Source organism: Corella eumyota, chromosome 7 (genome assembly GCF_963082875.1).
Source record: "Corella eumyota chromosome 7, kaCorEumy4.1, whole genome shotgun sequence".
Taxonomy (NCBI): domain Eukaryota; kingdom Metazoa; phylum Chordata; class Ascidiacea; order Phlebobranchia; family Corellidae; genus Corella; species Corella eumyota.
In genome coordinates, this window is record NC_137496.1 from 6520434 (window position 1) to 6804023 (window position 283590).

Consider the following 283590-nt stretch of genomic DNA (forward strand, 5'->3'; position numbering starts at 1 on the left):
ATTTGCATAATTAAGTCTGTGTGGTGTATATTGGTAATTTCTTCTAATAAAACAAGAGCAAATTGTTTTTATGGCAATATAAGTAAATTTACACACAACATCGTCTAACATTTTTAAACTTAATCAAGAATTAACACATATTTTAAAAACAACAACGCCCGATAAGGGATTTGAACCCTTGACCGTTGGATTAAAAGTCCAACGCTCTACCGACTGAGCTAACCGGGCACGTTTTCTATTACTGTGTGTTTTGCAACTTGGATTATAGTTACTGATTGTAAACGTTTTTTTGGCAACAATTAAATATAAATGCACTTCATATTTTATTTCTATTTTAATTATTTAAAAATAATTAAACACAAACATTTGTTATATTTTTGTTATTGTTTTAAGTAACCCTCTCGCTTATATTTACAAACTGTTAAATCGACAGACTTCGGTTTGTAAATGAGATAGTTACTTTTATGAGGCAATTACGCAAAGATAATTTGTAATTAGAATTACTATAATAATTACTACATCAACAATACGCTGAAGTAAGTGACGATGGTACTTTGTCCGATTAATTGTATTACTTCATAAATTTAAAAGGCGTAAGTTAACGTTTAAACAATTAGTTATAATCAAAAACAGAATATTAATCAAATTACTTTGTTTATTCATGTTGAATAATTCGAATTCCAATGCATAAATTAATTTGGGAATTATTCGGTTGTTATGTGTTTGGTTAGTAATTAAAAAATATTATGAGTAGCGAGTTTCAAAGGATTTTTTAAACTACCATACTTAAAAATTTTATCTAAACTTTAAATTAGTTAACATATTTGATACTTTTCAATTTAGTTAATTTTTATAATTTGATTACCCACGTATCAGTTAGTTTGTGTATTTATGTTTGTAGCGTGAACATTGGCAACTTTCACATTACAAACTAACTTGGACAAATTTTATGACAACATAGATTGATGAAAATTACTGTTAAAATTTTAAATCTTGTTTAAAAGTTTGCACTTATTTGTGTAGGAACAACAACGCTTAATAATAGATTTGAATTATTAGCTTTTAAATTAAAACTCCAACATTCTACCGACTAAGTCACCTAACAACGCTTTTTATTTTGATGTGCCAAGTTTCTTGTTTAAAATTACTTTGCGAGTTTCTGGTGCAAATAAAACATAATTTTATCTTGTATTTTATTTGCATTTTAAAAAATTAAAAAAAAATAAACATAAAAGTTTGTTAAAGTTTTTTGTAGATTTTCAAGTATTTTTAAATTTTGCTAACTGAATGGATTATTTTGATTTCCGTATAATTTTTTTAATAAAAATTGAAACAGCAAGTAACAAAGTTTATAGCTGATTAGATTATAATAAAATTTAGTTTAAGAATTAAACGAAATAAAACATTAATATTTCGACGTAAGAAAAACTAGTTTTAGTTTTGTAAATATCCTTGATAATCGTAATGTCCATAACGTAATGTTTGCAAGGTATTGTACGGAAAACAAAATAAATAATTAGTAAAGCACATAATTATAGTTATTTTTCATAATTATAGTTATCATTAAATAGGTATAAATGAAAATATTTAATGTTTTCTGGATTCGAATTAAATATTTAGACATAATTGTATTAAATTTTTAATTTGGGTAATTTCATAGCGTTTGTAACGAGTAATGAGATGTCTCCTACATGGTCTAGGGGTTAGGATTTCTGGCTTTCACCCAGGCGGCCCGGGTTCGATTCCCGGTGTAGGAATTTTTATTCAATTTTGATAACACAAATATTATTATGTTAAAATCACAGCTACTTTAAATCTGTTAGTAAGAATGAATTATAATTAATTTTTTGGCGTTTATTCTTGTCAGCCAAGTATAATTACTGGGGTCGGAACTTTAATAAACATTGGTGGTTTAGTTGTAGAATCCACGCCTGTCACGCTCGGGTTCGATTTTCAGCCAATGCAGTTTTTAATTAGTTCATGAGATCAAATTGTCAATTGATTTTATGATGCGACCGCTGAGATGTTGGCTATATTATTAATTTTCATAATACATAGTTAAGAAAATTGAAAGAAACGATTATCCATTATATAATAAAAAAAATTAAAGCTTAATTTAAAAAAAAACAAGACTGGAGCTTTGCGATTTTAAACTGTATTCTGAATTAAACACTTTTTTATTAGGCAAAGACACAGAAAACATCTTAGTATTGATCACTTAAACAATATGTTAAATTACAATACAATTGTCCCTTTGCTGCATATTGTTTTACGATTTTCTATATATATATTTATAAAAATTTATCTGATTAATAAGAGAAAGAGTGTAAATATTAATAATTTATTCAATTTGGATAATTTAAATACTATTGTATGTGGTAAATTAATAATTTTATATGTTGTGTGTGTTTTATCCAATTAGTTAGTCTTTTATCGCTTCGAAGCGAAAAAAAGTTGGATCCATTAACTGCATTCAAGCGGGTGGGAAAATGCGCCACTATCTACTGGGGTATTGGATTAACGTTTAAAGCGGTTAATAGAGCAACTTAATAGTCGCTTTAGGTCTTAAATGGTTGTTTTTAATACGGCAGCGAGGTGTAGTGGCCAAAACACTTGCTTATACTAAGGTCTCGGTTTCGAACCCTGTAACAGCACTTAATCAGCAGCTCGATCATCGGGCAATTAGAACCAATAATACTTAACCTGCAAGAAACAGTTGTTTCTATATGTTTAGCTCGTGCAGTTGACCTTTCCAGATCCAACATAAACTTATCGAAGAAAAACTTACATACAAAAAAAATGTATCAAATTTAAAAAAAAGTATAATTGACTAAATAAAGATTTGGTTTGGAATATTTAAAATTTAAATATTTTACATTTTATTTTTTAAAGCTTTAAGCGTTAATGCAATACCCCAGCAGACAGAGCCAATTTTCCACCCGCTTCAAAGCAGTTATTGGTGCCCCTTTTTTTCGCTTCGACGCGATTAACGGCCAACTAATGGCCTGTGTGATTGGTACAGCATAATATTTACTGGGATGACAAATTTGCATTGAAATTAAAAATAATTTTACCTAAAATTTCTTTTAAATTACGTAATACAAAAAATGTTCCACAATTTATCTAATTTTGGTAATTTAAATAATCATATGTAAAAAAATTTGCATAATTAAGTCTGTGTGGTGTATATTGGTAATTTCTTCTAATAAAACAAGAGCAAATTGTTTTTATGGCAATATAAGTAAATTTACACACAACATCGTCTAACATTTTTAAACTTAATCAAGAATTAACACATATTTTAAAAACAACAACGCCCGATAAGGGATTTGAACCCTTGACCTTTGGATTAAAAGCCCAACGCTCTACCGACTGAGCTAACCGGGCACGTTTTCTATTACTGTGTGTTTTGCAACTTGGATTATAGTTACTGATTGTAAACGTTTTTTTGGCAACAATTAAATATAAATGCACTTCATATTTTATTTCTATTTTAATTATTTAAAAATAATTAAACACAAACATTTGTTATATTTTTGTTATTGTTTTAAGTAACCCTCTCGCTTATATTTACAAACTGTTAAATCGACAGACTTCGGTTTGTAAATGAGATAGTTACTTTTATGAGGCAATTACGCAAAGATAATTTGTAATTAGAATTACTATAATAATTACTACATCAACAATACGCTGAAGTAAGTGACGATGGTACTTTGTCCGATTAATTGTATTACTTCATAAATTTAAAAGGCGTAAGTTAACGTTTAAACAATTAGTTATAATCAAAAACAGAATATTAATCAAATTACTTTGTTTATTCATGTTGAATAATTCGAATTCCAATGCATAAATTAATTTGGGAATTATTCGGTTGTTATGTGTTTGGTTAGTAATTAAAAAATATTATGAGTAGCGAGTTTCAAAGGATTTTTTAAACTACCATACTTAAAAATTTTATCTAAACTTTAAATTAGTTAACATATTTGATACTTTTCAATTTAGTTAATTTTTATAATTTGATTACCCACGTATCAGTTAGTTTGTGTATTTATGTTTGTAGCGTGAACATTGGCAACTTTCACATTACAAACTAACTTGGACAAATTTTATGACAACATAGATTGATGAAAATTACTGTTAAAATTTTAAATCTTGTTTAAAAGTTTGCACTTATTTGTGTAGGAACAACAACGCTTAATAATAGATTTGAATTATTAGCTTTTAAATTAAAACTCCAACATTCTACCGACTAAGTCACCTAACAACGCTTTTTATTTTGATGTGCCAAGTTTCTTGTTTAAAATTACTTTGCGAGTTTCTGGTGCAAATAAAACATAATTTTATCTTGTATTTTATTTGCATTTTAAAAAATTAAAAAAAAATAAACATAAAAGTTTGTTAAAGTTTTTTGTAGATTTTCAAGTATTTTTAAATTTTGCTAACTGAATGGATTATTTTGATTTCCGTATAATTTTTTTAATAAAAATTGAAACAGCAAGTAACAAAGTTTATAGCTGATTAGATTATAATAAAATTTAGTTTAAGAATTAAACGAAATAAAACATTAATATTTCGACGTAAGAAAAACTAGTTTTAGTTTTGTAAATATCCTTGATAATCGTAATGTCCATAACGTAATGTTTGCAAGGTATTGTACGGAAAACAAAATAAATAATTAGTAAAGCACATAATTATAGTTATTTTTCATAATTATAGTTATCATTAAATAGGTATAAATGAAAATATTTAATGTTTTCTGGATTCGAATTAAATATTTAGACATAATTGTATTAAATTTTTAATTTGGGTAATTTCATAGCGTTTGTAACGAGTAATGAGATGTCTCCTACATGGTCTAGGGGTTAGGATTTCTGGCTTTCACCCAGGCGGCCCGGGTTCGATTCCCGGTGTAGGAATTTTTATTCAATTTTGATAACACAAATATTATTATGTTAAAATCACAGCTACTTTAAATCTGTTAGTAAGAATGAATTATAATTAATTTTTTGGCGTTTATTCTTGTCAGCCAAGTATAATTACTGGGGTCGGAACTTTAATAAACATTGGTGGTTTAGTTGTAGAATCCACGCCTGTCACGCTCGGGTTCGATTTTCAGCCAATGCAGTTTTTAATTAGTTCATGAGATCAAATTGTCAATTGATTTTATGATGCGACCGCTGAGATGTTGGCTATATTATTAATTTTCATAATACATAGTTAAGAAAATTGAAAGAAACGATTATCCATTATATAATAAAAAAAATTAAAGCTTAATTTAAAAAAAAACAAGACTGGAGCTTTGCGATTTTAAACTGTATTCTGAATTAAACACTTTTTTATTAGGCAAAGACACAGAAAACATCTTAGTATTGATCACTTAAACAATATGTTAAATTACAATACAATTGTCCCTTTGCTGCATATTGTTTTACGATTTTCTATATATATATTTATAAAAATTTATCTGATTAATAAGAGAAAGAGTGTAAATATTAATAATTTATTCAATTTGGATAATTTAAATACTATTGTATGTGGTAAATTAATAATTTTATATGTTGTGTGTGTTTTATCCAATTAGTTAGTCTTTTATCGCTTCGAAGCGAAAAAAAGTTGGATCCATTAACTGCATTCAAGCGGGTGGGAAAATGCGCCACTATCTACTGGGGTATTGGATTAACGTTTAAAGCGGTTAATAGAGCAACTTAATAGTCGCTTTAGGTCTTAAATGGTTGTTTTTAATACGGCAGCGAGGTGTAGTGGCCAAAACACTTGCTTATACTAAGGTCTCGGTTTCGAACCCTGTAACAGCACTTAATCAGCAGCTCGATCATCGGGCAATTAGAACCAATAATACTTAACCTGCAAGAAACAGTTGTTTCTATATGTTTAGCTCGTGCAGTTGACCTTTCCAGATCCAACATAAACTTATCGAAGAAAAACTTACATACAAAAAAAATGTATCAAATTTAAAAAAAAGTATAATTGACTAAATAAAGATTTGGTTTGGAATATTTAAAATTTAAATATTTTACATTTTATTTTTTAAAGCTTTAAGCGTTAATGCAATACCCCAGCAGACAGAGCCAATTTTCCACCCGCTTCAAAGCAGTTATTGGTGCCCCTTTTTTTCGCTTCGACGCGATTAACGGCCAACTAATGGCCTGTGTGATTGGTACAGCATAATATTTACTGGGATGACAAATTTGCATTGAAATTAAAAATAATTTTACCTAAAATTTCTTTTAAATTACGTAATACAAAAAATGTTCCACAATTTATCTAATTTTGGTAATTTAAATAATCATATGTAAAAAAATTTGCATAATTAAGTCTGTGTGGTGTATATTGGTAATTTCTTCTAATAAAACAAGAGCAAATTGTTTTTATGGCAATATAAGTAAATTTACACACAACATCGTCTAACATTTTTAAACTTAATCAAGAATTAACACATATTTTAAAAACAACAACGCCCGATAAGGGATTTGAACCCTTGACCTTTGGATTAAAAGTCCAACGCTCTACCGACTGAGCTAACCGGGCACGTTTTCTATTACTGTGTGTTTTGCAACTTGGATTATAGTTACTGATTGTAAACGTTTTTTTGGCAACAATTAAATATAAATGCACTTCATATTTTATTTCTATTTTAATTATTTAAAAATAATTAAACACAAACATTTGTTATATTTTTGTTATTGTTTTAAGTAACCCTCTCGCTTATATTTACAAACTGTTAAATCGACAGACTTCGGTTTGTAAATGAGATAGTTACTTTTATGAGGCAATTACGCAAAGATAATTTGTAATTAGAATTACTATAATAATTACTACATCAACAATACGCTGAAGTAAGTGACGATGGTACTTTGTCCGATTAATTGTATTACTTCATAAATTTAAAAGGCGTAAGTTAACGTTTAAACAATTAGTTATAATCAAAAACAGAATATTAATCAAATTACTTTGTTTATTCATGTTGAATAATTCGAATTCCAATGCATAAATTAATTTGGGAATTATTCGGTTGTTATGTGTTTGGTTAGTGATTAAAAAATATTATGAGTAGCGAGTTTCTAAGGATTTTTTAAACTACCATACTTAAAAATTTTATCTAAACTTTAAATTAGTTAACATATTTGATACTTTTCAATTTAGTTAATTTTTATAATTTGATTACCCACGTATCAGTTAGTTTGTGTATTTATGTTTGTAGCGTGAACATTGGCAACTTTCACATTACAAACTAACTTGGACAAATTTTATGACAACATAGATTGATGAAAATTACTGTTAAAATTTTAAATCTTGTTTAAAAGTTTGCACTTATTTGTGTAGGAACAACAACGCTTAATAATAGATTTGAATTATTAGCTTTTAAATTAAAACTCCAACATTCTACCGACTAAGTCACCTAACAACGCTTTTTATTTTGATGTGCCAAGTTTCTTGTTTAAAATTACTTTGTGAGTTTCTGGTGCAAATAAAACATAATTTTATCTTGTATTTTATTTGCATTTTAAAAAATTAAAAAAAAATAAACATAAAAGTTTGTTAAAGTTTTTTGTAGATTTTCAAGTATTTTTAAATTTTGCTAACTGAATGGATTATTTTGATTTCCGTATAATTTTTTTAATAAAAATTGAAACAGCAAGTAACAAAGTTTATAGCTGATTAGATTATAATAAAATTTAGTTTAAGAATTAAACGAAATAAAACATTAATATTTCGACGTAAGAAAAACTAGTTTTAGTTTTGTAAATATCCTTGATAATCGTAATGTCCATAACGTAATGTTTGCAAGGTATTGTACGGAAAACAAAATAAATAATTAGTAAAGCACATAATTATAGTTATTTTTCATAATTATAGTTATCATTAAATAGGTATAAATGAAAATATTTAATGTTTTCTGGATTCGAATTAAATATTTAGACATAATTGTATTAAATTTTTAATTTGGGTAATTTCATAGCGTTTGTAACGAGTAATGAGATGTCTCCTACATGGTCTAGGGGTTAGGATTTCTGGCTTTCACCCAGGCGGCCCGGGTTCGATTCCCGGTGTAGGAATTTTTATTCAATTTTGATAACACAAATATTATTATGTTAAAATCACAGCTACTTTAAATCTGTTAGTAAGAATGAATTATAATTAATTTTTTGGCGTTTATTCTTGTCAGCCAAGTATAATTACTGGGGTCGGAACTTTAATAAACATTGGTGGTTTAGTTGTAGAATCCACGCCTGTCACGCTCGGGTTCGATTTTCAGCCAATGCAGTTTTTAATTAGTTCATGAGATCAAATTGTCAATTGATTTTATGATGCGACCGCTGAGATGTTGGCTATATTATTAATTTTCATAATACATAGTTAAGAAAATTGAAAGAAACGATTATCCATTATATAATAAAAAAAATTAAAGCTTAATTTAAAAAAAAACAAGACTGGAGCTTTGCGATTTTAAACTGTATTCTGAATTAAACACTTTTTTATTAGGCAAAGACACAGAAAACATCTTAGTATTGATCACTTAAACAATATGTTAAATTACAATACAATTGTCCCTTTGCTGCATATTGTTTTACGATTTTCTATATATATATTTATAAAAATTTATCTGATTAATAAGAGAAAGAGTGTAAATATTAATAATTTATTCAATTTGGATAATTTAAATACTATTGTATGTGGTAAATTAATAATTTTATATGTTGTGTGTGTTTTATCCAATTAGTTAGTCTTTTATCGCTTCGAAGCGAAAAAAAGTTGGATCCATTAACTGCATTCAAGCGGGTGGGAAAATGCGCCACTATCTACTGGGGTATTGGATTAACGTTTAAAGCGGTTAATAGAGCAACTTAATAGTCGCTTTAGGTCTTAAATGGTTGTTTTTAATACGGCAGCGAGGTGTAGTGGCCAAAACACTTGCTTATACTAAGGTCTCGGTTTCGAACCCTGTAACAGCACTTAATCAGCAGCTCGATCATCGGGCAATTAGAACCAATAATACTTAACCTGCAAGAAACAGTTGTTTCTATATGTTTAGCTCGTGCAGTTGACCTTTCCAGATCCAACATAAACTTATCGAAGAAAAACTTACATACAAAAAAAATGTATCAAATTTAAAAAAAAGTATAATTGACTAAATAAAGATTTGGTTTGGAATATTTAAAATTTAAATATTTTACATTTTATTTTTTAAAGCTTTAAGCGTTAATGCAATACCCCAGCAGACAGAGCCAATTTTCCACCCGCTTCAAAGCAGTTATTGGTGCCCCTTTTTTTCGCTTCGACGCGATTAACGGCCAACTAATGGCCTGTGTGATTGGTACAGCATAATATTTACTGGGATGACAAATTTGCATTGAAATTAAAAATAATTTTACCTAAAATTTCTTTTAAATTACGTAATACAAAAAATGTTCCACAATTTATCTAATTTTGGTAATTTAAATAATCATATGTAAAAAAATTTGCATAATTAAGTCTGTGTGGTGTATATTGGTAATTTCTTCTAATAAAACAAGAGCAAATTGTTTTTATGGCAATATAAGTAAATTTACACACAACATCGTCTAACATTTTTAAACTTAATCAAGAATTAACACATATTTTAAAAACAACAACGCCCGATAAGGGATTTGAACCCTTGACCTTTGGATTAAAAGTCCAACGCTCTACCGACTGAGCTAACCGGGCACGTTTTCTATTACTGTGTGTTTTGCAACTTGGATTATAGTTACTGATTGTAAACGTTTTTTTGGCAACAATTAAATATAAATGCACTTCATATTTTATTTCTATTTTAATTATTTAAAAATAATTAAACACAAACATTTGTTATATTTTTGTTATTGTTTTAAGTAACCCTCTCGCTTATATTTACAAACTGTTAAATCGACAGACTTCGGTTTGTAAATGAGATAGTTACTTTTATGAGGCAATTACGCAAAGATAATTTGTAATTAGAATTACTATAATAATTACTACATCAACAATACGCTGAAGTAAGTGACGATGGTACTTTGTCCGATTAATTGTATTACTTCATAAATTTAAAAGGCGTAAGTTAACGTTTAAACAATTAGTTATAATCAAAAACAGAATATTAATCAAATTACTTTGTTTATTCATGTTGAATAATTCGAATTCCAATGCATAAATTAATTTGGGAATTATTCGGTTGTTATGTGTTTGGTTAGTGATTAAAAAATATTATGAGTAGCGAGTTTCTAAGGATTTTTTAAACTACCATACTTAAAAATTTTATCTAAACTTTAAATTAGTTAACATATTTGATACTTTTCAATTTAGTTAATTTTTATAATTTGATTACCCACGTATCAGTTAGTTTGTGTATTTATGTTTGTAGCGTGAACATTGGCAACTTTCACATTACAAACTAACTTGGACAAATTTTATGACAACATAGATTGATGAAAATTACTGTTAAAATTTTAAATCTTGTTTAAAAGTTTGCACTTATTTGTGTAGGAACAACAACGCTTAATAATAGATTTGAATTATTAGCTTTTAAATTAAAACTCCAACATTCTACCGACTAAGTCACCTAACAACGCTTTTTATTTTGATGTGCCAAGTTTCTTGTTTAAAATTACTTTGTGAGTTTCTGGTGCAAATAAAACATAATTTTATCTTGTATTTTATTTGCATTTTAAAAAATTAAAAAAAAATAAACATAAAAGTTTGTTAAAGTTTTTTGTAGATTTTCAAGTATTTTTAAATTTTGCTAACTGAATGGATTATTTTGATTTCCGTATAATTTTTTTAATAAAAATTGAAACAGCAAGTAACAAAGTTTATAGCTGATTAGATTATAATAAAATTTAGTTTAAGAATTAAACGAAATAAAACATTAATATTTCGACGTAAGAAAAACTAGTTTTAGTTTTGTAAATATCCTTGATAATCGTAATGTCCATAACGTAATGTTTGCAAGGTATTGTACGGAAAACAAAATAAATAATTAGTAAAGCACATAATTATAGTTATTTTTCATAATTATAGTTATCATTAAATAGGTATAAATGAAAATATTTAATGTTTTCTGGATTCGAATTAAATATTTAGACATAATTGTATTAAATTTTTAATTTGGGTAATTTCATAGCGTTTGTAACGAGTAATGAGATGTCTCCTACATGGTCTAGGGGTTAGGATTTCTGGCTTTCACCCAGGCGGCCCGGGTTCGATTCCCGGTGTAGGAATTTTTATTCAATTTTGATAACACAAATATTATTATGTTAAAATCACAGCTACTTTAAATCTGTTAGTAAGAATGAATTATAATTAATTTTTTGGCGTTTATTCTTGTCAGCCAAGTATAATTACTGGGGTCGGAACTTTAATAAACATTGGTGGTTTAGTTGTAGAATCCACGCCTGTCACGCTCGGGTTCGATTTTCAGCCAATGCAGTTTTTAATTAGTTCATGAGATCAAATTGTCAATTGATTTTATGATGCGACCGCTGAGATGTTGGCTATATTATTAATTTTCATAATACATAGTTAAGAAAATTGAAAGAAACGATTATCCATTATATAATAAAAAAAATTAAAGCTTAATTTAAAAAAAAACAAGACTGGAGCTTTGCGATTTTAAACTGTATTCTGAATTAAACACTTTTTTATTAGGCAAAGACACAGAAAACATCTTAGTATTGATCACTTAAACAATATGTTAAATTACAATACAATTGTCCCTTTGCTGCATATTGTTTTACGATTTTCTATATATATATTTATAAAAATTTATCTGATTAATAAGAGAAAGAGTGTAAATATTAATAATTTATTCAATTTGGATAATTTAAATACTATTGTATGTGGTAAATTAATAATTTTATATGTTGTGTGTGTTTTATCCAATTAGTTAGTCTTTTATCGCTTCGAAGCGAAAAAAAGTTGGATCCATTAACTGCATTCAAGCGGGTGGGAAAATGCGCCACTATCTACTGGGGTATTGGATTAACGTTTAAAGCGGTTAATAGAGCAACTTAATAGTCGCTTTAGGTCTTAAATGGTTGTTTTTAATACGGCAGCGAGGTGTAGTGGCCAAAACACTTGCTTATACTAAGGTCTCGGTTTCGAACCCTGTAACAGCACTTAATCAGCAGCTCGATCATCGGGCAATTAGAACCAATAATACTTAACCTGCAAGAAACAGTTGTTTCTATATGTTTAGCTCGTGCAGTTGACCTTTCCAGATCCAACATAAACTTATCGAAGAAAAACTTACATACAAAAAAAATGTATCAAATTTAAAAAAAAGTATAATTGACTAAATAAAGATTTGGTTTGGAATATTTAAAATTTAAATATTTTACATTTTATTTTTTAAAGCTTTAAGCGTTAATGCAATACCCCAGCAGACAGAGCCAATTTTCCACCCGCTTCAAAGCAGTTATTGGTGCCCCTTTTTTTCGCTTCGACGCGATTAACGGCCAACTAATGGCCTGTGTGATTGGTACAGCATAATATTTACTGGGATGACAAATTTGCATTGAAATTAAAAATAATTTTACCTAAAATTTCTTTTAAATTACGTAATACAAAAAATGTTCCACAATTTATCTAATTTTGGTAATTTAAATAATCATATGTAAAAAAATTTGCATAATTAAGTCTGTGTGGTGTATATTGGTAATTTCTTCTAATAAAACAAGAGCAAATTGTTTTTATGGCAATATAAGTAAATTTACACACAACATCGTCTAACATTTTTAAACTTAATCAAGAATTAACACATATTTTAAAAACAACAACGCCCGATAAGGGATTTGAACCCTTGACCTTTGGATTAAAAGTCCAACGCTCTACCGACTGAGCTAACCGGGCACGTTTTCTATTACTGTGTGTTTTGCAACTTGGATTATAGTTACTGATTGTAAACGTTTTTTTGGCAACAATTAAATATAAATGCACTTCATATTTTATTTCTATTTTAATTATTTAAAAATAATTAAACACAAACATTTGTTATATTTTTGTTATTGTTTTAAGTAACCCTCTCGCTTATATTTACAAACTGTTAAATCGACAGACTTCGGTTTGTAAATGAGATAGTTACTTTTATGAGGCAATTACGCAAAGATAATTTGTAATTAGAATTACTATAATAATTACTACATCAACAATACGCTGAAGTAAGTGACGATGGTACTTTGTCCGATTAATTGTATTACTTCATAAATTTAAAAGGCGTAAGTTAACGTTTAAACAATTAGTTATAATCAAAAACAGAATATTAATCAAATTACTTTGTTTATTCATGTTGAATAATTCGAATTCCAATGCATAAATTAATTTGGGAATTATTCGGTTGTTATGTGTTTGGTTAGTAATTAAAAAATATTATGAGTAGCGAGTTTCAAAGGATTTTTTAAACTACCATACTTAAAAATTTTATCTAAACTTTAAATTAGTTAACATATTTGATACTTTTCAATTTAGTTAATTTTTATAATTTGATTACCCACGTATCAGTTAGTTTGTGTATTTATGTTTGTAGCGTGAACATTGGCAACTTTCACATTACAAACTAACTTGGACAAATTTTATGACAACATAGATTGATGAAAATTACTGTTAAAATTTTAAATCTTGTTTAAAAGTTTGCACTTATTTGTGTAGGAACAACAACGCTTAATAATAGATTTGAATTATTAGCTTTTAAATTAAAACTCCAACATTCTACCGACTAAGTCACCTAACAACGCTTTTTATTTTGATGTGCCAAGTTTCTTGTTTAAAATTACTTTGCGAGTTTCTGGTGCAAATAAAACATAATTTTATCTTGTATTTTATTTGCATTTTAAAAAATTAAAAAAAAATAAACATAAAAGTTTGTTAAAGTTTTTTGTAGATTTTCAAGTATTTTTAAATTTTGCTAACTGAATGGATTATTTTGATTTCCGTATAATTTTTTTAATAAAAATTGAAACAGCAAGTAACAAAGTTTATAGCTGATTAGATTATAATAAAATTTAGTTTAAGAATTAAACGAAATAAAACATTAATATTTCGACGTAAGAAAAACTAGTTTTAGTTTTGTAAATATCCTTGATAATCGTAATGTCCATAACGTAATGTTTGCAAGGTATTGTACGGAAAACAAAATAAATAATTAGTAAAGCACATAATTATAGTTATTTTTCATAATTATAGTTATCATTAAATAGGTATAAATGAAAATATTTAATGTTTTCTGGATTCGAATTAAATATTTAGACATAATTGTATTAAATTTTTAATTTGGGTAATTTCATAGCGTTTGTAACGAGTAATGAGATGTCTCCTACATGGTCTAGGGGTTAGGATTTCTGGCTTTCACCCAGGCGGCCCGGGTTCGATTCCCGGTGTAGGAATTTTTATTCAATTTTGATAACACAAATATTATTATGTTAAAATCACAGCTACTTTAAATCTGTTAGTAAGAATGAATTATAATTAATTTTTTGGCGTTTATTCTTGTCAGCCAAGTATAATTACTGGGGTCGGAACTTTAATAAACATTGGTGGTTTAGTTGTAGAATCCACGCCTGTCACGCTCGGGTTCGATTTTCAGCCAATGCAGTTTTTAATTAGTTCATGAGATCAAATTGTCAATTGATTTTATGATGCGACCGCTGAGATGTTGGCTATATTATTAATTTTCATAATACATAGTTAAGAAAATTGAAAGAAACGATTATCCATTATATAATAAAAAAAATTAAAGCTTAATTTAAAAAAAAACAAGACTGGAGCTTTGCGATTTTAAACTGTATTCTGAATTAAACACTTTTTTATTAGGCAAAGACACAGAAAACATCTTAGTATTGATCACTTAAACAATATGTTAAATTACAATACAATTGTCCCTTTGCTGCATATTGTTTTACGATTTTCTATATATATATTTATAAAAATTTATCTGATTAATAAGAGAAAGAGTGTAAATATTAATAATTTATTCAATTTGGATAATTTAAATACTATTGTATGTGGTAAATTAATAATTTTATATGTTGTGTGTGTTTTATCCAATTAGTTAGTCTTTTATCGCTTCGAAGCGAAAAAAAGTTGGATCCATTAACTGCATTCAAGCGGGTGGGAAAATGCGCCACTATCTACTGGGGTATTGGATTAACGTTTAAAGCGGTTAATAGAGCAACTTAATAGTCGCTTTAGGTCTTAAATGGTTGTTTTTAATACGGCAGCGAGGTGTAGTGGCCAAAACACTTGCTTATACTAAGGTCTCGGTTTCGAACCCTGTAACAGCACTTAATCAGCAGCTCGATCATCGGGCAATTAGAACCAATAATACTTAACCTGCAAGAAACAGTTGTTTCTATATGTTTAGCTCGTGCAGTTGACCTTTCCAGATCCAACATAAACTTATCGAAGAAAAACTTACATACAAAAAAAATGTATCAAATTTAAAAAAAAGTATAATTGACTAAATAAAGATTTGGTTTGGAATATTTAAAATTTAAATATTTTACATTTTATTTTTTAAAGCTTTAAGCGTTAATGCAATACCCCAGCAGACAGAGCCAATTTTCCACCCGCTTCAAAGCAGTTATTGGTGCCCCTTTTTTTCGCTTCGACGCGATTAACGGCCAACTAATGGCCTGTGTGATTGGTACAGCATAATATTTACTGGGATGACAAATTTGCATTGAAATTAAAAATAATTTTACCTAAAATTTCTTTTAAATTACGTAATACAAAAAATGTTCCACAATTTATCTAATTTTGGTAATTTAAATAATCATATGTAAAAAAATTTGCATAATTAAGTCTGTGTGGTGTATATTGGTAATTTCTTCTAATAAAACAAGAGCAAATTGTTTTTATGGCAATATAAGTAAATTTACACACAACATCGTCTAACATTTTTAAACTTAATCAAGAATTAACACATATTTTAAAAACAACAACGCCCGATAAGGGATTTGAACCCTTGACCTTTGGATTAAAAGTCCAACGCTCTACCGACTGAGCTAACCGGGCACGTTTTCTATTACTGTGTGTTTTGCAACTTGGATTATAGTTACTGATTGTAAACGTTTTTTTGGCAACAATTAAATATAAATGCACTTCATATTTTATTTCTATTTTAATTATTTAAAAATAATTAAACACAAACATTTGTTATATTTTTGTTATTGTTTTAAGTAACCCTCTCGCTTATATTTACAAACTGTTAAATCGACAGACTTCGGTTTGTAAATGAGATAGTTACTTTTATGAGGCAATTACGCAAAGATAATTTGTAATTAGAATTACTATAATAATTACTACATCAACAATACGCTGAAGTAAGTGACGATGGTAATTTGTCCGATTAATTGTATTACTTCATAAATTTAAAAGGCGTAAGTTAACGTTTAAACAATTAGTTATAATCAAAAACAGAATATTAATCAAATTACTTTGTTTATTCATGTTGAATAATTCGAATTCCAATGCATAAATTAATTTGGGAATTATTCGGTTGTTATGTGTTTGGTTAGTGATTAAAAAATATTATGAGTAGCGAGTTTCTAAGGATTTTTTAAACTACCATACTTAAAAATTTTATCTAAACTTTAAATTAGTTAACATATTTGATACTTTTCAATTTAGTTAATTTTTATAATTTGATTACCCACGTATCAGTTAGTTTGTGTATTTATGTTTGTAGCGTGAACATTGGCAACTTTCACATTACAAACTAACTTGGACAAATTTTATGACAACATAGATTGATGAAAATTACTGTTAAAATTTTAAATCTTGTTTAAAAGTTTGCACTTATTTGTGTAGGAACAACAACGCTTAATAATAGATTTGAATTATTAGCTTTTAAATTAAAACTCCAACATTCTACCGACTAAGTCACCTAACAACGCTTTTTATTTTGATGTGCCAAGTTTCTTGTTTAAAATTACTTTGCAAGTTTCTGGTGCAAATAAAACATAATTTTATCTTGTATTTTATTTGCATTTTAAAAAATTAAAAAAAAATAAACATAAAAGTTTGTTAAAGTTTTTTGTAGATTTTCAAGTATTTTTAAATTTTGCTAACTGAATGGGTTATTTTGATTTCCGTATAATTTTTTTAATAAAAATTGAAACAGCAAGTAACAAAGTTTATAGCTGATTAGATTATACTAAAATTTAGTTTAAGAATTAAACGAAATAAAACATTAATATTTCGACGTAAGAAAAACTAGTTTTAGTTTTGTAAATATCCTTGATAATCGTAATGTCCATAACGTAATGTTTGCACGGTATTGCACGGAAAACAAAATAAATAATTAGTAAAGCACATAATTATAGTTATTTTTCATAATTATAGTTATCATTAAATAGGTATAAATGAAAATATTTAATGTTTTCTGGATTCGAATTAAATATTTAGACATAATTGTATTAAATTTTTAATTTGGGTAATTTCATAGCGTTTGTAACGAGTAATAAGATGTCTCCTACATGGTCTAGGGGTTAGGATTCCTGGCTTTCACCCAGGCGGCCCGGGTTCGATTCCCGGTGTAGGAATTTTTATTCAATTTTGATAACACAAATATTATTATGTTAAAATCACAGCTACTTTAAATCTGTTAGTAAGAATGAATTATAATTAATTTTTTGGCGTTTATTCTTGTTAGCCAAGTATAATTACTGGGGTCGGAACTTTAATAAACATAGGTGGTTTAGTTGTAGAATCCACGCCTGTCACGCTCGGGTTCGATTTTCAGCCAATGCAGTTTTTAATTAGTTCATGAGATCAAATTGTCAATTGATTTTGTGATGCGACTGCTGAGATGTTGGCTATATTATTAATTTTCATAATACATAGTTAAGAAAATTGAAAGAAACGATTATCCATTATATAATAAAAAAAATTAAAACTTAATTTAAAAAAAAACAAGACTGGAGCTTTGCGATTTTAAACTGTATTCTGAATTAAACACTTTTTTATTAGGCAAAGACACAGAAAACATCTTAGTATTGATCACTTAAACAATATGTTAAATTACAATACAATTGTCCCTTTGCTGCATATTGTTTTACGATTTTCTATATATATATTTATAAAAATTTATCTGATTAATAAGAGAAAGAGTGTAAATATTAATAATTTATTCAATTTGGATAATTTAAATACTATTGTATTTGGTAAATTAATAATTTTATATGTTGTGTGTGTTTTATCCAATTAGTTAGTCTTTTATCGCTTCGAAGCGAAAAAAAGTTGGATCCATTAACTGCATTCAAGCGGGTGGGAAATGCGCCACTATCTGCTGGGGTATTGGATTAACGCTTAAAGCGGTTAATAGAGCAACTTAATAGTCGCTTTAGGTCTTAAAGGGGTGTTTAAATGGTTGTTTTTAATACGGCAGCGAGGTGTAGTGGCCAAAACACTTGCTTACACTACTAAGGTCTCGGTTTCGAACCCTGTAACAGCACTTAATCAGCAGCTCGATCATCGGGCAATTAGAACCAATAATACTTAACCTGCAAGAAACAGTTGTTTCTATATGTTTAGCTCGTGCAGTTGACTTTTCCAGATCCAACATAAACTTATCGAAGAAAAACTTATATACAAAAAAAATGTATCAAATTAAAAAAAAAGTATAATTGACTAAATAAAGATTTGGTTTGGAATATTTAAAATTTAAATATTTTACATTTTATTTTTTAAAGCTTTAAGCGTTAATGCAATACCCCAGCAGACAGAGCCAATTTTCCACCCGCTTCAAAGCAGTTATTGGTGCCCCTTTTTTTCGCTTCGACGCGATTAACGGCCAACTAATGGCCTGTGTGATTGGTACAGCATAATATTTACTGGGATGACAAATTTGCATTGAAATTAAAAATAATTTTACCTAAAATTTCTTTTAAATTACGTAATACAAAAAATGTTACACAATTTATCTAATTTTGGTAATTTAAATAATCATATGTAAAAAAATTTGCATAATTAAGTCTGTGTGGTGTATATTGGTAATTTCTTCTAATAAAACAAGCGCAAATTGTTTTTATGGCAATATAAGTAAAATTACACACAACATCGTCTAACATTTTTAAACTTAATCTAGAATTAACACATATTTTAAAAACAACAACGCCCGATAAGGGATTTGAACCCTTTACCGTTGGATTAAAAGTCCAACGCTCTACCGACTGAGCTAACCGGGGACGTTTTCTATTACTGTGTGTTTTGCAACTTGGATTATAGTTACTGATTGTAAACGTTTTTTTGGCAACAATTAAATATAAATGCACTTCATATTTTATTTCTATTTTAATTATTTAAAAATAATTAAACACAAACATTTGTTATATTTTTGTTATTGTTTTAAGTAACCCTCTCGCTTATATTTACAAACTGTTAAATCGACAGACTTCGGTTTGTAAATGAGATAGTTACTTTTATGAGGCAATTACGCAAAGATAATTTGTAATTAGAATTACTATAATAATTACTACATCAACAATACGCTGAAGTAAGTGACGATGGTACTTTGTCCGATTAATTGTTTTACTTCATAAATTTAAAAGGCGTAAGTTAACGTTTAAACAATTAGTTATAATCAAAAACAGAATGTTAATCAAATTACTTTGTTTATTCATGTTGAATAATTCGAATTCCAATGCATAAATTAATTTGGAAATTATTCGGTTGTTATGTGTTTGGTTAGTGATTAAAAAATATTATGAGTAGCGAGTTTAAAAGGATTTTTTAAACTACCATACTTAAAAATTTTATCTAAACTTTAAATTAGTTAACATATTTGATACTTTTCAATTTAGTTAATTTTTATAATTTGATTACCCACGTATCAGTTAGTTTGTATATTTATGTTTGTAGCGTGAACATTGGCAACTTTCACATTACAAACTAACTTGGACAAATTTTATGACAACATAGATTGATGAAAATTACTGTTAAAATTTTAAATCTTGTTTAAAAGTTTGCACTTATTTGTGTAGGAACAACAACGCTTAATAATAGATTTGAATTATTAGCTTTTAAATTAAAACTCCAACATTCTACCGACTAAGTCACCTAACAACGCTTTTTATTTTGATGTGCCAAGTTTCTTGTTTAAAATTACTTTGCGAGTTTCTGGTGCAAATAAAACATAATTTTATCTTGTATTTTATTTGCATTTTAAAAAATTAAAAAAAAATAAACATAAAAGTTTGTTAAAGTTTTTTGTAGATTTTCAAGTATTTTTAAATTTTGCTAACTGAATGGGTTATTTTAATTTCCGTATAATTTTTTTAATAAAAATTGAAACAGCAAGTAACAAAGTTTATAGCTGATTAGTTTATAATAAAATTTAGTTTAAGAATTAAACGAAATAAAACATTAATATTTCGACGTAAGAAAAACTAGTTTTAGTTTTGTAAATATCCTTGATAATCGTAATGTCCATAACGTAATGTTTGCAAGGTATTGTACGGAAAACAAAATAAATAATTAGTAAAGCACATAATTATAGTTATTTTTCATAATTATAGTTATCATTAAATAGGTATAAATGAAAATATTTAATGTTTTCTGGATTCGAATTAAATATTTAGACATAATTGTATTAAATTTTTAATTTGGGTAATTTCATAGCGTTTGTAACGAGTAATGAGATGTCTCCTACATGGTCTAGGGGTTAGGATTTCTGGCTTTCACCCAGGCGGCCCGGGTTCGATTCCCGGTGTAGGAATTTTTATTCAGTTTTGATAACACAAATATTATTATGTTAAAATCACAGCTACTTTAAATCTGTTAGTAAGAATGAATTATAATTAATTTTTTGGCGTTTATTCTTGTCAGCCAAGTATAATTACTGGGGTCGGAACTTTAATAAACATTGGTGGTTTAGTTGTAGAATCCACGCCTGTCACGCTCGGGTTCGATTTTCAGCCAATGCAGTTTTTAATTAGTTCATGAGATCAAATTGTCAATTGATTTTATGATGCGACCGCTGAGATGTTGGCTATATTATTAATTTTCATAATACATAGTTAAGAAAATTGAAAGAAACGATTATCCATTATATAATAAAAAAAATTAAAGCTTAATTTTAAAAAAAAACAAGACTGGAGCTTTGCGATTTTAAACTGTATTCTGAATTAAACACTTTTTTATTAGGCAAAGACACAGAAAACATCTTAGTATTGATCACTTAAACAATATGTTAAATTACAATACAATTGTCCCTTTGCTGCATATTGTTTTACGATTTTCTATATATATATTTATAGAAATTTATCTGATTAATAAGAGAAAGAGTGTAAATATTAATAATTTATTCAATTTGGATAATTTAAATACTTTTGTATGTGGTAAATTAATAATTTTATATGTTGTGTGTGTTTTATCCAATTAGTTAGTCTTTTATCGCTTCGAAGCGAAAAAAAGTTGGATCCATTAACTGCATTCAAGCGGGTGGGAAAATGCGCCACTATCTACTGGGGTATTGGATTAACGTTTAAAGCGGTTAATAGAGCAACTTAATAGTCGCTTTAGGTCTTAAATGGTTGTTTTTAATACGGCAGCGAGGTGTAGTGGCCAAAACACTTGCTTATACTAAGGTCTCGGTTTCGAACCCTGTAACAGCACTTAATCAGCAGCTCGATCATCGGGCAATTAGAACCAATAATACTTAACCTGCAAGAAACAGTTGTTTCTATATGTTTAGCTCGTGCAGTTGACCTTTCCAGATCCAACATAAACTTATCGAAGAAAAACTTATATACAAAAAAAATGTATCAAATTTAAAAAAAAGTATAATTGACTAAATAAAGATTTGGTTTGGAATATTTAAAATTTAAATATTTTACATTTTATTTTTTAAAGCTTTAAGCGTTAATGCAATACCCCAGCAGACAGAGCCAATTTTCCACCCGCTTCAAAGCAGTTATTGGTGCCCCTTTTTTTCGCTTCGACGCGATTAACGGCCAACTAATGGCCTGTGTGATTGGTACAGCATAATATTTACTGGGATGACAAATTTGCATTGAAATTAAAAATAATTTTACCTAAAATTTCTTTTAAATTACGTAATACAAAAAATGTTACACAATTTATCTAATTTTGGTAATTTAAATAATCATATGTAAAAAAATTTGCATAATTAAGTCTGTGTGGTGTATATTGGTAATTTCTTCTAATAAAACAAGCGCAAATTGTTTTTATGGCAATATAAGTAAAATTACACACAACATCGTCTAACATTTTTAAACTTAATCTAGAATTAACACATATTTTAAAAACAACAACGCCCGATAAGGGATTTGAACCCTTGACCGTTGGATTAAAATTCCAACGCTCTACCGACTGAGCTAACCGGGCACGTTTTCTATTACTGTGTGTTTTGCAACTTGGATTATAGTTACTGATTGTAAATGTTTTTTTGGCAACAATTAAATATAAATGCACTTCATATTTTATTTCTATTTTAATTATTTAAAAATAATTAAACACAAACATTTGTTATATTTTTGTTATTGTTTTAAGTAACCCTCTCGCTTATATTTACAAACTGTTAAATCGACAGACTTCGGTTTGTAAATGAGATAGTTACTTTTATGAGGCAATTACGCAAAGATAATTTGTAATTAGAATTACTATAATAATTACTACATCAACAATACGCTGAAGTAAGTGACGATGGTACTTTGTCCGATTAATTGTTTTACTTCATAAATTTAAAAGGCGTAAGTTAACGTTTAAACAATTAGTTATAATCAAAAACAGAATATTAATCAAATTACTTTGTTTATTCATGTTGAATAATTCGAATTCCAATGCATAAATTAATTTGGAAATTATTCGGTTGTTATGTGTTTGGTTAGTGATTAAAAAATATTATGAGTAGCGAGTTTAAAAGGATTTTTTAAACTACCATACTTAAAAATTTTATCTAAACTTTAAATTAGTTAACATATTTGATACTTTTCAATTTAGTTAATTTTTATAATTTGATTACCCACGTATCAGTTAGTTTGTATATTTATGTTTGTAGCGTGAACATTGGCAACTTTCACATTACAAACTAACTTGGACAAATTTTATGACAACATAGATTGATGAAAATTACTGTTAAAATTTTAAATCTTGTTTAAAAGTTTGCACTTATTTATGTAGGAACAACAACGCTTAATAATAGATTTGAATTATTAGCTTTTAAATTAAAACTCCAACATTCTACCGACTAAGTCACCTAACAACGCTTTTTATTTTGATGTGCCAAGTTTCTTGTTTAAAATTACTTTGCGAGTTTCTGGTGCAAATAAAACATAATTTTATCTTGTATTTTATTTGCATTTTAAAAAATTAAAAAAAAATAAACATAAAAGTTTGTTAAAGTTTTTTGTAGATTTTCAAGTATTTTTAAATTTTGCTAACTGAATGGGTTATTTTAATTTCCGTATAATTTTTTTAATAAAAATTGAAACAGCAAGTAACAAAGTTTATAGCTGATTAGTTTATAATAAAATTTAGTTTAAGAATTAAACGAAATAAAACATTAATATTTCGACGTAAGAAAAACTAGTTTTAGTTTTGTAAATATCCTTGATAATCGTAATGTCCATAACGTAATGTTTGCAAGGTATTGTACGGAAAACAAAATAAATAATTAGTAAAGCACATAATTATAGTTATTTTTCATAATTATAGTTATCATTAAATAGGTATAAATGAAAATATTTAATGTTTTCTGGATTTGAATTAAATATTTAGACATAATTGTATTAAATTTTTAATTTGGGTAATTTCATAGCGTTTGTAACGAGTAATGAGATGTCTCCTACATGGTCTAGGGGTTAGGATTTCTGGCTTTCACCCAGGCGGCCCGGGTTCGATTCCCGGTGTAGGAATTTTTATTCAGTTTTGATAACACAAATATTATTATGTTAAAATCACAGCTACTTTAAATCTGTTAGTAAGAATGAATTATAATTAATTTTTTGGCGTTTATTCTTGTCAGCCAAGTATAATTACTGGGGTCGGAACTTTAATAAACATTGGTGGTTTAGTTGTAGAATCCACGCCTGTCACGCTCGGGTTCGATTTTCAGCCAATGCAGTTTTTAATTAGTTCATGAGATCAAATTGTCAATTGATTTTATGATGCGACCGCTGAGATGTTGGCTATATTATTAATTTTCATAATACATAGTTAAGAAAATTGAAAGAAACGATTATCCATTATATAATAAAAAAAATTAAAGCTTAATTTTAAAAAAAAACAAGACTGGAGCTTTGCGATTTTAAACTGTATTCTGAATTAAACACTTTTTTATTAGGCAAAGACACAGAAAACATCTTAGTATTGAACACTTAAACAATATGTTAAATTACAATACAATTGTCCCTTTGCTGCATATTGTTTTACGATTTTCTATATATATATTTATAGAAATTTATCTGATTAATAAGAGAAAGAGTGTAAATATTAATAATTTATTCAATTTGGATAATTTAAATACTTTTGTATGTGGTAAATTAATAATTTTATATGTTGTGTGTGTTTTATCCAATTAGTTAGTCTTTTATCGCTTCGAAGCGAAAAAAAGTTGGATCCATTAACTGCATTCAAGCGGGTGGGAAAATGCGCCACTATCTACTGGGGTATTGGATTAACGTTTAAAGCGGTTAATAGAGCAACTTAATAGTCGCTTTAGGTCTTAAATGGTTGTTTTTAATACGGCAGCGAGGTGTAGTGGCCAAAACACTTGCTTATACTAAGGTCTCGGTTTCGAACCCTGTAACAGCACTTAATCAGCAGCTCGATCATCGGGCAATTAGAACCAATAATACTTAACCTGCAAGAAACAGTTGTTTCTATATGTTTAGCTCGTGCAGTTGACCTTTCCAGATCCAACATAAACTTATCGAAGAAAAACTTATATACAAAAAAAATGTATCAAATTTAAAAAAAAGTATAATTGACTAAATAAAGATTTGGTTTGGAATATTTAAAATTTAAATATTTTACATTTTATTTTTTAAAGCTTTAAGCGTTAATGCAATACCCCAGCAGACAGAGCCAATTTTCCACCCGCTTCAAAGCAGTTATTGGTGCCCCTTTTTTTCGCTTCGACGCGATTAACGGCCAACTAATGGCCTGTGTGATTGGTACAGCATAATATTTACTGGGATGACAAATTTGCATTGAAATTAAAAATAATTTTACCTAAAATTTCTTTTAAATTACGTAATACAAAAAATGTTACACAATTTATCTAATTTTGGTAATTTAAATAATCATATGTAAAAAAATTTGCATAATTAAGTCTGTGTGGTGTATATTGGTAATTTCTTCTAATAAAACAAGCGCAAATTGTTTTTATGGCAATATAAGTAAAATTACACACAACATCGTCTAACATTTTTAAACTTAATCTAGAATTAACACATATTTTAAAAACAACAACGCCCGATAAGGGATTTGAACCCTTGACCGTTGGATTAAAAGTCCAACGCTCTACCGACTGAGCTAACTGGGCAGGTTTTCTATTACTGTGTGTTTTGCAACTTGGATTATAGTTACTGATTGTAAATGTTTTTTTGGCAACAATTAAATATAAATGCACTTCATATTTTATTTCTATTTTAATTATTTAAAAATAATTAAACACAAACATTTGTTATATTTTTGTTATTGTTTTAAGTAACCCTCTCGCTTATATTTACAAACTGTTAAATCGACAGACTTCGGTTTGTAAATGAGATAGTTACTTTTATGAGGCAATTACGCAAAGATAATTTGTAATTAGAATTACTATAATAATTACTACATCAACAATACGCTGAAGTAAGTGACGATGGTACTTTGTCCGATTAATTGTTTTACTTCATAAATTTAAAAGGCGTAAGTTAACGTTTAAACAATTAGTTATAATCAAAAACAGAATATTAATCAAATTACTTTGTTTATTCATGTTGAATAATTCGAATTCCAATGCATAAATTAATTTGGAAATTATTCGGTTGTTATGTGTTTGGTTAGTGATTAAAAAATATTATGAGTAGCGAGTTTCAAAGGATTTTTTAAACTACCATACTTAAAAATTTTATCTAAACTTTAAATTAGTTAACATATTTGATACTTTTCAATTTAGTTAATTTTTAAAATTTGATTACCCACGTATCAGTTAGTTTGTGTATTTATGTTTGTAGCGTGAACATTGGCAACTTTCACATTACAAACTAACTTGGACAAATTTTATGACAACATAGATTGATGAAAATTACTGTTAAAATTTTAAATCTTGTTTAAAAGTTTGCACTTATTTGTGTAGGAACAACAACGCTTAATAATAGATTTGAATTATTAGCTTTTAAATTAAAACTCCAACATTCTACCGACTAAGTCACCTAACAACGCTTTTTATTTTTATGTGCCAAGTTTCTTGTTTAAAATTACTTTGCGAGTTTCTGGTGCAAATAAAACATAATTTTATCTTGTATTTTATTTGCATTTTAAAAAATTTAAAAAAAATAAACATAAAAGTTTGTTAAAGTTTTTTGTAGATTTTCAAGTATTTTTAAATTTTGCTAACTGAATGGGTTATTTTAATTTCCGTATAATTTTTTTAATAAAAATTGAAACAGCAAGTAACAAAGTTTATAGCTGATTAGTTTATAATAAAATTTAGTTTAAGAATTAAACGAAATAAAACATTAATATTTCGACGTAAGAAAAACTAGTTTTAGTTTTGTAAATATCCTTGATAATCGTAATGTCCATAACGTAATGTTTGCAAGGTATTGTACGGAAAACAAAATAAATAATTAGTAAAGCACATAATTATAGTTATTTTTCATAATTATAGTTATCATTAGATAGGTATAAATGAAAATATTTAATGTTTTCTGGATTCGAATTAAATATTTAGACATAATTGTATTAAATTTTTAATTTGGGTAATTTCATAGCGTTTGTAACGAGTAATGAGATGTCTCCTACATGGTCTAGGGGTTAGGATTCCTGGCTTTCACCCAGGCGGCCCGGGTTCGATTCCCGGTGTAGGAATTTTTATTCAATTTTGATAACACAAATATTATTATGTTAAAATCACAGCTACTTTAAATCTGTTAGTAAGAATGAATTATAATTAATTTTTTGGCGTTTATTCTTGTCAGCCAAGTATAATTACTGGGGTCGGAACTTTAATAAACATTGGTGGTTTAGTTGTAGAATCCACGCCTGTCACGCTCGGGTTCGATTTTCAGCCAATGCAGTTTTTAATTAGTTCATGAGATCAAATTGTCAATTGATTTTATGATGCGACCGCTGAGATGTTGGCTATATTATTAATTTTCGTAATACATAGTTAATAAAATTGAAAGAAACGATTATCCATTATATAATAAAAAAAATTAAAGCTTAATTTTAAAAAAAACAAGACTGGAGCTTTGCGATTTTAAACTGTATTCTGAATTAAACACTTTTTTATTAGGCAAAGACACAAAAAACATCTTAGTATTGATCACTTAAACAATATGTTAAATTACAATACAATTGTTCCTTTTCTGCATATTGTTTTAAGATTTTCTATATATATATTTATAAAAATTTATCTGATTAATAAGAGAAAGAATGTAAATATTTATAATTTAATCAATTTGGATAATTTAAATTCTATTGTATGTGGTAATTTAATAATTTTATATGTTGTGTGTGTTCTATCCAATTAGTTAGTCTTTTATCGCTTCGAAGCGAAAAAAAGTTGGATCCATTAACTGCATTCAAGCGGGTGAGAAAATGCGCCACTATCTGCTGGGGTATTGGATTAACGCTTAAAGCGGTTAATAGAGCAACTTAATAGTCGCTTTAGGTCTTAAAGGGGTGTTTAAGTGGTTGTTTTTAAACGGGCAGCGTGGTGTAGTGGCCAAAACACTTGCTTACACTACTAAGGTCTCGGTTTCGAACCCTGTAACAGCACTTAATCAGCAGCTCAATCATCGGGCAATTAGAACCAATAATACTTAACCTGCAAGAAACAATTGTTTCTATATGTTTAGCTCGTGCAGTTGACCTTTCCAGATCCAACATAAACTTATCGAAGAAAAACTTATATACAAAAAAAAAGGTATCAAATTTAAAAAAAAGTATATTTGACTAAATAAAGATTTGGTTTGGAATATTTAAAATTTAAATATTTTACATTTTATTTTGTAAAGCTTTAAGCGTTAATGCAATACCCCAGCAGACAGAGCCAATTTTCCACCCGCTTTAAAGCAGTTGTTGGTGCCCCTTTTTTTCGCTTCGACGCGATTAACGGCCAACTAATGGCCTGTGTGATTGGTACAGCATAATATTTACTGGGATGACGATTTTGCAATAAAATTTAAAATAATTTTACCTAAAATTTATTTTAAATTACGTAATACAAAAAATGTTACACAATTTATCTAATTTTGGTAATTTAAATAATTATATGTAAAAAAATTTGCATAATTAAGTCTACGTGGTGTATATTGGTAATTTCTTCTAATAAAACAAGAGCAAATTGTTTTTATGGCAATATAAGTAAAATTACACACAACATCGTCTAACATTTTTAAACTTAATCTAGAATTAACACATATTTTAAAAACAACAACGCCCGATAAGGGATTTGAACCCTTGACCGTTGGATTAAAAGTCCAACGCTCTACCAACTGCGCTAACCGGGCACGTTTTCTATTACTGTGTGTTTTGCAACTTGGATTATAGTTACTGATTGTAAACGTTTTTTTGGCAACAATTAAATATAAATGCACTTCATATTTTATTTCTATTTTAATTATTTAAAAATAATTAAACACAAACATTTGTTATATTTTTGTTATTGTTTTAAGTAACCCTCTCGCTTATATTTACAAACTGTTAAATCGACAGACTTCGGTTTGTAAATGAGATAGTTACTTTTATGAGGCAATTACGCAAAGATAATTTGTAATTAGAATTACTATAATAATTACTACATCAACAATACGCTGAAGTAAGTGACGATGGTACTTTGTCCGATTAATTGTTTTACTTCATAAATTTAAAAGGCGTAAGTTAACGTTTAAACAATTAGTTATAATCAAAAACAGAATATTAATCAAATTACTTTGTTTATTCATGTTGAATAATTCGAATTCCAATGCATAAATTAATTTGGAAATTATTCGGTTGTTATGTGTTTGGTTAGTGATTAAAAAATATTATGAGTAGCGAGTTTAAAAGGATTTTTTAAACTACCATACTTAAAAATTTTATCTAAACTTTAAATTAGTTAACATATTTGATACTTTTCAATTTAGTTAATTTTTATAATTTGATTACCCACGTATCAGTTAGTTTGTGTATTTATGTTTGTAGCGTGAACATTGGCAACTTTCACATTACAAACTAACTTGGACAAATTTTATGACAACATAGATTGATGAAAATTACTGTTAAAATTTTAAATCTTGTTTAAAAGTTTGCACTTATTTGTGTAGGAACAACAACGCTTAATAATAGATTTGAATTATTAGCTTTTAAATTAAAACTCCAACATTCTACCGACTAAGTCACCTAACAACGCTTTTTATTTTTATGTGCCAAGTTTCTTGTTTAAAATTACTTTGCGAGTTTCTGGTGCAAATAAAACATAATTTTATCTTGTATTTTATTTGCATTTTAAAAAATTAAAAAAAAATAAACATAAAAGTTTGTTAAAGTTTTTTGTAGATTTTCAAGTATTTTTAAATTTTGCTAACTGAATGGGTTATTTTAATTTCCGTATAATTTTTTTAATAAAAATTGAAACAGCAAGTAACAAAGTTTATAGCTGATTAGTTTATAATAAAATTTAGTTTAAGAATTAAACGAAATAAAACATTAATATTTCGACGTAAGAAAAACTAGTTTTAGTTTTGTAAATATCCTTGATAATCGTAATGTCCATAACGTAATGTTTGCAAGGTATTGTACGGAAAACAAAATAAATAATTAGTAAAGCACATAATTATAGTTATTTTTCATAATTATAGTTATCATTAAATAGGTATAAATGAAAATATTTAATGTTTTCTGGATTCGAATTAAATATTTAGACATAATTGTATTAAATTTTTAATTTGGGTAATTTCATAGCGTTTGTAACGAGTAATGAGATGTCTCCTACATGGTCTAGGGGTTAGGATTTCTGGCTTTCACCCAGGCGGCCCGGGTTCGATTTCCGGTGTAGGAATTTTTATTCAATTTTGATAACACAAATATTATTATGTTAAAATCACAGCTACTTTAAATCTGTTAGTAAGAATGAATTATAATTAATTTTTTGGCGTTTATTCTTGTCAGCCAAGTATAATTACTGGGGTCGGAACTTTAATAAACATTGGTGGTTTAGTTGTAGAATCCACGCCTGTCACGCTCGGGTTCGATTTTCAGCCAATGCAGTTTTTAATTAGTTCATGAGATCAAATTGTCAATTGATTTTATGATGCGACCGCTGAGATGTTGGCTATATTATTAATTTTCATAATACATAGTTAAGAAAATTGAAAGAAACGATTATCCATTATATAATAAAAAAAATTAAAGCTTAATTTTAAAAAAAAACAAGACTGGAGTTTTGCGATTTTAAACTGTATTCTGAATTAAACACTTTTTTATTAGGCAAAGACACAGAAAACATCTTAGTATTGATCACTTAAACAATATGTTAAATTACAATACAATTGTCTCTTTGCTGCATATTGTTTTACGATTTTCTATATATATATTTATAAAAATTTATCTGATTAATAAGAGAAAGAGTGTAAATATTAATAATTTATTCAATTTGGATAATTTAAATACTATTGTATGTGGTAAATTAATAATTTTATATGTTGTGTGTGTTTTATCCAATTAGTTAGTCTTTTATCGCTTCGAAGCGAAAAAAAGTTGGTTCCATTAACTGCATTCAAGCGGGTGGGAAAATGCGCCACTATCTGCTGGGGTATTGGATTAACGCTTAAAGCGGTTAATAGAGCAACTTAATAGTCGCTTTAGGTCTAAAAGGGGTGTTTAAGTGGTTGTTTTTAATACGGCAGCGAGGTGTAGTGGCCAAAACACTTGCTTATACTAAGGTCTCGGTTTCGAACCCTGTAACAGCACTTAATCAGCAGCTCGATCATCGGGCAATTAGAACCAATAATACTTAACCTGCAAGAAACAGTTGTTTCTATATGTTTAGCTCGTGCAGTTGACCTTTCCAGATCCAACATAAACTTATCGAAGAAAAACTTATATACAAAAAAAATGTATCAAATTTAAAAAAAAGTATAATTGACTAAATAAAGATTTGGTTTGGAATATTTAAAATTTAAATATTTTACATTTTATTTTTTAAAGCTTTAAGCGTTAATGCAATACCCCAGCAGACAGAGCCAATTTTCCACCCGCTTCAAAGCAGTTATTGGTGCCCCTTTTTTTCGCTTCGACGCGATTAACGGCCAACTAATAGCCTGTGTGATTGGTACAGCATAATATTTACTGGGATGACAAATTTGCATTGAAATTAAAAATAATTTTACCTAAAATTTCTTTTAAATTACGTAATACAAAAAATGTTACACAATTTATCTAATTTTGGTAATTTAAATAATCATATGTAAAAAAATTTGCATAATTAAGTCTGTGTGGTGTATATTGGTAATTTCTTCTAATAAAACAAGAGCAAATTGTTTTTATGGCAATATAAGTAAATTTACACACAACATCGTCTAACATTTTTAAACTTAATCAAGAATTAACACATATTTTAAAAACAACAACGCCCGATAAGGGATTTGAACCCTTGACCGTTGGATTAAAAGTCCAACGCTCTACCGACTGAGCTAACCGGGCACGTTTTCTATTACTGTGTGTTTTGCAACTTGAATTATAGTTACTGATTGTAAACGTTTTTTTGGCAACAATTAAATATAAATGCACTTCATATTTTATTTCTATTTTAATTATTTAAAAATAATTAAACACAAACATTTGTTATATTTTTGTTATTGTTTTAAGTAACCCTCTCGCTTATATTTACAAACTGTTAAATCGACAGACTTCGGTTTGTAAATGAGATAGTTACTTTTATGAGGCAATTACGCAAAGATAATTTGTAATTAGAATTACTATAATAATTACTACATCAACAATACGCTGAAGTAAGTGACGATGGTACTTTGTCCGATTAATTGTTTTACTTCATAAATTTAAAAGGCGTAAGTTAACGTTTAAACAATTAGTTATAATCAAAAACAGAATATTAATCAAATTACTTTGTTTATTCATGTTGAATAATTGGAATTCCAATGCATAAATTAATTTGGGAATTATTCGGTTGTTATGTGTTTGGTTAGTGATTAAAAAATATTATGAGTAGCGAGTTTCAAAGGATTTTTTAAACTACCATACTTAAAAATTTTATCTAAACTTTAAATTAGTTAACATATTTGATACTTTTCAATTTAGTTAATTTTTATAATTTGATTACCCACGTATCAGTTAGTTTGTGTATTTATGTTTGTAGCGTGAACATTGGCAACTTTCACATTACAAACTAACTTGGACAAATTTTATGACAACATAGATTGATGAAAATTACTGTTAAAATTTTAAATCTTGTTTAAAAGTTTGCACTTATTTGTGTAGGAACAACAACGCTTAATAATAGATTTTAATTATTAGCTTTTAAATTAAAACTCCAACATTCTACCGACTAAGTCACCTAACAACGCTTTTTATTTTGATGTGCCAAGTTTCTTGTTTAAAATTACTTTGCGAGTTTCTGGTGCAAATAAAACATAATTTTATCTTGTATTTTATTTGCATTTTAAAAAATTTAAAAAAAATAAACATAAAAGTTTGTTAAAGTTTTTTGTAGATTTTCAAGTATTTTTAAATTTTGCTAACTGAATGGGTTATTTTGATTTCCGTATAATTTTTTTAAGAAAAATTGAAACAGCAAGTAACAAAGTTTATAGCTGATTAGATTATAATAAAATTTAGTTTAAGAATTAAACGAAATAAAACATTAATATTTCGACGTAAGAAAAACTAGTTTTAGTTTTGTAAATATCCTTGATAATCGTAATGTCCATAACGTAATGTTTGCAAGGTATTGTACGGAAAACAAAATAAATAATTAGTAAAGCACATAATTATAGTTATTTTTCATAATTATAGTTATCATTAAATAGGTATAAATGAAAATATTTAATGTTTTCTGGATTCGAATTAAATATTTAGACATAATTGTATTAAATTTTTAATTTGGGTAATTTCATAGCGTTTGTAACGAGTAATGAGATGTCTCCTACATGTTCTAGGGGTTAGGATTCCTGGCTTTCACCCAGGCGGCCCGGGTTCGATTCCCGGTGTAGGAATTTTTATTCAATTTTGATAACACAAATATTATTATGTTAAAATCACAGCTACTTTAAATCTGTTAGTAAGAATGAATTATAATTAATTTTTTGGCGTTTATTCTTGTCAGCCAAGTATAATTACTGGGGTCGGAACTTTAATAAACATTGGTGGTTTAGTTGTAGAATCCACGCCTGTCACGCTCGGGTTCGATTTTCAGCCAATGCAGTTTTTAATTAGTTCATGAGATCAAATTGTCAATTGATTTTATGATGCGACCGCTGAGATGTTGGCTATATTATTAATTTTCGTAATACATAGTTAATAAAATTGAAAGAAACGATTATCCATTATATAATAAAAAAAATTAAAGCTTAATTTTAAAAAAAACAAGACTGGAGCTTTGTGATTTTAAACTGTATTCTGAATTAAACACTTTTTTATTAGGCAAAGACACAGAAAACATCTTAGTATTGATCACTTAAACAATATGTTAAATTACAATACAATTGTTCCTTTTCTGCATATTGTTTTAAGATTTTCTATATATATATTTATAAAAATTTATCTGATTAATAAGAGAAAGAATGTAAATATTTATAATTTATTCAATTTGGATAATTTAAATACTATTGTATGTGGTAATTTAATAATTTTATATGTTGTGTGTGTTCTATCCAATTAATTAGTCTTTTATCGCTTCGAAGCGAAAAAAAGTTGGATCCATTAACTGCATTCAAGCGGGTGAGAAAATGCGCTACTATCTGCTGGGGTATTGGATTAACGCTTAAAGCGGTTAATAGAGCAACTTAATAGTCGCTTTAGGTCTTAAAGGGGTGTTTAAGTGGTTGTTTTTAAACCGGCAGCGTGGTGTAGTGGCCAAAATACTTGCTTACACTACTAAGGTCTCGGTTTCGAACCTTGTAACAGCACTTAATCAGCAGCTCGATCATCGGGCAATTAGAAACAATAATACTTAACCTGCAAGAAACAGTTGTTTCTATATGTTTAGCTCGTGCAGTTGACCTTTCCAGATCCAACATAAACTTATCGAAGAAAAACTTATATACAAAAAAAAGGTATCAAATTTAAAAAAAAGTATATTTGACTAAATAAAGATTTGGTTTGGAATATTTAAAATGTAAATATTTTACATTTTATTTTGTAAAGCTTTAAGCGTTAATGCAATACCCCAGCAGACAGAGCCCATTTTCCACCCGCTTTAAAGCAGTTATTGGTGCCCCTTTTTTTCGCTTCGACGCGATTAACGGCCAACTAATGGCCTGTGTGATTGGTACAGCATAATATTTACTGGGATGACGATTTTGCAATAAAATTTAAAATAATTTTACCTAAAAGTTATTTTAAATTACGTAATACAAAAAATGTTACACAATTTATCTAATTTTGGTAATTTAAATAATTATATGTAAAAAAATTTGCATAATTAAGTCTACGTGGTGTATATTGGTAATTTCTTCTAATAAAACAAGAGCAAATTGTTTTTATGGCAATATAAGTAAAATTACACACAACATCGTCTAACATTTTTAAACTTAATCTAGAATTAACACATATTTTAAAAACAACAACGCCCGATAAGGGATTTGAACCCTTGACCGTTGGATTAAAAGTCCAACGCTCTACCGACTGAGCTAATCGGGCACGTTTTCTATTACTGTGTGTTTTGCAACTTGGATTATAGTTACTGATTGTAAACGTTTTTTTGGCAACAATTAAATATAAATGCACTTCATATTTTATTTCTATTTTAATTACTTAAAAATAATTAAACACAAACATTTGTTATATTTTTGTTATTGTTTTAAGTAACCCTCTCGCTTATATTTACAAACTGTTAAATCGACAGACTTCGGTTTGTAAATGAGATAGTTACTTTTATGAGGCAATTACGCAAAGATAATTTGTAATTAGAATTACTGTAATAATTACTACATCAACAATACGCTGAAGTAAGTGACGATGGTACTTTGTCCGATTAATTGTTTTACTTCATAAATTTAAAAGGCGTAAGTTAACGTTTAAACAATTAGTTATAATCAAAAACAGAATATTAATCAAATTACTTTGTTTATTCATGTTGAATAATTCGAATTCCAATGCATAAATTAATTTGGGAATTATTCGGTTGTTATGTGTTTGGTTAGTGATTAAAAAATATTATGAGTAGCGAGTTTCAAAGGATTTTTTAAACTACCATACTTAAAAATTTTATCTAAACTTCAAATTAGTTAACATATTTGATACTTTTCAATTTAGTTAATTTTTATAATTTGATTACCCATGTATCAGTTAGTTTGTGTATTTATGTTTGTAGCGTGAACATTGGCAACTTTCACATTACAAACTAACTTGGACAAATTTTATGACAACATAGATTAATGAAAATTACTGTTAAAATTTTAAATCTTGTTTAAAAGTTTGCACTTATTTGTGTAGGAACAACAACGCTTAATAATAGATTTGAATTATTAGCTTTTAAATTAAAACTCCAACATTCTACCGACTAAGTCACCTAACAACGCTTTTTATTTTTATGTGCCAAGTTTCTTGTTTAAAATTACTTTGCGAGTTTCCGGTGCAAATAAAACATAATTTTATCTTGTATTTTATTTGCATTTTAAAAAATTAAAAAAAAATAAACATAAAAGTTTGTTAAAGTTTTTTGTAGATTTTCAAGTATTTTTAAATTTTGCTAACTGAATGGGTTATTTTGATTTCCGTATAATTTTTTTAAGAAAAATTGAAACAGCAAGTAACAAAGTTTATAGCTGATTAGATTATAATAAAATTTAGTTTAAGAATTAAACGAAATAAAACATTAATATTTCGACGTAAGAAAAACTAGTTTTAGTTTTGTAAATATCCTTGATAATCGTAATGTCCATAACGTAATGTTTGCAAGGTATTGTACGGAAAACAAAATAAATAATTAGTAAAGCACATAATTATAGTTATTTTTTATAATTATAGTTATCATTAAATAGGTATAAATGAAAATATTTAATGTTTTCTGGATTCGAATTAAATATTTAGACATAATTGTATTAAATTTTTAATTTGGGTAATTTCATAGCGTTTGTAACGAGTAATGAGATGTCTCCTACATGGTCTAGGGGTTAGGATTTCTGGCTTTCACCCAGGCGGCCCGGGTTCGATTCCCGGTGTAGGAATTTTTATTCAATTTTGATAACACAAATATTATTATGTTAAAATCACAGCTACTTTATATCTGTTAGTAAGAATGAATTATAATTAATTTTTTGGCGTTTATTCTTGTCAGCCAAGTATAATTACTGGGGTCGGAACTTTAATAAACATTGGTGGTTTAGTTGTAGAATCCACGCCTGTCACGCTCGGGTTCGATTTTCAGCCAATGCAGTTTTTAATTAGTTCATGAGATCAAATTGTCAATTGATTTTATGATGCGACCGCTGAGATGTTGGCTATATTATTAATTTTCATAATACATAGTTAAGAAAATTGAAAGAAACGATTATCCATTATATAATAAAAAAAATTAAAGCTTAATTTAAAAAAAAACAAGACTGGAGCTTTGCGATTTTAAACTGTATTCTGAATTAAACACTTTTTTATTAGGCAAAGACACAGAAAACATCTTAGTATTGATCACTTAAACAATATGTTAAATTACAATACAATTGTCCCTTTGCTGCATATTGTTTTACGATTTTCTATATATATATTTATAAAAATTTATCTGATTAATAAGAGAAAGAGTGTAAATATTAATAATTTATTCAATTTGGATAATTTAAATACTATTGTATGTGGTAAATTAATAATTTTATATGTTGTGTGTGTTTTATCCAATTAGTTAGTCTTTTATCGCTTCGAAGCGAAAAAAAGTTGGATCCATTAACTGCATTCAAGCGGGTGGGAAAATGCGCCACTATCTACTGGGGTATTGGATTAACGTTTAAAGCGGTTAATAGAGCAACTTAATAGTCGCTTTAGGTCTTAAATGGTTGTTTTTAATACGGCAGCGAGGTGTAGTGGCCAAAACACTTGCTTATACTAAGGTCTCGGTTTCGAACCCTGTAACAGCACTTAATCAGCAGCTCGATCATCGGGCAATTAGAACCAATAATACTTAACCTGCAAGAAACAGTTGTTTCTATATGTTTAGCTCGTGCAGTTGACCTTTCCAGATCCAACATAAACTTATCGAAGAAAAACTTATATACAAAAAAAATGTATCAAATTTAAAAAAAAGTATAATTGACTAAATAAAGATTTGGTTTGGAATATTTAAAATTTAAATATTTTACATTTTATTTTTTAAAGCTTTAAGCGTTAATGCAATACCCCAGCAGACAGAGCCAATTTTCCACCCGCTTCAAAGCAGTTATTGGTGCCCCTTTTTTTCGCTTCGACGCGATTAACGGCCAACTAATGGCCTGTGTAATTGGTACAGCATAATATTTACTGGGATGACAAATTTGCATTGAAATTAAAAATAATTTTACCTAAAATTTCTTTTAAATTACGTAATACAAAAAATGTTACACAATTTATCTAATTTTGGTAATTTAAATAATCATATGTAAAAAAATTTGCATAATTAAGTCTGTGTGGTGTATATTGGTAATTTCTTCTAATAAAACAAGAGCAAATTGTTTTTATGGCAATATAAGTAAATTTACACACAACATCGTCTAACATTTTTAAACTTAATCAAGAATTAACACATATTTTAAAAACAACAACGCCCGATAAGGGATTTGAACCCTTGACCGTTGGATTAAAAGTCCAACGCTCTACCGACTGAGCTAACCGGGCACGTTTTCTATTACTGTGTGTTTTGCAACTTGGATTATAGTTACTGATTGTAAACGTTTTTTTGGCAACAATTAAATATAAATGCACTTCATATTTTATTTCTATTTTAATTATTTAAAAATAATTAAACACAAACATTTGTTATATTTTTGTTATTGTTTTAAGTAACCCTCTCGCTTATATTTACAAACTGTTAAATCGACAGACTTCGGTTTGTAAATGAGATAGTTACTTTTATGAGGCAATTACGCAAAGATAATTTGTAATTAGAATTACTATAATAATTACTACATCAACAATACGCTGAAGTAAGTGACGATGGTACTTTGTCCGATTAATTGTATTACTTCATAAATTTAAAAGGCGTAAGTTAACGTTTAAACAATTAGTTATAATCAAAAACAGAATATTAATCAAATTACTTTGTTTATTCATGTTGAATAATTCGAATTCCAATGCATAAATTAATTTGGGAATTATTCGGTTGTTATGTGTTTGGTTAGTAATTAAAAAATATTATGAGTAGCGAGTTTCAAAGGATTTTTTAAACTACCATACTTAAAAATTTTATCTAAACTTTAAATTAGTTAACATATTTGATACTTTTCAATTTAGTTAATTTTTATAATTTGATTACCCACGTATCAGTTAGTTTGTGTATTTATGTTTGTAGCGTGAACATTGGCAACTTTCACATTACAAACTAACTTGGACAAATTTTATGACAACATAGATTGATGAAAATTACTGTTAAAATTTTAAATCTTGTTTAAAAGTTTGCACTTATTTGTGTAGGAACAACAACGCTTAATAATAGATTTGAATTATTAGCTTTTAAATTAAAACTCCAACATTCTACCGACTAAGTCACCTAACAACGCTTTTTATTTTGATGTGCCAAGTTTCTTGTTTAAAATTACTTTGCGAGTTTCTGGTGCAAATAAAACATAATTTTATCTTGTATTTTATTTGCATTTTAAAAAATTAAAAAAAAATAAACATAAAAGTTTGTTAAAGTTTTTTGTAGATTTTCAAGTATTTTTAAATTTTGCTAACTGAATGGATTATTTTGATTTCCGTATAATTTTTTAATAAAAATTGAAACAGCAAGTAACAAAGTTTATAGCTGATTAGATTATAATAAAATTTAGTTTAAGAATTAAACGAAATAAAACATTAATATTTCGACGTAAGAAAAACTAGTTTTAGTTTTGTAAATATCCTTGATAATCGTAATGTCCATAACGTAATGTTTGCAAGGTATTGTACGGAAAACGAAATAAATAATTAGTAAAGCACATAATTATAGTTATTTTTCATAATTATAGTTATCATTAAATAGGTATAAATGAAAATATTTAATGTTTTCTGGATTCGAATTAAATATTTAGACATAATTGTATTAAATTTTTAATTTGGGTAATTTCATAGCGTTTGTAACGAGTAATGAGATGTCTCCTACATGGTCTAGGGGTTAGGATTTCTGGCTTTCACCCAGGCGGCCCGGGTTCGATTCCCGGTGTAGGAATTTTTATTCAATTTTGATAACACAAATATTATTATGTTAAAATCACAGCTACTTTAAATCTGTTAGTAAGAATGAATTATAATTAATTTTTTGGCGTTTATTCTTGTCAGCCAAGTATAATTACTGGGGTCGGAACTTTAATAAACATTGGTGGTTTAGTTGTAGAATCCACGCCTGTCACGCTCGGGTTCGATTTTCAGCCAATGCAGTTTTTAATTAGTTCATGAGATCAAATTGTCAATTGATTTTATGATGCGACCGCTGAGATGTTGGCTATATTATTAATTTTCATAATACATAGTTAAGAAAATTGAAAGAAACGATTATCCATTATATAATAAAAAAAATTAAAGCTTAATTTAAAAAAAAACAAGACTGGAGCTTTGCGATTTTAAACTGTATTCTGAATTAAACACTTTTTTATTAGGCAAAGACACAGAAAACATCTTAGTATTGATCACTTAAACAATATGTTAAATTACAATACAATTGTCCCTTTGCTGCATATTGTTTTACGATTTTCTATATATATATTTATAAAAATTTATCTGATTAATAAGAGAAAGAGTGTAAATATTAATAATTTATTCAATTTGGATAATTTAAATACTATTGTATGTGGTAAATTAATAATTTTATATGTTGTGTGTGTTTTATCCAATTAGTTAGTCTTTTATCGCTTCGAAGCGAAAAAAAGTTGGATCCATTAACTGCATTCAAGCGGGTGGGAAAATGCGCCACTATCTACTGGGGTATTGGATTAACGTTTAAAGCGGTTAATAGAGCAACTTAATAGTCGCTTTAGGTCTTAAATGGTTGTTTTTAATACGGCAGCGAGGTGTAGTGGCCAAAACACTTGCTTATACTAAGGTCTCGGTTTCGAACCCTGTAACAGCACTTAATCAGCAGCTCGATCATCGGGCAATTAGAACCAATAATACTTAACCTGCAAGAAACAGTTGTTTCTATATGTTTAGCTCGTGCAGTTGACCTTTCCAGATCCAACATAAACTTATCGAAGAAAAACTTACATACAAAAAAAATGTATCAAATTTAAAAAAAAGTATAATTGACTAAATAAAGATTTGGTTTGGAATATTTAAAATTTAAATATTTTACATTTTATTTTTTAAAGCTTTAAGCGTTAATGCAATACCCCAGCAGACAGAGCCAATTTTCCACCCGCTTCAAAGCAGTTATTGGTGCCCCTTTTTTTCGCTTCGACGCGATTAACGGCCAACTAATGGCCTGTGTGATTGGTACAGCATAATATTTACTGGGATGACAAATTTGCATTGAAATTAAAAATAATTTTACCTAAAATTTCTTTTAAATTACGTAATACAAAAAATGTTCCACAATTTATCTAATTTTGGTAATTTAAATAATCATATGTAAAAAAATTTGCATAATTAAGTCTGTGTGGTGTATATTGGTAATTTCTTCTAATAAAACAAGAGCAAATTGTTTTTATGGCAATATAAGTAAATTTACACACAACATCGTCTAACATTTTTAAACTTAATCAAGAATTAACACATATTTTAAAAACAACAACGCCCGATAAGGGATTTGAACCCTTGACCGTTGGATTAAAAGTCCAACGCTCTACCGACTGAGCTAACCGGGCACGTTTTCTATTACTGTGTGTTTTGCAACTTGGATTATAGTTACTGATTGTAAACGTTTTTTTGGCAACAATTAAATATAAATGCACTTCATATTTTATTTCTATTTTAATTATTTAAAAATAATTAAACACAAACATTTGTTATATTTTTGTTATTGTTTTAAGTAACCCTCTCGCTTATATTTACAAACTGTTAAATCGACAGACTTCGGTTTGTAAATGAGATAGTTACTTTTATGAGGCAATTACGCAAAGATAATTTGTAATTAGAATTACTATAATAATTACTACATCAACAATACGCTGAAGTAAGTGACGATGGTACTTTGTCCGATTAATTGTTTTACTTCATAAATTTAAAAGGCGTAAGTTAACGTTTAAACAATTAGTTATAATCAAAAACAGAATATTAATCAAATTACTTTGTTTATTCATGTTGAATAATTCGAATTCCAATGCATAAATTAATTTGGAAATTATTCGGTTGTTATGTGTTTGGTTAGTGATTAAAAAATATTATGAGTAGCGAGTTTAAAAGGATTTTTTAAACTACCATACTTAAAAATTTTATCTAAACTTTAAATTAGTTAACATATTTGATACTTTTCAATTTAGTTAATTTTTATAATTTGATTACCCACGTATCAGTTAGTTTGTGTATTTATGTTTGTAGCGTGAACATTGGCAACTTTCACATTACAAACTAACTTGGACAAATTTTATGACAACATAGATTGATGAAAATTACTGTTAAAATTTTAAATCTTGTTTAAAAGTTTGCACTTATTTGTGTAGGAACAACAACGCTTAATAATAGATTTGAATTATTAGCTTTTAAATTAAAACTCCAACATTCTACCGACTAAGTCACCTAACAACGCTTTTTATTTTGATGTGCCAAGTTTCTTGTTTAAAATTACTTTGCGAGTTTCTGGTGCAAATAAAACATAATTTTATCTTGTATTTTATTTGCATTTTAAAAAATTAAAAAAAAATAAACATAAAAGTTTGTTAAAGTTTTTTGTAGATTTTCAAGTATTTTTAAATTTTGCTAACTGAATGGATTATTTTGATTTCCGTATAATTTTTTTAATAAAAATTGAAACAGCAAGTAACAAAGTTTATAGCTGATTAGATTATAATAAAATTTAGTTTAAGAATTAAACGAAATAAAACATTAATATTTCGACGTAAGAAAAACTAGTTTTAGTTTTGTAAATATCCTTGATAATCGTAATGTCCATAACGTAATGTTTGCAAGGTATTGTACGGAAAACGAAATAAATAATTAGTAAAGCACATAATTATAGTTATTTTTCATAATTATAGTTATCATTAAATAGGTATAAATGAAAATATTTAATGTTTTCTGGATTCGAATTAAATATTTAGACATAATTGTATTAAATTTTTAATTTGGGTAATTTCATAGCGTTTGTAACGAGTAATGAGATGTCTCCTACATGGTCTAGGGGTTAGGATTTCTGGCTTTCACCCAGGCGGCCCGGGTTCGATTCCCGGTGTAGGAATTTTTATTCAATTTTGATAACACAAATATTATTATGTTAAAATCACAGCTACTTTAAATCTGTTAGTAAGAATGAATTATAATTAATTTTTTGGCGTTTATTCTTGTCAGCCAAGTATAATTACTGGGGTCGGAACTTTAATAAACATTGGTGGTTTAGTTGTAGAATCCACGCCTGTCACGCTCGGGTTCGATTTTCAGCCAATGCAGTTTTTAATTAGTTCATGAGATCAAATTGTCAATTGATTTTATGATGCGACCGCTGAGATGTTGGCTATATTATTAATTTTCATAATACATAGTTAAGAAAATTGAAAGAAACGATTATCCATTATATAATAAAAAAAATTAAAGCTTAATTTAAAAAAAAACAAGACTGGAGCTTTGCGATTTTAAACTGTATTCTGAATTAAACACTTTTTTATTAGGCAAAGACACAGAAAACATCTTAGTATTGATCACTTAAACAATATGTTAAATTACAATACAATTGTCCCTTTGCTGCATATTGTTTTACGATTTTCTATATATATATTTATAAAAATTTATCTGATTAATAAGAGAAAGAGTGTAAATATTAATAATTTATTCAATTTGGATAATTTAAATACTATTGTATGTGGTAAATTAATAATTTTATATGTTGTGTGTGTTTTATCCAATTAGTTAGTCTTTTATCGCTTCGAAGCGAAAAAAAGTTGGATCCATTAACTGCATTCAAGCGGGTGGGAAAATGCGCCACTATCTACTGGGGTATTGGATTAACGTTTAAAGCGGTTAATAGAGCAACTTAATAGTCGCTTTAGGTCTTAAATGGTTGTTTTTAATACGGCAGCGAGGTGTAGTGGCCAAAACACTTGCTTATACTAAGGTCTCGGTTTCGAACCCTGTAACAGCACTTAATCAGCAGCTCGATCATCGGGCAATTAGAACCAATAATACTTAACCTGCAAGAAACAGTTGTTTCTATATGTTTAGCTCGTGCAGTTGACCTTTCCAGATCCAACATAAACTTATCGAAGAAAAACTTACATACAAAAAAAATGTATCAAATTTAAAAAAAAGTATAATTGACTAAATAAAGATTTGGTTTGGAATATTTAAAATTTAAATATTTTACATTTTATTTTTTAAAGCTTTAAGCGTTAATGCAATACCCCAGCAGACAGAGCCAATTTTCCACCCGCTTCAAAGCAGTTATTGGTGCCCCTTTTTTTCGCTTCGACGCGATTAACGGCCAACTAATGGCCTGTGTGATTGGTACAGCATAATATTTACTGGGATGACAAATTTGCATTGAAATTAAAAATAATTTTACCTAAAATTTCTTTTAAATTACGTAATACAAAAAATGTTCCACAATTTATCTAATTTTGGTAATTTAAATAATCATATGTAAAAAAATTTGCATAATTAAGTCTGTGTGGTGTATATTGGTAATTTCTTCTAATAAAACAAGAGCAAATTGTTTTTATGGCAATATAAGTAAATTTACACACAACATCGTCTAACATTTTTAAACTTAATCAAGAATTAACACATATTTTAAAAACAACAACGCCCGATAAGGGATTTGAACCCTTGACCGTTGGATTAAAAGTCCAACGCTCTACCGACTGAGCTAACCGGGCACGTTTTCTATTACTGTGTGTTTTGCAACTTGGATTATAGTTACTGATTGTAAACGTTTTTTTGGCAACAATTAAATATAAATGCACTTCATATTTTATTTCTATTTTAATTATTTAAAAATAATTAAACACAAACATTTGTTATATTTTTGTTATTGTTTTAAGTAACCCTCTCGCTTATATTTACAAACTGTTAAATCGACAGACTTCGGTTTGTAAATGAGATAGTTACTTTTATGAGGCAATTACGCAAAGATAATTTGTAATTAGAATTACTATAATAATTACTACATCAACAATACGCTGAAGTAAGTGACGATGGTACTTTGTCCGATTAATTGTTTTACTTCATAAATTTAAAAGGCGTAAGTTAACGTTTAAACAATTAGTTATAATCAAAAACAGAATATTAATCAAATTACTTTGTTTATTCATGTTGAATAATTCGAATTCCAATGCATAAATTAATTTGGAAATTATTCGGTTGTTATGTGTTTGGTTAGTGATTAAAAAATATTATGAGTAGCGAGTTTAAAAGGATTTTTTAAACTACCATACTTAAAAATTTTATCTAAACTTTAAATTAGTTAACATATTTGATACTTTTCAATTTAGTTAATTTTTATAATTTGATTACCCACGTATCAGTTAGTTTGTGTATTTATGTTTGTAGCGTGAACATTGGCAACTTTCACATTACAAACTAACTTGGACAAATTTTATGACAACATAGATTGATGAAAATTACTGTTAAAATTTTAAATCTTGTTTAAAAGTTTGCACTTATTTGTGTAGGAACAACAACGCTTAATAATAGATTTGAATTATTAGCTTTTAAATTAAAACTCCAACATTCTACCGACTAAGTCACCTAACAACGCTTTTTATTTTGATGTGCCAAGTTTCTTGTTTAAAATTACTTTGCGAGTTTCTGGTGCAAATAAAACATAATTTTATCTTGTATTTTATTTGCATTTTAAAAAATTAAAAAAAAATAAACATAAAAGTTTGTTAAAGTTTTTTGTAGATTTTCAAGTATTTTTAAATTTTGCTAACTGAATGGATTATTTTGATTTCCGTATAATTTTTTTAATAAAAATTGAAACAGCAAGTAACAAAGTTTATAGCTGATTAGATTATAATAAAATTTAGTTTAAGAATTAAACGAAATAAAACATTAATATTTCGACGTAAGAAAAACTAGTTTTAGTTTTGTAAATATCCTTGATAATCGTAATGTCCATAACGTAATGTTTGCAAGGTATTGTACGGAAAACGAAATAAATAATTAGTAAAGCACATAATTATAGTTATTTTTCATAATTATAGTTATCATTAAATAGGTATAAATGAAAATATTTAATGTTTTCTGGATTCGAATTAAATATTTAGACATAATTGTATTAAATTTTTAATTTGGGTAATTTCATAGCGTTTGTAACGAGTAATGAGATGTCTCCTACATGGTCTAGGGGTTAGGATTTCTGGCTTTCACCCAGGCGGCCCGGGTTCGATTCCCGGTGTAGGAATTTTTATTCAATTTTGATAACACAAATATTATTATGTTAAAATCACAGCTACTTTAAATCTGTTAGTAAGAATGAATTATAATTAATTTTTTGGCGTTTATTCTTGTCAGCCAAGTATAATTACTGGGGTCGGAACTTTAATAAACATTGGTGGTTTAGTTGTAGAATCCACGCCTGTCACGCTCGGGTTCGATTTTCAGCCAATGCAGTTTTTAATTAGTTCATGAGATCAAATTGTCAATTGATTTTATGATGCGACCGCTGAGATGTTGGCTATATTATTAATTTTCATAATACATAGTTAAGAAAATTGAAAGAAACGATTATCCATTATATAATAAAAAAAATTAAAGCTTAATTTAAAAAAAAACAAGACTGGAGCTTTGCGATTTTAAACTGTATTCTGAATTAAACACTTTTTTATTAGGCAAAGACACAGAAAACATCTTAGTATTGATCACTTAAACAATATGTTAAATTACAATACAATTGTCCCTTTGCTGCATATTGTTTTACGATTTTCTATATATATATTTATAAAAATTTATCTGATTAATAAGAGAAAGAGTGTAAATATTAATAATTTATTCAATTTGGATAATTTAAATACTATTGTATGTGGTAAATTAATAATTTTATATGTTGTGTGTGTTTTATCCAATTAGTTAGTCTTTTATCGCTTCGAAGCGAAAAAAAGTTGGATCCATTAACTGCATTCAAGCGGGTGGGAAAATGCGCCACTATCTACTGGGGTATTGGATTAACGTTTAAAGCGGTTAATAGAGCAACTTAATAGTCGCTTTAGGTCTTAAATGGTTGTTTTTAATACGGCAGCGAGGTGTAGTGGCCAAAACACTTGCTTATACTAAGGTCTCGGTTTCGAACCCTGTAACAGCACTTAATCAGCAGCTCGATCATCGGGCAATTAGAACCAATAATACTTAACCTGCAAGAAACAGTTGTTTCTATATGTTTAGCTCGTGCAGTTGACCTTTCCAGATCCAACATAAACTTATCGAAGAAAAACTTACATACAAAAAAAATGTATCAAATTTAAAAAAAAGTATAATTGACTAAATAAAGATTTGGTTTGGAATATTTAAAATTTAAATATTTTACATTTTATTTTTTAAAGCTTTAAGCGTTAATGCAATACCCCAGCAGACAGAGCCAATTTTCCACCCGCTTCAAAGCAGTTATTGGTGCCCCTTTTTTTCGCTTCGACGCGATTAACGGCCAACTAATGGCCTGTGTGATTGGTACAGCATAATATTTACTGGGATGACAAATTTGCATTGAAATTAAAAATAATTTTACCTAAAATTTCTTTTAAATTACGTAATACAAAAAATGTTACACAATTTATCTAATTTTGGTAATTTAAATAATCATATGTAAAAAAATTTGCATAATTAAGTCTGTGTGGTGTATATTGGTAATTTCTTCTAATAAAACAAGCGCAAATTGTTTTTATGGCAATATAAGTAAAATTACACACAACATCGTCTAACATTTTTAAACTTAATCTAGAATTAACACATATTTTAAAAACAACAACGCCCGATAAGGGATTTGAACCCTTGACCGTTGGATTAAAAGTCCAACGCTCTACCGACTGAGCTAACCGGGCACGTTTTCTATTACTGTGTGTTTTGCAACTTGGATTATAGTTACTGATTGTAAATGTTTTTTTGGCAACAATTAAATATAAATGCACTTCATATTTTATTTCTATTTTAATTATTTAAATATAATTAAACACAAACATTTGTTATATTTTTGTTATTGTTTTAAGTAACCCTCTCGCTTATATTTACAAACTGTTAAATCGACAGACTTCGGTTTGTAAATGAGATAGTTACTTTTATGAGGCAATTACGCAAAGATAATTTGTAATTAGAATTACTATAATAATTACTACATCAACAATACGCTGAAGTAAGTGACGATGGTACTTTGTCCGATTAATTGTTTTACTTCATAAATTTAAAAGGCGTAAGTTAACGTTTAAACAATTAGTTATAATCAAAAACAGAATATTAATCAAATTACTTTGTTTATTCATGTTGAATAATTCGAATTCCAATGCATAAATTAATTTGGAAATTATTCGGTTGTTATGTGTTTGGTTAGTGATTAAAAAATATTATGAGTAGCGAGTTTAAAAGGATTTTTTAAACTACCATACTTAAAAATTTTATCTAAACTTTAAATTAGTTAACATATTTGATACTTTTCAATTTAGTTAATTTTTATAATTTGATTACCCACGTATCAGTTAGTTTGTATATTTATGTTTGTAGCGTGAACATTGGCAACTTTCACATTACAAACTAACTTGGACAAATTTTATGACAACATAGATTGATGAAAATTACTGTTAAAATTTTAAATCTTGTTTAAAAGTTTGCACTTATTTATGTAGGAACAACAACGCTTAATAATAGATTTGAATTATTAGCTTTTAAATTAAAACTCCAACATTCTACCGACTAAGTCACCTAACAACGCTTTTTATTTTGATGTGCCAAGTTTCTTGTTTAAAATTACTTTGCGAGTTTCTGGTGCAAATAAAACATAATTTTATCTTGTATTTTATTTGCATTTTAAAAAATTAAAAAAAAATAAACATAAAAGTTTGTTAAAGTTTTTTGTAGATTTTCAAGTATTTTTAAATTTTGCTAACTGAATGGGTTATTTTAATTTCCGTATAATTTTTTTAATAAAAATTGAAACAGCAAGTAACAAAGTTTATAGCTGATTAGTTTATAATAAAATTTAGTTTAAGAATTAAACGAAATAAAACATTAATATTTCGACGTAAGAAAAACTAGTTTTAGTTTTGTAAATATCCTTGATAATCGTAATGTCCATAACGTAATGTTTGCAAGGTATTGTACGGAAAACAAAATAAATAATTAGTAAAGCACATAATTATAGTTATTTTTCATAATTATAGTTATCATTAAATAGGTATAAATGAAAATATTTAATGTTTTCTGGATTTGAATTAAATATTTAGACATAATTGTATTAAATTTTTAATTTGGGTAATTTCATAGCGTTTGTAACGAGTAATGAGATGTCTCCTACATGGTCTAGGGGTTAGGATTTCTGGCTTTCACCCAGGCGGCCCGGGTTCGATTCCCGGTGTAGGAATTTTTATTCAGTTTTGATAACACAAATATTATTATGTTAAAATCACAGCTACTTTAAATCTGTTAGTAAGAATGAATTATAATTAATTTTTTGGCGTTTATTCTTGTCAGCCAAGTATAATTACTGGGGTCGGAACTTTAATAAACATTGGTGGTTTAGTTGTAGAATCCACGCCTGTCACGCTCGGGTTCGATTTTCAGCCAATGCAGTTTTTAATTAGTTCATGAGATCAAATTGTCAATTGATTTTATGATGCGACCGCTGAGATGTTGGCTATATTATTAATTTTCATAATACATAGTTAAGAAAATTGAAAGAAACGATTATCCATTATATAATAAAAAAAATTAAAGCTTAATTTTAAAAAAAAACAAGACTGGAGCTTTGCGAATTTAAACTGTATTCTGAATTAAACACTTTTTTATTAGGCAAAGACACAGAAAACATCTTAGTATTGAACACTTAAACAATATGTTAAATTACAATACAATTGTCCCTTTGCTGCATATTGTTTTACGATTTTCTATATATATATTTATAGAAATTTATCTGATTAATAAGAGAAAGAGTGTAAATATTAATAATTTATTCAATTTGGATAATTTAAATACTTTTGTATGTGGTAAATTAATAATTTTATATGTTGTGTGTGTTTTATCCAATTAGTTAGTCTTTTATCGCTTCGAAGCGAAAAAAAGTTGGATCCATTAACTGCATTCAAGCGGGTGGGAAAATGCGCCACTATCTACTGGGGTATTGGATTAACGTTTAAAGCGGTTAATAGAGCAACTTAATAGTCGCTTTAGGTCTTAAATGGTTGTTTTTAATACGGCAGCGAGGTGTAGTGGCCAAAACACTTGCTTATACTAAGGTCTCGGTTTCGAACCCTGTAACAGCACTTAATCAGCAGCTCGATCATCGGGCAATTAGAACCAATAATACTTAACCTGCAAGAAACAGTTGTTTCTATATGTTTAGCTCGTGCAGTTGACCTTTCCAGATCCAACATAAACTTATCGAAGAAAAACTTATATACAAAAAAAATGTATCAAATTTAAAAAAAAGTATAATTGACTAAATAAAGATTTGGTTTGGAATATTTAAAATTTAAATATTTTACATTTTATTTTTTAAAGCTTTAAGCGTTAATGCAATACCCCAGCAGACAGAGCCAATTTTCCACCCGCTTCAAAGCAGTTATTGGTGCCCCTTTTTTTCGCTTCGACGCGATTAACGGCCAACTAATGGCCTGTGTGATTGGTACAGCATAATATTTACTGGGATGACAAATTTGCATTGAAATTAAAAATAATTTTACCTAAAATTTCTTTTAAATTACGTAATACAAAAAATGTTACACAATTTATCTAATTTTGGTAATTTAAATAATCATATGTAAAAAAATTTGCATAATTAAGTCTGTGTGGTGTATATTGGTAATTTCTTCTAATAAAACAAGCGCAAATTGTTTTTATGGCAATATAAGTAAAATTACACACAACATCGTCTAACATTTTTAAACTTAATCTAGAATTAACACATATTTTAAAAACAACAACGCCCGATAAGGGATTTGAACCCTTGACCGTTGGATTAAAAGTCCAACGCTCTACCGACTGAGCTAACCGGGCACGTTTTCTATTACTGTGTGTTTTGCAACTTGGATTATAGTTACTGATTGTAAATGTTTTTTTGGCAACAATTAAATATAAATGCACTTCATATTTTATTTCTATTTTAATTATTTAAAAATAATTAAACACAAACATTTGTTATATTTTTGTTATTGTTTTAAGTAACCCTCTCGCTTATATTTACAAACTGTTAAATCGACAGACTTCGGTTTGTAAATGAGATAGTTACTTTTATGAGGCAATTACGCAAAGATAATTTGTAATTAGAATTACTATAATAATTACTACATCAACAATACGCTGAAGTAAGTGACGATGGTACTTTGTCCGATTAATTGTTTTACTTCATAAATTTAAAAGGCGTAAGTTAACGTTTAAACAATTAGTTATAATCAAAAACAGAATATTAATCAAATTACTTTGTTTATTCATGTTGAATAATTCGAATTCCAATGCATAAATTAATTTGGAAATTATTCGGTTGTTATGTGTTTGGTTAGTGATTAAAAAATATTATGAGTAGCGAGTTTCAAAGGATTTTTTAAACTACCATACTTAAAAATTTTATCTAAACTTTAAATTAGTTAACATATTTGATACTTTTCAATTTAGTTAATTTTTAAAATTTGATTACCCACGTATCAGTTAGTTTGTGTATTTATGTTTGTAGCGTGAACATTGGCAACTTTCACATTACAAACTAACTTGGACAAATTTTATGACAACATAGATTGATGAAAATTACTGTTAAAATTTTAAATCTTGTTTAAAAGTTTGCACTTATTTGTGTAGGAACAACAACGCTTAATAATAGATTTGAATTATTAGCTTTTAAATTAAAACTCCAACATTCTACCGACTAAGTCACCTAACAACGCTTTTTATTTTTATGTGCCAAGTTTCTTGTTTAAAATTACTTTGCGAGTTTCTGGTGCAAATAAAACATAATTTTATCTTGTATTTTATTTGCATTTTAAAAAATTTAAAAAAAATAAACATAAAAGTTTGTTAAAGTTTTTTGTAGATTTTCAAGTATTTTTAAATTTTGCTAACTGAATGGGTTATTTTAATTTCCGTATAATTTTTTTAATAAAAATTGAAACAGCAAGTAACAAAGTTTATAGCTGATTAGTTTATAATAAAATTTAGTTTAAGAATTAAACGAAATAAAACATTAATATTTCGACGTAAGAAAAACTAGTTTTAGTTTTGTAAATATCCTTGATAATCGTAATGTCCATAACGTAATGTTTGCAAGGTATTGTACGGAAAACAAAATAAATAATTAGTAAAGCACATAATTATAGTTATTTTTCATAATTATAGTTATCATTAAATAGGTATAAATGAAAATATTTAATGTTTTCTGGATTCGAATTAAATATTTAGACATAATTGTATTAAATTTTTAATTTGGGTAATTTCATAGCGTTTGTAACGAGTAATGAGATGTCTCCTACATGGTCTAGGGGTTAGGATTTCTGGCTTTCACCCAGGCGGCCCGGGTTCGATTCCCAGTGTAGGAATTTTTATTCAATTTTGATAACACAAATATTATTATGTTAAAATCACAGCTACTTTAAATCTGTTAGTAAGAATGAATTATAATTAATTTTTTGGCGTTTATTCTTGTCAGCCAAGTATAATTACTGGGGTCGGAACTTTAATAAACATTGGTGGTTTAGTTGTAGAATCCACGCCTGTCACGCTCGGGTTCGATTTTCAGCCAATGCAGTTTTTAATTAGTTCATGAGATCAAATTGTCAATTGATTTTATGATGCGACCGCTGAGATGTTGGCTATATTATTAATTTTCATAATACATAGTTAAGAAAATTGAAAGAAACGATTATCCATTATATAATAAAAAAAATTAAAGCTTATTTTTAAAAAAAACAAGACTGGAGCTTTGCGATTTTAAACTGTATTCTGAATTAAACACTTTTTTATTAGGCAAAGACACAGAAAACATCTTAGTATTGATCACTTAAACAATATGTTAAATTACAATACAATTGTCCCTTTGCTGCATATTGTTTTACGATTTTCTATATATATATTTATAAAAATTTATCTGATTAATAAGAGAAAGAGTGTAAATATTAATAATTTATTCAATTTGGATAATTTAAATACTATTGTATGTGGTAAATTAATAATTTTATATGTTGTGTGTGTTTTATCCAATTAGTTAGTCTTTTATCGCTTCGAAGCGAAAAAAAGTTGGATCCATTAACTGCATTCAAGCGGGTGGGAAAATGCGCCACTATCTACTGGGGTATTGGATTAACGTTTAAAGCGGTTAATAAAGCAACTTAATAGTCGCTTTAGGTCTTAAATGGTTGTTTTTAATACGGCAGCGAGGTGTAGTGGCCAAAACACTTGCTTATACTAAGGTCTCGGTTTCGAACCCTGTAACAGCACTTAATCAGCAGCTCGATCATCGGGCAATTAGAACCAATAATACTTAACCTGCAAGAAACAGTTGTTTCTATATGTTTAGCTCGTGCAGTTGACCTTTCCAGATCCAACATAAACTTATCGAAGAAAAACTTATATAGAAAAAAAATGTATCAAATTTAAAAAAAAGTATAATTGACTAAATAAAGATTTGGTTTGGAATATTTAAAATTTAAATATTTTACATTTTATTTTTTAAAGCTTTAAGCGTTAATGCAATACCCCAGCAGACAGAGCCAATTTTCCACCCGCTTCAAAGCAGTTATTGGTGCCCCTTTTTTTCGCTTCGACGCGATTAACGGCCAACTAATAGCCTGTGTGATTGGTACAGCATAATATTTACTGGGATGACAAATTTGCATTGAAATTAAAAATAATTTTACCTAAAATTTCTTTTAAATTACGTAATACAAAAAATGTTACACAATTTATCTAATTTTGGTAATTTAAATAATCATATGTAAAAAAATTTGCATAATTAAGTCTGTGTGGTGTATATTGGTAATTTCTTCTAATAAAACAAGAGCAAATTGTTTTTATGGCAATATAAGTAAATTTACACACAACATCGTCTAACATTTTTAAACTTAATCAAGATTTAACACATATTTTAAAAACAACAACGCCCGATAAGGGATTTGAACCCTTGACCGTTGGATTAAAAGTCCAACGCTCTACCGACTGAGCTAACCGGGCACGTTTTCTATTACTGTGTGTTTTGCAACTTGGATTATAGTTACTGATTGTAAACGTTTTTTTGGCAACAATTAAATATAAATGCACTTCATATTTTATTTCTATTTTAATTATTTAAAAATAATTAAACCCAAACATTTGTTATATTTTTGTTATTGTTTTAAGTAACCCTCTCGCTTATATTTACAAACTGTTAAATCGACAGACTTCGGTTTGTAAATGAGATAGTTACTTTTATGAGGCAATTACGCAAAGATAATTTGTAATTAAAATTACTATAATAATTACTACATCAACAATACGCTGAAGTAAGTGACGATGGTACTTTGTCCGATTAATTGTTTTACTTCATAAATTTAAAAGGCGTAAGTTAACGTTTAAACAATTAGTTATAATCAAAAACAGAATATTAATCAAATTACTTTGTTTATTCATGTTGAATAATTCGAATTCCAATGCATAAATTAATTTGGGAAATATTCGGTTGTTATGTGTTTGGTTAGTGATTAAAAAATATTATGAGTAGCGAGTTTCAAAGGATTTTTTAAACTACCATACTTAAAAATTTTATCTAAACTTCAAATTAGTTAACATATTTGATACTTTTCAATTTAGGTAATTTTTATAATTTGATTACCCATGTATTAGTTAGTTTGTGTATTTATGTTTGTAGCGTGTACATTGGCAACTTTCACATTACAAACTAACTTGGACAAATTTTATGACAACATAGATTGATGAAAATTACTGTTAAAATTTTAAATCTTGTTTAAAAGTTTGCACTTATTTGTGTAGGAACAACAACGCTTAATAATAGATTTGAATTATTAGCTTTTAAATTAAAACTCCAACATTCTACCGACTAAGTCACCTAACAACGCTTTTTATTTTTATGTGCCAAATTTCTTGTTTAAAATTACTTTGCGAGTTTCTGGTGCAAATAAAACATAATTTTATCTTGTATTTTATTTGCATTTTAAAAAATTAAAAAAAAATAAACATAAAAGTTTGTTAAAGTTTTTTGTAGATTTTCAAGTATTTTTAAATTTTGCTAACTGAATGGGTTATTTTGATTTCCGTATAATTTTTTTAATAAAAATTGAAACAGCAAGTAACAAAGTTTATAGCTGATTAGTTTATAATAAAATTTAGTTTAAGAATTAAACGAAATAAAACATTAATATTTCGACGTAAGAAAAACTAGTTTTAGTTTTGTAAATATCCTTGATAATCGTAATGTCCATAACGTAATGTTTGCAAGGTATTGTATTGTACGGAAAACAAAATAAATAATTAGTAAAGCACATAATTATAGTTATTTTTCATAATTATAGTTATCATTAAATAGGTATAAATGAAAATATTTAATGTTTTCTGGATTCGAATTAAATATTTAGACATAATTGTATTAAATTTTTAATTTGGGTAATTTCATAGCGTTTGTAACGAGTAATGAGATGTCTCCTACATGGTCTAGGGGTTAGGATTCCTGGCTTTCACCCAGGCGGCCCGGGTTCGATTCCCGGTGTAGGAATTTTTATTCAATTTTGATAACACAAATATTATTATGTTAAAATCACAGCTACTTTAAATCTGTTAGTAAGAATGAATTATAATTAATTTTTTGGCGTTTATTCTTGTCAGCCAAGTATAATTACTGGGGTCGGAACTTTAATAAACATTGGTGGTTTAGTTGTAGAATCCACGCCTGTCACGCTCGGGTTCGATTTTCAGCCAATGCAGTTTTTAATTAGTTCATGAGATCAAATTGTCAATTGATTTTATGATGCGACCGCTGAGATGTTGGCTATATTATTAATTTTCATAATACATAGTTAAGAAAATTGAAAGAAACGATTATCCATTATATAATAAAAAAAATTAAAGCTTAATTTTAAAAAAAAACAAGACTGGAGTTTTGCGATTTTAAACTGTATTCTGAATTAAACACTTTTTTATTAGGCAAAGACACAGAAAACATCTTAGTATTGATCACTTAAACAATATGTTAAATTACAATACAATTGTCCCTTTGCTGCATATTGTTTTACGATTTTCTATATATATATTTATAAAAATTTATCTGATTAATAAGAGAAAGAGTGTAAATATTAATAATTTATTCAATTTGGATAATTTAAATACTATTGTATGTGGTAAATTAATAATTTTATATGTTGTGTGTGTTTTATCCAATTAGTTAGTCTTTTATCGCTTCGAAGCGAAAAAAAGTTGGATCCATTAACTGCATTCAAGCGGGTGGGAAAATGCGCCACTATCTGCTGGGGTATTGGATTAACGCTTAAAGCGGTTAATAGAGCAACTTAATAGTCGCTTTAGGTCTTAAAGGGGTGTTTAAGTGGTTGTTTTTAATACGGCAGCGAGGTGTAGTGGCCAAAACACTTGCTTATACTAAGGTCTCGGTTTCGAACCCTGTAACAGCACTTAATCAGCAGCTCGATCATCGGGCAATTAGAACCAATAATACTTAACCTGCAAGAAACAGTTGTTTCTATATGTTTAGCTCGTGCAGTTGACCTTTCCAGATCCAACATAAACTTATCGAAGAAAAACTTATATACAAAAAAAAAGGTATCAAATTTAAAAAAAAGTATATTTGACTAAATAAAGATTTGGTTTGGAATATTTAAAATTTAAATATTTTACATTTTATTTTGTAAAGCTTTAAGCGTTAATGCAATACCCCAGCAGACAGAGCCAATTTTCCACCCGCTTTAAAGCAGTTGTTGGTGCCCCTTTTTTTCGCTTCGACGCGATTAACGGCCAACTAATGGCCTGTGTGATTGGTACAGCATAATATTTACTGGGATGACGATTTTGCAATAAAATTTAAAATAATTTTACCTAAAATTTATTTTAAATTACGTAATACAAAAAATGTTACACAATTTATCTAATTTTGGTAATTTAAATAATTATATGTAAAAAAATTTGCATAATTAAGTCTACGTGGTGTATATTGGTAATTTCTTTTAATAAAACAAGAGCAAATTGTTTTTATGGCAATATAAGTAAAATTACACACAACATCGTCTAACATTTTTAAACTTAATCTAGAATTAACGCATATTTTAAAAACAACAACGCCCGATAAGGGATTTGAACCCTTGACCGTTGGATTAAAAGTCCAACGCTCTACCGACTGAGCTAACCGGGCACGTTTTCTATTACTGTGTGTTTTGCAACTTGGATTATAGTTACTGATTGTAAATGTTTTTTTGGCAACAATTAAATATAAATGCACTTCATATTTTATTTCTATTTTAATTATTTAAATATAATTAAACACAAACATTTGTTATATTTTTGTTATTGTTTTAAGTAACCCTCTCGCTTATATTTACAAACTGTTAAATCGACAGACTTCGGTTTGTAAATGAGATAGTTACTTTTATGAGGCAATTACGCAAAGATAATTTGTAATTAGAATTACTATAATAATTACTACATCAACAATACGCTGAAGTAAGTGACGATGGTACTTTGTCCGATTAATTGTTTTACTTTATAAATTTAAAAGGCGTAAGTTAACGTTTAAACAATTAGTTATAATCAAAAACAGAATATTAATCAAATTACTTTGTTTATTCATGTTGAATAATTCGAATTCCAATGCATAAATTAATTTGGAAATTATTCGGTTGTTATGTGTTTGGTTAGTGATTAAAAAATATTATGAGTAGCGAGTTTAAAAGGATTTTTTAAACTACCATACTTAAAAATTTTATCTAAACTTTAAATTAGTTAACATATTTGATACTTTTCAATTTAGTTAATTTTTATAATTTGATTACCCACGTATCAGTTAGTTTGTGTATTTATGTTTGTAGCGTGAACATTGGCAACTTTCACATTACAAACTAACTTGGACAAATTTTATGACAACATAGATTGATGAAAATTACTGTTAAAATTTTAAATCTTGTTTAAAAGTTTGCACTTATTTGTGTAGGAACAACAACGCTTAATAATAGATTTGAATTATTAGCTTTTAAATTAAAACTCCAACATTCTACCGACTAAGTCACCTAACAACGCTTTTTATTTTTATGTGCCAAGTTTCTTGTTTAAAATTACTTTGCGAGTTTCTGGTGCAAATAAAACATAATTTTATCTTGTATTTTATTTGCATTTTAAAAAATTAAAAAAAAATAAACATAAAAGTTTGTTAAAGTTTTTTGTAGATTTTCAAGTATTTTTAAATTTTGCTAACTGAATGGGTTATTTTAATTTCCGTATAATTTTTTTAATAAAAATTGAAACAGCAAGTAACAAAGTTTATAGCTGATTAGTTTATAATAAAATTTAGTTTAAGAATTAAACGAAATAAAACATTAATATTTCGACGTAAGAAAAACTAGTTTTAGTTTTGTAAATATCCTTGATAATCGTAATGTCCATAACGTAATGTTTGCAAGGTATTGTACGGAAAACAAAATAAATAATTAGTAAAGCACATAATTATAGTTATTTTTCATAATTATAGTTATCATTAGATAGGTATAAATGAAAATATTTAATGTTTTCTGGATTCGAATTAAATATTTAGACATAATTGTATTAAATTTTTAATTTGGGTAATTTCATAGCGTTTGTAACGAGTAATGAGATGTCTCCTACATGGTCTAGGGGTTAGGATTCCTGGCTTTCACCCAGGCGGCCCGGGTTCGATTCCCGGTGTAGGAATTTTTATTCAATTTTGATAACACAAATATTATTATGTTAAAATCACAGCTACTTTAAATCTGTTAGTAAGAATGAATTATAATTAATTTTTTGGCGTTTATTCTTGTCAGCCAAGTATAATTACTGGGGTCGGAACTTTAATAAACATTGGTGGTTTAGTTGTAGAATCCACGCCTGTCACGCTCGGGTTCGATTTTCAGCCAATGCAGTTTTTAATTAGTTCATGAGATCAAATTGTCAATTGATTTTATGATGCGACCGCTGAGATGTTGACTATATTATTAATTTTCATAATACATAGTTAAGAAAATTGAAAGAAACGATTATCCATTATATAATAAAAAAAATTAAAGCTTAATTTTAAAAAAAACAAGACTGGAGCTTTGCGATTTTAAACTGTATTCTGAATTAAACACTTTTTTATTAGGCAAAGACACAAAAAACATCTTAGTATTGATCACTTAAACAATATGTTAAATTACAATACAATTGTTCCTTTTCTGCATATTGTTTTACGATTTTCTATATATATATTTATAAAAATTTATCTGATTAATAAGAGAAAGAGTGTAAATATTAATAATTTATTCAATTTGGATAATTTAAATACTATTGTATTTGGTAAATTAATAATTTTATATGTTGTGTGTGTTTTATCCAATTAGTTAGTCTTTTATCGCTTCGAAGCGAAAAAAAGTTGGATCCATTAACTGCATTCAAGCGGGTGGGAAAATGCGCCACTATCTGCTGGGGTATTGGATTAACGCTTAAAGCGGTTAATAGAGCAACTTAATAGTCGCTTTAGGTCTTAAAGGGGTGTTTAAATGGTTGTTTTTAATACGGCAGCGAGGTGTAGTGGCCAAAACACTTGCTTACACTACTAAGGTCTCGGTTTCGAACCCTGTAACAGCACTTAATCAGCAGCTCGATCATCGGGCAATTAGAACCAATAATACTTAACCTGCAAGAAACAGTTGTTTCTATATGTTTAGCTCGTGCAGTTGACTTTTCCAGATCCAACATAAACTTATCGAAGAAAAACTTATATACAAAAAAAATGTATCAAATTAAAAAAAAAGTATAATTGACTAAATAAAGATTTGGTTTGGAATATTTAAAATTTAAATATTTTACATTTTATTTTTTAAAGCTTTAAGCGTTAATGCAATACCCCAGCAGACAGAGCCAATTTTCCACCCGCTTTAAAGCAGTTGTTGGTGCCCCTTTTTTTCGCTTCGACGCGATTAACGGCCAACTAATGGCCTGTGTGATTGGTACAGCATAATATTTACTGGGATGACGATTTTGCAATAAAATTTAAAATAATTTTACCTAAAATTTATTTTAAATTACGTAATACAAAAAATGTTACACAATTTATCTAATTTTGGTAATTTAAATAATTATATGTAAAAAAATTTGCATAATTAAGTCTACGTGGTGTATATTGGTAATTTCTTCTAATAAAACAAGAGCAAATTGTTTTTATGGCAATATAAGTAAAATTACACACAACATCGTCTAACATTTTTAAACTTAATCTAGAATTAACACATATTTTAAAAACAACAACGCCCGATAAGGGATTTGAACCCTTGACCGTTGGATTAAAAGTCCAACGCTCTACCGACTGAGCTAACCGGGCACGTTTTCTATTACTGTGTGTTTTGCAACTTGGATTATAGTTACTGATTGTAAACGTTTTTTTGGCAACAATTAAATATAAATGCACTTCATATTTTATTTCTATTTTAATTATTTAAAAATAATTAAACACAAACATTTGTTATATTTTTGTTATTGTTTTAAGTAACCCTCTCGCTTATATTTACAAACTGTTAAATCGACAGACTTCGGTTTGTAAATGAGATAGTTACTTTTATGAGGCAATTACGCAAAGATAATTTGTAATTAGAATTACTATAATAATTACTACATCAACAATACGCTGAAGTTAGTGACGATGGTACTTTGTCCGATTAATTGTTTTACTTCATAAATTTAAAAGGCGTAAGTTAACGTTTAAACAATTAGTTATAATCAAAAACAGAATATTAATCAAATTACTTTGTTTATTCATGTTGAATAATTCGAATTCCAATGCATAAATTAATTTGGAAATTATTCGGTTGTTATGTGTTTGGTTAGTGATTAAAAAATATTATGAGTAGCGAGTTTAAAAGGATTTTTTAAACTACCATACTTAAAAATTTTATCTAAACTTTAAATTAGTTAACATATTTGATACTTTTCAATTTAGTTAATTTTTATAATTTGATTACCCACGTATCAGTTAGTTTGTGTATTTATGTTTGTAGCGTGAACATTGGCAACTTTCACATTACAAACTAACTTGGACAAATTTTATGACAACATAGATTGATGAAAATTACTGTTAAAATTTTAAATCTTGTTTAAAAGTTTGCACTTATTTGTGTAGGAACAACAACGCTTAATAATAGATTTGAATTATTAGCTTTTAAATTAAAACTCCAACATTCTACCGACTAAGTCACCTAACAACGCTTTTTATTTTGATGTGCCAAGTTTCTTGTTTAAAATTACTTTGCGAGTTTCTGGTGCAAATAAAACATAATTTTATCTTGTATTTTATTTGCATTTTAAAAAATTAAAAAAAAATAAACATAAAAGTTTGTTAAAGTTTTTTGTAGATTTTCAAGTATTTTTAAATTTTGCTAACTGAATGGGTTATTTTAATTTCCGTATAATTTTTTTAATAAAAATTGAAACAGCAAGTAACAAAGTTTATAGCTGATTAGTTTATAATAAAATTTAGTTTAAGAATTAAACGAAATAAAACATTAATATTTCGACGTAAGAAAAACTAGTTTTAGTTTTGTAAATATCCTTGATAATCGTAATGTCCATAACGTAATGTTTGCAAGGTATTGTACGGAAAACAAAATAAATAATTAGTAAAGCACATAATTATAGTTATTTTTCATAATTATAGTTATCATTAAATAGGTATAAATGAAAATATTTAATGTTTTCTGGATTCGAATTAAATATTTAGACATAATTGTATTAAATTTTTAATTTGGGTAATTTCATAGCGTTTGTAACGAGTAATGAGATGTCTCCTACATGGTCTAGGGGTTAGGATTCCTGGCTTTCACCCAGGCGGCCCGGGTTCGATTCCCGGTGTAGGAATTTTTATTCAATTTTGATAACACAAATATTATTATGTTAAAATCACAGCTACTTTAAATCTGTTAGTAAGAATGAATTATAATTAATTTTTTGGCGTTTATTCTTGTTAGCCAAGTATAATTACTGGGGTCGGAACTTTAATAAACATTGGTGGTTTAGTTGTAGAATCCACGCCTGTCACGCTCGGGTTCGATTTTCAGCCAATGCAGTTTTTAATTAGTTCATGAGATCAAATTGTCAATTGATTTTGTGATGCGACCGCTGAGATGTTGGCTATATTATTAATTTTCATAATACATAGTTAAGAAAATTGAAAGAAACGATTATCCATTATATAATAAAAAAAATTAAAACTTAATTTAAAAAAAAACAAGACTGGAGCTTTGCGATTTTAAACTGTATTCTGAATTAAACACTTTTTTATTAGGCAAAGACACAGAAAACATCTTAGTATTGATCACTTAAACAATATGTTAAATTACAATACAATTGTCCCTTTGCTGCATATTGTTTTACGATTTTCTATATATATATTTATAAAAATTTATCTGATTAATAAGAGAAAGAGTGTAAATATTAATAATTTATTCAATTTGGATAATTTAAATACTATTGTATTTGGTAAATTAATAATTTTATATGTTGTGTGTGTTTTATCCAATTAGTTAGTCTTTTATCGCTTCGAAGCGAAAAAAAGTTGGATCCATTAACTGCATTCAAGCGGGTGGGAAAATGCGCCACTATCTGCTGGGGTATTGGATTAACGCTTAAAGCGGTTAATAGAGCAACTTAATAGTCGCTTTAGGTCTTAAAGGGGTGTTTAAATGGTTGTTTTTAATACGGCAGCGAGGTGTAGTGGCCAAAACACTTGCTTACACTACTAAGGTCTCGGTTTCGAACCCTGTAACAGCACTTAATCAGCAGCTCGATCATCGGGCAATTAGAACCAATAATACTTAACCTGCAAGAAACAGTTGTTTCTATATGTTTAGCTCGTGCAGTTGACTTTTCCAGATCCAACATAAACTTATCGAAGAAAAACTTATATACAAAAAAAATGTATCAAATTAAAAAAAAAGTATAATTGACTAAATAAAGATTTGGTTTGGAATATTTAAAATTTAAATATTTTACATTTTATTTTTTAAAGCTTTAAGCGTTAATGCAATACCCCAGCAGACAGAGCCAATTTTCCACCCGCTTCAAAGCAGTTATTGGTGCCCCTTTTTTTCGCTTCGACGCGATTAACGGCCAACTAATGGCCTGTGTGATTGGTACAGCATAATATTTACTGGGATGACAAATTTGCATTGAAATTAAAAATAATTTTACCTAAAATTTCTTTTAAATTACGTAATACAAAAAATGTTACACAATTTATCTAATTTTGGTAATTTAAATAATCATATGTAAAAAAATTTGCATAATTAAGTCTGTGTGGTGTATATTGGTAATTTCTTCTAATAAAACAAGCGCAAATTGTTTTTATGGCAATATAAGTAAAATTACACACAACATCGTCTAACATTTTTAAACTTAATCTAGAATTAACACATATTTTAAAAACAACAACGCCCGATAAGGGATTTGAACCCTTGACCGTTGGATTAAAAGTCCAACGCTCTACCGACTGAGCTAACCGGGGACGTTTGCTATTACTGTGTGTTTTGCAACTTGGATTATAGTTACTGATTGTAAACGTTTTTTTGGCAACAATTAAATATAAATGCACTTCATATTTTATTTCTATTTTAATTATTTAAAAATAATTAAACCCAAACATTTGTTATATTTTTGTTATTGTTTTAAGTAACCCTCTCGCTTATATTTACAAACTGTTAAATCGACAGACTTCGGTTTGTAAATGAGATAGTTACTTTTATGAGGCAATTACGCAAAGATAATTTGTAATTAGTATTACTATAATAATTACTACATCAACAATACGCTGAAGTAAGTGACGATGGTACTTTGTCCGATTAATTGTTTTACTTCATAAATTTAAAAGGCGTAAGTTAACGTTTAAACAATTAGTTATAATCAAAAACAGAATATTAATCAAATTACTTTGTTTATTCATGTTGAATAATTCGAATTCCAATGCATAAATTAATTTGGAAATTATTCGGTTGTTATGTGTTTGGTTAGTGATTAAAAAATATTATGAGTAGCGAGTTTAAAAGGATTTTTTAAACTACCATACTTAAAAATTTTATCTAAACTTTAAATTAGTTAACATATTTGATACTTTTCAATTTAGTTAATTTTTATAATTTGATTACCCACGTATCAGTTAGTTTGTATATTTATGTTTGTAGCGTGAACATTGGCAACTTTCACATTACAAACTAACTTGGACAAATTTTATGACAACATAGATTGATGAAAATTACTGTTAAAATTTTAAATCTTGTTTAAAAGTTTGCACTTATTTGTGTAGGAACAACAACGCTTAATAATAGATTTGAATTATTAGCTTTTAAATTAAAACTCCAACATTCTACCGACTAAGTCACCTAACAACGCTTTTTATTTTGATGTGCCAAGTTTCTTGTTTAAAATTACTTTGCGAGTTTCTGGTGCAAATAAAACATAATTTTATCTTGTATTTTATTTGCATTTTAAAAAATTAAAAAAAAATAAACATAAAAGTTTGTTAAAGTTTTTTGTAGATTTTCAAGTATTTTTAAATTTTGCTAACTGAATGGGTTATTTTAATTTCCGTATAATTTTTTTAATAAAAATTGAAACAGCAAGTAACAAAGTTTATAGCTGATTAGTTTATAATAAAATTTAGTTTAAGAATTAAACGAAATAAAACATTAATATTTCGACGTAAGAAAAACTAGTTTTAGTTTTGTAAATATCCTTGATAATCGTAATGTCCATAACGTAATGTTTGCAAGGTATTGTACGGAAAACAAAATAAATAATTAGTAAAGCACATAATTATAGTTATTTTTCATAATTATAGTTATCATTAAATAGGTATAAATGAAAATATTTAATGTTTTCTGGATTCGAATTAAATATTTAGACATAATTGTATTAAATTTTTAATTTGGGTAATTTCATAGCGTTTGTAACGAGTAATGAGATGTCTCCTACATGGTCTAGGGGTTAGGATTTCTGGCTTTCACCCAGGCGGCCCGGGTTCGATTCCCGGTGTAGGAATTTTTATTCAGTTTTGATAACACAAATATTATTATGTTAAAATCACAGCTACTTTAAATCTGTTAGTAAGAATGAATTATAATTAATTTTTTGGCGTTTATTCTTGTCAGCCAAGTATAATTACTGGGGTCGGAACTTTAATAAACATTGGTGGTTTAGTTGTAGAATCCACGCCTGTCACGCTCGGGTTCGATTTTCAGCCAATGCAGTTTTTAATTAGTTCATGAGATCAAATTGTCAATTGATTTTATGATGCGACCGCTGAGATGTTGGCTATATTATTAATTTTCATAATACATAGTTAAGAAAATTGAAAGAAACGATTATCCATTATATAATAAAAAAAATTAAAGCTTAATTTTAAAAAAAAACAAGACTGGAGCTTTGCGATTTTAAACTGTATTCTGAATTAAACACTTTTTTATTAGGCAAAGACACAGAAAACATCTTAGTATTGATCACTTAAACAATATGTTAAATTACAATACAATTGTCCCTTTGCTGCATATTGTTTTACGATTTTCTATATATATATTTATAGAAATTTATCTGATTAATAAGAGAAAGAGTGTAAATATTAATAATTTATTCAATTTGGATAATTTAAATACTTTTGTATGTGGTAAATTAATAATTTTATATGTTGTGTGTGTTTTATCCAATTAGTTAGTCTTTTATCGCTTCGAAGCGAAAAAAAGTTGGATCCATTAACTGCATTCAAGCGGGTGGGAAAATGCGCCACTATCTACTGGGGTATTGGATTAACGTTTAAAGCGGTTAATAGAGCAACTTAATAGTCGCTTTAGGTCTTAAATGGTTGTTTTTAATACGGCAGCGAGGTGTAGTGGCCAAAACACTTGCTTATACTAAGGTCTCGGTTTCGAACCCTGTAACAGCACTTAATCAGCAGCTCGATCATCGGGCAATTAGAACCAATAATACTTAACCTGCAAGAAACAGTTGTTTCTATATGTTTAGCTCGTGCAGTTGACCTTTCCAGATCCAACATAAACTTATCGAAGAAAAACTTATATACAAAAAAAATGTATCAAATTTAAAAAAAAGTATAATTGACTAAATAAAGATTTGGTTTGGAATATTTAAAATTTAAATATTTTACATTTTATTTTTTAAAGCTTTAAGCGTTAATGCAATACCCCAGCAGACAGAGCCAATTTTCCACCCGCTTCAAAGCAGTTACTGGTGCCCCTTTTTTTCGCTTCGACGCGATTAACGGCCAACTAATGGCCTGTGTGATTGGTACAGCATAATATTTACTGGGATGACAAATTTGCATTGAAATTAAAAATAATTTTACCTAAAATTTCTTTTAAATTACGTAATACAAAAAATGTTACACAATTTATCTAATTTTGGTAATTTAAATAATCATATGTAAAAAAATTTGCATAATTAAGTCTGTGTGGTGTATATTGGTAATTTCTTCTAATAAAACAAGCGCAAATTGTTTTTATGGCAATATAAGTAAAATTACACACAACATCGTCTAACATTTTTAAACTTAATCTAGAATTAACACATATTTTAAAAACAACAACGCCCGATAAGGGATTTGAACCCTTGACCGTTGGATTAAAAGTCCAACGCTCTACCGACTGAGCTAACCGGGCACGTTTTCTATTACTGTGTGTTTTGCAACTTGGATTATAGTTACTGATTGTAAATGTTTTTTTGGCAACAATTAAATATAAATGCACTTCATATTTTATTTCTATTTTAATTATTTAAATATAATTAAACACAAACATTTGTTATATTTTTGTTATTGTTTTAAGTAACCCTCTCGCTTATATTTACAAACTGTTAAATCGACAGACTTCGGTTTGTAAATGAGATAGTTACTTTTATGAGGCAATTACGCAAAGATAATTTGTAATTAGAATTACTATAATAATTACTACATCAACAATACGCTGAAGTAAGTGACGATGGTACTTTGTCCGATTAATTGTTTTACTTTATAAATTTAAAAGGCTTAAGTTAACGTTTAAACAATTAGTTATAATCAAAAACAGAATATTAATCAAATTACTTTGTTTATTCATGTTGAATAATTCGAATTCCAATGCATAAATTAATTTGGAAATTATTCGGTTGTTATGTGTTTGGTTAGTGATTAAAAAATATTATGAGTAGCGAGTTTAAAAGGATTTTTTAAACTACCATACTTAAAAATTTTATCTAAACTTTAAATTAGTTAACATATTTGATACTTTTCAATTTAGTTAATTTTTATAATTTGATTACCCACGTATCAGTTAGTTTGTATATTTATGTTTGTAGCGTGAACATTGGCAACTTTCACATTACAAACTAACTTGGACAAATTTTATGACAACATAGATTGATGAAATTACTGTTAAAATTTTAAATCTTGTTTAAAAGTTTGCACTTATTTATGTAGGAACAACAACGCTTAATAATAGATTTGAATTATTAGCTTTTAAATTAAAACTCCAACATTCTACCGACTAAGTCACCTAACAACGCTTTTTATTTTGATGTGCCAAGTTTCTTGTTTAAAATTACTTTGCGAGTTTCTGGTGCAAATAAAACATAATTTTATCTTGTATTTTATTTGCATTTTAAAAAATTAAAAAAAAATAAACATAAAAGTTTGTTAAAGTTTTTTGTAGATTTTCAAGTATTTTTAAATTTTGCTAACTGAATGGGTTATTTTAATTTCCGTATAATTTTTTTAATAAAAATTGAAACAGCAAGTAACAAAGTTTATAGCTGATTAGTTTATAATAAAATTTAGTTTAAGAATTAAACGAAATAAAACATTAATATTTCGACGTAAGAAAAACTAGTTTTAGTTTTGTAAATATCCTTGATAATCGTAATGTCCATAACGTAATGTTTGCAAGGTATTGTACGGAAAACAAAATAAATAATTAGTAAAGCACATAATTATAGTTATTTTTCATAATTATAGTTATCATTAAATAGGTATAAATGAAAATATTTAATGTTTTCTGGATTTGAATTAAATATTTAGACATAATTGTATTAAATTTTTAATTTGGGTAATTTCATAGCGTTTGTAACGAGTAATGAGATGTCTCCTACATGGTCTAGGGGTTAGGATTTCTGGCTTTCACCCAGGCGGCCCGGGTTCGATTCCCGGTGTAGGAATTTTTATTCAGTTTTGATAACACAAATATTATTATGTTAAAATCACAGCTACTTTAAATCTGTTAGTAAGAATGAATTATAATTAATTTTTTGGCGTTTATTCTTGTCAGCCAAGTATAATTACTGGGGTCGGAACTTTAATAAACATTGGTGGTTTAGTTGTAGAATCCACGCCTGTCACGCTCGGGTTCGATTTTCAGCCAATGCAGTTTTTAATTAGTTCATGAGATCAAATTGTCAATTGATTTTATGATGCGACCGCTGAGATGTTGGCTATATTATTAATTTTCATAATACATAGTTAAGAAAATTGAAAGAAACGATTATCCATTATATAATAAAAAAAATTAAAGCTTAATTTTAAAAAAAAACAAGACTGGAGCTTTGCGATTTTAAACTGTATTCTGAATTAAACACTTTTTTATTAGGCAAAGACACAGAAAACATCTTAGTATTGAACACTTAAACAATATGTTAAATTACAATACAATTGTCCCTTTGCTGCATATTGTTTTACGATTTTCTATATATATATTTATAGAAATTTATCTGATTAATAAGAGAAAGAGTGTAAATATTAATAATTTATTCAATTTGGATAATTTAAATACTTTTGTATGTGGTAAATTAATAATTTTATATGTTGTGTGTGTTTTATCCAATTAGTTAGTCTTTTATCGCTTCGAAGCGAAAAAAAGTTGGATCCATTAACTGCATTCAAGCGGGTGGGAAAATGCGCCACTATCTACTGGGGTATTGGATTAACGTTTAAAGCGGTTAATAGAGCAACTTAATAGTCGCTTTAGGTCTTAAATGGTTGTTTTTAATACGGCAGCGAGGTGTAGTGGCCAAAACACTTGCTTATACTAAGGTCTCGGTTTCGAACCCTGTAACAGCACTTAATCAGCAGCTCGATCATCGGGCAATTAGAACCAATAATACTTAACCTGCAAGAAACAGTTGTTTCTATATGTTTAGCTCGTGCAGTTGACCTTTCCAGATCCAACATAAACTTATCGAAGAAAAACTTATATACAAAAAAAATGTATCAAATTTAAAAAAAAGTATAATTGACTAAATAAAGATTTGGTTTGGAATATTTAAAATTTAAATATTTTACATTTTATTTTTTAAAGCTTTAAGCGTTAATGCAATACCCCAGCAGACAGAGCCAATTTTCCACCCGCTTCAAAGCAGTTATTGGTGCCCCTTTTTTTCGCTTCGACGCGATTAACGGCCAACTAATGGCCTGTGTGATTGGTACAGCATAATATTTACTGGGATGACAAATTTGCATTGAAATTAAAAATAATTTTACCTAAAATTTCTTTTAAATTACGTAATACAAAAAATGTTACACAATTTATCTAATTTTGGTAATTTAAATAATCATATGTAAAAAAATTTGCATAATTAAGTCTGTGTGGTGTATATTGGTAATTTCTTCTAATAAAACAAGCGCAAATTGTTTTTATGGCAATATAAGTAAAATTACACACAACATCGTCTAACATTTTTAAACTTAATCTAGAATTAACACATATTTTAAAAACAACAACGCCCGATAAGGGATTTGAACCCTTGACCGTTGGATTAAAAGTCCAACGCTCTACCGACTGAGCTAACTGGGCACGTTTTCTATTACTGTGTGTTTTGCAACTTGGATTATAGTTACTGATTGTAAATGTTTTTTTGGCAACAATTAAATATAAATGCACTTCATATTTTATTTCTATTTTAATTATTTAAAAATAATTAAACACAAACATTTGTTATATTTTTGTTATTGTTTTAAGTAACCCTCTCGCTTATATTTACAAACTGTTAAATCGACAGACTTCGGTTTGTAAATGAGATAGTTACTTTTATGAGGCAATTACGCAAAGATAATTTGTAATTAGAATTACTATAATAATTACTACATCAACAATACGCTGAAGTAAGTGACGATGGTACTTTGTCCGATTAATTGTTTTACTTCATAAATTTAAAAGGCGTAAGTTAACGTTTAAACAATTAGTTATAATCAAAAACAGAATATTAATCAAATTACTTTGTTTATTCATGTTGAATAATTCGAATTCCAATGCATAAATTAATTTGGAAATTATTCGGTTGTTATGTGTTTGGTTAGTGATTAAAAAATATTATGAGTAGCGAGTTTCAAAGGATTTTTTAAACTACCATACTTAAAAATTTTATCTAAACTTTAAATTAGTTAACATATTTGATACTTTTCAATTTAGTTAATTTTTAAAATTTGATTACCCACGTATCAGTTAGTTTGTGTATTTATGTTTGTAGCGTGAACATTGGCAACTTTCACATTACAAACTAACTTGGACAAATTTTATGACAACATAGATTGATGAAAATTACTGTTAAAATTTTAAATCTTGTTTAAAAGTTTGCACTTATTTGTGTAGGAACAACAACGCTTAATAATAGATTTGAATTATTAGCTTTTAAATTAAAACTCCAACATTCTACCGACTAAGTCACCTAACAACGCTTTTTATTTTTATGTGCCAAGTTTCTTGTTTAAAATTACTTTGCGAGTTTCTGGTGCAAATAAAACATAATTTTATCTTGTATTTTATTTGCATTTTAAAAAATTTAAAAAAAATAAACATAAAAGTTTGTTAAAGTTTTTTGTAGATTTTCAAGTATTTTTAAATTTTGCTAACTGAATGGGTTATTTTAATTTCCGTATAATTTTTTTAATAAAAATTGAAACAGCAAGTAACAAAGTTTATAAATGATTAGTTTATAATAAAATTTAGTTTAAGAATTAAACGAAATAAAACATTAATATTTCGACGTAAGAAAAACTAGTTTTAGTTTTGTAAATATCCTTGATAATCGTAATGTCCATAACGTAATGTTTGCAAGGTATTGTACGGAAAACAAAATAAATAATTAGTAAAGCACATAATTATAGTTATTTTTCATAATTATAGTTATCATTAAATAGGTATAAATGAAAATATTTAATGTTTTCTGGATTCGAATTAAATATTTAGACATAATTGTATTAAATTTTTAATTTGGGTAATTTCATAGCGTTTGTAACGAGTAATGAGATGTCTCCTACATGGTCTAGGGGTTAGGATTTCTGGCTTTCACCCAGGCGGCCCGGGTTCGATTCCCAGTGTAGGAATTTTTATTCAATTTTGATAACACAAATATTATTATGTTAAAATCACAGCTACTTTAAATCTGTTAGTAAGAATGAATTATAATTAATTTTTTGGCGTTTATTCTTGTCAGCCAAGTATAATTACTGGGGTCGGAACTTTAATAAACATTGGTGGTTTAGTTGTAGAATCCACGCCTGTCACGCTCGGGTTCGATTTTCAGCCAATGCAGTTTTTAATTAGTTCATGAGATCAAATTGTCAATTGATTTTATGATGCGACCGCTGAGATGTTGGCTATATTATTAATTTTCATAATACATAGTTAAGAAAATTGAAAGAAACGATTATCCATTATATAATAAAAAAAATTAAAGCTTATTTTTAAAAAAAACAAGACTGGAGCTTTGCGATTTTAAACTGTATTCTGAATTAAACACTTTTTTATTAGGCAAAGACACAGAAAACATCTTAGTATTGATCACTTAAACAATATGTTAAATTACAATACAATTGTCCCTTTGCTGCATATTGTTTTACGATTTTCTATATATATATTTATAAAAATTTATCTGATTAATAAGAGAAAGAGTGTAAATATTAATAATTTATTCAATTTGGATAATTTAAATACTATTGTATGTGGTAAATTAATAATTTTATATGTTGTGTGTGTTTTATCCAATTAGTTAGTCTTTTATCGCTTCGAAGCGAAAAAAAGTTGGATCCATTAACTGCATTCAAGCGGGTGGGAAAATGCGCCACTATCTACTGGGGTATTGGATTAACGTTTAAAGCGGTTAATAAAGCAACTTAATAGTCGCTTTAGGTCTTAAATGGTTGTTTTTAATACGGCAGCGAGGTGTAGTGGCCAAAACACTTGCTTATACTAAGGTCTCGGTTTCGAACCCTGTAACAGCACTTAATCAGCAGCTCGATCATCGGGCAATTAGAACCAATAATACTTAACCTGCAAGAAACAGTTGTTTCTATATGTTTAGCTCGTGCAGTTGACCTTTCCAGATCCAACATAAACTTATCGAAGAAAAACTTATATACAAAAAAAAAGGTATCAAATTTAAAAAAAAGTATATTTGACTAAATAAAGATTTGGTTTGGAATATTTAAAATTTAAATATTTTACATTTTATTTTGTAAAGCTTTAAGCGTTAATGCAATACCCCAGCAGACAGAGCCCATTTTCCACCCGCTTTAAAGCAGTTGTTGGTGCCCCTTTTTTTCGCTTCGACGCGATTAACGGCCAACTAATGGCCTGTGTGATTGGTACAGCATAATATTTACTGGGATGACGATTTTGCAATAAAATTTAAAATAATTTTACCTAAAATTTATTTTAAATTACGTAATACAAAAAATGTTACACAATTTATCTAATTTTGGTAATTTAAATAATTATATGTAAAAAAATTTGCATAATTAAGTCTACGTGGTGTATATTGGTAATTTCTTTTAATAAAACAAGAGCAAATTGTTTTTATGGCAATATAAGTAAAATTACACACAACATCGTCTAACATTTTTAAACTTAATCTAGAATTAACGCATATTTTAAAAACAACAACGCCCGATAAGGGATTTGAACCCTTGACCGTTGGATTAAAAGTCCAACGCTCTACCGACTGAGCTAACCGGGCACGTTTTCTATTACTGTGTGTTTTGCAACTTGGATTATAGTTACTGATTGTAAACGTTTTTTTGGCAACAATTAAATATAAATGCACTTCATATTTTATTTCTATTTTAATTATTTAAAAATAATTAAACACAAACATTTGTTATATTTTTGTTATTGTTTTAAGTAACCCTCTCGCTTATATTTACAAACTGTTAAATCGACAGACTTCGGTTTGTAAATGAGATAGTTACTTTTATGAGGCAATTACGCAAAGATAATTTGTAATTAGAATTACTATAATAATTACTACATCAACAATACGCTGAAGTAAGTGACGATGGTACTTTGTCCGATTAATTGTTTTACTTCATAAATTTAAAAGGCGTAAGTTAACGTTTAAACAATTAGTTATAATCAAAAACAGAATATTAATCAAATTACTTTGTTTATTCATGTTGAATAATTTGAATTCCAATGCATAAATTAATTTGGAAATTATTCGGTTGTTATGTGTTTGGTTAGTGATTAAAAAATATTATGAGTAGCGAGTTTAAAAGGATTTTTTAAACTACCATACTTAAAAATTTTATCTAAACTTTAAATTAGTTAACATATTTGATACTTTTCAATTTAGTTAATTTTTATAATTTGATTACCCACGTATCAGTTAGTTTGTGTATTTATGTTTGTAGCGTGAACATTGGCAACTTTCACATTACAAACTAACTTGGACAAATTTTATGACAACATAGATTGATGAAAATTACTGTTAAAATTTTAAATCTTGTTTAAAAGTTTGCACTTATTTGTGTAGGAACAACAACGCTTAATAATAGATTTGAATTATTAGCTTTTAAATTAAAACTCCAACATTCTACCGACTAAGTCACCTAACAACGCTTTTTATTTTTATGTGCCAAGTTTCTTGTTTAAAATTACTTTGCGAGTTTCTGGTGCAAATAAAACATAATTTTATCTTGTATTTTATTTGCATTTTAAAAAATTAAAAAAAAATAAACATAAAAGTTTGTTAAAGTTTTTTGTAGATTTTCAAGTATTTTTAAATTTTGCTAACTGAATGGGTTATTTTAATTTCCGTATAATTTTTTTAATAAAAATTGAAACAGCAAGTAACAAAGTTTATAGCTGATTAGTTTATAATAAAATTTAGTTTAAGAATTAAACGAAATAAAACATTAATATTTCGACGTAAGAAAAACTAGTTTTAGTTTTGTAAATATCCTTGATAATCGTAATGTCCATAACGTAATGTTTGCAAGGTATTGTACGGAAAACAAAATAAATAATTAGTAAAGCACATAATTATAGTTATTTTTCATAATTATAGTTATCATTAGATAGGTATAAATGAAAATATTTAATGTTTTCTGGATTCGAATTAAATATTTAGACATAATTGTATTAAATTTTTAATTTGGGTAATTTCATAGCGTTTGTAACGAGTAATGAGATGTCTCCTACATGGTCTAGGGGTTAGGATTCCTGGCTTTCACCCAGGCGGCCCGGGTTCGATTCCCGGTGTAGGAATTTTTATTCAATTTTGATAACACAAATATTATTATGTTAAAATCACAGCTACTTTAAATCTGTTAGTAAGAATGAATTATAATTAATTTTTTGGCGTTTATTCTTGTCAGCCAAGTATAATTACTGGGGTCGGAACTTTAATAAACATTGGTGGTTTAGTTGTAGAATCCACGCCTGTCACGCTCGGGTTCGATTTTCAGCCAATGCAGTTTTTAATTAGTTCATGAGATCAAATTGTCAATTGATTTTATGATGCGACCGCTGAGATGTTGGCTATATTATTAATTTTCGTAATACATAGTTAATAAAATTGAAAGAAACGATTATCCATTATATAATAAAAAAAATTAAAGCTTAATTTTAAAAAAAACAAGACTGGAGCTTTGCGATTTTAAACTGTATTCTGAATTAAACACTTTTTTATTAGGCAAAGACACAAAAAACATCTTAGTATTGATCACTTAAACAATATGTTAAATTACAATACAATTGTTCCTTTTCTGCATATTGTTTTAAGATTTTCTATATATATATTTATAAAAATTTATCTGATTAATAAGAGAAAGAATGTAAATATTTATAATTTAATCAATTTGGATAATTTAAATACTATTGTATGTGGTAATTTAATAATTTTATATGTTGTGTGTGTTCTATCCAATTAGTTAGTCTTTTATCGCTTCGAAGCGAAAAAAAGTTGGATCCATTAACTGCATTCAAGCGGGTGAGAAAATGCGCCACTATCTGCTGGGGTATTGGATTAACGCTTAAAGCGGTTAATAGAGCAACTTAATAGTCGCTTTAGGTCTTAAAGGGGTGTTTAAGTGGTTGTTTTTAAACGGGCAGCGTGGTGTAGTGGCCAAAACACTTGCTTACACTACTAAGGTCTCGGTTTCGAACCCTGTAACAGCACTTAATCAGCAGCTCAATCATCGGGCAATTAGAACCAATAATACTTAACCTGCAAGAAACAATTGTTTCTATATGTTTAGCTCGTGCAGTTGACCTTTCCAGATCCAACATAAACTTATCGAAGAAAAACTTATATACAAAAAAAAAGGTATCAAATTTAAAAAAAAGTATATTTGACTAAATAAAGATTTGGTTTGGAATATTTAAAATTTAAATATTTTACATTTTATTTTGTAAAGCTTTAAGCGTTAATGCAATACCCCAGCAGACAGAGCCAATTTTCCACCCGCTTTAAAGCAGTTGTTGGTGCCCCTTTTTTTCGCTTCGACGCGATTAACGGCCAACTAATGGCCTGTGTGATTGGTACAGCATAATATTTACTGGGATGACGATTTTGCAATAAAATTTAAAATAATTTTACCTAAAATTTATTTTAAATTACGTAATACAAAAAATGTTACACAATTTATCTAATTTTGGTAATTTAAATAATTATATGTAAAAAAATTTGCATAATTAAGTCTACGTGGTGTATATTGGTAATTTCTTCTAATAAAACAAGAGCAAATTGTTTTTATGGCAATATAAGTAAAATTACACACAACATCGTCTAACATTTTTAAACTTAATCTAGAATTAACACATATTTTAAAAACAACAACGCCCGATAAGGGATTTGAACCCTTGACCGTTGGATTAAAAGTCCAACGCTCTACCAACTGAGCTAACCGGGCACGTTTTCTATTACTGTGTGTTTTGCAACTTGGATTATAGTTACTGATTGTAAACGTTTTTTTGGCAACAATTAAATATAAATGCACTTCATATTTTATTTCTATTTTAATTATTTAAAAATAATTAAACACAAACATTTGTTATATTTTTGTTATTGTTTTAAGTAACCCTCTCGCTTATATTTACAAACTGTTAAATCGACAGACTTCGGTTTGTAAATGAGATAGTTACTTTTATGAGGCAATTACGCAAAGATAATTTGTAATTAGAATTACTATAATAATTACTACATCAACAATACGCTGAAGTAAGTGACGATGGTACTTTGTCCGATTAATTGTTTTACTTCATAAATTTAAAAGGCGTAAGTTAACGTTTAAACAATTAGTTATAATCAAAAACAGAATATTAATCAAATTACTTTGTTTATTCATGTTGAATAATTCGAATTCCAATGCATAAATTAATTTGGAAATTATTCGGTTGTTATGTGTTTGGTTAGTGATTAAAAAATATTATGAGTAGCGAGTTTAAAAGGATTTTTTAAACTACCATACTTAAAAATTTTATCTAAACTTTAAATTAGTTAACATATTTGATACTTTTCAATTTAGTTAATTTTTATAATTTGATTACCCACGTATCAGTTAGTTTGTGTATTTATGTTTGTAGCGTGAACATTGGCAACTTTCACATTACAAACTAACTTGGACAAATTTTATGACAACATAGATTGATGAAAATTACTGTTAAAATTTTAAATCTTGTTTAAAAGTTTGCACTTATTTGTGTAGGAACAACAACGCTTAATAATAGATTTGAATTATTAGCTTTTAAATTAAAACTCCAACATTCTACCGACTAAGTCACCTAACAACGCTTTTTATTTTTATGTGCCAAGTTTCTTGTTTAAAATTACTTTGCGAGTTTCTGGTGCAAATAAAACATAATTTTATCTTGTATTTTATTTGCATTTTAAAAAATTAAAAAAAAATAAACATAAAAGTTTGTTAAAGTTTTTTGTAGATTTTCAAGTATTTTTAAATTTTGCTAACTGAATGGGTTATTTTAATTTCCGTATAATTTTTTTAATAAAAATTGAAACAGCAAGTAACAAAGTTTATAGCTGATTAGTTTATAATAAAATTTAGTTTAAGAATTAAACGAAATAAAACATTAATATTTCGACGTAAGAAAAACTAGTTTTAGTTTTGTAAATATCCTTGATAATCGTAATGTCCATAACGTAATGTTTGCAAGGTATTGTACGGAAAACAAAATAAATAATTAGTAAAGCACATAATTATAGTTATTTTTCATAATTATAGTTATCATTAAATAGGTATAAATGAAAATATTTAATGTTTTCTGGATTCGAATTAAATATTTAGACATAATTGTATTAAATTTTTAATTTGGGTAATTTCATAGCGTTTGTAACGAGTAATGAGATGTCTCCTACATGGTCTAGGGGTTAGGATTTCTGGCTTTCACCCAGGCGGCCCGGGTTCGATTTCCGGTGTAGGAATTTTTATTCAATTTTGATAACACAAATATTATTATGTTAAAATCACAGCTACTTTAAATCTGTTAGTAAGAATGAATTATAATTAATTTTTTGGCGTTTATTCTTGTCAGCCAAGTATAATTACTGGGGTCGGAACTTTAATAAACATTGGTGGTTTAGTTGTAGAATCCACGCCTGTCACGCTCGGGTTCGATTTTCAGCCAATGCAGTTTTTAATTAGTTCATGAGATCAAATTGTCAATTGATTTTATGATGCGACCGCTGAGATGTTGGCTATATTATTAATTTTCATAATACATAGTTAAGAAAATTGAAAGAAACGATTATCCATTATATAATAAAAAAAATTAAAGCTTAATTTTAAAAAAAAACAAGACTGGAGTTTTGCGATTTTAAACTGTATTCTGAATTAAACACTTTTTTATTAGGCAAAGACACAGAAAACATCTTAGTATTGATCACTTAAACAATATGTTAAATTACAATACAATTGTCTTTTTGCTGCATATTGTTTTACGATTTTCTATATATATATTTATAAAAATTTATCTGATTAATAAGAGAAAGAGTGTAAATATTAATAATTTATTCAATTTGGATAATTTAAATACTATTGTATGTGGCAAATTAATAATTTTATATGTTGTGTGTGTTTTATCCAATTAGTTAGTCTTTTATCGCTTCGAAGCGAAAAAAAGTTGGTTCCATTAACTGCATTCAAGCGGGTGGGAAAATGCGCCACTATCTGCTGGGGTATTGGATTAACGCTTAAAGCGGTTAATAGAGCAACTTAATAGTCGCTTTAGGTCTAAAAGGGGTGTTTAAGTGGTTGTTTTTAATACGGCAGCGAGGTGTAGTGGCCAAAACACTTGCTTATACTAAGGTCTCGGTTTCGAACCCTGTAACAGCACTTAATCAGCAGCTCGATCATCGGGCAATTAGAACCAATAATACTTAACCTGCAAGAAACAGTTGTTTCTATATGTTTAGCTCGTGCAGTTGACCTTTCCAGATCCAACATAAACTTATCGAAGAAAAACTTATATACAAAAAAAATGTATCAAATTTAAAAAAAAGTATAATTGACTAAATAAAGATTTGGTTTGGAATATTTAAAATTTAAATATTTTACATTTTATTTTTTAAAGCTTTAAGCGTTAATGCAATACCCCAGCAGACAGAGCCAATTTTCCACCCGCTTCAAAGCAGTTATTGGTGCCCCTTTTTTTCGCTTCGACGCGATTAACGGCCAACTAATAGCCTGTGTGATTGGTACAGCATAATATTTACTGGGATGACAAATTTGCATTGAAATTAAAAATAATTTTACCTAAAATTTCTTTTAAATTACGTAATACAAAAAATGTTACACAATTTATCTAATTTTGGTAATTTAAATAATCATATGTAAAAAAATTTGCATAATTAAGTCTGTGTGGTGTATATTGGTAATTTCTTCTAATAAAACAAGAGCAAATTGTTTTTATGGCAATATAAGTAAATTTACACACAACATCGTCTAACATTTTTAAACTTAATCAAGAATTAACACATATTTTAAAAACAACAACGCCCGATAAGGGATTTGAACCCTTGACCGTTGGATTAAAAGTCCAACGCTCTACCGACTGAGCTAACCGGGCACGTTTTCTATTACTGTGTGTTTTGCAACTTGAATTATAGTTACTGATTGTAAACGTTTTTTTGGCAACAATTAAATATAAATGCACTTCATATTTTATTTCTATTTTAATTATTTAAAAATAATTAAACACAAACATTTGTTATATTTTTGTTATTGTTTTAAGTAACCCTCTCGCTTATATTTACAAACTGTTAAATCGACAGACTTCGGTTTGTAAATGAGATAGTTACTTTTATGAGGCAATTACGCAAAGATAATTTGTAATTAGAATTACTATAATAATTACTACATCAACAATACGCTGAAGTAAGTGACGATGGTACTTTGTCCGATTAATTGTTTTACTTCATAAATTTAAAAGGCGTAAGTTAACGTTTAAACAATTAGTTATAATCAAAAACAGAATATTAATCAAATTACTTTGTTTATTCATGTTGAATAATTGGAATTCCAATGCATAAATTAATTTGGGAATTATTCGGTTGTTATGTGTTTGGTTAGTGATTAAAAAATATTATGAGTAGCGAGTTTCAAAGGATTTTTTAAACTACCATACTTAAAAATTTTATCTAAACTTTAAATTAGTTAACATATTTGATACTTTTCAATTTAGTTAATTTTTATAATTTGATTACCCACGTATCAGTTAGTTTGTGTATTTATGTTTGTAGCGTGAACATTGGCAACTTTCACATTACAAACTAACTTGGACAAATTTTATGACAACATAGATTGATGAAAATTACTGTTAAAATTTTAAATCTTGTTTAAAAGTTTGCACTTATTTGTGTAGGAACAACAACGCTTAATAATAGATTTTAATTATTAGCTTTTAAATTAAAACTCCAACATTCTACCGACTAAGTCACCTAACAACGCTTTTTATTTTGATGTGCCAAGTTTCTTGTTTAAAATTACTTTGCGAGTTTCTGGTGCAAATAAAACATAATTTTATCTTGTATTTTATTTGCATTTTAAAAAATTTAAAAAAAATAAACATAAAAGTTTGTTAAAGTTTTTTGTAGATTTTCAAGTATTTTTAAATTTTGCTAACTGAATGGGTTATTTTGATTTCCGTATAATTTTTTTAAGAAAAATTGAAACAGCAAGTAACAAAGTTTATAGCTGATTAGATTATAATAAAATTTAGTTTAAGAATTAAACGAAATAAAACATTAATATTTCGACGTAAGAAAAACTAGTTTTAGTTTTGTAAATATCCTTGATAATCGTAATGTCCATAACGTAATGTTTGCAAGGTATTGTACGGAAAACAAAATAAATAATTAGTAAAGCACATAATTATAGTTATTTTTCATAATTATAGTTATCATTAAATAGGTATAAATGAAAATATTTAATGTTTTCTGGATTCGAATTAAATATTTAGACATAATTGTATTAAATTTTTAATTTGGGTAATTTCATAGCGTTTGTAACGAGTAATGAGATGTCTCCTACATGTTCTAGGGGTTAGGATTCCTGGCTTTCACCCAGGCGGCCCGGGTTCGATTCCCGGTGTAGGAATTTTTATTCAATTTTGATAACACAAATATTATTATGTTAAAATCACAGCTACTTTAAATCTGTTAGTAAGAATGAATTATAATTAATTTTTTGGCGTTTATTCTTGTCAGCCAAGTATAATTACTGGGGTCGGAACTTTAATAAACATTGGTGGTTTAGTTGTAGAATCCACGCCTGTCACGCTCGGGTTCGATTTTCAGCCAATGCAGTTTTTAATTAGTTCATGAGATCAAATTGTCAATTGATTTTATGATGCGACCGCTGAGATGTTGGCTATATTATTAATTTTCGTAATACATAGTTAATAAAATTGAAAGAAACGATTATCCATTATATAATAAAAAAAATTAAAGCTTAATTTTAAAAAAAACAAGACTGGAGCTTTGCGATTTTAAACTGTATTCTGAATTAAACACTTTTTTATTAGGCAAAGACACAGAAAACATCTTAGTATTGATCACTTAAACAATATGTTAAATTACAATACAATTGTTCCTTTTCTGCATATTGTTTTAAGATTTTCTATATATATATTTATAAAAATTTATCTGATTAATAAGAGAAAGAATGTAAATATTTATAATTTATTCAATTTGGATAATTTAAATACTATTGTATGTGGTAATTTAATAATTTTATATGTTGTGTGTGTTCTATCCAATTAATTAGTCTTTTATCGCTTCGAAGCGAAAAAAAGTTGGATCCATTAACTGCATTCAAGCGGGTGAGAAAATGCGCTACTATCTGCTGGGGTATTGGATTAACGCTTAAAGCGGTTAATAGAGCAACTTAATAGTCGCTTTAGGTCTTAAAGGGGTGTTTAAGTGGTTGTTTTTAAACCGGCAGCGTGGTGTAGTGGCCAAAATACTTGCTTACACTACTAAGGTCTCGGTTTCGAACCCTGTAACAGCACTTAATCAGCAGCTCGATCATCGGGCAATTAGAAACAATAATACTTAACCTGCAAGAAACAGTTGTTTCTATATGTTTAGCTCGTGCAGTTGACCTTTCCAGATCCAACATAAACTTATCGAAGAAAAACTTATATACAAAAAAAAGGTATCAAATTTAAAAAAAAGTATATTTGACTAAATAAAGATTTGGTTTGGAATATTTAAAATGTAAATATTTTACATTTTATTTTGTAAAGCTTTAAGCGTTAATGCAATACCCCAGCAGACAGAGCCCATTTTCCACCCGCTTTAAAGCAGTTATTGGTGCCCCTTTTTTTCGCTTCGACGCGATTAACGGCCAACTAATGGCCTGTGTGATTGGTACAGCATAATATTTACTGGGATGACGATTTTGCAATAAAATTTAAAATAATTTTACCTAAAAGTTATTTTAAATTACGTAATACAAAAAATGTTACACAATTTATCTAATTTTGGTAATTTAAATAATTATATGTAAAAAAATTTGCATAATTAAGTCTACGTGGTGTATATTGGTAATTTCTTCTAATAAAACAAGAGCAAATTGTTTTTATGGCAATATAAGTAAAATTACACACAACATCGTCTAACATTTTTAAACTTAATCAAAAATTAACACATATTTTAAAAACAACAACGCCCGATAAGGGATTTGAACCCTTGACCGTTGGATTAAAAGTCCAACGCTCTACCGACTGAGCTAACCGGGCACGTTTTCTATTACTGTGTGTTTTGCAACTTGGATTATAGTTACTGATTGTAAACGTTTTTTTGGCAACAATTAAATATAAATGCACTTCATATTTTATTTCTATTTTAATTACTTAAAAATAATTAAACACAAACATTTGTTATATTTTTGTTATTGTTTTAAGTAACCCTCTCGCTTATATTTACAAACTGTTAAATCGACAGACTTCGGTTTGTAAATGAGATAGTTACTTTTATGAGGCAATTACGCAAAGATAATTTGTAATTAGAATTACTATAATAATTACTACATCAACAATACGCTGAAGTAAGTGACGATGGTACTTTGTCCGATTAATTGTTTTACTTCATAAATTTAAAAGGCGTAAGTTAACGTTTAAACAATTAGTTATAATCAAAAACAGAATATTAATCAAATTACTTTGTTTATTCATGTTGAATAATTCGAATTCCAATGCATAAATTAATTTGGAAATTATTCGGTTGTTATGTGTTTGGTTAGTGATTAAAAAATATTATGAGTAGCGAGTTTAAAAGGATTTTTTAAACTACCATACTTAAAAATTTTATCTAAACTTTAAATTAGTTAACATATTTGATACTTTTCAATTTAGTTAATTTTTATAATTTGATTACCCACGTATCAGTTAGTTTGTGTATTTATGTTTGTAGCGTGAACATTGGCAACTTTCACATTACAAACTAACTTGGACAAATTTTATGACAACATAGATTGATGAAAATTACTGTTAAAATTTTAAATCTTGTTTAAAAGTTTGCACTTATTTGTGTAGGAACAACAACGCTTAATAATAGATTTGAATTATTAGCTTTTAAATTAAAACTCCAACATTCTACCGACTAAGTCACCTAACAACGCTTTTTATTTTTATGTGCCAAGTTTCTTGTTTAAAATTACTTTGCGAGTTTCTGGTGCAAATAAAACATAATTTTATCTTGTATTTTATTTGCATTTTAAAAAATTAAAAAAAAATAAACATAAAAGTTTGTTAAAGTTTTTTGTAGATTTTCAAGTATTTTTAAATTTTGCTAACTGAATGGGTTATTTTAATTTCCGTATAATTTTTTTAATAAAAATTGAAACAGCAAGTAACAAAGTTTATAGCTGATTAGTTTATAATAAAATTTAGTTTAAGAATTAAACGAAATAAAACATTAATATTTCGACGTAAGAAAAACTAGTTTTAGTTTTGTAAATATCCTTGATAATCGTAATGTCCATAACGTAATGTTTGCAAGGTATTGTACGGAAAACAAAATAAATAATTAGTAAAGCACATAATTATAGTTATTTTTCATAATTATAGTTATCATTAAATAGGTATAAATGAAAATATTTAATGTTTTCTGGATTCGAATTAAATATTTAGACATAATTGTATTAAATTTTTAATTTGGGTAATTTCATAGCGTTTGTAACGAGTAATGAGATGTCTCCTACATGGTCTAGGGGTTAGGATTTCTGGCTTTCACCCAGGCGGCCCGGGTTCGATTTCCGGTGTAGGAATTTTTATTCAATTTTGATAACACAAATATTATTATGTTAAAATCACAGCTACTTTAAATCTGTTAGTAAGAATGAATTATAATTAATTTTTTGGCGTTTATTCTTGTCAGCCAAGTATAATTACTGGGGTCGGAACTTTAATAAACATTGGTGGTTTAGTTGTAGAATCCACGCCTGTCACGCTCGGGTTCGATTTTCAGCCAATGCAGTTTTTAATTAGTTCATGAGATCAAATTGTCAATTGATTTTATGATGCGACCGCTGAGATGTTGGCTATATTATTAATTTTCATAATACATAGTTAAGAAAATTGAAAGAAACGATTATCCATTATATAATAAAAAAAATTAAAGCTTAATTTTAAAAAAAAACAAGACTGGAGTTTTGCGATTTTAAACTGTATTCTGAATTAAACACTTTTTTATTAGGCAAAGACACAGAAAACATCTTAGTATTGATCACTTAAACAATATGTTAAATTACAATACAATTGTCTCTTTGCTGCATATTGTTTTACGATTTTCTATATATATATTTATAAAAATTTATCTGATTAATAAGAGAAAGAGTGTAAATATTAATAATTTATTCAATTTGGATAATTTAAATACTATTGTATGTGGTAAATTAATAATTTTATATGTTGTGTGTGTTTTATCCAATTAGTTAGTCTTTTATCGCTTCGAAGCGAAAAAAAGTTGGTTCCATTAACTGCATTCAAGCGGGTGGGAAAATGCGCCACTATCTGCTGGGGTATTGGATTAACGCTTAAAGCGGTTAATAGAGCAACTTAATAGTCGCTTTAGGTCTAAAAGGGGTGTTTAAGTGGTTGTTTTTAATACGGCAGCGAGGTGTAGTGGCCAAAACACTTGCTTATACTAAGGTCTCGGTTTCGAACCCTGTAACAGCACTTAATCAGCAGCTCGATCATCGGGCAATTAGAACCAATAATACTTAACCTGCAAGAAACAGTTGTTTCTATATGTTTAGCTCGTGCAGTTGACCTTTCCAGATCCAACATAAACTTATCGAAGAAAAACTTATATACAAAAAAAATGTATCAAATTTAAAAAAAAGTATAATTGACTAAATAAAGATTTGGTTTGGAATATTTAAAATTTAAATATTTTACATTTTATTTTTTAAAGCTTTAAGCGTTAATGCAATACCCCAGCAGACAGAGCCAATTTTCCACCCGCTTCAAAGCAGTTATTGGTGCCCCTTTTTTTCGCTTCGACGCGATTAACGGCCAACTAATAGCCTGTTTGATTGGTACAGCATAATATTTACTGGGATGACAAATTTGCATTGAAATTAAAAATAATTTTACCTAAAATTTCTTTTAAATTACGTAATACAAAAAATGTTACACAATTTATCTAATTTTGGTAATTTAAATAATCATATGTAAAAAAATTTGCATAATTAAGTCTGTGTGGTGTATATTGGTAATTTCTTCTAATAAAACAAGAGCAAATTGTTTTTATGGCAATATGAGTAAATTTACACACAACATCGTCTAACATTTTTAAACTTAATCAAGAATTAACACATATTTTAAAAACAACAACGCCCGATAAGGGATTTGAACCCTTGACCGTTGGATTAAAAGTCCAACGCTCTACCGACTGAGCTAACCGGGCACGTTTTCTATTACTGTGTGTTTTGCAACTTGAATTATAGTTACTGATTGTAAACGTTTTTTTGGCAACAATTAAATATAAATGCACTTCATATTTTATTTCTATTTTAATTATTTAAAAATAATTAAACACAAACATTTGTTATATTTTTGTTATTGTTTTAAGTAACCCTCTCGCTTATATTTACAAACTGTTAAATCGACAGACTTCGGTTTGTAAATGAGATAGTTACTTTTATGAGGCAATTACGCAAAGATAATTTGTAATTAGAATTACTATAATAATTACTACATCAACAATACGCTGAAGTAAGTGACGATGGTACTTTGTCCGATTAATTGTTTTACTTCATAAATTTAAAAGGCGTAAGTTAACGTTTAAACAATTAGTTATAATCAAAAACAGAATATTAATCAAATTACTTTGTTTATTCATGTTGAATAATTGGAATTCCAATGCATAAATTAATTTGGGAATTATTCGGTTGTTATGTGTTTGGTTAGTGATTAAAAAATATTATGAGTAGCGAGTTTCAAAGGATTTTTTAAACTACCATACTTAAAAATTTTATCTAAACTTTAAATTATTTAACATATTTGATACTTTTCAATTTAGTTAATTTTTATAATTTGATTACCCACGTATCAGTTAGTTTGTGTATTTATGTTTGTAGCGTGAACATTGGCAACTTTCACATTACAAACTAACTTGGACAAATTTTATGACAACATAGATTGATGAAAATTACTGTTAAAATTTTAAATCTTGTTTAAAAGTTTGCACTTATTTGTGTAGGAACAACAACGCTTAATAATAGATTTTAATTATTAGCTTTTAAATTAAAACTCCAACATTCTACCGACTAAGTCACCTAACAACGCTTTTTATTTTGATGTGCCAAGTTTCTTGTTTAAAATTACTTTGCGAGTTTCTGGTGCAAATAAAACATAATTTTATCTTGTATTTTATTTGCATTTTAAAAAATTTAAAAAAAATAAACATAAAAGTTTGTTAAAGTTTTTTGTAGATTTTCAAGTATTTTTAAATTTTGCTAACTGAATGGGTTATTTTGATTTCCGTATAATTTTTTTAAGAAAAATTGAAACAGCAAGTAACAAAGTTTATAGCTGATTAGATTATAATAAAATTTAGTTTAAGAATTAAACGAAATAAAACATTAATATTTCGACGTAAGAAAAACTAGTTTTAGTTTTGTAAATATCCTTGATAATCGTAATGTCCATAACGTAATGTTTGCAAGGTATTGTACGGAAAACAAAATAAATAATTAGTAAAGCACATAATTATAGTTATTTTTTATAATTATAGTTATCATTAAATAGGTATAAATGAAAATATTTAATGTTTTCTGGATTCGAATTAAATATTTAGACATAATTGTATTAAATTTTTAATTTGGGTAATTTCATAGCGTTTGTAACGAGTAATGAGATGTCTCCTACATGTTCTAGGGGTTAGGATTCCTGGCTTTCACCCAGGCGGCCCGGGTTCGATTCCCGGTGTAGGAATTTTTATTCAATTTTGATAACACAAATATTATTATGTTAAAATCACAGCTACTTTAAATCTGTTAGTAAGAATGAATTATAATTAATTTTTTGGCGTTTATTCTTGTCAGCCAAGTATAATTACTGGGGTCGGAACTTTAATAAACATTGGTGGTTTAGTTGTAGAATCCACGCCTGTCACGCTCGGGTTCGATTTTCAGCCAATGCAGTTTTTAATTAGTTCATGAGATCAAATTGTCAATTGATTTTATGATGCGACCGCTGAGATGTTGGCTATATTATTAATTTTCGTAATACATAGTTAATAAAATTGAAAGAAACGATTATCCATTATATAATAAAAAAAATTAAAGCTTAATTTTAAAAAAAACAAGACTGGAGCTTTGCGATTTTAAACTGTATTCTGAATTAAACACTTTTTTATTAGGCAAAGACACAGAAAACATCTTAGTATTGATCACTTAAACAATATGTTAAATTACAATACAATTGTTCCTTTTCTGCATATTGTTTTAAGATTTTCTATATATATATTTATAAAAATTTATCTGATTAATAAGAGAAAGAATGTAAATATTTATAATTTATTCAATTTGGATAATTTAAATACTATTGTATGTGGTAATTTAATAATTTTATATGTTGTGTGTGTTCTATCCAATTAATTAGTCTTTTATCGCTTCGAAGCGAAAAAAAGTTGGATCCATTAACTGCATTCAAGCGGGTGAGAAAATGCGCTACTATCTGCTGGGGTATTGGATTAACGCTTAAAGCGGTTAATAGAGCAACTTAATAGTCGCTTTAGGTCTTAAAGGGGTGTTTAAGTGGTTGTTTTTAAACCGGCAGCGTGGTGTAGTGGCCAAAATACTTGCTTACACTACTAAGGTCTCGGTTTCGAACCCTGTAACAGCACTTAATCAGCAGCTCGATCATCGGGCAATTAGAAACAATAATACTTAACCTGCAAGAAACAGTTGTTTCTATATGTTTAGCTCGTGCAGTTGACCTTTCCAGATCCAACATAAACTTATCGAAGAAAAACTTATATACAAAAAAAAGGTATCAAATTTAAAAAAAAGTATATTTGACTAAATAAAGATTTGGTTTGGAATATTTAAAATGTAAATATTTTACATTTTATTTTGTAAAGCTTTAAGCGTTAATGCAATACCCCAGCAGACAGAGCCCATTTTCCACCCGCTTTAAAGCAGTTATTGGTGCCCCTTTTTTTCGCTTCGACGCGATTAACGGCCAACTAATGGCCTGTGTGATTGGTACAGCATAATATTTACTGGGATGACGATTTTGCAATAAAATTTAAAATAATTTTACCTAAAAGTTATTTTAAATTACGTAATACAAAAAATGTTACACAATTTATCTAATTTTGGTAATTTAAATAATTATATGTAAAAAAATTTGCATAATTAAGTCTACGTGGTGTATATTGGTAATTTCTTCTAATAAAACAAGAGCAAATTGTTTTTATGGCAATATAAGTAAAATTACACACAACATCGTCTAACATTTTTAAACTTAATCAAAAATTAACACATATTTTAAAAACAACAACGCCCGATAAGGGATTTGAACCCTTGACCGTTGGATTAAAAGTCCAACGCTCTACCGACTGAGCTAACCGGGAACGTTTTCTATTACTGTGTGTTTTGCAACTTGGATTATAGTTACTGATTGTAAACGTTTTTTTGGCAACAATTAAATATAAATGCACTTCATATTTTATTTCTATTTTAATTATTTAAAAATAATTAAACACAAACATTTGTTATATTTTTGTTATTGTTTTAAGTAACCCTCTCGCTTATATTTACAAACTGTTAAATCGACAGACTTCGGTTTGTAAATGAGATAGTTACTTTTATGAGGCAATTACGCAAAGATAATTTGTAATTAGAATTACTATAATAATTACTACATCAACAATACGCTGAAGTAAGTGACGATGGTACTTTGTCCGATTAATTGTTTTACTTCATAAATTTAAAAGGCGTAAGTTAACGTTTAAACAATTAGTTATAATCAAAAACAGAATATTAATCAAATTACTTTGTTTATTCATGTTGAATAATTCGAATTCCAATGCATAAATTAATTTGGAAATTATTCGGTTGTTATGTGTTTGGTTAGTGATTAAAAAATATTATGAGTAGCGAGTTTAAAAGGATTTTTTAAACTACCATACTTAAAAATTTTATCTAAACTTTAAATTAGTTAACATATTTGATACTTTTCAATTTAGTTAATTTTTATAATTTGATTACCCACGTATCAGTTAGTTTGTGTATTTATGTTTGTAGCGTGAACATTGGCAACTTTCACATTACAAACTAACTTGGACAAATTTTATGACAACATAGATTGATGAAAATTACTGTTAAAATTTTAAATCTTGTTTAAAAGTTTGCACTTATTTGTGTAGGAACAACAACGCTTAATAATAGGTTTGAATTATTAGCTTTTAAATTAAAACTCCAACATTCTACCGACTAAGTCACCTAACAACGCTTTTTATTTTTATGTGCCAAGTTTCTTGTTTAAAATTACTTTGCGAGTTTCTGGTGCAAATAAAACATAATTTTATCTTGTATTTTATTTGCATTTTAAAAAATTAAAAAAAAATAAACATAAAAGTTTGTTAAAGTTTTTTGTAGATTTTCAAGTATTTTTAAATTTTGCTAACTGAATGGGTTATTTTAATTTCCGTATAATTTTTTTAATAAAAATTGAAACAGCAAGTAACAAAGTTTATAGCTGATTAGTTTATAATAAAATTTAGTTTAAGAATTAAACGAAATAAAACATTAATATTTCGACGTAAGAAAATCTAGTTTTAGTTTTGTAAATATCCTTGATAATCGTAATGTCCATAACGTAATGTTTGCAAGGTATTGTACGGAAAACAAAATAAATAATTAGTAAAGCACATAATTATAGTTATTTTTCATAATTATAGTTATCATTAAATAGGTATAAATGAAAATATTTAATGTTTTCTGGATTCGAATTAAATATTTAGACATAATTGTATTAAATTTTTAATTTGGGTAATTTCATAGCGTTTGTAACGAGTAATGAGATGTCTCCTACATGGTCTAGGGGTTAGGATTTCTGGCTTTCACCCAGGCGGCCCGGGTTCGATTCCCGGTGTAGGAATTTTTATTCAATTTTGATAACACAAATATTATTATGTTAAAATCACAGCTACTTTAAATCTGTTAGTAAGAATGAATTATAATTAATTTTTTGGCGTTTATTCTTGTCAGCCAAGTATAATTACTGGGGTCGGAACTTTAATAAACATTGGTGGTTTAGTTGTAGAATCCACGCCTGTCACGCTCGGGTTCGATTTTCAGCCAATGCAGTTTTTAATTAGTTCATGAGATCAAATTGTCAATTGATTTTATGATGCGACCGCTGAGATGTTGGCTATATTATTAATTTTCATAATACATAGTTAAGAAAATTGAAAGAAACGATTATCCATTATATAATAAAAAAAATTAAAGCTTAATTTAAAAAAAAACAAGACTGGAGCTTTGCGATTTTAAACTGTATTCTGAATTAAACACTTTTTTATTAGGCAAAGACACAGAAAACATCTTAGTATTGATCACTTAAACAATATGTTAAATTACAATACAATTGTCCCTTTGCTGCATATTGTTTTACGATTTTCTATATATATATTTATAAAAATTTATCTGATTAATAAGAGAAAGAGTGTAAATATTAATAATTTATTCAATTTGGATAATTTAAATACTATTGTATGTGGTAAATTAATAATTTTATATGTTGTGTGTGTTTTATCCAATTAGTTAGTCTTTTATCGCTTCGAAGCGAAAAAAAGTTGGATCCATTAACTGCATTCAAGCGGGTGGGAAAATGCGCCACTATCTACTGGGGTATTGGATTAACGTTTAATGCGGTTAATAGAGCAACTTAATAGTCGCTTTAGGTCTTAAAGGGGTGTTTAAGTGGTTGTTTTTAATACGGCAGCGAGGTGTAGTGGCCAAAACACTTGCTTATACTAAGGTCTCGGTTTCGAACCCTGTAACAGCACTTAATCAGCAGCTCGATCATCGGGCAATTAGAACCAATAATACTTAACCTGCAAGAAACAGTTGTTTCTATATGTTTAGCTCGTGCAGTTGACCTTTCCAGATCCAACATAAACTTATCGAAGAAAAACTTATATACAAAAAAAATGTATCAAATTTAAAAAAAAGTATAATTGACTAAATAAAGATTTGGTTTGGAATATTTAAAATTTAAATATTTTACATTTTATTTTTTAAAGCTTTAAGCGTTAATGCAATACCCCAGCAGACAGAGCCAATTTTCCACCCGCTTCAAAGCAGTTATTGGTGCCCCTTTTTTTCGCTTCGACGCGATTAACGGCCAACTAATGGCCTGTGTGATTGGTACAGCATAATATTTACTGGGATGACGATTTTGCAATAAAATTTAAAATAATTTTACCTAAAAGTTATTTTAAATTACGTAATACAAAAAATGTTACACAATTTATCTAATTTTGGTAATTTAAATAATTATATGTAAAAAAATTTGCATAATTAAGTCTACGTGGTGTATATTGGTAATTTCTTCTAATAAAACAAGAGCAAATTGTTTTTATGGCAATATAAGTAAAATTACACACAACATCGTCTAACATTTTTAAACTTAATCAAAAATTAACACATATTTTAAAAACAACAACGCCCGATAAGGGATTTGAACCCTTGACCGTTGGATTAAAAGTCCAACGCTCTACCGACTGAGCTAACCGGGAACGTTTTCTATTACTGTGTGTTTTGCAACTTGGATTATAGTTACTGATTGTAAACGTTTTTTTGGCAACAATTAAATATAAATGCACTTCATATTTTATTTCTATTTTAATTATTTAAAAATAATTAAACATAAACATTTGTTATATTTTTGTTATTGTTTTAAGTAACCCTCTCGCTTATATTTACAAACTGTTAAATCGACAGACTTCGGTTTGTAAATGAGATAGTTACTTTTATGAGGCAATTACGCAAAGATAATTTGTAATTAGAATTACTATAATAATTACTACATCAACAATACGCTGAAGTAAGTGACGATGGTACTTTGTCCGATTAATTGTTTTACTTCATAAATTTAAAAGGCGTAAGTTAACGTTTAAACAATTAGTTATAATCAAAAACAGAATATTAATCAAATTACTTTGTTTATTCATGTTGAATAATTCGAATTCCAATGCATAAATTAATTTGGAAATTATTCGGTTGTTATGTGTTTGGTTAGTGATTAAAAAATATTATGAGTAGCGAGTTTAAAAGGATTTTTTAAACTACCATACTTAAAAATTTTATCTAAACTTTAAATTAGTTAACATATTTGATACTTTTCAATTTAGTTAATTTTTATAATTTGATTACCCACGTATCAGTTAGTTTGTGTATTTATGTTTGTAGCGTGAACATTGGCAACTTTCACATTACAAACTAACTTGGACAAATTTTATGACAACATAGATTGATGAAAATTACTGTTAAAATTTTAAATCTTGTTTAAAAGTTTGCACTTATTTGTGTAGGAACAACAACGCTTAATAATAGGTTTGAATTATTAGCTTTTAAATTAAAACTCCAACATTCTACCGACTAAGTCACCTAACAACGCTTTTTATTTTTATGTGCCAAGTTTCTTGTTTAAAATTACTTTGCGAGTTTCTGGTGCAAATAAAACATAATTTTATCTTGTATTTTATTTGCATTTTAAAAAATTAAAAAAAAATAAACATAAAAGTTTGTTAAAGTTTTTTGTAGATTTTCAAGTATTTTTAAATTTTGCTAACTGAATGGGTTATTTTAATTTCCGTATAATTTTTTTAATAAAAATTGAAACAGCAAGTAACAAAGTTTATAGCTGATTAGTTTATAATAAAATTTAGTTTAAGAATTAAACGAAATAAAACATTAATATTTCGACGTAAGAAAATCTAGTTTTAGTTTTGTAAATATCCTTGATAATCGTAATGTCCATAACGTAATGTTTGCAAGGTATTGTACGGAAAACAAAATAAATAATTAGTAAAGCACATAATTATAGTTATTTTTCATAATTATAGTTATCATTAAATAGGTATAAATGAAAATATTTAATGTTTTCTGGATTCGAATTAAATATTTAGACATAATTGTATTAAATTTTTAATTTGGGTAATTTCATAGCGTTTGTAACGAGTAATGAGATGTCTCCTACATGGTCTAGGGGTTAGGATTTCTGGCTTTCACCCAGGCGGCCCGGGTTCGATTCCCGGTGTAGGAATTTTTATTCAATTTTGATAACACAAATATTATTATGTTAAAATCACAGCTACTTTAAATCTGTTAGTAAGAATGAATTATAATTAATTTTTTGGCGTTTATTCTTGTCAGCCAAGTATAATTACTGGGGTCGGAACTTTAATAAACATTGGTGGTTTAGTTGTAGAATCCACGCCTGTCACGCTCGGGTTCGATTTTCAGCCAATGCAGTTTTTAATTAGTTCATGAGATCAAATTGTCAATTGATTTTATGATGCGACCGCTGAGATGTTGGCTATATTATTAATTTTCATAATACATAGTTAAGAAAATTGAAAGAAACGATTATCCATTATATAATAAAAAAAATTAAAGCTTAATTTAAAAAAAAACAAGACTGGAGCTTTGCGATTTTAAACTGTATTCTGAATTAAACACTTTTTTATTAGGCAAAGACACAGAAAACATCTTAGTATTGATCACTTAAACAATATGTTAAATTACAATACAATTGTCCCTTTGCTGCATATTGTTTTACGATTTTCTATATATATATTTATAAAAATTTATCTGATTAATAAGAGAAAGAGTGTAAATATTAATAATTTATTCAATTTGGATAATTTAAATACTATTGTATGTGGTAAATTAATAATTTTATATGTTGTGTGTGTTTTATCCAATTAGTTAGTCTTTTATCGCTTCGAAGCGAAAAAAAGTTGGATCCATTAACTGCATTCAAGCGGGTGGGAAAATGCGCCACTATCTACTGGGGTATTGGATTAACGTTTAATGCGGTTAATAGAGCAACTTAATAGTCGCTTTAGGTCTTAAAGGGGTGTTTAAGTGGTTGTTTTTAATACGGCAGCGAGGTGTAGTGGCCAAAACACTTGCTTATACTAAGGTCTCGGTTTCGAACCCTGTAACAGCACTTAATCAGCAGCTCGATCATCGGGCAATTAGAACCAATAATACTTAACCTGCAAGAAACAGTTGTTTCTATATGTTTAGCTCGTGCAGTTGACCTTTCCAGATCCAACATAAACTTATCGAAGAAAAACTTATATACAAAAAAAATGTATCAAATTTAAAAAAAAGTATAATTGACTAAATAAAGATTTGGTTTGGAATATTTAAAATTTAAATATTTTACATTTTATTTTTTAAAGCTTTAAGCGTTAATGCAATACCCCAGCAGACAGAGCCAATTTTCCACCCGCTTCAAAGCAGTTATTGGTGCCCCTTTTTTTCGCTTCGACGCGATTAACGGCCAACTAATGGCCTGTGTGATTGGTACAGCATAATATTTACTGGGATGACAAATTTGCATTGAAATTAAAAATAATTTTACCTAAAATTTCTTTTAAATTACGTAATACAAAAAATGTTACACAATTTATCTAATTTTGGTAATTTAAATAATCATATGTAAAAAAATTTGCATAATTAAGTCTGTGTGGTGTATATTGGTAATTTCTTCTAATAAAACAAGCGCAAATTGTTTTTATGGCAATATAAGTAAAATTACACACAACATCGTCTAACATTTTTAAACTTAATCTAGAATTAACACATATTTTAAAAACAACAACGCCCGATAAGGGATTTGAACCCTTGACCGTTGGATTAAAAGTCCAACGCTCTACCGACTGAGCTAACCGGGCACGTTTTCTATTACTGTGTGTTTTGCAACTTGGATTATAGTTACTGATTGTAAATGTTTTTTTGGCAACAATTAAATATAAATGCACTTCATATTTTATTTCTATTTTAATTATTTAAAAATAATTAAACACAAACATTTGTTATATTTTTGTTATTGTTTTAAGTAACCCTCTCGCTTATATTTACAAACTGTTAAATCGACAGACTTCGGTTTGTAAATGAGATAGTTACTTTTATGAGGCAATTACAACTGTTTCTTGCAGGTTAAGTATTATTGGTTCTAATTGCCCGATGATCGAGCTGCTGATTAAGTGCTGTTACAGGGTTCGAAATCGAGACCTTAGTATAAGCAAGTGTTTTGGCCACTACACCTCGCTGCCGTATTAAAAACAACCACTTAAACACCCCTTTAAGTTTTCCGTATACACCACACAGACTTAATTATGCAAATTTTTTTACATATGATTATTTAAATTACCAAAATTAGATAAATTGTGTAACATTTTTTGTATTACGTAATTTAAAAGAAATTTTAGGTAAAATTATTTTTAATTTCAATGCAAATTTGTCATCCCAGTAAATATTATGCTGTACCAATCACACAGGCTATTAGTTGGCCGTTAATCGCGTCGAAGCGAAAAAAAGGGGCACCAATAACTGCTTTGAAGCGGGTGGAAAATTGGCTCTGTCTGCTGGGGTATTGCATTAACGCTTAAAGCTTTAAAAAATAAAATGTAAAATATTTAAATTTTAAATATTCCAAACCAAATCTTTATTTAGTCAATTATACTTTTTTTTAAATTTGATACATTTTTTTTGTATATAAGTTTTTCTTCGATAAGTTTATGTTGGATCTGGAAAGGTCAACTGCACGAGCTAAACATATAGAAACAACTGTTTCTTGCAGGTTAAGTATTATTGGTTAAAATTGCCCGATGATCGAGCTGCTGATTAAGTGCTGTTACAGGGTTCGAAAACGAGACCTTAGTATAAGCAAGTGTTTTGGCCACTACACCTCGCTGCCGTATTAAAAACAACCATTTAAGACCTAAATCGACTATTAAGTTGCTTTATTAACCGCTTTAAACGTTAATCCAATACCCCAGTAGATAGTGGCGCATTTTCCCACCCGCTTGAATGCAGTTAATGGATCCAACTTTTTTTCGCTTCGAAGCGATAAAAGACTAACTAATTGGATAAAACACACACAACATATAAAATTATTAATTTACCACATACAATAGTATTTAAATTATCCAAATTGAATAAATTATTAATATTTACACTCTTTCTCTTATTAATCAGATAAATTTTTATAAATATATATATAGAAAATCGTAAAACAATATGCAGCAATGGGACAATTGTATTGTAATTTAACATATTGTTTAAGTGTTCAATACTAAGATGTTTTCTGTGTCTTTGCCTAATAAAAAAGTGTTTAATTCAGAATACAGTTTAAAATCGCAAAGCTTCAATCTTGTTTTTTTTTAAATTAAGCTTTAATTTTTTTTATTATATAATGGATAATCGTTTCTTTCAATTTTCTTAACTATGTATTATGAAAATTAATAATATAGCCAACATCTCAGCGGTCGCATCATAAAATCAATTGACAATTTGATCTCATGAACTAATTAAAAACTGCATTGGCTGAAAATCGAACCCGAGCGTGACAGGCGTGGATTCTACAACTAAACCACCAATGTTTATTAAAGTTCCGACCCCAGTAATTATACTTGGCTGACAAGAATAAACGCCAAAAAATTAATTATAATTCATTCTTACTAACAGATTTAAAGTAGCTGTGATTTTAACATAATAATATTTGTGTTATCAAAATTGAATAAAAATTCCTACACCGGGAATCGAACCCGGGCCGCCTGGGTGAAAGCCAGAAATCCTAACCCCTAGACCATGTAGGAGACATCTCATTACTCGTTACAAACGCTATGAAATTACCCAAATTAAAAATTTAATACAATTATGTCTAAATATTTAATTCGAATCCAGAAAACATTAAATATTTTCATTTATACCTATTTAATGATAACTATAATTATGAAAAATAACTATAATTATGTGCTTTACTAATTATTTATTTTGTTTTCCGTACAATACCTTGCAAACATTACGTTATGGACATTACGATTATCAAGGATATTTACAAAACTAAAACTAGTTTTTCTTACGTCGAAATATTAATGTTTTATTTCGTTTAATTCTTAAACTAAATTTTATTATAAACTAATCAGCTATAAACTTTGTTACTTGCTGTTTCAATTTTTATTAAAAAAATTATACGGAAATTAAAATAACCCATTCAGTTAGCAAAATTTAAAAATACTTGAAAATCTACAAAAAACTTTAACAAACTTTTATGTTTATTTTTTTTAAATTTTTTAAAATGCAAATAAAATACAAGATAAAATTATGTTTTATTTGCACCAGAAACTCGCAAAGTAATTTTAAACAAGAAACTTGGCACATAAAAATAAAAAGCGTTGTTAGGTGACTTAGTCGGTAGAATGTTGGAGTTTTAATTTAAAAGCTAATAATTCAAATCTATTATTAAGCGTTGTTGTTCCTACACAAATAAGTGCAAACTTTTAAACAAGATTTAAAATTTTAACAGTAATTTTCATCAATCTATGTTGTCATAAAATTTGTCCAAGTTAGTTTGTAATGTGAAAGTTGCCAATGTTCACGCTACAAACATAAATACACAAACTAACTGATACGTGGGTAATCAAATTATAAAAATTAACTAAATTGAAAAGTATCAAATATGTTAACTAATTTAAAGTTTAGATAAAATTTTTAAGTATGGTAGTTTAAAAAATCCTTTGAAACTCGCTACTCATAATATTTTTTAATCACTAACCAAACACATAACAACCGAATAATTCCCAAATTAATTTATGCATTGGAATTCGAATTATTCAACATGAATAAACAAAGTAATTTGATTAATATTCTGTTTTTGATTATAACTAATTGTTTAAACGTTAACTTACGCCTTTTAAATTTATGAAGTAAAACAATTAATCGGACAAAGTACCATCGTCACTTACTTCAGCGTATTGTTGATGTAGTAATTATTATAGTAATTCTAATTACAAATTATCTTTGCGTAATTGCCTCATAAAAGTAACTATCTCATTTACAAACCGAAGTCTGTCGATTTAACAGTTTGTAAATATAAGCGAGAGGGTTACTTAAAACAATAACAAAAATATAACAAATGTTTGGGTTTAATTATTTTTAAATAATTAAAATAGAAATAAAATATGAAGTGCATTTATATTTAATTGTTGCCAAAAAAACGTTTACAATCAGTAACTATAATCCAAGTTGCAAAACACACAGTAATAGAAAACGTGCGCGGTTAGCTCAGTCGGTAGAGCGTTGGACTTTTAATCCAACGGTCAAGGGTTCAAATCCCTTATCGGGCGTTGTTGTTTTTAAAATATGTGTTAATTCTTGATTAAGTTTAAAAATGTTAGACGATGTTGTGTGTAAATTTACTTATATTGCCATAAAAACAATTTGCTCTTGTTTTATTAGAAGAAATTACCAATATACACCACACAGACTTAATTATGCAAATTTTTTTACATATGATTATTTAAATTACCAAAATTAGATAAATTGTGTAACATTTTTTGTATTACGTAATTTAAAAGAAATTTTAGGTAAAATTATTTTTAATTTCAATGCAAATTTGTCATCCCAGTAAATATTATGCTGTACCAATCTCACAGGCTATTAGTTGGCCGTTAATCGCGTCGAAGCGAAAAAAAGGGGCACCAATAACTGCTTTGAAGCGGGTGGAAAATTGGCTCTGTCTGCTGGGGTATTGCATTAACGCTTAAAGCTTTAAAAAATAAAATGTAAAATATTTAAATTTTAAATATTCCAAACCAAATCTTTATTTAGTCAATTATACTTTTTTTTAAATTTGATACATTTTTTTTGTATATAAGTTTTTCTTCGATAAGTTTATGTTGGATCTGGAAAGGTCAACTGCACGAGCTAAACATATAGAAACAACTGTTTCTTGCAGGTTAAGTATTATTGGTTAAAATTGCCCGATGATCGAGCTGCTGATTAAGTGCTGTTACAGGGTTCGAAAACGAGACCTTAGTATAAGCAAGTGTTTTGGCCACTACACCTCGCTGCCGTATTAAAAACAACCATTTAAGACCTAAATCGACTATTAAGTTGCTTTATTAACCGCTTTAAACGTTAATCCAATACCCCAGTAGATAGTGGCGCATTTTCCCACCCGCTTGAATGCAGTTAATGGATCCAACTTTTTTTCGCTTCGAAGCGATAAAAGACTAACTAATTGGATAAAACACACACAACATATAAAATTATTAATTTACCACATACAATAGTATTTAAATTATCCAAATTGAATAAATTATTAATATTTACACTCTTTCTCTTATTAATCAGATAAATTTTTATAAATATATATATAGAAAATCGTAAAACAATATGCAGCAATGGGACAATTGTATTGTAATTTAACATATTGTTTAAGTGTTCAATACTAAGATGTTTTCTGTGTCTTTGCCTAATAAAAAAGTGTTTAATTCAGAATACAGTTTAAAATCGCAAAGCTTCAATCTTGTTTTTTTTTAAATTAAGCTTTAATTTTTTTTATTATATAATGGATAATCGTTTCTTTCAATTTTCTTAACTATGTATTATGAAAATTAATAATATAGCCAACATCTCAGCGGTCGCATCATAAAATCAATTGACAATTTGATCTCATGAACTAATTAAAAACTGCATTGGCTGAAAATCGAACCCGAGCGTGACAGGCGTGGATTCTACAACTAAACCACCAATGTTTATTAAAGTTCCGACCCCAGTAATTATACTTGGCTGACAAGAATAAACGCCAAAAAATTAATTATAATTCATTCTTACTAACAGATTTAAAGTAGCTGTGATTTTAACATAATAATATTTGTGTTATCAAAATTGAATAAAAATTCCTACACCGGGAATCGAACCCGGGCCGCCTGGGTGAAAGCCAGAAATCCTAACCCCTAGACCATGTAGGAGACATCTCATTACTCGTTACAAACGCTATGAAATTACCCAAATTAAAAATTTAATACAATTATGTCTAAATATTTAATTCGAATCCAGAAAACATTAAATATTTTCATTTATACCTATTTAATGATAACTATAATTATGAAAAATAACTATAATTATGTGCTTTACTAATTATTTATTTTGTTTTCCGTACAATACCTTGCAAACATTACGTTATGGACATTACGATTATCAAGGATATTTACAAAACTAAAACTAGTTTTTCTTACGTCGAAATATTAATGTTTTATTTCGTTTAATTCTTAAACTAAATTTTATTATAAACTAATCAGCTATAAACTTTGTTACTTGCTGTTTCAATTTTTATTAAAAAAATTATACGGAAATTAAAATAACCCATTCAGTTAGCAAAATTTAAAAATACTTGAAAATCTACAAAAAACTTTAACAAACTTTTATGTTTATTTTTTTTTAATTTTTTAAAATGCAAATAAAATACAAGATAAAATTATGTTTTATTTGCACCAGAAACTCGCAAAGTAATTTTAAACAAGAAACTTGGCACATAAAAATAAAAAGCGTTGTTAGGTGACTTAGTCGGTAGAATGTTGGAGTTTTAATTTAAAAGCTAATAATTCAAATCTATTATTAAGCGTTGTTGTTCCTACACAAATAAGTGCAAACTTTTAAACAAGATTTAAAATTTTAACAGTAATTTTCATCAATCTATGTTGTCATAAAATTTGTCCAAGTTAGTTTGTAATGTGAAAGTTGCCAATGTTCACGCTACAAACATAAATACACAAACTAACTGATACGTGGGTAATCAAATTATAAAAATTAACTAAATTGAAAAGTATCAAATATGTTAACTAATTTAAAGTTTAGATAAAATTTTTAAGTATGGTAGTTTAAAAAATCCTTTGAAACTCGCTACTCATAATATTTTTTAATCACTAACCAAACACATAACAACCGAATAATTCCCAAATTAATTTATGCATTGGAATTCGAATTATTCAACATGAATAAACAAAGTAATTTGATTAATATTCTGTTTTTGATTATAACTAATTGTTTAAACGTTAACTTACGCCTTTTAAATTTATGAAGTAAAACAATTAATCGGACAAAGTACCATCGTCACTTACTTCAGCGTATTGTTGATGTAGTAATTATTATAGTAATTCTAATTACAAATTATCTTTGCGTAATTGCCTCATAAAAGTAACTATCTCATTTACAAACCGAAGTCTGTCGATTTAACAGTTTGTAAATATAAGCGAGAGGGTTACTTAAAACAATAACAAAAATATAACAAATGTTTGGGTTTAATTATTTTTAAATAATTAAAATAGAAATAAAATATGAAGTGCATTTATATTTAATTGTTGCCAAAAAAACGTTTACAATCAGTAACTATAATCCAAGTTGCAAAACACACAGTAATAGAAAACGTGCCCGGTTAGCTCAGTCGGTAGAGCGTTGGACTTTTAATCCAACGGTCAAGGGTTCAAATCCCTTATCGGGCGTTGTTGTTTTTAAAATATGTGTTAAATCTTGATTAAGTTTAAAAATGTTAGACGATGTTGTGTGTAAATTTACTTATATTGCCATAAAAACAATTTGCTCTTGTTTTATTAGAAGAAATTACCAATATACACCACACAGACTTAATTATGCAAATTTTTTTACATATGATTATTTAAATTACCAAAATTAGATAAATTGTGTAACATTTTTTGTATTACGTAATTTAAAAGAAATTTTAGGTAAAATTATTTTTAATTTCAATGCAAATTTGTCATCCCAGTAAATATTATGCTGTACCAATCACACAGGCTATTAGTTGGCCGTTAATCGCGTCGAAGCGAAAAAAAGGGGCACCAATAACTGCTTTGAAGCGGGTGGAAAATTGGCTCTGTCTGCTGGGGTATTGCATTAACGCTTAAAGCTTTAAAAAATAAAATGTAAAATATTTAAATTTTAAATATTCCAAACCAAATCTTTATTTAGTCAATTATACTTTTTTTTAAATTTGATACATTTTTTTTGTATATAAGTTTTTCTTCGATAAGTTTATGTTGGATCTGGAAAGGTCAACTGCACGAGCTAAACATATAGAAACAACTGTTTCTTGCAGGTTAAGTATTATTGGTTCTAATTGCCCGATGATCGAGCTGCTGATTAAGTGCTGTTACAGGGTTCGAAACCGAGACCTTAGTATAAGCAAGTGTTTTGGCCACTACACCTCGCTGCCGTATTAAAAACAACCATTTAAGACCTAAAGCGACTATTAAGTTGCTTTATTAACCGCTTTAAACGTTAATCCAATACCCCAGTAGATAGTGGCGCATTTTCCCACCCGCTTGAATGCAGTTAATGGATCCAACTTTTTTTCGCTTCGAAGCGATAAAAGACTAACTAATTGGATAAAACACACACAACATATAAAATTATTAATTTACCACATACAATAGTATTTAAATTATCCAAATTGAATAAATTATTAATATTTACACTCTTTCTCTTATTAATCAGATAAATTTTTATAAATATATATATAGAAAATCGTAAAACAATATGCAGCAAAGGGACAATTGTATTGTAATTTAACATATTGTTTAAGTGTTCAATACTAAGATGTTTTCTGTGTCTTTGCCTAATAAAAAAGTGTTTAATTCAGAATACAGTTTAAAATCGCAAAGCTCCAGTCTTGTTTTTTTTTAAATTAAGCTTTAATTTTTTTTATTATATAATGGATAATCGTTTCTTTCAATTTTCTTAACTATGTATTATGAAAATTAATAATATAGCCAACATCTCAGCGGTCGCATCATAAAATCAATTGACAATTTGATCTCATGAACTAATTAAAAACTGCATTGGCTGAAAATCGAACCCGAGCGTGACAGGCGTGGATTCTACAACTAAACCACCAATGTTTATTAAAGTTCCGACCCCAGTAATTATACTTGGCTGACAAGAATAAACGCCAAAAAATTAATTATAATTCATTCTTACTAACAGATTTAAAGTAGCTGTGATTTTAACATAATAATATTTGTGTTATCAAAATTGAATAAAAATTCCTACACCGGGAATCGAACCCGGGCCGCCTGGGTGAAAGCCAGAAATCCTAACCCCTAGACCATGTAGGAGACATCTCATTACTCGTTACAAACGCTATGAAATTACCCAAATTAAAAATTTAATACAATTATGTCTAAATATTTAATTCGAATCCAGAAAACATTAAATATTTTCATTTATACCTATTTAATGATAACTATAATTATGAAAAATAACTATAATTATGTGCTTTACTAATTATTTATTTTGTTTTCCGTACAATACCTTGCAAACATTACGTTATGGACATTACGATTATCAAGGATATTTACAAAACTAAAACTAGTTTTTCTTACGTCGAAATATTAATGTTTTATTTCGTTTAATTCTTAAACTAAATTTTATTATAAACTAATCAGCTATAAACTTTGTTACTTGCTGTTTCAATTTTTATTAAAAAAATTATACGGAAATTAAAATAACCCATTCAGTTAGCAAAATTTAAAAATACTTGAAAATCTACAAAAAACTTTAACAAGCTTTTATGTTTATTTTTTTTAAATTTTTTAAAATGCAAATAAAATACAAGATAAAATTATGTTTTATTTGCACCAGAAACTCGCAAAGTAATTTTAAACAAGAAACTTGGCACATAAAAATAAAAAGCGTTGTTAGGTGACTTAGTCGGTAGAATGTTGGAGTTTTAATTTAAAAGCTAATAATTCAAATCTATTATTAAGCGTTGTTGTTCCTACACAAATAAGTGCAAACTTTTAAACAAGATTTAAAATTTTAACAGTAATTTTCATCAATCTATGTTGTCATAAAATTTGTCCAAGTTAGTTTGTAATGTGAAAGTTGCCAATGTTCACGCTACAAACATAAATACACAAACTAACTGATACGTGGGTAATCAAATTATAAAAATTAACTAAATTGAAAAGTATCAAATATGTTAACTAATTTAAAGTTTAGATAAAATTTTTAAGTATGGTAGTTTAAAAAATCCTTTGAAACTCGCTACTCATAATATTTTTTAATCACTAACCAAACACATAACAACCGAATAATTTCCAAATTAATTTATGCATTGGAATTCGAATTATTCAACATGAATAAACAAAGTAATTTGATTAATATTCTGTTTTTGATTATAACTAATTGTTTAAACGTTAACTTACGCCTTTTAAATTTATGAAGTAAAACAATTAATCGGACAAAGTACCATCGTCACTTACTTCAGCGTATTGTTGATGTAGTAATTATTATAGTAATTCTAATTACAAATTATCTTTGCGTAATTGCCTCATAAAAGTAACTATCTCATTTACAAACCGAAGTCTGTCGATTTAACAGTTTGTAAATATAAGCGAGAGGGTTACTTAAAACAATAACAAAAATATAACAAATGTTTGTGTTTAATTATTTTTAAATAATTAAAATAGAAATAAAATATGAAGTGCATTTATATTTAATTGTTGCCAAAAAAACATTTACAATCAGTAACTATAATCCAAGTTGCAAAACACACAGTATTAGAAAACGTGCCCGGTTAGCTCAGTCGGTAGAGCGTTGGACTTTTAATCCAACGGTCAAGGGTTCAAATCCCTTATCGGGCGTTGTTGTTTTTAAAATATGTGTTAATTCTAGATTAAGTTTAAAAATGTTAGACGATGTTGTGTGTAATTTTACTTATATTGCCATAAAAACAATTTGCGCTTGTTTTATTAGAAGAAATTACCAATATACACCACACAGACTTAATTATGCAAATTTTTTTACATATGATTATTTAAATTACCAAAATTAGATAAATTGTGTAACATTTTTTGTATTACGTAATTTAAAAGAAATTTTAGGTAAAATTATTTTTAATTTCAATGCAAATTTGTCATCCCAGTAAATATTATGCTGTACCAATCACACAGGCCATTAGTTGGCCGTTAATCGCGTCGAAGCGAAAAAAAGGGGCACCAATAACTGCTTTGAAGCGGGTGGAAAATTGGCTCTGTCTGCTGGGGTATTGCATTAACGCTTAAAGCTTTAAAAAATAAAATGTAAAATATTTAAATTTTAAATATTCCAAACCAAATCTTTATTTAGTCAATTATACTTTTTTTTAAATTTGATACATTTTTTTTGTATATAAGTTTTTCTTCGATAAGTTTATGTTGGATCTGGAAAGGTCAACTGCACGAGCTAAACATATAGAAACAACTGTTTCTTGCAGGTTAAGTATTATTGGTTCTAATTGCCCGATGATCGAGCTGCTGATTAAGTGCTGTTACAGGGTTCGAAACCGAGACCTTAGTATAAGCAAGTGTTTTGGCCACTACACCTCGCTGCCGTATTAAAAACAACCATTTAAGACCTAAAGCGACTATTAAGTTGCTCTATTAACCGCTTTAAACGTTAATCCAATACCCCAGTAGATAGTGGCGCATTTTCCCACCCGCTTGAATGCAGTTAATGGATCCAACTTTTTTTCGCTTCGAAGCGATAAAAGACTAACTAATTGGATAAAACACACACAACATATAAAATTATTAATTTACCACATACAATAGTATTTAAATTATCCAAATTGAATAAATTATTAATATTTACACTCTTTCTCTTATTAATCAGATAAATTTTTATAAATATATATATAGAAAATCGTAAAACAATATGCAGCAAAGGGACAATTGTATTGTAATTTAACATATTGTTTAAGTGATCAATACTAAGATGTTTTCTGTGTCTTGGCCTAATAAAAAAGTGTTTAATTCAGAATACAGTTTAAAATCGCAAAGCTCCAGTCTTGTTTTTTTTTAAATTAAGCTTTAATTTTTTTTATTATATAATGGATAATCGTTTCTTTCAATTTTCTTAACTATGTATTATGAAAATTAATAATATAGCCAACATCTCAGCGGTCGCATCATAAAATCAATTGACAATTTGATCTCATGAACTAATTAAAAACTGCATTGGCTGAAAATCGAACCCGAGCGTGACAGGCGTGGATTCTACAACTAAACCACCAATGTTTATTAAAGTTCCGACCCCAGTAATTATACTTGGCTGACAAGAATAAACGCCAAAAAATTAATTATAATTCATTCTTACTAACAGATTTAAAGTAGCTGTGATTTTAACATAATAATATTTGTGTTATCAAAATTGAATAAAAATTCCTACACCGGGAATCGAACCCGGGCCGCCTGGGTGAAAGCCAGAAATCCTAACCCCTAGACCATGTAGGAGACATCTCATTACTCGTTACAAACGCTATGAAATTACCCAAATTAAAAATTTAATACAATTATGTCTAAATATTTAATTCGAATCCAGAAAACATTAAATATTTTCATTTATACCTATTTAATGATAACTATAATTATAAAAAATAACTATAATTATGTGCTTTACTAATTATTTATTTTGTTTTCCGTACAATACCTTGCAAACATTACGTTATGGACATTACGATTATCAAGGATATTTACAAAACTAAAACTAGTTTTTCTTACGTCGAAATATTAATGTTTTATTTCGTTTAATTCTTAAACTAAATTTTATTATAATCTAATCAGCTATAAACTTTGTTACTTGCTGTTTCAATTTTTATTAAAAAAATTATACGGAAATCAAAATAACCCATTCAGTTAGCAAAATTTAAAAATACTTGAAAATCTACAAAAAACTTTAACAAACTTTTATGTTTATTTTTTTTTAATTTTTTAAAATGCAAATAAAATACAAGATAAAATTATGTTTTATTTGCACCAGAAACTCGCAAAGTAATTTTAAACAAGAAACTTGGCACATCAAAATAAAAAGCGTTGTTAGGTGACTTAGTCGGTAGAATGTTGGAGTTTTAATTTAAAAGCTAATAATTCAAATCTATTATTAAGCGTTGTTGTTCCTACACAAATAAGTGCAAACTTTTAAACAAGATTTAAAATTTTAACAGTAATTTTCATCAATCTATGTTGTCATAAAATTTGTCCAAGTTAGTTTGTAATGTGAAAGTTGCCAATGTTCACGCTACAAACATAAATACACAAACTAACTGATACGTGGGTAATCAAATTATAAAAATTAACTAAATTGAAAAGTATCAAATATGTTAACTAATTTAAAGTTTAGATAAAATTTTTAAGTATGGTAGTTTAAAAAATCCTTTGAAACTCGCTACTCATAATATTTTTTAATCACTAACCAAACACATAACAACCGAATAATTCCCAAATTAATTTATGCATTGGAATTCGAATTATTCAACATGAATAAACAAAGTAATTTGATTAATATTCTGTTTTTGATTATAACTAATTGTTTAAACGTTAACTTACGCCTTTTAAATTTATGAAGTAAAACAATTAATCGGACAAAGTACCATCGTCACTTACTTCAGCGTATTGTTGATGTAGTAATTATTATAGTAATTCTAATTACAAATTATCTTTGCGTAATTGCCTCATAAAAGTAACTATCTCATTTACAAACCGAAGTCTGTCGATTTAACAGTTTGTAAATATAAGCGAGAGGGTTACTTAAAACAATAACAAAAATATAACAAATGTTTGTGTTTAATTATTTTTAAATAATTAAAATAGAAATAAAATATGAAGTGCATTTATATTTAATTGTTGCCAAAAAAACGTTTACAATCAGTAACTATAATCCAAGTTGCAAAACACACAGTAATAGAAAACGTGCCCGGTTAGCTCAGTCGGTAGAGCGTTGGACTTTTAATCCAACGGTCAAGGGTTCAAATCCCTTATCGGGCGTTGTTGTTTTTAAAATATGTGTTAATTCTTGATTAAGTTTAAAAATGTTAGACGATGTTGTGTGTAAATTTACTTATATTGCCATAAAAACAATTTGCTCTTGTTTTATTAGAAGAAATTACCAATATACACCACACAGACTTAATTATGCAAATTTTTTTACATATGATTATTTAAATTACCAAAATTAGATAAATTGTGTAACATTTTTTGTATTACGTAATTTAAAAGAAATTTTAGGTAAAATTATTTTTAAATTCAATGCAAATTTGTCATCCCAGTAAATATTATGCTGTACCAATCACATAGGCCATTAGTTGGCCGTTAATCGCGTCGAAGCGAAAAAAAGGGGCACCAATAACTGCTTTGAAGCGGGTGGAAAATTGGCTCTGTCTGCTGGGGTATTGCATTAACGCTTAAAGCTTTAAAAAATAAAATGTAAAATATTTAAATTTTAAATATTCCAAACCAAATCTTTATTTAGTCAATTATACTTTTTTTTAAATTTGATACATTTTTTTTGTATATAAGTTTTTCTTCGATAAGTTTATGTTGGATCTGGAAAGGTCAACTGCACGAGCTAAGCATATAGAAACAACTGTTTCTTGCAGGTTAAGTATTATTGGTTCTAATTGCCCGATGATCGAGCTGCTGATTAAGTGCTGTTACAGGGTTCGAAACCGAGACCTTAGTATAAGCAAGTGTTTTGGCCACTACACCTCGCTGCCGTATTAAAAACAACCATTTAAGACCTAAAGCGACTATTAAGTTGCTCTATTAACTATTAACCAACGTTAATCCAATACCCCAGTAGATAGTGGCGCATTTTCCCACCCGCTTGAATGCAGTTAATGGATCCAACTTTTTTTCGCTTCGAAGCGATAAAAGACTAACTAATTGGATAAAACACACACAACATATAAAATTATTAATTTACCATATACAATAGTATTTAAATTATCCAAATTGAATAAATTATTAATATTTACACTCTTTCTCTTATTAATCAGATAAATTTTTATAAATATATATATAGAAAATCGTAAAACAATATGCAGCAAAGGGACAATTGTATTGTAATTTAACATATTGTTTAAGTGATCAATACTAAGATGTTTTCTGTGTCTTTGCCTAATAAAAAAGTGTTTAATTCAGAATACAGTTTAAAATCGCAAAGCTCCAGTCTTGTTTTTTTTAAAATTAAGCTTTAATTTTTTTTATTATATAATGGATAATCGTTTCTTTCAATTTTCTTAACTATGTATTATGAAAATTAATAATATAGCCAACATCTCAGCGGTCGCATCATAAAATCAATTGACAATTTGATCTCATGAACTAATTAAAAACTGCATTGGCTGAAAATCGAACCCGAGCGTGACAGGCGTGGATTCTACAACTAAACCACCAATGTTTATTAAAGTTCCGACCCCAGTAATTATACTTGGCTGACAAGAATAAACGCCAAAAAAATTAATTATAATTCATTCTTACTAACAGATTTAAAGTAGCTGTAATTTTAACATAATAATATATGTGTTATCAAAATTGAATAAAAATTCCTACACCGGGAATCGAACCCGGGCCGCCTGGGTGAAAGCCAGAAATCCTAACCCCTAGACCATGTAGGAGACATCTCATTACTCGTTACAAACGCTATGAAATTACCCAAATTAAAAATTTAATACAATTATGTCTAAATATTTAATTCGAATCCAGAAAACATTAAATATTTTCATTTATACCTATTTAATGATAACTATAATTATGAAAAATAACTATAATTATGTGCTTTACTAATTATTTATTTTGTTTTCCGTACAATACCTTGCAAACATTACGTTATGGACATTACGATTATCAAGGATATTTACAAAACTAAAACTAGTTTTTCTTACGTCGAAATATTAATGTTTTATTTCGTTTAATTCTTAAACTAAATTTTATTATAAACTAATCAGCTATAAACTTTGTTACTTGCTGTTTCAATTTTTATTAAAAAAATTATACGGAAATTAAAATAACCCATTCAGTTAGCAAAATTTAAAAATACTTGAAAATCTACAAAAAACTTTAACAAACTTTTATGTTTATTTTTTTTTAATTTTTTAAAATGCAAATAAAATACAAGATAAAATTATGTTTTATTTGCACCAGAAACTCGCAAAGTAATTTTAAACAAGAAACTTGGCACATAAAAATAAAAAGCGTTGTTAGGTGACTTAGTCGGTAGAATGTTGGAGTTTTAATTTAAAAGCTAATAATTCAAATCTATTATTAAGCGTTGTTGTTCCTACACAAATAAGTGCAAACTTTTAAACAAGATTTAAAATTTTAACAGTAATTTTCATCAATCTATGTTGTCATAAAATTTGTCCAAGTTAGTTTGTAATGTGAAAGTTGCCAATGTTCACGCTACAAACATAAATACACAAACTAACTGATACGTGGGTAATCAAATTATAAAAATTAACTAAATTGAAAAGTATCAAATATGTTAACTAATTTAAAGTTTAGATAAAATTTTTAAGTATGGTAGTTTAAAAAATCCTTTTAAACTCGCTACTCATAATATTTTTTAATCACTAACCAAACACATAACAACCGAATAATTTCCAAATTAATTTATGCATTGGAATTCGAATTATTCAACATGAATAAACAAAGTAATTTGATTAATATTCTGTTTTTGATTATAACTAATTGTTTAAACGTTAACTTACGCCTTTTAAATTTATGAAGTAAAACAATTAATCGGACAAAGTACCATCGTCACTTACTTCAGCGTATTGTTGATGTAGTAATTATTATAGTAATTCTAATTACAAATTATCTTTGCGTAATTGCCTCATAAAAGTAACTATCTCATTTACAAACCGAAGTCTGTCGATTTAACAGTTTGTAAATATAAGCGAGAGGGTTACTTAAAACAATAACAAAAATATAACAAATGTTTGTGTTTAATTATTTTTAAATAATTAAAATAGAAATAAAATATGAAGTGCATTTATATTTAATTGTTGCCAAAAAAACGTTTACAATCAGTAACTATAATCCAAGTTGCAAAACACACAGTAATAGAAAACGTGCCCGGTTAGCTCAGTCGGTAGAGCGTTGGACTTTTAATCCAACGGTCAAGGGTTCAAATCCCTTATCGGGCGTTGTTGTTTTTAAAATATGCGTTAATTCTAGATTAAGTTTAAAAATGTTAGACGATGTTGTGTGTAATTTTACTTATATTGCCATAAAAACAATTTGCTCTTGTTTTATTAGAAGAAATTACCAATATACACCACGTAGACTTAATTATGCAAATTTTTTTACATATAATTATTTAAATTACCAAAATTAGATAAATTGTGTAACATTTTTTGTATTACGTAATTTAAAATAAATTTTAGGTAAAATTATTTTAAATTTTATTGCAAAATCGTCATCCCAGTAAATATTATGCTGTACCAATCACACAGGCCATTAGTTGGCCGTTAATCGCGTCGAAGCGAAAAAAAGGGGCACCAACAACTGCTTTAAAGCGGGTGGAAAATGGGCTCTGTCTGCTGGGGTATTGCATTAACGCTTAAAGCTTTACAAAATAAAATGTAAAATATTTAAATTTTAAATATTCCAAACCAAATCTTTATTTAGTCAAATATACTTTTTTTTAAATTTGATACCTTTTTTTTTGTATATAAGTTTTTCTTCGATAAGTTTATGTTGGATCTGGAAAGGTCAACTGCACGAGCTAAACATATAGAAACAACTGTTTCTTGCAGGTTAAGTATTATTGAATCTAATTGCCCGATGATTGAGCTGCTGATTAAGTGCTGTTACAGGGTTCGAAACCGAGACCTTAGTAGTGTAAGCAAGTGTTTTGGCCACTACACCACGCTGCCCGTTTAAAAACAACCACTTAAACACCCCTTTAAGACCTAAAGCGACTATTAAGTTGCTCTATTAACCGCTTTAAGCGTTAATCCAATACCCCAGCAGATAGTGGCGCATTTTCTCACCCGCTTGAATGCAGTTAATGGATCCAACTTTTTTTCGCTTCGAAGCGATAAAAGACTAACTAATTGGATAGAACACACACAACATATAAAATTATTAAATTACCACATACAATAGTATTTAAATTATCCAAATTGAATAAATTATAAACATTTACATTCTTTCTCTTATTAATCAGATAAATTTTTATAAATATATATATAGAAAATCTTAAAACAATATGCAGAAAAGGAACAATTGTATTGTAATTTAACATATTGTTTAAGTGATCAATACTAAGATGTTTTCTGTGTCTTTGCCTAATAAAAAAGTGTTTAATTCAGAATACAGTTTAAAATCGCAAAGCTCCAGTCTTGTTTTTTTTAAAATTAAGCTTTAATTTTTTTTATTATATAATGGATAATCGTTTCTTTCAATTTTCTTAACTATGTATTACGAAAATTAATAATATAGCCAACATCTCAGCGGTCGCATCATAAAATCAATTGACAATTTGATCTCATGAACTAATTAAAAACTGCATTGGCTGAAAATCGAACCCGAGCGTGACAGGCGTGGATTCTACAACTAAACCACCAATGTTTATTAAAGTTCCGACCCCAGTAATTATACTTGGCTGACAAGAATAAACGCCAAAAAATTAATTATAATTCATTCTTACTAACAGATTTAAAGTAGCTGTGATTTTAACATAATAATATTTGTGTTATCAAAATTGAATAAAAATTCCTACACCGGGAATCGAACCCGGGCCGCCTGGGTGAAAGCCAGGAATCCTAACCCCTAGACCATGTAGGAGACATCTCATTACTCGTTACAAACGCTATGAAATTACCCAAATTAAAAATTTAATACAATTATGTCTAAATATTTAATTCGAATCCAGAAAACATTAAATATTTTCATTTATACCTATCTAATGATAACTATAATTATGAAAAATAACTATAATTATGTGCTTTACTAATTATTTATTTTGTTTTCCGTACAATACCTTGCAAACATTACGTTATGGACATTACGATTATCAAGGATATTTACAAAACTAAAACTAGTTTTTCTTACGTCGAAATATTAATGTTTTATTTCGTTTAATTCTTAAACTAAATTTTATTATAATCTAATCAGCTATAAACTTTGTTACTTGCTGTTTCAATTTTTATTAAAAAAATTATACGGAAATCAAAATAACCAATTCAGTTAGCAAAATTTAAAAATACTTGAAAATCTACAAAAAACTTTAACAAACTTTTATGTTTATTTTTTTTAAATTTTTTAAAATGCAAATAAAATACAAGATAAAATTATGTTTTATTTGCACCAGAAACTCGCAAAGTAATTTTAAACAAGAAACTTGGCACATCAAAATAAAAAGCGTTGTTAGGTGACTTAGTCGGTAGAATGTTGGAGTTTTAATTTAAAAGCTAATAATTCAAATCTATTATTAAGCGTTGTTGTTCCTACACAAATAAGTGCAAACTTTTAAACAAGATTTAAAATTTTAACAGTAATTTTCATCAATCTATGTTGTCATAAAATTTGTCCAAGTTAGTTTGTAATGTGAAAGTTGCCAATGTTCACGCTACAAACATAAATACACAAACTAACTGATACGTGGGTAATCAAATTATAAAAATTAACTAAATTGAAAAGTATCAAATATGTTAACTAATTTAAAGTTTAGATAAAATTTTTAAGTATGGTAGTTTAAAAAATCCTTTGAAACTCGCTACTCATAATATTTTTTAATCACTAACCAAACACATAACAACCGAATAATTCCCAAATTAATTTATGCATTGGAATTCGAATTATTCAACATGAATAAACAAAGTAATTTGATTAATATTCTGTTTTTGATTATAACTAATTGTTTAAACGTTAACTTACGCCTTTTAAATTTATGAAGTAAAACAATTAATCGGACAAAGTACCATCGTCACTTACTTCAGCGTATTGTTGATGTAGTAATTATTATAGTAATTCTAATTACAAATTATCTTTGCGTAATTGCCTCATAAAAGTAACTATCTCATTTACAAACCGAAGTCTGTCGATTTAACAGTTTGTAAATATAAGCGAGAGGGTTACTTAAAACAATAACAAAAATATAACAAAAGTTTGTGTTTAATTATTTTTAAATAATTAAAATAGAAATAAAATATGAAGTGCATTTATATTTAATTGTTGCCAAAAAAACGTTTACAATCAGTAACTATAATCCAAGTTGCAAAACACACAGTAATAGAAAACGTGCCCGGTTAGCTCAGTCGGTAGAGCGTTGGACTTTTAATCCAACGGTCAAAGGTTCAAATCCCTTATCGGGCGTTGTTGTTTTTAAAATATGTGTTAATTCTTGATTAAGTTTAAAAATGTTAGACGATGTTGTGTGTAAATTTACTTATATTGCCATAAAAACAATTTGCTCTTGTTTTATTAGAAGAAATTACCAATATACACCACACAGACTTAATTATGCAAATTTTTTTACATATGATTATTTAAATTACCAAAATTAGATAAATTGTGTAACATTTTTTGTATTACGTAATTTAAAAAAAATTTTAGGTAAAATTATTTTTAATTTCAATGCAAATTTGTCATCCCAGTAAATATTATGCTGTACCAATCACACAGGCTATTAGTTGGCCGTTAATCGCGTCGAAGCGAAAAAAAGGGGCACCAATAACTGCTTTAAAGCGGGTGGAAAATTGGCTCTGTCTGCTGGGGTATTGCATTAACGCTTAAAGCTTTAAAAAATAAAATGTAAAATATTTAAATTTTAAATATTCCAAACCAAATCTTTATTTAGTCAATTATACTTTTTTTTAAATTTGATACATTTTTTTTGTATATAAGTTTTTCTTCGATAAGTTTATGTTGGATCTGGAAAGGTCAACTGCACGAGCTAAACATATAGAAACAACTGTTTCTTGCAGGTTAAGTATTATTGGTTCTAATTGCCCGATGATCGAGCTGCTGATTAAGTGCTGTTACAGGGTTCGAAACCGAGACCTTAGTATAAGCAAGTGTTTTGGCCACTACACCTCGCTGCCGTATTAAAAACAACCACTTAAACACCCCTTTAAGACCTAAAGCGACTATTAAGTTGCTCTATTAACCGCTTTAAGCGTTAATCCAATACCCCAGCAGATAGTGGCGCATTTTCCCACCCGCTTGAATGCAGTTAATGGATCCAACTTTTTTTCGCTTCGAAGCGATAAAAGACTAACTAATTGGATAAAACACACACAACATATAAAATTATTAATTTACCACATACAATAGTATTTAAATTATCCAAATTGAATAAATTATTAATATTTACACTCTTTCTCTTATTAATCAGATAAATTTTTATAAATATATATATAGAAAATCGTAAAACAATATGCAGCAAAGGGACAATTGTATTGTAATTTAACATATTGTTTAAGTGATCAATACTAAGATGTTTTCTGTGTCTTTGCCTAATAAAAAAGTGTTTAATTCAGAATACAGTTTAAAATCGCAAAACTCCAGTCTTGTTTTTTTTTAAAATTAAGCTTTAATTTTTTTTATTATATAATGGATAATCGTTTCTTTCAATTTTCTTAACTATGTATTATGAAAATTAATAATATAGCCAACATCTCAGCGGTCGCATCATAAAATCAATTGACAATTTGATCTCGTGAACTAATTAAAAACTGCATTGGCTGAAAATCGAACCCGAGCGTGACAGGCGTGGATTCTACAACTAAACCACCAATGTTTATTAAAGTTCCGACCCCAGTAATTATACTTGGCTGACAAGAATAAACGCCAAAAAATTAATTATAATTCATTCTTACTAACAGATTTAAAGTAGCTGTGATTTTAACATAATAATATTTGTGTTATCAAAATTGAATAAAAATTCCTACACCGGGAATCGAACCCGGGCCGCCTGGGTGAAAGCCAGGAATCCTAACCCCTAGACCATGTAGGAGACATCTCATTACTCGTTACAAACGCTATGAAATTACCCAAATTAAAAATTTAATACAATTATGTCTAAATATTTAATTCGAATCCAGAAAACATTAAATATTTTCATTTATACCTATTTAATGATAACTATAATTATGAAAAATAACTATACTTATGTGCTTTACTAATTATTTATTTTGTTTTCCGTACAATACCTTGCAAACATTACGTTATGGACATTACGATTATCAAGGATATTTACAAAACTAAAACTAGTTTTTCTTACGTCGAAATATTAATGTTTTATTTCGTTTAATTCTTAAACTAAATTTTATTATAATCTAATCAGCTATAAACTTTGTTACTTGCTGTTTCAATTTTTATTAAAAAAATTATACGGAAATCAAAATAACCCATTCAGTTAGCAAAATTTAAAAATACTTGAAAATCTACAAAAAACTTTAACAAACTTTTATGTTTATTTTTTTTAAATTTTTTAAAATGCAAATAAAATACAAGATAAAATTATGTTTTATTTGCACCAGAAACTCGCAAAGTAATTTTAAACAAGAAACTTGGCACATCAAAATAAAAAGCGTTGTTAGGTGACTTAGTCGGTAGAATGTTGGAGTTTTAATTTAAAAGCTAATAATTAAAATCTATTATTAAGCGTTGTTGTTCCTACACAAATAAGTGCAAACTTTTAAACAAGATTTAAAATTTTAACAGTAATTTTCATCAATCTATGTTGTCATAAAATTTGTCCAAGTTAGTTTGTAATGTGAAAGTTGCCAATGTTCACGCTACAAACATAAATACACAAACTAACTGATACGTGGGTAATCAAATTATAAAAATTAACTAAATTGAAAAGTATCAAATATGTTAACTAATTTAAAGTTTAGATAAAATTTTTAAGTATGGTAGTTTAAAAAATCCTTTGAAACTCGCTACTCATAATATTTTTTAATCACTAACCAAACACATAACAACCGAATAATTCCCAAATTAATTTATGCATTGGAATTCCAATTATTCAACATGAATAAACAAAGTAATTTGATTAATATTCTGTTTTTGATTATAACTAATTGTTTAAACGTTAACTTACGCCTTTTAAATTTATGAAGTAAAACAATTAATCGGACAAAGTACCATCGTCACTTACTTCAGCGTATTGTTGATGTAGTAATTATTATAGTAATTCTAATTACAAATTATCTTTGCGTAATTGCCTCATAAAAGTAACTATCTCATTTACAAACCGAAGTCTGTCGATTTAACAGTTTGTAAATATAAGCGAGAGGGTTACTTAAAACAATAACAAAAATATAACAAATGTTTGTGTTTAATTATTTTTAAATAATTAAAATAGAAATAAAATATGAAGTGCATTTATATTTAATTGTTGCCAAAAAAACGTTTACAATCAGTAACTATAATTCAAGTTGCAAAACACACAGTAATAGAAAACGTGCCCGGTTAGCTCAGTCGGTAGAGCGTTGGACTTTTAATCCAACGGTCAAGGGTTCAAATCCCTTATCGGGCGTTGTTGTTTTTAAAATATGTGTTAATTCTTGATTAAGTTTAAAAATGTTAGACGATGTTGTGTGTAAATTTGCTTATATTGCCATAAAAACAATTTGCTCTTGTTTTATTAGAAGAAATTACCAATATACACCACACAGACTTAATTATGCAAATTTTTTTACATATGATTATTTAAATTACCAAAATTAGATAAATTGTGTAACATTTTTTGTATTACGTAATTTAAAAGAAATTTTAGGTAAAATTATTTTTAATTTCAATGCAAATTTGTCATCCCAGTAAATATTATGCTGTACCAATCACACAGGCTATTAGTTGGCCGTTAATCGCGTCGAAGCGAAAAAAAGGGGCACCAATAACTGCTTTGAAGCGGGTGGAAAATTGGCTCTGTCTGCTGGGGTATTGCATTAACGCTTAAAGCTTTAAAAAATAAAATGTAAAATATTTAAATTTTAAATATTCCAAACCAAATCTTTATTTAGTCAATTATACTTTTTTTTAAATTTGATACATTTTTTTTGTATATAAGTTTTTCTTCGATAAGTTTATGTTGGATCTGGAAAGGTCAACTGCACGAGCTAAACATATAGAAACAACTGTTTCTTGCAGGTTAAGTATTATTGGTTCTAATTGCCCGATGATCGAGCTGCTGATTAAGTGCTGTTACAGGGTTCGAAACCGAGACCTTAGTATAAGCAAGTGTTTTGGCCACTACACCTCGCTGCCGTATTAAAAACAACCACTTAAACACCCCTTTAAGACCTAAAGCGACTATTAAGTTGCTCTATTAACCGCTTTAAGCGTTAATCCAATACCCCAGCAGATAGTGGCGCATTTTCCCACCCGCTTGAATGCAGTTAATGGAACCAACTTTTTTTCGCTTCGAAGCGATAAAAGACTAACTAATTGGATAAAACACACACAACATATAAAATTATTAATTTACCACATACAATAGTATTTAAATTATCCAAATTGAATAAATTATTAATATTTACACTCTTTCTCTTATTAATCAGATAAATTTTTATAAATATATATATAGAAAATCGTAAAACAATATGCAGCAAAGAGACAATTGTATTGTAATTTAACATATTGTTTAAGTGATCAATACTAAGATGTTTTCTGTGTCTTTGCCTAATAAAAAAGTGTTTAATTCAGAATAAAGTTTAAAATCGCAAAACTCCAGTCTTGTTTTTTTTTAAAATTAAGCTTTAATTTTTTTTATTATATAATGGATAATCGTTTCTTTCAATTTTCTTAACTATGTATTATGAAAATTAATAATATAGCCAACATCTCAGCGGTCGCATCATAAAATCAATTGACAATTTGATCTCATGAACTAATTAAAAACTGCATTGGCTGAAAATCGAACCCGAGCGTGACAGGCGTGGATTCTACAACTAAACCACCAATGTTTATTAAAGTTCCGACCCCAGTAATTATACTTGGCTGACAAGAATAAACGCCAAAAAATTAATTATAATTCATTCTTACTAACAGATTTAAAGTAGCTGTGATTTTAACATAATAATATTTGTGTTATCAAAATTGTATAAAAATTCCTACACCGGGAATCGAACCCGGGCCGCCTGGGTGAAAGCCAGGAATCCTAACCCCTAGACCATGTAGGAGACATCTCATTACTCGTTACAAACGCTATGAAATTACCCAAATTAAAAATTGAATACAATTATGTCTAAATATTTAATTCGAATCCAGAAAACATTAAATATTTTCATTTATACCTATTTAATGATAACTATAATTATGAAAAATAACTATAATTATGTGCTTTACTAATTATTTATTTTGTTTTCCGTACAATACCTTGCAAACATTACGTTATGGACATTACGATTATCAAGGATATTTACAAAACTAAAACTAGTTTTTCTTACGTCGAAATATTAATGTTTTATTTCGTTTAATTCTTAAACTAAATTTTATTATAAACTAATCAGCTATAAACTTTGTTACTTGCTGTTTCAATTTTTATTAAAAAAATTATACGGAAATCAAAATAACCCATTCAGTTAGCAAAATTTAAAAATACTTGAAAATCCACAAAAACTTTAACAAACTTTTATGTTTATTTTTTTTAAATTTTTTAAAATGCAAATAAAATACAAGATAAAATTATGTTTTATTTGCACCAGAAAATCGCAAAGTAATTTTAAACAAGAAATTTGGCACATAAAAATAAAAAGCGTTGTTAGGTGACTTAGTCGGTAGAATGTTGGAGTTTTAATTTAAAAGCTAATAATTCAAATCTATTATTAAGCGTTGTTGTTCCTACACAAATAAGTGCAAACTTTTAAACAAGATTTAAAATTTTAACAGTAATTTTCATCAATCTATGTTGTCATAAAATTTGTCCAAGTTAGTTTGTAATGTGAAAGTTGCCAATGTTCACGCTACAAACATAAATACACAAACTAACTGATACGTGGGTAATCAAATTATAAAAATTAACTAAATTGAAAAGTATCAAATATGTTAACTAATTTAAAGTTTAGATAAAATTTTTAAGTATGGTAGTTTAAAAAATCCTTTGAAACTCGCTACTCATAATATTTTTTAATCACTAACCAAACACATAACAACCGAATAATTCCCAAATTAATTTATGCATTGGAATTCGAATTATTCAACATGAATAAACAAAGTAATTTGATTAATATTCTGTTTTTGATTATAATTAATTGTTTAAACGTTAACTTACGCCTTTTAAATTTATGAAGTAAAACAATTAATCGGACAAAGTACCATCGTCACTTACTTCAGCGTATTGTTGATGTAGTAATTATTATAGTAATTCTAATTACAAATTATCTTTGCGTAATTGCCTCATAAAAGTAACTATCTCATTTACAAACCGAAGTCTGTCGATTTAACAGTTTGTAAATATAAGCGAGAGGGTTACTTAAAACAATAACAAAAATATAACAAATGTTTGTGTTTAATTATTTTTAAATAATTAAAATAGAAATAAAATATGAAGTGCATTTATATTTAATTGTTGCCAAAAAAACGTTTACAATCAGTAACTATAATCCAAGTTGCAAAACACACAGTAATAGAAAACGTGCCCGGTTAGCTCAGTCGGTAGAGCGTTGGACTTTTAATCCAACGGTCAAGGGTTCAAATCCCTTATCGGGCGTTGTTGTTTTTAAAATATGTGTTAATTCTTGATTAAGTTTAAAAATGTTAGACGATGTTGTGTGTAAATTTACTTATATTGCCATAAAAACAATTTGCTTTTGTTTTATTAGAAGAAATTACCAATATACACCACACAGACTTAATTATGCAAATTTTTTTACATATGATTATTTAAATTACCAAAATTAGATAAATTGTGTAACATTTTTTGTATTACGTAATTTAAAAAAAATTTTAGGTAAAATTATTTTTAATTTCAATGCAAATTTGTCATCCCAGTAAATATTATGCTGTACCAATCACACAGGCTATTAGTTGGCCGTTAATCGCGTCGAAGCGAAAAAAAGGGGCACCAATAACTGCTTTAAAGCGGGTGGAAAATTGGCTCTGTCTGCTGGGGTATTGCATTAACGCTTAAAGCTTTAAAAAATAAAATGTAAAATATTTAAATTTTAAATATTCCAAACCAAATCTTTATTTAGTCAATTATACTTTTTTTTAAATTTGATACATTTTTTTTGTATATAAGTTTTTCTTCGATAAGTTTATGTTGGATCTGGAAAGGTCAACTGCACGAGCTAAACATATAGAAACAACTGTTTCTTGCAGGTTAAGTATTATTGGTTCTAATTGCCCGATGATCGAGCTGCTGATTAAGTGCTGTTACAGGGTTCGAAACCGAGACCTTAGTATAAGCAAGTGTTTTGGCCACTACACCTCGCTGCCGTATTAAAAACAACCACTTAAACACCCCTTTAAGACCTAAAGCGACTATTAAGTTGCTCTATTAACCGCTTTAAGCGTTAATCCAATACCCCAGCAGATAGTGGCGCATTTTCCCACCCGCTTGAATGCAGTTAATGGATCCAACTTTTTTTCGCTTCGAAGCGATAAAAGACTAACTAATTGGATAAAACACACACAACATATAAAATTATTAATTTACCACATACAATAGTATTTAAATTATCCAAATTGAATAAATTATTAATATTTACACTCTTTCTCTTATTAATCAGATAAATTTTTATAAATATATATATAGAAAATCGTAAAACAATATGCAGCAAAGGGACAATTGTATTGTAATTTAACATATTGTTTAAGTGATCAATACTAAGATGTTTTCTGTGTCTTTGCCTAATAAAAAAGTGTTTAATTCAGAATACAGTTTAAAATCGCAAAACTCCAGTCTTGTTTTTTTTTAAAATTAAGCTTTAATTTTTTTTATTATATAATGGATAATCGTTTCTTTCAATTTTCTTAACTATGTATTATGAAAATTAATAATATAGCCAACATCTCAGCGGTCGCATCATAAAATCAATTGACAATTTGATCTCGTGAACTAATTAAAAACTGCATTGGCTGAAAATCGAACATGAGCGTGACAGGCGTGGATTCTACAACTAAACCACCAATGTTTATTAAAGTTCCGACCCCAGTAATTATACTTGGCTGACAAGAATAAACGCCAAAAAATTAATTATAATTCATTCTTACTAACAGATTTAAAGTAGCTGTGATTTTAACATAATAATATTTGTGTTATCAAAATTGAATAAAAATTCCTACACCGGGAATCGAACCCGGGCCGCCTGGGTGAAAGCCAGGAATCCTAACCCCTAGACCATGTAGGAGACATCTCATTACTCGTTACAAACGCTATGAAATTACCCAAATTAAAAATTTAATACAATTATGTCTAAATATTTAATTCGAATCCAGAAAACATTAAATATTTTCATTTATACCTATTTAATGATAACTATAATTATGAAAAATAACTATACTTATGTGCTTTACTAATTATTTATTTTGTTTTCCGTACAATACCTTGCAAACATTACGTTATGGACATTACGATTATCAAGGATATTTACAAAACTAAAACTAGTTTTTCTTACGTCGAAATATTAATGTTTTATTTCGTTTAATTCTTAAACTAAATTTTATTATAATCTAATCAGCTATAAACTTTGTTACTTGCTGTTTCAATTTTTATTAAAAAAATTATACGGAAATCAAAATAACCCATTCAGTTAGCAAAATTTAAAAATACTTGAAAATCTACAAAAAACTTTAACAAACTTTTATGTTTATTTTTTTTAAATTTTTTAAAATGCAAATAAAATACAAGATAAAATTATGTTTTATTTGCACCAGAAACTCGCAAAGTAATTTTAAACAAGAAACTTGGCACATCAAAATAAAAAGCGTTGTTAGGTGACTTAGTCGGTAGAATGTTGGAGTTTTAATTTAAAAGCTAATAATTAAAATCTATTATTAAGCGTTGTTGTTCCTACACAAATAAGTGCAAACTTTTAAACAAGATTTAAAATTTTAACAGTAATTTTCATCAATCTATGTTGTCATAAAATTTGTCCAAGTTAGTTTGTAATGTGAAAGTTGCCAATGTTCACGCTACAAACATAAATACACAAACTAACTGATACGTGGGTAATCAAATTATAAAAATTAACTAAATTGAAAAGTATCAAATATGTTAACTAATTTAAAGTTTAGATAAAATTTTTAAGTATGGTAGTTTAAAAAATCCTTTGAAACTCGCTACTCATAATATTTTTTAATCACTAACCAAACACATAACAACCGAATAATTCCCAAATTAATTTATGCATTGGAATTCCAATTATTCAACATGAATAAACAAAGTAATTTGATTAATATTCTGTTTTTGATTATAACTAATTGTTTAAACGTTAACTTACGCCTTTTAAATTTATGAAGTAAAACAATTAATCGGACAAAGTACCATCGTCACTTACTTCAGCGTATTGTTGATGTAGTAATTATTATAGTAATTCTAATTACAAATTATCTTTGCGTAATTGCCTCATAAAAGTAACTATCTCATTTACAAACCGAAGTCTGTCGATTTAACAGTTTGTAAATATAAGCGAGAGGGTTACTTAAAACAATAACAAAAATATAACAAATGTTTGTGTTTAATTATTTTTAAATAATTAAAATAGAAATAAAATATGAAGTGCATTTATATTTAATTGTTGCCAAAAAAACGTTTACAATCAGTAACTATAATTCAAGTTGCAAAACACACAGTAATAGAAAACGTGCCCGGTTAGCTCAGTCGGTAGAGCGTTGGACTTTTAATCCAACGGTCAAGGGTTCAAATCCCTTATCGGGCGTTGTTGTTTTTAAAATATGTGTTAATTCTTGATTAAGTTTAAAAATGTTAGACGATGTTGTGTGTAAATTTACTTATATTGCCATAAAAACAATTTGCTCTTGTTTTATTAGAAGAAATTACCAATATACACCACACAGACTTAATTATGCAAATTTTTTTACATATGATTATTTAAATTACCAAAATTAGATAAATTGTGTAACATTTTTTGTATTACGTAATTTAAAAGAAATTTTAGGTAAAATTATTTTTAATTTCAATGCAAATTTGTCATCCCAGTAAATATTATGCTGTACCAATCACACAGGCTATTAGTTGGCCGTTAATCGCGTCGAAGCGAAAAAAAGGGGCACCAATAACTGCTTTGAAGCGGGTGGAAAATTGGCTCTGTCTGCTGGGGTATTGCATTAACGCTTAAAGCTTTAAAAAATAAAATGTAAAATATTTAAATTTTAAATATTCCAAACCAAATCTTTATTTAGTCAATTATACTTTTTTTTAAATTTGATACATTTTTTTTGTATATAAGTTTTTCTTCGATAAGTTTATGTTGGATCTGGAAAGGTCAACTGCACGAGCTAAACATATAGAAACAACTGTTTCTTGCAGGTTAAGTATTATTGGTTCTAATTGCCCGATGATCGAGCTGCTGATTAAGTGCTGTTACAGGGTTCGAAACCGAGACCTTAGTATAAGCAAGTGTTTTGGCCACTACACCTCGCTGCCGTATTAAAAACAACCACTTAAACACCCCTTTAAGACCTAAAGCGACTATTAAGTTGCTCTATTAACCGCTTTAAGCGTTAATCCAATACCCCAGCAGATAGTGGCGCATTTTCCCACCCGCTTGAATGCAGTTAATGGAACCAACTTTTTTTCGCTTCGAAGCGATAAAAGACTAACTAATTGGATAAAACACACACAACATATAAAATTATTAATTTACCACATACAATAGTATTTAAATTATCCAAATTGAATAAATTATTAATATTTACACTCTTTCTCTTATTAATCAGATAAATTTTTATAAATATATATATAGAAAATCGTAAAACAATATGCAGCAAAGAGACAATTGTATTGTAATTTAACATATTGTTTAAGTGATCAATACTAAGATGTTTTCTGTGTCTTTGCCTAATAAAAAAGTGTTTAATTCAGAATAAAGTTTAAAATCGCAAAACTCCAGTCTTGTTTTTTTTTAAAATTAAGCTTTAATTTTTTTTATTATATAATGGATAATCGTTTCTTTCAATTTTCTTAACTATGTATTATGAAAATTAATAATATAGCCAACATCTCAGCGGTCGCATCATAAAATCAATTGACAATTTGATCTCATGAACTAATTAAAAACTGCATTGGCTGAAAATCGAACCCGAGCGTGACAGGCGTGGATTCTACAACTAAACCACCAATGTTTATTAAAGTTCCGACCCCAGTAATTATACTTGGCTGACAAGAATAAACGCCAAAAAATTAATTATAATTCATTCTTACTAACAGATTTAAAGTAGCTGTGATTTTAACATAATAATATTTGTGTTATCAAAATTGTATAAAAATTCCTACACCGGGAATCGAACCTGGGCCGCCTGGGTGAAAGCCAGGAATCCTAACCCCTAGACCATGTAGGAGACATCTCATTACTCGTTACAAACGCTATGAAATTACCCAAATTAAAAATTTAATACAATTATGTCTAAATATTTAATTCGAATCCAGAAAACATTAAATATTTTCATTTATACCTATTTAATGATAACTATAATTATGAAAAATAACTATAATTATGTGCTTTACTAATTATTTATTTTGTTTTCCGTACAATACCTTGCAAACATTACGTTATGGACATTACGATTATCAAGGATACTTACAAAACTAAAACTAGTTTTTCTTACGTCGAAATATTAATGTTTTATTTCGTTTAATTCTTAAACTAAATTTTATTATAATCTAATCAGCTATAAACTTTGTTACTTGCTGTTTCAATTTTTATTAAAAAAATTATACGGAAATCAAAATAACCCATTCAGTTAGCAAAATTTAAAAATACTTGAAAATCTACAAAAAACTTTAACAAACTTTTATGTTTATTTTTTTTTAATTTTTTAAAATGCAAATAAAATACAAGATAAAATTATGTTTTATTTGCACCAGAAACTCGCAAAGTAATTTTAAACAAGAAACTTGGCACATCAAAATAAAAAGCGTTGTTAGGTGACTTAGTCGGTAGAATGTTGGAGTTTTAATTTAAAAGCTAATAATTCAAATCTATTATTAAGCGTTGTTGTTCCTACACAAATAAGTGCAAACTTTTAAACAAGATTTAAAATTTTAACAGTAATTTTCATCAATCTATGTTGTCATAAAATTTGTCCAAGTTAGTTTGTAATGTGAAAGTTGCCAATGTTCACGCTACAAACATAAATACACAAACTAACTGATACGTGGGTAATCAAATTATAAAAATTAACTAAATTGAAAAGTATCAAATATGTTAACTAATTTAAAGTTTAGATAAAATTTTTAAGTATGGTAGTTTAAAAAATCCTTTGAAACTCGCTACTCATAATATTTTTTAATCACTAACCAAACACATAACAACCGAATAATTCCCAAATTAATTTATGCATTGGAATTCGAATTATTCAACATGAATAAACAAAGTAATTTGATTAATATTCTGTTTTTGATTATAATTAATTGTTTAAACGTTAACTTACGCCTTTTAAATTTATGAAGTAAAACAATTAATCGGACAAAGTACCATCGTCACTTACTTCAGCGTATTGTTGATGTAGTAATTATTATAGTAATTCTAATTACAAATTATCTTTGCGTAATTGCCTCATAAAAGTAACTATCTCATTTACAAACCGAAGTCTGTCGATTTAACAGTTTGTAAATATAAGCGAGAGGGTTACTTAAAACAATAACAAAAATATAACAAATGTTTGTGTTTAATTATTTTTAAATAATTAAAATAGAAATAAAATATGAAGTGCATTTATATTTAATTGTTGCCAAAAAAACGTTTACAATCAGTAACTATAATCCAAGTTGCAAAACACACAGTAATAGAAAACGTGCCCGGTTAGCTCAGTCGGTAGAGCGTTGGACTTTTAATCCAACGGTCAAGGGTTCAAATCCCTTATCGGGCGTTGTTGTTTTTAAAATATGTGTTAATTCTTGATTAAGTTTAAAAATGTTAGACGATGTTGTGTGTAAATTTACTTATATTGCCATAAAAACAATTTGCTTTTGTTTTATTAGAAGAAATTACCAATATACACCACACAGACTTAATTATGCAAATTTTTTTACATATGATTATTTAAATTACCAAAATTAGATAAATTGTGTAACATTTTTTGTATTACGTAATTTAAAAAAAATTTTAGGTAAAATTATTTTTAATTTCAATGCAAATTTGTCATCCCAGTAAATATTATGCTGTACCAATCACACAGGCTATTAGTTGGCCGTTAATCGCGTCGAAGCGAAAAAAAGGGGCACCAATAACTGCTTTAAAGCGGGTGGAAAATTGGCTCTGTCTGCTGGGGTATTGCATTAACGCTTAAAGCTTTAAAAAATAAAATGTAAAATATTTAAATTTTAAATATTCCAAACCAAATCTTTATTTAGTCAATTATACTTTTTTTTAAATTTGATACATTTTTTTTGTATATAAGTTTTTCTTCGATAAGTTTATGTTGGATCTGGAAAGGTCAACTGCACGAGCTAAACATATAGAAACAACTGTTTCTTGCAGGTTAAGTATTATTGGTTCTAATTGCCCGATGATCGAGCTGCTGATTAAGTGCTGTTACAGGGTTCGAAACCGAGACCTTAGTATAAGCAAGTGTTTTGGCCACTACACCTCGCTGCCGTATTAAAAACAACCACTTAAACACCCCTTTAAGACCTAAAGCGACTATTAAGTTGCTCTATTAACCGCTTTAAGCGTTAATCCAATACCCCAGCAGATAGTGGCGCATTTTCCCACCCGCTTGAATGCAGTTAATGGATCCAACTTTTTTTCGCTTCGAAGCGATAAAAGACTAACTAATTGGATAAAACACACACAACATATAAAATTATTAATTTACCACATACAATAGTATTTAAATTATCCAAATTGAATAAATTATTAATATTTACACTCTTTCTCTTATTAATCAGATAAATTTTTATAAATATATATATAGAAAATCGTAAAACAATATGCAGCAAAGGGACAATTGTATTGTAATTTAACATATTGTTTAAGTGATCAATACTAAGATGTTTTCTGTGTCTTTGCCTAATAAAAAAGTGTTTAATTCAGAATACAGTTTAAAATCGCAAAACTCCAGTCTTGTTTTTTTTTAAAATTAAGCTTTAATTTTTTTTATTATATAATGGATAATCGTTTCTTTCAATTTTCTTAACTATGTATTATGAAAATTAATAATATAGCCAACATCTCAGCGGTCGCATCATAAAATCAATTGACAATTTGATCTCGTGAACTAATTAAAAACTGCATTGGCTGAAAATCGAACATGAGCGTGACAGGCGTGGATTCTACAACTAAACCACCAATGTTTATTAAAGTTCCGACCCCAGTAATTATACTTGGCTGACAAGAATAAACGCCAAAAAATTAATTATAATTCATTCTTACTAACAGATTTAAAGTAGCTGTGATTTTAACATAATAATATTTGTGTTATCAAAATTGAATAAAAATTCCTACACCGGGAATCGAACCCGGGCCGCCTGGGTGAAAGCCCGGAATCCTAACCCCTAGACCATGTAGGAGACATCTCGTTACTTGTTACAAACGCTATGAAATTACCCAAATTAAAAATTTAATACAATTATGTCTAAATATTTAATTCGAATCCAGAAAACATTAAATATTTTCATTTATACCTATTTAATGATAACTATAATTATGAAAAATAACTATAATTATGTGCTTTACTAATTATTTATTTTGTTTTCCGTACAATACCTTGCAAACATTACGTTATGGACATTACGATTATCAAGGATATTTACAAAACTAAAACTAGTTTTTCTTACGTCGAAATATTAATGTTTTATTTCGTTTAATTCTTAAACTAAATTTTATTATAATCTAATCAGCTATAAACTTTGTTACTTGCTGTTTCAATTTTTATTAAAAAAATTATACGGAAATCAAAATAACCCATTCAGTTAGCAAAATTTAAAAATACTTGAAAATCTACAAAAAACTTTAACAAACTTTTATGTTTATTTTTTTTAAATTTTTTAAAATGCAAATAAAATACAAGATAAAATTATGTTTTATTTGCACCAGAAACTCGCAAAGTAATTTTAAACAAGAAACTTGGCACATCAAAATAAAAAGCGTTGTTAGGTGACTTAGTCGGTAGAATGTTGGAGTTTTAATTTAAAAGCTAATAATTAAAATCTATTATTAAGCGTTGTTGTTCCTACACAAATAAGTGCAAACTTTTAAACAAGATTTAAAATTTTAACAGTAATTTTCATCAATCTATGTTGTCATAAAATTTGTCCAAGTTAGTTTGTAATGTGAAAGTTGCCAATGTTCACGCTACAAACATAAATACACAAACTAACTGATACGTGGGTAATCAAATTATAAAAATTAACTAAATTGAAAAGTATCAAATATGTTAACTAATTTAAAGTTTAGATAAAATTTTTAAGTATGGTAGTTTAAAAAATCCTTTGAAACTCGCTACTCATAATATTTTTTAATCACTAACCAAACACATAACAACCGAATAATTCCCAAATTAATTTATGCATTGGAATTCCAATTATTCAACATGAATAAACAAAGTAATTTGATTAATATTCTGTTTTTGATTATAACTAATTGTTTAAACGTTAACTTACGCCTTTTAAATTTATGAAGTAAAACAATTAATCGGACAAAGTACCATCGTCACTTACTTCAGCGTATTGTTGATGTAGTAATTATTATAGTAATTCTAATTACAAATTATCTTTGCGTAATTGCCTCATAAAAGTAACTATCTCATTTACAAACCGAAGTCTGTCGATTTAACAGTTTGTAAATATAAGCGAGAGGGTTACTTAAAACAATAACAAAAATATAACAAATGTTTGTGTTTAATTATTTTTAAATAATTAAAATAGAAATAAAATATGAAGTGCATTTATATTTAATTGTTGCCAAAAAAACGTTTACAATCAGTAACTATAATTCAAGTTGCAAAACACACAGTAATAGAAAACGTGCCCGGTTAGCTCAGTCGGTAGAGCGTTGGACTTTTAATCCAACGGTCAAGGGTTCAAATCCCTTATCGGGCGTTGTTGTTTTTAAAATATGTGTTAATTCTTGATTAAGTTTAAAAATGTTAGACGATGTTGTGTGTAAATTTACTTATATTGCCATAAAAACAATTTGCTCTTGTTTTATTAGAAGAAATTACCAATATACACCACACAGACTTAATTATGCAAATTTTTTTACATATGATTATTTAAATTACCAAAATTAGATAAATTGTGTAACATTTTTTGTATTACGTAATTTAAAAGAAATTTTAGGTAAAATTATTTTTAATTTCAATGCAAATTTGTCATCCCAGTAAATATTATGCTGTACCAATCACACAGGCTATTAGTTGGCCGTTAATCGCGTCGAAGCGAAAAAAAGGGGCACCAATAACTGCTTTGAAGCGGGTGGAAAATTGGCTCTGTCTGCTGGGGTATTGCATTAACGCTTAAAGCTTTAAAAAATAAAATGTAAAATATTTAAATTTTAAATATTCCAAACCAAATCTTTATTTAGTCAATTATACTTTTTTTTAAATTTGATACATTTTTTTTGTATATAAGTTTTTCTTCGATAAGTTTATGTTGGATCTGGAAAGGTCAACTGCACGAGCTAAACATATAGAAACAACTGTTTCTTGCAGGTTAAGTATTATTGGTTCTAATTGCCCGATGATCGAGCTGCTGATTAAGTGCTGTTACAGGGTTCGAAACCGAGACCTTAGTATAAGCAAGTGTTTTGGCCACTACACCTCGCTGCCGTATTAAAAACAACCACTTAAACACCCCTTTAAGACCTAAAGCGACTATTAAGTTGCTCTATTAACCGCTTTAAGCGTTAATCCAATACCCCAGCAGATAGTGGCGCATTTTCCCACCCGCTTGAATGCAGTTAATGGAACCAACTTTTTTTCGCTTCGAAGCGATAAAAGACTAACTAATTGGATAAAACACACACAACATATAAAATTATTAATTTACCACATACAATAGTATTTAAATTATCCAAATTGAATAAATTATTAATATTTACACTCTTTCTCTTATTAATCAGATAAATTTTTATAAATATATATATAGAAAATCGTAAAACAATATGCAGCAAAGAGACAATTGTATTGTAATTTAACATATTGTTTAAGTGATCAATACTAAGATGTTTTCTGTGTCTTTGCCTAATAAAAAAGTGTTTAATTCAGAATAAAGTTTAAAATCGCAAAACTCCAGTCTTGTTTTTTTTTAAAATTAAGCTTTAATTTTTTTTATTATATAATGGATAATCGTTTCTTTCAATTTTCTTAACTATGTATTATGAAAATTAATAATATAGCCAACATCTCAGCGGTCGCATCATAAAATCAATTGACAATTTGATCTCATGAACTAATTAAAAACTGCATTGGCTGAAAATCGAACCCGAGCGTGACAGGCGTGGATTCTACAACTAAACCACCAATGTTTATTAAAGTTCCGACCCCAGTAATTATACTTGGCTGACAAGAATAAACGCCAAAAAATTAATTATAATTCATTCTTACTAACAGATTTAAAGTAGCTGTGATTTTAACATAATAATATTTGTGTTATCAAAATTGTATAAAAATTCCTACACCGGGAATCGAACCCGGGCCGCCTGGGTGAAAGCCAGGAATCCTAACCCCTAGACCATGTAGGAGACATCTCATTACTCGTTACAAACGCTATGAAATTACCCAAATTAAAAATTTAATACAATTATGTCTAAATATTTAATTCGAATCCAGAAAACATTAAATATTTTCATTTATACCTATTTAATGATAACTATAATTATGAAAAATAACTATAATTATGTGCTTTACTAATTATTTATTTTGTTTTCCGTACAATACCTTGCAAACATTACGTTATGGACATTACGATTATCAAGGATATTTACAAAACTAAAACTAGTTTTTCTTACGTCGAAATATTAATGTTTTATTTCGTTTAATTCTTAAACTAAATTTTATTATAAACTAATCAGCTATAAACTTTGTTACTTGCTGTTTCAATTTTTATTAAAAAAATTATACGGAAATCAAAATAACCCATTCAGTTAGCAAAATTTAAAAATACTTGAAAATCTACAAAAAACTTTAACAAACTTTTATGTTTATTTTTTTTAAATTTTTTAAAATGCAAATAAAATACAAGATAAAATTATGTTTTATTTGCACCAGAAACTCGCAAAGTAATTTTAAACAAGAAATTTGGCACATAAAAATAAAAAGCGTTGTTAGGTGACTTAGTCGGTAGAATGTTGGAGTTTTAATTTAAAAGCTAATAATTCAAATCTATTATTAAGCGTTGTTGTTCCTACACAAATAAGTGCAAACTTTTAAACAAGATTTAAAATTTTAACAGTAATTTTCATCAATCTATGTTGTCATAAAATTTGTCCAAGTTAGTTTGTAATGTGAAAGTTGCCAATGTTCACGCTACAAACATAAATACACAAACTAACTAATACATGGGTAATCAAATTATAAAAATTACCTAAATTGAAAAGTATCAAATATGTTAACTAATTTGAAGTTTAGATAAAATTTTTAAGTATGGTAGTTTAAAAAATCCTTTGAAACTCGCTACTCATAATATTTTTTAATCACTAACCAAACACATAACAACCGAATAATTCCCAAATTAATTTATGCATTGGAATTCCAATTATTCAACATGAATAAACAAAGTAATTTGATTAATATTCTGTTTTTTATTATAACTAATTGTTTAAACGTTAACTTACGCCTTTTAAATTTATGAAGTAAAACAATTAATCGGACAAAGTACCATCGTCACTTACTTCAGCGTATTGTTGATGTAGTAATTATTATAGTAATTCTAATTACAAATTATCTTTGCGTAATTGCCTCATAAAAGTAACTATCTCATTTACAAACCGAAGTCTGTCGATTTAACAGTTTGTAAATATAAGCGAGAGGGTTACTTAAAACAATAACAAAAATATAACAAATGTTTGTGTTTAATTATTTTTAAATAATTAAAATAGAAATAAAATATGAAGTGCATTTATATTTAATTGTTGCCAAAAAAACGTTTACAATCAGTAACTATAATTCAAGTTGCAAAACACACAGTAATAGAAAACGTGCCCGGTTAGCTCAGTCGGTAGAGCGTTGGACTTTTAATCCAACGGTCAAGGGTTCAAATCCCTTATCGGGCGTTGTTGTTTTTAAAATATGTGTTAATTCTTGATTAAGTTTAAAAATGTTAGACGATGTTGTGTGTAAATTTACTTATATTGCCATAAAAACAATTTGCTCTTGTTTTATTAGAAGAAATTACCAATATACACCACACAGACTTAATTATGCAAATTTTTTTACATATGATTATTTAAATTACCAAAATTAGATAAATTGTGTAACATTTTTTGTATTACGTAATTTAAAAGAAATTTTAGGTAAAATTATTTTTAATTTCAATGCAAATTTGTCATCCCAGTAAATATTATGCTGTACCAATCACACAGGCTATTAGTTGGCCGTTAATCGCGTCGAAGCGAAAAAAAGGGGCACCAATAACTGCTTTGAAGCGGGTGGAAAATTGGCTCTGTCTGCTGGGGTATTGCATTAACGCTTAAAGCTTTAAAAAATAAAATGTAAAATATTTAAATTTTAAATATTCCAAACCAAATCTTTATTTAGTCAATTATACTTTTTTTTAAATTTGATACATTTTTTTTGTATATAAGTTTTTCTTCGATAAGTTTATGTTGGATCTGGAAAGGTCAACTGCACGAGCTAAACATATAGAAACAACTGTTTCTTGCAGGTTAAGTATTATTGGTTCTAATTGCCCGATGATCGAGCTGCTGATTAAGTGCTGTTACAGGGTTCGAAACCGAGACCTTAGTATAAGCAAGTGTTTTGGCCACTACACCTCGCTGCCGTATTAAAAACAACCACTTAAACACCCCTTTAAGACCTAAAGCGACTATTAAGTTGCTCTATTAACCGCTTTAAGCGTTAATCCAATACCCCAGCAGATAGTGGCGCATTTTCCCACCCGCTTGAATGCAGTTAATGGAACCAACTTTTTTTCGCTTCGAAGCGATAAAAGACTAACTAATTGGATAAAACACACACAACATATAAAATTATTAATTTACCACATACAATAGTATTTAAATTATCCAAATTGAATAAATTATTAATATTTACACTCTTTCTCTTATTAATCAGATAAATTTTTATAAATATATATATAGAAAATCGTAAAACAATATGCAGCAAAGAGACAATTGTATTGTAATTTAACATATTGTTTAAGTGATCAATACTAAGATGTTTTCTGTGTCTTTGCCTAATAAAAAAGTGTTTAATTCAGAATAAAGTTTAAAATCGCAAAACTCCAGTCTTGTTTTTTTTTAAAATTAAGCTTTAATTTTTTTTATTATATAATGGATAATCGTTTCTTTCAATTTTCTTAACTATGTATTATGAAAATTAATAATATAGCCAACATCTCAGCGGTCGCATCATAAAATCAATTGACAATTTGATCTCATGAACTAATTAAAAACTGCATTGGCTGAAAATCGAACCCGAGCGTGACAGGCGTGGATTCTACAACTAAACCACCAATGTTTATTAAAGTTCCGACCCCAGTAATTATACTTGGCTGACAAGAATAAACGCCAAAAAATTAATTATAATTCATTCTTACTAACAGATTTAAAGTAGCTGTGATTTTAACATAATAATATTTGTGTTATCAAAATTGTATAAAAATTCCTACACCGGGAATCGAACCCGGGCCGCCTGGGTGAAAGCCAGGAATCCTAACCCCTAGACCATGTAGGAGACATCTCATTACTCGTTACAAACGCTATGAAATTACCCAAATTAAAAATTTAATACAATTATGTCTAAATATTTAATTCGAATCCAGAAAACATTAAATATTTTCATTTATACCTATTTAATGATAACTATAATTATGAAAAATAACTATAATTATGTGCTTTACTAATTATTTATTTTGTTTTCCGTACAATACCTTGCAAACATTACGTTATGGACATTACGATTATCAAGGATATTTACAAAACTAAAACTAGTTTTTCTTACGTCGAAATATTAATGTTTTATTTCGTTTAATTCTTAAACTAAATTTTATTATAAACTAATCAGCTATAAACTTTGTTACTTGCTGTTTCAATTTTTATTAAAAAAATTATACGGAAATCAAAATAACCCATTCAGTTAGCAAAATTTAAAAATACTTGAAAATCTACAAAAAACTTTAACAAACTTTTATGTTTATTTTTTTTAAATTTTTTAAAATGCAAATAAAATACAAGATAAAATTATGTTTTATTTGCACCAGAAACTCGCAAAGTAATTTTAAACAAGAAATTTGGCACATAAAAATAAAAAGCGTTGTTAGGTGACTTAGTCGGTAGAATGTTGGAGTTTTAATTTAAAAGCTAATAATTCAAATCTATTATTAAGCGTTGTTGTTCCTACACAAATAAGTGCAAACTTTTAAACAAGATTTAAAATTTTAACAGTAATTTTCATCAATCTATGTTGTCATAAAATTTGTCCAAGTTAGTTTGTAATGTGAAAGTTGCCAATGTTCACGCTACAAACATAAATACACAAACTAACTAATACATGGGTAATCAAATTATAAAAATTACCTAAATTGAAAAGTATCAAATATGTTAACTAATTTGAAGTTTAGATAAAATTTTTAAGTATGGTAGTTTAAAAAATCCTTTGAAACTCGCTACTCATAATATTTTTTAATCACTAACCAAACACATAACAACCGAATAATTCCCAAATTAATTTATGCATTGGAATTCGAATTATTCAACATGAATAAACAAAGTAATTTGATTAATATTCTGTTTTTGATTATAACTAATTGTTTAAACGTTAACTTACGCCTTTTAAATTTATGAAGTAAAACAATTAATCGGACAAAGTACCATCGTCACTTACTTCAGCGTATTGTTGATGTAGTAATTATTATAGTAATTCTAATTACAAATTATCTTTGCGTAATTGCCTCATAAAAGTAACTATCTCATTTACAAACCGAAGTCTGTCGATTTAACAGTTTGTAAATATAAGCGAGAGGGTTACTTAAAACAATAACAAAAATATAACAAATGTTTGGGTTTAATTATTTTTAAATAATTAAAATAGAAATAAAATATGAAGTGCATTTATATTTAATTGTTGCCAAAAAAACGTTTACAATCAGTAACTATAATCCAAGTTGCAAAACACACAGTAATAGAAAACGTGCCCGGTTAGCTCAGTCGGTAGAGCGTTGGACTTTTAATCCAACGGTCAAGGGTTCAAATCCCTTATCGGGCGTTGTTGTTTTTAAAATATGTGTTAAATCTTGATTAAGTTTAAAAATGTTAGACGATGTTGTGTGTAAATTTACTTATATTGCCATAAAAACAATTTGCTCTTGTTTTATTAGAAGAAATTACCAATATACACCACACAGACTTAATTATGCAAATTTTTTTACATATGATTATTTAAATTACCAAAATTAGATAAATTGTGTAACATTTTTTGTATTACGTAATTTAAAAGAAATTTTAGGTAAAATTATTTTTAATTTCAATGCAAATTTGTCATCCCAGTAAATATTATGCTGTACCAATCACACAGGCTATTAGTTGGCCGTTAATCGCGTCGAAGCGAAAAAAAGGGGCACCAATAACTGCTTTGAAGCGGGTGGAAAATTGGCTCTGTCTGCTGGGGTATTGCATTAACGCTTAAAGCTTTAAAAAATAAAATGTAAAATATTTAAATTTTAAATATTCCAAACCAAATCTTTATTTAGTCAATTATACTTTTTTTTAAATTTGATACATTTTTTTTGTATATAAGTTTTTCTTCGATAAGTTTATGTTGGATCTGGAAAGGTCAACTGCACGAGCTAAACATATAGAAACAACTGTTTCTTGCAGGTTAAGTATTATTGGTTCTAATTGCCCGATGATCGAGCTGCTGATTAAGTGCTGTTACAGGGTTCGAAACCGAGACCTTAGTATAAGCAAGTGTTTTGGCCACTACACCTCGCTGCCGTATTAAAAACAACCACTTAAACACCCCTTTAAGACCTAAAGCGACTATTAAGTTGCTCTATTAACCGCTTAAGCGTTAATCCAATACCCCAGCAGATAGTGGCGCATTTTCCCACCCGCTTGAATGCAGTTAATGGAACCAACTTTTTTTCGCTTCGAAGCGATAAGACTAACTAATTGGATAAAACACACACAACATATAAAATTATTAATTTACCACATACAATAGTATTTAAATTATCCAAATTGAATAAATTATTAATATTTACACTCTTTCTCTTATTAATCAGATAAATTTTTATAAATATATATATAGAAAATCGTAAAACAATATGCAGCAAAGGGACAATTGTATTGTAATTTAACATATTGTTTAAGTGATCAATACTAAGATGTTTTCTGTGTCTTTGCCTAATAAAAAAGTGTTTAATTCAGAATACAGTTTAAAATCGCAAAACTCCAGTCTTGTTTTTTTTTAAAATTAAGCTTTAATTTTTTTTTATTATATAATGGATAATCGTTTCTTTCAATTTTCTTAACTATGTATTATGAAAATTAATAATATAGCCAACATCTCAGCGGTCGCATCATAAAATCAATTGACAATTTGATCTCATGAACTAATTAAAAACTGCATTGGCTGAAAATCGAACCCGAGCGTGACAGGCGTGGATTCTACAACTAAACCACCAATGTTTATTAAAGTTCCGACCCCAGTAATTATACTTGGCTGACAAGAATAAACGCCAAAAAATTAATTATAATTCATTCTTACTAACAGATTTAAAGTAGCTGTGATTTTAACATAATAATATTTGTGTTATCAAAATTGTATAAAAATTCCTACACCGGGAATCGAACCCGGGCCGCCTGGGTGAAAGCCAGGAATCCTAACCCCTAGACCATGTAGGAGACATCTCATTACTCGTTACAAACGCTATGAAATTACCCAAATTAAAAATTTAATACAATTATGTCTAAATATTTAATTCGAATCCAGAAAACATTAAATATTTTCATTTATACCTATTTAATGATAACTATAATTATGAAAAATAACTATAATTATGTACTTTACTAATTATTTATTTTGTTTTCCGTACAATACCTTGCAAACATTACGTTATGGACATTACGATTATCAAGGATATTTACAAAACTAAAACTAGTTTTTCTTACGTCGAAATATTAATGTTTTATTTCGTTTAATTCTTAAACTAAATTTTATTATAAACTAATCAGCTATAAACTTTGTTACTTGCTGTTTCAATTTTTATTAAAAAAATTATACGGAAATCAAAATAACCCATTCAGTTAGCAAAATTTAAAAATACTTGAAAATCTACAAAAAACTTTAACAAACTTTTATGTTTATTTTTTTTAAATTTTTTAAAATGCAAATAAAATACAAGATAAAATTATGTTTTATTTGCACCAGAAACTCGCAAAGTAATTTTAAACAAGAAATTTGGCACATAAAAATAAAAAGCGTTGTTAGGTGACTTAGTCGGTAGAATGTTGGAGTTTTAATTTAAAAGCTAATAATTCAAATCTATTATTAAGCGTTGTTGTTCCTACACAAATAAGTGCAAACTTTTAAACAAGATTTAAAATTTTAACAGTAATTTTCATCAATCTATGTTGTCATAAAATTTGTCCAAGTTAGTTTGTAATGTGAAAGTTGCCAATGTTCACGCTACAAACATAAATACACAAACTAACTAATACATGGGTAATCAAATTATAAAAATTACCTAAATTGAAAAGTATCAAATATGTTAACTAATTTGAAGTTTAGATAAAATTTTTAAGTATGGTAGTTTAAAAAATCCTTTGAAACTCGCTACTCATAATATTTTTTAATCACTAACCAAACACATAACAACCGAATAATTCCCAAATTAATTTATGCATTGGAATTCGAATTATTCAACATGAATAAACAAAGTAATTTGATTAATATTCTGTTTTTGATTATAACTAATTGTTTAAACGTTAACTTACGCCTTTTAAATTTATGAAGTAAAACAATTAATCGGACAAAGTACCATCGTCACTTACTTCAGCGTATTGTTGATGTAGTAATTATTATAGTAATTCTAATTACAAATTATCTTTGCGTAATTGCCTCATAAAAGTAACTATCTCATTTACAAACCGAAGTCTGTCGATTTAACAGTTTGTAAATATAAGCGAGAGGGTTACTTAAAACAATAACAAAAATATAACAAATGTTTGGGTTTAATTATTTTTAAATAATTAAAATAGAAATAAAATATGAAGTGCATTTATATTTAATTGTTGCCAAAAAAACGTTTACAATCAGTAACTATAATCCAAGTTGCAAAACACACAGTAATAGAAAACGTGCCCGGTTAGCTCAGTCGGTAGAGCGTTGGACTTTTAATCCAACGGTCAAGGGTTCAAATCCCTTATCGGGCGTTGTTGTTTTTAAAATATGTGTTAAATCTTGATTAAGTTTAAAAATGTTAGACGATGTTGTGTGTAAATTTACTTATATTGCCATAAAAACAATTTGCTCTTGTTTTATTAGAAGAAATTACCAATATACACCACACAGACTTAATTATGCAAATTTTTTTACATATGATTATTTAAATTACCAAAATTAGATAAATTGTGTAACATTTTTTGTATTACGTAATTTAAAAGAAATTTTAGGTAAAATTATTTTTAATTTCAATGCAAATTTGTCATCCCAGTAAATATTATGCTGTACCAATCACACAGGCTATTAGTTGGCCGTTAATCGCGTCGAAGCGAAAAAAAGGGGCACCAATAACTGCTTTGAAGCGGGTGGAAAATTGGCTCTGTCTGCTGGGGTATTGCATTAACGCTTAAAGCTTTAAAAAATAAAATGTAAAATATTTAAATTTTAAATATTCCAAACCAAATCTTTATTTAGTCAATTATACTTTTTTCTAAATTTGATACATTTTTTTTGTATATAAGTTTTTCTTCGATAAGTTTATGTTGGATCTGGAAAGGTCAACTGCACGAGCTAAACATATAGAAACAACTGTTTCTTGCAAGTTAAGTATTATTGGTTCTAATTGCCCGATGATCGAGCTGCTGATTAAGTGCTGTTACAGGGTTCGAAACCGAGACCTTAGTATAAGCAAGTGTTTTGGCCACTACACCTCGCTGCCGTATTAAAAACAACCATTTAAGACCTAAAGCGACTATTAAGTTGCTTTATTAACCGCTTTAAACGTTAATCCAATACCCCAGTAGATAGTGGCGCATTTTCCCACCCGCTTGAATGCAGTTAATGGATCCAACTTTTTTTCGCTTCGAAGCGATAAAAGACTAACTAATTGGATAAAACACACACAACATATAAAATTATTAATTTACCACATACAATAGTATTTAAATTATCCAAATTGAATAAATTATTAATATTTACACTCTTTCTCTTATTAATCAGATAAATTTTTATAAATATATATATAGAAAATCGTAAAACAATATGCAGCAAAGGGACAATTGTATTGTAATTTAACATATTGTTTAAGTGATCAATACTAAGATGTTTTCTGTGTCTTTGCCTAATAAAAAAGTGTTTAATTCAGAATACAGTTTAAAATCGCAAAGCTCCAGTCTTGTTTTTTTTTAAATTAAGCTTTAATTTTTTTTATTATATAATGGATAATCGTTTCTTTCAATTTTCTTAACTATGTATTATGAAAATTAATAATATAGCCAACATCTCAGCGGTCGCATCATAAAATCAATTGACAATTTGATCTCATGAACTAATTAAAAACTGCATTGGCTGAAAATCGAACCCGAGCGTGACAGGCGTGGATTCTACAACTAAACCACCAATGTTTATTAAAGTTCCGACCCCAGTAATTATACTTGGCTGACAAGAATAAACGCCAAAAAATTAATTATAATTCATTCTTACTAACAGATTTAAAGTAGCTGTGATTTTAACATAATAATATTTGTGTTATCAAAATTGAATAAAAATTCCTACACCGGGAATCGAACCCGGGCCGCCTGGGTGAAAGCCAGAAATCCTAACCCCTAGACCATGTAGGAGACATCTCATTACTCGTTACAAACGCTATGAAATTACCCAAATTAAAAATTTAATACAATTATGTCTAAATATTTAATTCGAATCCAGAAAACATTAAATATTTTCATTTATACCTATTTAATGATAACTATAATTATGAAAAATAACTATAATTATGTGCTTTACTAATTATTTATTTTGTTTTCCGTACAATACCTTGCAAACATTACGTTATGGACATTACGATTATCAAGGATATTTACAAAACTAAAACTAGTTTTTCTTACGTCGAAATATTAATGTTTTATTTCGTTTAATTCTTAAACTAAATTTTATTATAAACTAATCATCTATAAACTTTGTTACTTGCTGTTTCAATTTTTATTAAAAAAATTATACGGAAATTAAAATAACCCATTCAGTTAGCAAAATTTAAAAATACTTGAAAATCTACAAAAAACTTTAACAAACTTTTATGTTTATTTTTTTTAAATTTTTTAAAATGCAAATAAAATACAAGATAAAATTATGTTTTATTTGCACCAGAAACTCGCAAAGTAATTTTAAACAAGAAACTTGGCACATAAAAATAAAAAGCGTTGTTAGGTGACTTAGTCGGTAGAATGTTGGAGTTTTAATTTAAAAGCTAATAATTCAAATCTATTATTAAGCGTTGTTGTTCCTACACAAATAAGTGCAAACTTTTAAACAAGATTTAAAATTTTAACAGTAATTTTCATCAATCTATGTTGTCATAAAATTTGTCCAAGTTAGTTTGTAATGTGAAAGTTGCCAATGTTCACGCTACAAACATAAATACACAAACTAACTGATACGTGGGTAATCAAATTATATAAATTAACTAAATTGAAAAGTATCAAATATGTTAACTAATTTAAAGTTTAGATAAAATTTTTAAGTATGGTAGTTTAAAAAATCCTTTGAAACTCGCTACTCATAATATTTTTTAATCACTAACCAAACACATAACAACCGAATAATTTCCAAATTAATTTATGCATTGGAATTCGAATTATTCAACATGAATAAACAAAGTAATTTGATTAATATTCTGTTTTTGATTATAATTAATTGTTTAAACGTTAACTTACGCCTTTTAAATTTATGAAGTAAAACAATTAATCGGACAAAGTACCATCGTCACTTACTTCAGCGTATTGTTGATGTAGTAATTATTATAGTAATTCTAATTACAAATTATCTTTGCGTAATTGCCTCATAAAAGTAACTATCTCATTTACAAACCGAAGTCTGTCGATTTAACAGTTTGTAAATATAAGCGAGAGGGTTACTTAAAACAATAACAAAAATATAACAAATGTTTGTGTTTAATTATTTTTAAATAATTAAAATAGAAATAAAATATGAAGTGCATTTATATTTAATTGTTGCCAAAAAAACATTTACAATCAGTAACTATAATCCAAGTTGCAAAACACACAGTAATAGAAAACGTGCCCGGTTAGCTCAGTCGGTAGAGCGTTGGACTTTTAATCCAACGGTCAAGGGTTCAAATCCCTTATCGGGCGTTGTTGTTTTTAAAATATGTGTTAATTCTAGATTAAGTTTAAAAATGTTAGACGCTGTTGTGTGTAATTTTACTTATATTGCCATAAAAACAATTTGCGCTTGTTTTATTAGAAGAAATTACCAATATACACCACACAGACTTAATTATGCAAATTTTTTTACATATGATTATTTAAATTACCAAAATTAGATAAATTGTGTAACATTTTTTGTATTACGTAATTTAAAAGAAATTTTAGGTAAAATTATTTTTAATTTCAATGCAAATTTGTCATCCCAGTAAATATTATGCTGTACCAATCACACAGGCCATTAGTTGGCCGTTAATCGCGTCGAAGCGAAAAAAAGGGGCACCAATAACTGCTTTGAAGCGGGTGGAAAATTGGCTCTGTCTGCTGGGGTATTGCATTAACGCTTAAAGCTTTAAAAAATAAAATGTAAAATATTTAAATTTTAAATAATCCAAACCAAATCTTTATTTAGTCAATTATACTTTTTTTTAAATTTGATACATTTTTTTTGTATATAAGTTTTTCTTCGATAAGTTTATGTTGGATCTGGAAAGGTCAACTGCACGAGCTAAACATATAGAAACAACTGTTTCTTGCAGGTTAAGTATTATTGGTTCTAATTGCCCGATGATCGAGCTGCTGATTAAGTGCTGTTACAGGGTTCGAAACCGAGACCTTAGTATAAGCAAGTGTTTTGGCCACTACACCTCGCTGCCGTATTAAAAACAACCATTTAAGACCTAAAGCGACTATTAAGTTGCTCTATTAACCGCTTTAAACGTTAATCCAATACCCCAGTAGATAGTGGCGCATTTTCCCACCCGCTTGAATGCAGTTAATGGATCCAACTTTTTTTCGCTTCGAAGCGATAAAAGACTAACTAATTGGATAAAACACACACAACATATAAAATTATTAATTTACCAAATACAATAGTATTTAAATTATCCAAATTGAATAAATTATTAATATTTACACTCTTTCTCTTATTAATCAGATAAATTTTTATAAATATATATATAGAAAATCGTAAAACAATATGCAGCAAAGGGACAATTGTATTGTAATTTAACATATTGTTTAAGTGATCAATACTAAGATGTTTTCTGTGTCTTTGCCTAATAAAAAAGTGTTTAATTCAGAATACAGTTTAAAATCGCAAAGCTCCAGTCTTGTTTTTTTTTAAATTAAGTTTTAATTTTTTTTATTATATAATGGATAATCGTTTCTTTCAATTTTCTTAACTATGTATTATGAAAATTAATAATATAGCCAACATCTCAGCGGTCGCATCACAAAATCAATTGACAATTTGATCTCATGAACTAATTAAAAACTGCATTGGCTGAAAATCGAACCCGAGCGTGACAGGCGTGGATTCTACAACTAAACCACCAATGTTTATTAAAGTTCCGACCCCAGTAATTATACTTGGCTAACAAGAATAAACGCCAAAAAATTAATTATAATTCATTCTTACTAACAGATTTAAAGTAGCTGTGATTTTAACATAATAATATTTGTGTTATCAAAATTGAATAAAAATTCCTACACCGGGAATCGAACCCGGGCCGCCTGGGTGAAAGCCAGGAATCCTAACCCCTAGACCATGTAGGAGACATCTCATTACTCGTTACAAACGCTATGAAATTACCCAAATTAAAAATTTAATACAATTATGTCTAAATATTTAATTCGAATCCAGAAAACATTAAATATTTTCATTTATACCTATTTAATGATAACTATAATTATGAAAAATAACTATAATTATGTGCTTTACTAATTATTTATTTTGTTTTCCGTACAATTCCTTGCAAACATTACGTTATGGACATTACGATTATCAAGGATATTTACAAAACTAAAACTAGTTTTTCTTACGTTGAAATATTAATGTTTTATTTCGTTTAATTCTTAAACTAAATTTTATTATAATCTAATCAGCTATAAACTTTGTTACTTGCTGTTTCAATTTTTATTAAAAAAATTATACGGAAATCAAAATAACCCATTCAGTTAGCAAAATTTAAAAATACTTGAAAATCTACAAAAAACTTTAACAAACTTTTATATTTATTTTTTTTTAATTTTTTAAAATGCAAATAAAATACAAGATAAAATTATGTTTTATTTGCACCAGAAACTCGCAAAGTAATTTTAAACAAGAAACTTGGCACATCAAACTAAAAAGCGTTGTTAGGTGACTTAGTCGGTAGAATGTTGGAGTTTTAATTTAAAAGCTAATAATTCAAATCTATTATTAAGCGTTGTTGTTCCTACACAAATAAGTGCAAACTTTTAAACAAGATTTAAAATTTTAACAGTAATTTTCATCAATCTATGTTGTCATAAAATTTGTCCAAGTTAGTTTGTAATGTGAAAGTTGCCAATGTTCACGCTACAAACATAAATACACAAACTAACTGATACGTGGGCAATCAAATTATAAAAATTAACTAAATTGAAAAGTATCAAATATGTTAACTAATTTAAAGTTTAGATAAAATTTTTAAGTATGGTAGTTTAAAAAATCCTTTGAAACTCGCTACTCATAATATTTTTTAATCACTAACCAAACACATAACAACCGAATAATTCCCAAATTAATTTATGCATTGGAATTCGAATTATTCAACATGAATAAACAAAGTAATTTGATTAATATTCTGTTTTTGATTATAACTAATTGTTTAAACGTTAACTTACGCCTTTTAAATTTATGAAGTAAAACAATTAATCGGACAAAGTACCATCGTCACTTACTTCAGCGTATTGTTGATGTAGTAATTATTATAGTAATTCTAATTACAAATTATCTTTGCGTAATTGCCTCATAAAAGTAACTATCTCATTTACAAACCGAAGTCTGTCGATTTAACAGTTTGTAAATATAAGCGAGAGGGTTACTTAAAACAATAACAAAAATATAACAAATGTTTGTGTTTAATTATTTTTAAATAATTAAAATAGAAATAAAATATGAAGTGCATTTATATTTAATTGTTGCCAAAAAAACGTTTACAATCAGTAACTATAATCCAAGTTGCAAAACACTCAGTAATAGAAAACGTGCCCGGTTAGCTCAGTCGGTAGAGCGTTGGACTTTTAATCCAACGGTCAAGGGTTCAAATCCCTTATCGGGCGTTGTTGTTTTTAAAATATGTGTTAATTCTTGATTAAGTTTAAAAATGTTAGACGATGTTGTGTGTAAATTTACTTATATTGCCATAAAAACAATTTGCTCTTGTTTTATTAGAAGAAATTACCAATATACACCACACAGACTTAATTATGCAAATTTTTTTACATATGATTATTTAAATTACCAAAATTAGATAAATTGTGTAACATTTTTTGTATTACGTAATTTAAAAGAAATTTTAGGTAAAATTATTTTTAATTTCAATGCAAATTTGTCATCCCAGTAAATATTATGCTGTACCAATCACACAGGCTATTAGTTGGCCGTTAATCGCGTCGAAGCGAAAAAAAGGGGCACCAATAACTGCTTTGAAGCGGGTGGAAAATTGGCTCTGTCTGCTGGGGTATTGCATTAACGCTTAAAGCTTTAAAAAATAAAATGTAAAATATTTAAATTTTAAATATTCCAAACCAAATCTTTATTTAGTCAATTATACTTTTTTTTAAATTTGATACATTTTTTTTGTATATAAGTTTTTCTTCGATAAGTTTATGTTGGATCTGGAAAGGTCAACTGCACGAGCTAAACATATAGAAACAACTGTTTTTTGCAGGTTAAGTATTATTGGTTCTAATTGCCCGATGATCGAGCTGCTGATTAAGTGCTGTTACAGGGTTCGAAACCGAGACCTTAGTAGTGTAAGCAAGTGTTTTGGCCACTACACCTCGCTGCCGTATTAAAAACAACCACTTAAACACCCCTTTAAGACCTAAAGCGACTATTAAGTTGCTCTATTAACCGCTTTAAGCGTTAATCCAATACCCCAGCAGATAGTGGCGCATTTTCCCACCCGCTTGAATGCAGTTAATGGATCCAACTTTTTTTCGCTTCGAAGCGATAAAAGACTAACTAATTGGATAAAACACACACAACATATAAAATTATTAATTTACCACATACAATAGTATTTAAATTATCCAAATTGAATAAATTATTAATATTTACACTCTTTCTCTTATTAATCAGATAAATTTTTATAAATATATATATAGAAAATCGTAAAACAATATGCAGCAAAGGGACAATTGTATTGTAATTTAACATATTGTTTAAGTGATCAATATTAAGATGTTTTCTGTGTCTTTGCCTAATAAAAAAGTGTTTAATTCAGAATACAGTTTAAAATCGCAAAACTCCAGTCTTGTTTTTTTTTAAAATTAAGCTTTAATTTTTTTTATTATATAATGGATAATCGTTTCTTTCAATTTTCTTAACTATGTATTATGAAAATTAATAATATAGCCAACATCTCAGCGGTCGCATCATAAAATCAATTGACAATTTGATCTCATGAACTAATTAAAAACTGCATTGGCTGAAAATCGAACCCGAGCGTGACAGGCGTGGATTCTACAACTAAACCACCAATGTTTATTAAAGTTCCGACCCCAGTAATTATACTTGGCTGACAAGAATAAACGCCAAAAAATTAATTATAACTCATTCTTACTAACAGATTTAAAGTAGCTGTGATTTTAACATAATAATATTTGTGTTATCAAAATTGAATAAAAATTCCTACACCGGGAATCGAACCCGGGCCGCCTGGGTGAAAGCCAGGAATCCTAACCCTTGACCATGTAGGAGACATCTCATTACTCGTTACAAACGCTATGAAATTACCCAAATTAAAAATTTAATACAATTATGTCTAAATATTTAATTCGAATCCAGAAAACATTAAATATTTTCATTTATACCTATTTAATGATAACTATAATTATGAAAAATAACTATAATTATGTGCTTTACTAATTATTTATTTTGTTTTCCGTACAATACCTTGCAAACATTACGTTATGGACATTACGATTATCAAGGATATTTACAAAACTAAAACTAGTTTTTCTTACGTCGAAATATTAATGTTTTATTTCGTTTAATTCTTAAACTAAATTTTATTATAATCTAATCAGCTATAAACTTTGTTACTTGCTGTTTCAATTTTTATTAAAAAAATTATACGGAAATCAAAATAACCCATTCAGTTAGCAAAATTTAAAAATACTTGAAAATCTACAAAAAACTTTAATAAACTTTTATGTTTATTTTTTTTAAATTTTTTAAAATGCAAATAAAATACAAGATAAACTTATGTTTTATTTGCACCAGAAACTCGCAAAGTAATTTTAAACAAGAAACTTGGCACATCAAAATAAAAAGCGTTGTTAGGTGACTTAGTCGGTAGAATGTTGGAGTTTTAATTTAAAAGCTAATAATTAAAATCTATTATTAAGCGTTGTTGTTCCTACACAAATAAGTGCAAACTTTTAAACAAGATTTAAAATTTTAACAGTAATTTTCATCAATCTATGTTGTCATAAAATTTGTCCAAGTTAGTTTGTAATGTGAAAGTTGCCAATGTTCACGCTACAAACATAAATACACAAACTAACTGATACGTGGGCAATCAAATTATAAAAATTAACTAAATTGAAAAGTATCAAATATGTTAACTAATTTAAAGTTTAGATAAAATTTTTAAGTATGGTAGTTTAAAAAATCCTTTGAAACTCGCTACTCATAATATTTTTTAATCACTAACCAAACACATAACAACCGAATAATTCCCAAATTAATTTATGCATTGGAATTCGAATTATTCAACATGAATAAACAAAGTAATTTGATTAATATTCTGTTTTTGATTATAACTAATTGTTTAAACGTTAACTTACGCCTTTTAAATTTATGAAGTAAAACAATTAATCAGACAAAGTACCATCGTCACTTACTTCAGCGTATTGTTGATGTAGTAATTATTATAGTAATTCTAATTACAAATTATCTTTGCGTAATTGCCTCATAAAAGTAACTATCTCATTTACAAACCGAAGTCTGTCGATTTAACAGTTTGTAAATATAAGCGAGAGGGTTACTTAAAACAATAACAAAAATATAACAAATGTTTGTGTTTAATTATTTTTAAATAATTAAAATAGAAATAAAATATGAAGTGCATTTATATTTAATTGTTGCCAAAAAAACGTTTACAATCAGTAACTATAATCCAAGTTGCAAAACACTCAGTAATAGAAAACGTGCCCGGTTAGCTCAGTCGGTAGAGCGTTGGACTTTTAATCCAACGGTCAAGGGTTCAAATCCCTTATCGGGCGTTGTTGTTTTTAAAATATGTGTTAATTCTTGATTAAGTTTAAAAATGTTAGACGATGTTGTGTGTAAATTTACTTATATTGCCATAAAAACAATTTGCTCTTGTTTTATTAGAAGAAATTACCAATATACACCACACAGACTTAATTATGCAAATTTTTTTACATATGATTATTTAAATTACCAAAATTAGATAAATTGTGTAACATTTTTTGTATTACGTAATTTAAAAGAAATTTTAGGTAAAATTATTTTTAATTTCAATGCAAATTTGTCATCCCAGTAAATATTATGCTGTACCAATCACACAGGCTATTAGTTGGCCGTTAATCGCGTCGAAGCGAAAAAAAGGGGCACCAATAACTGCTTTGAAGCGGGTGGAAAATTGGCTCTGTCTGCTGGGGTATTGCATTAACGCTTAAAGCTTTAAAAAATAAAATGTAAAATATTTAAATTTTAAATATTCCAAACCAAATCTTTATTTAGTCAATTATACTTTTTTTTAAATTTGATACATTTTTTTTGTATATAAGTTTTTCTTCGATAAGTTTATGTTGGATCTGGAAAGGTCAACTGCACGAGCTAAACATATAGAAACAACTGTTTTTTGCAGGTTAAGTATTATTGGTTCTAATTGCCCGATGATCGAGCTGCTGATTAAGTGCTGTTACAGGGTTCGAAACCGAGACCTTAGTAGTGTAAGCAAGTGTTTTGGCCACTACACCTCGCTGCCGTATTAAAAACAACCACTTAAACACCCCTTTAAGACCTAAAGCGACTATTAAGTTGCTCTATTAACCGCTTTAAGCGTTAATCCAATACCCCAGCAGATAGTGGCGCATTTTCCCACCCGCTTGAATGCAGTTAATGGATCCAACTTTTTTTCGCTTCGAAGCGATAAAAGACTAACTAATTGGATAAAACACACACAACATATAAAATTATTAATTTACCACATACAATAGTATTTAAATTATCCAAATTGAATAAATTATTAATATTTACACTCTTTCTCTTATTAATCAGATAAATTTTTATAAATATATATATAGAAAATCGTAAAACAATATGCAGCAAAGGGACAATTGTATTGTAATTTAACATATTGTTTAAGTGATCAAAACTAAGATGTTTTCTGTGTCTTTGCCTAATAAAAAAGTGTTTAATTCAGAATACAGTTTAAAATCGCAAAACTCCAGTCTTGTTTTTTTTTAAAATTAAGCTTTAATTTTTTTTATTATATAATGGATAATCGTTTCTTTCAATTTTCTTAACTATGTATTATGAAAATTAATAATATAGCCAACATCTCAGCGGTCGCATCATAAAATCAATTGACAATTTGATCTCATGAACTAATTAAAAACTGCATTGGCTGAAAATCGAACCCGAGCGTGACAGGCGTGGATTCTACAACTAAACCACCAATGTTTATTAAAGTTCCGACCCCAGTAATTATACTTGGCTGACAAGAATAAACGCCAAAAAATTAATTATAATTCATTCTTACTAACAGATTTAAAATAGCTGTGATTTTAACATAATAATATTTGTGTTATCAAAATTGAATAAAAAATCCTACACCGGGAATCGAACCCGGGCCGCCTGGGTGAAAGCCAGGAATCCTAACCCCTAGACCATGTAGGAGACATCTCATTACTCGTTACAAACGCTATGAAATTACCCAAATTAAAAATTTAATACAATTATGTCTAAATATTTAATTCGAATCCAGAAAACATTAAATATTTTCATTTATACCTATTTAATGATAACTATAATTATGAAAAATAACTATAATTATGTGCTTTACTAATTATTTATTTTGTTTTCCGTACAATTCCTTGCAAACATTACGTTATGGACATTACGATTATCAAGGATATTTACAAAACTAAAACTAGTTTTTCTTACGTTGAAATATTAATGTTTTATTTCGTTTAATTCTTAAACTAAATTTTATTATAATCTAATCAGCTATAAACTTTGTTACTTGCTGTTTCAATTTTTATTAAAAAAATTATACGGAAATCAAAATAACCCATTCAGTTAGCAAAATTTAAAAATACTTGAAAATCTACAAAAAACTTTAACAAACTTTTATATTTATTTTTTTTTAATTTTTTAAAATGCAAATAAAATACAAGATAAAATTATGTTTTATTTGCACCAGAAACTCGCAAAGTAATTTTAAACAAGAAACTTGGCACATCAAACTAAAAAGCGTTGTTAGGTGACTTAGTCGGTAGAATGTTGGAGTTTTAATTTAAAAGCTAATAATTCAAATCTATTATTAAGCGTTGTTGTTCCTACACAAATAAGTGCAAACTTTTAAACAAGATTTAAAATTTTAACAGTAATTTTCATCAATCTATGTTGTCATAAAATTTGTCCAAGTTAGTTTGTAATGTGAAAGTTGCCAATGTTCACGCTACAAACATAAATACACAAACTAACTGATACGTGGGCAATCAAATTATAAAAATTAACTAAATTGAAAAGTATCAAATATGTTAACTAATTTAAAGTTTAGATAAAATTTTTAAGTATGGTAGTTTAAAAAATCCTTTGAAACTCGCTACTCATAATATTTTTTAATCACTAACCAAACACATAACAACCGAATAATTCCCAAATTAATTTATGCATTGGAATTCGAATTATTCAACATGAATAAACAAAGTAATTTGATTAATATTCTGTTTTTGATTATAACTAATTGTTTAAACGTTAACTTACGCCTTTTAAATTTATGAAGTAAAACAATTAATCGGACAAAGTACCATCGTCACTTACTTCAGCGTATTGTTGATGTAGTAATTATTATAGTAATTCTAATTACAAATTATCTTTGCGTAATTGCCTCATAAAAGTAACTATCTCATTTACAAACCGAAGTCTGTCGATTTAACAGTTTGTAAATATAAGCGAGAGGGTTACTTAAAACAATAACAAAAATATAACAAATGTTTGTGTTTAATTATTTTTAAATAATTAAAATAGAAATAAAATATGAAGTGCATTTATATTTAATTGTTGCCAAAAAAACGTTTACAATCAGTAACTATAATCCAAGTTGCAAAACACTCAGTAATAGAAAACGTGCCCGGTTAGCTCAGTCGGTAGAGCGTTGGACTTTTAATCCAACGGTCAAGGGTTCAAATCCCTTAGCGGGCGTTGTTGTTTTTAAAATATGTGTTAATTCTTGATTAAGTTTAAAAATGTTAGACGATGTTGTGTGTAAATTTACTTATATTGCCATAAAAACAATTTGCTCTTGTTTTATTAGAAGAAATTACCAATATACACCACACAGACTTAATTATGCAAATTTTTTTACATATGATTATTTAAATTACCAAAATTAGATAAATTGTGTAACATTTTTTGTATTACGTAATTTAAAAGAAATTTTAGGTAAAATTATTTTTAATTTCAATGCAAATTTGTCATCCCAGTAAATATTATGCTGTACCAATCACACAGGCTATTAGTTGGCCGTTAATCGCGTCGAAGCGAAAAAAAGGGGCACCAATAACTGCTTTGAAGCGGGTGGAAAATTGGCTCTGTCTGCTGGGGTATTGCATTAACGCTTAAAGCTTTAAAAAATAAAATGTAAAATATTTAAATTTTAAATATTCCAAACCAAATCTTTATTTAGTCAATTATACTTTTTTTTAAATTTGATACATTTTTTTTGTATATAAGTTTTTCTTCGATAAGTTTATGTTGGATCTGGAAAGGTCAACTGCACGAGCTAAACATATAGAAACAACTGTTTTTTGCAGGTTAAGTATTATTGGTTCTAATTGCCCGATGATCGAGCTGCTGATTAAGTGCTGTTACAGGGTTCGAAACCGAGACCTTAGTAGTGTAAGCAAGTGTTTTGGCCACTACACCTCGCTGCCGTATTAAAAACAACCACTTAAACACCCCTTTAAGACCTAAAGCGACTATTAAGTTGCTCTATTAACCGCTTTAAGCGTTAATCCAATACCCCAGCAGATAGTGGCGCATTTTCCCACCCGCTTGAATGCAGTTAATGGATCCAACTTTTTTTCGCTTCGAAGCGATAAAAGACTAACTAATTGGATAAAACACACACAACATATAAAATTATTAATTTACCACATACAATAGTATTTAAATTATCCAAATTGAATAAATTATTAATATTTACACTCTTTCTCTTATTAATCAGATAAATTTTTATAAATATATATATAGAAAATCGTAAAACAATATGCAGCAAAGGGACAATTGTATTGTAATTTAACATATTGTTTAAGTGATCAATATTAAGATGTTTTCTGTGTCTTTGCCTAATAAAAAAGTGTTTAATTCAGAATACAGTTTAAAATCGCAAAACTCCAGTCTTGTTTTTTTTTAAAATTAAGCTTTAATTTTTTTTATTATATAATGGATAATCGTTTCTTTCAATTTTCTTAACTATGTATTATGAAAATTAATAATATAGCCAACATCTCAGCGGTCGCATCATAAAATCAATTGACAATTTGATCTCATGAACTAATTAAAAACTGCATTGGCTGAAAATCGAACCCGAGCGTGACAGGCGTGGATTCTACAACTAAACCACCAATGTTTATTAAAGTTCCGACCCCAGTAATTATACTTGGCTGACAAGAATAAACGCCAAAAAATTAATTATAACTCATTCTTACTAACAGATTTAAAGTAGCTGTGATTTTAACATAATAATATTTGTGTTATCAAAATTGAATAAAAATTCCTACACCGGGAATCGAACCCGGGCCGCCTGGGTGAAAGCCAGGAATCCTAACCCTTGACCATGTAGGAGACATCTCATTACTCGTTACAAACGCTATGAAATTACCCAAATTAAAAATTTAATACAATTATGTCTAAATATTTAATTCGAATCCAGAAAACATTAAATATTTTCATTTATACCTATTTAATGATAACTATAATTATGAAAAATAACTATAATTATGTGCTTTACTAATTATTTATTTTGTTTTCCGTACAATACCTTGCAAACATTACGTTATGGACATTACGATTATCAAGGATATTTACAAAACTAAAACTAGTTTTTCTTACGTCGAAATATTAATGTTTTATTTCGTTTAATTCTTAAACTAAATTTTATTATAATCTAATCAGCTATAAACTTTGTTACTTGCTGTTTCAATTTTTATTAAAAAAATTATACGGAAATCAAAATAACCCATTCAGTTAGCAAAATTTAAAAATACTTGAAAATCTACAAAAAACTTTAACAAACTTTTATGTTTATTTTTTTTAAATTTTTTAAAATGCAAATAAAATACAAGATAAAATTATGTTTTATTTGCACCAGAAACTCGCAAAGTAATTTTAAACAAGAAACTTGGCACATCAAAATAAAAAGCGTTGTTAGGTGACTTAGTCGGTAGAATGTTGGAGTTTTAATTTAAAAGCTAATAATTAAAATCTATTATTAAGCGTTGTTGTTCCTACACAAATAAGTGCAAACTTTTAAACAAGATTTAAAATTTTAACAGTAATTTTCATCAATCTATGTTGTCATAAAATTTGTCCAAGTTAGTTTGTAATGTGAAAGTTGCCAATGTTCACGCTACAAACATAAATACACAAACTAACTGATACGTGGGCAATCAAATTATAAAAATTAACTAAATTGAAAAGTATCAAATATGTTAACTAATTTAAAGTTTAGATAAAATTTTTAAGTATGGTAGTTTAAAAAATCCTTTGAAACTCGCTACTCATAATATTTTTTAATCACTAACCAAACACATAACAACCGAATAATTCCCAAATTAATTTATGCATTGGAATTCGAATTATTCAACATGAATAAACAAAGTAATTTGATTAATATTCTGTTTTTGATTATAACTAATTGTTTAAACGTTAACTTACGCCTTTTAAATTTATGAAGTAAAACAATTAATCAGACAAAGTACCATCGTCACTTACTTCAGCGTATTGTTGATGTAGTAATTATTATAGTAATTCTAATTACAAATTATCTTTGCGTAATTGCCTCATAAAAGTAACTATCTCATTTACAAACCGAAGTCTGTCGATTTAACAGTTTGTAAATATAAGCGAGAGGGTTACTTAAAACAATAACAAAAATATAACAAATGTTTGTGTTTAATTATTTTTAAATAATTAAAATAGAAATAAAATATGAAGTGCATTTATATTTAATTGTTGCCAAAAAAACGTTTACAATCAGTAACTATAATCCAAGTTGCAAAACACTCAGTAATAGAAAACGTGCCCGGTTAGCTCAGTCGGTAGAGCGTTGGACTTTTAATCCAACGGTCAAGGGTTCAAATCCCTTATCGGGCGTTGTTGTTTTTAAAATATGTGTTAATTCTTGATTAAGTTTAAAAATGTTAGACGATGTTGTGTGTAAATTTACTTATATTGCCATAAAAACAATTTGCTCTTGTTTTATTAGAAGAAATTACCAATATACACCACACAGACTTAATTATGCAAATTTTTTTACATATGATTATTTAAATTACCAAAATTAGATAAATTGTGTAACATTTTTTGTATTACGTAATTTAAAAGAAATTTTAGGTAAAATTATTTTTAATTTCAATGCAAATTTGTCATCCCAGTAAATATTATGCTGTACCAATCACACAGGCTATTAGTTGGCCGTTAATCGCGTCGAAGCGAAAAAAAGGGGCACCAATAACTGCTTTGAAGCGGGTGGAAAATTGGCTCTGTCTGCTGGGGTATTGCATTAACGCTTAAAGCTTTAAAAAATAAAATGTAAAATATTTAAATTTTAAATATTCCAAACCAAATCTTTATTTAGTCAATTATACTTTTTTTTAAATTTGATACATTTTTTTTGTATATAAGTTTTTCTTCGATAAGTTTATGTTGGATCTGGAAAGGTCAACTGCACGAGCTAAACATATAGAAACAACTGTTTTTTGCAGGTTAAGTATTATTGGTTCTAATTGCCCGATGATCGAGCTGCTGATTAAGTGCTGTTACAGGGTTCGAAACCGAGACCTTAGTATAAGCAAGTGTTTTGGCCACTACACCTCGCTGCCGTATTAAAAACAACCACTTAAACACCCCTTTAAGACCTAAAGCGACTATTAAGTTGCTCTATTAACCGCTTTAAGCGTTAATCCAATACCCCAGCAGATAGTGGCGCATTTTCCCACCCGCTTGAATGCAGTTAATGGATCCAACTTTTTTTCGCTTCGAAGCGATAAAAGACTAACTAATTGGATAAAACACACACAACATATAAAATTATTAATTTACCACATACAATAGTATTTAAATTATCCAAATTGAATAAATTATTAATATTTACACTCTTTCTCTTATTAATCAGATAAATTTTTATAAATATATATATAGAAAATCGTAAAACAATATGCAGCAAAGGGACAATTGTATTGTAATTTAACATATTGTTTAAGTGATCAAAACTAAGATGTTTTCTGTGTCTTTGCCTAATAAAAAAGTGTTTAATTCAGAATACAGTTTAAAATCGCAAAACTCCAGTCTTGTTTTTTTTTAAAATTAAGCTTTAATTTTTTTTATTATATAATGGATAATCGTTTCTTTCAATTTTCTTAACTATGTATTATGAAAATTAATAATATAGCCAACATCTCAGCGGTCGCATCATAAAATCAATTGACAATTTGATCTCATGAACTAATTAAAAACTGCATTGGCTGAAAATCGAACCCGAGCGTGACAGGCGTGGATTCTACAACTAAACCACCAATGTTTATTAAAGTTCCGACCCCAGTAATTATACTTGGCTGACAAGAATAAACGCCAAAAAATTAATTATAATTCATTCTTACTAACAGATTTAAAGTAGCTGTGATTTTAACATAATAATATTTGTGTTATCAAAATTGAATAAAAATTCCTACACCGGGAATCGAACCCGGGCCGCCTGGGTGAAAGCCAGGAATCCTAACCCTTGACCATGTAAGAGACATCTCATTACTCGTTACAAACGCTATGAAATTACCCAAATTAAAAATTTAATACAATTATGTCTAAATATTTAATTCGAATCCAGAAAACATTAAATATTTTCATTTATACCTATTTAATGATAACTATAATTATGAAAAATAACTATAATTATGTGCTTTACTAATTATTTATTTTGTTTTCCGTACAATACCTTGCAAACATTACGTTATGGACATTACGATTATCAAGGATATTTACAAAACTAAAACTAGTTTTTCTTACGTCGAAATATTAATGTTTTATTTCGTTTAATTCTTAAACTAAATTTTATTATAATCTAATCAGCTATAAACTTTGTTACTTGCTGTTTCAATTTTTATTAAAAAAATTATACGGAAATCAAAATAACCCATTCAGTTAGCAAAATTTAAAAATACTTGAAAATCTACAAAAAACTTTAACAAACTTTTATGTTTATTTTTTTTAAATTTTTTAAAATGCAAATAAAATACAAGATAAACTTATGTTTTATTTGCACCAGAAACTCGCAAAGTAATTTTAAACAAGAAACTTGGCACATCAAAATAAAAAGCGTTGTTAGGTGACTTAGTCGGTAGAATGTTGGAGTTTTAATTTAAAAGCTAATAATTAAAATCTATTATTAAGCGTTGTTGTTCCTACACAAATAAGTGCAAACTTTTAAACAAGATTTAAAATTTTAACAGTAATTTTCATCAATCTATGTTGTCATAAAATTTGTCCAAGTTAGTTTGTAATGTGAAAGTTGCCAATGTTCACGCTACAAACATAAATACACAAACTAACTGATACGTGGGCAATCAAATTATAAAAATTAACTAAATTGAAAAGTATCAAATATGTTAACTAATTTAAAGTTTAGATAAAATTTTTAAGTATGGTAGTTTAAAAAATCCTTTGAAACTCGCTACTCATAATATTTTTTAATCACTAACCAAACACATAACAACCGAATAATTCCCAAATTAATTTATGCATTGGAATTCGAATTATTCAACATGAATAAACAAAGTAATTTGATTAATATTCTGTTTTTGATTATAACTAATTGTTTAAACGTTAACTTACGCCTTTTAAATTTATGAAGTAAAACAATTAATCGGACAAAGTACCATCGTCACCTACTTCAGCGTATTGTTGATGTAGTAATTATTAAAGTAATTCTAATTACAAATTATCTTTGCGTAATTGCCTCATAAAAGTAACTATCTCATTTACAAACCGAAGTCTGTCGATTTAACAGTTTGTAAATATACGCGAGAGGGTTACTTAAAACAATAACAAAAATATAATAAATGTTTGTGTTTAATTATTTTTAAATAATTAAAATAGAAATAAAATATGAAGTGCATTTATATTTAATTGTTGCCAAAAAAACGTTTACAATCAGTAACTATAATCCAAGTTGCAAAACACACAGTAATAGAAAACGTGCCCGGTTAGCTCAGTCGGTAGAGCGTTGGACTTTTAATCCAACGGTCAAGGGTTCAAATCCCTTATCGGGCGTTGTTGTTTTTAAAATATGTGTTAATTCTTGATTAAGTTTAAAAATGTTAGACGATGTTGTGTATAAATTTACTTATATTGCCATAAAAACAATTTGCTCTTGTTTTATTAGAAGAAATTACCAATATACACCACACAGACTTAATTATGCAAATTTTTTTACATATGATTATTTAAATTACCAAAATTAGATAAATTGTGTAACATTTTTTGTATTACGTAATTTAAAAGAAATTTTAGGTAAAATTATTTTTAATTTCAATGCAAATTTGTCATCCCAGTAAATATTATGCTGTACCAATCACACAGGCCATTAGTTGGCCGTTAATCGCGTCGAAGCGAAAAAAAGGGGCACCAATAACTGCTTTGAAGCGGGTGGAAAATTGGCTCTGTCTGCTGGGGTATTGCATTAACGCTTAAAACTTTAAAAAATAAAATGTAAAATATTTAAATTTTAAATATTCCAAACCAAATCTTTATTTAGTCAATTATACTTTTTTTTAAATTTGATACATTTTTTTTGTATATAAGTTTTTCTTCGATAAGTTTATGTTGGATCTGGAAAGGTCAACTGCACGAGCTAAACATATAGAAACAACTGTTTCTTGCAGGTTAAGTATTATTGGTTCTAATTGCCCGATGATCGAGCTGCTGATTAAGTGCTGTTACAGGATTCGAAACCGAGACCTTAGTATAAGCAAGTGTTTTGGCCACTACACCTCGCTGCCGTATTAAAAACAACCACTTAAACACCCCTTTAAGACCTAAAGCGACTATTAAGTTGCTCTATTAACCGCTTTAAGCGTTAATCCAATACCCCAGCAGATAGTGGCGCATTTTCCCACCCGCTTGAATGCAGTTAATGGATCCAACTTTTTTTCGCTTCGAAGCGATAAAAGACTAACTAATTGGATAAAACACACACAACATATAAAATTATTAATTTACCACATACAATAGTATTTAAATTATCCAAATTGAATAAATTATTAATATTTACACTCTTTCTCTTATTAATCAGATAAATTTTTATAAATATATATATAGAAAATCGTAAAACAATATGCAGCAAAGGGACAATTGTATTGTAATTTAACATATTGTTTAAGTGATCAATACTAAGATGTTTTCTGTGTCTTTGCCTAATAAAAAAGTGTTTCATTCAGAATACAGTTTAAAATCGCAAAGCTTCAGTCTTGTTTCTTTTTAAATTAAGCTTTAATTTTTTTTATTATATATTGGATAATCGTTTCTTTCAATTTTCTTAACTATGTATTATAAAAATTAATAATATAGCCAACATATCAGCGGTCGCATCATAAAATCAATTGACAATTTGATCTCATGAACTAATTAAAAACTGCATTGGCTGAAAATCGAACCCGAGCGTGACAGGCGTGGATTCTACAACTAAACCACCAATGTTTATTAAAGTTCCGACCCCAGTAATTATACTTGGCTGACAAGAATAAACGCCAAAAAATTAATTATAATTCATTCTTACTAACAGATTTAAAATAGCTGTGATTTTAACATAATAATATTTGTGTTATCAAAATTGAATAAAAATTCCTACACCGGGAATCGAACCCGGGCCGCCTGGGTGAAAGCCAGGAATCCTAACCCCTAGACCATGTAGGAGACATCTCATTACTCGTTACAAACGCTATGAAATTACCCAAATTAAAAATTTAATACAATTATGTCTAAATATTTAATTCGAATCCAGAAAACATTAAATATTTTCATTTATACCTATTTAATGATAACTATAATTATGAAAAATAACTATAATTATGTGCTTTACTAATTATTTATTTTGTTTTCCGTACAATTCCTTGCAAACATTACGTTATGGACATTACGATTATCAAGGATATTTACAAAACTAAAACTAGTTTTTCTTACGTCGAAATATTAATGTTTTATTTCGTTTAATTCTTAAACTAAATTTTATTATAATCTAATCAGCTATAAACTTTGTTACTTGCTGTTTCAATTTTTATTAAAAAAATTATACGGAAATCAAAATAACCCATTCAGTTAGCAAAATTTAAAAATACTTGAAAATCTACAAAAAACTTTAACAAACTTTTATGTTTATTTTTTTTAAATTTTTTAAAATGCAAATAAAATACAAGATAAACTTATGTTTTATTTGCACCAGAAACTCGCAAAGTAATTTTAAACAAGAAACTTGGCACATCAAAATAAAAAGCGTTGTTAGGTGACTTAGTCGGTAGAATGTTGGAGTTTTAATTTAAAAGCTAATAATTAAAATCTATTATTAAGCGTTGTTGTTCCTACACAAATAAGTGCAAACTTTTAAACAAGATTTAAAATTTTAACAGTAATTTTCATCAATCTATGTTGTCATAAAATTTGTCCAAGTTAGTTTGTAATGTGAAAGTTGCCAATGTTCACGCTACAAACATAAATACACAAACTAACTGATACGTGGGCAATCAAATTATAAAAATTAACTAAATTGAAAAGTATCAAATATGTTAACTAATTTAAAGTTTAGATAAAATTTTTAAGTATGGTAGTTTAAAAAATCCTTTGAAACTCGCTACTCATAATATTTTTTAATCACTAACCAAACACATAACAACCGAATAATTCCCAAATTAATTTATGCATTGGAATTCGAATTATTCAACATGAATAAACAAAGTAATTTGATTAATATTCTGTTTTTGATTATAACTAATTGTTTAAACGTTAACTTACGCCTTTTAAATTTATGAAGTAAAACAATTAATCGGACAAAGTACCATCGTCACTTACTTCAGCGTATTGTTGATGTAGTAATTATTATAGTAATTCTAATTACAAATTATCTTTGCGTAATTGCCTCATAAAAGTAACTATCTCATTTACAAACCGAAGTCTGTCGATTTAACAGTTTGTAAATATACGCGAGAGGGTTACTTAAAACAATAACAAAAATATAACAAATGTTTGTGTTTAATTATTTTTAAATAATTAAAATAGAAATAAAATATGAAGTGCATTTATATTTAATTGTTGCCAAAAAAACGTTTTTACAATCAGTAACTATAATCCAAGTTGCAAAACACACAGTAATAGAAAACGTGCCCGGTTAGCTCAGTCGGTAGAGCGTTGGACTTTTAATCCAACGGTCAAGGGTTCAAATCCCTTATCGGGCGTTGTTGTTTTTAAAATATGTATTAATTCTTGATTAAGTTTAAAAATGTTAGACGATGTTGTGTGTAAATTTACTTATATTGCCATAAAAACAATTTGCTCTTGTTTTATTAGAAGAAATTACCAATATACACCACACAGACTTAATTATGCAAATTTTTTTACATATGATTATTTAAATTACCAAAATTAGATAAATTGTGTAACATTTTTTGTATTACGTAATTTAAAAAAAATTTTAGGTAAAATTATTTTTAATTTCAATGCAAATTTGTCATCCCAGTAAATATTATGCTGTACCAATCACACAGGCTATTAGTTGGCCGTTAATCGCGTCGAAGCGAAAAAAAGGGGCACCAATAACTGCTTTGAAGCGGGTGGAAAATTGGCTCTGTCTGCTGGGGTATTGCATTAACGCTTAAAGCTTTAAAAAATAAAATGTAAAATATTTAAATTTTAAATATTCCAAACCAAATCTTTATTTAGTCAATTATACTTTTTTTTAAATTTGATACATTTTTTTTGTATATAAGTTTTTCTTCGATAAGTTTATGTTGGATCTGGAAAGGTCAACTGCACGAGCTAAACATATAGAAACAACTGTTTCTTGCAGGTTAAGTATTATTGGTTCTAATTGCCCGATGATCGAGCTGCTGATTAAGTGCTGTTACAGGGTTCGAAACCGAGACCTTAGTATAAGCAAGTGTTTTGGCCACTACACCTCGCTGCCGTATTAAAAACAACCACTTAAACACCCCTTTAAGACCTAAAGCGACTATTAAGTTGCTCTATTAACCGCTTTAAGCGTTAATCCAATACCCCAGCAGATAGTGGCGCATTTTCCCACCCGCTTGAATGCAGTTAATGGATCCAACTTTTTTTCGCTTCGAAGCGATAAAAGACTAACTAATTGGATAAAACACACACAACATATAAAATTATTAATTTACCACATACAATAGTATTTAAATTATCCAAATTGAATAAATTATTAATATTTACACTCTTTCTCTTATTAATCAGATAAATTTTTATAAATATATATATAGAAAATCGTAAAACAATATGCAGCAAAGGGACAATTGTATTGCAATTTAACATATTGTTTAAGTGATCAATACTAAGATGTTTTCTGCGTCTTTGCCTAATAAAAAAGTGTTTAATTCAGAATACCGTTTAAAATCGCAAAGCTCCAATCTTGTTTTTTTTTAAATTATGCTTTAATTTTTTTTATTATATAATGGATAATCGTTTCTTTCAATTTTCTTAACTATGTATTATGAAAATTAATAATATAGCCAACATCTCAGCGGTTGCATCATAAAATCAATTGACAATTTGATCTCATGAACTAATTAAAAACTGCATTGGCTGAAAATCGAACCCGAGCGTGACAGGCGTGGATTCTACAACTAAACCACCAATGTTTATTAAAGTTCCGACCCCAGTAATTATACTTGGCTGACAAGAATAAACGCCAAAAAATTAATTATAATTCATTCTTACTAACAGATTTAAAGTAGCTGTGATTTTAACATAATAATATTTGTGTTATCAAAATTGAATAAAAATTCCTACACCGGGAATCGAACCCGGGCCGCCTGGGTGAAAGCCAGGAATCCTAACCCCTAGACCATGTAGGAGACATCTCATTACTCGTTACAAACGCTATGAAATTACCCAAATTAAAAATTTAATACAATTATGTCTAAATATTTAATTCGAATCCAGAAAACATTAAATATTTTCATTTATACCTATCTAATGATAACTATAATTATGAAAAATAACTATAATTATGTGCTTTACTAATTATTTATTTTGTTTTCCGTACAATACCTTGCAAACATTACGTTATGGACATTACGATTATCAAGGATATTTACAAAACTAAAACTAGTTTTTCTTACGTCGAAATATTAATGTTTTATTTCGTTTAATTCTTAAACTAAATTTTATTATAATCTAATCAGCTATAAACTTTGTTACTTACTGTTTCAATTTTTATTAAAAAAATTATACGGAAATCAAAATAACCCATTCAGTTAGCAAAATTTAAAAATACTTGAAAATCTACAAAAAACTTTAACAAACTTTTATGTTTATTTTTTTTAAATTTTTTAAAATGCAAATAAAATACAAGATAAAATTATGTTTTATTTGCACCAGAAACTCGCAAAGTAATTTTAAATTTTGGCACATCAAAATAAAAAGCGTTGTTAGGTGACTTAGTCGGTAGAATGTTGGAGTTTTAATTTAAAAGCTAATAATTAAAATCTATTATTAAGCGTTGTTGTTCCTACACAAATAAGTGCAAACTTTTAAACAAGATTTAAAATTTTAACAGTAATTTTCATCAATCTATGTTGTCATAAACTTTGTCCAAGTTAGTTTGTAATGTGAAAGTTGCCAATGTTCACGCTACAAACATAAATACACAAACTAACTTATACGTGGGTAATCAAATTATAAAAATTAACTAAATTGAAAAGTATCAAATATGTTAACTAATTTAAAGTTTAGATAAAATTTTTAAGTATGGTAGTTTAAAAAATCCTTTGAAACTCGCTACTCATAATATTTTTTAATCACTAACCAAACACATAACAACCGAATAATTCCCAAATTAATTTATGCATTGGAATTCGAATTATTCAACATGAATAAACAAAGTAATTTGATTAATATTCTGTTTGTGATTATAATTAATTGTTTAAACGTTAACTTACGCCTTTTAAATTTATGAAGTAAAACAATTAATCGGACAAAGTACCATCGTCACTTACTTCAGCGTATTGTTGATGTAGTAATTATTATAGTAATTCTAATTACAAATTATCTTTGCGTAATTGCCTCATAAAAGTAACTATCTCATTTACAAACCGAAGTCTGTCGATTTAACAGTTTGTAAATATAAGCGAGAGGGTTACTTAAAACAATAACAAAAATATAACAAATGTTTGTGTTTAATTATTTTTAAATAATTAAAATAGAAATAAAATATGAAGTGCATTTATATTTAATTGTTGCCAAAAAAACGTTTACAATCAGTAACTATAATCCAAGTTGCAAATCACACAGTAATAGAAAACGTGCCCGGTTAGCTCAGTCGGTAGAGCGTTGGACTTTTAATCCAACGGTCAAGGGTTCAAATCCCTTATCGGGCGTTGTTGTTTTTAAAATATGTGTTAATTCTTGTTTAAGTTTAAAAATGTTAGACGATGTTGTGTGTAAATTTACTTATATTGCCATAAAAACAATTTGCTCTTGTTTTATTAGAAGAAATTACCAATATACACCACACAGACTTAATTATGCAAATTTTTTTACATATGATTATTTAAATTACCAAAATTAGATAAATTGTGTAACATTTTTTGTATTACGTAATTTAAAAGAAATTTTAGGTAAAATTATTTTTAATTTCAATGCAAATTTGTCATCCCAGTAAATATTATGCTGTACCAATCACATAGGCTATTAGTTGGCCGTTAATCGCGTCGAAGCGAAAAAAAGGGGCACCAATAACTGCTTTAAAGCGGGTGGAAAATTGGCTCTGTCTGCTGGGGTATTGCATTAACGCTTAAAGCTTTAAAAAATAAAATGTAAAATATTTAAATTTTAAATATTCCAAACCAAATCTTTATTTAGTCAATTATACTTTTTTTTAAATTTGATACATTTTTTTTGTATATAAGTTTTTCTTCGATAAGTTTATGTTGGATCTGGAAAGGTCAACTGCACGAGCTAAACATATAGAAACAACTGTTTCTTGCAGGTTAAGTATTATTGGTTCTAATTGCCCGATGATCGAGCTGCTGATTAAGTGCTGTTACAGGGTTCGAAACCGAGACCTTAGTATAAGCAAGTGTTTTGGCCACTACACCTCGCTGCCGTATTAAAAACAACCACTTAAACACCCCTTTAAGACCTAAAGCGACTATTAAGTTGCTCTATTAACCGCTTTAAGCGTTAATCCAATACCCCAGCAGATAGTGGCGCATTTTCCCACCCGCTTGAATGCAGTTAATGGATCCAACTTTTTTTCGCTTCGAAGCGATAAAAGACTAACTAATTGGATAAAACACACACAACATATAAAATTATTAATTTACCACATACAATAGTATTTAAATTATCCAAATTGAATAAATTATTAATATTTACACTCTTTCTCTTATTAATCAGATAAATTTTTATAAATATATATATAGAAAATCGTAAAACAATATGCAGCAAAGGGACAATTGTATTGTAATTTAACATATTGTTTAAGTGATCAATACTAAGATGTTTTCTGTGTCTTTGCCTAATAAAAAAGTGTTTAATTCAGAATACAGTTTAAAATCGCAAAACTCCAGTCTTGTTTTTTTTTAAAATTAAGCTTTAATTTTTTTTATTATATAATGGATAATCGTTTCTTTCAATTTTCTTAACTATGTATTATGAAAATTAATAATATAGCCAACATCTCAGCGGTCGCATCATAAAATCAATTGACAATTTGATCTCGTGAACTAATTAAAAACTGCATTGGATGAAAATCGAACCCGAGCGTGACAGGCGTGGATTCTACAACTAAACCACCAATGTTTATTAAAGTTCCGACCCCAGTAATTATACTTGGCTGACAAGAATAAACGCCAAAAAATTAATTATAATTCATTCTTACTAACAGATTTAAAGTAGCTGTGATTTTAACATAATAATATTTGTGTTATCAAAATTGAATAAAAATTCCTACACCGGGAATCGAACCCGGGCCGCCTGGGTGAAAGCCAGGAATCCTAACCCCTAGACCATGTAGGAGACATCTCATTACTTGTTACAAACGCTATGAAGTTACCCAAATTAAAAATTTAATACAATTATGTCTAAATATTTAATTCGAATCCAGAAAACATTAAATATTTTCATTTATACCTATTTAATGATAACTATAATTATGAAAAATAACTATAATTATGTGCTTTACTAATTATTTATTTTGTTTTCCGTACAATACCTTGCAAACATTACGTTATGGACATTACGATTATCAAGGATATTTACAAAACTAAAACTAGTTTTTCTTACGTCGAAATATTAATGTTTTATTTCGTTTAATTCTTAAACTAAATTTTATTATAATCTAATCAGCTATAAACTTTGTTACTTGCTGTTTCAATTTTTATTAAAAAAATTATACGGAAATCAAAATAACCCATTCAGTTAGCAAAATTTAAAAATACTTGAAAATCTACAAAAAACTTTAACAAACTTTTATGTTTATTTTTTTAAAATTTTTTAAAATGCAAATAAAATACAAGATAAAATTATGTTTTATTTGCACCAGAAACTCGCAAAGTAATTTTAAACAAGAAACTTGGCACATCAAAATAAAAAGCGTTGTTAGGTGACTTAGTCGGTAGAATGTTGGAGTTTTAATTTAAAAGCTAATAATTCAAATCTATTATTAAGCGTTGTTGTTCCTACACAAATAAGTGCAAACTTTTAAACAAGATTTAAAATTTTAACAGTAATTTTCATCAATCTATGTTGTCATAAAATTTGTCCAAGTTAGTTTGTAATGTGAAAGTTGCCAATGTTCACGCTACAAACATAAATACACAAACTAACTGATACGTGGGTAATCAAATTATAAAAATTAACTAAATTGAAAAGTATCAAATATGTTAACTAATTTAAAGTTTAGATAAAATTTTTAAGTATGGTAGTTTAAAAAATCCTTTGAAACTCGCTACTCATAATATTTTTTAATCACTAACCAAACACATAACAACCGAATAATTCCCAAATTAATTTATGCATTGGAATTCGAATTATTCAACATGAACAAACAAAGTAATTTGATTAATATTCTGTTTTTGATTATAACTAATTGTTTAAACGTTAACTTACGCCTTTTAAATTTATGAAGTAAAACAATTAATCGGACAAAGTACCATCGTCACTTACTTCAGCGTATTGTTGATGTAGTAATTATTATAGTAATTCTAATTACAAATTATCTTTGCGTAATTGCCTCATAAAAGTAACTATCTCATTTACAAACCGAAGTCTGTCGATTTAACAGTTTGTAAATATAAGCGAGAGGGTTACTTAAAACAATAACAAAAATATAACAAATGTTTGTGTTTAATTATTTTTAAATAATTAAAATAGAAATAAAATATGAAGTGCATTTATATTTAATTGTTGCCAAAAAAACATTTACAATCAGTAACTATAATCCAAGTTGCAAAACACACAGTAATAGAAAACGTGCCCGGTTAGCTCAGTCGGTAGAGCGTTGGACTTTTAATCCAACGGTCAAGGGTTCAAATCCCTTATCGGGCGTTGTTGTTTTTAAAATATGTGTTAATTCTAGATTAAGTTTAAAAATGTTAGACGATGTTGTGTGTAATTTTACTTATATTGCCATAAAAACAATTTGCGCTTGTTTTATTAGAAGAAATTACCAATATACACCACACAGACTTAATTATGCAAATTTTTTTACATATGATTATTTAAATTACCAAAATTAGATAAATTTTGTAACATTTTTTGTATTACGTAATTTAAAAGAAATTTTAGGTAAAATTATTTTTAATTTCAATGCAAATTTGTCATCCCAGTAAATATTATGCTGTACCAATCACACAGGCTATTAGTTGGCCGTTAATCGCGTCGAAGCGAAAAAAAGGGGCACCAATAACTGCTTTGAAGCGGGTGGAAAATTGGCTCTGTCTGCTGGGGTATTGCATTAACGCTTAAAGCTTTAAAAAATAAAATGTAAAATATTTAAATTTTAAATATTCCAAACCAAATCTTTATTTAGTCAATTATACTTTTTTTTAAATTTGATACATTTTTTTTGTATATAAGTTTTTCTTCGATAAGTTTATGTTGGATCTGGAAAGGTCAACTGCACGAGCTAAACATATAGAAACAACTGTTTCTTGCAGGTTAAGTATTATTGGTTCTAATTGCCCGATGATCGAGCTGCTGATTAAGTGCTGTTACAGGGTTCGAAACCGAGACCTTAGTATAAGCAAGTGTTTTGGCCACTACACCTCGCTGCCGTATTAAAAACAACCACTTAAACACCCCTTTAAGACCTAAAGCGACTATTAAGTTGCTCTATTAACCGCTTTAAGCGTTAATCCAATACCCCAGCAGATAGTGGCGCATTTTCCCACCCGCTTGAATGCAGTTAATGGATCCAACTTTTTTTCGCTTCGAAGCGATAAAAGACTAACTAATTGGATAAAACACACACAACATATAAAATTATTAATTTACCACATACAATAGTATTTAAATTATCCAAATTGAATAAATTATTAATATTTACACTCTTTCTCTTATTAATCAGATAAATTTTTATAAATATATATATAGAAAATCGTAAAACAATATGCAGCAAAGGGACAATTGTATTGTAATTTAACATATTGTTTAAGTGATCAATACTAAGATGTTTTCTGTGTCTTTGCCTAATAAAAAAGTGTTTAATTCAGAAAACAGTTTAAAATCGCAAAGCTCCAATCTTGTTTTTTTTTAAATTAAGCTTTAATTTTTTTTATTATATAATGGATAATCGTTTCTTTCAATTTTCTTAACTATGTATTATGAAAATTAATAATATAGCCAACATCTCAGCGGTCGCATCATAAAATCAATTGACAATTTGATCTCATGAACTAATTAAAAACTGCATTGGCTGAAAATCGAACCCGAGCGTGACAGGCGTGGATTCTACAACGAAACCACCAATGTTTATTAAAGTTCCGACCCCAGTAATTATACTTGGCTGACAAGAATAAACGCCAAAAAATTAATTATAATTCATTCTTACTAACAGATTTAAAGTAGCTGTGATTTTAACATAATAATATTTGTGTTATCAAAATTAAATAAAAATTCCTACACCGGGAATCGAACCCGGGCCGCCTGGGTGAAAGCCAGGAATCCTAACCCCTAGACCATGTAGGAGACATCTCATTACTCGTTACAAACGCTATGAAATTACCCAAATTAAAAATTTAATACAATTATGTCTAAATATTTAATTCGAATCCAGAAAACATTAAATATTTTCATTTATACCTATTTAATGATAACTATAATTATGAAAAATAACTATAATTATGTGCTTTACTAATTATTTATTTTGTTTTCCGTACAATACCTTGCAAACATTACGTTATGGACATTACGATTATCAAGGATATTTACAAAACTAAAACTAGTTTTTCTTACGTCGAAATATTAATGTTTTATTTCGTTTAATTCTTAAACTAAATTTTATTATAATCTAATCAGCTATAAACTTTGTTACTTGCTGTTTCAATTTTTATTAAAAAAATTATACGGAAATCAAAATAACCCATTCTGTTAGCAAAATTTAAAAATACTTGAAAATCTACAAAAAACTTTAACAAACTTTTATGTTTATTTTTTTTAAATTTTTTAAAATGCAAATAAAATACAAGATAAAATTATGTTTTATTTGCACCAGAAACTCGCAAAGTAATTTTAAACAAGAAACTTGGCACATCAAAATAAAAAGCGTTGTTAGGTGACTTAGTCGGTAGAATGTTGGAGTTTTAATTTAAAAGCTAATAATTCAAATCTATTATTAAGCGTTGTTGTTCCTACACAAATAAGTGCAAACTTTTAAACAAGATTTAAAATTTTAACAGTAATTTTCATCAATCTATGTTGTCATAAAATTTGTCCAAGTTAGTTTGTAATGTGAAAGTTGCCAATGTTCACGCTACAAACATAAATACACAAACTAACTGATACGTGGGTAATCAAATTATAAAAATTAACTAAATTGAAAAGTATCAAATATGTTAACTAATTTAAAGTTTAGATAAAATTTTTAAGTATGGTAGTTTAAAAAATCCTTTGAAACTCGCTACTCATAATATTTTTTAATCACTAACCAAACACATAACAACCGAATAACTCCCAAATTAATTTATGCATTGGAATTCGAATTATTCAACATGAATAAACAAAGTAATTTGATTAATATTCTGTTTTTGATTATAACTAATTGTTTAAACGTTAACTTACGCCTTTTAAATTTATGAAGTAAAACAATTAATCGGACAAAGTACCATCGTCACTTACTTCAGCGTATTGTTGATGTAGTAATTATTATAGTAATTCTAATTACAAATTATCTTTGCGTAATTGCCTCATAAAAGTAACTATCTCATTTACAAACCGAAGTCTGTCGATTTAACAGTTTGTAAATATAAGCGAGAGGGTTACTTAAAACAATAACAAAAATATAACAAATGTTTGTGTTTAATTATTTTTAAATAATTAAAATAGAAATAAAATATGAAGTGCATTTATATTTAATTGTTGCCAAAAAAACGTTTACAATCAGTAACTATAATCCAAGTTGCAAAACACACAGTAATAGAAAACGTGCCCGGTTAGCTCAGTCGGTAGAGCGTTGGTCTTTTAATCCAACGGTCAAGGGTTCAAATCCCTTATCGGGCGTTGTTGTTTTTAAAATATGTGTTAATTCTTGATTAAGTTTAAAAATGTTAGACGATGTTGTGTGTAAATTTACTTATATTGCCATAAAAACAATTTGCTCTTGTTTTATTAGAAGAAATTACCAATATACACCACACAGACTTAATTATGCAATTTTTTTTACATATGATTATTTAAATTACCAAAATTAGATAAATTGTGTAACATTTTTTGTATTACGTAATTTAAAAGAAATTTTAGGTAAAATTATTTTTAATTTCAATGCAAATTTGTCACCCCAGTAAATATTATGCTGTACCAATCACACAGGCCATTAGTTGGCCGTTAATCGCGTCGAAGCGAAAAAAAGGGGCACCAATAACTGCTTTGAAGCGGGTGGAAAATTGGCTCTGTCTGCTGGGGTATTGCATTAACGCTTAAAGCTTTAAAAAATAAAATGTAAAATATTTAAATTTTAAATATTCCAAACCAAATCTTTATTTAGTCAATTATACTTTTTTTTAAATTTGATACATTTTTTTTGTATATAAGTTTTTCTTCGATAAGTTTATGTTGGATCTGGAAAGGTCAACTGCACGAGCTAAACATATAGAAACAACTGTTTCTTGCAGGTTAAGTATTATTGGTTCTAATTGCCCGATGATCGAGCTGCTGATTAAGTGCTGTTACAGGGTTCGAAACCGAGACCTTAGTATAAGCAAGTGTTTTGGCCACTACACCTCGCTGCCGTATTAAAAACAACCATTTAAACACCCCTTTAAGACCTAAAGCGACTATTAAGTTGCTCTATTAACCGCTTTAAGCGTTAATCCAATACCCCAGCAGATAGTGGCGCATTTTCCCACCCGCTTGAATGCAGTTAATGGATCCAACTTATTTTCGCTTCGAAGCGATAAAAGACTAACTAATTGGATAAAACACACACAACATATAAAATTATTAATTTACCACATACAATAGTATTTAAATTATCCAAATTGAATAAATTATTAATATTTACACTCTTTCTCTTATTAATCAGATAAATTTTTATAAATATATATATAGAAAATCGTAAAACAATATGCAGCAAAGGGACAATTGTATTGTAATTTAACATATTGTTTAAGTGATCAATACTAAGATGTTTTCTGTGTCTTTGCCTAATAAAAAAGTGTTTAATTCAGAATACAGTTTAAAATCGCAAAACTCCAGTCTTGTTTTTTTTTAAATTAAGCTTTAATTTTTTTTATTATATAATGGATAATCGTTTCTTTCAATTTTCTTAACTATGTATTATGAAAATTAATAATATAGCCAACATCTCAGCGGTCGCATCATAAAATCAATTGACAATTTGATCTCATGAACTAATTAAAAACTGCATTGGCTGAAAATCGAACCCGAGCGTGACAGGCGTGGATTCTACAACTAAACCACCAATGTTTATTAAAGTTCCGACCCTAGTAATTATACTTGGCTGACAAGAATAAACGCCAAAAAATTAATTATAATTCATTCTTACTAACAGATTTAAAGTAGCTGTGATTTTAACATAATAATATTTGTGTTATCAAAATTGAATAAAAATTCCTACACCGGGAATCGAACCCGGGCCGCCTGGGTGAAAGCCAGGAATCCTAACCCCTAGACCATGTAGGAGACATTTCATTACTCGTTACAAACGCTATGAAATTACCCAAATTAAAAATTTAATACAATTATGTCTAAATATTTAATTCGAATCCAGAAAACATTAAATATTTTCATTTATACCTATTTAATGATAACTATAATTATGAAAAATAACTATAATTATGTGCTTTACTAATTATTTATTTTGTTTTCCGTACAATACCTTGCAAACATTACGTTATGGACATTACGATTATCAAGGATACTTACAAAACTAAAACTAGTTTTTCTTACGTCGAAATATTAATGTTTTATTTCGTTTAATTCTTAAACTAAATTTTATTATAATCTAATCAGCTATAAACTTTGTTACTTGCTGTTTCAATTTTTATTAAAAAAATTATACGGAAATCAAAATAACCCATTCAGTTAGCAAAATTTAAAAATACTTGAAAATCTACAAAAAACTTTAACAAACTTTTATGTTTATTTTTTTTTAATTTTTTAAAATGCAAATAAAATACAAGATAAAATTATGTTTTATTTGCACCAGAAACTCGCAAAGTAATTTTAAACAAGAAACTTGGCACATCAAAATAAAAAGCGTTGTTAGGTGACTTAGTCGGTAGAATGTTGGAGTTTTAATTTAAAAGCTAATAATTCAAATCTATTATTAAGCGTTGTTGTTCCTACACAAATAAGTGCAAACTTTTAAACAAGATTTAAAATTTTAACAGTAATTTTCATCAATCTATGTTGTCATAAAATTTGTCCAAGTTAGTTTGTAATGTGAAAGTTGCCAATGTTCACGCTACAAACATAAATACACAAACTAACTGATACGTGGGTAATCAAATTATAAAAATTAACTAAATTGAAAAGTATCAAATATGTTAACTAATTTAAAGTTTAGATAAAATTTTTAAGTATGGTAGTTTAAAAAATCCTTTGAAACTCGCTACTCATAATATTTTTTAATCACTAACCAAACACATAACAACCGAATAATTCCCAAATTAATTTATGCATTGGAATTCGAATTATTCAACATGAATAAACAAAGTAATTTGATTAATATTCTGTTTTTGATTATAACTAATTGTTTAAACGTTAACTTACGCCTTTTAAATTTATGAAGTAAAACAATTAATCGGACAAAGTACCATCGTCACTTACTTCAGCGTATTGTTGATGTAGTAATTATTATAGTAATTCTAATTACAAATTATCTTTGCGTAATTGCCTCATAAAAGTAACTATCTCATTTACAAACCGAAATCTGTCGATTTAACAGTTTGTAAATATAAGCGAGAGGGTTACTTAAAACAATAACAAAAATATAACAAATGTTTGTGTTTAATTATTTTTAAATAATTAAAATAGAAATAAAATATGAAGTGCATTTATATTTAATTGTTGCCAAAAAAACGTTTACAATCAGTAACTATAATCCAAGTTGCAAAACACACAGTAATAGAAAACGTGCCCGGTTAGCTCAGTCGGTAGAGCGTTGGACTTTTAATCCAACGGTCAAGGGTTCAAATCCCTTATCGGGCGTTGTTGTTTTTAAAATATGTGTTAATTCTTGATTAAGTTTAAAAATGTTAGACGATGTTGTGTGTAAATTTACTTATATTGCTATAAAAACAATTTGCTCTTGTTTTATTAGAAGAAATTACCAATATACACCACACAGACTTAATTATGCAAATTTTTTTACATATGATTATTTAAATTACCAAAATTAGATAAATTGTGTAACATTTTTTGTATTACGTAATTTAAAAGAAATTTTAGGTAAAATTATTTTTAATTTCAATGCAAATTTGTCATCCCAGTAAATATTATGCTGTACCAATCACACAGGCCATTAGTTGGCCGTTAATCGCGTCGAAGCGAAAAAAAGGGGCACCAATAACTGCTTTGAAGCGGGTGGAAAATTGGCTCTGTCTGCTGGGGTATTGCATTAACGCTTAAAGCTTTAAAAAATAAAATGTAAAATATTTAAATTTTAAATATTCCAAACCAAATCTTTATTTAGTCAATTATACTTTTTTTTAAATTTGATACATTTTTTTTGTATATAAGTTTTTCTTCGATAAGTTTATGTTGGATCTGGAAAGGTCAACTGCACGAGCTAAACATATAGAAACAACTGTTTCTTGCAGGTTAAGTATTATTGGTTCTAATTGCCCGATGATCGAGCTGCTGATTAAGTGCTGTTACAGGGTTCGAAACCGAGACCTTAGTATAAGCAAGTGTTTTGGCCACTACACCTCGCTGCCGTATTAAAAACAACCATTTAAACACCCCTTTAAGACCTAAAGCGACTATTAAGTTGCTCTATTAACCGCTTTAAGCGTTAATCCAATACCCCAGCAGATAGTGGCGCATTTTCCCACCCGCTTGAATGCAGTTAATGGATCCAACTTTTTTTCGCTTCGAAGCGATAAAAGACTAACTAATTGGATAAAACACACACAACATATAAAATTATTAATTTACCACATACAATAGTATTTAAATTATCCAAATTGAATAAATTATTAATATTTACACTCTTTCTCTTATTAATCAGATAAATTTTTATAAATATATATATAGAAAATCGTAAAACAATATGCAGCAAAGGGACAATTGTATTGTAATTTAACATATTGTTTAAGTGATCAATACTAAGATGTTTTCTGTGTCTTTGCCTAATAAAAAAGTGTTTAATTCAGAATACAGTTTAAAATCGCAAAGCTCCAATCTTGTTTTTTTTTAAATTAAGCTTTAATTTTTTTTATTATATAATGGATAATCGTTTCTTTCAATTTTCTTAACTATGTATTATGAAAATTAATAATATAGCCAACATCTCAGCGGTTGCATCATAAAATCAATTGACAATTTGATCTCATGAACTAATTAAAAACTGCATTGGCTGAAAATCGAACCCGAGCGTGACAGGCGTGGATTCTACAACTAAACCACCAATGTTTATTAAAGTTCCGACCCCAGTAATTATACTTGGCTGACAAGAATAAACGCCAAAAAATTAATTATAATTCATTCTTACTAACAGATTTAAAGTAGCTGTGATTTTAACATAATAATATTTGTGTTATCAAAATTGAATAAAAATTCCTACACCGGGAATCGAACCCGGGCCGCCTGGGTGAAAGCCAGGAATCCTAACCCCTAGACCATGTAGGAGACAACTCATTACTCGTTACAAACGCTATGAAATTACCCATATTAAAAATTTAATACAATTATGTCTAAATATTTAATTCGAATCCAGAAAACATTAAATATTTTCATTTATACCTATTTAATGATAACTATAATTATGAAAAATAACTATAATTATGTGCTTTACTAATTATTTATTTTGTTTTCCGTACAATACCTTGCAAACATTACGTTATGGACATTACGATTATCAAGGATATTTACAAAACTAAAACTAGTTTTTCTTACGTCGAAATATTAATGTTTTATTTCGTTTAATTCTTAAACTAAATTTTATTATAATCTAATCAGCTATAAACTTTGTTACTTGCTGTTTCAATTTTTATTAAAAAAATTATACGGAAATCAAAATAACCCATTCAGTTAGCAAAATTTAAAAATACTTGAAAATCTACAAAAAACTTTAACAAACTTTTATGTTTATTTTTTTTAAATTTTTTAAAATGCAAATAAAATACAAGATAAAATTATGTTTTATTTGCACCAGAAACTCGCAAAGTAATTTTAAACAAGAAACTTGGCACATCAAAATAAAAAGCGTTGTTAGGTGACTTAGTCGGTAGAATGTTGGAGTTTTAATTTAAAAGCTAATAATTAAAATCTATTATTAAGCGTTGTTGTTCCTACACAAATAAGTGCAAACTTTTAAACAAGATTTAAAATTTTAACAGTAATTTTCATCAATCTATGTTGTCATAAAATTTGTCCAAGTTAGTTTGTAATGTGAAAGTTGCCAATGTTCACGCTACAAACATAAATACACAAACTAACTGATACGTGGGTAATCAAATTATAAAAATTAACTAAATTGAAAAGTATCAAATATGTTAACTAATTTAAAGTTTAGATAAAATTTTTAAGTATGGTAGTTTAAAAAATCCTTTGAAACTCGCTACTCATAATATTTTTTAATCACTAACCAAACACATAACAACCGAATAATTCCCAAATTAATTTATGCATTGGAATTCGAATTATTCAACATGAATAAACAAAGTAATTTGATTAATATTCTGTTTTTGATTATAACTAATTGTTTAAACGTTAACTTACGCCTTTTAAATTTATGAAGTAAAACAATTAATCGGACAAAGTACCATCGTCACTTACTTCAGCGTATTGTTGATGTAGTAATTATTATAGTAATTCTAATTACAAATTATCTTTGCGTAATTGCCTCATAAAAGTAACTATCTCATTTACAAACCGAAGTCTGTCGATTTAACAGTTTGTAAATATAAGCGAGAGGGTTACTTAAAACAATAACAAAAATATAACAAATGTTTGTGTTTAATTATTTTTAAATAATTGAAATAGAAATAAAATATGAAGTGCATTTATATTTAATTGTTGCCAAAAAAACGTTTACAATCAGTAACTATAATCCAAGTTGCAAAACACACAGTAATAGAAAACGTGCCCGGTTAGCTCAGTCGGTAGAGCGTTGGACTTTTAATCCAACGGTCAAGGGTTCAAATCCCTTATCGGGCGTTGTTGTTTTTAAAATATGTGTTAATTCTTGATTAAGTTTAAAAATGTTAGACGATGTTGTGTGTAAATTTACTTATATTGCCATAAAAACAATTTGCTCTTGTTTTATTAGAAGAAATTACCAATATACACCACACAGACTTAATTATGCAAATTTTTTTACATATGATTATTTAAATTACCAAAATTAGATAAATTGTGTAACATTTTTTGTATTACGTAATTTAAAAGAAATTTTAGGTAAAATTATTTTTAATTTCAATGCAAATTTGTCATCCCAGTAAATATTATGCTGTACCAATCACACAGGCCATTAGTTGGCCGTTAATCGCGTCGAAGCGAAAAAAAGGGGCACCAATAACTGGTTTGAAGCGGGTGGAAAATTGGCTCTGTCTGCTGGGGTATTGCATTAACGCTTAAAGCTTTAAAAAATAAAATGTAAAATATTTAAATTTTAAATATTCCAAACCAAATCTTTATTTAGTCAATTATACTTTTTTTTAAATTTGATACATTTTTTTTGTATATAAGTTTTTCTTTGATAAGTTTATGTTGGATCTGGAAAGGTCAACTGCACGAGCTAAACATATAGAAACAACTGTTTCTTGCAGGTTAAGTATTATTGGTTCTAATTGCCCGATGATCGAGCTGCTGATTAAGTGCTGTTACAGGGTTCGAAACCGAGACCTTAGTATAAGCAAGTGTTTTGGCCACTACACCTCGCTGCCGTATTAAAAACAACCACTTAAACACCCCTTTAAGACCTAAAGCGACTATTAAGTTGCTCTATTAACCGCTTTAAGCGTTAATCCAATACCCGTGCAGATAGTGGCGCATTTTCCCACCCGCTTGAATACAGTTAATGGATCCAACTTTTTTTCGCTTCGAAGCGATAAAAGACTAACTAATTGGATAAAACACACACAACATATAAAATTATTAATTTACCACATACAATAGTATTTAAATTATCCAAATTGAATAAATTATTAATATTTACACTCTTTCTCTTATTAATCAGATAAATTTTTATAAATATATATATAGAAAATCGTAAAACAATATGCAGCAAAGGGACAATTGTATTGTAATTTAACATATTGTTTAAGTGATCAATACTAAGATGTTTTCTGTGTCTTTGCCTAATAAAAAAGTGTTTCATTCAGAATACAGTTTAAAATCGCAAAGCTCCAGTCTTGTTTCTTTTTAAATTAAGCTTTAATTTTTTTTATTATATAATGGATAATCGTTTCTTTCAATTTTCTTAACTATGTATTATAAAAATTAATAATATAGCCAACATATCAGCGGTCGCATCATAAAATCAATTGACAATTTGATCTCATGAACTAATTAAAAACTGCATTGGCTGAAAATCGAACCCGAGCGTGACAGGCGTGGATTCTACAACTAAACCACCAATGTTTATTAAAGTTCCGACCCCAGTAATTATACTTGGCTGACAAGAATAAACGCCAAAAAATTAATTATAATTCATTCTTACTAACAGATTTAAAATAGCTGTGATTTTAACATAATAATATTTGTGTTATCAAAATTGAATAAAAATTCCTACACCGGGAATCGAACCCGGGCCGCCTGGGTGAAAGCCAGGAATCCTAACCCCTAGACCATGTAGGAGACATCTCATTACTCGTTACAAACGCTATGAAATTACCCAAATTAAAAATTTAATACAATTATGTCTAAATATTTAATTCGAATCCAGAAAACATTAAATATTTTCATTTATACCTATTTAATGATAACTATAATTATGAAAAATAACTATAATTATGTGCTTTACTAATTATTTATTTTGTTTTCCGTACAATTCCTTGCAAACATTACGTTATGGACATTACGATTATCAAGGATATTTACAAAACTAAAACTAGTTTTTCTTACGTTGAAATATTAATGTTTTATTTCGTTTAATTCTTAAACTAAATTTTATTATAATCTAATCAGCTATAAACTTTGTTACTTGCTGTTTCAATTTTTATTAAAAAAATTATACGGAAATCAAAATAACCCATTCAGTTAGCAAAATTTAAAAATACTTGAAAATCTACAAAAAACTTTAACAAACTTTTATGTTTATTTTTTTTAATTTTTTAAAATGCAAATAAAATACAAGATAAAATTATGTTTTATTTGCACCAGAAACTCGCAAAGTAATTTTAAACAAGAAACTTGGCACATCAAACTAAAAAGCGTTGTTAGGTGACTTAGTCGGTAGAATGTTGGAGTTTTAATTTAAAAGCTAATAATTCAAATCTATTATTAAGCGTTGTTGTTCCTACACAAATAAGTGCAAACTTTTAAACAAGATTTAAAATTTTAACAGTAATTTTCATCAATCTATGTTGTCATAAAATTTGTCCAAGTTAGTTTGTAATGTGAAAGTTGCCAATGTTCACGCTACAAACATAAATACACAAACTAACTGATACATGGGTAATCAAATTATAAAAATTAACTAAATTGAAAAGTATCAAATATGTTAACTAATTTAAAGTTTAGATAAAATTTTTAAGTATGGTAGTTTAAAAAATCCTTTGAAACTCGCTACTCATAATATTTTTTAATCACTAACCAAACACATAACAACCGAATAATTCCCAAATTAATTTATGCATTGGAATTCGAATTATTCAACATGAATAAACAAAGTAATTTGATTAATATTCTGTTTTTGATTATAACTAATTGTTTAAACGTTAACTTACGCCTTTTAAATTTATGAAGTAAAACAATTAATCGGACAAAGTACCATCGTCACTTACTTCAGCGTATTGTTGATGTAGTAATTATTATAGTAATTCTAATTACAAATTATCTTTGCGTAATTGCCTCATAAAAGTAACTATCTCATTTACAAACCGAAGTCTGTCGATTTAACAGTTTGTAAATATAAGCGAGAGGGTTACTTAAAACAATAACAAAAATATAACAAATGTTTGTGTTTAATTATTTTTAAATAATTAAAATAGAAATAAAATATGAAGTGCATTTATATTTAATTGTTGCCAAAAAAACGTTTACAATCAGTAACTATAATCCAAGTTGCAAAACACACAGTAATAGAAAACGTGCCCGGTTAGCTCAGTCGGTAGAGCGTTGGACTTTTAATCCAACGGTCAAGGGTTCAAATCCCTTATCGGACGTTGTTGTTTTTAAAATATGTGTTAATTCTTGATTAAGTTTAAAAATGTTAGACGATGTTGTGTGTAATTTTACTTATATTGCCATAAAAACAATTTGCTCTTGTTTTATTAGAAGAAATTACCAATATACTCCACGTAGATTTAATTATGCAAATTTTTTTACATATAATTATTTAAATTACCAAAATTAAATAAATTGTGTAACATTTTTTGTATTACGTAATTTAAAATAACTTTTAGGTAAAATTATTTTAAATTTTATTGCAAAATCGTCATCCCAGTAAATATTATGCTGTACCAATCACACAGGCCATTAGTTGGCCGTTAATCGCGTCGAAGCGAAAAAAAGGGGCACCAATAACTGCTTTAAAGCGGGTGGAAAATGGGCTCTGTCTGCTGGGGTATTGCATTAACGCTTAAAGCTTTACAAAATAAAATGTAAAATATTTAAATTTTAAATATTCCAAACCAAATCTTTATTTAGTCAAATATACTTTTTTTTAAATTTGATACCTTTTTTTTTGTATATAAGTTTTTCTTCGATAAGTTTATGTTGGATCTGGAAAGGTCAACTGCACGAGCTAAACATATAGAAACAACTGTTTCTTGCAGGTTAGGTATTATTGGTTCTAATTGCCCGATGATCGAGCTGCTGATTAAGTGCTGTTACAGGGTTCGAAACCGAGACCTTAGTATAAGCAAGTGTTTTGGCCACTACACCTCGCTGCCGTATTAAAAACAACCATTTAAACACCCCTTTAATACCTAAAGCGACTATTAAGTTGCTCTATTAACCGCTTTAAGCGTTAATCCAATACCCCAGCAGATAGTGGCGCATTTTCCCACCCGCTTGAATGCAGTTAATGGATCCAACTTTTTTTCGCTTCGAAGCGATAAAAGACTAACTAATTGGATAAAACACACACAACATATAAAATTATTAATTTACCACATACAATAGTATTTAAATTATCCAAATTGAATAAATTATTAATATTTACACTCTTTCTCTTATTAATCAGATAAATTTTTATAAATATATATATAGAAAATCGTAAAACAATATGCAGCAAAGGGACAATTGTATTGTAATTTAACATATTGTTTAAGTGATCAATACTAAGATATTTTCTGTGTCTTTGCCTAATAAAAAAGTGTTTAATTCAGAATACAGTTTAAAATCGCAAAGCTCCAATCTTGTTTTTTTTTAAATTAAGCTTTAATTTTTTTTATTATATAATGGATAATCGTTTCTTTCAATTTTCTTAACTATGTATTATGAAAATTAATAATATAGCCAACATCTCAGCGGTTGCATCATAAAATCAATTGACAATTTGATCTCATGAACTAATTAAAAACTGCATTGGCTGAAAATCGAACCAGAGCGTGACAGGCGTGGATTCTACAACTAAACCACCAATGTTTATTAAAGTTCCGACCCCAGTAATTATACTTGGCTGACAAGAATAAACGCCAAAAAATTAATTATAATTCATTCTTACTAACAGATTTAAAGTAGCTGTGATTTTAACATAATAATATTTGTGTTATCAAAATTGAATAAAAACTCCTACACCGGGAATCGAACCCGGGCCGCCTGGGTGAAAGCCAGGAATCCTAACCCCTAGACCATGTAGGAGACATCTCATTACTCGTTACAAACGCTATGAAATTACCCAAATTAAAAATTTAATACAATTATGTCTAAATATTTAATTCGAATCCAGAAAACATTAAATATTTTCATTTATACCTATCTAATGATAACTATAATTATGAAAAATAACTATAATTATGTGCTTTACTAATTATTTATTTTGTTTTTCGTACAATACCTTGCAAACATTACGTTATGGACATTACGATTATCAAGGATATTTACAAAACTAAAACTAGTTTTTCTTACGTCGAAATATTAATGTTTTATTTCGTTTAATTCTTAAACTAAATTTTGTTATAATCTAATCAGCTATAAACTTTGTTACTTGCTGTTTCAATTTTTATTAAAAAAATTATACGGAAATCAAAATAACCCATTCAGTTAGCAAAATTTAAAAATACTTGAAAATCTACAAAAAACTTTAACAAACTTTTATGTTTATTTTTTTTAAATTTTTTAAAATGCAAATAAAATACAAGATAAAATTATGTTTTATTTGCACCAGAAACTCGCAAAGTAATTTTAAACAAGAAACTTGGCACATCAAAATAAAAAGCGTTGTTAGGTGACTTAGTCGGTAGAATGTTGGAGTTTTAATTTAAAAGCTAATAATTAAAATCTATTATTAAGCGTTGTTGTTCCTACACAAATAAGTGCAAACTTTTAAACAAGATTTAAAATTTTAACAGTAATTTTCATCAATCTATGTTGTCATAAAATTTGTCCAAGTTAGTTTGTAATGTGAAAGTTGCCAATGTTCACGCTACAAACATAAATACACAAACTAACTGATACGTGGGTAATCAAATTATAAAAATTAACTAAATTGAAAAGTATCAAATATGTTAACTAATTTAAAGTTTAGATAAAATTTTTAAGTATGGTAGTTTAAAAAATCCTTTGAATCTCACTACTCATAATATTTTTTAATCACTAACCAAACACATAACAACCGAATAATTCCCAAATTAATTTATGCATTGGAATTCGAATTATTCAACATGAATAAACAAAGTAATTTGATTAATATTCTGTTTTTGATTATAACTAATTGTTTAAACGTTAACTTACGCCTTTTAAATTTATGAAGTAAAACAATTAATCGGACAAAGTACCATCGTCACTTACTTCAGCGTATTGTTGATGTAGTAATTATTATAGTAATTCTAATTACAAATTATCTTTGCGTAATTGCCTCATAAAAGTAACTATCTCATTTACAAACCGAAGTCTGTCGATTTAACAGTTTGTAAATATAAGCGAGAGGGTTACTTAAAACAATAACAAAAATATAACAAATGTTTGTGTTTAATTATTTTTAAATAATTAAAATAGAAATAAAATTTGAAGTGCATTTATATTTAATTGTTGCCAAAAAAACGTTTACAATCAGTAACTATAATCCAAGTTGCAAAACACACAGTAATAGAAAACGTGCCCGATTAGCGCAGTCGGTAGAGCGTTGGACTTTTAATCCAACGGTCAAGGGTTCAAATCCCTTATCGGGCGTTGTTGTTTTTAAAATATGTGTTAATTCTTGATTAAGTTTAAAAATGTTAGACGATGTTGTGTGTAAATTTACTTATATTGCCATAAAAACAATTTGCTCTTGTTTTATTAGAAGAAATTACCAATATACACCACACAGACTTAATTATGCAAATTTTTTTACATATGATTATTTAAATTACCAAAATTAGATAAATTGTGTAACATTTTTTGTATTACGTAATTTAAAATAACTTTTAGGTAAAATTATTTTAAATTTTATTGCAAAATCGTCATCCCAGTAAATATTATGCTGTACCAATCACACAGGCCATTAGTTGGCCGTTAATCGCGTCGAAGCGAAAAAATGGGGCACCAATAACTGCTTTAAAGCGGGTGGAAAATGGGCTCTGTCTGCTGGGGTATTGCATTAACGCTTAAAGCTTTACAAAATAAAATGTAAAATATTTAAATTTTAAATATTCCAAACCAAATCTTTATTTAGTCAAATATACTTTTTTTTAAATTTGATACCTTTTTTTTGTATATAAGTTTTTCTTCGATAAGTTTATGTTGGATCTGGAAAGGTCAACTGCACGAGCTAAACATATAGAAACAACTGTTTCTTGCAGGTTAAGTATTATTGGTTCTAATTGCCCGATGATCGAGCTGCTGATTAAGTGCTGTTACAGGGTTCGAAACCGAGACCTTAGTAGTGTAAGCAAGTGTTTTGGCCACTACACCACGCTGCCGGTTTAAAAACAACCACTTAAACACCCCTTTAAGACCTAAAGCGACTATTAAGTTGCTCTATTAACCGCTTTAAGCGTTAATCCAATACCCCAGCAGATAGTGGCGCATTTTCCCACCCGCTTGAATGCAGTTAATGGATCCAACTTATTTTCGCTTCGAAGCGATAAAAGACTAACTAATTGGATAAAACACACACAACATATAAAATTATTAATTTACCACATACAATAGTATTTAAATTATCCAAACTGAATAAATTATTAATATTTACACTCTTTCTCTTATTAATCAGATAAATTTTTATAAATATATATATAGAAAATCGTAAAACAATATGCAGCAAAGGGACAATTGTATTGTAATTTAACATATTGTTTAAGTGATCAATACTAAGATGTTTTCTGTGTCTTTGCCTAATAAAAAAGTGTTTAATTCAGAATACAGTTTAAAATCGCAAAACTCCAGTCTTGTTTTTTTTTAAATTAAGCTTTAATTTTTTTTATTATATAATGGATAATCGTTTCTTTCAATTTTCTTAACTATGTATTATGAAAATTAATAATATAGCCAACATCTCAGCGGTCGCATCATAAAATCAATTGACAATTTGATCTCATGAACTAATTAAAAACTGCATTGGCTGAAAATCGAACCCGAGCGTGACAGGCGTGGATTCTACAACTAAACCACCAATGTTTATTAAAGTTCCGACCCCAGTAATTATACTTGGCTGACAAGAATAAACGCCAAAAAATTAATTATAATTCATTCTTACTAACAGATTTAAAGTAGCTGTGATTTTAACATAATAATATTTGTGTTATCAAAATTGAATAAAAATTTCTACACCGGGAATCGAACCCGGGCCGCCTGGGTGAAAGCCAGGAATCCTAACCCCTAGACCATGTAGGAGACATCTCATTACTCGTTACAAACGCTATGAAATTACCCAAATTAAAAATTTAATACAATTATGTCTAAATATTTAATTCGAATCCAGAAAACATTAAATATTTTCATTTATACCTATCTAATGATAACTATAATTATGAAAAATAACTATAATTATGTGCTTTACTAATTATTTATTTTGTTTTCCGTACAATACCTTGCAAACATTACGTTATGGACATTACGATTATCAAGGATATTTACAAAACTAAAACTAGTTTTTCTTACGTCGAAATATTAATGTTTTATTTCGTTTAATTCTTAAACTAAATTTTGTTATAATCTAATCAGCTATAAACTTTGTTACTTGCTGTTTCAATTTTTATTAAAAAAATTATACGGAAATCAAAATAACCCATTCAGTTAGCAAAATTTAAAAATACTTGAAAATCTACAAAAAACTTTAACAAACTTTTATGTTTATTTTTTTTAAATTTTTTAAAATGCAAATAAAATACAAGATAAAATTATGTTTTATTTGCACCAGAAACTCGCATAGTAATTTTAAACAAGAAACTTGGCACATCAAAATAAAAAGCGTTGTTAGGTGACTTAGTCGGTAGAATGTTGGAGTTTTAATTTAAAAGCTAATAATTCAAATCTATTATTAAGCGTTGTTGTTCCTACACAAATAAGTGCAAACTTTTAAACAAGATTTAAAATTTTAACAGTAATTTTCATCAATCTATGTTGTCATAAAATTTGTCCAAGTTAGTTTGTAATGTGAAAGTTGCCAATGTTCACGCTACAAACATAAATACACAAACTAACTGATACGTGGGTAATCTAATTATAAAAATTAACTAAATTGAAAAGTATCAAATATGTTAACTAATTTAAAGTTTAGATAAAATTTTTAAGTATGGTAGTTTAAAAAATCCTTTGAAACTCGCTACTCATAATATTTTTTAATCACTAACCAAACACATAACAACCGAATAATTCCCAAATTAATTTATGCATTGGAATTCGAATTATTCAACATGAATAAACAAAGTAATTTGATTAATATTCTGTTTTTGATTATAACTAATTGTTTAAACGTTAACTTACGCCTTTTAAATTTATGAAGTAAAACAATTAATCGGACAAAGTACCATCGTCACTTACTTCAGCGTATTGTTGATGTAGTAATTATTATAGTAATTCTAATTACAAATTATCTTTGCGTAATTGCCTCATAAAAGTAACTATCTCATTTACAAACCGAAGTCTGTCGATTTAACAGTTTGTAAATATAAGCGAGAGGGTTACTTAAAACAATAACAAAAATATAACAAATGTTTGTGTTTAATTATTTTTAAATAATTAAAATAGAAATAAAATATGAAGTGCATTTATATTTAATTGTTGCCAAAAAAACGTTTACAATCAGTAACTATAATCCAAGTTGCAAAACACACAGTAATAGAAAACGTGCCCAATTAGCTCAGTCGGTAGAGCGTTGGACTTTTAATCCAACGGTCAAGGGTTCAAATCCCTTATCGGGCGTTGTTGTTTTTAAAATATGTGTTAATTCTTGATTAAGTTTAAAAATGTTAGACGATGTTTTGTGTAAATTTACTTATATTGCCATAAAAACAATTTGCTCTTGTTTTATTAGAAGAAATTACCAATATACACCACACAGACTTAATTATGCAAATTTTTTTACATATGATTATTTAAATTACCAAAATTAGATAAATTGTGTAACATTTTTTGTATTACGTAATTTAAAAGAAATTTTAGGTAAAATTATTTTTAATTTCTCCCAGTAAATATTATGCTGTACCAATCACACAGGCCATTAGTTGGCCGTTAATCGCGTCGAAGCGAAAAAAAGGGGCACCAATAACTGCTTTGAAGCGGGTGGAAAATTGGCTCTGTCTGCTGGGGTATTGCATTAACGCTTAAAGCTTTACAAAATAAAATGTAAAATATTTAAATTTTAAATATTCCAAACCAAATCTTTATTTAGTCAAATATACTTTTTTTTAAATTTGATACCTTTTTTTTGTATATAAGTTTTTCTTCGATAAGTTTATGTTGGATCTGGAAAGGTCAACTGCACGAGCTAAACATATAGAAACAACTGTTTCTTGCAGGTTAAGTATTATTGGTTCTAATTGCCCGATGATCGAGCTGCTGATTAAGTGCTGTTACAGGGTTCGAAACCGAGACCTTAGTATAAGCAAGTGTTTTGGCCACTACACCTCGCTGCCGTATTAAAAACAACCATTTAAACACCCCTTTAAGACCTAAAGCGACTATTAAGTTGCTCTATTAACCGCTTTAAGCGTTAATCCAATACCCCAGCAGATAGTGGCGCATTTTCCCACCCGCTTGAATGCAGTTAATGGATCCAACTTTTTTTCGCTTCGAAGCGATAAAAGACTAACTAATTGGATAAAACACACACAACATATAAAATTATTAATTTACCACATACAATAGTATTTAAATTATCCAAATTGAATAAATTATTAATATTTACACTCTTTCTCTTATTAATCAGATAAATTTTTATAAATATATATATAGAAAATCGTAAAACAATATGCAGCAAAGGGACAATTGTATTGTAATTTAACATATTGTTTAAGTGATCAATACTAAGATGTTTTCTGTGTCTTTGCCTAATAAAAAAGTGTTTAATTCAGAATACAGTTTAAAATCGCAAAGCTCCAATCTTGTTTTTTTTTAAATTAAGCTTTAATTTTTTTTAGTATATAATGGATAATCGTTTCTTTCAATTTTATTAACTATGTATTACGAAAATTAATAATATAGCCAACATCTCAGCGGTCGCATCATAAAATCAATTGACAATTTGATCTCATGAACTAATTAAAAACTGCATTGGCTGAAAATCGAACCCGAGCGTGACAGGCGTGGATTCTACAACTAAACCACCAATGTTTATTAAAGTTCCGACCCCAGTAATTATACTTGGCTGACAAGAATAAACGCCAAAAAATTAATTATAATTCATTCTTACTAACAGATTTAAAGTAGCTGTGATTTTAACATAATAATATTTGTGTTATCAAAATTGAATAAAAATTCCTACACCGGGAATCGAACCCGGGCCGCCTGGGTGAAAGCCAGGAATCCTAACCCCTAGACCATGTAGGAGACATCTCATTACTCGTTACAAACGCTATGAAATTACCCAAATTAAAAATTTAATACAATTATGTCTAAATATTTAATTCGAATCCAGAAAACATTAAATATTTTCATTTATACCTATTTAATGATAACTATAATTATGAAAAATAACTATAATTATGTGCTTTACTAATTATTTATTTTGTTTTCCGTACAATACCTTGCAAACATTACGTTATGGACATTACGATTATCAAGGATATTTACAAAACTAAAACTAGTTTTTCTTACGTCGAAATATTAATGTTTTATTTCGTTTAATTCTTAAACTAAATTTTATTATAATCTAATCAGCTATAAACTTTGTTACTTGCTGTTTCAATTTTTATTAAAAAAATTATACGGAAATCAAAATAACCCATTCAGTTAGCAAAATTTAAAAATACTTGAAAATCTACAAAAAACTTTAACAAACTTTTATGTTTATTTTTTTTTAATTTTTTAAAATGCAAATAAAATACAAGATAAAATTATGTTTTATTTGCACCAGAAACTCGCAAAGTAATTTTAAACAAGAAACTTGGCACATCAAAATAAAAAGCGTTGTTAGGTGACTTAGTCGGTAGAATGTTGGAGTTTTAATTTAAAAGCTAATAATTCAAATCTATTATTAAGCGTTGTTGTTCCTACACAAATAAGTGCAAACTTTTAAACAAGATTTAAAATTTTAACAGTAATTTTCATCAATCTATGTTGTCATAAAATTTGTCCAAGTTAGTTTGTAATGTGAAAGTTGCCAATGTTCACGCTACAAACATAAATACACAAACTAACTGATACGTGGGTAATCAAATTATAAAAATTAACTAAATTGAAAAGTATCAAATATGTTAACTAATTTAAAGTTCTGATAAAATTTTTAAGTATGGTAGTTTAAAAAATCCTTTGAAACTCGCTACTCATAATATTTTTTAATCACTAACCAAACACATAACAACCGAATAACTCCCAAATTAATTTATGCATTGGAATTCGAATTATTCAACATGAATAAACAAAGTAATTTGATTAATATTCTGTTTTTGATTATAACTAATTGTTTAAACGTTAACTTACGCCTTTTAAATTTATGAAGTAAAACAATTAATCGGACAAAGTACCATCGTCACTTACTTCAGCGTATTGTTGATGTAGTAATTATTATAGTAATTCTAATTACAAATTATCTTTGCGTAATTGCCTCATAAAAGTAACTATCTCATTTACAAACCGAAGTCTGTCGATTTAACAGTTTGTAAATATAAGCGAGAGGGTTACTTAAAACAATAACAAAAATATAACAAATGTTTGTGTTTAATTATTTTTAAATAATTAAAATAGAAATAAAATATGAAGTGCATTTATATTTAATTGTTGCCAAAAAAACGTTTACAATCAGTAACTATAATCCAAGTTGCAAAACACACAGTAATAGAAAACGTGCCCGGTTAGCTCAGTCGGTAGAGCGTTGGACTTTTAATCCAACGGTCAAGGGTTCAAATCCCTTATCGGGCGTTGTTGTTTTTAAAATATGTGTTAATTCTTGATTAAGTTTAAAAATGTTAGACGATGTTGTGTGTAATTTTACTTATATTGCCATAAAAACAATTTGCTCTTGTTTTATTAGAAGAAATTACCAATATACACCACGTAGACTTAATTATGCAAATTTTTTTACATATAATTATTTAAATTACCAAAATTAGATAAATTGTGTAACATTTTTTGTATTACGTAATTTAAAAGAAATTTTAGGTAAAATTATTTTTAATTTCTCCCAGTAAATATTATGCTGTACCAATCACACAGGCCATTAGTTGGCCGTTAATCGCGTCGAAGCGAAAAAAAGGGGCACCAATAACTGCTTTGAAGCGGGTGGAAAATTGGCTCTGTCTGCTGGGGTATTGCATTAACGCTTAAAGCTTTACAAAATAAAATGTAAAATATTTAAATTTTAAATATTCCAAACCAAATCTTTATTTAGTCAAATATACTTTTTTTTAAATTTGATACCTTTTTTTTGTATATAAGTTTTTCTTCGATAAGTTTATGTTGGATCTGGAAAGGTCAACTGCACGAGCTAAACATATAGAAACAACTGTTTCTTGCAGGTTAAGTATTATTGGTTCTAATTGCCCGATGATCGAGCTGCTGATTAAGTGCTGTTACAGGGTTCGAAACCGAGACCTTAGTATAAGCAAGTGTTTTGGCCACTACACCTCGCTGCCGTATTAAAAACAACCATTTAAACACCCCTTTAAGACCTAAAGCGACTATTAAGTTGCTCTATTAACCGCTTTAAGCGTTAATCCAATACCCCAGCAGATAGTGGCGCATTTTCCCACCCGCTTGAATGCAGTTAATGGATCCAACTTTTTTTCGCTTCGAAGCGATAAAAGACTAACTAATTGGATAAAACACACACAACATATAAAATTATTAATTTACCACATACAATAGTATTTAAATTATCCAAATTGAATAAATTATTAATATTTACACTCTTTCTCTTATTAATCAGATAAATTTTTATAAATATATATATAGAAAATCGTAAAACAATATGCAGCAAAGGGACAATTGTATTGTAATTTAACATATTGTTTAAGTGATCAATACTAAGATGTTTTCTGTGTCTTTGCCTAATAAAAAAGTGTTTAATTCAGAATACAGTTTAAAATCGCAAAGCTCCAATCTTGTTTTTTTTTAAATTAAGCTTTAATTTTTTTTATTATATAATGGATAATCGTTTCTTTCAATTTTCTTAACTATGTATTATGAAAATTAATAATATAGCCAACATCTCAGCGGTCGCATCATAAAATCAATTGACAATTTGATCTCATGAACTAATTAAAAACTGCATTGGCTGAAAATCGAACCCGAGCGTGACAGGCGTGGATTCTACAACTAAACCACCAATGTTTATTAAAGTTCCGACCCCAGTAATTATACTTGGCTGACAAGAATAAACGCCAAAAAATTAATTATAATTCATTCTTACTAACAGATTTAAAGTAGCTGTGATTTTAACATAATAATATTTGTGTTATCAAAATTGAATAAAAATTCCTACACCGGGAATCGAACCCGGGCCGCCTGGGTGAAAGCCAGGAATCCTAACCCCTAGACCATGTAGGAGACATCTCATTACTCGTTACAAACGCTATGAATGTACCCAAATTAAAAATTTAATACAATTATGTCTAAATATTTAATTCGAATCCAGAAAACATTAAATATTTTCATTTATACCTATTTAATGATAACTATAATTATGAAAAATAACTATAATTATGTGCTTTACTAATTATTTATTTTGTTTTCCGTACAATACCTTGCAAACATTACGTTATGGACATTACGATTATCAAGGATATTTACAAAACTAAAACTAGTTTTTCTTACGTCGAAATATTAATGTTTTATTTCGTTTAATTCTTAAACTAAATTTTATTATAATCTAATCAGCTATAAACTTTGTTACTTGCTGTTTCAATTTTTATTAAAAAAATTATACGGAAATCAAAATAACCCATTCAGTTAGCAAAATTTAAAAATACTTGAAAATCTACAAAAAACTTTAACAAACTTTTATGTTTATTTTTTTTTAATTTTTTAAAATGCAAATAAAATACAAGATAAAATTATGTTTTATTTGCACCAGAAACTCGCAAAGTAATTTTAAACAAGAAACTTGGCACATCAAAATAAAAAGCGTTGTTAGGTGACTTAGTCGGTAGAATGTTGGAGTTTTAATTTAAAAGCTAATAATTCAAATCTATTATTAAGCGTTGTTGTTCCTACACAAATAAGTGCAAACTTTTAAACAAGATTTAAAATTTTAACAGTAATTTTCATCAATCTATGTTGTCATAAAATTTGTCCAAGTTAGTTTGTAATGTGAAAGTTGCCAATGTTCACGCTACAAACATAAATACACAAACTAACTGATACGTGGGTAATCAAATTATAAAAATTAACTAAATTGAAAAGTATCAAATATGTTAACTAATTTAAAGTTTAGATAAAATTTTTAAGTATGGTAGTTTAAAAAATCCTTTGAAACTCGCTACTCATAATATTTTTTAATCACTAACCAAACACATAACAACCGAATAACTCCCAAATTAATTTATGCATTGGAATTCGAATTATTCAACATGAATAAACAAAGTAATTTGATTAATATTCTGTTTTTGATTATAACTAATTGTTTAAACGTTAACTTACGCCTTTTAAATTTATGAAGTAAAACAATTAATCGGACAAAGTACCATCGTCACTTACTTCAGCGTATTGTTGATGTAGTAATTATTATAGTAATTCTAATTACAAATTATCTTTGCGTAATTGCCTCATAAAAGTAACTATCTCATTTACAAACCGAAGTCTGTCGATTTAACAGTTTGTAAATATAAGCGAGAGGGTTACTTAAAACAATAACAAAAATATAACAAATGTTTGTGTTTAATTATTTTTAAATAATTAAAATAGAAATAAAATATGAAGTGCATTTATATTTAATTGTTGCCAAAAAAACGTTTACAATCAGTAACTATAATCCAAGTTGCAAAACACACAGTAATAGAAAACGTGCCCGGTTAGCTCAGTCGGTAGAGCGTTGGACTTTTAATCCAACGGTCAAGGGTTCAAATCCCTTATCGGGCGTTGTTGTTTTTAAAATATGTGTTAATTCTTGATTAAGTTTAAAAATGTTAGACGATGTTGTGTGTAATTTTACTTATATTGCCATAAAAACAATTTGCTCTTGTTTTATTAGAAGAAATTACCAATATACACCACGTAGACTTAATTATGCAAATTTTTTTACATATAATTATTTAAATTACCAAAATTAGATAAATTGTGTAACATTTTTTGTATTACGTAATTTAAAATAACTTTTAGGTAAAATTATTTTAAATTTTATTGCAAAATCGTCATCCCAGTAAATATTATGCTGTACCAATCACATAGGCCATTAGTTGGCCGTTAATCGCGTCGAAGCGAAAAAAGGGGCACCAATAACTGCTTTAAAGCGGGTGGAAAATGGGCTCTGTCTGCTGGGGTATTGCATTAACGCTTAAAGCTTTACAAAATAAAATGTAAAATATTTACATTTTAAATATTCCAAACCAAATCTTTATTTAGTCAAATATACTTTTTTTTAAATTTGATACCTTTTTTTTGTATATAAGTTTTTCTTCGATAAGTTTATGTTGGATCTGGAAAGGTCAACTGCACGAGCTAAACATATAGAAACAACTGTTTCTTGCAGGTTAAGTATTATTGGTTCTAATTGCCCGATGATCGAGCTGCTGATTAAGTGCTGTTACAGGGTTCGAAACCGAGACCTTAGTAGTGTAAGCAAGTGTTTTGGCCACTACACCACGCTGCCGGTTTAAAAACAACCACTTAAACACCCCTTTAAGACCTAAAGCGACTATTAAGTTGCTCTATTAACCGCTTTAAGCGTTAATCCAATACCCCAGCAGATAGTGGCGCATTTTCCCACCCGCTTGAATGCAGTTAATGGATCCAACTTATTTTCGCTTCGAAGCGATAAAAGACTAACTAATTGGATAAAACACACACAACATATAAAATTATTAATTTACCACATACAATAGTATTTAAATTATCCAAATTGAATAAATTATTAATATTTACACTCTTTCTCTTATTAATCAGATAAATTTTTATAAATATATATATAGAAAATCGTAAAACAATATGCAGCAAAGGGACAATTGTATTGTAATTTAACATATTGTTTAAGTAATCAATACTAAGATGTTTTCTGTGTCTTTGCCTAATAAAAAAGTGTTTAATTCAGAATACAGTTTAAAATCGCAAAACTCCAGTCTTGTTTTTTTTTAAATTAAGCTTTAATTTTTTTTATTATATAATGGATAATCGTTTCTTTCAATTTTCTTAACTATGTATTATGAAAATTAATAATATAGCCAACATCTCAGCGGTCGCATCATAAAATCAATTGACAATTTGATCTCATGAACTAATTAAAAACTGCATTGGCTGAAAATCGAACCCGAGCGTGACAGGCGTGGATTCTACAACTAAACCACCAATGTTTATTAAAGTTCCGACCCCAGTAATTATACTTGGCTGACAAGAATAAACGCCAAAAAATTAATTATAATTCATTCTTACTAACAGATTTAAAGTAGCTGTGATTTTAACATAATAATATTTGTGTTATCAAAATTGTATAAAAATTCCTACACAGGGAAACGAACCCGGGTTGCCTGGATGAAAGCCAGGAATCCTAACCCCTAGACCATGTAGGAGACATCTCATTACTCGTTACAAACGTTATGAAATTACCCAAATTAAAAATTTAATACAATTATGTCTAAATATTTAATTCGAATCCAGAAAACATTAAATATTTTCATTTATACCTATTTAATGATAACTATAATTATGAAAAATAACTATAATTATGTGCTTTACTAATTATTTATTTTGTTTTCCGTACAATACCTTGCAAACATTACGTTATGGACATTACGATTATCAAGGATATTTACAAAACTAAAACTAGTTTTTCTTACGTCGAAATATTAATGTTTTATTTCGTTTAATTCTTAAACTAAATTTTATTATAATCTATTCAGCTATAAACTTTGTTACTTGCTGTTTCAATTTTTATTAAAAAAATTATACGGAAATCAAAATAACCCATTCAGTTAGCAAAATTTAAAAATACTTGAAAATCTACAAAAAACTTTAACAAACTTTTATGTTTATTTTTTTTTAATTTTTTAAAATGCAAATAAAATACAAGATAAAATTATGTTTTATTTGCACCAGAAACTCGCAAAGTAATTTTAAACAAGAAACTTGGCACATCAAAATAAAAAGCGTTGTTAGGTGACTTAGTCGGTAGAATGTTGGAGTTTTAATTTAAAAGCTAATAATTCAAATCTATTATTAAGCGTTGTTGTTCCTACACAAATAAGTGCAAACTTTTAAACAAGATTTAAAATTTTAACAGTAATTTTCATCAATCTATGTAGTCATAAAATTTGTCCAAGTTAGTTTGTAATGTGAAAGTTGCCAATGTTCACGCTACAAACATAAATACACAAACTAACTGATACGTGGGTAATCAAATTATAAAAATTAACTAAATTGAAAAGTATCAAATATGTTAACTAATTTAAAGTTTAGATAAAATTTTTAAGTATGGTAGTTTAAAAAATCCTTTGAAACTCGCTACTCATAATATTTTTTAATCACTAACCAAACACATAACAACCGAATAATTCCCAAATTAATTTATGCATTGGAATTCGAATTATTCAACATGAATAAACAAAGTAATTTGATTAATATTCTGTTTTTGATTATAACTAATTGTTTAAACGTTAACTTACGCCTTTTAAATTTATGAAGTAAAACAATTAATCGGACAAAGTACCATCGTCACTTACTTCAGCGTATTGTTGATGTAGTAATTATTATAGTAATTCTAATTACAAATTATCTTTGCGTAATTGCCTCATAAAAGTAACTATCTCATTTACAAACCGAAGTCTGTCGATTTAACAGTTTGTAAATATAAGCGAGAGGGTTACTTAAAACAATAACAAAAATATAACAAATGTTTGTGTTTAATTATTTTTAAATAATTAAAATAGAAATAAAATATGAAGTGCATTTATATTTAATTGTTGCCAAAAAAACGTTTACAATCAGTAACTACAATCCAAGTTGCAAAACACACAGTAATAGAAAACGTGCCCGGTTAGCTCAGTCGGTAGAGCGTTGGACTTTTAATCCAACGGTCAAGGGTTCAAATCCCTTATCGGGCGTTGTTGTTTTTAAATATGTGTTAATTCTTGATTAAGTTTAAAAATGTTAGACGATGTTGTGTGTAAATTTACTTATATTGCCATAAAAACAATTTGCTCTTGTTTTATTAGAAGAAATTACCAATATACACCACACAGACTTAATTATGCAATTTTTTTTACATATGATTATTTAAATTACCAAAATTAGATAAATTGTGTAACATTTTTTGTAATACGTAATTTAAAAGAAATTTTAGGTAAAATTATTTTTAATTTCAATGCAAATTTGTCATCCCAGTAAATATTATGCTGTACCAATCACACAGGCCATTAGTTGGCCGTTAATCGCGTCGAAGCGAAAAAAAGGGGCACCAATAACTGCTTTAAAGCGGGTGGAAAATGGGCTCTGTCTGCTGGGGTATTGCATTAACGCTTAAAGCTTTACAAAATAAAATGTAAAATATTTAAATTTTAAATATTCCAAACCAAATCTTTATTTAGTCAAATATACTTTTTTTTAAATTTGATACCTTTTTTTTGTATATAAGTTTTTCTTCGATAAGTTTATGTTGGATCTGGAAAGGTCAACTGCACGAGCTAAACATATAGAAACAACTGTTTCTTGCAGGTTAAGTATTATTGGTTCTAATTGCCCGATGATCGAGCTGCTGATTAAGTGCTGTTACAGGGTTCGAAACCGAGACTTTAGTAGTGTAAGCAAGTGTTTTGGCCACTACACCACGCTGCCGGTTTAAAAACAACCACTTAAACACCCCTTTAAGACCTAAAGCGACTATTAAGTTGCTCTATTAACCGCTTTAAGCGTTAATCCAATACCCCAGCAGATAGTGGCGCATTTTCCCACCCGCTTGAATGCAGTTAATGGATCCAACTTTTTTTCGCTTCGAAGCGATAAAAGACTAACTAATTGGATAGAACACACACAACATATAAAATTATTAAATTACCACATACAATAGTATTTAAATTATCCAAATTGAATAAATTATAAATATTTACATTCTTTCTCTTATTAATCAAATAAATTTTTTTAAATATATATATAGAAAATCTTAAAAAAATATGCAGAAAAGGAACAATTGTATTGTAATTTAACATATTGTTTAAGTGATCAATACTAAGATGTTTTCTGTGTCTTTGCCTAATAAAAAAGTGTTTAATTCAGAATACAGTTTAAAATCGCAAAGCTCCAATCTTGTTTTTTTAAAAATTAAGCTTTAATTTTTTTTATTATATAATGGATAATCGTTTCTTTCAATTTTCTTAACTATGTATTATAAAAATTAATAATATAGCCAACATCTTAGCGGTCGCATCATAAAATCAATTGACAATTTGATCTCATGAACTAATTAAAAACTGCATTGGCTGAAAATCGAACCCGAGCGTGACAGGCGTGGATTCTACAACTAAACCACCAATGTTTATTAAAGTTCCGACCCCAGTAATTATACTTGGCTGACAAGAATAAACGCCAAAAAATTAATTATAATTCATTCTTACTAACAGATTTAAAGTAGCTGTGATTTTAACATAATAATATTTGTGTTATCAAAATTGAATAAAAATTCCTACACTGGGAATCGAATCCGGGCCGCCTGGGTGAAAGCCAGGAATCCTAACCCCAAGACCATGTAGGAGACATCTCATTACTCGTTACAAACGCTATGAAATTACCCAAATTAAAAATTTAATACAATTATGTCTAAATATTTAATTCGAATCCAGAAAACATTAAATATTTTCATTTATACCTATTTAATGATAACTATAATTATGAAAAATAACTATAATTATGTGCTTTACTAATTATTTATTTTGTTTTCCGTGCAATACCGTGCAAACATTACGTTATGGACATTACGATTATCAAGGATATTTACAAAACTAAAACTAGTTTTTCTTACGTCGAAATATTAATGTTTTATTTCGTTTAATTCTTAAACTAAATTTTATTATAATCTAATCAGCTATAAACTTTGTTACTTGCTGTTTCAATTTTTATTAAAAAAATTATACGGAAATCAAAATAACCCATTCAGTTAGCAAAATTTAAAAATACTTGAAAATCTACAAAAAACTTTAACAAACTTTTATGTTTATTTTTTTTTAATTTTTTAAAATGCAAATAAAATACAAGATAAAATTATGTTTTATTTGCACCAGAAACTCGCAAAGTAATTTTAAACAAGAAACTTGGCACATCAAAATAAAAAGCGTTGTTAGGTGACTTAGTCGGTAGAATGTTGGAGTTTTAATTTAAAAGCTAATAATTCAAATCTATTATTAAGCGTTGTTGTTCCTACACAAATAAGTGCAAACTTTTAAACAAGATTTAAAATTTTAACAGTAATTTTCATCAATCTATGTTGTCATAAAATTTGTCCAAGTTAGTTTGTAATGTGAAAGTTGCCAATGTTCACGCTACAAACATAAATACACAAACTAACTGATACGTGGGTAATCAAATTATAAAAATTAACTAAATTGAAAAGTATCAAATATGTTAACTAATTTAAAGTTTAGATAAAATTTTTAAGTATGGTAGTTTAAAAAATCCTTTGAAACTCGCTACTCATAATATTTTTTAATCACTAACCAAACACATAACAACCGAATAACTCCCAAATTAATTTATGCATTGGAATTCGAATTATTCAACATGAATAAACAAAGTAATTTGATTAATATTCTGTTTTTGATTATAACTAATTGTTTAAACGTTAACTTACGCCTTTTAAATTTATGAAGTAAAACAATTAATCGGACAAAGTACCATCGTCACTTACTTCAGCGTATTGTTGATGTAGTAATTATTATAGTAATTCTAATTACAAATTATCTTTGCGTAATTGCCTCATAAAAGTAACTATCTCATTTACAAACCGAAGTCTGTCGATTTAACAGTTTGTAAATATAAGCGAGAGGGTTACTTAAAACAATAACAAAAATATAACAAATGTTTGTGTTTAATTATTTTTAAATAATTAAAATAGAAATAAAATATGAAGTGCATTTATATTTAATTGTTGCCAAAAAAACGTTTACAATCAGTAACTATAATCCAAGTTGCAAAACACACAGTAATAGAAAACGTGCCCGGTTAGCTCAGTCGGTAGAGCGTTGGACTTTTAATCCAACGGTCAAGGGTTCAAATCCCTTATCGGGCGTTGTTGTTTTTAAAATATGTGTTAATTCTTGATTAAGTTGAAAAATGTTAGACGATGTTGTGTGTAATTTTACTTATATTGCCATAAAAACAATTTGCTCTTGTTTTATTAGAAGAAATTACCAATATACACCACGTAGACTTAATTATGCAAATTTTTTTACATATAATTATTTAAATTACCAAAATTAGATAAATTGTGTAACAATTTTTGTATTACGTAATTTAAAATAACTTTTAGGTAAAATTATTTTAAATTTTATTGCAAAATCGTCATCCCAGTAAATATTATGCTGTACCAATCACATAGGCCATTAGTTGGCCGTTAATCGCGTCGAAGCGAAAAAAGGGGCACCAGTAACTGCTTTAAAGCGGGTGGAAAATGGGCTCTGTCTGCTGGGGTATTGCATTAACGCTTAAAGCTTTACAAAATAAAATGTAAATTATTTACATTTTAAATATTCCAAACCAAATCTTTATTTAGTCAAATATACTTTTTTTTAAATTTGATACCTTTTTTTTGTATATAAGTTTTTCTTCGATAAGTTTATGTTGGATCTGGAAAGGTCAACTGAACGAGCTAAACATATAGAAACAACTGTTTCTTGCAGGTTAAGTATTATTGGTTCTAATTGCCCGATGATCGAGCTGCTGATTAAGTGCTGTTACAGGGTTCGAAACCGAGACCTTAGTAGTGTAAGCAAGTGTTTTGGCCACTACACCACGCTGCCGGTTTAAAAACAACCACTTAAACACCCCTTTAAGACCTAAAGCGACTATTAAGTTGCTCTATTAACCGCTTTAAGCGTTAATCCAATACCCCAGCAGATAGTGGCGCATTTTCCCACCCGCTTGAATGCAGTTAATGGATCCAACTTATTTTCGCTTCGAAGCGATAAAAGACTAACTAATTGGATAAAACACACACAACATATAAAATTATTAATTTACCACATACAATAGTATTTAAATTATCCAAATTGAATAAATTATTAATATTTACACTCTTTCTCTTATTAATCAGATAAATTTTTATAAATATATATATAGAAAATCGTAAAACAATATGCAGCAAAGGGACAATTGTATTGTAATTTAACATATTGTTTAAGTAATCAATACTAAGATGTTTTCTGTGTGTTTGCCTAATAAAAAAGTGTTTAATTCAGAATACAGTTTAAAATCGCAAAACTCCAGTCTTGTTTTTTTTTAAATTAAGCTTTAATTTTTTTTATTATATAATGGATAATCGTTTCTTTCAATTTTCTTAACTATGTATTATGAAAATTAATAATATAGCCAACATCTCAGCGGTCGCATCATAAAATCAATTGACAATTTGATCTCATGAACTAATTAAAAACTGCATTGGCTGAAAATCGAACCCGAGCGTGACAGGCGTGGATTCTACAACTAAACCACCAATGTTTATTAAAGTTCCGACCCCAGTAATTATACTTGGCTGACAAGAATAAACGCCAAAAAATTAATTATAATTCATTCTTACTAACAGATTTAAAGTAGCTGTGATTTTAACATAATAATATTTGTGTTATCAAAATTGTATAAAAATTCCTACACAGGGAATCGAACCCGGGCCGCCTGGATGAAAGCCAGGAATCCTAACCCCTAGACCATGTAGGAGACATCTCATTACTCGTTACAAACGTTATGAAATTACCCAAATTAAAAATTTAATACAATTATGTCTAAATATTTAATTCGAATCCAGAAAACATTAAATATTTTCATTTATACCTATTTAATGATAACTATAATTATGAAAAATAACTATAATTATGTGCTTTACTAATTATTTATTTTGTTTTCCGTACAATACCTTGCAAACATTACGTTATGGACATTACGATTATCAAGGATATTTACAAAACTAAAACTAGTTTTTCTTACGTCGAAATATTAATGTTTTATTTCGTTTAATTCTTAAACTAAATTTTATTATAATCTATTCAGCTATAAACTTTGTTACTTGCTGTTTCAATTTTTATTAAAAAAATTATACGGAAATCAAAATAACCCATTCAGTTAGCAAAATTTAAAAATACTTGAAAATCTACAAAAAACTTTAACAAACTTTTATGTTTATTTTTTTTTAATTTTTTAAAATGCAAATAAAATACAAGATAAAATTATGTTTTATTTGCACCAGAAACTCGCAAAGTAATTTTAAACAAGAAACTTGGCACATCAAAATAAAAAGCGTTGTTAGGTGACTTAGTCGGTAGAATGTTGGAGTTTTAATTTAAAAGCTAATAATTCAAATCTATTATTAAGCGTTGTTGTTCCTACACAAATAAGTGCAAACTTTTAAACAAGATTTAAAATTTTAACAGTAATTTTCATCAATCTATGTAGTCATAAAATTTGTCCAAGTTAGTTTGTAATGTGAAAGTTGCCAATGTTCACGCTACAAACATAAATACACAAACTAACTGATACGTGGGTAATCAAATTATAAAAATTAACTAAATTGAAAAGTATCAAATATGTTAACTAATTTAAAGTTTAGATAAAATTTTTAAGTATGGTAGTTTAAAAAATCCTTTGAAACTCGCTACTCATAATATTTTTTAATCACTAACCAAACACATAACAACCGAATAATTCCCAAATTAATTTATGCATTGGAATTCGAATTATTCAACATGAATAAACAAAGTAATTTGATTAATATTCTGTTTTTGATTATAACTAATTGTTTAAACGTTAACTTACGCCTTTTAAATTTATGAAGTAAAACAATTAATCGGACAAAGTACCATCGTCACTTACTTCAGCGTATTGTTGATGTAGTAATTATTATAGTAATTCTAATTACAAATTATCTTTGCGTAATTGCCTCATAAAAGTAACTATCTCATTTACAAACCGAAGTCTGTCGATTTAACAGTTTGTAAATATAAGCGAGAGGGTTACTTAAAACAATAACAAAAATATAACAAATGTTTGTGTTTAATTATTTTTAAATAATTAAAATAGAAATAAAATATGAAGTGCATTTATATTTAATTGTTGCCAAAAAAACGTTTACAATCAGTAACTACAATCCAAGTTGCAAAACACACAGTAATAGAAAACGTGCCCGGTTAGCTCAGTCGGTAGAGCGTTGGACTTTTAATCCAACGGTCAAGGGTTCAAATCCCTTATCGGGCGTTGTTGTTTTTAAATATGTGTTAATTCTTGATTAAGTTTAAAAATGTTAGACGATGTTGTGTGTAAATTTACTTATATTGCCATAAAAACAATTTGCTCTTGTTTTATTAGAAGAAATTACCAATATACACCACACAGACTTAATTATGCAATTTTTTTTACATATGATTATTTAAATTACCAAAATTAGATAAATTGTGTAACATTTTTTGTAATACGTAATTTAAAAGAAATTTTAGGTAAAATTATTTTTAATTTCAATGCAAATTTGTCATCCCAGTAAATATTATGCTGTACCAATCACACAGGCCATTAGTTGGCACCAATAACTGCTTTGAAGCGGGTGGAAAATTGGCTCTGTCTGCTGGGGTATTGCATTAACGCTTAAAGCTTTAAAAAATAAAATGTAAAATATTTAAATTTTAAATATTCCAAACCAAATCTTTATTTAGTCAATTATACTTTTTTTTAAATTTGATACATTTTTTTGTATATAAGTTTTTCTTCGATAAGTTTATGTTGGATCTGGAAAGGTCAACTGCACGAGCTAAACATATAGAAACAACTGTTTCTTGCAGGTTAAGTATTATTGGTTCTAATTGCCCGATGATCGAGCTGCTGATTAAGTGCTGTTACAGGGTTCGAAACCGAGACCTTAGTAGTGTAAGCAAGTGTTTTGGCCACTACACCACGCTGCCGGTTTAAAAACAACCACTTAAACACCCCTTTAAGACCTAAAGCGACTATTAAGTTGCTCTATTAACCGCTTTAAGCGTTAATCCAATACCCCAGCAGATAGTGGCGCATTTTCCCACCCGCTTGAATGCAGTTAATGGATCCAACTTATTTTCGCTTCGAAGCGATAAAAGACTAACTAATTGGATAAAACACACACAACATATAAAATTATTAATTTACCACATACAATAGTATTTAAATTATCCAAATTGAATAAATTATTAATATTTACACTCTTTCTCTTATTAATCAGATAAATTTTTATAAATATATATATAGAAAATCGTAAAACAATATGCAGCAAAGGTACAATTGTATTGTAATTTAACATATTGTTTAAGTGATCAATACTAAGATGTTTTCTGTGTCTTTGCCTAATAAAAAAGTGTTTAATTCAGAATACAGTTTAAAATCGCAAAACTCCAGTCTTGTTTTTTTTAAAATTAAGCTTTAATTTTTTTTATTATATAATGGATAATCGTTTCTTTCAATTTTCTTAACTATGTATTATGAAAATTAATAATATAGCCAACATCTCAGCGGTCGCATCATAAAATCAATTGACAATTTGATCTCATGAACTAATTAAAAACTGCATTGGCTGAAAATCGAACCCGAGCGTGACAGGCGTGGATTCTACAACTAAACCACCAATGTTTATTAAAGTTTCGACCCCAGTAATTATACTTGGCTGACAAGAATAAACGCCAAAAAATTAATTATAATTCATTCTTACTAACAGATTTAAAGTAGCTGTGATTTTAACATAATAATATTTGTGTTATCAAAATTGAATAAAAATTCCTACACCGGTAATCGAACCCGGGCCGCCTGGGTGAAAGCGAGGAAACCTAACCCCTAGACCATGTAGGAGACATCTCATTACTCGTTACAAACGTTATGAAATTACCCAAATTAAAAATTTAATACAATTATGTCTAAATATTTAATTCGAATCCAGAAAACATTAAATATTTTCATTTATACCTATTTAATGATAACTATAATTATGAAAAATAACTATAATTATGTGCTTTACTAATTATTTATTTTGTTTTCCGTACAATACCTTGCAAACATTACGTTATGGACATTACGATTATCAAGGATATTTACAAAACTAAAACTAGTTTTTCTTACGTCGAAATATTAATGTTTTATTTCGTTTAATTCTTAAACTAAATTTTATTATAATCTAATCAGCTATAAACTTTGTTACTTGCTGTTTCAATTTTTATTAAAAAAATTATACGGAAATCAAAATAACCCATTCAGTTAGCAAAATTTAAAAATACTTGAAAATCTACAAAAAACTTTAACAAACTTTTATGTTTATTTTTTTTTAATTTTTTAAAATGCAAATAAAATACAAGATAAAATTATGTTTTATTTGCACCAGAAACTCGCAAAGTAATTTTAAACAAGAAACTTGGCACATCAAAATAAAAAGCGTTGTTAGGTGACTTAGTCGGTAGAATGTTGGAGTTTTAATTTAAAAGCTAATAATTCAAATCTATTATTAAGCGTTGTTGTTCCTACACAAATAAGTGCAAACTTTTAAACAAGATTTAAAATTTTAACAGTAATTTTCATCAATCTATGTTGTCATAAAATTTGTCCAAGTTAGTTTGTAATGTGAAAGTTGCCAATGTTCACGCTACAAACATAAATACACAAACTAACTGATACGTGGGTAATCAAATTATAAAAATTAACTAAATTGAAAAGTATCAAATATGTTAACTAATTTAAAGTTTAGATAAAATTTTTAAGTATGGTAGTTTAAAAAATCCTTTGAAACTCGCTACTCATAATATTTTTTAATCACTAACCAAACACATAACAACCGAAAAATTCCCAAATTAATTTATGCATTGGAATTCGAATTATTCAACATGAATAAACAAAGTAATTTGATTAATATTCTGTTTTTGATTATAACTAATTGTTTAAACGTTAACTTACGCCTTTTAAATTTATGAAGTAAAACAATTAATCGGACAAAGTACCATCGTCACTTACTTCAGCGTATTGTTGATGTAGTAATTATTATAGTAATTCTAATTACAAATTATCTTTGCGTAATTGCCTCATAAAAGTAACTATCTCATTTACAAACCGAAGTCTGTCGATTTAACAGTTTGTAAATATAAGCGAGAGGGTTACTTAAAACAATAACAAAAATATAACAAATGTTTGTGTTTAATTATTTTTAAATAATTAAAATAGAAATAAAATATGAAGTGCATCTATATTTAATTGTTGCCAAAAAAACGTTTACAATCAGTAACTATAATCCAAGTTGCAAAACACACAGTAATAGAACACGTGCCCGGTTAGCTCAGTCGGTAGAGCGTTGGACTTTTAATCCAACGGTCAAGGGTTCAAATCCCTTATCGGGCGTTGTTGTTTTTAAAATATGTGTTAATTCTTGATTAAGTTTAAAAATTTTAGACGATGTTGTGTGTAATTTTACTTATATTGCCATAAAAACAATTTGCTCTTGTTTTATTAGAAGAAATTACCAATATACACCACGTAGACTTAATTATGCAAATTTTTTTACATATAACTATTTAAATTACCAAAATTAGATAAATTGTGTAACATTTTTTGTATTACGTAATTTAAAATAACTTTTAGGTAAAATTATTTTAAATTTTATTGCAAAATCGTCATCCCAGTAAATATTATGCTGTACCAATCACACAGGCCATTAGTTGGCCGTTAATCGCGTCGAAGCGAAAAAAAGGGGCACCAATAACTGCTTTAAAGCGGGTGGAAAATGGGCTCTGTCTGCTGGGGTATTGCATTAACGCTTAAAGCTTTACAAAATAAAATGTAAAATATTTAAATTTTAAATATTCCAAACCAAATCTTTATTTAGTCAAATATACTTTTTTTTAAATTTGATACCTTTTTTTTGTATATAAGTTTTTCTTCGATAAGTTTATGTTGGATCTGGAAAGGTCAACTGCACGAGCTAAACATATAGAAACAACTGTTTCTTGCAGGTTAAGTATTATTGGTTCTAATTGCCCGATGATCGAGCTGCTGATTAAGTGCTGTTACAGGGTTCGAAACCGAGACCATAGTAGTGTAAGCAAGTGTTTTGGCCACTACACCACGCTGCCGGTTTAAAAACAACCACTTAAACACCCCTTTAAGACCTAAAGCGACTATTAAGTTGCTCTATTAACCGCTTTAAGCGTTAATCCAATACCCCAGCAGATAGTGGCGCATTTTCCCACCCGCTTGAATGCAGTTAATGGATCCAACTTTTTTTCGCTTCGAAGCGATAAAAGACTAACTAATTGGATAGAACACACACAACATATAAAATTATTAAATTACCACATACAATAGTATTTAAATTATCCAAATTGAATAAATTATAAATATTTACATTCTTTCTCTTATTAATCAAATAAATTTTTTTAAATATATATATAGAAAATCTTAAAAAAATATGCAGAAAAGGAACAATTGTATTGTAATTTAACATATTGTTTAAGTGATCAATACTAAGATGTTTTCTGTGTCTTTGCCTAATAAAAAAGTGTTTAATTCAGAATACAGTTTAAAATCGCAAAGCTCCAATCTTGTTTTTTTAAAAATTAAGCTTTAATTTTTTTTATTATATAATGGATAATCGTTTCTTTCAATTTTCTTAACTATGTATTATAAAAATTAATAATATAGCCAACATCTTAGCGGTCGCATCATAAAATCAATTGACAATTTGATCTCATGAACTAATTAAAAACTGCATTGGCTGAAAATCGAACCCGAGCGTGACAGGCGTGGATTCTACAACTAAACCACCAATGTTTATTAAAGTTCCGACCCCAGTAATTATACTTGGCTGACAAGAATAAACGCCAAAAAATTAATTATAATTCATTCTTACTAACAGATTTAAAGTAGCTGTGATTTTAACATAATAATATTTGTGTTATCAAAATTGAATAAAAATTCCTACACCGGGAATCGAACCCGGGCCGCCTGGGTGAAAGCCAGGAATCCTAACCCCAAGACCATGTAGGAGACATCTCATTACTCGTTACAAACGCTATGAAATTACCCAAATTAAAAATTTAATACAATTATGTCTAAATATTTAATTCGAATCCAGAAAACATTAAATATTTTCATTTATACCTATTTAATGATAACTATAATTATGAAAAATAACTATAATTATGTGCTTTACTAATTATTTATTTTGTTTTCCGTACAATACCTTGCAAACATTACGTTATGGACATTACGATTATCAAGGATATTTACAAAACTAAAACTAGTTTTTCTTACGTCGAAATATTAATGTTTTATTTCGTTTAATTCTTAAACTAAATTTTATTATAATCTAATCAGCTATAAACTTTGTTACTTGCTGTTTCAATTTTTATTAAAAAAATTATACGGAAATCAAAATAACCCATTCAGTTAGCAAAATTTAAAAATACTTGAAAATCTACAAAAAACTTTAACAAACTTTTATGTTTATTTTTTTTTAATTTTTTAAAATGCAAATAAAATACAAGATAAAATTATGTTTTATTTGCACCAGAAACTCGCAAAGTAATTTTAAACAAGAAACTTGGCACATCAAAATAAAAAGCGTTGTTAGGTGACTTAGTCGGTAGAATGTTGGAGTTTTAATTTAAAAGCTAATAATTCAAATCTATTATTAAACGTTGTTGTTCCTACACAAATAAGTGCAAACTTTTAAACAAGATTTAAAATTTTAACAGTAATTTTCATCAATCTATGTTGTCATAAAATTTGTCCAAGTTAGTTTGTAATGTGAAAGTTGCCAATGTTCACGCTACAAACATAAATACACAAACTAACTGATACGTGGGTAATCAAATTATAAAAATTAACTAAATTGAAAAGTATCAAATATGTTAACTAATTTAAAGTTTAGATAAAATTTTTAAGTATGGTAGTTTAAAAAATCCTTTGAAACTCGCTACTCATAATATTTTTTAATCACTAACCAAACACATAACAACCGAAAAATTCCCAAATTAATTTATGCATTGGAATTCGAATTATTCAACATGAATAAACAAAGTAATTTGATTAATATTCTGTTTTTGATTATAACTAATTGTTTAAACGTTAACTTACGCCTTTTAAATTTATGAAGTAAAACAATTAATCGGACAAAGTACCATCGTCACTTACTTCAGCGTATTGTTGATGTAGTAATTATTATAGTAATTCTAATTACAAATTATCTTTGCGTAATTGCCTCATAAAAGTAACTATCTCATTTACAAACCGAAGTCTGTCGATTTAACAGTTTGTAAATATAAGCGAGAGGGTTACTTAAAACAATAACAAAAATATAACAAATGTTTGTGTTTAATTATTTTTAAATAATTAAAATAGAAATAAAATATGAAGTGCATCTATATTTAATTGTTGCCAAAAAAACGTTTACAATCAGTAACTATAATCCAAGTTGCAAAACACACAGTAATAGAAAACGTGCCCGGTTAGCTCAGTCGGTAGAGCGTTGGACTTTTAATCCAACGGTCAAGGGTTCAAATCCCTTATCGGGCGTTGTTGTTTTTAAAATATGTGTTAATTCTTGATTAAGTTTAAAAATGTTAGACGATGTTGTGTGTAATTTTACTTATATTGCCATAAAAACAATTTGCTCTTGTTTTATTAGAAGAAATTACCAATATACACCACGTAGACTTAATTATGCAAATTTTTTTACATATAACTATTTAAATTACCAAAATTAGATAAATTGTGTAACATTTTTTGTATTACGTAATTTAAAATAACTTTTAGGTAAAATTATTTTAAATTTTATTGCAAAATCGTCATCCCAGTAAATATTATGCTGTACCAATCACACAGGCCATTAGTTGGCCGTTAATCGCGTCGAAGCGAAAAAAAGGGGCACCAATAACTGCTTTAAAGCGGGTGGAAAATGGGCTCTGTCTGCTGGGGTATTGCATTAACGCTTAAAGCTTTACAAAATAAAATGTAAAATATTTAAATTTTAAATATTCCAAACCAAATCTTTATTTAGTCAAATATACTTTTTTTTAAATTTGATACCTTTTTTTTGTATATAAGTTTTTCTTCGATAAGTTTATGTTGGATCTGGAAAGGTCAACTGCACGAGCTAAACATATAGAAACAACTGTTTCTTGCAGGTTAAGTATTATTGGTTCTAATTGCCCGATGATCGAGCTGCTGATTAAGTGCTGTTACAGGGTTCGAAACCGAGACCTTAGTAGTGTAAGCAAGTGTTTTGGCCACTACACCACGCTGCCGGTTTAAAAACAACCACTTAAACACCCCTTTAAGACCTAAAGCGACTATTAAGTTGCTCTATTAACCGCTTTAAGCGTTAATCCAATACCCCAGCAGATAGTGGCGCATTTTCCCACCCGCTTGAATGCAGTTAATGGATCCAACTTATTTTCGCTTCGAAGCGATAAAAGACTAACTAATTGGATAAAACACACACAACATATAAAATTATTAATTTACCACATACAATAGTATTTAAATTATCCAAATTGAATAAATTATTAATATTTACACTCTTTCTCTTATTAATCAGATAAATTTTTATAAATATATATATAGAAAATCGTAAAACAATATGCAGCAAAGGTACAATTGTATTGTAATTTAACATATTAATTAAGTGATCAATACTAAGATGTTTTCTGTGTCTTTGCCTAATAAAAAAGTGTTTAATTCAGAATACAGTTTAAAATCGCAAAACTCCAGTCTTGTTTTTTTTAAAATTAAGCTTTAATTTTTTTTATTATATAATGGATAATCGTTTCTTTCAATTTTCTTAACTATGTATTATGAAAATTAATAATATAGCCAACATCTCAGCGGTCGCATCATAAAATCAATTGACAATTTGATCTCATGAACTAATTAAAAACTGCATTGGCTGAAAATCGAACCCGAGCGTGACAGGCGTGGATTCTACAACTAAACCACCAATGTTTATTAAAGTTCCGACCCCAGTAATTATACTTGGCTGACAAGAATAAACGCCAAAAAATTAATTATAATTCATTCTTACTAACAGATTTAAAGTAGCTGTGATTTTAACATAATAATATTTGTGTTATCAAAATTGAATAAAAATTCCTACACCGGTAATCGAACCCGGGCCGCCTGGGTGAAAGCGAGGAAACCTAACCCCTAGACCATGTAGGAGACATCTCATTACTCGTTACAAACGTTATGAAATTACCCAAATTAAAAATTTAATACAATTATGTCTAAATATTTAATTCGAATCCAGAAAACATTAAATATTTTCATTTATACCTATTTAATGATAACTATAATTATGAAAAATAACTATAATTATGTGCTTTACTAATTATTTATTTTGTTTTCCGTACAATACCTTGCAAACATTACGTTATGGACATTACGATTATCAAGGATATTTACAAAACTAAAACTAGTTTTTCTTACGTCGAAATATTAATGTTTTATTTCGTTTAATTCTTAAACTAAATTTTATTATAATCTAATCAGCTATAAACTTTGTTACTTGCTGTTTCAATTTTTATTAAAAAAATTATACGGAAATCAAAATAACCCATTCAGTTAGCAAAATTTAAAAATACTTGAAAATCTACAAAAAACTTTAACAAACTTTTATGTTTATTTTTTTTTAATTTTTTAAAATGCAAATAAAATACAAGATAAAATTATGTTTTATTTGCACCAGAAACTCGCAAAGTAATTTTAAACAAGAAACTTGGCACATCAAAATAAAAAGCGTTGTTAGGTGACTTAGTCGGTAGATCGTTGGAGTTTTAATTTAAAAGCTAATAATTCAAATCTATTATTAAGCGTTGTTGTTCCTACACAAATAAGTGCAAACTTTTAAACAAGATTTACAATTTTAACAGTAATTTTCATCAATCTATGTTGTCATAAAATTTGTCCAAGTTAGTTTGTAATGTGAAAGTTGCCAATGTTCACGCTACAAACATAAATACACAAACTAACTGATACGTGGGTAATCAAATTATAAAAATTAACTAAATTGAAAAGTATCAAATATGTTAACTAATTTAAAGTTTAGATAAAATTTTTAAGTATGGTAGTTTAAAAAATCCTTTGAAACTCGCTACTCATAATATTTTTTAATCACTAACCAAACACATAACAACCGAAAAATTCCCAAATTAATTTATGCATTGGAATTCGAATTATTCAACATGAATAAACAAAGTAATTTGATTAATATTCTGTTTTTGATTATAACTAATTGTTTAAACGTTAACTTACGCCTTTTAAATTTATGAAGTAAAACAATTAATCGGACAAAGTACCATCGTCACTTACTTCAGCGTATTGTTGATGTAGTAATTATTATAGTAATTCTAATTACAAATTATCTTTGCGTAATTGCCTCATTAAAGTAACTATCTCATTTACAAACCGAAGTCTGTCGATTTAACAGTTTGTTAATATAAGCGAGAGGGTTACTTAAAACAATAACAAAAATATAACAAATGTTTGTGTTTAATTATTTTTAAATAATTAAAATAGAAATAAAATATGAAGTGCATCTATATTTAATTGTTGCCAAAAAAACGTTTACAATCAGTAACTATAATCCAAGTTGCAAAACACGCAGTAATAGAAAACGTGCCCGGTTAGCTCAGTCGGTAGAGCGTTGGACTTTTAATCCAACGGTCAAGGGTTCAAATCCCTTATCGGGCGTTGTTGTTTTTAAAATATGTGTTAATTCTTGATTAAGTTTAAAAATGTTAGACGATGTTGTGTGTAATTTTACTTATATTGCCATAAAAACAATTTGCTCTTGTTTTATTAGAAGAAATTACCAATATACACCACGTAGACTTAATTATGCAAATTTTTTTACATATAACTATTTAAATTACCAAAATTAGATAAATTGTGTAACATTTTTTGTATTACGTAATTTAAAATAACTTTTAGGTAAAATTATTTTAAATTTTATTGCAAAATCGTCATCCCAGTAAATATTATGCTGTACCAATCACACAGGCCATTAGTTGGCCGTTAATCGCGTCGAAGCGAAAAAAAGGGGCACCAATAACTGCTTTAAAGCGGGTGGAAAATGGGCTCTGTCTGCTGGGGTATTGCATTAACGCTTAAAGCTTTACAAAATAAAATGTAAAATATTTAAATTTTAAATATTCCAAACCAAATCTTTATTTAGTCAAATATACTTTTTTTTAAATTTGATACCTTTTTTTTGTATATAAGTTTTTCTTCGATAAGTTTATGTTGGATCTGGAAAGGTCAACTGCACGAGCTAAACATATAGAAACAACTGTTTCTTGCAGGTTAAGTATTATTGGTTCTAATTGCCCGATGATCGAGCTGCTGATTAAGTGCTGTTACAGGGTTCGAAACCGAGACCTTAGTAGTGTAAGCAAGTGTTTTGGCCACTACACCACGCTGCCGGTTTAAAAACAACCACTTAAACACCCCTTTAAGACCTAAAGCGACTATTAAGTTGCTCTATTAACCGCTTTAAGCGTTAATCCAATACCCCAGCAGATAGTGGCGCATTTTCCCACCCGCTTGAATGCAGTTAATGGATCCAACTTTTTTTCGCTTCGAAGCGATAAAAGACTAACTAATTGGATAGAACACACACAACATATAAAATTATTAAATTACCACATACAATAGTATTTAAATTATCCAAATTGAATAAATTATAAATATTTACATTCTTTCTCTTATTAATCAAATAAATTTTTTTAAATATATATATAGAAAATCTTAAAAAAATATGCAGAAAAGGAACAATTGTATTGTAATTTAACATATTGTTTAAGTGATCAATACTAAGATGTTTTCTGTGTCTTTGCCTAATAAAAAAGTGTTTAATTCAGAATACAGTTTAAAATCGCAAAGCTCCAATCTTGTTTTTTTAAAAATTAAGCTTTAATTTTTTTTATTATATAATGGATAATCGTTTCTTTCAATTTTCTTAACTATGTATTATGAAAATTAATAATATAGCCAACATCTCAGCGGTCGCATCATAAAATCAATTGACAATTTGATCTCATGAACTAATTAAAAACTGCATTGGCTGAAAATCGAACCCGAGCGTGACAGGCGTGGATTCTACAACTAAACCACCAATGTTTATTAAAGTTCCGACCCTAGTAATTATACTTGGCTGACAAGAATAAACGCCAAAAAATTAATTATAATTCATTCTTACTAACAGATTTAAAGTAGCTGTGATTTTAACATAATAATATTTGTGTTATCAAAATTGAATAAAAATTCCTACACCGGGAATCGAACCCGGGCCGCCTGGGTGAAAGCCAGGAATCCTAACCCCTAGACCATGTAGGAGACATTTCATTACTCGTTACAAACGCTATGAAATTACCCAAATTAAAAATTTAATACAATTATGTCTAAATATTTAATTCGAATCCAGAAAACATTAAATATTTTCATTTATACCTATTTAATGATAACTATAATTATGAAAAATAACTATAATTATGTGCTTTACTAATTATTTATTTTGTTTTCCGTACAATACCTTGCAAACATTACGTTATGGACATTACGATTATCAAGGATACTTACAAAACTAAAACTAGTTTTTCTTACGTCGAAATATTAATGTTTTATTTCGTTTAATTCTTAAACTAAATTTTATTATAATCTAATCAGCTATAAACTTTGTTACTTGCTGTTTCAATTTTTATTAAAAAAATTATACGGAAATCAAAATAACCCATTCAGTTAGCAAAATTTAAAAATACTTGAAAATCTACAAAAAACTTTAACAAACTTTTATGTTTATTTTTTTTTAATTTTTTAAAATGCAAATAAAATACAAGATAAAATTATGTTTTATTTGCACCAGAAACTCGCAAAGTAATTTTAAACAAGAAACTTGGCACATCAAAATAAAAAGCGTTGTTAGGTGACTTAGTCGGTAGAATGTTGGAGTTTTAATTTAAAAGCTAATAATTCAAATCTATTATTAAGCGTTGTTGTTCCTACACAAATAAGTGCAAACTTTTAAACAAGATTTAAAATTTTAACAGTAATTTTCATCAATCTATGTTGTCATAAAATTTGTCCAAGTTAGTTTGTAATGTGAAAGTTGCCAATGTTCACGCTACAAACATAAATACACAAACTAACTGATACGTGGGTAATCAAATTATAAAAATTAACTAAATTGAAAAGTATCAAATATGTTAACTAATTTAAAGTTTAGATAAAATTTTTAAGTATGGTAGTTTAAAAAATCCTTTGAAACTCGCTACTCATAATATTTTTTAATCACTAACCAAACACATAACAACCGAATAATTCCCAAATTAATTTATGCATTGGAATTCGAATTATTCAACATGAATAAACAAAGTAATTTGATTAATATTCTGTTTTTGATTATAACTAATTGTTTAAACGTTAACTTACGCCTTTTAAATTTATGAAGTAAAACAATTAATCGGACAAAGTACCATCGTCACTTACTTCAGCGTATTGTTGATGTAGTAATTATTATAGTAATTCTAATTACAAATTATCTTTGCGTAATTGCCTCATAAAAGTAACTATCTCATTTACAAACCGAAATCTGTCGATTTAACAGTTTGTAAATATAAGCGAGAGGGTTACTTAAAACAATAACAAAAATATAACAAATGTTTGTGTTTAATTATTTTTAAATAATTAAAATAGAAATAAAATATGAAGTGCATTTATATTTAATTGTTGCCAAAAAAACGTTTACAATCAGTAACTATAATCCAAGTTGCAAAACACACAGTAATAGAAAACGTGCCCGGTTAGCTCAGTCGGTAGAGCGTTGGACTTTTAATCCAACGGTCAAGGGTTCAAATCCCTTATCGGGCGTTGTTGTTTTTAAAATATGTGTTAATTCTTGATTAAGTTTAAAAATGTTAGACGATGTTGTGTGTAAATTTACTTATATTGCTATAAAAACAATTTGCTCTTGTTTTATTAGAAGAAATTACCAATATACACCACACAGACTTAATTATGCAAATTTTTTTACATATGATTATTTAAATTACCAAAATTAGATAAATTGTGTAACATTTTTTGTATTACGTAATTTAAAAGAAATTTTAGGTAAAATTATTTTTAATTTCAATGCAAATTTGTCATCCCAGTAAATATTATGCTGTACCAATCACACAGGCCATTAGTTGGCCGTTAATCGCGTCGAAGCGAAAAAAAGGGGCACCAATAACTGCTTTGAAGCGGGTGGAAAATTGGCTCTGTCTGCTGGGGTATTGCATTAACGCTTAAAGCTTTAAAAAATAAAATGTAAAATATTTAAATTTTAAATATTCCAAACCAAATCTTTATTTAGTCAATTATACTTTTTTTTAAATTTGATACATTTTTTTTGTATATAAGTTTTTCTTCGATAAGTTTATGTTGGATCTGGAAAGGTCAACTGCACGAGCTAAACATATAGAAACAACTGTTTCTTGCAGGTTAAGTATTATTGGTTCTAATTGCCCGATGATCGAGCTGCTGATTAAGTGCTGTTACAGGGTTCGAAACCGAGACCTTAGTATAAGCAAGTGTTTTGGCCACTACACCTCGCTGCCGTATTAAAAACAACCATTTAAACACCCCTTTAAGACCTAAAGCGACTATTAAGTTGCTCTATTAACCGCTTTAAGCGTTAATCCAATACCCCAGCAGATAGTGGCGCATTTTCCCACCCGCTTGAATGCAGTTAATGGATCCAACTTTTTTTCGCTTCGAAGCGATAAAAGACTAACTAATTGGATAAAACACACACAACATATAAAATTATTAATTTACCACATACAATAGTATTTAAATTATCCAAATTGAATAAATTATTAATATTTACACTCTTTCTCTTATTAATCAGATAAATTTTTATAAATATATATATAGAAAATCGTAAAACAATATGCAGCAAAGGGACAATTGTATTGTAATTTAACATATTGTTTAAGTGATCAATACTAAGATGTTTTCTGTGTCTTTGCCTAATAAAAAAGTGTTTAATTCAGAATACAGTTTAAAATCGCAAAGCTCCAATCTTGTTTTTTTTTAAATTAAGCTTTAATTTTTTTTATTATATAATGGATAATCGTTTCTTTCAATTTTCTTAACTATGTATTATGAAAATTAATAATATAGCCAACATCTCAGCGGTTGCATCATAAAATCAATTGACAATTTGATCTCATGAACTAATTAAAAACTGCATTGGCTGAAAATCGAACCCGAGCGTGACAGGCGTGGATTCTACAACTAAACCACCAATGTTTATTAAAGTTCCGACCCCAGTAATTATACTTGGCTGACAAGAATAAACGCCAAAAAATTAATTATAATTCATTCTTACTAACAGATTTAAAGTAGCTGTGATTTTAACATAATAATATTTGTGTTATCAAAATTGAATAAAAATTCCTACACCGGGAATCGAACCCGGGCCGCCTGGGTGAAAGCCAGGAATCCTAACCCCTAGACCATGTAGGAGACAACTCATTACTCGTTACAAACGCTATGAAATTACCCATATTAAAAATTTAATACAATTATGTCTAAATATTTAATTCGAATCCAGAAAACATTAAATATTTTCATTTATACCTATTTAATGATAACTATAATTATGAAAAATAACTATAATTATGTGCTTTACTAATTATTTATTTTGTTTTCCGTACAATACCTTGCAAACATTACGTTATGGACATTACGATTATCAAGGATATTTACAAAACTAAAACTAGTTTTTCTTACGTCGAAATATTAATGTTTTATTTCGTTTAATTCTTAAACTAAATTTTATTATAATCTAATCAGCTATAAACTTTGTTACTTGCTGTTTCAATTTTTATTAAAAAAATTATACGGAAATCAAAATAACCCATTCAGTTAGCAAAATTTAAAAATACTTGAAAATCTACAAAAAACTTTAACAAACTTTTATGTTTATTTTTTTTAAATTTTTTAAAATGCAAATAAAATACAAGATAAAATTATGTTTTATTTGCACCAGAAACTCGCAAAGTAATTTTAAACAAGAAACTTGGCACATCAAAATAAAAAGCGTTGTTAGGTGACTTAGTCGGTAGAATGTTGGAGTTTTAATTTAAAAGCTAATAATTAAAATCTATTATTAAGCGTTGTTGTTCCTACACAAATAAGTGCAAACTTTTAAACAAGATTTAAAATTTTAACAGTAATTTTCATCAATCTATGTTGTCATAAAATTTGTCCAAGTTAGTTTGTAATGTGAAAGTTGCCAATGTTCACGCTACAAACATAAATACACAAACTAACTGATACGTGGGTAATCAAATTATAAAAATTAACTAAATTGAAAAGTATCAAATATGTTAACTAATTTAAAGTTTAGATAAAATTTTTAAGTATGGTAGTTTAAAAAATCCTTTGAAACTCGCTACTCATAATATTTTTTAATCACTAACCAAACACATAACAACCGAATAATTCCCAAATTAATTTATGCATTGGAATTCGAATTATTCAACATGAATAAACAAAGTAATTTGATTAATATTCTGTTTTTGATTATAACTAATTGTTTAAACGTTAACTTACGCCTTTTAAATTTATGAAGTAAAACAATTAATCGGACAAAGTACCATCGTCACTTACTTCAGCGTATTGTTGATGTAGTAATTATTATAGTAATTCTAATTACAAATTATCTTTGCGTAATTGCCTCATAAAAGTAACTATCTCATTTACAAACCGAAGTCTGTCGATTTAACAGTTTGTAAATATAAGCGAGAGGGTTACTTAAAACAATAACAAAAATATAACAAATGTTTGTGTTTAATTATTTTTAAATAATTGAAATAGAAATAAAATATGAAGTGCATTTATATTTAATTGTTGCCAAAAAAACGTTTACAATCAGTAACTATAATCCAAGTTGCAAAACACACAGTAATAGAAAACGTGCCCGGTTAGCTCAGTCGGTAGAGCGTTGGACTTTTAATCCAACGGTCAAGGGTTCAAATCCCTTATCGGGCGTTGTTGTTTTTAAAATATGTGTTAATTCTTGATTAAGTTTAAAAATGTTAGACGATGTTGTGTGTAAATTTACTTATATTGCCATAAAAACAATTTGCTCTTGTTTTATTAGAAGAAATTACCAATATACACCACGTAGACTTAATTATGCAAATTTTTTTACATATGATTATTTAAATTACCAAAATTAGATAAATTGTGTAACATTTTTTGTATTACGTAATTTAAAAGAAATTTTAGGTAAAATTATTTTTAATTTCAATGCAAATTTGTCATCCCAGTAAATATTATGCTGTACCAATCACACAGGCCATTAGTTGGCCGTTAATCGCGTCGAAGCGAAAAAAAGGGGCACCAATAACTGGTTTGAAGCGGGTGGAAAATTGGCTCTGTCTGCTGGGGTATTGCATTAACGCTTAAAGCTTTAAAAAATAAAATGTAAAATATTTAAATTTTAAATATTCCAAACCAAATCTTTATTTAGTCAATTATACTTTTTTTTAAATTTGATACATTTTTTTTGTATATAAGTTTTTCTTTGATAAGTTTATGTTGGATCTGGAAAGGTCAACTGCACGAGCTAAACATATAGAAACAACTGTTTCTTGCAGGTTAAGTATTATTGGTTCTAATTGCCCGATGATCGAGCTGCTGATTAAGTGCTGTTACAGGGTTCGAAACCGAGACCTTAGTATAAGCAAGTGTTTTGGCCACTACACCTCGCTGCCGTATTAAAAACAACCACTTAAACACCCCTTTAAGACCTAAAGCGACTATTAAGTTGCTCTATTAACCGCTTTAAGCGTTAATCCAATACCCGTGCAGATAGTGGCGCATTTTCCCACCCGCTTGAATACAGTTAATGGATCCAACTTTTTTTCGCTTCGAAGCGATAAAAGACTAACTAATTGGATAAAACACACACAACATATAAAATTATTAATTTACCACATACAATAGTATTTAAATTATCCAAATTGAATAAATTATTAATATTTACACTCTTTCTCTTATTAATCAGATAAATTTTTATAAATATATATATAGAAAATCGTAAAACAATATGCAGCAAAGGGACAATTGTATTGTAATTTAACATATTGTTTAAGTGATCAATACTAAGATGTTTTCTGTGTCTTTGCCTAATAAAAAAGTGTTTCATTCAGAATACAGTTTAAAATCGCAAAGCTCCAGTCTTGTTTCTTTTTAAATTAAGCTTTAATTTTTTTTATTATATAATGGATAATCGTTTCTTTCAATTTTCTTAACTATGTATTATAAAAATTAATAATATAGCCAACATATCAGCGGTCGCATCATAAAATCAATTGACAATTTGATCTCATGAACTAATTAAAAACTGCATTGGCTGAAAATCGAACCCGAGCGTGACAGGCGTGGATTCTACAACTAAACCACCAATGTTTATTAAAGTTCCGACCCCAGTAATTATACTTGGCTGACAAGAATAAACGCCAAAAAATTAATTATAATTCATTCTTACTAACAGATTTAAAATAGCTGTGATTTTAACATAATAATATTTGTGTTATCAAAATTGAATAAAAATTCCTACACCGGGAATCGAACCCGGGCCGCCTGGGTGAAAGCCAGGAATCCTAACCCCTAGACCATGTAGGAGACATCTCATTACTCGTTACAAACGCTATGAAATTACCCAAATTAAAAATTTAATACAATTATGTCTAAATATTTAATTCGAATCCAGAAAACATTAAATATTTTCATTTATACCTATTTAATGATAACTATAATTATGAAAAATAACTATAATTATGTGCTTTACTAATTATTTATTTTGTTTTCCGTACAATTCCTTGCAAACATTACGTTATGGACATTACGATTATCAAGGATATTTACAAAACTAAAACTAGTTTTTCTTACGTTGAAATATTAATGTTTTATTTCGTTTAATTCTTAAACTAAATTTTATTATAATCTAATCAGCTATAAACTTTGTTACTTGCTGTTTCAATTTTTATTAAAAAAATTATACGGAAATCAAAATAACCCATTCAGTTAGCAAAATTTAAAAATACTTGAAAATCTACAAAAAACTTTAACAAACTTTTATGTTTATTTTTTTTTAATTTTTTAAAATGCAAATAAAATACAAGATAAAATTATGTTTTATTTGCACCAGAAACTCGCAAAGTAATTTTAAACAAGAAACTTGGCACATCAAACTAAAAAGCGTTGTTAGGTGACTTAGTCGGTAGAATGTTGGAGTTTTAATTTAAAAGCTAATAATTCAAATCTATTATTAAGCGTTGTTGTTCCTACACAAATAAGTGCAAACTTTTAAACAAGATTTAAAATTTTAACAGTAATTTTCATCAATCTATGTTGTCATAAAATTTGTCCAAGTTAGTTTGTAATGTGAAAGTTGCCAATGTTCACGCTACAAACATAAATACACAAACTAACTGATACATGGGTAATCAAATTATAAAAATTAACTAAATTGAAAAGTATCAAATATGTTAACTAATTTAAAGTTTAGATAAAATTTTTAAGTATGGTAGTTTAAAAAATCCTTTGAAACTCGCTACTCATAATATTTTTTAATCACTAACCAAACACATAACAACCGAATAATTCCCAAATTAATTTATGCATTGGAATTCGAATTATTCAACATGAATAAACAAAGTAATTTGATTAATATTCTGTTTTTGATTATAACTAATTGTTTAAACGTTAACTTACGCCTTTTAAATTTATGAAGTAAAACAATTAATCGGACAAAGTACCATCGTCACTTACTTCAGCGTATTGTTGATGTAGTAATTATTATAGTAATTCTAATTACAAATTATCTTTGCGTAATTGCCTCATAAAAGTAACTATCTCATTTACAAACCGAAGTCTGTCGATTTAACAGTTTGTAAATATAAGCGAGAGGGTTACTTAAAACAATAACAAAAATATAACAAATGTTTGTGTTTAATTATTTTTAAATAATTAAAATAGAAATAAAATATGAAGTGCATTTATATTTAATTGTTGCCAAAAAAACGTTTACAATCAGTAACTATAATCCAAGTTGCAAAACACACAGTAATAGAAAACGTGCCCGGTTAGCTCAGTCGGTAGAGCGTTGGACTTTTAATCCAACGGTCAAGGGTTCAAATCCCTTATCGGACGTTGTTGTTTTTAAAATATGTGTTAATTCTTGATTAAGTTTAAAAATGTTAGACGATGTTGTGTGTAATTTTACTTATATTGCCATAAAAACAATTTGCTCTTGTTTTATTAGAAGAAATTACCAATATACTCCACGTAGATTTAATTATGCAAATTTTTTTACATATAATTATTTAAATTACCAAAATTAAAAAAATTGTGTAACATTTTTTGTATTACGTAATTTAAAATAACTTTTAGGTAAAATTATTTTAAATTTTATTGCAAAATCGTCATCCCAGTAAATATTATGCTGTACCAATCACACAGGCCATTAGTTGGCCGTTAATCGCGTCGAAGCGAAAAAAAGGGGCACCAATAACTGCTTTAAAGCGGGTGGAAAATGGGCTCTGTCTGCTGGGGTATTGCATTAACGCTTAAAGCTTTACAAAATAAAATGTAAAATATTTAAATTTTAAATATTCCAAACCAAATCTTTATTTAGTCAAATATACTTTTTTTTAAATTTGATACCTTTTTTTTTGTATATAAGTTTTTCTTCGATAAGTTTATGTTGGATCTGGAAAGGTCAACTGCACGAGCTAAACATATAGAAACAACTGTTTCTTGCAGGTTAGGTATTATTGGTTCTAATTGCCCGATGATCGAGCTGCTGATTAAGTGCTGTTACAGGGTTCGAAACCGAGACCTTAGTATAAGCAAGTGTTTTGGCCACTACACCTCGCTGCCGTATTAAAAACAACCATTTAAACACCCCTTTAATACCTAAAGCGACTATTAAGTTGCTCTATTAACCGCTTTAAGCGTTAATCCAATACCCCAGCAGATAGTGGCGCATTTTCCCACCCGCTTGAATGCAGTTAATGGATCCAACTTTTTTTCGCTTCGAAGCGATAAAAGACTAACTAATTGGATAAAACACACACAACATATAAAATTATTAATTTACCACATACAATAGTATTTAAATTATCCAAATTGAATAAATTATTAATATTTACACTCTTTCTCTTATTAATCAGATAAATTTTTATAAATATATATATAGAAAATCGTAAAACAATATGCAGCAAAGGGACAATTGTATTGTAATTTAACATATTGTTTAAGTGATCAATACTAAGATATTTTCTGTGTCTTTGCCTAATAAAAAAGTGTTTAATTCAGAATACAGTTTAAAATCGCAAAGCTCCAATCTTGTTTTTTTTTAAATTAAGCTTTAATTTTTTTTATTATATAATGGATAATCGTTTCTTTCAATTTTCTTAACTATGTATTATGAAAATTAATAATATAGCCAACATCTCAGCGGTTGCATCATAAAATCAATTGACAATTTGATCTCATGAACTAATTAAAAACTGCATTGGCTGAAAATCGAACCAGAGCGTGACAGGCGTGGATTCTACAACTAAACCACCAATGTTTATTAAAGTTCCGACCCCAGTAATTATACTTGGCTGACAAGAATAAACGCCAAAAAATTAATTATAATTCATTCTTACTAACAGATTTAAAGTAGCTGTGATTTTAACATAATAATATTTGTGTTATCAAAATTGAATAAAAACTCCTACACCGGGAATCGAACCCGGGCCGCCTGGGTGAAAGCCAGGAATCCTAACCCCTAGACCATGTAGGAGACATCTCATTACTCGTTACAAACGCTATGAAATTACCCAAATTAAAAATTTAATACAATTATGTCTAAATATTTAATTCGAATCCAGAAAACATTAAATATTTTCATTTATACCTATCTAATGATAACTATAATTATGAAAAATAACTATAATTATGTGCTTTACTAATTATTTATTTTGTTTTTCGTACAATACCTTGCAAACATTACGTTATGGACATTACGATTATCAAGGATATTTACAAAACTAAAACTAGTTTTTCTTACGTCGAAATATTAATGTTTTATTTCGTTTAATTCTTAAACTAAATTTTGTTATAATCTAATCAGCTATAAACTTTGTTACTTGCTGTTTCAATTTTTATTAAAAAAATTATACGGAAATCAAAATAACCCATTCAGTTAGCAAAATTTAAAAATACTTGAAAATCTACAAAAAACTTTAACAAACTTTTATGTTTATTTTTTTTAAATTTTTTAAAATGCAAATAAAATACAAGATAAAATTATGTTTTATTTGCACCAGAAACTCGCAAAGTAATTTTAAACAAGAAACTTGGCACATCAAAATAAAAAGCGTTGTTAGGTGACTTAGTCGGTAGAATGTTGGAGTTTTAATTTAAAAGCTAATAATTAAAATCTATTATTAAGCGTTGTTGTTCCTACACAAATAAGTGCAAACTTTTAAACAAGATTTAAAATTTTAACAGTAATTTTCATCAATCTATGTTGTCATAAAATTTGTCCAAGTTAGTTTGTAATGTGAAAGTTGCCAATGTTCACGCTACAAACATAAATACACAAACTAACTGATACGTGGGTAATCAAATTATAAAAATTAACTAAATTGAAAAGTATCAAATATGTTAACTAATTTAAAGTTTAGATAAAATTTTTAAGTATGGTAGTTTAAAAAATCCTTTGAATCTCACTACTCATAATATTTTTTAATCACTAACCAAACACATAACAACCGAATAATTCCCAAATTAATTTATGCATTGGAATTCGAATTATTCAACATGAATAAACAAAGTAATTTGATTAATATTCTGTTTTTGATTATAACTAATTGTTTAAACGTTAACTTACGCCTTTTAAATTTATGAAGTAAAACAATTAATCGGACAAAGTACCATCGTCACTTACTTCAGCGTATTGTTGATGTAGTAATTATTATAGTAATTCTAATTACAAATTATCTTTGCGTAATTGCCTCATAAAAGTAACTATCTCATTTACAAACCGAAGTCTGTCGATTTAACAGTTTGTAAATATAAGCGAGAGGGTTACTTAAAACAATAACAAAAATATAACAAATGTTTGTGTTTAATTATTTTTAAATAATTAAAATAGAAATAAAATTTGAAGTGCATTTATATTTAATTGTTGCCAAAAAAACGTTTACAATCAGTAACTATAATCCAAGTTGCAAAACACACAGTAATAGAAAACGTGCCCGATTAGCGCAGTCGGTAGAGCGTTGGACTTTTAATCCAACGGTCAAGGGTTCAAATCCCTTATCGGGCGTTGTTGTTTTTAAAATATGTGTTAATTCTTGATTAAGTTTAAAAATGTTAGACGATGTTGTGTGTAAATTTACTTATATTGCCATAAAAACAATTTGCTCTTGTTTTATTAGAAGAAATTACCAATATACACCACACAGACTTAATTATGCAAATTTTTTTACATATGATTATTTAAATTACCAAAATTAGATAAATTGTGTAACATTTTTTGTATTACGTAATTTAAAATAACTTTTAGGTAAAATTATTTTAAATTTTATTGCAAAATCGTCATCCCAGTAAATATTATGCTGTACCAATCACACAGGCCATTAGTTGGCCGTTAATCGCGTCGAAGCGAAAAAATGGGGCACCAATAACTGCTTTAAAGCGGGTGGAAAATGGGCTCTGTCTGCTGGGGTATTGCATTAACGCTTAAAGCTTTACAAAATAAAATGTAAAATATTTAAATTTTAAATATTCCAAACCAAATCTTTATTTAGTCAAATATACTTTTTTTTAAATTTGATACCTTTTTTTTGTATATAAGTTTTTCTTCGATAAGTTTATGTTGGATCTGGAAAGGTCAACTGCACGAGCTAAACATATAGAAACAACTGTTTCTTGCAGGTTAAGTATTATTGGTTCTAATTGCCCGATGATCGAGCTGCTGATTAAGTGCTGTTACAGGGTTCGAAACCGAGACCTTAGTAGTGTAAGCAAGTGTTTTGGCCACTACACCACGCTGCCGGTTTAAAAACAACCACTTAAACACCCCTTTAAGACCTAAAGCGACTATTAAGTTGCTCTATTAACCGCTTTAAGCGTTAATCCAATACCCCAGCAGATAGTGGCGCATTTTCCCACCCGCTTGAATGCAGTTAATGGATCCAACTTATTTTCGCTTCGAAGCGATAAAAGACTAACTAATTGGATAAAACACACACAACATATAAAATTATTAATTTACCACATACAATAGTATTTAAATTATCCAAACTGAATAAATTATTAATATTTACACTCTTTCTCTTATTAATCAGATAAATTTTTATAAATATATATATAGAAAATCGTAAAACAATATGCAGCAAAGGGACAATTGTATTGTAATTTAACATATTGTTTAAGTGATCAATACTAAGATGTTTTCTGTGTCTTTGCCTAATAAAAAAGTGTTTAATTCAGAATACAGTTTAAAATCGCAAAACTCCAGTCTTGTTTTTTTTTAAATTAAGCTTTAATTTTTTTTATTATATAATGGATAATCGTTTCTTTCAATTTTCTTAACTATGTATTATGAAAATTAATAATATAGCCAACATCTCAGCGGTCGCATCATAAAATCAATTGACAATTTGATCTCATGAACTAATTAAAAACTGCATTGGCTGAAAATCGAACCCGAGCGTGACAGGCGTGGATTCTACAACTAAACCACCAATGTTTATTAAAGTTCCGACCCCAGTAATTATACTTGGCTGACAAGAATAAACGCCAAAAAATTAATTATAATTCATTCTTACTAACAGATTTAAAGTAGCTGTGATTTTAACATAATAATATTTGTGTTATCAAAATTGAATAAAAATTTCTACACCGGGAATCGAACCCGGGCCGCCTGGGTGAAAGCCAGGAATCCTAACCCCTAGACCATGTAGGAGACATCTCATTACTCGTTACAAACGCTATGAAATTACCCAAATTAAAAATTTAATACAATTATGTCTAAATATTTAATTCGAATCCAGAAAACATTAAATATTTTCATTTATACCTATCTAATGATAACTATAATTATGAAAAATAACTATAATTATGTGCTTTACTAATTATTTATTTTGTTTTCCGTACAATACCTTGCAAACATTACGTTATGGACATTACGATTATCAAGGATATTTACAAAACTAAAACTAGTTTTTCTTACGTCGAAATATTAATGTTTTATTTCGTTTAATTCTTAAACTAAATTTTGTTATAATCTAATCAGCTATAAACTTTGTTACTTGCTGTTTCAATTTTTATTAAAAAAATTATACGGAAATCAAAATAACCCATTCAGTTAGCAAAATTTAAAAATACTTGAAAATCTACAAAAAACTTTAACAAACTTTTATGTTTATTTTTTTTAAATTTTTTAAAATGCAAATAAAATACAAGATAAAATTATGTTTTATTTGCACCAGAAACTCGCATAGTAATTTTAAACAAGAAACTTGGCACATCAAAATAAAAAGCGTTGTTAGGTGACTTAGTCGGTAGAATGTTGGAGTTTTAATTTAAAAGCTAATAATTCAAATCTATTATTAAGCGTTGTTGTTCCTACACAAATAAGTGCAAACTTTTAAACAAGATTTAAAATTTTAACAGTAATTTTCATCAATCTATGTTGTCATAAAATTTGTCCAAGTTAGTTTGTAATGTGAAAGTTGCCAATGTTCACGCTACAAACATAAATACACAAACTAACTGATACGTGGGTAATCTAATTATAAAAATTAACTAAATTGAAAAGTATCAAATATGTTAACTAATTTAAAGTTTAGATAAAATTTTTAAGTATGGTAGTTTAAAAAATCCTTTGAAACTCGCTACTCATAATATTTTTTAATCACTAACCAAACACATAACAACCGAATAATTCCCAAATTAATTTATGCATTGGAATTCGAATTATTCAACATGAATAAACAAAGTAATTTGATTAATATTCTGTTTTTGATTATAACTAATTGTTTAAACGTTAACTTACGCCTTTTAAATTTATGAAGTAAAACAATTAATCGGACAAAGTACCATCGTCACTTACTTCAGCGTATTGTTGATGTAGTAATTATTATAGTAATTCTAATTACAAATTATCTTTGCGTAATTGCCTCATAAAAGTAACTATCTCATTTACAAACCGAAGTCTGTCGATTTAACAGTTTGTAAATATAAGCGAGAGGGTTACTTAAAACAATAACAAAAATATAACAAATGTTTGTGTTTAATTATTTTTAAATAATTAAAATAGAAATAAAATATGAAGTGCATTTATATTTAATTGTTGCCAAAAAAACGTTTACAATCAGTAACTATAATCCAAGTTGCAAAACACACAGTAATAGAAAACGTGCCCAATTAGCTCAGTCGGTAGAGCGTTGGACTTTTAATCCAACGGTCAAGGGTTCAAATCCCTTATCGGGCGTTGTTGTTTTTAAAATATGTGTTAATTCTTGATTAAGTTTAAAAATGTTAGACGATGTTTTGTGTAAATTTACTTATATTGCCATAAAAACAATTTGCTCTTGTTTTATTAGAAGAAATTACCAATATACACCACACAGACTTAATTATGCAAATTTTTTTACATATGATTATTTAAATTACCAAAATTAGATAAATTGTGTAACATTTTTTGTATTACGTAATTTAAAAGAAATTTTAGGTAAAATTATTTTTAATTTCTCCCAGTAAATATTATGCTGTACCAATCACACAGGCCATTAGTTGGCCGTTAATCGCGTCGAAGCGAAAAAAAGGGGCACCAATAACTGCTTTGAAGCGGGTGGAAAATTGGCTCTGTCTGCTGGGGTATTGCATTAACGCTTAAAGCTTTACAAAATAAAATGTAAAATATTTAAATTTTAAATATTCCAAACCAAATCTTTATTTAGTCAAATATACTTTTTTTTAAATTTGATACCTTTTTTTTGTATATAAGTTTTTCTTCGATAAGTTTATGTTGGATCTGGAAAGGTCAACTGCACGAGCTAAACATATAGAAACAACTGTTTCTTGCAGGTTAAGTATTATTGGTTCTAATTGCCCGATGATCGAGCTGCTGATTAAGTGCTGTTACAGGGTTCGAAACCGAGACCTTAGTATAAGCAAGTGTTTTGGCCACTACACCTCGCTGCCGTATTAAAAACAACCATTTAAACACCCCTTTAAGACCTAAAGCGACTATTAAGTTGCTCTATTAACCGCTTTAAGCGTTAATCCAATACCCCAGCAGATAGTGGCGCATTTTCCCACCCGCTTGAATGCAGTTAATGGATCCAACTTTTTTTCGCTTCGAAGCGATAAAAGACTAACTAATTGGATAAAACACACACAACATATAAAATTATTAATTTACCACATACAATAGTATTTAAATTATCCAAATTGAATAAATTATTAATATTTACACTCTTTCTCTTATTAATCAGATAAATTTTTATAAATATATATATAGAAAATCGTAAAACAATATGCAGCAAAGGGACAATTGTATTGTAATTTAACATATTGTTTAAGTGATCAATACTAAGATGTTTTCTGTGTCTTTGCCTAATAAAAAAGTGTTTAATTCAGAATACAGTTTAAAATCGCAAAGCTCCAATCTTGTTTTTTTTTAAATTAAGCTTTAATTTTTTTTATTATATAATGGATAATCGTTTCTTTCAATTTTATTAACTATGTATTACGAAAATTAATAATATAGCCAACATCTCAGCGGTCGCATCATAAAATCAATTGACAATTTGATCTCATGAACTAATTAAAAACTGCATTGGCTGAAAATCGAACCCGAGCGTGACAGGCGTGGATTCTACAACTAAACCACCAATGTTTATTAAAGTTCCGACCCCAGTAATTATACTTGGCTGACAAGAATAAACGCCAAAAAATTAATTATAATTCATTCTTACTAACAGATTTAAAGTAGCTGTGATTTTAACATAATAATATTTGTGTTATCAAAATTGAATAAAAATTCCTACACCGGGAATCGAACCCGGGCCGCCTGGGTGAAAGCCAGGAATCCTAACCCCTAGACCATGTAGGAGACATCTCATTACTCGTTACAAACGCTATGAAATTACCCAAATTAAAAATTTAATACAATTATGTCTAAATATTTAATTCGAATCCAGAAAACATTAAATATTTTCATTTATACCTATTTAATGATAACTATAATTATGAAAAATAACTATAATTATGTGCTTTACTAATTATTTATTTTGTTTTCCGTACAATACCTTGCAAACATTACGTTATGGACATTACGATTATCAAGGATATTTACAAAACTAAAACTAGTTTTTCTTACGTCGAAATATTAATGTTTTATTTCGTTTAATTCTTAAACTAAATTTTATTATAATCTAATCAGCTATAAACTTTGTTACTTGCTGTTTCAATTTTTATTAAAAAAATTATACGGAAATCAAAATAACCCATTCAGTTAGCAAAATTTAAAAATACTTGAAAATCTACAAAAAACTTTAACAAACTTTTATGTTTATTTTTTTTTAATTTTTTAAAATGCAAATAAAATACAAGATAAAATTATGTTTTATTTGCACCAGAAACTCGCAAAGTAATTTTAAACAAGAAACTTGGCACATCAAAATAAAAAGCGTTGTTAGGTGACTTAGTCGGTAGAATGTTGGAGTTTTAATTTAAAAGCTAATAATTCAAATCTATTATTAAGCGTTGTTGTTCCTACACAAATAAGTGCAAACTTTTAAACAAGATTTAAAATTTTAACAGTAATTTTCATCAATCTATGTTGTCATAAAATTTGTCCAAGTTAGTTTGTAATGTGAAAGTTGCCAATGTTCACGCTACAAACATAAATACACAAACTAACTGATACGTGGGTAATCAAATTATAAAAATTAACTAAATTGAAAAGTATCAAATATGTTAACTAATTTAAAGTTTTGATAAAATTTTTAAGTATGGTAGTTTAAAAAATCCTTTGAAACTCGCTACTCATAATATTTTTTAATCACTAACCAAACACATAACAACCGAATAACTCCCAAATTAATTTATGCATTGGAATTCGAATTATTCAACATGAATAAACAAAGTAATTTGATTAATATTCTGTTTTTGATTATAACTAATTGTTTAAACGTTAACTTACGCCTTTTAAATTTATGAAGTAAAACAATTAATCGGACAAAGTACCATCGTCACTTACTTCAGCGTATTGTTGATGTAGTAATTATTATAGTAATTCTAATTACAAATTATCTTTGCGTAATTGCCTCATAAAAGTAACTATCTCATTTACAAACCGAAGTCTGTCGATTTAACAGTTTGTAAATATAAGCGAGAGGGTTACTTAAAACAATAACAAAAATATAACAAATGTTTGTGTTTAATTATTTTTAAATAATTAAAATAGAAATAAAATATGAAGTGCATTTATATTTAATTGTTGCCAAAAAAACGTTTACAATCAGTAACTATAATCCAAGTTGCAAAACACACAGTAATAGAAAACGTGCCCGGTTAGCTCAGTCGGTAGAGCGTTGGACTTTTAATCCAACGGTCAAGGGTTCAAATCCCTTATCGGGCGTTGTTGTTTTTAAAATATGTGTTAATTCTTGATTAAGTTTAAAAATGTTAGACGATGTTGTGTGTAATTTTACTTATATTGCCATAAAAACAATTTGCTCTTGTTTTATTAGAAGAAATTACCAATATACACCACGTAGACTTAATTATGCAAATTTTTTTACATATAATTATTTAAATTACCAAAATTAGATAAATTGTGTAACATTTTTTGTATTACGTAATTTAAAATAACTTTTAGGTAAAATTATTTTAAATTTTATTGCAAAATCGTCATCCCAGTAAATATTATGCTGTACCAATCACATAGGCCATTAGTTGGCCGTTAATCGCGTCGAAGCGAAAAAAGGGGCACCAATAACTGCTTTAAAGCGGGTGGAAAATGGGCTCTGTCTGCTGGGGTATTGCATTAACGCTTAAAGCTTTACAAAATAAAATGTAAAATATTTACATTTTAAATATTCCAAACCAAATCTTTATTTAGTCAAATATACTTTTTTTTAAATTTGATACCTTTTTTTTGTATATAAGTTTTTCTTCGATAAGTTTATGTTGGATCTGGAAAGGTCAACTGCACGAGCTAAACATATAGAAACAACTGTTTTTTGCAGGTTAAGTATTATTGGTTCTAATTGCCCGATGATCGAGCTGCTGATTAAGTGCTGTTACAGGGTTCGAAACCGAGACCTTAGTAGTGTAAGCAAGTGTTTTGGCCACTACACCACGCTGCCGGTTTAAAAACAACCACTTAAACACCCCTTTAAGACCTAAAGCGACTATTAAGTTGCTCTATTAACCGCTTTAAGCGTCAATCCAATACCCCAGCAGATAGTGGCGCATTTTCCCACCCGCTTGAATGCAGTTAATGGATCCAACTTATTTTCGCTTCGAAGCGATAAAAGACTAACTAATTGGATAAAACACACACAACATATAAAATTATTAATTTACCACATACAATAGTATTTAAATTATCCAAATTGAATAAATTATTAATATTTACACTCTTTCTCTTATTAATCAGATAAATTTTTATAAATATATATATAGAAAATCGTAAAACAATATGCAGCAAAGGGACAATTGTATTGTAATTTAACATATTGTTTAAGTAATCAATACTAAGATGTTTTCTGTGTCTTTGCCTAATAAAAAAGTGTTTAATTCAGAATACAGTTTAAAATCGCAAAACTCCAGTCTTGTTTTTTTTTAAATTAAGCTTTAATTTTTTTTATTATATAATGGATAATCGTTTCTTTCAATTTTCTTAACTATGTATTATGAAAATTAATAATATAGCCAACATCTCAGCGGTCGCATCATAAAATCAATTGACAATTTGATCTCATGAACTAATTAAAAACTGCATTGGCTGAAAATCGAACCCGAGCGTGACAGGCGTGGATTCTACAACTAAACCACCAATGTTTATTAAAGTTCCGACCCCAGTAATTATACTTGGCTGACAAGAATAAACGCCAAAAAATTAATTATAATTCATTCTTACTAACAGATTTAAAGTAGCTGTGATTTTAACATAATAATATTTGTGTTATCAAAATTGTATAAAAATTCCTACACAGGGAAACGAACCCGGGTTGCCTGGATGAAAGCCAGGAATCCTAACCCCTAGACCATGTAGGAGACATCTCATTACTCGTTACAAACGTTATGAAATTACCCAAATTAAAAATTTAATACAATTATGTCTAAATATTTAATTCGAATCCAGAAAACATTAAATATTTTCATTTATACCTATTTAATGATAACTATAATTATGAAAAATAACTATAATTATGTGCTTTACTAATTATTTATTTTGTTTTCCGTACAATACCTTGCAAACATTACGTTATGGACATTACGATTATCAAGGATATTTACAAAACTAAAACTAGTTTTTCTTACGTCGAAATATTAATGTTTTATTTCGTTTAATTCTTAAACTAAATTTTATTATAATCTATTCAGCTATAAACTTTGTTACTTGCTGTTTCAATTTTTATTAAAAAAATTATACGGAAATCAAAATAACCCATTCAGTTAGCAAAATTTAAAAATACTTGAAAATCTACAAAAAACTTTAACAAACTTTTATGTTTATTTTTTTTTAATTTTTTAAAATGCAAATAAAATACAAGATAAAATTATGTTTTATTTGCACCAGAAACTCGCAAAGTAATTTTAAACAAGAAACTTGGCACATCAAAATAAAAAGCGTTGTTAGGTGACTTAGTCGGTAGAATGTTGGAGTTTTAATTTAAAAGCTAATAATTCAAATCTATTATTAAGCGTTGTTGTTCCTACACAAATAAGTGCAAACTTTTAAACAAGATTTAAAATTTTAACAGTAATTTTCATCAATCTATGTAGTCATAAAATTTGTCCAAGTTAGTTTGTAATGTGAAAGTTGCCAATGTTCACGCTACAAACATAAATACACAAACTAACTGATACGTGGGTAATCAAATTATAAAAATTAACTAAATTGAAAAGTATCAAATATGTTAACTAATTTAAAGTTTAGATAAAATTTTTAAGTATGGTAGTTTAAAAAATCCTTTGAAACTCGCTACTCATAATATTTTTTAATCACTAACCAAACACATAACAACCGAATAATTCCCAAATTAATTTATGCATTGGAATTCGAATTATTCAACATGAATAAACAAAGTAATTTGATTAATATTCTGTTTTTGATTATAACTAATTGTTTAAACGTTAACTTACGCCTTTTAAATTTATGAAGTAAAACAATTAATCGGACAAAGTACCATCGTCACTTACTTCAGCGTATTGTTGATGTAGTAATTATTATAGTAATTCTAATTACAAATTATCTTTGCGTAATTGCCTCATAAAAGTAACTATCTCATTTACAAACCGAAGTCTGTCGATTTAACAGTTTGTAAATATAAGCGAGAGGGTTACTTAAAACAATAACAAAAATATAACAAATGTTTGTGTTTAATTATTTTTAAATAATTAAAATAGAAATAAAATATGAAGTGCATTTATATTTAATTGTTGCCAAAAAAACGTTTACAATCAGTAACTATAATCCAAGTTGCAAAACACACAGTAATAGAAAACGTGCCCAATTAGCTCAGTCGGTAGAGCGTTGGACTTTTAATCCAACGGTCAAGGGTTCAAATCCCTTTTCGGGCGTTGTTGTTTTTAAAATATGTGTTAATTCTTGATTAAGTTTAAAAATGTTAGACGATGTTTTGTGTAAATTTACTTATATTGCCATAAAAACAATTTGCTCTTGTTTTATTAGAAGAAATTACCAATATACACCACACAGACTTAATTATGCAAATTTTTTTACATATGATTATTTAAATTACCAAAATTAGATAAATTGTGTAACATTTTTTGTATTACGTAATTTAAAAGAAATTTTAGGTAAAATTATTTTTAATTTCTCCCAGTAAATATTATGCTGTACCAATCACACAGGCCATTAGTTGGCCGTTAATCGCGTCGAAGCGAAAAAAAGGGGCACCAATAACTGCTTTGAAGCGGGTGGAAAATTGGCTCTGTCTGCTGGGGTATTGCATTAACGCTTAAAGCTTTACAAAATAAAATGTAAAATATTTAAATTTTAAATATTCCAAACCAAATCTTTATTTAGTCAAATATACTTTTTTTTAAATTTGATACCTTTTTTTTGTATATAAGTTTTTCTTCGATAAGTTTATGTTGGATCTGGAAAGGTCAACTGCACGAGCTAAACATATAGAAACAACTGTTTCTTGCAGGTTAAGTATTATTGGTTCTAATTGCCCGATGATCGAGCTGCTGATTAAGTGCTGTTACAGGGTTCGAAACCGAGACCTTAGTATAAGCAAGTGTTTTGGCCACTACACCTCGCTGCCGTATTAAAAACAACCATTTAAACACCCCTTTAAGACCTAAAGCGACTATTAAGTTGCTCTATTAACCGCTTTAAGCGTTAATCCAATACCCCAGCAGATAGTGGCGCATTTTCCCACCCGCTTGAATGCAGTTAATGGATCCAACTTTTTTTCGCTTCGAAGCGATAAAAGACTAACTAATTGGATAAAACACACACAACATATAAAATTATTAATTTACCACATACAATAGTATTTAAATTATCCAAATTGAATAAATTATTAATATTTACACTCTTTCTCTTATTAATCAGATAAATTTTTATAAATATATATATAGAAAATCGTAAAACAATATGCAGCAAAGGGACAATTGTATTGTAATTTAACATATTGTTTAAGTGATCAATACTAAGATGTTTTCTGTGTCTTTGCCTAATAAAAAAGTGTTTAATTCAGAATACAGTTTAAAATCGCAAAGCTCCAATCTTGTTTTTTTTTAAATTAAGCTTTAATTTTTTTTATTATATAATGGATAATCGTTTCTTTCAATTTTCTTAACTATGTATTATGAAAATTAATAATATAGCCAACATCTCAGCGGTCGCATCATAAAATCGATTGACAATTTGATCTCATGAACTAATTAAAAACTGCATTGGCTGAAAATCGAACCCGAGCGTGACAGGCGTGGATTCTACAACTAAACCACCAATGTTTATTAAAGTTCCGACCCCAGTAATTATACTTGGCTGACAAGAATAAACGCCAAAAAATTAATTATAATTCATTCTTACTAACAGATTTAAAGTAGCTGTGATTTTAACATAATAATATTTGTGTTATCAAAATTGAATAAAAATTCCTACACCGGGAATCGAACCCGGGCCGCCTGGGTGAAAGCCAGGAATCCTAACCCCTAGACCATGTAGGAGACATCTCATTACTCGTTACAAACGCTATGAATGTACCCAAATTAAAAATTTAATACAATTATGTCTAAATATTTAATTCGAATCCAGAAAACATTAAATATTTTCATTTATACCTATTTAATGATAACTATAATTATGAAAAATAACTATAATTATGTGCTTTACTAATTATTTATTTTGTTTTCCGTACAATACCTTGCAAACATTACGTTATGGACATTACGATTATCAAGGATATTTACAAAACTAAAACTAGTTTTTCTTACGTCGAAATATTAATGTTTTATTTCGTTTAATTCTTAAACTAAATTTTATTATAATCTAATCAGCTATAAACTTTGTTACTTGCTGTTTCAATTTTTATTAAAAAAATTATACGGAAATCAAAATAACCCATTCAGTTAGCAAAATTTAAAAATACTTGAAAATCTACAAAAAACTTTAACAAACTTTTATGTTTATTTTTTTTTAATTTTTTAAAATGCAAATAAAATACAAGATAAAATTATGTTTTATTTGCACCAGAAACTCGCAAAGTAATTTTAAACAAGAAACTTGGCACATCAAAATAAAAAGCGTTGTTAGGTGACTTAGTCGGTAGAATGTTGGAGTTTTAATTTAAAAGCTAATAATTCAAATCTATTATTAAGCGTTGTTGTTCCTACACAAATAAGTGCAAACTTTTAAACAAGATTTAAAATTTTAACAGTAATTTTCATCAATCTATGTTGTCATAAAATTTGTCCAAGTTAGTTTGTAATGTGAAAGTTGCCAATGTTCACGCTACAAACATAAATACACAAACTAACTGATACGTGGGTAATCAAATTATAAAAATTAACTAAATTGAAAAGTATCAAATATGTTAACTAATTTAAAGTTTAGATAAAATTTTTAAGTATGGTAGTTTAAAAAATCCTTTGAAACTCGCTACTCATAATATTTTTTAATCACTAACCAAACACATAACAACCGAATAACTCCCAAATTAATTTATGCATTGGAATTCGAATTATTCAACATGAATAAACAAAGTAATTTGATTAATATTCTGTTTTTGATTATAACTAATTGTTTAAACGTTAACTTACGCCTTTTAAATTTATGAAGTAAAACAATTAATCGGACAAAGTACCATCGTCACTTACTTCAGCGTATTGTTGATGTAGTAATTATTATAGTAATTCTAATTACAAATTATCTTTGCGTAATTGCCTCATAAAAGTAACTATCTCATTTACAAACCGAAGTCTGTCGATTTAACAGTTTGTAAATATAAGCGAGAGGGTTACTTAAAACAATAACAAAAATATAACAAATGTTTGTGTTTAATTATTTTTAAATAATTAAAATAGAAATAAAATATGAAGTGCATTTATATTTAATTGTTGCCAAAAAAACGTTTACAATCAGTAACTATAATCCAAGTTGCAAAACACACAGTAATAGAAAACGTGCCCAATTAGCTCAGTCGGTAGAGCGTTGGACTTTTAATCCAACGGTCAAGGGTTCAAATCCCTTTTCGGGCGTTGTTGTTTTTAAAATATGTGTTAATTCTTGATTAAGTTTAAAAATGTTAGACGATGTTTTGTGTAAATTTACTTATATTGCCATAAAAACAATTTGCTCTTGTTTTATTAGAAGAAATTACCAATATACACCACACAGACTTAATTATGCAAATTTTTTTACATATGATTATTTAAATTACCAAAATTAGATAAATTGTGTAACATTTTTTGTATTACGTAATTTAAAAGAAATTTTAGGTAAAATTATTTTTAATTTCTCCCAGTAAATATTATGCTGTACCAATCACACAGGCCATTAGTTGGCCGTTAATCGCGTCGAAGCGAAAAAAAGGGGCACCAATAACTGCTTTGAAGCGGGTGGAAAATTGGCTCTGTCTGCTGGGGTATTGCATTAACGCTTAAAGCTTTACAAAATAAAATGTAAAATATTTAAATTTTAAATATTCCAAACCAAATCTTTATTTAGTCAAATATACTTTTTTTTAAATTTGATACCTTTTTTTTGTATATAAGTTTTTCTTCGATAAGTTTATGTTGGATCTGGAAAGGTCAACTGCACGAGCTAAACATATAGAAACAACTGTTTCTTGCAGGTTAAGTATTATTGGTTCTAATTGCCCGATGATCGAGCTGCTGATTAAGTGCTGTTACAGGGTTCGAAACCGAGACCTTAGTATAAGCAAGTGTTTTGGCCACTACACCTCGCTGCCGTATTAAAAACAACCATTTAAACACCCCTTTAAGACCTAAAGCGACTATTAAGTTGCTCTATTAACCGCTTTAAGCGTTAATCCAATACCCCAGCAGATAGTGGCGCATTTTCCCACCCGCTTGAATGCAGTTAATGGATCCAACTTTTTTTCGCTTCGAAGCGATAAAAGACTAACTAATTGGATAAAACACACACAACATATAAAATTATTAATTTACCACATACAATAGTATTTAAATTATCCAAATTGAATAAATTATTAATATTTACACTCTTTCTCTTATTAATCAGATAAATTTTTATAAATATATATATAGAAAATCGTAAAACAATATGCAGCAAAGGGACAATTGTATTGTAATTTAACATATTGTTTAAGTGATCAATACTAAGATGTTTTCTGTGTCTTTGCCTAATAAAAAAGTGTTTAATTCAGAATACAGTTTAAAATCGCAAAGCTCCAATCTTGTTTTTTTTTAAATTAAGCTTTAATTTTTTTTATTATATAATGGATAATCGTTTCTTTCAATTTTCTTAACTATGTATTATGAAAATTAATAATATAGCCAACATCTCAGCGGTCGCATCATAAAATCAATTGACAATTTGATCTCATGAACTAATTAAAAACTGCATTGGCTGAAAATCGAACCCGAGCGTGACAGGCGTGGATTCTACAACTAAACCACCAATGTTTATTAAAGTTCCGACCCCAGTAATTATACTTGGCTGACAAGAATAAACGCCAAAAAATTAATTATAATTCATTCTTACTAACAGATTTAAAGTAGCTGTGATTTTAACATAATAATATTTGTGTTATCAAAATTGAATAAAAATTCCTACACCGGGAATCGAACCCGGGCCGCCTGGGTGAAAGCCAGGAATCCTAACCCCTAGACCATGTAGGAGACATCTCATTACTCGTTACAAACGCTATGAATGTACCCAAATTAAAAATTTAATACAATTATGTCTAAATATTTAATTCGAATCCAGAAAACATTAAATATTTTCATTTATACCTATTTAATGATAACTATAATTATGAAAAATAACTATAATTATGTGCTTTACTAATTATTTATTTTGTTTTCCGTACAATACCTTGCAAACATTACGTTATGGACATTACGATTATCAAGGATATTTACAAAACTAAAACTAGTTTTTCTTACGTCGAAATATTAATGTTTTATTTCGTTTAATTCTTAAACTAAATTTTATTATAATCTAATCAGCTATAAACTTTGTTACTTGCTGTTTCAATTTTTATTAAAAAAATTATACGGAAATCAAAATAACCCATTCAGTTAGCAAAATTTAAAAATACTTGAAAATCTACAAAAAACTTTAACAAACTTTTATGTTTATTTTTTTTTAATTTTTTAAAATGCAAATAAAATACAAGATAAAATTATGTTTTATTTGCACCAGAAACTCGCAAAGTAATTTTAAACAAGAAACTTGGCACATCAAAATAAAAAGCGTTGTTAGGTGACTTAGTCGGTAGAATGTTGGAGTTTTAATTTAAAAGCTAATAATTCAAATCTATTATTAAGCGTTGTTGTTCCTACACAAATAAGTGCAAACTTTTAAACAAGATTTAAAATTTTAACAGTAATTTTCATCAATCTATGTTGTCATAAAATTTGTCCAAGTTAGTTTGTAATGTGAAAGTTGCCAATGTTCACGCTACAAACATAAATACACAAACTAACTGATACGTGGGTAATCAAATTATAAAAATTAACTAAATTGAAAAGTATCAAATATGTTAACTAATTTAAAGTTTAGATAAAATTTTTAAGTATGGTAGTTTAAAAAATCCTTTGAAACTCGCTACTCATAATATTTTTTAATCACTAACCAAACACATAACAACCGAATAACTCCCAAATTAATTTATGCATTGGAATTCGAATTATTCAACATGAATAAACAAAGTAATTTGATTAATATTCTGTTTTTGATTATAACTAATTGTTTAAACGTTAACTTACGCCTTTTAAATTTATGAAGTAAAACAATTAATCGGACAAAGTACCATCGTCACTTACTTCAGCGTATTGTTGATGTAGTAATTATTATAGTAATTCTAATTACAAATTATCTTTGCGTAATTGCCTCATAAAAGTAACTATCTCATTTACAAACCGAAGTCTGTCGATTTAACAGTTTGTAAATATAAGCGAGAGGGTTACTTAAAACAATAACAAAAATATAACAAATGTTTGTGTTTAATTATTTTTAAATAATTAAAATAGAAATAAAATATGAAGTGCATTTATATTTAATTGTTGCCAAAAAAACGTTTACAATCAGTAACTATAATCCAAGTTGCAAAACACACAGTAATAGAAAACGTGCCCGGTTAGCTCAGTCGGTAGAGCGTTGGACTTTTAATCCAACGGTCAAGGGTTCAAATCCCTTATCGGGCGTTGTTGTTTTTAAAATATGTGTTAATTCTTGATTAAGTTTAAAAATGTTAGACGATGTTGTGTGTAATTTTACTTATATTGCCATAAAAACAATTTGCTCTTGTTTTATTAGAAGAAATTACCAATATACACCACGTAGACTTAATTATGCAAATTTTTTTACATATAATTATTTAAATTACCAAAATTAGATAAATTGTGTAACATTTTTTGTATTACGTAATTTAAAATAACTTTTAGGTAAAATTATTTTAAATTTTATTGCAAAATCGTCATCCCAGTAAATATTATGCTGTACCAATCACATAGGCCATTAGTTGGCCGTTAATCGCGTCGAAGCGAAAAAAGGGGCACCAATAACTGCTTTAAAGCGGGTGGAAAATGGGCTCTGTCTGCTGGGGTATTGCATTAACGCTTAAAGCTTTACAAAATAAAATGTAAAATATTTACATTTTAAATATTCCAAACCAAATCTTTATTTAGTCAAATATACTTTTTTTTAAATTTGATACCTTTTTTTTGTATATAAGTTTTTCTTCGATAAGTTTATGTTGGATCTGGAAAGGTCAACTGCACGAGCTAAACATATAGAAACAACTGTTTCTTGCAGGTTAAGTATTATTGGTTCTAATTGCCCGATGATCGAGCTGCTGATTAAGTGCTGTTACAGGGTTCGAAACCGAGACCTTAGTAGTGTAAGCAAGTGTTTTGGCCACTACACCACGCTGCCGGTTTAAAAACAACCACTTAAACACCCCTTTAAGACCTAAAGCGACTATTAAGTTGCTCTATTAACCGCTTTAAGCGTTAATCCAATACCCCAGCAGATAGTGGCGCATTTTCCCACCCGCTTGAATGCAGTTAATGGATCCAACTTATTTTCGCTTCGAAGCGATAAAAGACTAACTAATTGGATAAAACACACACAACATATAAAATTATTAATTTACCACATACAATAGTATTTAAATTATCCAAATTGAATAAATTATTAATATTTACACTCTTTCTCTTATTAATCAGATAAATTTTTATAAATATATATATAGAAAATCGTAAAACAATATGCAGCAAAGGGACAATTGTATTGTAATTTAACATATTGTTTAAGTAATCAATACTAAGATGTTTTCTGTGTCTTTGCCTAATAAAAAAGTGTTTAATTCAGAATACAGTTTAAAATCGCAAAACTCCAGTCTTGTTTTTTTTTAAATTAAGCTTTAATTTTTTTTATTATATAATGGATAATCGTTTCTTTCAATTTTCTTAACTATGTATTATGAAAATTAATAATATAGCCAACATCTCAGCGGTCGCATCATAAAATCAATTGACAATTTGATCTCATGAACTAATTAAAAACTGCATTGGCTGAAAATCGAACCCGAGCGTGACAGGCGTGGATTCTACAACTAAACCACCAATGTTTATTAAAGTTCCGACCCCAGTAATTATACTTGGCTGACAAGAATAAACGCCAAAAAATTAATTATAATTCATTCTTACTAACAGATTTAAAGTAGCTGTGATTTTAACATAATAATATTTGTGTTATCAAAATTGTATAAAAATTCCTACACAGGGAAACGAACCCGGGTTGCCTGGATGAAAGCCAGGAATCCTAACCCCTAGACCATGTAGGAGACATCTCATTACTCGTTACAAACGTTATGAAATTACCCAAATTAAAAATTTAATACAATTATGTCTAAATATTTAATTCGAATCCAGAAAACATTAAATATTTTCATTTATACCTATTTAATGATAACTATAATTATGAAAAATAACTATAATTATGTGCTTTACTAATTATTTATTTTGTTTTCCGTACAATACCTTGCAAACATTACGTTATGGACATTACGATTATCAAGGATATTTACAAAACTAAAACTAGTTTTTCTTACGTCGAAATATTAATGTTTTATTTCGTTTAATTCTTAAACTAAATTTTATTATAATCTATTCAGCTATAAACTTTGTTACTTGCTGTTTCAATTTTTATTAAAAAAATTATACGGAAATCAAAATAACCCATTCAGTTAGCAAAATTTAAAAATACTTGAAAATCTACAAAAAACTTTAACAAACTTTTATGTTTATTTTTTTTTAATTTTTTAAAATGCAAATAAAATACAAGATAAAATTATGTTTTATTTGCACCAGAAACTCGCAAAGTAATTTTAAACAAGAAACTTGGCACATCAAAATAAAAAGCGTTGTTAGGTGACTTAGTCGGTAGAATGTTGGAGTTTTAATTTAAAAGCTAATAATTCAAATCTATTATTAAGCGTTGTTGTTCCTACACAAATAAGTGCAAACTTTTAAACAAGATTTAAAATTTTAACAGTAATTTTCATCAATCTATGTAGTCATAAAATTTGTCCAAGTTAGTTTGTAATGTGAAAGTTGCCAATGTTCACGCTACAAACATAAATACACAAACTAACTGATACGTGGGTAATCAAATTATAAAAATTAACTAAATTGAAAAGTATCAAATATGTTAACTAATTTAAAGTTTAGATAAAATTTTTAAGTATGGTAGTTTAAAAAATCCTTTGAAACTCGCTACTCATAATATTTTTTAATCACTAACCAAACACATAACAACCGAATAATTCCCAAATTAATTTATGCATTGGAATTCGAATTATTCAACATGAATAAACAAAGTAATTTGATTAATATTCTGTTTTTGATTATAACTAATTGTTTAAACGTTAACTTACGCCTTTTAAATTTATGAAGTAAAACAATTAATCGGACAAAGTACCATCGTCACTTACTTCAGCGTATTGTTGATGTAGTAATTATTATAGTAATTCTAATTACAAATTATCTTTGCGTAATTGCCTCATAAAAGTAACTATCTCATTTACAAACCGAAGTCTGTCGATTTAACAGTTTGTAAATATAAGCGAGAGGGTTACTTAAAACAATAACAAAAATATAACAAATGTTTGTGTTTAATTATTTTTAAATAATTAAAATAGAAATAAAATATGAAGTGCATTTATATTTAATTGTTGCCAAAAAAACGTTTACAATCAGTAACTACAATCCAAGTTGCAAAACACACAGTAATAGAAAACGTGCCCGGTTAGCTCAGTCGGTAGAGCGTTGGACTTTTAATCCAACGGTCAAGGGTTCAAATCCCTTATCGGGCGTTGTTGTTTTTAAATATGTGTTAATTCTTGATTAAGTTTAAAAATGTTAGACGATGTTGTGTGTAAATTTACTTATATTGCCATAAAAACAATTTGCTCTTGTTTTATTAGAAGAAATTACCAATATACACCACACAGACTTAATTATGCAATTTTTTTTACATATGATTATTTAAATTACCAAAATTAGATAAATTGTGTAACATTTTTTGTAATACGTAATTTAAAAGAAATTTTAGGTAAAATTATTTTTAATTTCAATGCAAATTTGTCATCCCAGTAAATATTATGCTGTACCAATCACACAGGCCATTAGTTGGCCGTTAATCGCGTCGAAGCGAAAAAAAGGGGCACCAATAACTGCTTTAAAGCGGGTGGAAAATGGGCTCTGTCTGCTGGGGTATTGCATTAACGCTTAAAGCTTTACAAAATAAAATGTAAAATATTTAAATTTTAAATATTCCAAACCAAATCTTTATTTAGTCAAATATACTTTTTTTTAAATTTGATACCTTTTTTTTGTATATAAGTTTTTCTTCGATAAGTTTATGTTGGATCTGGAAAGGTCAACTGCACGAGCTAAACATATAGAAACAACTGTTTCTTGCAGGTTAAGTATTATTGGTTCTAATTGCCCGATGATCGAGCTGCTGATTAAGTGCTGTTACAGGGTTCGAAACCGAGACTTTAGTAGTGTAAGCAAGTGTTTTGGCCACTACACCACGCTGCCGGTTTAAAAACAACCACTTAAACACCCCTTTAAGACCTAAAGCGACTATTAAGTTGCTCTATTAACCGCTTTAAGCGTTAATCCAATACCCCAGCAGATAGTGGCGCATTTTCCCACCCGCTTGAATGCAGTTAATGGATCCAACTTTTTTTCGCTTCGAAGCGATAAAAGACTAACTAATTGGATAGAACACACACAACATATAAAATTATTAAATTACCACATACAATAGTATTTAAATTATCCAAATTGAATAAATTATAAATATTTACATTCTTTCTCTTATTAATCAAATAAATTTTTTTAAATATATATATAGAAAATCTTAAAAAAATATGCAGAAAAGGAACAATTGTATTGTAATTTAACATATTGTTTAAGTGATCAATACTAAGATGTTTTCTGTGTCTTTGCCTAATAAAAAAGTGTTTAATTCAGAATACAGTTTAAAATCGCAAAGCTCCAATCTTGTTTTTTTAAAAATTAAGCTTTAATTTTTTTTATTATATAATGGATAATCGTTTCTTTCAATTTTCTTAACTATGTATTATAAAAATTAATAATATAGCCAACATCTTAGCGGTCGCATCATAAAATCAATTGACAATTTGATCTCATGAACTAATTAAAAACTGCATTGGCTGAAAATCGAACCCGAGCGTGACAGGCGTGGATTCTACAACTAAACCACCAATGTTTATTAAAGTTCCGACCCCAGTAATTATACTTGGCTGACAAGAATAAACGCCAAAAAATTAATTATAATTCATTCTTACTAACAGATTTAAAGTAGCTGTGATTTTAACATAATAATATTTGTGTTATCAAAATTGAATAAAAATTCCTACACTGGGAATCGAATCCGGGCCGCCTGGGTGAAAGCCAGGAATCCTAACCCCAAGACCATGTAGGAGACATCTCATTACTCGTTACAAACGCTATGAAATTACCCAAATTAAAAATTTAATACAATTATGTCTAAATATTTAATTCGAATCCAGAAAACATTAAATATTTTCATTTATACCTATTTAATGATAACTATAATTATGAAAAATAACTATAATTATGTGCTTTACTAATTATTTATTTTGTTTTCCGTGCAATACCGTGCAAACATTACGTTATGGACATTACGATTATCAAGGATATTTACAAAACTAAAACTAGTTTTTCTTACGTCGAAATATTAATGTTTTATTTCGTTTAATTCTTAAACTAAATTTTATTATAATCTAATCAGCTATAAACTTTGTTACTTGCTGTTTCAATTTTTATTAAAAAAATTATACGGAAATCAAAATAACCCATTCAGTTAGCAAAATTTAAAAATACTTGAAAATCTACAAAAAACTTTAACAAACTTTTATGTTTATTTTTTTTTAATTTTTTAAAATGCAAATAAAATACAAGATAAAATTATGTTTTATTTGCACCAGAAACTCGCAAAGTAATTTTAAACAAGAAACTTGGCACATCAAAATAAAAAGCGTTGTTAGGTGACTTAGTCGGTAGAATGTTGGAGTTTTAATTTAAAAGCTAATAATTCAAATCTATTATTAAGCGTTGTTGTTCCTACACAAATAAGTGCAAACTTTTAAACAAGATTTAAAATTTTAACAGTAATTTTCATCAATCTATGTTGTCATAAAATTTGTCCAAGTTAGTTTGTAATGTGAAAGTTGCCAATGTTCACGCTACAAACATAAATACACAAACTAACTGATACGTGGGTAATCAAATTATAAAAATTAACTAAATTGAAAAGTATCAAATATGTTAACTAATTTAAAGTTTAGATAAAATTTTTAAGTATGGTAGTTTAAAAAATCCTTTGAAACTCGCTACTCATAATATTTTTTAATCACTAACCAAACACATAACAACCGAAAAATTCCCAAATTAATTTATGCATTGGAATTCGAATTATTCAACATGAATAAACAAAGTAATTTGATTAATATTCTGTTTTTGATTATAACTAATTGTTTAAACGTTAACTTACGCCTTTTAAATTTATGAAGTAAAACAATTAATCGGACAAAGTACCATCGTCACTTACTTCAGCGTATTGTTGATGTAGTAATTATTATAGTAATTCTAATTACAAATTATCTTTGCGTAATTGCCTCATAAAAGTAACTATCTCATTTACAAACCGAAGTCTGTCGATTTAACAGTTTGTAAATATAAGCGAGAGGGTTACTTAAAACAATAACAAAAATATAACAAATGTTTGTGTTTAATTATTTTTAAATAATTAAAATAGAAATAAAATATGAAGTGCATTTATATTTAATTGTTGCCAAAAAAACGTTTACAATCAGTAACTATAATCCAAGTTGCAAAACACACAGTAATAGAAAACGTGCCCGGTTAGCTCAGTCGGTAGAGCGTTGGACTTTTAATCCAACGGTCAAGGGTTCAAATCCCTTATCGGGCGTTGTTGTTTTTAAAATATGTGTTAATTCTTGATTAAGTTGAAAAATGTTAGACGATGTTGTGTGTAATTTTACTTATATTGCCATAAAAACAATTTGCTCTTGTTTTATTAGAAGAAATTACCAATATACACCACGTAGACTTAATTATGCAAATTTTTTTACATATAATTATTTAAATTACCAAAATTAGATAAATTGTGTAACAATTTTTGTATTACGTAATTTAAAATAACTTTTAGGTAAAATTATTTTAAATTTTATTGCAAAATCGTCATCCCAGTAAATATTATGCTGTACCAATCACATAGGCCATTAGTTGGCCGTTAATCGCGTCGAAGCGAAAAAAGGGGCACCAGTAACTGCTTTAAAGCGGGTGGAAAATGGGCTCTGTCTGCTGGGGTATTGCATTAACGCTTAAAGCTTTACAAAATAAAATGTAAATTATTTACATTTTAAATATTCCAAACCAAATCTTTATTTAGTCAAATATACTTTTTTTTAAATTTGATACCTTTTTTTTGTATATAAGTTTTTCTTCGATAAGTTTATGTTGGATCTGGAAAGGTCAACTGAACGAGCTAAACATATAGAAACAACTGTTTCTTGCAGGTTAAGTATTATTGGTTCTAATTGCCCGATGATCGAGCTGCTGATTAAGTGCTGTTACAGGGTTCGAAACCGAGACCTTAGTAGTGTAAGCAAGTGTTTTGGCCACTACACCACGCTGCCGGTTTAAAAACAACCACTTAAACACCCCTTTAAGACCTAAAGCGACTATTAAGTTGCTCTATTAACCGCTTTAAGCGTTAATCCAATACCCCAGCAGATAGTGGCGCATTTTCCCACCCGCTTGAATGCAGTTAATGGATCCAACTTATTTTCGCTTCGAAGCGATAAAAGACTAACTAATTGGATAAAACACACACAACATATAAAATTATTAATTTACCACATACAATAGTATTTAAATTATCCAAATTGAATAAATTATTAATATTTACACTCTTTCTCTTATTAATCAGATAAATTTTTATAAATATATATATAGAAAATCGTAAAACAATATGCAGCAAAGGGACAATTGTATTGTAATTTAACATATTGTTTAAGTAATCAATACTAAGATGTTTTCTGTGTGTTTGCCTAATAAAAAAGTGTTTAATTCAGAATACAGTTTAAAATCGCAAAACTCCAGTCTTGTTTTTTTTTAAATTAAGCTTTAATTTTTTTTATTATATAATGGATAATCGTTTCTTTCAATTTTCTTAACTATGTATTATGAAAATTAATAATATAGCCAACATCTCAGCGGTCGCATCATAAAATCAATTGACAATTTGATCTCATGAACTAATTAAAAACTGCATTGGCTGAAAATCGAACCCGAGCGTGACAGGCGTGGATTCTACAACTAAACCACCAATGTTTATTAAAGTTCCGACCCCAGTAATTATACTTGGCTGACAAGAATAAACGCCAAAAAATTAATTATAATTCATTCTTACTAACAGATTTAAAGTAGCTGTGATTTTAACATAATAATATTTGTGTTATCAAAATTGTATAAAAATTCCTACACAGGGAATCGAACCCGGGCCGCCTGGATGAAAGCCAGGAATCCTAACCCCTAGACCATGTAGGAGACATCTCATTACTCGTTACAAACGTTATGAAATTACCCAAATTAAAAATTTAATACAATTATGTCTAAATATTTAATTCGAATCCAGAAAACATTAAATATTTTCATTTATACCTATTTAATGATAACTATAATTATGAAAAATAACTATAATTATGTGCTTTACTAATTATTTATTTTGTTTTCCGTACAATACCTTGCAAACATTACGTTATGGACATTACGATTATCAAGGATATTTACAAAACTAAAACTAGTTTTTCTTACGTCGAAATATTAATGTTTTATTTCGTTTAATTCTTAAACTAAATTTTATTATAATCTATTCAGCTATAAACTTTGTTACTTGCTGTTTCAATTTTTATTAAAAAAATTATACGGAAATCAAAATAACCCATTCAGTTAGCAAAATTTAAAAATACTTGAAAATCTACAAAAAACTTTAACAAACTTTTATGTTTATTTTTTTTTAATTTTTTAAAATGCAAATAAAATACAAGATAAAATTATGTTTTATTTGCACCAGAAACTCGCAAAGTAATTTTAAACAAGAAACTTGGCACATCAAAATAAAAAGCGTTGTTAGGTGACTTAGTCGGTAGAATGTTGGAGTTTTAATTTAAAAGCTAATAATTCAAATCTATTATTAAGCGTTGTTGTTCCTACACAAATAAGTGCAAACTTTTAAACAAGATTTAAAATTTTAACAGTAATTTTCATCAATCTATGTAGTCATAAAATTTGTCCAAGTTAGTTTGTAATGTGAAAGTTGCCAATGTTCACGCTACAAACATAAATACACAAACTAACTGATACGTGGGTAATCAAATTATAAAAATTAACTAAATTGAAAAGTATCAAATATGTTAACTAATTTAAAGTTTAGATAAAATTTTTAAGTATGGTAGTTTAAAAAATCCTTTGAAACTCGCTACTCATAATATTTTTTAATCACTAACCAAACACATAACAACCGAATAATTCCCAAATTAATTTATGCATTGGAATTCGAATTATTCAACATGAATAAACAAAGTAATTTCATTAATATTCTGTTTTTGATTATAACTAATTGTTTAAACGTTAACTTACGCCTTTTAAATTTATGAAGTAAAACAATTAATCGGACAAAGTACCATCGTCACTTACTTCAGCGTATTGTTGATGTAGTAATTATTATAGTAATTCTAATTACAAATTATCTTTGCGTAATTGCCTCATAAAAGTAACTATCTCATTTACAAACCGAAGTCTGTCGATTTAACAGTTTGTAAATATAAGCGAGAGGGTTACTTAAAACAATAACAAAAATATAACAAATGTTTGTGTTTAATTATTTTTAAATAATTAAAATAGAAATAAAATATGAAGTGCATTTATATTTAATTGTTGCCAAAAAAACGTTTACAATCAGTAACTACAATCCAAGTTGCAAAACACACAGTAATAGAAAACGTGCCCGGTTAGCTCAGTCGGTAGAGCGTTGGACTTTTAATCCAACGGTCAAGGGTTCAAATCCCTTATCGGGCGTTGTTGTTTTTAAATATGTGTTAATTCTTGATTAAGTTTAAAAATGTTAGACGATGTTGTGTGTAAATTTACTTATATTGCCATAAAAACAATTTGCTCTTGTTTTATTAGAAGAAATTACCAATATACACCACACAGACTTAATTATGCAATTTTTTTTACATATGATTATTTAAATTACCAAAATTAGATAAATTGTGTAACATTTTTTGTAATACGTAATTTAAAAGAAATTTTAGGTAAAATTATTTTTAATTTCAATGCAAATTTGTCATCCCAGTAAATATTATGCTGTACCAATCACACAGGCCATTAGTTGGCACCAATAACTGCTTTGAAGCGGGTGGAAAATTGGCTCTGTCTGCTGGGGTATTGCATTAACGCTTAAAGCTTTAAAAAATAAAATGTAAAATATTTAAATTTTAAATATTCCAAACCAAATCTTTATTTAGTCAATTATACTTTTTTTTAAATTTGATACATTTTTTTGTATATAAGTTTTTCTTCGATAAGTTTATGTTGGATCTGGAAAGGTCAACTGCACGAGCTAAACATATAGAAACAACTGTTTCTTGCAGGTTAAGTATTATTGGTTCTAATTGCCCGATGATCGAGCTGCTGATTAAGTGCTGTTACAGGGTTCGAAACCGAGACCTTAGTAGTGTAAGCAAGTGTTTTGGCCACTACACCACGCTGCCGGTTTAAAAACAACCACTTAAACACCCCTTTAAGACCTAAAGCGACTATTAAGTTGCTCTATTAACCGCTTTAAGCGTTAATCCAATACCCCAGCAGATAGTGGCGCATTTTCCCACCCGCTTGAATGCAGTTAATGGATCCAACTTATTTTCGCTTCGAAGCGATAAAAGACTAACTAATTGGATAAAACACACACAACATATAAAATTATTAATTTACCACATACAATAGTATTTAAATTATCCAAATTGAATAAATTATTAATATTTACACTCTTTCTCTTATTAATCAGATAAATTTTTATAAATATATATATAGAAAATCGTAAAACAATATGCAGCAAAGGTACAATTGTATTGTAATTTAACATATTGTTTAAGTGATCAATACTAAGATGTTTTCTGTGTCTTTGCCTAATAAAAAAGTGTTTAATTCAGAATACAGTTTAAAATCGCAAAACTCCAGTCTTGTTTTTTTTAAAATTAAGCTTTAATTTTTTTTATTATATAATGGATAATCGTTTCTTTCAATTTTCTTAACTATGTATTATGAAAATTAATAATATAGCCAACATCTCAGCGGTCGCATCATAAAATCAATTGACAATTTGATCTCATGAACTAATTAAAAACTGCATTGGCTGAAAATCGAACCCGAGCGTGACAGGCGTGGATTCTACAACTAAACCACCAATGTTTATTAAAGTTCCGACCCCAGTAATTATACTTGGCTGACAAGAATAAACGCCAAAAAATTAATTATAATTCATTCTTACTAACAGATTTAAAGTAGCTGTGATTTTAACATAATAATATTTGTGTTATCAAAATTGAATAAAAATTCCTACACCGGTAATCGAACCCGGGCCGCCTGGGTGAAAGCGAGGAAACCTAACCCCTAGACCATGTAGGAGACATCTCATTACTCGTTACAAACGTTATGAAATTACCCAAATTAAAAATTTAATACAATTATGTCTAAATATTTAATTCGAATCCAGAAAACATTAAATATTTTCATTTATACCTATTTAATGATAATTATAATTATGAAAAATAACTATAATTATGTGCTTTACTAATTATTTATTTTGTTTTCCGTACAATACCTTGCAATCATTACGTTATGGACATTACGATTATCAAGGATATTTACAAAACTAAAACTAGTTTTTCTTACGTCGAAATATTAATGTTTTATTTCGTTTAATTCTTAAACTAAATTTTATTATAATCTAATCAGCTATAAACTTTGTTACTTGCTGTTTCAATTTTTATTAAAAAAATTATACGGAAATCAAAATAACCCATTCAGTTAGCAAAATTTAAAAATACTTGAAAATCTACAAAAAACTTTAACAAACTTTTATGTTTATTTTTTTTTAATTTTTTAAAATGCAAATAAAATACAAGATAAAATTATGTTTTATTTGCACCAGAAACTCGCAAAGTAATTTTAAACAAGAAACTTGGCACATCAAAATAAAAAGCGTTGTTAGGTGACTTAGTCGGTAGAATGTTGGAGTTTTAATTTAAAAGCTAATAATTCAAATCTATTATTAAGCGTTGTTGTTCCTACATAAATAAGTGCAAACTTTTAAACAAGATTTAAAATTTTAACAGTAATTTTCATCAATCTATGTTGTCATAAAATTTGTCCAAGTTAGTTTGTAATGTGAAAGTTGCCAATGTTCACGCTACAAACATAAATACACAAACTAACTGATACGTGGGTAATCAAATTATAAAAATTAACTAAATTGAAAAGTATCAAATATGTTAACTAATTTAAAGTTTAGATAAAATTTTTAAGTATGGTAGTTTAAAAAATCCTTTGAAACTCGCTACTCATAATATTTTTTAATCACTAACCAAACACATAACAACCGAATAATTCCCAAATTAATTTATGCATTGGAATTCGAATTATTCAACATGAATAAACAAAGTAATTTGATTAATATTCTGTTTTTGATTATAACTAATTGTTTAAACGTTAACTTACGCCTTTTAAATTTATGAAGTAAAACAATTAATCGGACAAAGTACCATCGTCACTTACTTCAGCGTATTGTTGATGTAGTAATTATTATAGTAATTCTAATTACAAATTATCTTTGCGTAATTGCCTCATAAAAGTAACTATCTCATTTACAAACCGAAGTCTGTCGATTTAACAGTTTGTAAATATAAGCGAGAGGGTTACTTAAAACAATAACAAAAATATAACAAATGTTTGTGTTTAATTATTTTTAAATAATTAAAATAGAAATAAAATATGAAGTGCATTTATATTTAATTGTTGCCAAAAAAACGTTTACAATCAGTAACTACAATCCAAGTTGCAAAACACACAGTAATAGAAAACGTGCCCGGTTAGCTCAGTCGGTAGAGCGTTGGACTTTTAATCCAACGGTCAAGGGTTCAAATCCCTTATCGGGCGTTGTTGTTTTTAAATATGTGTTAATTCTTGATTAAGTTTAAAAATGTTAGACGATGTTGTGTGTAAATTTACTTATATTGCCATAAAAACAATTTGCTCTTGTTTTATTAGAAGAAATTACCAATATACACCACACAGACTTAATTATGCAATTTTTTTTACATATGATTATTTAAATTACCAAAATTAGATAAATTGTGTAACATTTTTTGTAATACGTAATTTAAAAGAAATTTTAGGTAAAATTATTTTTAATTTCAATGCAAATTTGTCATCCCAGTAAATATTATGCTGTACCAATCACACAGGCCATTAGTTGGCACCAATAACTGCTTTGAAGCGGGTGGAAAATTGGCTCTGTCTGCTGGGGTATTGCATTAACGCTTAAAGCTTTAAAAAATAAAATGTAAAATATTTAAATTTTAAATATTCCAAACCAAATCTTTATTTAGTCAATTATACTTTTTTTTAAATTTGATACATTTTTTTGTATATAAGTTTTTCTTCGATAAGTTTATGTTGGATCTGGAAAGGTCAACTGCACGAGCTAAACATATAGAAACAACTGTTTCTTGCAGGTTAAGTATTATTGGTTCTAATTGCCCGATGATCGAGCTGCTGATTAAGTGCTGTTACAGGGTTCGAAACCGAGACCTTAGTAGTGTAAGCAAGTGTTTTGGCCACTACACCACGCTGCCGGTTTAAAAACAACCACTTAAACACCCCTTTAAGACCTAAAGCGACTATTAAGTTGCTCTATTAACCGCTTTAAGCGTTAATCCAATACCCCAGCAGATAGTGGCGCATTTTCCCACCCGCTTGAATGCAGTTAATGGATCCAACTTATTTTCGCTTCGAAGCGATAAAAGACTAACTAATTGGATAAAACACACACAACATATAAAATTATTAATTTACCACATACAATAGTATTTAAATTATCCAAATTGAATAAATTATTAATATTTACACTCTTTCTCTTATTAATCAGATAAATTTTTATAAATATATATATAGAAAATCGTAAAACAATATGCAGCAAAGGTACAATTGTATTGTAATTTAACATATTGTTTAAGTGATCAATACTAAGATGTTTTCTGTGTCTTTGCCTAATAAAAAAGTGTTTAATTCAGAATACAGTTTAAAATCGCAAAACTCCAGTCTTGTTTTTTTTAAAATTAAGCTTTAATTTTTTTTATTATATAATGGATAATCGTTTCTTTCAATTTTCTTAACTATGTATTATGAAAATTAATAATATAGCCAACATCTCAGCGGTCGCATCATAAAATCAATTGACAATTTGATCTCATGAACTAATTAAAAACTGCATTGGCTGAAAATCGAACCCGAGCGTGACAGGCGTGGATTCTACAACTAAACCACCAATGTTTATTAAAGTTCCGACCCCAGTAATTATACTTGGCTGACAAGAATAAACGCCAAAAAATTAATTATAATTCATTCTTACTAACAGATTTAAAGTAGCTGTGATTTTAACATAATAATATTTGTGTTATCAAAATTGAATAAAAATTCCTACACCGGTAATCGAACCCGGGCCGCCTGGGTGAAAGCGAGGAAACCTAACCCCTAGACCATGTAGGAGACATCTCATTACTCGTTACAAACGTTATGAAATTACCCAAATTAAAAATTTAATACAATTATGTCTAAATATTTAATTCGAATCCAGAAAACATTAAATATTTTCATTTATACCTATTTAATGATAACTATAATTATGAAAAATAACTATAATTATGTGCTTTACTAATTATTTATTTTGTTTTCCGTACAATACCTTGCAATCATTACGTTATGGACATTACGATTATCAAGGATATTTACAAAACTAAAACTAGTTTTTCTTACGTCGAAATATTAATGTTTTATTTCGTTTAATTCTTAAACTAAATTTTATTATAATCTAATCAGCTATAAACTTTGTTACTTGCTGTTTCAATTTTTATTAAAAAAATTATACGGAAATCAAAATAACCCATTCAGTTAGCAAAATTTAAAAATACTTGAAAATCTACAAAAAACTTTAACAAACTTTTATGTTTATTTTTTTTTAATTTTTTAAAATGCAAATAAAATACAAGATAAAATTATGTTTTATTTGCACCAGAAACTCGCAAAGTAATTTTAAACAAGAAACTTGGCACATCAAAATAAAAAGCGTTGTTAGGTGACTTAGTCGGTAGAATGTTGGAGTTTTAATTTAAAAGCTAATAATTCAAATCTATTATTAAGCGTTGTTGTTCCTACACAAATAAGTGCAAACTTTTAAACAAGATTTAAAATTTTAACAGTAATTTTCATCAATCTATGTTGTCATAAAATTTGTCCAAGTTAGTTTGTAATGTGAAAGTTGCCAATGTTCACGCTACAAACATAAATACACAAACTAACTGATACGTGGGTAATCAAATTATAAAAATTAACTAAATTGAAAAGTATCAAATATGTTAACTAATTTAAAGTTTAGATAAAATTTTTAAGTATGGTAGTTTAAAAAATCCTTTGAAACTCGCTACTCATAATATTTTTTAATCACTAACCAAACACATAACAACCGAATAATTCCCAAATTAATTTATGCATTGGAATTCGAATTATTCAACATGAATAAACAAAGTAATTTGATTAATATTCTGTTTTTGATTATAACTAATTGTTTAAACGTTAACTTACGCCTTTTAAATTTATGAAGTAAAACAATTAATCGGACAAAGTACCATCGTCACTTACTTCAGCGTATTGTTGATGTAGTAATTATTATAGTAATTCTAATTACAAATTATCTTTGCGTAATTGCCTCATAAAAGTAACTATCTCATTTACAAACCGAAGTCTGTCGATTTAACAGTTTGTAAATATAAGCGAGAGGGTTACTTAAAACAATAACAAAAATATAACAAATGTTTGTGTTTAATTATTTTTAAATAATTAAAATAGAAATAAAATATGAAGTGCATCTATATTTAATTGTTGCCAAAAAAACGTTTACAATCAGTAACTATAATCCAAGTTGCAAAACACACAGTAATAGAAAACGTGCCCGGTTAGCTCAGTCGGTAGAGCGTTGGACTTTTAATCCAACGGTCAAGGGTTCAAATCCCTTATCGGGCGTTGTTGTTTTTAAAATATGTGTTAATTCTTGATTAAGTTTAAAAATGTTAGACGATGTTGTGTGTAATTTTACTTATATTGCCATAAAAACAATTTGCTCTTGTTTTATTAGAAGAAATTACCAATATACACCACGTAGACTTAATTATGCAAATTTTTTTACATATAACTATTTAAATTACCAAAATTAGATAAATTGTGTAACATTTTTTGTATTACGTAATTTAAAATAACTTTTAGGTAAAATTATTTTAAATTTTATTGCAAAATCGTCATCCCAGTAAATATTATGCTGTACCAATCACACAGGCCATTAGTTGGCCGTTAATCGCGTCGAAGCGAAAAAAAGGGGCACCAATAACTGCTTTAAAGCGGGTGGAAAATGGGCTCTGTCTGCTGGGGTATTGCATTAACGCTTAAAGCTTTACAAAATAAAATGTAAAATATTTAAATTTTAAATATTCCAAACCAAATCTTTATTTAGTCAAATATACTTTTTTTTAAATTTGATACCTTTTTTTTGTATATAAGTTTTTCTTCGATAAGTTTATGTTGGATCTGGAAAGGTCAACTGCACGAGCTAAACATATAGAAACAACTGTTTCTTGCAGGTTAAGTATTATTGGTTCTAATTGCCCGATGATCGAGCTGCTGATTAAGTGCTGTTACAGGGTTCGAAACCGAGACCTTAGTAGTGTAAGCAAGTGTTTTGGCCACTACACCACGCTGCCGGTTTAAAAACAACCACTTAAACACCCCTTTAAGACCTAAAGCGACTATTAAGTTGCTCTATTAACCGCTTTAAGCGTTAATCCAATACCCCAGCAGATAGTGGCGCATTTTCCCACCTTTTTGAATGCAGTTAATGGATCCAACTTATTTTCGCTTCGAAGCGATAAAAGACTAACTAATTGGATAAAACACACACAACATATAAAATTATTAATTTACCACATACAATAGTATTTAAATTATCCAAATTGAATAAATTATTAATATTTACACTCTTTCTCTTATTAATCAGATAAATTTTTATAAATATATATATAGAAAATCGTAAAACAATATGCAGCAAAGGTACAATTGTATTGTAATTTAACATATTGTTTAAGTGATCAATACTAAGATGTTTTCTGTGTCTTTGCCTAATAAAAAAGTGTTTAATTCAGAATACAGTTTAAAATCGCAAAACTCCAGTCTTGTTTTTTTTAAAATTAAGCTTTAATTTTTTTTATTATATAATGGATAATCGTTTCTTTCAATTTTCTTAACTATGTATTATGAAAATTAATAATATAGCCAACATCTCAGCGGTCGCATCATAAAATCAATTGACAATTTGATCTCATGAACTAATTAAAAACTGCATTGGCTGAAAATCGAACCCGAGCGTGACAGGCGTGGATTCTACAACTAAACCACCAATGTTTATTAAAGTTCCGACCCCAGTAATTATACTTGGCTGACAAGAATAAACGCCAAAAAATTAATTATAATTCATTCTTACTAACAGATTTAAAGTAGCTGTGATTTTAACATAATAATATTTGTGTTATCAAAATTGAATAAAAATTCCTACACCGGTAATCGAACCCGGGCCGCCTGGGTGAAAGCGAGGAAACCTAACCCCTAGACCATGTAGGAGACATCTCATTACTCGTTACAAACGTTATGAAATTACCCAAATTAAAAATTTAATACAATTATGTCTAAATATTTAATTCGAATCCAGAAAACATTAAATATTTTCATTTATACCTATTTAATGATAACTATAATTATGAAAAATAACTATAATTATGTGCTTTACTAATTATTTATTTTGTTTTCCGTACAATACCTTGCAATCATTACGTTATGGACATTACGATTATCAAGGATATTTACAAAACTAAAACTAGTTTTTCTTACGTCGAAATATTAATGTTTTATTTCGTTTAATTCTTAAACTAAATTTTATTATAATCTAATCAGCTATAAACTTTGTTACTTGCTGTTTCAATTTTTATTAAAAAAATTATACGGAAATCAAAATAACCCATTCAGTTAGCAAAATTTAAAAATACTTGAAAATCTACAAAAAACTTTAACAAACTTTTATGTTTATTTTTTTTTAATTTTTTAAAATGCAAATAAAATACAAGATAAAATTATGTTTTATTTGCACCAGAAACTCGCAAAGTAATTTTAAACAAGAAACTTGGCACATCAAAATAAAAAGCGTTGTTAGGTGACTTAGTCGGTAGAATGTTGGAGTTTTAATTTAAAAGCTAATAATTCAAATCTATTATTAAGCGTTGTTGTTCCTACACAAATAAGTGCAAACTTTTAAACAAGATTTAAAATTTTAACAGTAATTTTCATCAATCTATGTTGTCATAAAATTTGTCCAAGTTAGTTTGTAATGTGAAAGTTGCCAATGTTCACGCTACAAACATAAATACACAAACTAACTGATACGTGGGTAATCAAATTATAAAAATTAACTAAATTGAAAAGTATCAAATATGTTAACTAATTTAAAGTTTAGATAAAATTTTTAAGTATGGTAGTTTAAAAAATCCTTTGAAACTCGCTACTCATAATATTTTTTAATCACTAACCAAACACATAACAACCGAATAATTCCCAAATTAATTTATGCATTGGAATTCGAATTATTCAACATGAATAAACAAAGTAATTTGATTAATATTCTGTTTTTGATTATAACTAATTGTTTAAACGTTAACTTACGCCTTTTAAATTTATGAAGTAAAACAATTAATCGGACAAAGTACCATCGTCACTTACTTCAGCGTATTGTTGATGTAGTAATTATTATAGTAATTCTAATTACAAATTATCTTTGCGTAATTGCCTCATAAAAGTAACTATCTCATTTACAAACCGAAGTCTGTCGATTTAACAGTTTGTAAATATAAGCGAGAGGGTTACTTAAAACAATAACAAAAATATAACAAATGTTTGTGTTTAATTATTTTTAAATAATTAAAATAGAAATAAAATATGAAGTGCATCTATATTTAATTGTTGCCAAAAAAACGTTTACAATCAGTAACTATAATCCAAGTTGCAAAACACACAGTAATAGAACACGTGCCCGGTTAGCTCAGTCGGTAGAGCGTTGGACTTTTAATCCAACGGTCAAGGGTTCAAATCCCTTATCGGGCGTTGTTGTTTTTAAAATATGTGTTAATTCTTGATTAAGTTTAAAAATTTTAGACGATGTTGTGTGTAATTTTACTTATATTGCCATAAAAACAATTTGCTCTTGTTTTATTAGAAGAAATTACCAATATACACCACGTAGACTTAATTATGCAAATTTTTTTACATATAACTATTTAAATTACCAAAATTAGATAAATTGTGTAACATTTTTTGTATTACGTAATTTAAAATAACTTTTAGGTAAAATTATTTTAAATTTTATTGCAAAATCGTCATCCCAGTAAATATTATGCTGTACCAATCACACAGGCCATTAGTTGGCCGTTAATCGCGTCGAAGCGAAAAAAAGGGGCACCAATAACTGCTTTAAAGCGGGTGGAAAATGGGCTCTGTCTGCTGGGGTATTGCATTAACGCTTAAAGCTTTACAAAATAAAATGTAAAATATTTAAATTTTAAATATTCCAAACCAAATCTTTATTTAGTCAAATATACTTTTTTTTAAATTTGATACCTTTTTTTTGTATATAAGTTTTTCTTCGATAAGTTTATGTTGGATCTGGAAAGGTCAACTGCACGAGCTAAACATATAGAAACAACTGTTTCTTGCAGGTTAAGTATTATTGGTTCTAATTGCCCGATGATCGAGCTGCTGATTAAGTGCTGTTACAGGGTTCGAAACCGAGACCTTAGTAGTGTAAGCAAGTGTTTTGGCCACTACACCACGCTGCCGGTTTAAAAACAACCACTTAAACACCCCTTTAAGACCTAAAGCGACTATTAAGTTGCTCTATTAACCGCTTTAAGCGTTAATCCAATACCCCAGCAGATAGTGGCGCATTTTCCCACCTTTTTGAATGCAGTTAATGGATCCAACTTATTTTCGCTTCGAAGCGATAAAAGACTAACTAATTGGATAAAACACACACAACATATAAAATTATTAATTTACCACATACAATAGTATTTAAATTATCCAAATTGAATAAATTATTAATATTTACACTCTTTCTCTTATTAATCAGATAAATTTTTATAAATATATATATAGAAAATCGTAAAACAATATGCAGCAAAGGTACAATTGTATTGTAATTTAACATATTGTTTAAGTGATCAATACTAAGATGTTTTCTGTGTCTTTGCCTAATAAAAAAGTGTTTAATTCAGAATACAGTTTAAAATCGCAAAACTCCAGTCTTGTTTTTTTTAAAATTAAGCTTTAATTTTTTTTATTATATAATGGATAATCGTTTCTTTCAATTTTCTTAACTATGTATTATGAAAATTAATAATATAGCCAACATCTCAGCGGTCGCATCATAAAATCAATTGACAATTTGATCTCATGAACTAATTAAAAACTGCATTGGCTGAAAATCGAACCCGAGCGTGACAGGCGTGGATTCTACAACTAAACCACCAATGTTTATTAAAGTTTCGACCCCAGTAATTATACTTGGCTGACAAGAATAAACGCCAAAAAATTAATTATAATTCATTCTTACTAACAGATTTAAAGTAGCTGTGATTTTAACATAATAATATTTGTGTTATCAAAATTGAATAAAAATTCCTACACCGGTAATCGAACCCGGGCCGCCTGGGTGAAAGCGAGGAAACCTAACCCCTAGACCATGTAGGAGACATCTCATTACTCGTTACAAACGTTATGAAATTACCCAAATTAAAAATTTAATACAATTATGTCTAAATATTTAATTCGAATCCAGAAAACATTAAATATTTTCATTTATACCTATTTAATGATAACTATAATTATGAAAAATAACTATAATTATGTGCTTTACTAATTATTTATTTTGTTTTCCGTACAATACCTTGCAAACATTACGTTATGGACATTACGATTATCAAGGATATTTACAAAACTAAAACTAGTTTTTCTTACGTCGAAATATTAATGTTTTATTTCGTTTAATTCTTAAACTAAATTTTATTATAATCTAATCAGCTATAAACTTTGTTACTTGCTGTTTCAATTTTTATTAAAAAAATTATACGGAAATCAAAATAACCCATTCAGTTAGCAAAATTTAAAAATACTTGAAAATCTACAAAAAACTTTAACAAACTTTTATGTTTATTTTTTTTTAATTTTTTAAAATGCAAATAAAATACAAGATAAAATTATGTTTTATTTGCACCAGAAACTCGCAAAGTAATTTTAAACAAGAAACTTGGCACATCAAAATAAAAAGCGTTGTTAGGTGACTTAGTCGGTAGAATGTTGGAGTTTTAATTTAAAAGCTAATAATTCAAATCTATTATTAAGCGTTGTTGTTCCTACACAAATAAGTGCAAACTTTTAAACAAGATTTAAAATTTTAACAGTAATTTTCATCAATCTATGTTGTCATAAAATTTGTCCAAGTTAGTTTGTAATGTGAAAGTTGCCAATGTTCACGCTACAAACATAAATACACAAACTAACTGATACGTGGGTAATCAAATTATAAAAATTAACTAAATTGAAAAGTATCAAATATGTTAACTAATTTAAAGTTTAGATAAAATTTTTAAGTATGGTAGTTTAAAAAATCCTTTGAAACTCGCTACTCATAATATTTTTTAATCACTAACCAAACACATAACAACCGAAAAATTCCCAAATTAATTTATGCATTGGAATTCGAATTATTCAACATGAATAAACAAAGTAATTTGATTAATATTCTGTTTTTGATTATAACTAATTGTTTAAACGTTAACTTACGCCTTTTAAATTTATGAAGTAAAACAATTAATCGGACAAAGTACCATCGTCACTTACTTCAGCGTATTGTTGATGTAGTAATTATTATAGTAATTCTAATTACAAATTATCTTTGCGTAATTGCCTCATAAAAGTAACTATCTCATTTACAAACCGAAGTCTGTCGATTTAACAGTTTGTAAATATAAGCGAGAGGGTTACTTAAAACAATAACAAAAATATAACAAATGTTTGTGTTTAATTATTTTTAAATAATTAAAATAGAAATAAAATATGAAGTGCATCTATATTTAATTGTTGCCAAAAAAACGTTTACAATCAGTAACTATAATCCAAGTTGCAAAACACACAGTAATAGAACACGTGCCCGGTTAGCTCAGTCGGTAGAGCGTTGGACTTTTAATCCAACGGTCAAGGGTTCAAATCCCTTATCGGGCGTTGTTGTTTTTAAAATATGTGTTAATTCTTGATTAAGTTTAAAAATTTTAGACGATGTTGTGTGTAATTTTACTTATATTGCCATAAAAACAATTTGCTCTTGTTTTATTAGAAGAAATTACCAATATACACCACGTAGACTTAATTATGCAAATTTTTTTACATATAACTATTTAAATTACCAAAATTAGATAAATTGTGTAACATTTTTTGTATTACGTAATTTAAAATAACTTTTAGGTAAAATTATTTTAAATTTTATTGCAAAATCGTCATCCCAGTAAATATTATGCTGTACCAATCACACAGGCCATTAGTTGGCCGTTAATCGCGTCGAAGCGAAAAAAAGGGGCACCAATAACTGCTTTAAAGCGGGTGGAAAATGGGCTCTGTCTGCTGGGGTATTGCATTAACGCTTAAAGCTTTACAAAATAAAATGTAAAATATTTAAATTTTAAATATTCCAAACCAAATCTTTATTTAGTCAAATATACTTTTTTTTAAATTTGATACCTTTTTTTTGTATATAAGTTTTTCTTCGATAAGTTTATGTTGGATCTGGAAAGGTCAACTGCACGAGCTAAACATATAGAAACAACTGTTTCTTGCAGGTTAAGTATTATTGGTTCTAATTGCCCGATGATCGAGCTGCTGATTAAGTGCTGTTACAGGGTTCGAAACCGAGACCATAGTAGTGTAAGCAAGTGTTTTGGCCACTACACCACGCTGCCGGTTTAAAAACAACCACTTAAACACCCCTTTAAGACCTAAAGCGACTATTAAGTTGCTCTATTAACCGCTTTAAGCGTTAATCCAATACCCCAGCAGATAGTGGCGCATTTTCCCACCCGCTTGAATGCAGTTAATGGATCCAACTTTTTTTCGCTTCGAAGCGATAAAAGACTAACTAATTGGATAGAACACACACAACATATAAAATTATTAAATTACCACATACAATAGTATTTAAATTATCCAAATTGAATAAATTATAAATATTTACATTCTTTCTCTTATTAATCAAATAAATTTTTTTAAATATATATATAGAAAATCTTAAAAAAATATGCAGAAAAGGAACAATTGTATTGTAATTTAACATATTGTTTAAGTGATCAATACTAAGATGTTTTCTGTGTCTTTGCCTAATAAAAAAGTGTTTAATTCAGAATACAGTTTAAAATCGCAAAGCTCCAATCTTGTTTTTTTAAAAATTAAGCTTTAATTTTTTTTATTATATAATGGATAATCGTTTCTTTCAATTTTCTTAACTATGTATTATAAAAATTAATAATATAGCCAACATCTTAGCGGTCGCATCATAAAATCAATTGACAATTTGATCTCATGAACTAATTAAAAACTGCATTGGCTGAAAATCGAACCCGAGCGTGACAGGCGTGGATTCTACAACTAAACCACCAATGTTTATTAAAGTTCCGACCCCAGTAATTATACTTGGCTGACAAGAATAAACGCCAAAAAATTAATTATAATTCATTCTTACTAACAGATTTAAAGTAGCTGTGATTTTAACATAATAATATTTGTGTTATCAAAATTGAATAAAAATTCCTACACCGGGAATCGAACCCGGGTGAAAGCCAGGAATCCTAACCCCAAGACCATGTAGGAGACATCTCATTACTCGTTACAAACGCTATGAAATTACCCAAATTAAAAATTTAATACAATTATGTCTAAATATTTAATTCGAATCCAGAAAACATTAAATATTTTCATTTATACCTATTTAATGATAACTATAATTATGAAAAATAACTATAATTATGTGCTTTACTAATTATTTATTTTGTTTTCCGTACAATACCTTGCAAACATTACGTTATGGACATTACGATTATCAAGGATATTTACAAAACTAAAACTAGTTTTTCTTACGTCGAAATATTAATGTTTTATTTCGTTTAATTCTTAAACTAAATTTTATTATAATCTAATCAGCTATAAACTTTGTTACTTGCTGTTTCAATTTTTATTAAAAAAATTATACGGAAATCAAAATAACCCATTCAGTTAGCAAAATTTAAAAATACTTGAAAATCTACAAAAAACTTTAACAAACTTTTATGTTTATTTTTTTTTAATTTTTTAAAATGCAAATAAAATACAAGATAAAATTATGTTTTATTTGCACCAGAAACTCGCAAAGTAATTTTAAACAAGAAACTTGGCACATCAAAATAAAAAGCGTTGTTAGGTGACTTAGTCGGTAGAATGTTGGAGTTTTAATTTAAAAGCTAATAATTCAAATCTATTATTAAACGTTGTTGTTCCTACACAAATAAGTGCAAACTTTTAAACAAGATTTAAAATTTTAACAGTAATTTTCATCAATCTATGTTGTCATAAAATTTGTCCAAGTTAGTTTGTAATGTGAAAGTTGCCAATGTTCACGCTACAAACATAAATACACAAACTAACTGATACGTGGGTAATCAAATTATAAAAATTAACTAAATTGAAAAGTATCAAATATGTTAACTAATTTAAAGTTTAGATAAAATTTTTAAGTATGGTAGTTTAAAAAATCCTTTGAAACTCGCTACTCATAATATTTTTTAATCACTAACCAAACACATAACAACCGAAAAATTCCCAAATTAATTTATGCATTGGAATTCGAATTATTCAACATGAATAAACAAAGTAATTTGATTAATATTCTGTTTTTGATTATAACTAATTGTTTAAACGTTAACTTACGCCTTTTAAATTTATGAAGTAAAACAATTAATCGGACAAAGTACCATCGTCACTTACTTCAGCGTATTGTTGATGTAGTAATTATTATAGTAATTCTAATTACAAATTATCTTTGCGTAATTGCCTCATAAAAGTAACTATCTCATTTACAAACCGAAGTCTGTCGATTTAACAGTTTGTAAATATAAGCGAGAGGGTTACTTAAAACAATAACAAAAATATAACAAATGTTTGTGTTTAATTATTTTTAAATAATTAAAATAGAAATAAAATATGAAGTGCATCTATATTTAATTGTTGCCAAAAAAACGTTTACAATCAGTAACTATAATCCAAGTTGCAAAACACACAGTAATAGAAAACGTGCCCGGTTAGCTCAGTCGGTAGAGCGTTGGACTTTTAATCCAACGGTCAAGGGTTCAAATCCCTTATCGGGCGTTGTTGTTTTTAAAATATGTGTTAATTCTTGATTAAGTTTAAAAATGTTAGACGATGTTGTGTGTAATTTTACTTATATTGCCATAAAAACAATTTGCTCTTGTTTTATTAGAAGAAATTACCAATATACACCACGTAGACTTAATTATGCAAATTTTTTTACATATAACTATTTAAATTACCAAAATTAGATAAATTGTGTAACATTTTTTGTATTACGTAATTTAAAATAACTTTTAGGTAAAATTATTTTAAATTTTATTGCAAAATCGTCATCCCAGTAAATATTATGCTGTACCAATCACACAGGCCATTAGTTGGCCGTTAATCGCGTCGAAGCGAAAAAAAGGGGCACCAATAACTGCTTTAAAGCGGGTGGAAAATGGGCTCTGTCTGCTGGGGTATTGCATTAACGCTTAAAGCTTTACAAAATAAAATGTAAAATATTTAAATTTTAAATATTCCAAACCAAATCTTTATTTAGTCAAATATACTTTTTTTTAAATTTGATACCTTTTTTTTGTATATAAGTTTTTCTTCGATAAGTTTATGTTGGATCTGGAAAGGTCAACTGCACGAGCTAAACATATAGAAACAACTGTTTCTTGCAGGTTAAGTATTATTGGTTCTAATTGCCCGATGATCGAGCTGCTGATTAAGTGCTGTTACAGGGTTCGAAACCGAGACCTTAGTAGTGTAAGCAAGTGTTTTGGCCACTACACCACGCTGCCGGTTTAAAAACAACCACTTAAACACCCCTTTAAGACCTAAAGCGACTATTAAGTTGCTCTATTAACCGCTTTAAGCGTTAATCCAATACCCCAGCAGATAGTGGCGCATTTTCCCACCCGCTTGAATGCAGTTAATGGATCCAACTTATTTTCGCTTCGAAGCGATAAAAGACTAACTAATTGGATAAAACACACACAACATATAAAATTATTAATTTACCACATACAATAGTATTTAAATTATCCAAATTGAATAAATTATTAATATTTACACTCTTTCTCTTATTAATCAGATAAATTTTTATAAATATATATATAGAAAATCGTAAAACAATATGCAGCAAAGGTACAATTGTATTGTAATTTAACATATTAATTAAGTGATCAATACTAAGATGTTTTCTGTGTCTTTGCCTAATAAAAAAGTGTTTAATTCAGAATACAGTTTAAAATCGCAAAACTCCAGTCTTGTTTTTTTTAAAATTAAGCTTTAATTTTTTTTATTATATAATGGATAATCGTTTCTTTCAATTTTCTTAACTATGTATTATGAAAATTAATAATATAGCCAACATCTCAGCGGTCGCATCATAAAATCAATTGACAATTTGATCTCATGAACTAATTAAAAACTGCATTGGCTGAAAATCGAACCCGAGCGTGACAGGCGTGGATTCTACAACTAAACCACCAATGTTTATTAAAGTTCCGACCCCAGTAATTATACTTGGCTGACAAGAATAAACGCCAAAAAATTAATTATAATTCATTCTTACTAACAGATTTAAAGTAGCTGTGATTTTAACATAATAATATTTGTGTTATCAAAATTGAATAAAAATTCCTACACCGGTAATCGAACCCGGGCCGCCTGGGTGAAAGCGAGGAAACCTAACCCCTAGACCATGTAGGAGACATCTCATTACTCGTTACAAACGTTATGAAATTACCCAAATTAAAAATTTAATACAATTATGTCTAAATATTTAATTCGAATCCAGAAAACATTAAATATTTTCATTTATACCTATTTAATGATAACTATAATTATGAAAAATAACTATAATTATGTGCTTTACTAATTATTTATTTTGTTTTCCGTACAATACCTTGCAAACATTACGTTATGGACATTACGATTATCAAGGATATTTACAAAACTAAAACTAGTTTTTCTTACGTCGAAATATTAATGTTTTATTTCGTTTAATTCTTAAACTAAATTTTATTATAATCTAATCAGCTATAAACTTTGTTACTTGCTGTTTCAATTTTTATTAAAAAAATTATACGGAAATCAAAATAACCCATTCAGTTAGCAAAATTTAAAAATACTTGAAAATCTACAAAAAACTTTAACAAACTTTTATGTTTATTTTTTTTTAATTTTTTAAAATGCAAATAAAATACAAGATAAAATTATGTTTTATTTGCACCAGAAACTCGCAAAGTAATTTTAAACAAGAAACTTGGCACATCAAAATAAAAAGCGTTGTTAGGTGACTTAGTCGGTAGATCGTTGGAGTTTTAATTTAAAAGCTAATAATTCAAATCTATTATTAAGCGTTGTTGTTCCTACACAAATAAGTGCAAACTTTTAAACAAGATTTACAATTTTAACAGTAATTTTCATCAATCTATGTTGTCATAAAATTTGTCCAAGTTAGTTTGTAATGTGAAAGTTGCCAATGTTCACGCTACAAACATAAATACACAAACTAACTGATACGTGGGTAATCAAATTATAAAAATTAACTAAATTGAAAAGTATCAAATATGTTAACTAATTTAAAGTTTAGATAAAATTTTTAAGTATGGTAGTTTAAAAAATCCTTTGAAACTCGCTACTCATAATATTTTTTAATCACTAACCAAACACATAACAACCGAATAATTCCCAAATTAATTTATGCATTGGAATTCGAATTATTCAACATGAATAAACAAAGTAATTTGATTAATATTCTGTTTTTGATTATAACTAATTGTTTAAACGTTAACTTACGCCTTTTAAATTTATGAAGTAAAACAATTAATCGGACAAAGTACCATCGTCACTTACTTCAGCGTATTGTTGATGTAGTAATTATTATAGTAATTCTAATTACAAATTATCTTTGCGTAATTGCCTCATAAAAGTAACTATCTCATTTACAAACCGAAGTCTGTCGATTTAACAGTTTGTAAATATAAGCGAGAGGGTTACTTAAAACAATAACAAAAATATAACAAATGTTTGTGTTTAATTATTTTTAAATAATTAAAATAGAAATAAAATATGAAGTGCATTTATATTTAATTGTTGCCAAAAAAACGTTTACAATCAGTAACTATAATCCAAGTTGCAAAACACACAGTAATAGAAAACGTGCCCGGTTAGCTCAGTCGGTAGAGCGTTGGACTTTTAATCCAACGGTCAAGGGTTCAAATCCCTTATCGGGCGTTGTTGTTTTTAAAATATGTGTTAATTCTTGATTAAGTTGAAAAATGTTAGACGATGTTGTGTGTAATTTTACTTATATTGCCATAAAAACAATTTGCTCTTGTTTTATTAGAAGAAATTACCAATATACACCACGTAGACTTAATTATGCAAATTTTTTTACATATAATTATTTAAATTACCAAAATTAGATAAATTGTGTAACATTTTTTGTATTACGTAATTTAAAATAACTTTTAGGTAAAATTATTTTAAATTTTATTGCAAAATCGTCATCCCAGTAAATATTATGCTGTACCAATCACACAGGCCATTAGTTGGCCGTTAATCGCGTCGAAGCGAAAAAAAGAGGCACCAATAACTGCTTTAAAGCGGGTGGAAAATGGGCTCTGTCTGCTGGGGTATTGCATTAACGCTTAAAGCTTTAAAAAATAAAATGTAAAATATTTAAATTTTAAATATTCCAAACCAAATCTTTATTTAGTCAATTATACTTTTTTTTAAATTTGATACATTTTTTTTGTATATAAGTTTTTCTTCGATAAGTTTATGTTGGATCTGGAAAGGTCAACTGCACGAGCTAAACATATAGAAACAACTGTTTCTTGCAGGTTAAGTATTATTGGTTCTAATTGCCCGATGATCGAGCTGCTGATTAAGTGCTGTTACAGGGTTCGAAACCGAGACCTTAGTATAAGCAAGTGTTTTGGCCACTACACCTCGCTGCCGTATTAAAAACAACCACTTAAACACCCCTTTAAGACCTAAAGCGACTATTAAGTTGCTCTATTAACCGCTTTAAGCGTTAATCCAATACCCCAGCAGATAGTGGCGCATTTTCCCACCCGCTTGAATGCAGTTAATGGATCCAACTTTTTTTCGCTTCGAAGCGATAAAAGACTAACTAATTGGATAAAACACACACAACATATAAAATTATTAATTTACCACATACAATAGTATTTAAATTATCCAAATTGAATAAATTATAAATATTTACATTCTTTCTCTTATTAATCAAATAAATTTTTATAAATATATATATAGAAAATCGTAAAACAATATGCAGCAAAGGGACAATTGTATTGTAATTTAACATATTGTTAAGTGATCAATACTAAGATGTTTTCTGTGTCTTTGCCTAATAAAAAAGTGTGTAATTCAGAATACAGTTTAAAATCGCAAAACTCCAGTCTTGTTTTTTTTTAAAATTAAGCTTTAATTTTTTTTATTATATAATGGATAATCGTTTCTTTCAATTTTCTTAACTATGTATTATGAAAATTAATAATATAGCCAACATCTCAGCGGTCGCATCATAAAATCAATTGACAATTTGATCTCATGAACTAATTAAAAACTGCATTGGCTGAAAATCGAACCCGAGCGTGACAGGCGTGGATTCTACAACTAAACCACCAATGTTTATTAAAGTTCCGACCCCAGTAATTATACTTGGCTGACAAGAATAAACGCCAAAAAATTAATTATAATTCATTCTTACTAACAGATTTAAAGTAGCTGTGATTTTAACATAATAATATTTGTGTTATCAAAATTGAATAAAAATTCCTACACCGGGAATCGAACCCGGGCCGCCTGGGTGAAAGCCAGAAATCCTAACCCCTAGACCATGTAGGAGACATCTCATTACTCGTTACAAACGTTATGAAATTACCCAAATTAAAAATTTAATACAATTATGTCTAAATATTTAATTCGAATCCAGAAAACATTAAATATTTTCATTTATACCTATTTAATGATAACTATAATTATGAAAAATAACTATAATTATGTGCTTTACTAATTATTTATTTTGTTTTCCGTACAATACCTTGCAAACATTACGTTATGGACATTACGATTATCAAGGATATTTACAAAACTAAAACTAGTTTTTCTTACGTCGAAATATTAATGTTTTATTTCGTTTAATTCTTAAACTAAATTTTATTATAATCTAATCAGCTATAAACTTTGTTACTTGCTGTTTCAATTTTTATTAAAAAAATTATACGGAAATCAAAATAACCCATTCAGTTAGCAAAATTTAAAAATACTTGAAAATCTACAAAAAACTTTAACAAACTTTTATGTTTATTTTTTTTTAATTTTTTAAAATGCAAATAAAATACAAGATAAAATTATGTTTTATTTGCACCAGAAACTCGCAAAGTAATTTTAAACAAGAAACTTGGCACATCAAAATAAAAAGCGTTGTTAGGTGACTTAGTCGGTAGATCGTTGGAGTTTTAATTTAAAAGCTAATAATTCAAATCTATTATTAAGCGTTGTTGTTCCTACACAAATAAGTGCAAACTTTTAAACAAGATTTACAATTTTAACAGTAATTTTCATCAATCTATGTTGTCATAAAATTTGTCCAAGTTAGTTTGTAATGTGAAAGTTGCCAATGTTCACGCTACAAACATAAATACACAAACTAACTGATACGTGGGTAATCAAATTATAAAAATTAACTAAATTGAAAAGTATCAAATATGTTAACTAATTTAAAGTTTAGATAAAATTTTTAAGTATGGTAGTTTAAAAAATCCTTTGAAACTCGCTACTCATAATATTTTTTAATCACTAACCAAACACATAACAACCGAAAAATTCCCAAATTAATTTATGCATTGGAATTCGAATTATTCAACATGAATAAACAAAGTAATTTGATTAATATTCTGTTTTTGATTATAACTAATTGTTTAAACGTTAACTTACGCCTTTTAAATTTATGAAGTAAAACAATTAATCGGACAAAGTACCATCGTCACTTACTTCAGCGTATTGTTGATGTAGTAATTATTATAGTAATTCTAATTACAAATTATCTTTGCGTAATTGCCTCATTAAAGTAACTATCTCATTTACAAACCGAAGTCTGTCGATTTAACAGTTTGTAAATATAAGCGAGAGGGTTACTTAAAACAATAACAAAAATATAACAAATGTTTGTGTTTAATTATTTTTAAATAATTAAAATAGAAATAAAATATGAAGTGCATCTATATTTAATTGTTGCCAAAAAAACGTTTACAATCAGTAACTATAATCCAAGTTGCAAAACACGCAGTAATAGAAAACGTGCCCGGTTAGCTCAGTCGGTATTGCGTTGGACTTTTAATCCAACGGTCAAGGGTTCAAATCCCTTATCGGGCGTTGTTGTTTTTAAAATATGTGTTAATTCTTGATTAAGTTTAAAAATGTTAGACGATGTTGTGTGTAATTTTACTTATATTGCCATAAAAACAATTTGCTCTTGTTTTATTAGAAGAAATTACCAATATACACCACGTAGACTTAATTATGCAAATTTTTTTACATATAACTATTTAAATTACCAAAATTAGATAAATTGTGTAACATTTTTTGTATTACGTAATTTAAAATAACTTTTAGGTAAAATTATTTTAAATTTTATTGCAAAATCGTCATCCCAGTAAATATTATGCTGTACCAATCACACAGGCCATTAGTTGGCCGTTAATCGCGTCGAAGCGAAAAAAAGGGGCACCAATAACTGCTTTAAAGCGGGTGGAAAATGGGCTCTGTCTGCTGGGGTATTGCATTAACGCTTAAAGCTTTACAAAATAAAATGTAAAATATTTAAATTTTAAATATTCCAAACCAAATCTTTATTTAGTCAAATATACTTTTTTTTAAATTTGATACCTTTTTTTTGTATATAAGTTTTTCTTCGATAAGTTTATGTTGGATCTGGAAAGGTCAACTGCACGAGCTAAACATATAGAAACAACTGTTTCTTGCAGGTTAAGTATTATTGGTTCTAATTGCCCGATGATCGAGCTGCTGATTAAGTGCTGTTACAGGGTTCGAAACCGAGACCTTAGTAGTGTAAGCAAGTGTTTTGGCCACTACACCACGCTGCCGGTTTAAAAACAACCACTTAAACACCCCTTTAAGACCTAAAGCGACTATTAAGTTGCTCTATTAACCGCTTTAAGCGTTAATCCAATACCCCAGCAGATAGTGGCGCATTTTCCCACCCGCTTGAATGCAGTTAATGGATCCAACTTTTTTTCGCTTCGAAGCGATAAAAGACTAACTAATTGGATAGAACACACACAACATATAAAATTATTAAATTACCACATACAATAGTATTTAAATTATCCAAATTGAATAAATTATAAATATTTACATTCTTTCTCTTATTAATCAAATAAATTTTTTTAAATATATATATAGAAAATCTTAAAAAAATATGCAGAAAAGGAACAATTGTATTGTAATTTAACATATTGTTTAAGTGATCAATACTAAGATGTTTTCTGTGTCTTTGCCTAATAAAAAAGTGTTTAATTCAGAATACAGTTTAAAATCGCAAAGCTCCAATCTTGTTTTTTTAAAAATTAAGCTTTAATTTTTTTTATTATATAATGGATAATCGTTTCTTTCAATTTTCTTAACTATGTATTATAAAAATTAATAATATAGCCAACATCTTAGCGGTCGCATCATAAAATCAATTGACAATTTGATCTCATGAACTAATTAAAAACTGCATTGGCTGAAAATCGAACCCGAGCGTGACAGGCGTGGATTCTACAACTAAACCACCAATGTTTATTAAAGTTCCGACCCCAGTAATTATACTTGGCTGACAAGAATAAACGCCAAAAAATTAATTATAATTCATTCTTACTAACAGATTTAAAGTAGCTGTGATTTTAACATAATAATATTTGTGTTATCAAAATTGAATAAAAATTCCTACACCGGGAATCGAACCCGGGCCGCCTGGGTGAAAGCCAGGAATCCTAACCCCAAGACCATGTAGGAGACATCTCATTACTCGTTACAAACGCTATGAAATTACCCAAATTAAAAATTTAATACAATTATGTCTAAATATTTAATTCGAATCCAGAAAACATTAAATATTTTCATTTATACCTATTTAATGATAACTATAATTATGAAAAATAACTATAATTATGTGCTTTACTAATTATTTATTTTGTTTTCCGTGCAATACCGTGCAAACATTACGTTATGGACATTACGATTATCAAGGATATTTACAAAACTAAAACTAGTTTTTCTTACGTCGAAATATTAATGTTTTATTTCGTTTAATTCTTAAACTAAATTTTATTATAATCTAATCAGCTATAAACTTTGTTACTTGCTGTTTCAATTTTTATTAAAAAAATTATACGGAAATCAAAATAACCCATTCAGTTAGCAAAATTTAAAAATACTTGAAAATCTACAAAAAACTTTAACAAACTTTTATGTTTATTTTTTTTTAATTTTTTAAAATGCAAATAAAATACAAGATAAAATTATGTTTTATTTGCACCAGAAACTCGCAAAGTAATTTTAAACAAGAAACTTGGCACATCAAAATAAAAAGCGTTGTTAGGTGACTTAGTCGGTAGAATGTTGGAGTTTTAATTTAAAAGCTAATAATTCAAATCTATTATTAAGCGTTGTTGTTCCTACACAAATAAGTGCAAACTTTTAAACAAGATTTAAAATTTTAACAGTAATTTTCATCAATCTATGTTGTCATAAAATTTGTCCAAGTTAGTTTGTAATGTGAAAGTTGCCAATGTTCACGCTACAAACATAAATACACAAACTAACTGATACGTGGGTAATCAAATTATAAAAATTAACTAAATTGAAAAGTATCAAATATGTTAACTAATTTAAAGTTTAGATAAAATTTTTAAGTATGGTAGTTTAAAAAATCCTTTGAAACTCGCTACTCATAATATTTTTTAATCACTAACCAAACACATAACAACCGAATAATTCCCAAATTAATTTATGCATTGGAATTCGAATTATTCAACATGAATAAACAAAGTAATTTGATTAATATTCTGTTTTTGATTATAACTAATTGTTTAAACGTTAACTTACGCCTTTTAAATTTATGAAGTAAAACAATTAATCGGACAAAGTACCATCGTCACTTACTTCAGCGTATTGTTGATGTAGTAATTATTATAGTAATTCTAATTACAAATTATCTTTGCGTAATTGCCTCATAAAAGTAACTATCTCATTTACAAACCGAAGTCTGTCGATTTAACAGTTTGTAAATATAAGCGAGAGGGTTACTTAAAACAATAACAAAAATATAACAAATGTTTGTGTTTAATTATTTTTAAATAATTAAAATAGAAATAAAATATGAAGTGCATTTATATTTAATTGTTGCCAAAAAAACGTTTACAATCAGTAACTATAATCCAAGTTGCAAAACACACAGTAATAGAAAACGTGCCCGGTTAGCTCAGTCGGTAGAGCGTTGGACTTTTAATCCAACGGTCAAGGGTTCAAATCCCTTATCGGGCGTTGTTGTTTTTAAAATATGTGTTAATTCTTGATTAAGTTGAAAAATGTTAGACGATGTTGTGTGTAATTTTACTTATATTGCCATAAAAACAATTTGCTCTTGTTTTATTAGAAGAAATTACCAATATACACCACGTAGACTTAATTATGCAAATTTTTTTACATATAATTATTTAAATTACCAAAATTAGATAAATTGTGTAACATTTTTTGTATTACGTAATTTAAAATAACTTTTAGGTAAAATTATTTTAAATTTTATTGCAAAATCGTCATCCCAGTAAATATTATGCTGTACCAATCACACAGGCCATTAGTTGGCCGTTAATCGCGTCGAAGCGAAAAAAAGAGGCACCAATAACTGCTTTAAAGCGGGTGGAAAATGGGCTCTGTCTGCTGGGGTATTGCATTAACGCTTAAAGCTTTAAAAAATAAAATGTAAAATATTTAAATTTTAAATATTCCAAACCAAATCTTTATTTAGTCAATTATACTTTTTTTTAAATTTGATACATTTTTTTTGTATATAAGTTTTTCTTCGATAAGTTTATGTTGGATCTGGAAAGGTCAACTGCACGAGCTAAACATATAGAAACAACTGTTTCTTGCAGGTTAAGTATTATTGGTTCTAATTGCCCGATGATCGAGCTGCTGATTAAGTGCTGTTACAGGGTTCGAAACCGAGACCTTAGTATAAGCAAGTGTTTTGGCCACTACACCTCGCTGCCGTATTAAAAACAACCACTTAAACACCCCTTTAAGACCTAAAGCGACTATTAAGTTGCTCTATTAACCGCTTTAAGCGTTAATCCAATACCCCAGCAGATAGTGGCGCATTTTCCCACCCGCTTGAATGCAGTTAATGGATCCAACTTTTTTTCGCTTCGAAGCGATAAAAGACTAACTAATTGGATAAAACACACACAACATATAAAATTATTAATTTACCACATACAATAGTATTTAAATTATCCAAATTGAATAAATTATAAATATTTACATTCTTTCTCTTATTAATCAAATAAATTTTTATAAATATATATATAGAAAATCGTAAAACAATATGCAGCAAAGGGACAATTGTATTGTAATTTAACATATTGTTAAGTGATCAATACTAAGATGTTTTCTGTGTCTTTGCCTAATAAAAAAGTGTGTAATTCAGAATACAGTTTAAAATCGCAAAACTCCAGTCTTGTTTTTTTTTAAAATTAAGCTTTAATTTTTTTTATTATATAATGGATAATCGTTTCTTTCAATTTTCTTAACTATGTATTATGAAAATTAATAATATAGCCAACATCTCAGCGGTCGCATCATAAAATCAATTGACAATTTGATCTCATGAACTAATTAAAAACTGCATTGGCTGAAAATCGAACCCGAGCGTGACAGGCGTGGATTCTACAACTAAACCACCAATGTTTATTAAAGTTCCGACCCCAGTAATTATACTTGGCTGACAAGAATAAACGCCAAAAAATTAATTATAATTCATTCTTACTAACAGATTTAAAGTAGCTGTGATTTTAACATAATAATATTTGTGTTGTCAAAATTGAATAAAAATTCCTACACCGGGAATCGAACCCGGGCCGCCTGGGTGAAAGCCAGGAATCCTAACCCCTAGACCAGTGGTTCTCAACCTGTTTAGCCCATGGACTATTTCCAAGCTGACCTAAATATACGCGGACTCAAGCCATAAGTATAAAAATAAGGTAGTTCTATAGCTTTCTACCGAAAAAAGAAAGCGCTGTTTATTTCTAAATAGGCAGTGTATTTCACAAAATAGGGGCATTAAATACGGTATTAACGAAAAAAAGAACGCACTTTTTTACAAAATGGGGGAATTAAATACAGTATTGACGAAAAAAAGCAAGAACTGTTTTTCACTCAGCACACAACTTAATGAGAGCCTTGTCCTTGAACTCGCATTGCAAGAAGCCCACTATGTTCCGCTTCCATTTCGGCACACAAAGCACGAAACAAACGAGTGTTCAAAGGACGAGATTTAATGTAATTTACCACAGATACAACCTCTTTAAAAACTATGGCAAGATCTTCTTGTATTTCTTTTGTTGCAAGATTCTCTCTGTGAAGAAGACAATGAACAACTGAAATGTTTTTGTTTTTCTTTTTCACAAAACTCATAAAGCCTTTCTTACTTCCCATCATGGCTGGAGCACCATCAGCACAAACAGACACGCAATTAGACCACTCAAGCTCGTGTTCTTCAAAGAAAGATTTTAAAACACGGTATATAAAAAAAGTGAATACAGTAGGTTCGGTTACAATGCATCCACGTCGGGCCAGCCGATTTTGGCTGCAAAAAGCGGCAGGTGTAATAACAAACTTTCCTAAACTGCACCTAAAAATCGGATTCGGTATCTTTAATTTGTCACAATTGCCGTTTATTTGCACATAGTCAAAAACAATTTTCTTATCAAAACAGTATGGACCGGGTGTATTAAGCGGCAGCTGGAACGTATTAATAACCGTTTTTTGTAATGGCAAATATATCGGATAATTCCGTCCCAAGCAATTTGGATGTATCGGTAATAAGCGGCTGACTGTATTAACCGAGAATATCGTAAGTGAATTCTACTGTATTCCGCGTTTTATTTTTAAAACAGTATGAACTAATTACTGATAATGGCTGAATTATAATTCCCTAAGCAACAATGCTCGCGGACTCATCCAGGCCCTTCGGCGGACTCATTTGAGTCCGCGGACTCGGGGTTGAGAAACACCGCCCTAGACCATGTAGGAGACATCTCATTACTCGTTACAAACGCTATGAAATTACCCAAATTAAAAATTTAATACAATTATGTCTAAATATTTAATTCGAATCCAGAAAACATTAAATATTTTCATTTATACCTATTTAATGATAACTATAATTATGAAAAATAACTATAATTATGTGCTTTACTAATTATTTATTTTGTTTTCCGTACAATACCTTGCAAACTTTACGTTATGGACATTACGATTATCAAGGATATTTACAAAACTAAAACTAGTTTTTCTTACGTCGAAATATTAATGTTTTATTTCGTTTAATTCTTAAACTAAATTTTATTATAATCTAATCAGCTATAAACTTTGTTACTTGCTGTTTCAATTTTTATTAAAAAAATTATACGGAAATCAAAATAACCCATTCAGTTAGCAAAATTTAAAAATACTTGAAAATCTACAAAAAACTTTAACAAACTTTTATGTTTATTTTTTTTAATTTTTTAAAATGCAAATAAAATACAAGATAAAATTATGTTTTATTTGCACCAGAAACTCGCAAAGTAATTTTAAACAAGAAACTTGGCACATCAAAATAAAAAGCGTTGTTAGGTGACTTAGTCGGTAGAATGTTGGAGTTTTAATTTAAAAGCTAATAATTCAAATCTATTATTAAGCGTTGTTGTTCCTACACAAATAAGTGCAAACTTTTAAACAAGATTTAAAATTTTAACAGTAATTTTCATCAATCTATGTTGTCATAAAATTTGTCCAAGTTAGTTTGTAATGTGAAAGTTGCCAATGTTCACGCTACAAACATAAATACACAAACTAACTGATACGTGGGTAATCAAATTATAAAAATTAACTAAATTGAAAAGTATCAAATATGTTAACTAATTTAAAGTTTAGATAAAATTTTTAAGTATGGTAGTTTAAAAAATCCTTTGAAACTCGCTACTCATAATATTTTTTAATCACTAACCAAACACATAACAACCGAAAAATTCCCAAATTAATTTATGCATTGGAATTCGAATTATTCAACATGAATAAACAAAGTAATTTGATTAATATTCTGTTTTTGATTATAACTAATTGTTTAAACGTTAACTTACGCCTTTTAAATTTATGAAGTAAAACAATTAATCGGACAAAGTACCATCGTCACTTACTTCAGCGTATTGTTGATGTAGTAATTATTATAGTAATTCTAATTACAAATTATCTTTGCGTAATTGCCTCATAAAAGTAACTATCTCATTTACAAACCGAAGTCTGTCGATTTAACAGTTTGTAAATATAAGCGAGAGGGTTACTTAAAACAATAACAAAAATATAACAAATGTTTGTGTTTAATTATTTTTAAATAATTAAAATAGAAATAAAATATGAAGTGCATTTATATTTAATTGTTGCCAAAAAAACGTTTACAATCAGTAACTATAATCCAAGTTGCAAAACACTCAGTAATAGAAAACGTGCCCGGTTAGCTCAGTCGGTAGAGCGTTGGACTTTTAATCCAACCGTCAAGGGTTCAAATCCCTTATCGGGCGTTGTTGTTTTTAAAATATGTGTTAATTCTTGATTAAGTTTAAAAATGTTAGACGATATTGTGTGTAAATTTACTTATATTGCCATAAAAACAATTTGCTCTTGTTTTATTAGAAGAAATTACCAAAATACACCACACAGACTTAATTATGCAAATTTTTTTACATATGATTATTTAAATTACCAAAATTAGATAAATTGTGTAACATTTTTTGTATTACGTAATTTAAAAGAAATTTTAGGTAAAATTATTTTAAATTTTATTGCAAAATCGTCATCCCAGTAAATATTATGCTGTACCAATCACACAGGCCATTAGTTGGCCGTTAATCGCGTCGAAGCGAAAAAAAGAGGCACCAATAACTGCTTTAAAGCGGGTGGAAAATGGGCTCTGTCTGCTGGGGTATTGCATTAACGCTTAAAGCTTTAAAAAATAAAATGTAAAATATTTAAATTTTAAATATTCCAAACCAAATCTTTATTTAGTCAATTATACTTTTTTTTAAATTTGATACATTTTTTTTGTATATAAGTTTTTCTTCGATAAGTTTATGTTGGATCTGGAAAGGTCAACTGCACGAGCTAAACATATAGAAACAACTGTTTCTTGCAGGTTAAGTATTATTGGTTCTAATTGCCCGATGATCGAGCTGCTGATTAAGTGCTGTTACAGGGTTCGAAACCGAGACCTTAGTATAAGCAAGTGTTTTGGCCACTACACCTCGCTGCCGTATTAAAAACAACCACTTAAACACCCCTTTAAGACCTAAAGCGACTATTAAGTTGCTCTATTAACCGCTTTAAGCGTTAATCCAATACCCCAGCAGATAGTGGCGCATTTTCCCACCCGCTTGAATGCAGTTAATGGATCCAACTTTTTTTCGCTTCGAAGCGATAAAAGACTAACTAATTGGATAAAACACACACAACATATAAAATTATTAATTTACCACATACAATAGTATTTAAATTATCCAAATTGAATAAATTATAAATATTTACATTCTTTCTCTTATTAATCAAATAAATTTTTATAAATATATATATAGAAAATCGTAAAACAATATGCAGCAAAGGGACAATTGTATTGTAATTTAACATATTGTTAAGTGATCAATACTAAGATGTTTTCTGTGTCTTTGCCTAATAAAAAAGTGTGTAATTCAGAATACAGTTTAAAATCGCAAAACTCCAGTCTTGTTTTTTTTTAAAATTAAGCTTTAATTTTTTTTATTATATAATGGATAATCGTTTCTTTCAATTTTCTTAACTATGTATTATGAAAATTAATAATATAGCCAACATCTCAGCGGTCGCATCATAAAATCAATTGACAATTTGATCTCATGAACTAATTAAAAACTGCATTGGCTGAAAATCGAACCCGAGCGTGACAGGCGTGGATTCTACAACTAAACCACCAATGTTTATTAAAGTTCCGACCCCAGTAATTATACTTGGCTGACAAGAATAAACGCCAAAAAATTAATTATAATTCATTCTTACTAACAGATTTAAAGTAGCTGTGATTTTAACATAATAATATTTGTGTTGTCAAAATTGAATAAAAATTCCTACACCGGGAATCGAACCCGGGCCGCCTGGGTGAAAGCCAGGAATCCTAACCCCTAGACCAGTGGTTCTCAACCTGTTTAGCCCATGGACTATTTCCAAGCTGACCTAAATATACGCGGACTCAAGCCATAAGTATAAAAATAAGGTAGTTCTATAGCTTTCTACCGAAAAAAGAAAGCGCTGTTTATTTCTAAATAGGCAGTGTATTTCACAAAATAGGGGCATTAAATACGGTATTAACGAAAAAAAGAACGCACTTTTTTACAAAATGGGGGAATTAAATACAGTATTGACGAAAAAAAGCAAGAACTGTTTTTCACTCAGCACACAACTTAATGAGAGCCTTGTCCTTGAACTCGCATTGCAAGAAGCCCACTATGTTCCGCTTCCATTTCGGCACACAAAGCACGAAACAAACGAGTGTTCAAAGGACGAGATTTAATGTAATTTACCACAGATACAACCTCTTTAAAAACTATGGCAAGATCTTCTTGTATTTCTTTTGTTGCAAGATTCTCTCTGTGAAGAAGACAATGAACAACTGAAATGTTTTTGTTTTTCTTTTTCACAAAACTCATAAAGCCTTTCTTACTTCCCATCATGGCTGGAGCACCATCAGCACAAACAGACACGCAATTAGACCACTCAAGCTCGTGTTCTTCAAAGAAAGATTTTAAAACACGGTATATAAAAAAAGTGAATACAGTAGGTTCGGTTACAATGCATCCACGTCGGGCCAGCCGATTTTGGCTGCAAAAAGCGGCAGGTGTAATAACAAACTTTCCTAAACTGCACCTAAAAATCGGATTCGGTATCTTTAATTTGTCACAATTGCCGTTTATTTGCACATAGTCAAAAACAATTTTCTTATCAAAACAGTATGGACCGGGTGTATTAAGCGGCAGCTGGAACGTATTAATAACCGTTTTTTGTAATGGCAAATATATCGGATAATTCCGTCCCAAGCAATTTGGATGTATCGGTAATAAGCGGCTGACTGTATTAACCGAGAATATCGTAAGTGAATTCTACTGTATTCCGCGTTTTATTTTTAAAACAGTATGAACTAATTACTGATAATGGCTGAATTATAATTCCCTAAGCAACAATGCTCGCGGACTCATCCAGGCCCTTCGGCGGACTCATTTGAGTCCGCGGACTCGGGGTTGAGAAACACCGCCCTAGACCATGTAGGAGACATCTCATTACTCGTTACAAACGCTATGAAATTACCCAAATTAAAAATTTAATACAATTATGTCTAAATATTTAATTCGAATCCAGAAAACATTAAATATTTTCATTTATACCTATTTAATGATAACTATAATTATGAAAAATAACTATAATTATGTGCTTTACTAATTATTTATTTTGTTTTCCGTACAATACCTTGCAAACTTTACGTTATGGACATTACGATTATCAAGGATATTTACAAAACTAAAACTAGTTTTTCTTACGTCGAAATATTAATGTTTTATTTCGTTTAATTCTTAAACTAAATTTTATTATAATCTAATCAGCTATAAACTTTGTTACTTGCTGTTTCAATTTTTATTAAAAAAATTATACGGAAATCAAAATAACCCATTCAGTTAGCAAAATTTAAAAATACTTGAAAATCTACAAAAAACTTTAACAAACTTTTATGTTTATTTTTTT

The 283590-nt window shown here is 27.8% G+C and overlaps 107 non-coding genes across 107 annotated transcripts; 53 read left to right on the forward strand and 54 right to left on the reverse strand.

Moving 5' to 3' along the window:
• Positions 1-155: 155 nt before the first annotated feature.
• Positions 156-228, reverse strand: Trnak-uuu (transfer RNA lysine (anticodon UUU)). The gene has a single exon. It is a non-coding gene; the product is annotated as a tRNA-Lys (tRNA).
• A 6245-nt stretch (positions 229-6473) lies between these two features.
• Positions 6474-6546, reverse strand: Trnak-uuu (transfer RNA lysine (anticodon UUU)). The gene has a single exon. It is a non-coding gene; the product is annotated as a tRNA-Lys (tRNA).
• A 3086-nt stretch (positions 6547-9632) lies between these two features.
• Positions 9633-9705, reverse strand: Trnak-uuu (transfer RNA lysine (anticodon UUU)). Its single transcript has one exon. It is a non-coding gene; the product is annotated as a tRNA-Lys (tRNA).
• Positions 9706-12791: 3086 nt separating this feature from the next.
• On the reverse strand, positions 12792-12864 carry Trnak-uuu (transfer RNA lysine (anticodon UUU)). The gene has a single exon. It is a non-coding gene; the product is annotated as a tRNA-Lys (tRNA).
• Positions 12865-14321: 1457 nt separating this feature from the next.
• Positions 14322-14393, forward strand: Trnae-uuc (transfer RNA glutamic acid (anticodon UUC)). Its single transcript has one exon. It is a non-coding gene; the product is annotated as a tRNA-Glu (tRNA).
• Positions 14394-15950: 1557 nt separating this feature from the next.
• On the reverse strand, positions 15951-16023 carry Trnak-uuu (transfer RNA lysine (anticodon UUU)). The gene has a single exon. It is a non-coding gene; the product is annotated as a tRNA-Lys (tRNA).
• Positions 16024-17480: 1457 nt separating this feature from the next.
• On the forward strand, positions 17481-17552 carry Trnae-uuc (transfer RNA glutamic acid (anticodon UUC)). The gene has a single exon. It is a non-coding gene; the product is annotated as a tRNA-Glu (tRNA).
• Positions 17553-20653: 3101 nt separating this feature from the next.
• Positions 20654-20725, forward strand: Trnae-uuc (transfer RNA glutamic acid (anticodon UUC)). The gene has a single exon. It is a non-coding gene; the product is annotated as a tRNA-Glu (tRNA).
• Positions 20726-23813: 3088 nt separating this feature from the next.
• On the forward strand, positions 23814-23885 carry Trnae-uuc (transfer RNA glutamic acid (anticodon UUC)). Its single transcript has one exon. It is a non-coding gene; the product is annotated as a tRNA-Glu (tRNA).
• Positions 23886-26973: 3088 nt separating this feature from the next.
• Positions 26974-27045, forward strand: Trnae-uuc (transfer RNA glutamic acid (anticodon UUC)). The gene has a single exon. It is a non-coding gene; the product is annotated as a tRNA-Glu (tRNA).
• Positions 27046-31790: 4745 nt separating this feature from the next.
• On the reverse strand, positions 31791-31863 carry Trnak-uuu (transfer RNA lysine (anticodon UUU)). The gene has a single exon. It is a non-coding gene; the product is annotated as a tRNA-Lys (tRNA).
• Positions 31864-36494: 4631 nt separating this feature from the next.
• On the forward strand, positions 36495-36566 carry Trnae-uuc (transfer RNA glutamic acid (anticodon UUC)). The gene has a single exon. It is a non-coding gene; the product is annotated as a tRNA-Glu (tRNA).
• Positions 36567-38123: 1557 nt separating this feature from the next.
• On the reverse strand, positions 38124-38196 carry Trnak-uuu (transfer RNA lysine (anticodon UUU)). The gene has a single exon. It is a non-coding gene; the product is annotated as a tRNA-Lys (tRNA).
• A 1456-nt stretch (positions 38197-39652) lies between these two features.
• On the forward strand, positions 39653-39724 carry Trnae-uuc (transfer RNA glutamic acid (anticodon UUC)). The gene has a single exon. It is a non-coding gene; the product is annotated as a tRNA-Glu (tRNA).
• A 1557-nt stretch (positions 39725-41281) lies between these two features.
• Positions 41282-41354, reverse strand: Trnak-uuu (transfer RNA lysine (anticodon UUU)). Its single transcript has one exon. It is a non-coding gene; the product is annotated as a tRNA-Lys (tRNA).
• A 1457-nt stretch (positions 41355-42811) lies between these two features.
• Trnae-uuc (transfer RNA glutamic acid (anticodon UUC)) lies at positions 42812-42883 on the forward strand. Its single transcript has one exon. It is a non-coding gene; the product is annotated as a tRNA-Glu (tRNA).
• Positions 42884-44440: 1557 nt separating this feature from the next.
• Positions 44441-44513, reverse strand: Trnak-uuu (transfer RNA lysine (anticodon UUU)). The gene has a single exon. It is a non-coding gene; the product is annotated as a tRNA-Lys (tRNA).
• Positions 44514-45970: 1457 nt separating this feature from the next.
• Trnae-uuc (transfer RNA glutamic acid (anticodon UUC)) lies at positions 45971-46042 on the forward strand. The gene has a single exon. It is a non-coding gene; the product is annotated as a tRNA-Glu (tRNA).
• Positions 46043-47599: 1557 nt separating this feature from the next.
• Positions 47600-47672, reverse strand: Trnak-uuu (transfer RNA lysine (anticodon UUU)). Its single transcript has one exon. It is a non-coding gene; the product is annotated as a tRNA-Lys (tRNA).
• Positions 47673-49129: 1457 nt separating this feature from the next.
• Positions 49130-49201, forward strand: Trnae-uuc (transfer RNA glutamic acid (anticodon UUC)). The gene has a single exon. It is a non-coding gene; the product is annotated as a tRNA-Glu (tRNA).
• Positions 49202-50759: 1558 nt separating this feature from the next.
• Positions 50760-50832, reverse strand: Trnak-uuu (transfer RNA lysine (anticodon UUU)). The gene has a single exon. It is a non-coding gene; the product is annotated as a tRNA-Lys (tRNA).
• Positions 50833-53918: 3086 nt separating this feature from the next.
• Trnak-uuu (transfer RNA lysine (anticodon UUU)) lies at positions 53919-53991 on the reverse strand. The gene has a single exon. It is a non-coding gene; the product is annotated as a tRNA-Lys (tRNA).
• Positions 53992-55453: 1462 nt separating this feature from the next.
• On the forward strand, positions 55454-55525 carry Trnae-uuc (transfer RNA glutamic acid (anticodon UUC)). The gene has a single exon. It is a non-coding gene; the product is annotated as a tRNA-Glu (tRNA).
• A 1571-nt stretch (positions 55526-57096) lies between these two features.
• On the reverse strand, positions 57097-57169 carry Trnak-uuu (transfer RNA lysine (anticodon UUU)). The gene has a single exon. It is a non-coding gene; the product is annotated as a tRNA-Lys (tRNA).
• A 1457-nt stretch (positions 57170-58626) lies between these two features.
• Trnae-uuc (transfer RNA glutamic acid (anticodon UUC)) lies at positions 58627-58698 on the forward strand. Its single transcript has one exon. It is a non-coding gene; the product is annotated as a tRNA-Glu (tRNA).
• Positions 58699-60270: 1572 nt separating this feature from the next.
• Trnak-uuu (transfer RNA lysine (anticodon UUU)) lies at positions 60271-60343 on the reverse strand. The gene has a single exon. It is a non-coding gene; the product is annotated as a tRNA-Lys (tRNA).
• A 1457-nt stretch (positions 60344-61800) lies between these two features.
• Trnae-uuc (transfer RNA glutamic acid (anticodon UUC)) lies at positions 61801-61872 on the forward strand. Its single transcript has one exon. It is a non-coding gene; the product is annotated as a tRNA-Glu (tRNA).
• A 3102-nt stretch (positions 61873-64974) lies between these two features.
• On the forward strand, positions 64975-65046 carry Trnae-uuc (transfer RNA glutamic acid (anticodon UUC)). Its single transcript has one exon. It is a non-coding gene; the product is annotated as a tRNA-Glu (tRNA).
• A 1558-nt stretch (positions 65047-66604) lies between these two features.
• Positions 66605-66677, reverse strand: Trnak-uuu (transfer RNA lysine (anticodon UUU)). Its single transcript has one exon. It is a non-coding gene; the product is annotated as a tRNA-Lys (tRNA).
• A 1456-nt stretch (positions 66678-68133) lies between these two features.
• On the forward strand, positions 68134-68205 carry Trnae-uuc (transfer RNA glutamic acid (anticodon UUC)). Its single transcript has one exon. It is a non-coding gene; the product is annotated as a tRNA-Glu (tRNA).
• A 4718-nt stretch (positions 68206-72923) lies between these two features.
• Trnak-uuu (transfer RNA lysine (anticodon UUU)) lies at positions 72924-72996 on the reverse strand. The gene has a single exon. It is a non-coding gene; the product is annotated as a tRNA-Lys (tRNA).
• A 1457-nt stretch (positions 72997-74453) lies between these two features.
• Positions 74454-74525, forward strand: Trnae-uuc (transfer RNA glutamic acid (anticodon UUC)). The gene has a single exon. It is a non-coding gene; the product is annotated as a tRNA-Glu (tRNA).
• Positions 74526-76098: 1573 nt separating this feature from the next.
• Trnak-uuu (transfer RNA lysine (anticodon UUU)) lies at positions 76099-76171 on the reverse strand. Its single transcript has one exon. It is a non-coding gene; the product is annotated as a tRNA-Lys (tRNA).
• Positions 76172-79270: 3099 nt separating this feature from the next.
• Positions 79271-79343, reverse strand: Trnak-uuu (transfer RNA lysine (anticodon UUU)). Its single transcript has one exon. It is a non-coding gene; the product is annotated as a tRNA-Lys (tRNA).
• Positions 79344-82444: 3101 nt separating this feature from the next.
• Trnak-uuu (transfer RNA lysine (anticodon UUU)) lies at positions 82445-82517 on the reverse strand. The gene has a single exon. It is a non-coding gene; the product is annotated as a tRNA-Lys (tRNA).
• Positions 82518-85616: 3099 nt separating this feature from the next.
• Positions 85617-85689, reverse strand: Trnak-uuu (transfer RNA lysine (anticodon UUU)). Its single transcript has one exon. It is a non-coding gene; the product is annotated as a tRNA-Lys (tRNA).
• A 4631-nt stretch (positions 85690-90320) lies between these two features.
• Positions 90321-90392, forward strand: Trnae-uuc (transfer RNA glutamic acid (anticodon UUC)). Its single transcript has one exon. It is a non-coding gene; the product is annotated as a tRNA-Glu (tRNA).
• A 3099-nt stretch (positions 90393-93491) lies between these two features.
• Trnae-uuc (transfer RNA glutamic acid (anticodon UUC)) lies at positions 93492-93563 on the forward strand. Its single transcript has one exon. It is a non-coding gene; the product is annotated as a tRNA-Glu (tRNA).
• Positions 93564-95132: 1569 nt separating this feature from the next.
• Positions 95133-95205, reverse strand: Trnak-uuu (transfer RNA lysine (anticodon UUU)). Its single transcript has one exon. It is a non-coding gene; the product is annotated as a tRNA-Lys (tRNA).
• A 1854-nt stretch (positions 95206-97059) lies between these two features.
• On the reverse strand, positions 97060-97131 carry Trnae-uuc (transfer RNA glutamic acid (anticodon UUC)). Its single transcript has one exon. It is a non-coding gene; the product is annotated as a tRNA-Glu (tRNA).
• A 3087-nt stretch (positions 97132-100218) lies between these two features.
• Positions 100219-100290, reverse strand: Trnae-uuc (transfer RNA glutamic acid (anticodon UUC)). The gene has a single exon. It is a non-coding gene; the product is annotated as a tRNA-Glu (tRNA).
• A 3087-nt stretch (positions 100291-103377) lies between these two features.
• On the reverse strand, positions 103378-103449 carry Trnae-uuc (transfer RNA glutamic acid (anticodon UUC)). Its single transcript has one exon. It is a non-coding gene; the product is annotated as a tRNA-Glu (tRNA).
• A 3087-nt stretch (positions 103450-106536) lies between these two features.
• Trnae-uuc (transfer RNA glutamic acid (anticodon UUC)) lies at positions 106537-106608 on the reverse strand. The gene has a single exon. It is a non-coding gene; the product is annotated as a tRNA-Glu (tRNA).
• A 3089-nt stretch (positions 106609-109697) lies between these two features.
• On the reverse strand, positions 109698-109769 carry Trnae-uuc (transfer RNA glutamic acid (anticodon UUC)). The gene has a single exon. It is a non-coding gene; the product is annotated as a tRNA-Glu (tRNA).
• A 3103-nt stretch (positions 109770-112872) lies between these two features.
• Trnae-uuc (transfer RNA glutamic acid (anticodon UUC)) lies at positions 112873-112944 on the reverse strand. Its single transcript has one exon. It is a non-coding gene; the product is annotated as a tRNA-Glu (tRNA).
• Positions 112945-116044: 3100 nt separating this feature from the next.
• Trnae-uuc (transfer RNA glutamic acid (anticodon UUC)) lies at positions 116045-116116 on the reverse strand. Its single transcript has one exon. It is a non-coding gene; the product is annotated as a tRNA-Glu (tRNA).
• Positions 116117-119216: 3100 nt separating this feature from the next.
• Trnae-uuc (transfer RNA glutamic acid (anticodon UUC)) lies at positions 119217-119288 on the reverse strand. Its single transcript has one exon. It is a non-coding gene; the product is annotated as a tRNA-Glu (tRNA).
• Positions 119289-122387: 3099 nt separating this feature from the next.
• Trnae-uuc (transfer RNA glutamic acid (anticodon UUC)) lies at positions 122388-122459 on the reverse strand. Its single transcript has one exon. It is a non-coding gene; the product is annotated as a tRNA-Glu (tRNA).
• Positions 122460-131903: 9444 nt separating this feature from the next.
• Positions 131904-131975, reverse strand: Trnae-uuc (transfer RNA glutamic acid (anticodon UUC)). Its single transcript has one exon. It is a non-coding gene; the product is annotated as a tRNA-Glu (tRNA).
• A 1457-nt stretch (positions 131976-133432) lies between these two features.
• Trnak-uuu (transfer RNA lysine (anticodon UUU)) lies at positions 133433-133505 on the forward strand. The gene has a single exon. It is a non-coding gene; the product is annotated as a tRNA-Lys (tRNA).
• Positions 133506-135075: 1570 nt separating this feature from the next.
• On the reverse strand, positions 135076-135147 carry Trnae-uuc (transfer RNA glutamic acid (anticodon UUC)). Its single transcript has one exon. It is a non-coding gene; the product is annotated as a tRNA-Glu (tRNA).
• A 1457-nt stretch (positions 135148-136604) lies between these two features.
• Trnak-uuu (transfer RNA lysine (anticodon UUU)) lies at positions 136605-136677 on the forward strand. The gene has a single exon. It is a non-coding gene; the product is annotated as a tRNA-Lys (tRNA).
• Positions 136678-138245: 1568 nt separating this feature from the next.
• Positions 138246-138317, reverse strand: Trnae-uuc (transfer RNA glutamic acid (anticodon UUC)). The gene has a single exon. It is a non-coding gene; the product is annotated as a tRNA-Glu (tRNA).
• Positions 138318-139774: 1457 nt separating this feature from the next.
• Trnak-uuu (transfer RNA lysine (anticodon UUU)) lies at positions 139775-139847 on the forward strand. The gene has a single exon. It is a non-coding gene; the product is annotated as a tRNA-Lys (tRNA).
• Positions 139848-141404: 1557 nt separating this feature from the next.
• On the reverse strand, positions 141405-141476 carry Trnae-uuc (transfer RNA glutamic acid (anticodon UUC)). Its single transcript has one exon. It is a non-coding gene; the product is annotated as a tRNA-Glu (tRNA).
• A 1457-nt stretch (positions 141477-142933) lies between these two features.
• Positions 142934-143006, forward strand: Trnak-uuu (transfer RNA lysine (anticodon UUU)). Its single transcript has one exon. It is a non-coding gene; the product is annotated as a tRNA-Lys (tRNA).
• A 1557-nt stretch (positions 143007-144563) lies between these two features.
• Trnae-uuc (transfer RNA glutamic acid (anticodon UUC)) lies at positions 144564-144635 on the reverse strand. The gene has a single exon. It is a non-coding gene; the product is annotated as a tRNA-Glu (tRNA).
• Positions 144636-146092: 1457 nt separating this feature from the next.
• Positions 146093-146165, forward strand: Trnak-uuu (transfer RNA lysine (anticodon UUU)). The gene has a single exon. It is a non-coding gene; the product is annotated as a tRNA-Lys (tRNA).
• Positions 146166-149266: 3101 nt separating this feature from the next.
• Trnak-uuu (transfer RNA lysine (anticodon UUU)) lies at positions 149267-149339 on the forward strand. Its single transcript has one exon. It is a non-coding gene; the product is annotated as a tRNA-Lys (tRNA).
• Positions 149340-150912: 1573 nt separating this feature from the next.
• On the reverse strand, positions 150913-150984 carry Trnae-uuc (transfer RNA glutamic acid (anticodon UUC)). Its single transcript has one exon. It is a non-coding gene; the product is annotated as a tRNA-Glu (tRNA).
• Positions 150985-155615: 4631 nt separating this feature from the next.
• Trnak-uuu (transfer RNA lysine (anticodon UUU)) lies at positions 155616-155688 on the forward strand. The gene has a single exon. It is a non-coding gene; the product is annotated as a tRNA-Lys (tRNA).
• A 3098-nt stretch (positions 155689-158786) lies between these two features.
• Positions 158787-158859, forward strand: Trnak-uuu (transfer RNA lysine (anticodon UUU)). The gene has a single exon. It is a non-coding gene; the product is annotated as a tRNA-Lys (tRNA).
• Positions 158860-160428: 1569 nt separating this feature from the next.
• Trnae-uuc (transfer RNA glutamic acid (anticodon UUC)) lies at positions 160429-160500 on the reverse strand. The gene has a single exon. It is a non-coding gene; the product is annotated as a tRNA-Glu (tRNA).
• Positions 160501-161959: 1459 nt separating this feature from the next.
• Trnak-uuu (transfer RNA lysine (anticodon UUU)) lies at positions 161960-162032 on the forward strand. Its single transcript has one exon. It is a non-coding gene; the product is annotated as a tRNA-Lys (tRNA).
• Positions 162033-163601: 1569 nt separating this feature from the next.
• Trnae-uuc (transfer RNA glutamic acid (anticodon UUC)) lies at positions 163602-163673 on the reverse strand. The gene has a single exon. It is a non-coding gene; the product is annotated as a tRNA-Glu (tRNA).
• A 1451-nt stretch (positions 163674-165124) lies between these two features.
• Trnak-uuu (transfer RNA lysine (anticodon UUU)) lies at positions 165125-165197 on the forward strand. The gene has a single exon. It is a non-coding gene; the product is annotated as a tRNA-Lys (tRNA).
• A 1570-nt stretch (positions 165198-166767) lies between these two features.
• Positions 166768-166839, reverse strand: Trnae-uuc (transfer RNA glutamic acid (anticodon UUC)). Its single transcript has one exon. It is a non-coding gene; the product is annotated as a tRNA-Glu (tRNA).
• A 1457-nt stretch (positions 166840-168296) lies between these two features.
• Trnak-uuu (transfer RNA lysine (anticodon UUU)) lies at positions 168297-168369 on the forward strand. The gene has a single exon. It is a non-coding gene; the product is annotated as a tRNA-Lys (tRNA).
• A 1569-nt stretch (positions 168370-169938) lies between these two features.
• Trnae-uuc (transfer RNA glutamic acid (anticodon UUC)) lies at positions 169939-170010 on the reverse strand. The gene has a single exon. It is a non-coding gene; the product is annotated as a tRNA-Glu (tRNA).
• A 3099-nt stretch (positions 170011-173109) lies between these two features.
• Trnae-uuc (transfer RNA glutamic acid (anticodon UUC)) lies at positions 173110-173181 on the reverse strand. The gene has a single exon. It is a non-coding gene; the product is annotated as a tRNA-Glu (tRNA).
• Positions 173182-174638: 1457 nt separating this feature from the next.
• Positions 174639-174711, forward strand: Trnak-uuu (transfer RNA lysine (anticodon UUU)). Its single transcript has one exon. It is a non-coding gene; the product is annotated as a tRNA-Lys (tRNA).
• Positions 174712-176280: 1569 nt separating this feature from the next.
• Positions 176281-176352, reverse strand: Trnae-uuc (transfer RNA glutamic acid (anticodon UUC)). Its single transcript has one exon. It is a non-coding gene; the product is annotated as a tRNA-Glu (tRNA).
• A 1457-nt stretch (positions 176353-177809) lies between these two features.
• Trnak-uuu (transfer RNA lysine (anticodon UUU)) lies at positions 177810-177882 on the forward strand. Its single transcript has one exon. It is a non-coding gene; the product is annotated as a tRNA-Lys (tRNA).
• A 1569-nt stretch (positions 177883-179451) lies between these two features.
• Trnae-uuc (transfer RNA glutamic acid (anticodon UUC)) lies at positions 179452-179523 on the reverse strand. The gene has a single exon. It is a non-coding gene; the product is annotated as a tRNA-Glu (tRNA).
• A 3099-nt stretch (positions 179524-182622) lies between these two features.
• Positions 182623-182694, reverse strand: Trnae-uuc (transfer RNA glutamic acid (anticodon UUC)). Its single transcript has one exon. It is a non-coding gene; the product is annotated as a tRNA-Glu (tRNA).
• Positions 182695-188952: 6258 nt separating this feature from the next.
• Positions 188953-189024, reverse strand: Trnae-uuc (transfer RNA glutamic acid (anticodon UUC)). The gene has a single exon. It is a non-coding gene; the product is annotated as a tRNA-Glu (tRNA).
• A 1457-nt stretch (positions 189025-190481) lies between these two features.
• Positions 190482-190554, forward strand: Trnak-uuu (transfer RNA lysine (anticodon UUU)). The gene has a single exon. It is a non-coding gene; the product is annotated as a tRNA-Lys (tRNA).
• A 1554-nt stretch (positions 190555-192108) lies between these two features.
• Trnae-uuc (transfer RNA glutamic acid (anticodon UUC)) lies at positions 192109-192180 on the reverse strand. Its single transcript has one exon. It is a non-coding gene; the product is annotated as a tRNA-Glu (tRNA).
• Positions 192181-193637: 1457 nt separating this feature from the next.
• On the forward strand, positions 193638-193710 carry Trnak-uuu (transfer RNA lysine (anticodon UUU)). The gene has a single exon. It is a non-coding gene; the product is annotated as a tRNA-Lys (tRNA).
• A 3100-nt stretch (positions 193711-196810) lies between these two features.
• Positions 196811-196883, forward strand: Trnak-uuu (transfer RNA lysine (anticodon UUU)). Its single transcript has one exon. It is a non-coding gene; the product is annotated as a tRNA-Lys (tRNA).
• A 3100-nt stretch (positions 196884-199983) lies between these two features.
• On the forward strand, positions 199984-200056 carry Trnak-uuu (transfer RNA lysine (anticodon UUU)). Its single transcript has one exon. It is a non-coding gene; the product is annotated as a tRNA-Lys (tRNA).
• Positions 200057-203156: 3100 nt separating this feature from the next.
• Positions 203157-203229, forward strand: Trnak-uuu (transfer RNA lysine (anticodon UUU)). Its single transcript has one exon. It is a non-coding gene; the product is annotated as a tRNA-Lys (tRNA).
• Positions 203230-206297: 3068 nt separating this feature from the next.
• Trnak-uuu (transfer RNA lysine (anticodon UUU)) lies at positions 206298-206370 on the forward strand. Its single transcript has one exon. It is a non-coding gene; the product is annotated as a tRNA-Lys (tRNA).
• Positions 206371-209471: 3101 nt separating this feature from the next.
• Trnak-uuu (transfer RNA lysine (anticodon UUU)) lies at positions 209472-209544 on the forward strand. The gene has a single exon. It is a non-coding gene; the product is annotated as a tRNA-Lys (tRNA).
• Positions 209545-212645: 3101 nt separating this feature from the next.
• On the forward strand, positions 212646-212718 carry Trnak-uuu (transfer RNA lysine (anticodon UUU)). Its single transcript has one exon. It is a non-coding gene; the product is annotated as a tRNA-Lys (tRNA).
• A 1572-nt stretch (positions 212719-214290) lies between these two features.
• Positions 214291-214362, reverse strand: Trnae-uuc (transfer RNA glutamic acid (anticodon UUC)). Its single transcript has one exon. It is a non-coding gene; the product is annotated as a tRNA-Glu (tRNA).
• A 1457-nt stretch (positions 214363-215819) lies between these two features.
• Trnak-uuu (transfer RNA lysine (anticodon UUU)) lies at positions 215820-215892 on the forward strand. Its single transcript has one exon. It is a non-coding gene; the product is annotated as a tRNA-Lys (tRNA).
• Positions 215893-217461: 1569 nt separating this feature from the next.
• Positions 217462-217533, reverse strand: Trnae-uuc (transfer RNA glutamic acid (anticodon UUC)). The gene has a single exon. It is a non-coding gene; the product is annotated as a tRNA-Glu (tRNA).
• Positions 217534-218990: 1457 nt separating this feature from the next.
• On the forward strand, positions 218991-219063 carry Trnak-uuu (transfer RNA lysine (anticodon UUU)). The gene has a single exon. It is a non-coding gene; the product is annotated as a tRNA-Lys (tRNA).
• A 1569-nt stretch (positions 219064-220632) lies between these two features.
• Trnae-uuc (transfer RNA glutamic acid (anticodon UUC)) lies at positions 220633-220704 on the reverse strand. Its single transcript has one exon. It is a non-coding gene; the product is annotated as a tRNA-Glu (tRNA).
• A 3100-nt stretch (positions 220705-223804) lies between these two features.
• Positions 223805-223876, reverse strand: Trnae-uuc (transfer RNA glutamic acid (anticodon UUC)). Its single transcript has one exon. It is a non-coding gene; the product is annotated as a tRNA-Glu (tRNA).
• Positions 223877-230134: 6258 nt separating this feature from the next.
• Positions 230135-230206, reverse strand: Trnae-uuc (transfer RNA glutamic acid (anticodon UUC)). Its single transcript has one exon. It is a non-coding gene; the product is annotated as a tRNA-Glu (tRNA).
• Positions 230207-231663: 1457 nt separating this feature from the next.
• Positions 231664-231736, forward strand: Trnak-uuu (transfer RNA lysine (anticodon UUU)). The gene has a single exon. It is a non-coding gene; the product is annotated as a tRNA-Lys (tRNA).
• Positions 231737-236463: 4727 nt separating this feature from the next.
• Positions 236464-236535, reverse strand: Trnae-uuc (transfer RNA glutamic acid (anticodon UUC)). The gene has a single exon. It is a non-coding gene; the product is annotated as a tRNA-Glu (tRNA).
• A 3084-nt stretch (positions 236536-239619) lies between these two features.
• Positions 239620-239691, reverse strand: Trnae-uuc (transfer RNA glutamic acid (anticodon UUC)). The gene has a single exon. It is a non-coding gene; the product is annotated as a tRNA-Glu (tRNA).
• A 1457-nt stretch (positions 239692-241148) lies between these two features.
• On the forward strand, positions 241149-241221 carry Trnak-uuu (transfer RNA lysine (anticodon UUU)). The gene has a single exon. It is a non-coding gene; the product is annotated as a tRNA-Lys (tRNA).
• Positions 241222-244321: 3100 nt separating this feature from the next.
• Positions 244322-244394, forward strand: Trnak-uuu (transfer RNA lysine (anticodon UUU)). The gene has a single exon. It is a non-coding gene; the product is annotated as a tRNA-Lys (tRNA).
• A 3100-nt stretch (positions 244395-247494) lies between these two features.
• Trnak-uuu (transfer RNA lysine (anticodon UUU)) lies at positions 247495-247567 on the forward strand. The gene has a single exon. It is a non-coding gene; the product is annotated as a tRNA-Lys (tRNA).
• A 3100-nt stretch (positions 247568-250667) lies between these two features.
• Trnak-uuu (transfer RNA lysine (anticodon UUU)) lies at positions 250668-250740 on the forward strand. Its single transcript has one exon. It is a non-coding gene; the product is annotated as a tRNA-Lys (tRNA).
• Positions 250741-253808: 3068 nt separating this feature from the next.
• On the forward strand, positions 253809-253881 carry Trnak-uuu (transfer RNA lysine (anticodon UUU)). Its single transcript has one exon. It is a non-coding gene; the product is annotated as a tRNA-Lys (tRNA).
• Positions 253882-256949: 3068 nt separating this feature from the next.
• Positions 256950-257022, forward strand: Trnak-uuu (transfer RNA lysine (anticodon UUU)). The gene has a single exon. It is a non-coding gene; the product is annotated as a tRNA-Lys (tRNA).
• Positions 257023-260123: 3101 nt separating this feature from the next.
• Positions 260124-260196, forward strand: Trnak-uuu (transfer RNA lysine (anticodon UUU)). Its single transcript has one exon. It is a non-coding gene; the product is annotated as a tRNA-Lys (tRNA).
• Positions 260197-263297: 3101 nt separating this feature from the next.
• Trnak-uuu (transfer RNA lysine (anticodon UUU)) lies at positions 263298-263370 on the forward strand. The gene has a single exon. It is a non-coding gene; the product is annotated as a tRNA-Lys (tRNA).
• Positions 263371-266462: 3092 nt separating this feature from the next.
• On the forward strand, positions 266463-266535 carry Trnak-uuu (transfer RNA lysine (anticodon UUU)). The gene has a single exon. It is a non-coding gene; the product is annotated as a tRNA-Lys (tRNA).
• Positions 266536-269636: 3101 nt separating this feature from the next.
• On the forward strand, positions 269637-269709 carry Trnak-uuu (transfer RNA lysine (anticodon UUU)). Its single transcript has one exon. It is a non-coding gene; the product is annotated as a tRNA-Lys (tRNA).
• Positions 269710-271278: 1569 nt separating this feature from the next.
• Trnae-uuc (transfer RNA glutamic acid (anticodon UUC)) lies at positions 271279-271350 on the reverse strand. The gene has a single exon. It is a non-coding gene; the product is annotated as a tRNA-Glu (tRNA).
• Positions 271351-275981: 4631 nt separating this feature from the next.
• Positions 275982-276054, forward strand: Trnak-uuu (transfer RNA lysine (anticodon UUU)). Its single transcript has one exon. It is a non-coding gene; the product is annotated as a tRNA-Lys (tRNA).
• The last annotated feature ends 7536 nt before the right edge of the window (positions 276055-283590 follow it).